Here is a 288,358-nt window from a genome sequence, read left to right on the forward strand (position 1 = left end):
TGCACAAGGAAAGTCCTTCAATGCCAACATGAGCAATCTAGTGGTATTGCTAGACACTACCTGTCTTAATGGCATCATGACTGATTCAATTATATGTAGATTGTTGTACAGCGGGATTCTCTTGCTATACATATTGTAGCAAGTGGTGGTCTCCTTTTCCTTTCATAAAGACAGGCAGGTAGATAACTGGTGTAAAGCAAGTTCAGGAAAGTTTATAGCCCTTGAAAAACTATGTCTAAGGTTCCTATCTGCTGAGACCCACGCTAGTGTTGGCCATGCATTGGAGTCGGAGCGGAGCTGGAGCTGGCATTGCTGGAGCCGGAGCAGAGCTGGACTCAGGCTCATCGGAGCGCTCCGGAACCTGGAGCTGGATCTGAAGCTAGGTCATGGAGCTACTCCACTCTCTCCCCCCCTCCATTAAACTCTCAGAGATATTAAGTCCATTTTTCTTGAATTATCAAAATATATAACTTCATTGGTATTGTTGTGTGTTGGGGGTTCTACAGTAAGATCAGTTTTCACTCCCAACTATTAGTACATAATACATTATTTTTTATTAATTGTAATTATATGACACCTTCCCTTTCTCACTCCGTTCAAGAAGTGATTCTATAATCTCAGGGCACATCTCTCATGAAAAGAAAAGAAGGAAAGTCAATTTTAATTCTTAAGTTTTAAGTATTTCCAAATTATTTTATTCCAACCAAATTCTTCATATGCCTAAATTAATCTAATTTGATAGCCATCTGTTATCTGAAATGTCCTGACTAGTTTGTCCAAAAGTTGGTTACCAGGGAGTTAAGGTCACATGCAGGAGTCATGCCCCCGGCACCTTGTTGTCCACTTTTGAGATACGAAAATACCGGACCCCTGGTGTGAGGGGGGGTTTGCGAAATGTCAACCTGGAGGGGGTGCTGGCAATTAGACGACAATGGGGGGAGTGTTGAGGACAAATTGTATACTGATAACAATAGATTACAGTACTTAAGATAACCAGACATCTTCCAAAAGTACTGGACAGGGAGTCAAAGTACATGCACTACATGGCCAAAAGTATGTGGATACCTGCTCATAAAACATTGCATTCCAAAATCATGGGCATTAATATGGAGTTGGTCCCCCCTTTGATGCAATAACAGACTCCAATCTTCTTGGAAGGCTTTCCACTAGATCCACTAGATTTTTTCTGGTCACTGATGCAATTTGGCACTTGGAAGTAATTGTTGCAACCAACGAAAGACTATTTTTATGCACTACAGACTTCAGCACTCAACAGTCTGGTTCTGTGAGCTTGTGTGGCCAATCACTTTGCGGCTGAGCTGCTGTTGCTCCTAGACGTTTCCCCTTAACAATAACAGTACTAACAGCTCACCAGGGCAGCTCTAGCAGGGCAGAAACTTGACAAACTGACTTGTTGGAAAGGTGGCATCCTATGATGGTGCCACGTTGAAAGTCATTGAGCTCTCAGTAAAGTTCATTCTACTGCCAATGCTAATGTCTAAGGAGATTGCAGTGTGGCTTGATTTTACAGTGGCTCTCAAATGTATTCACCCCTCTTGGACTTTTCAACATGTCATTGTGTTACAACATGAAATCAAAATGGATTTAATTAGGAGTTTTTGCCACTGATCAACACCGAACATTTCCATAATGTCAAAGTGAAAAATATTATCTGCATTTTTTTCTAAATGAATTACAAATACAAAACAGAAAATAATTGAATGCATAAGTCAATATTTGGTAGAGGTACCTTTGGCAGCAATTACAGCCATGAGTCTCTACCAGCTTTGCACATCTGGACACAGCAATGTTTGCCCATTCTTCTTAGCAAAATTACTCAAGCTCCATGAAGTTGAATGGGGACCTTTGGTGAACAGAAATTTTCAACTCTTTCCACATATTCTCATTTGAATCTCGATCCGGACGTTTGACTGGACCACTCCAGGACACTGACCTTCTTGTTTTTCAGCTTTTCAGCCACTCCATTGTGGTTTGGGGTCATTGTCCTGCTGGAAAATCTTCTCCCAAGTCCCAGGTCTCTTGCAGACTTCAGCAGGTTTTCTTACAGGATTTCTCTGTACTTTGCTGCATCCATTTTGTGTAATGCTGCCACCACCATGCTTCATGGTAGGGATGGTGTTCTCAGGATGATGTTAGGCTTGCACCAAATGTAGCGCTTAGCGTTGAGGCCAAAAAGCTTTATTTTGGTCTCATCAGACCATAGAATCTTCCTCTACTTGGGCTCAGAGTCTCCCACCTGCCAAATACACTAATTAGAAGGGGTGTCCACATACTGTTGGCCTTGTAGTGTACAAATACCGGACAGACAGCTAAAAAACTGGCCAGCTGGCAACCCTAAATGCCACAGACATCTTTACAATTTTCTACTTTTTCATGTTTGAATGGTTAAACAGATTTTTGTTATTGATATTTTGGTTTTGTTAAACAGTTATTTACATAAAAAAAGTAAAAAAGGAAACATTATAAATAATGATCCCATCCTAATTTGCACTGTTTTTGTGGCTCCGGAGCTGGAGCTGGTTAAAAGCAGGTGGACCCGGAGCCACAGTGTGGAGCTGGGGCTGCTGGAGCCAAATTGGAGCTGGAGCGGGGGGCCTCCATCAGCTCTGTAGCTAGCCTGAAGCTGGAGCTGAACCTCTGGAGCCACTCCGGATCCGTAGCCAGCAAACCTAGAGCACTGCCAACCCTACTATGGACCTCCTGAAGTAGCCTAGGCCACCCCCTGGCCACCCCATGTATAAAACTCTAGTTCTGCCACTGGTGCAGCAGTGATTCGCTCAAAGAAACCAAAATAAGGCACACATGCAAACAATCAAACTAATAATAATAATAATAATAATAATAATAATAATAATAATAATAATAATAATAATAATAAAATTAAACAATAAAGTGAAGGATAAATCAACACACAAAGTAAAGGCAATATAGTAACCAAACAAAATACACAAGCCATATTGCATAAAGTGAAGTAAAATATAAATATAATAACAAATGTTGATTAAGGAGCTAATTATCATCTGTGACACTATTTCAGCATTGTCCATTGTCTAAAGATCTTAACACAGGCTGGGATGAAAACCAGCAGACACAGGGGTGGTCCAGAGTGGGGATCCACATGCTGTAGGTCATCCAGGTTTTATATGAACCTGAGCACCAAAGGAGTCGAACGATCATCTTGAATGATTCATGCTTTCTTCTGCAGGCATACTTTGTAGTGCTCAATGCTCCATTGAAGGATGAGAAAATGCTGTTCAACTGTAGATGTGGTTTAATCTAACTCTGATGTGGAAACTCTGACCTAATTTAACTGCTTTCACTAATGGGACATATTCTGCCTGCTTACATCTCTAAGAGCATTCACAACCCCCAGACTATTGGCATTTGATTTCTCAAATTTCCCCCTAATAGCTGATCACTACCTTCAGACTATTTCCATAATCATTTGACATCAATTTCTAATGGATTACCAATAAAAGCCATTAATCTTCTGAAATTTGTTTTGTGTATGTAGTTGTATTATTATTTTAACTTGTGTAACCCAAGTCTATCTGTTTGGATAATACATATGTAGATTGTAAGTTGGATCATTGTCTTACCCTGTTTGAAGAAGGAAAGCAATATTAAACATGATCCCAGGACCCAGGGAAGAGAGCCCAAAGTACAACAAAGTGGGGTCATTTATAGATTAAGCATTCAAGCAGAGAACAGGGAAACCTTTTATATGGTCATAGAAAGTAAAAAGTTATTCATATGTATGTTTATGTTGTGTTCATTAATATTCAGGTCTTAGAGTTTATACTGGCTAATAGACAATCAACAACACACATTTTAGGTAATCAAGGTACACCTTTATTACACCCATTCAGTACACTTCCAGTTTCCAACAACAGTAACCTTGTAAGCAACTCCTGGAGACAACAGGAAACATGTTTTTAGTCTGATTCACATTTCTCTTCCACGGGCAGTGTCAAACTAGACAGAGAGAGTGAACTGTTTTGAGGACACAGTGACAGAATGCAGATTGTATTGTGTGAAGAACCAAAACAGCAGTGACTGAAGAACACTGAAGGCCACTTAGAAAGCAGGGTCTTCCACTGCGTACAGATTCTACAATGTTTTATATCTGCAACTGCATATGGAGTGAATATTGTGCATCTTGAATAATTTGCATACATTCTGGTTAATTCTCAGAAAAGCCAGTCTAAATCAAATCATTCCACATTTCAGTGCCGGATTTACCCACAATAAGGTAACAAACATAAAATACCCAGACCTTGATGCTGGATTCTATACAATAAGCTGAAACTGTTTAATGGGAAACTTGCTTCAATGCCTGTGTTTCATTTTTGCCCATATGAAAGATCAGCAGATGATGGTAACTAGACTCCACATCCAGTTCTGGTATCACAACAGTCTTGCTGTACGATTTTATATATGTCTAGCCTTTGTCAGCCCAAAAACCTCTGCTGACAAAATGCTCCTATTGGGAAATAAACTAAATAAAACACATACATAAACAATGGATTGTGAGTTAAGCCATTCTGTAAAATGCTTACCTTTATCTTGCTATAATTACAGCCAAGGAGTTATTTTCCTGTAATACCACTAGAGGGCGCATTTGTGCTGAATTATAACTGGAAGTAAAGATGTGTAACTGCTAAAGATACAGATCACAAATAACACTATACAACCATTTGTTTTGTAATCATGTTACTTAATCATGAATGATTATTTTTCAAACTGGGACTGGGTTTACTTAACACAGGTATTGAGGCTGAATGCTGAACTTTGTAAGGTAATACCAGATGAAGGATGGATCATGTGTGAATCTCCCTGCTTCCACTAGCTTTATGGAAGCCAACTTCCCTGTTAAAGTTTCACGCAGGCTACTTTTCACTGCAAGCCATCACGGACACAAACTGTGGCCACTTCAAGCCTTCGTCTGTTCTGTCATTGTCCATATAAACATGTCTGCCATAGTCCTGTTTGTATACCATGTATTTATAATGCAATGAATCTAGGTGCTTCATAGTGCAGCCTATGTTTTGTTATAATGACTGTTTAAGCACCCTATTGTTACATTACAATACTTTACGAGTTGTAGTCGAAGGTTTACACAGGCTCTGGAATCAGCTTTCTCTAGGTTGAATTGGTGTAAACGTACCAATAAATAACTACAGTTTAATTAACAATAATGAGCTAAACAAATCACAGAACAAGTTTGTATAAAAATAATGGTGTGTATGCGACATACAACTATAGTATAGTTCATGTACTTTCACTTACAGCCTAATCCTGGTATATATCAGATATAACAGGATGACTTCCTACTTGCTGAAAAACCTCTTGAAAATTATTTCCTTTGCCTTTGCACATGTTTCTAAATCATTTGAAGACATTTCAAGACAGGGTTCTGTGCATTTAAAGATACTGGCATGAGATAACAGGAAGTTACGTTCAAATTAATCGCAGCTGTGTCTGAATGTGAATGTTGGAAGGGATTTATTTGGTAATAAATTATAGGGATTTACAGGCGCCACGACTGACTGTGTTGGATTTTGCCATGCTACAGAAAGTGATTCCCCTGTGCTGACAAGGGCTTCGTATGTGGTATACAATGTACACAGAGATCAAAGGATAGTGGCTTTGTATATTATAGGCTAGGGCCCTGGTAAGTAAATAGTTTGGTGCAGAATTAAATAATACTTGTCCATTAACTTTTTGATTTATGTTTCCTTGTTTGTGTGATTTATTGATACTTATTTATGTATTAATTAGTTTTTTTTTTTTCTTTTTCATTTCATTTTGCCCTCTACTTGCTGCATTTTATTGTTGTCCTGATATATATTTACCATATATATTTACCATTCACACTTTCTCCTACTTCCATCCTAACAGCATATTATGAAACATAATTCAAGTTACAGAGTTACTTCTGTGTTAATCAATGCAAGAATGAATTAACACTATGCTGAAAATTTCATATTTTATTTTAGTTTTCCTAGTAGTGTCAGGATTCTGGTAAATGGAATTAGGTAAGAAGTCAGCCAAGAAAAGAAAATAAATAAAAATAAAAATATACCTGTTGGAATAAAAGCTTCAATGATATTGAATGTCTCAAAGTAGCAAACAGGGGACTGAAGGTGCCCCCTTGTGTAGGTTTGGATATTTATCTTCTTTCCTCTCTTTTATTATCTCAGTTTTAGTTTCACTATCATACCCTCTTCTGCAGACTCCTGAACCCCCCTCCAGAGGGTGGGGGTGGGCTTCCTTTTAGTTTCTGAACACTGCAGAACTAAATTATTTTTGTCTGGGGGCAGAAGAAAAATTACAAGAAAAAGAAATAAGAGATAATCCCTGAAGAATGACTTCAACTCATTCTAATGCTATTATCTGCCAGGCTTGCATATCTTTGGGATAACCACCGCCTGCAAAAGAAGGGTGGGGGGATGGGGGTTTAGGAGACCGCACATCACTTTATGGTGGGGGAAGCCTTTGTTGTCTGTGTAACTTTGATAGGCCATGCTAAGGTGGTTTGTGGTGGGAATGTGATTTTTAAAGGGAAAGCTACCCAGCAGCACACTAGACATCACATAATATGGTGGTGAAAACAATCTACTATGGTTTCACTATGCCTGAATACCCCTATTTCATTGATTGATATCAAACAACAAAATAATGCGAAGTGATTCTGTGGCAACAGGAGAGATGTCTCATCGTGGCAGAAGGGGACAAGGAACTGGCACCAACAAACCACGTGGGTTTAAAAGAGAAAGAGAGGGAAAAGTTTTAGTCTTTAGGCATACATCTGAACTAGTGGATCTAAACTTTGTAGAGTTGGGCTGCTCCACTTCTCACCTTCCATTTACCTCAATTGCTGAATTATGCTAGTACCTTCTTGTGTGTTACATTGATAACCAGCAGGATCGATACAGTAATGAAGGTATTGGCTACATTAAATTCAAACAATGCAGTGGATTTCAAAGGCCTGTATGCTCTACAGCCAAGTTACAGTATAAGATGAAAGGTCAGCTCAAGAGTATTTCTTGGGAGAATGAAAACAAAATCATAATTTTTATTAAATTCAGTTACAGTATTATTGTCTTAAAGCTTTCTGGAGCTGAAAATTTAATGATGAATGCATTAAAAATGACCTACCACGTGTATGTCAGTGAAGATAGACAAAGCACATGCAATACACTGCTTATGATATATCACACACAAGGAGTAGAGCATTTTAACCCCAACACATCTTACCTAATCATTAAAAGCATGTCATTTACACAAAATGTATATATATATATATATATATATATATATATATATATATATATATATATATATATATATATTAATAGTAAATGCTAGTAGTTGCCCAGCAAGACCTAAAAAAGATTATGCTGATTTGCACTTGCAGGTCTGTCATACAATCATTGCGTTTCTCAATCTTCAATACAGTCTTCAAACTTTCTGGATCTTAAACATCTCCACAGCAACATGCACTTTGGGATTAATTTCATTCATGGTTGGAATTGCCAGTAGACAAATGGGCATAGATGTTTTTTTTTTGTTTGTTTTTTTGACAAAGCAGCATCGAATGTAGGTGGCTCTGTTGGAAGGTGGCACTGACTCAATTAGAAAACAGTACAGAGTGAAAGGACTCACCATGGGAAGAATATAACCTTAAATCTGATAATCCCTGACTGACTGCCTACTGTAGCTGTCAAGTGCCCAATTCTGACAAGAGATGGAGGAAAACACCTTTGATTAATGTATCGTTTTGATTTTAATTGGATGTGCATGAAAATACACTGCTCAAAAAAATAAGGGAACACGTAAATCACACATCGGATCTCGATGAACTAAATATATCATAGATCAAAATCTTTACTGTACATTGTGTAATTCATTGAGAACAAAATTACGTAACAACGGTCAATGGAAACCAAAATCACCAACCGATTGAGGGCTTCATTCAAACTCACACCGAAAATCAAAGTAAACAATTGAAATCACAGGCTGTTCCAACTTACATGAATTTCATCACGGCAACTCATAATGTGACTCAGTAGTGTGTATGGCTCCCACGGATGGTGTCCTGGGGGATCTCCTCCCAGACCTGGATCAGGGCATCAGTGAGTTCCTGGACAGTCTATGGCGCCACTCATGTCTGGGGAACATGAGGGACAGTCAATGGCATCAATGCCTTCGTCATCCAGGAACTGCCTACACACTCTGACCACATGAGGCCGGGCATTGTCCTGCACCAGGAGGAACGCAGGGCCCACTGCACCAGTGTAAGGTCTGATGATGAGTCTGAGGATTTCATCCCAGTACTTAACAGCAGTCAGGGTACCGTTGGCTAGCACGTGGAGGTCTGTGCAACCCTCCAAGGATATGCCTCCCTCAGACCATCACTTACCCACCGCCAAACCGGTCATGCTGGATGATGTTTCAGGCAGCATAACATTCACCATGGCGTCTCCAGACTCTTTCACATCTGTCACATGTGCTCAGTGTGAACCTGCTCTCATCTGTGAAGAGAACGGGGTGCCAATGGCGGACCTGCCAATTCTGGTGTTCTCTGGCGAATGCCAATCGAGCTGCACGGTGCTGGGCTGTGAGCACAGGTCCCACTAGAGGATGTCGGGCCCTCATGCCACCCTCATGGAGTCTGGATGGATGTGCCATCCTGGAGGAGCTGGACTACCTGTGCAACCTGAATGGGCTGCAGGTACCACCTCATGCTACCAGTAGTGACAAGGACACTAACAAAATGCAAAACTAGAGAAGAATCAGTCTGGAAGGATAAGGAGAGAGCAATTGTCTGTGGTCACCACCTGCAAAACCCAAAATAGAGCACATTTGGGATGGAACGGGAGGGTTGCAGTATGAATGTGTTGCCAGATTTTTTTATTTAATCATTTATAAATATCTTTACAATATAGTGTCATCATTGCAGAAATCACATACTGTGTGAATGTATTGGTGTTCGCATGTGTTGCTTGTTGAGTTTTTTTTTTTTTTCCTTTTCTTTTATTGGACCTTGAGTTGTACTGATGACTTTAGGTATTTTGTAATGTCCATCTTTTGATCCAGTACAACAACAAAAAACAAACTAAAAAGCAGATGAACAGTCTGTTGCAATACGAGTTCATTCTTTTGCATTGCACACAAGGTAGATTTTAATTTAAAGAATGGATCAATATTCAGCAGCAACAGCAGCAGTAGTCATCCACTGCTGGATGAAGGACTCACCAAAGATTTTTTGACTTGTTTTTTGGTACAGCGTCTCTTTTTCAGGTCACACTAGCAAAACATGTAATTTAGTCTTGCCATTTCATATTTTCACTTGGATCTATTTATTTATTTTTCTTTCTCTTTTTGTTATTCCAAATCTTTCCATGCTTCTTTGTGTTCGCAGTTTATTTTTGTGTGTAGGGACCAGGCATGTGATTAAATCAAAACTTTGTCTTTACATGTTCATCTAATGAATACAAACAGGCTACTATAATTTACCACATAATAGATTTCCCCACTCATGATTGATTGATTCACTGTATGTATGTGAGATAGATGGATATTGATATATACTCATGGTTAAATGTTTACAGGTCATATTCTGAGATTGTGTTCTCATAATGAATTTGAGTAAAATAATGTACTTCAAAATAAAATAAACAAGTGCTGTGGCATTTAAAATGGGTTTATTTGTGAAGCAGGAAACCAAGCACTCAGGTGGTACATGTACATTCTGTATACGAATGTTTACAATAGTGTCAAATTTTTTTATCAAGTGCACATAAGAAAATAGGTATCAAATGAGAGGAGAACCTTTATGCTGTATTTCTTATTTGGTGTCTAGTATTTTATTAACCCAATAATCTGGCCCACAGGTATCCTGCAGGATCCCAGGGATTCTCCTACAAAAATATGACTGGGAAGCTTGTTCTAGACACCTACAATGCTTTGTGTAAAGACATGCCTAAAACCTCTTTAATGTGCATTTAATATCCTCGGGTCCTTGTGTTACTGTTGGTCCCCACAATTAGAATCTCCTATGTCTTTCAAAACCCATACCAGTGGGATCTTCAACATGTGCTCTTCACAGTAGTTGAATTGTCATATGTCAAGGCTATGTTTACCCAGCTTACCCATCTGATCCTCTTGAGTTTCTGATTATTTATTTATTTTTATCTTTCCATTTAGAAACCGAATCAGTAGAAGCTCACCAAGCAGGCCTGGACAAAGGTTGTAGACAAAGTTGGCGGTGAAGTGCTCATGTCAAAGAGACAGCATCTGCCCTGGAGTGCTTGAAACCATACCTGGAAGAGATGTGACTGAATTTCACAATTCAACATGAGACATTCTCTGCATACAGAATCGGTCAGTCAATGTGGTTTATCTTCACTGACAGAATTTCTTCCACTCAATGCTGGCTGGCTGAGGCACAATCTCGAAAATATCTTCCCGTCTTCCTCACAGAAGGATACTTGTAGGGGAAACAAAAGGCATAAGTATTTTTTACAGAAAGAAAGAAGTTTGGGGAAGCGTGGTTGATTACTATCCCTGTAGGTTTTTGAGTCCCCTGCCGGTCACTTGCATTTTGACTTGCAGCCTTGATTTTTCAGTTGGTATAGGCTTTTTGGGCACCACGTACATTTTTTTAGCGCTCTTTGTAGCAGAACATCTTGTTCCAGACCCTCACAACCTTCTGAAGGGCCTTATATAAACAAAGGAATAAAAATAATTTAGTTTGCTATCGTAGATAATTCTGAAAGACATATGTGACTGCAATGATGATCATAGAATTACTACCTTAAAACAAAAGAGAAGTTTGATTTAGAGAGAGAGAGGCACTAGGATCTACATGTGGGGGCCAACATGTTTACATTTTACTCCCAAGGGAGTGTAAGTGCCTAGCAGTTAGAGTGAGGCTTGCACTTGTCAGTTTTATGGAAAAGCCACATTCTTCTGCAAGAAAATGTGATTTTTTCAGTATTTGACAGGCCCCATCAAATTAAGCCTGGCAGTGGCTTATGATTTAGTATAGGAGGCATGTGCAGTGTCACAAGATATTGTCAAAATCACTCCAGACAAGCCTTGCATCTGCAGTGTTCCTTGCGACAATGGAATTGTCCTCAAGACAGTTAAAAACACAGTCGTGTCCTTCTCCCCACAATAACAAGATAAGGCCAAGTTCTTGGCAGCACCTAATGAAGGGTTTTTTAAGAAGATGGGTTCAGACAGTGGGCCTTTTTTAAAAAACATTTTTTACACCTTGTCTATATGAAATATATGGATTAATGGTAACACTGGAAGTACACCGATATTCATACTGTAAGTGTGTGTATGTATAGGTGTGTATTTTTAATATAGGCTCCCACACATGTGAGATTTATTAAGGTGATTTAATAACCTTTTTGTATTGTAGCTTGAGCTCTAAATCAAAGTTTTAAATTTGAAAATGTTATAGGCATATCAATAGGGTTTGCAGCCACAACTTAATTGACTTTTTGGAATTGTTCAATGTTCAAGAATGGGAACAAACCGATTTAGACTAGGACTACAGAACCAGGGCTGGAGACCACAGCAATACTCTAGGCTATCCTTTTGAATTTGCCATTTCTATCAGCTTTTCAGATTTGTTAAATAAGTAAGTGATGGATAGATACTAAAATACAAGAATTTCACATGGTCTGACACACAGCCTGCTCCAGGGACAGCCACTCGCTACTGGTAAAGGTGAATTAACCCTAATAACGACTTGAAGATTTCAATAAATTCCACTGCTTGGTTTGAGAAGCTCACAGAAGCCACCTGGATGTGTGGGTACTGGTGACAGTCTTTGTTTTTTCTTTCCAGCTTTTTGTTTGTTTGTTTATTTGCAGTGAAGCCCAGCTATACAATCCTTCTGATATTTATGATTTATAATCTGATTGGGCAAAATGTACTTGGCAACAGCACATAAAAAAATGCAGAACATCAAAAGTGTATTTATGAAGTCATTCTTCATTTATATCAATGGAGTTTCAAATGTAACAATTGCATTGTCCAAGTCATGTAAATCAAAATGTAAATTGGAGTATTTTTCATTGCATCTGTGCAACCTTGTCTGTACCATTGTTTTGTTCTTCCATGTGTTTTTCCATGTGTTACCATCTGTTATAAATCTGTGCTAGTCGACCCACAGTTTAACTAGCACTGCAGAAATAACAGATTAAATTGAAATCTGTCTCCTAAAGAAGAACAACTGTAGCTCTGCATTACATTTTGTTGTTGTGAATTTGCCATTGTGAAATAAATCACAGTTGCATAGAGACACTAACAAATAACTTTTTTTTTTTTGTTAACACTGCTTCACAACTTAAACCCTTTTCAGGTTTCATCCGGATGATGCACTGCTGTTTAATTAATCAACAGTGTAACACAGTTTACCTCACATGGAGTACTTAAAAAAGCCACAAGATGGCATAAAGACTGCTGAATAATGTTGCAAAATTTAATCTTGTTGAAGACTGTGGTAGAACATGTGTGAATGTTGCATGTTGCTTGGTTTAATAATTATATTATTGTAAATATAAAACCATTTTAGAACCAAGAAACATACAAGTATATTGTGTGGGTTTCTTAAAACAAGTGTAAATATATTGTGGTTGGGAAGGTTACCCACAAAGTAAAACCTTTTGTGAATATAATCTATTTGTATTTTGAAAGGAATGTTTCAGTATTTTGGACAATAGTCCCATCCCTTGTGTTTAATTGTCTGAATTGCTGTGCCAAACTTGGAGAAGAGGACAGAAAGGTGTATAGTCCTTAAGCAAAAGATGTCAAACATCAAATATCACAGGCTTGCATTTGCTGTGTTGTTTGGACTAAATTTTTGGAAATTGACATCCACCTTAAATACTACATTTTCACTGTTATGGTAAACTGCCCATCACATCAAGAGGAAGAGGAGTCTTATCCAAAGAAAATTTGCACAAAGGTTCATAATCCTGCACTAGCTGCCAAATTCCTTTCCCATGGAAACCCCAAATTAGTTGAGATGATTTAGTTTGCTAGTGTGATGTCTATGACGGTCAATTACAATTTTATGCAGGGAACTTTTGCTGTGAGATATCACCTGTTAATACAGTGGAACTGAGGTGCTCCTAAATGGTGCAGTCTCTGTCCTATAGCCTGATGAACATAAGAACATAAGAAAGTTTACAAACGAGAGGAGGCCATTCGACCCCTCATGCTCGTTTGGTGTACATTAATAACTAAGTGATCCAAGGAACCTATCCAGTCTATTTTTAAATGTTCCCAAATTTTCAGCATCTACCACATTGCTGGGGAGTTTGTTCCAGATTGTGACTACTCTCTATGAAGTCTCCAATCCAACCAATGCTATTGCCAGCTTTGGCCAGGATTCACATGGGGTTCACCAATGGATGAGTGCCAAACAGGATGGGGTGGGAGGAGGAGACAGCAGGGCAGATTTAGTCTCAAAGCTCACAAGGAGTGGTTGTTGCTGTCAGGCACTTGCAAGTTTAGGGTATTGGGCTGCTCCATCTGCATCAGGTCCAGTGCTGTGCTAGATAGGGGTTCTGGGCTTGTAGAACAAGAACTGGTGGTTGGCTTATTGGAGTATGCTTGCCTTGTTTCATTCCTTCTGACATAATTTGGAATTTCATGTGGTGAGCTGAGTTAAGCAAATGGAGGTTCAAAAGTAGGATAAGAGAGGAGAAAAATATGGGAAATTATAAATCCATAAATGTCTACATAGCTCAATCATAATGAATTAACAAATAAATAAATACATAAGGTAGAACTGGGGATTTGAAGTCTGGGTTTTGAGGGCTGTATGCCAACAAGTTTAGTACCTAATTTTAACTACGCAAGTACTTACATTATATGGGGGGAAAAGGGAGTAAATTATTTTAAAAATCCAAATTAATTCCATTAGGCCATTTTAGAACTCGACTGGGAGGGAAATCAGAAGCCCTGAAGGGTTGGAGTTGAAGACCCTTGAAGTAGAGAACCAGTTCAAAAGACATTGACATTTGTGGCCAACATATAAAAAGAAAGACACGTTCAGTTTATTTTATTATAGTACATACCAGCATTTGTTTTACAATTGGTATCTTGTTTCATTGTTTCACACCATCTGCTGTCCTTCTATGATCCCTTTTCTTGACTGAAGCAGGACTAATGACCATACTAAGTATTTAACAATATGCTGTGCCCAGTAAACTCAAATCTAGAATCCCAATGTCTCCTGTTTACATTGAACATAAATGGGGATGAAAACTACTAAGTTTAAATTAATATTTGCAGAATAGTGGCAATAATATCAGTGTCATTAACAGGGTAATTTGACACAAAATATTGTACAATTACCATCCAGTCATGCTGTGGTATAGTGACTAGTAAATTCAACTTTCACACTTTAACTGACATTATTTGACTTCAGTTTGCACAGTACCTGGAAAAGGAAATAAAATAATAAATAAATCTCGATCTCCTGTCTTTTTCTGAACAGAACAGTGATTTGAAGAGATGGAGGTTTGATTTCAGTCCTATAAGGAAATGTTAAAGCAATGGAAAAATAACAGCAGGGCCTAAGTTAAACAGAGCAGGGGGATTGTTTACATTCGCCAAAACAGAATCATAATCTAATAACACATCATAAACTCGTTATGAGAGAGGGCTGGGGAGGTGTTGTGTTGTGGGGAAGTGTTGGCTATAAATAATAAGAAAAATGAGATGAAGACAGGAGGAGGAGGAGAAGATATTTTAATTAATGTTAGGGACCCCAGCCTGCAGTCGAATGGGAGACTGAATGTCATTGATAGCTGTGACAATGTAAAAATCCCTACAGTATTCTCCATTGCATTTAGCTGTGCAATGACTAAATTATACCATTATTGGCTGAATCAGGGAAGAGCAACATGATCTAAACAAGAACACGATCACCTGTAAATCCTTGACAGATAAGAGCTCTCCAGAACCACTACAGTAAGTCAGTAAGTATATTTATAGATTATCCTGTTATATTCTATGTTTTGACCATGTATACAGTTATTTAAGGCTTCCTTCTGATTTCTTATTTTCTGCTACATTGCACAAAATACCTCCCTCTTCAAGTAAGCCTGTGTTTCCTGAACTTTTCTGCTAACTTAAAGGAGCAAATGATTTACTTCTTCAGACCTTTTCTTGTTCATTGTACATTATGTGCTCTGGATTTCACATTACACTTCACATTTGGGTGCTTATGGAAATATTGGTATCCTTCATTTGAGTCTATGTTATTCACTAGCTCACTTAGTTTGATTACGTACTGTATTCATTTATCATTAATATGTCTTTGAAGTTTATTGAACCCTCATTTATCAAGTGTGTTGAGGACATGATTTCTTTATTAAGCCTCAGGTGGTATACAGTATAAAGACAGAAGAGCTCGCTTAGATCTCAAAGCAGACTTAATTTGCCCCAAACTATCTTGCTGTCTCCTGGTTAAAATGTCCCCTGTTGAAATAAAGTGATGCAAGCTTGGAATCCATAAAAATAGCTACATGTCTTGTGTTCCCTCCTGCCTCATGAATGTAAAACTAATGACTTTTCAATGCTCTAAAGCCCTGAATTATTTAAATCCGGGGTAGTACAAACCATAGTGAAAAATTACGTTAACCAGTTACTCTTGGCAACGGATACCCCACGTGAAATCAAAACATCAGCCTTTCTGCAAACACTTCACTTGAGGAGGGTTTACTATTGTTGGAGTTTTCTGGCGACTGCCCTAGAAAGCCATGGAATGCTGCTTGTTGGAATGAATCATTGGCGGTTCCAGTTCCACAGCACAGCCTTGTTGCACTTGGATTACTGGGTATTTTGGAGGGATCTTTTTTTTTTGGGGGGGAGTGTGTTGTACTACTGGAATGCTGTCAGAAAGCATTGCTATCCAAGATAAGTTTGCAATGCCTTGAGTCCTTTGGGGTTTTCACCGCCTCTTTGGTAAGAGGTCTGTGGTAGTCAGTATTCTTCAAAGGCTGTCTGTTGCCTCCAGCAGTTGGCCATCCAGGCTTGACAATGCATTCAAAAGGCAGGGCGAAATGGCAAAAGCAATAAGGAAACCCTAATTCTCCTATTGCCTGCGTTCTGACCCAATATAAATGTGGGACACTTGAGCAGTTCATACCAGTGTCAATGTTTCAGTTGCAGGTACAGGAAACTGCTGTTTTTGTTCCAAATTAATCTAATCTATTTTCTAGCAACTGCTCTTTTTATTTATTTTATTTTATAGCTGTTTTTCTGTCAGAAGAAACACATTTGTTTTCCTTGTTTTCCAGGCTTGTTTTGCGTAGTAATGAAAGGAACAGGTAGGTAATCACATCTTGCAAATAATTTTAAACTTTTCCATTTGAAAATAGTGTCTGGGTCGATTGTAAGTTACCCTTTCCTCCAATTGATGTATGGGATGGGGTGCTGTCTTCAAATAGCCATCTGAGTGACTGGTCGACAGACTTGAGAACACTGGAGAGAATTCTTCACAATGAGACCACAGGCATTAAGCCAATCAGATAAGTTACTCTGATCATAAAAATGCTCTATAAGTTGCTCTGAAGTAGTGGACCTGTCACTATTTATCTTGAAATACTTCCTTTTTTTTCCCTCTTATTAGATATACAATTAAGTTGTATATGATTTATACAGATTGATTTAAAAACAATGGTTTCCAATCCAACTCCTTTAAGGTCACCTTTAAGTCACTAAAAAAGACTTGGATGTATTTAGCTGATAGTCTAAGCAGATATTTCGGTGAAGGCAGTGCATTATAGATTATTTGGAACATTAGTCCAAAAACCCCTCAGTACGCTAGGAACAGATTCCTATTAACTGAATGGGTTTCTTCATCGATTTAATAATGAATATAAATTCCAATCTTTAGAAATTGTGATTTAGGGCCCCAGTTAAAAAAAATAAAAAGCTCAAAGCACACCTATTTAATGGTAGACTTGTCTCAGGACAACCAATGCCTCCTGCCCTCTCCCCATGCATAAATGTAACAGTCAGTGAGAAACCTGAGCTTGTTTTGCACAGATTTATTTGATGAAAGACCTGTTCAACAATAATAAGTGAGAAATGAGAGTGCAGTTCAATACTGCGGCCACAGCACACTGGTTGAACACCATTGATTTAGGGTATCCTAAAAAACAAACTGAACTGGGCTTTTCCAAGGAGCAGGGCTGAAGATTACCACTTTTAAATTAACCTTTAATGCATAGCAAAGTATGTATAGTCGTGTCACAGACGATAAAATGGGTTTTAGTTTATGGTTATTGGTTAATTGGTTTATTGGCTTAATTGCTTAATTGTGTTATGCACTAATTAATTTGCTTTGTTCTCCCAGCTGGAAAAGTTTAAAGGGCAGGTGTTAGATATGATGGACCTGATTTCATTTAAGGAATGAAGGGGGTCATTCAAACAATAACAAGAACACTTCTGCTGAGGAATGTATTACTTAATCAGTGCCTCTTCCCTCCCCATGGGCTTCGGAGTTTTGGAGGTTGTAATCACAAAGCAATAGATATTAAAGACATTGCTTAAGTGTATGACCACATCTTGTTTCTCATCCTTTTTCACTTTTGGACTCTGCTGTGCAATTTTGAATGTGTACATTTGCAAATGCATCTCCGTCCAGTGGGTACACAGTAGCACGCCCCTTGCCTATGCATATTCCTGATGCAATGCCTGATAATCACAACATTATAATAAGTTTGTTTCCTGAATCTGCACTGTTGTAGCTTGCACTCATCAGCACTATGCGGTCTGAATCCTATTTAGCTAGTAAAAGAATTAAAAAAAAAACATCCATATAAATCTTTGATTAAAGTTAGTCTAGTTATTTGCACACCATGCAGTTCTGTTTGTGCTTTTATTCTCTAGTGAGAACACATTAAGGATACAATCCTGTAGGGCTTTTGTATCAGCACTGCAAATTACTTGCAAGTCAGTCCTGGGGATCAGTAGATCATTGCAACATCTCCACTTTGTAATACAGCAGTTGAGACGCATTTTGAGATGTATAAATAATTCACGATTGCACTGCAAAAGTAACAAGGGATACTGAAACAGGAGGCCTGGTGTGTAAACTATGCTCTGTGAGCTAAATTAGACTTTAAAAGTTCCCTAAGCGGAAAGGGCACACTTTGAATAATCGTTCAGGTTTGATGGGTCTTTTTTTGTCTTATTGTTTAATTGAAACACTAACTTTCATTAATTTTGCAAGAATGTGTGTGAGTCAAAAGTAGTAGTTTTGAATGTTAATCTTGATGGGGATTTCCAGCTGAAGGATGCATGATGCATTTGAAAATTATAAATAAATAATGATATCAATAATCCATGAAAAGATTAGCTGAACTGTTTTACCTTTGCACAATGCTAAATACATATTCTTGCTGTACATGCAGATTCTTAAGCGTAATTCTCACCAATGACAACATTCCTTAATTATTTATACCTTCATTGTCCGCTTACAATGGAAATTGCAGCAGCCTGCTGAAGCAGACATTGCAGTGACTTTCAGTACCTGGAAGTCTGAGCTAGGGTGTAGTCCAATGCCCATTTGAATAGAAATAAATAAACCGATCTCTCCGTTTCCAGAAACATCACAAGAAGTCATAAATATAAATTCAACCCATCATGCAAAGCAAATGAAATATACTAACCTTTACAAAAAGCGGTGATTTCCATATATGATGCTTTTCTGTAACACAGATTTTTGATGTCATTAATGTTGCCACTGTGTAAGTGACATTAAGTCATTTGAAGTGTGGTGTACTTCTCTGTGCTTCCATGTACCTTTTTTTAGGTGGAATTGCTGTCATGCACTTGCTCGATGGCTCCTCTCTGTTCCTGCTATTTCTGCTCTGTACTGGATTGCTATGGTTTCCCCCACTGTGTTTTCTTCAGACCGAATACTACTCCCCCTTGATCTCTGCCATCTGAATAATAACTATCGCCTCTCCTCTGATGTTCCTGTGCCTGCCCGCTCATCAGGCATCTTACGTAGGCATCACTACCTCCATCATGGCTCAAGTCGCAACTGGTTTGTCAATTATAACAATGGAAGCAATATTAACTCTCTTTTGTCTCATTCTTGCCCTGCACACATTCCATTGGCTCATACTATTAACAGTGACTATCTATGCCCCCTTCCATCTACTACTATCAATAAACCCACCTCTTTGTCTCACAATATTAACATTGCTCTCCTCAAACCTGGGCTCATTTTCCATACTGAAACCTACAAATCCACCTCTGTACCTCTGCCTTCTTCTCCAACATCATCAATAGCTCCAATATGAACTCCCAGACTTTGTTGTCTACTGTCAGCAAACTTCTTCAACCCAGTGACAACACCTTCTCCACCTCCTCCACTGAATTCTGCAACTCCTTCCTTCAATTTTTCAAGGACAAAATGATCAAAATAAACTCACTACCCACTAAGCAATCCCCCTCAGCCGCCCCTCCCTGTCAACTTTCCAACTGTCACCCCTGTGTCACTGTCACTCTGCTCTCCACATTCACTCCCATTGACTCTCCCTATATCTCAAAACTCATCATATCATCCAAGGCTACAACCTTTCGCGTGGATCCCCTCCCCACTGCTATCATCAAAGCCTGCCTCCCTGCTCTTTGCCCATATATGACACATATTGTCAATCTCTCCCTCATGCACAGAACTGTCCCCTCCAGCTGCAAAACAGCTGCAGTTAAAAAAGCCTGGACTGGATTATACTATCTCAATAACTTCTGTCCCATCTCCAACCTCCCTTTCCTTGAAAAAACTCTGGATCAGACTGTTGTCTCCCAATTTCAAACTCACCTGCTGAATAACAACATATTTGAGCCCCTTAAATCTGGTTTTAGCCCCCTCCACAGTACAGACACTGCCCTCCTCAGAGTTGTTAATGACCTCCTCAGTCATGCTGATGCTGGTGCCCTCAACATCCTAATTCTCCTCGACACTTTTGACAAAGTGAGCCATCAGATCCTTCCCAATATATATGGGGATCTGGGTGTTGAGGGCACTGCACTGCATTGGACTCACTACATTTCCCTCAATGGCCACACCTCAGATTCAGCTGCTGTTACACAGGGTGTGCCCCATGCAGAGTTGTATCCAAGTCACTAAAATTGGGACTCAAGTCGAGTGGAGTAATTTAGGAGTAAAGACTAGAGTCGAGTCAAGTCAGTGATGTGCCAAGCTCGAGTCGAGTTGAGTTGAGTTTGTCGAGTCAAGTCCAGTCACCTATCTGGCTCAAGTCAATTAGTTCTGACTGTTCAAGACAATCAGCAATATATATATATATATATATATATATATATATATATATATATATACACTCACCTAAAGGATTATTAGGAACACCTGTTCAATTTCTCATTAATGCAATTATCTAACCAACCAATTACATGGCAGTTGCTTCAATGCATTTAGGGGTGTGGTCCTGGTCAAGACAATCTCCTGAACTCCAAACTGAATGTCTGAATGGGAAAGAAAGGTGATTTAAGCAATTTTGAGCGTGGCATGGTTGTTGGTGCCAGACGGGCCGGTCTGAGTATTTCACAATCTGCTCAGTTACTGGGATTTTCACGCACAACCATTTCTAGGGTTTACAAAGAATGGTGTGAAAAGGGAAAAACATCCAGTATGCGGCAGTCCTGTGGGCGAAAATGCCTTGTTGATGCTAGAGGTCAGAGGAGAATGGGCCGACTGATTCAAGCTGATAGAAGAGCAACTTTGACTGAAATAACCACTCGTTACAACCGAGGTATGCAGCAAAGCATTTGTGAAGCCACAACACGTACAACCTTGAGGCGGATGGGCTACAACAGCAGAAGACCCCACCGGGTACCACTCATCTCCACTACAAATAGGAAAAAGAGGCTACAATTTGCACAAGCTCACCAAAATTGGACAGTTGAAGACTGGAAAAATGTTGCCTGGTCTGATGAGTCTCGATTTCTGTTGAGACATTCAGATGGTAGAGTCATAATTTGGCGTAAACAGAATGAGAACATGGTTCCATAATGCCTTGTTACCACTGTGCAGGCTGGTGGTGTAATGGTGTGGGGGATGTTTTCTTGGCACACTTTAGGCCCCTTAGTGCCAATTGGGCATCGTTTAAATGCCACGGCCTACCTGAGCATTGTTTCTGACCATGTCCATCCCTTTATGACCACCATGTACCCATCCTCTGATGGCTACTTCCAGCAGGATAATGCACCATGTCACAAAGGTCGAATCATTTCAAATTGGTTTCTTGAACATGACAATGAGTTCACTGTACTAAACTGGCCCCCACAGTCACCAGATCTCAACCCAATAGAGCATCTTTGGGATGTGGTGGAACGGGAGCTTCGTGCCCTGGATGTGCATCCCACAAATCTCCATCAACTGCAAGATGCTATCCTATCAATATGGGCCAACATTTCTAAAGAATGCTTTCAGCACCTTGTTGAATCAATGCCACGTAGAATTAAGGCAGTTCTGAAGGCGAAAGGGGGTCAAACACAGTATTAGTATGGTGTTCCTAATAATCCTTTAGGTGACTGTATATATATGCAAATATCTTAGGTTGGATGTACATAAATGAATAATACCAAACTTAAACAAATATTTTCTCACTTGTTCTCAAGTGACAGAACCCTATAATTGTTTCAAACACTACATGAAAGGAAATTTGGTGGAATTTAATTTCATATGGAGACAAAAAACTGAGTCCAAGAGAAACATAAAAAACAGGGTTGTAATGTAATTAAAATAGAATGCATGTTTTCATTTTTCTCTTAAACTTCTTCCCCATTATTTACTTTTTTTATGCACAAGACTGTCAGTATGTGTGTGCGTGTGTGTCTGTTCCTGTGCGTGTGTATCAGTATGTGTGTGTCTGTTAATATTATTATTAAAATCATCAGCCAGATCTTATCCAGGATGACTTTCAGGATACAAGAGCAATACAAAAGTGCAAAAATATGGTACAAAATTACATGGCGTCATCCTGGACCCCACCCTCTCCTTTGACCGCCACTTAAGACATATTGTCATTCATCGACCGTCGCAATATTTTGCTAAAATCAGGTCCTCCCTTTCCCATCCTGCCGCTGAAGCCCTCATTAATGCATTCATTTCCTCCCGTCTTGATTATTCATTACTCATTACACTCAGTATCAACTCAAGCTCCCTCCATAAACTCCAAAAGGCCGACCTCACTCACACTAAGTCCTGGCATCACATCACACCGGTCCTCCATGAACTCCACTAGCTCCCTGTCTCTCAACGCATTGACTACAAGATTCTCCATTTGAACTACAAATCCCTCCACCACCTTGCCCCCCCTTACCTCTCATACCTTCTACACCCCTATAAACCCATGCTCACTCCTTTCCACCACAGCAGACCATCTTGTCATCTCTAGGTCCAAGCTCCAGAGCTTCGGTGACAAGGCATTGGAACTCCCTCCCTCCAGCCATCCATGACTCTGAGTCCATGATCATCTCTCAGTCCCTCCTAAAAACCCACCTCTTCAACCAGGCTGACCCTTAACTCCAAAGTCCACCCCAAAGTCACACACTGCAATATGCTTTTCAGCTCACACCCCTCTCTTCTTTCAAGTGTCTTTTTTTTCGTTTTGTCTTGATTTCTGTTCTTTGTTAAAGTGTAAAACAAAAACAAAACAAAACTGTAAAGCATTTTTGGGTCTTTGAAAGCGCTATATAAATTCCAATAATTATATATTATTATTATTATTATTATTATTATTATTATTATTATTATTATTAAGGAAATTGCTGCAGTGCTTACAGAAATCCTGCCTCCTACTGATGCTATAGCAGTGAGCTTGGTTGAAGACACAGGTAAAATAACAATATAATAAATTTAATATAACACTTGACATGTAACCTTTTTTTCATGGCTATAGGTTACATCCTGTAAAGGCTACCCACAATGTAACCAAAGAGGTGAAGAGACACACTGTGGCAGAGGTGAAGATTCTAAGCAAAGCTGTTGCAATGCACTTTGCCGAAAAAAAACCCCCAAAAAAACCCTGTTTTACTTAAGTCCTGTCAGCCAACAATGACTCGGTAGCTTATTTGTTTAAGGTAAATCTGCACCTCTAGAAATTAAATGGGCAGGACAGTTATTTTTCAATGCCCCCACCCCCCCACACCACAGTTATTTAATCTGTTTGGTCCTCCACACAACATGAAAGGGACACAATGGCTTTCAAAACAAAAACATGTATATTACCTGTTTGTAATGCAGGGAAATCTCTGTGCATTCTCTGGTAGTCTGGTAGCTGCTGAGAGACAAAAAATCTACAGAATCTCAAAGTGAACAAGAACAAATTCCATGGAAGTGACCGTAATGAGAATACAATAGGCCAGATTTTTGCATTAGTGCCAGTTTGCTCTATTTATGTCTCTGCTGTTAATGTTATAAAGCTAGCAAGAAAGGCACATAACTCCACTGTGAGCTTAACTTTGTAAATGTTTACTTAATGTTAGCAACTAGGGCCTGACGTTTTCAGCTTTGTGAGTGATGGTAAATTAGCTAAATGGGAAGACTGGTGCACATCTACTTGTGAAACATGATTGTAAAACATTAGAATGCTTAAAATATTTGATGCACTGTGAACTCGAACACATTTGGGGCCACACAATTCCCATAGGATCTGTATGTTCTGTAACTATTACTGGCAAAATAGCACAGCATTGTTCAGGTCTCCAACAACTGTATATCCAAGTTATAAGGATATTTTATCCTCAGGAAAAGCAAACAAACAACAAAAATCTGATACCTCTTCCATGTTTTCAGCATTTGCAATGACTCAGACATTTTACAACAATAGCAAATATCATTGGGCAGAAGTTTATTGCATTACACAGTATCAGTGCTCCTTTTATGCAACCTAAATTTGGATATAACCATTATCAAATGGAGTTTAAAACTAAAGTTAGGGAGGAGGACAACCTACAAACTGGCATCCTAAATGCAACCAATCACATGCTCCCTCACATACACACACACACAATCATAAGTACCACTTTACAAGCTTCCTTTCCCCTGCGTAGTTTTGCTTCACATAGCACTGCAACTACACTCCTCTCTTGCAAATACATCACCAAAAAAATTATAGCATCCCTCCACCTCAGTTTCCGCCGTTACAGCAGCAATTTTGCTCCATCCACCATGTTTGGGGGTGAGTTCCAATTGTCCTCATGGCCAGTCTGTCGTTCCCTCAGCCAAGCAGGTTAAGGCCAAATAAATGTCAACTACTGCTATCTTCTATTTTCCTATAGGGGGTTGTCCAAACTCTTGAATATTGTATTTTTTTTTTATCACTTATCAATTTTAATAATGTGGGAATTGCACTTGTAATTCACATTAAGTGAGTTGTCCATGACTGAAAATACAAAATTGTTATGTAATCAACATTTAGTTACTTTGTTCTCATTCGAATACAGCCCCAACACAGCACAGGAACTGGAATTGTATGATAATCTTAGGATTTCTTAAAACACTGAGAAAGACAAAGACTTTGAAGCAGGACAAATACTATACTACAAGCTGCAATCTGTTCCCTTTTTGTGTTTTTGTGTTTGTTTAAATATATTATGGAACTGTTTCATAACTGGTAGTAAAAACTAAGCTTGGTTTGTTACATCTTTTTCCACTTCTACCATCTGCTGATGAAATGCAGATATACTGGATATATTACACACAGAATCAAACTACACTTATTATTACTAGCAATACTATTGTTGGAAGATGGTGTTTTAAAAACAACAAAACTTCAGGGTGCAGATCTGGACTTTGGTGTGCCAGCTGGAAAACCTTATGAACACCAAAATAATAATTGATATGCTATTCTTCCATAAATTCTTCCACCTCTCTCAGATGCTGAAGTTTCTGCTCTCCTCCTACGTCACAAATCTACAACTTGTGCCCTGGACCCTCTCCCTTCTCGCCTCTTCCAAGCGACCGCTCCTGATCTTTTCCCCTTCATCTCATCCCTCCTCAACTCCTCACTCTTATCTGGCTGTTTCCCCTCTGCATTTAAACAAGCTGCTGTCATCCCACTGCTCAAGAAACCAACCTTTGACGCCACCTCTCCCCAGAACTACCGCTCTGTCTCCCTACTCCCCTTCCTCTCAAAGACTCTCGAGCGGGTGGTCCACCGTCAGCTCTGTGACTTTCTGTCCCAACACTCACTCCTTGATCCTCTGCAATCCGGCTTCCGCACAGCTCACTCCACTGAGACGGCTCTCCTGTCAGTCACTGACTCCCTCAGCTGTGCTCGGGCGGCCTCCCTCTCCTCAATCCTCATCCTCTTTGACCTCTCCGCAGCATTTGACACCGTTGATCACTCCATCCTCCTCTCCTGCCTCACTGACCTTGGAATCTCTGGGACTGCTCTCACCTGGTTCTCCTTCTACCTCAGTGACCGGTCCTACCAAGTGACATGGCGAGGCTCCTCATCCACCCCACAACCTCTCCTCACAGGCGTTCCCCAAGGCTCCGTCCTGGGCCCGCTCCTGTTCTCTCTCTACACTCGCTCCCTGGGCCCCCTCATCGCATCCCATGGTTTCTCCTACCACTTCTACGCTGATGATGCTCAGATCTTCCTGTCTTTTTCCTCTTCCGACCTTCTCATCCCCTCTCGCATCTCTTCCTGCTATTTCCGCCTGGATGCACTCACACCACCTCAAGCTCAACATCTCCAAATCGGATCTCCTGTTTTTCCCACACTCTTCCTCACCTTCTGCTGACCTCCCCATCTCGATCACCTTGGAATCCACCACACTCTCTCCTTCTTCCGCTAAAAATCTAGGAGTCACCCTCGATCCTGCGCTCTCCTACACCCAGCACATCACCACACTGACACGTACCTGCAGATTCTTCCTGAGCTACATACGCCGGATCCGTCCCTTCCTCACCGACTACTCGACTCTGCTGCTCGTCCAGTCACTGGTCCTCTCCTGCCTGGACTACTGCAACTCCCTCCTGGCTGGCCTCACCAGCTCATCCAGAACTCTGCAGCTCATCTGGTATTCTCTCTGCCACGATTCGCACTCGCTACTCCACTGCTCCGCTCCCTCCACTGGCTCCCGATACCGGCACGTATTCAGTTCAAGACATTGACCCTCACCTACCGCAGTCTCGACCACACTACACCAAGCTACCTTCAGACACTCATCTCTCCATACATTCCCTCCAGACCACTGCGCTCCTCCAGTGCCAGAAGACTAACTCTGCCTCCTCTCCACTCCCCTTCCTCCAGAGCTCGCTCCTTATCCCTGGCCCCTAAATGGTGGAACGACCTGCCCACCGAAGTAAAAACAGCAGAGTCCTTGACCTCATTCCGGCACTTACTCAAGACGCATCTTTTCAGACAGTACTTGTAATATTAGTCCTTTTATCCACGCTAGATAGCACTTCACAGTTATATTATGCTTCTCGTGTTTTCGATTTGTTTTCCTCCTTGCTCCCTTTCCCGTAGCCCTTGACTGTGACCCTACATGTTGACAGCACTTAGCTTTTACTGTCCAGGATGTAGGACCTCACTTACTGTACTTGCCTGTGTAAATTATAAATTGTAACTTGTAAAATGTATTTTATTTTGAATTGCTATTGTTTTATGTAAATTGAATTTGTAATGATTGATGCCTTTTACTTAACTGTATTTTTGCACTTTGTTTTGCACTTATGTTGTAAGTCGCCCTGGATAAGGGCGTCTGCCAAGAAATAATAATAATAATAATAATAATAATAATAATAATAATAATAATAATAATAATAATAAAATGTATGTATTTTTTATTTTTTTATTTGGATGTTTTACGAATAGATATTATATGTATGGAGTTGCAGATATGAGTGTCCCTCTGTCTGAACTCTAATCAACCTTCTGGAATATTGACTACTGCCTGCTAGGATGAATCAGTGTTCGATAAACTTCAGGAAAGTGATCACTGATAAATAAGTATAGTTCCATAAATGCTATGTATGCAGTCTAAATTGCATTTCTTCAGATTAAGGGTGCCAATGCTGTGATATACTGTTAAAGGATACAGTCTCATGTTTAATCCAACACTTTTTGAATGTTTACCTGTCTTCTCCCATGTTTGTTAAAATGTTCTAGCTCTTTAAAATGTGTCTGTTAAGCACTAGATCTGGGCTTATTTTGAGTTGCACACAACTATCTTAACTGCAGTCTCTATTGTGGACAACTTATCATGTGTTGCATTGGTTAGACTTGGGAGTTCTCTGCCAAAGACTCCCACTTGACTTCCACAGCCGATTACTGCACCCTTTAAGAAAACTGCACCAAGTGTCTCTTTCAAATTTTCCAACTGACTTCCTTCTGTTCTACAGGTTTATATTATTATTTTATTATTTTTATTAAGCCTTTTGAAAGATTGTATCCAAGCTGACTTATATGTATCGGCTAAGTAATATACAATACACTATATATACACAACATTACTAGGGGTTACAACAACACTACAATAAAATTAAAAGAAAATTGCAACACAATCAAATCTAATATAATAGCTTACAAAATCTATGAAACATATGGAGGAGCATTGGGTAAGAACAAGGAAGATATCAAAAATCTAAGTGAAACACCTTTTTTTAATCTAACTCAAAACAATGTTAGTTTTGTAGAGTCTAATTGAAATAGTCTAAGCAAGTATGTTGTCCCGGGTACAAACTCTAGCAAATACATTTACGAGCAATGCAGTTATTCCTTTTAACTATTGTGAAATCATTATTCAAAAACTAAATCAGTGCGGGAAGATCTCACATATGCCAGCTAGTTCAGGGACATCATCAGATTCATTTTGAAAGATCTGCTAAAGTAACCAGTTTGTATATTTCAATATTAAGGGCACGTTTTTATACAAGAAGACATGGGACATATATTTAGCATGATAAATACTCTTCAGGACAGCAATTGGTTGTAAAAGCATTTGGCTTGGAGGCATTCCTAAATGTAACCGATAAAACGCACTCATGGACGTACAGTAACTTGTAAGTTCCCTCTGAGCCAGTTGTGCTTGCCTGCTTGCTTGAGTGTGTCTTGAATTTTTTATAGGTTTGAAATATCTGAGTATGACTGAGAGTAAGTATGGCTATTCCAGTAATTCCATAGGCTGGATCAGTCTTGTATTATATTTCTTAGCTCTTACCTCGCTCAAGGGTACAGCAACAGCATCCCCCATCCAAACCCACAACCCTCCACTCAGAAGTCCAGAGCCTTAACCACTACTCTATATTGCTGCCCCCTTTATTTATTTATTTATTTATTTATTTTTGATTATGATGTATAACAGATCATAATAAATAACATTAACACACACTAAGGATGACATTTACTTGATAATTCTGCCCTAGAATCTACACAGTAAGTAATCGGAAATTGATTCCTTGTTGATTTTCAAAAAGTTGATTACAGCAAATAATGGAAAAATAGTCTTAAGATAAAGTCAAATATAGTCTGGTAGATAAATATAGGGTCAAAATCAATTAATGATAAGTAAGAGGCTGTGGCACATTGCAGAGGGATCCATATGTACTAAACTAGAGAGATTAAGAAGAGATTTCTGACATTATCAGATTCTTTGTTTTTACCTTGAAGTCTTGCACTGAGTCTCTCAGGAGGGTTTGACCATTATATTGAGCCAATGTGAAAGGGAAGCATTTGCTGTGGTTTTGTCAATTTTGTAACCAGAACTTTGTTGTTTTTTGTACTGCAAGAGAGACCATTTTGCTTACTGGTTGATGGCAGACTTCTGCTGTATAGCCTGTATAGTGTGTAATTGAGTGCCTTCCTGTGTCTGAATTGTTGGATTGAGGAGACAGACATACACGTATGGAAATAACTGCTGATTACTCGGCTTTTGCTTTCCTCTCAACAGCCCCCAATAGAAAAATCGGACCAACTGGGCTGTCTTGGTTTGTACGCAATTAGGCTTAGGCTTAGGATTTGAATTAGTGTGCCTATGAAGCTTTTACTCCTCAACTCTCCATTGAAAACAGATATGGAATCACTAAAAAAACTGTCACATTTTCAGTCTGTACCACCCCTCCACTCCCTCACACAATTATCTGAAATTATCTTTGGACATGACCAAAAGCAATATAGGTATGTGTCCTGGTTCAATCCCAATGTATTATATTTAATTGTGATGTTCTCTCCATGAACTTCCAGAGGTCATCAATGCACCTTGGATTGCTGTTCTACTTCACTTGGATCATCCCTAATTCAGCCTTGTTTCCCCAGCTTCCCACACACCTGTTCCTGGCTACCTCCTCCCTCTCCATTGCTATTTAACCCCCCAATTCCCAGACGTCATTGCGAAGTCTTGATCACTTCATAGTATCGTTACCAAGCATTTTTCTACGTGTTCTCACCACTTTAGTGTTTTGACCTTAGCCTGTATTATTGTACTCTGATTGTTGTATCCCTTTTGTTGTTCTGTTCGACTGATCACCTGACCTCTTGCCTGCCACGTTTTGGCCACGTTTCTTGCCTGACTTTGTTGTTCCCATTGCCGGTCCACAAACCCTTGCTTTATCAACCTCACTATTACTCTATTACACCTGGGTCCAGTGCCCTGTCTCCGAACCACCATGACAATAAGATATAATACATATAATATAATACATACAGACGGGTGACAAATTAAAGGAAAAACCAACATAAAGTGTCTCAGTAAGGTGCTGGGCCACCACAAGCCACCAGAACAGCTTCAATGCACCTTGACATAGATTCTATGAGTCTCTGGAACTCTAGTGGAGGTATGGAACACCACCATATAGCGCTGTCTAACACATCAGTCCTGGTGACTGCAAAGGCCATAGCATATGATTCACATCATTTTCATACTCATCAAACCATTCAGTGACCCCTCGTGCCCTGTGGATGGGGGCATTGTCATCCTGGAAGAGACCACTCCCATCAGGATAGAAATGTTTCACCATAGGTTAAAGGTGATCACTCAAAATAATGATTTGCAGTGACATGTGGACCCAAACCAATGCCAGGAAAATGCCCTCTACAGCATAACTTCTACTGCAGATCTGTGCAGAAACTGACCATTTAACCAATTAATTCACAGTATCTGTGCAGAGTCTGCGCAATATGCTTGTGCTCGCTAAAGTTATGATCATAGAGCTGTGCTATAGGATGAAAAGCATTTCCCAACGGTTTTGCAAATCACTGCAGAAACCTTTTCTGTTTATGCAACAAGATGACTGTGTCTAGAGAAGCTGCGTTTTTGTTTAATTGTATTATTATCATAGACAATGACTCAAGTCAGATGGAGACTCTTGTGTTTTGACTCAAGTTGAATCACATTGGCACTGTAGAGTCTTTTCTTGCAGAGACTCGAGTCGAATCAAGTCATTTAATATCAATGACTCAAGTCGAGCAATCCAAAAATGAGTGTGACTCAACGGCATAACATTTCAACACTGTCGGAACATTCTGCGCATATACATAACACACACCTGTTCAGTCTGTACCTCAGACATAAAACCTCAGCCAACATCTCCTGGACATTTCTGCGTCTGCGTCTCTTCATACATGTGCGGGCAGACGTTCGCATTGGTGTCTGCGAACATACTTGCACGTAAGGTTGACGCGTCCATAGGGGGCAGTGTCGCATTGTTGCAATTATACAGAAAACGAAATCCGATTTCTATGATTCACCTACGATTGTATGGATTTAAATTGGCACATACTGTTAATGACATGTTACAGAAACTACACGCACACACACACAAATACAAATTGCATCCTGTATATGCAGATCTCTATGGTCTTGCTATAGTTGGCTAGAGACTTAACACTAAAACATACACACATCTCTGCGTATGTGAATTTCTCCTGCATATCCGTTCTTATATGTTACTAAATGTTTTAATACAATACATGTATGATGTTTCAGCTGTTAAACTCGTCAAAATTAATGAGCTAGAAATCTTCTTCTCCATCTGCTAGATCTACAGTTTATGTGATAGGCTATAGCGTACTGAATATAATAAATATACCCAACAATATGGGCTTGGTAATCAAATTCGTAATTGTGAAAGATTTATAATCTTGTTGATTGGTGAAACACGCTATTTTCTACACATCATATATTCATTATTATCATTATTTATTGTATTAGATTTGCACCTGATATAGCGCTCGTCTGATCGGCTCAGCAAGTTTCTAACTTTCCTTTGGAATTAAATCTTGATTATGGGCCAGATTAAATCAAAACTTTGACGCACCAACTAATAGAAAACTACACAACTCTACTCAGTTGCGGCTTAATTTTCAGTAAGATGACACTTTCTGCTAATCAGAAATGTAACCGCTATGATGTAGGGTACATGTTTGTAGTTTGCTATTAGCGAGTGGGTCAAAGTTTTGATTTAATCTGGCCCCATGTTGCAAACCCAAGTCTCTGGATCAAAGCCTTGATCAGTCACCTGCAGTTCGAGGGACAGAATACTCATTAATGTGGACAAATGCTTTCGTGGATGAGGAGATGCAATTTAAATACTTTTGTATGTCACCACATCGTTTCTCTGACTTGCTGCAACGCTTATAGACACACATCACACACAGGTCGCCCCAGCACTGAGCGATCGACCGCGGCCCTCAGAATCTCTTCAAGCTCAGCCAATCAGCGCTGCCTTGACGCGCAGGACGCAGAGACGCGCTGTTGAGATTTCGGTGGAGTCGCGTCAGCTCCTCTGCGGGCTGGGCTTACCCAGAAACCCCTGCTCTGCGTCACTACGCAGAGACGCATATGCCTACTTACGCATAAGTATAAATCGGCCTCTGCCCGCATCCGACATGGTACCCTGTACTGTTTTTATGTGCTTGTTTCAGCTCATAGTAGGATATTTTATTTTATTTTATTGTATTTTGCACTTGTTGTATTATTTACCTTATTTTGTCATGCTTTTCATACTTCTTGGGACATATGCCCGGGTAAGCATGCATGCTAATAAATAAATACTAGATAAATTAGATAGATACTTTATTTTGAGGATCATTACAGATTGGGATAACAAACAAAAAAGAGAAGAAATTGTTTTTCTGCCGTAGAATTAATATTTATTGCTATGTTTTTCATACTGTGGAAAATTTTCATTTCAGAAGTATAAAATAAAATAAACTTAATACATGAAAAGAAACAGAAGTTAGAATGGAATGCTGCTATTCAGAAACACACCCAGCATAGGTGACACAATATAATCCCTTTTCGGTGCCATTTCAATATTGCAATAATTTATAGCACCTACGACAGCTGCCATAAATGCACGTCACACCTACTGCATGCCATTCTTTCCCTTTACAATGGTGACTCACTCAATCTCAAATTAGGCAGCCTGGCTGTTCTTTTTCCAGTGAATAAATACCCCATTCCCCCTGCTCATAGCTCACCTACATAAGCATATTATTAGCAGCCCAACTGGAGTTGTGCGCAAATTGGTGAGTGGTGGCAAGTGACTTTGTGCACTTTGAGGAACTGAGTCAGGAGCGACAAACAGAGCTGCTGTGATGCTGCTGGTTTATCCACAGATGCTCTCTGTTGGCTCTGTTGCCTTCATCCTGCTTCGTTAATTTATCAGTGTCGTTATGGGTGAATACAATGCACATTCTATGAAAAGTGGTTCCACCTGTATCTTTATATATGTGTGTGTGTTTATGTACCCATTTTTTGGTTAGTAATTTATTTTTGTATGTAATCAGTCTCTTTTCTGAATATAAATTATTTGCTTTCCCTGCACAAACCACATAAAATAGGGAATATGTATTGCAAAAAAATAATAATTGCAAGAGCACATTATGATGTGACCTGTATTTCAAACTACAGCCATGGAACGATCTGTATACAGTTCTCAAGGAGCTCCCTGACATGTCTGTGCCCAAGACCAGCGATAGACACTGAAAAAGAGCAAGCCCTATTAATTAATGTTCACAGTGTGTGTGCAGCAATTCTGTTTGCTGGTTTGACTAGCATTTCACTCTTAAAATGGTTCACATCACTGCAGCGTATGTGTTAAATAGAACTCTTGCCTACAGCCCATATCACTCCTATCTTTAATACAAATCTGCAGTGTTTTTTTTTTCTCCATATTGATTTTAAGTTGCTTTAGCTGACATAGAAAGCAGTGGGGTCCACCTTCTGTGAATCGTTAACAAGATCGTGGGCGGCAGGTCTTTCAGCTGTCAACCTCCTCATTTCTGAAACTGCCTCCCAAATGCCATGACCCAGTCTGCTTCTGTAACTGTTTTTAAGTCCCAACTCAAAGGTTATCATTGTGAGTGCATGGATGCCAGTCTTTGTTTATAGACTGTAATTTATATAATGTAATGTGTATACATCCCACCACGCCATTCTCAAGATACAAAAGTTTGTTGAAATGGTGCCATCTGTGAAATCCCTAGCTGTTCAGTTATTTCGGAGGCGTCAATGTTGGATTGCCTCCTGAAGCTGGACTGCCACCTACTGTCACTTCTCAGTATACACCCAGGTTCCAGGCAATAGCTCTTGCAGCTCAGTTTCCCCAAGTCTATCCGATGACAGTCCCTCCACATGTCCAACAGAAGGACAATTTTCTGGGCTCCTGTGGCCACAGGGAGGATGCTATGAGGGCCATAATTCAAACTAGAGTGCCATAATTTTTATGGTGGCCCAAACATAGGGGCGCAAGAAAAACAAGTTTTATGACCACTCACCCATCTTCACCCCAGGAGTGGGGTGGGGGTGGGGTTGGGGGGCAAGAAATGGAATGATTATGATACTGTCCAGTTTGCCTAGTGTGCATCACTTACATTTACGCTAGCCCTGCATGTTGTGCTATGCTATGCTATGATATGCTAGAACTCATATAGTTATGGATATTACTCCAAGGGGGGCAGGGTTGTAACAGCCACACCATGGTTCCACCCCTTTTTTTTCTTCAACTTTTTTACACTCTTTACACCCATAAAGGGACGGTCCATTTTCTCTTCAGAGGTTTGTATTCTGACACTTTTATGTGATTAACTTTCTGCTTCTGTTAATTCACTCAGTCATCACAAGAGATGGTTACCCTCAGTGTGGCAGTTTAATTTTCCCTGTCTGTCACCATTTATTGTTGCAGTGCCCTAAAAGGAAAAGAGAAGAATAAAAGAACCAGGCAGGAGTCAGAGAGACTTTTGAAAGGATCTTGATGGTTTGGAGATATATGCATTTAATTTCAAATAATAATAATCTAAAAAATCAAGGATACATCTAAAGAATGTGGTACACAACAGCCAATGTTATGATGGACTGATGGCAAATAAAAAATATTTATACTCATTCTGCGGAGCGGAAAGCACACTTAAGAAACTATAGAATACCAAAGAAATTCCAAAGAAATTTGGTTATTTTGTATTGAAAGTAGTGCACTTCCTACTGTCATTCATTTATTTGTGTTCATTACAAAATTGTATGATTGCATTTACAATAGTTATGGGAGGTGTTCCTCTGTCATTTTGCTTAGTCATCCCCAGACAATGCATCTCCTGCCAGAAATCGCATTTCATGATCATATTTGAATGTTTGCAGTCTAATTATTATTATTTATTTCTTAGAAGACAACTTTACCCAGAACTACAACCAAAACCTGCCTAGGAATTTACAAGAAACATTTTCCAAAGCATTACAAAGTGCTACAAATGAGCCAACAATGGCAAGCATAATAGAGTTATATCCCATGTGCTAGGCCAGGGGGTGGGGTAGGCATGGGTAAAAAGAAAGAAGTGCTAAAAATATATAAGTAATCAGGGGCATAGTTTATCATGAAAGTGTATAAGAGCAAGGGTGCGGAGGTACAGTCTGAACAGGTGTGCCTTGAGCAGATGCCAGAAGGTGATCGGGAACAGTGTGCTAGACTTCAGGATTTAACGGGGGTCACCCAGGGCTGACAGTGATCTCTCCGGTCCGAGCGGGGTGGGGGTGCTGACGGTGATTTATCCGGTAAGACCGGCGGGGCTTACGGTGTTTTCGTATTATTTTTTCGCACGTCAGTATAATATAAATCACGCAAAAATGCCGTTATTGGAAATAATCAGAAATTGATCAAAAGACCAAGGGCTATTACGAAGAGACCCGGGGCTTAAGCCCCAGAAGCCCGGGTCTAACGACGCCAATGACTGCCTACCTTGTGTCTTGCCATGGTGTATGACTTTTAACAGTAAACTGTCTTCAGCAACCTCACCTTACTAGCTGTGTTTGGCTGTTCCTCACCCAGTTTTATTCCTCCTACACAGCTGTTTCTGTTTCAGTTAATGATTGTGTTTCAACCTACATATTGAATTGATCATCATTAGCACCTGTTTGGTATAATTGTTTAATTATACAACTGACTATATGCTTACAAAATCCCTGACTTTGTGCAAGTGTACCTAGAAGAATTGATGCTGTTTTGAAGGCAAAGGGTGTTCATAGCAAATATGGATTTGATGTAGATTTTTCTTCCATTTACTCACTGTGCATTGTGTTAATTGATTAATATAATCTATTAACATGTCTATTTTTAAAAGCATTCTTACTTTACAGCATTTTTTCACACCTGCCTAAAATGTTTGCACAGTATTGTATATACATATATATATATATATATATATATATATATATATATATATATATATATATATATATATATATTGACCTTCACAATTACAAAATTTGACTAATTTATGTATCTCCAACTGACATTGTTTTTCATGCAAATAATGAAAATAAAAATCTTGTTTGGTGCTCTGATTTTGTCCAATTTCGTTCTCATGTGAAAATATTTTTTTCTATATTTCTTAAAATAAAGTAAAATAAGCCAGTTATAGGTTTTGTGTCTTGCAAAAGTGATATGAAAAAGATTTGATGGTAAATAAACAGAGAAGTCAAACAACAACTTTTCATATACTTCCTGGCAAGTCAACATAATAGACACTTTCTGAAGAGCAGAGTGAAAAGAGAACCCCAACAAGGCTCCCAGTGTGCATGTCAATAAGAGTCAGATATTCGCTACACGGAATAAATTGCAGTGCAACAGGTGTAATCTGTTCTCTGCACTTTACATAACTGCAATGTGTAATCACAGATTCCACACCACTGCCTTTTTGAATGTAGTTAGGGTGTAGGGTGTAGGGTGGGATTGTGGGACACTGAACACCCACACCTGGGAAAATTTGCAGAGCCTCTGCCAGTGGCTCAGTGGTCCAAAGTGGGCACTCATTTCTATGGAAGATGGCATCCCTGCTCAGACAGCTTCTGCAAAAGGACAGAAGTGGTCAACGGTAGGGTATCACAGCTTGATGTGCCCTGACCAATCACAACACAGCTTCATAAAGCATACATAGGCAATCATCAATATATCTCAGGTGGGAAACGCTCAGCAGCAAACCCATTTTGCCTCCTTAATGCAGACTGTCCCTGCAATTGCCACATTTCAGGGTTTCAAATCTTTCCAACAGTTTGCAGGTGGGTTGCTACCTTGCATAAAGCAAAAGGGGAGTGCCACAAAGTAATCATAGATTAATAGTGATATGTATGAATCCAAATGAAATCTATTTAACAGGTCTCTGACTAGTTTTAGTATGTGTTGGTAAATTACAGAACATTAAAATGACTGTGGTCACATGTTTCATGGAATATAAATAGCACCGTATAGGAATAAAGTAATATCTGCAAATGTATAAAATACCATCAATAAATAAATAAATAAATAAATAAATAAATAAATAATAATAATGTGTACTTCCTGAACTGTATTCAGTACAGCTGCTATTGAAATTGAATCAAAATACACCAGCTCTGGTGCCTTGAAATACTAATTTATATACAGTAATAATGACAACTTGTTTTTGTTTAAACAACCCGAAGGTTTCTTTGTATATAGGTTTTATGTTAGGTATAATTAGTATTTTAGCTGTGTTGAGGTCACTTTAAAAAAAATCAGCTGGATGATGACTAAGCCCCAGAGATACTAATTTTTACAAGCTCTTATATATATATATGTAGCACACATTTCATCTCATTATCAGCATACAAATACACTGATCCATTGAACTGAGTGCATAGGTATTAATTAATGGCTCCATTCAATACCAAATTTTGCTTTTGTGTCAGTTTGTGCTACACGTTGTCTCATAATGACTTAAATGATGAAAACGATTTAAAAACTGAAACCAAAAAATGTAGGCTATCGATTTCCACCCCAAACTGACACTTATTTTTAAACACATTGCATATTTGTATACGCTACAATATTTCATTGATTAATTGCAAAATGTAGACATGTTTAAGTTCTTATTTTCAGCTTGCTCCTACATCACAGTTTAAAAAAAAGAAAGAAAGAAAAACGAAAACCTTCCATTTAAAACCCCCTGCTCCTCAACACGAAATAGTTCAGCTCAATCTCAGGCACAACAATCACATCCTATTCTCAATGGAAACCGCTCCTTCGCCCCGCCCCCACCCACCTCTTTATGTCAGGCAGTGAGCTGCCTTCGTCTTTAACCCCTTGCTTCCACGGGTTGTCTGTAAAACTGCCTGCTGTTTAGGAGAAGCACTGTTTTATTTTTTGTAATATGTATATGTAATGAATTAATGAATACATAAAAACAAAACAAAAATTCTACATATTTTCCAAAGTTGTATTTTTCAATTGTCGAGCCACCGTCCACCCTTGTTTTTATACTCAGATTATAAATGATTTGTTTCGATTTTCTTCCCATTATTTTATTTTCTGCAGTACTCAGCACTGGTTCTTGGTGCTCTGGCGAGTCATGGGGTAAAAACGAAGGAAATAACTAAGAAAACAACGCATGAATGTGTTCACTGTAAAGTGAAGGATCTGGTTTCAGGCACTTAGCTTTTAAACTGACTAAATGTATCTGGTGTGGTTGTGGGGACCACAATTTGAATACCGGGAGAAAGAAAAAAAAATATGTTTGTCTTATTTTAATCATTAGAACTCTATGCACAATGTGTATACTCACACACATAGAGAAATCCTACTTTAGGTGCTCTATGAAAAATAATCTGCATTTCAAGTAAATAAATGTCTAGTTGAACTGCAAATACTTTGGCACTTTATAGCTATTGGTGAATTGCAGGCTGCTTTCGACCAAGCTACCAGATATATCTGTGTTTGTGTGTGCTCCATTTTGTGCTTGGGAGTATGTTGTTTTTGTATTATCTCCAAATCAAGAATGGATATGTATTGTAGCCCTTTCACATTACTTAAATTATACAATTTCTTCCAATATTTGTGCATTGTGTGTTTTACTACACCTCTAATTTTGAATAAATTGCAGTTCTGAAATTAGACTTTATTTAATTATCTCCAACTGACCCTTTTTTTTCCTGCAATGAAATCTAGATCTCATTGGTGCTTTGACTTTTGTCAGGTTTATTATTAACTCATCTGAAAGAGGGGAGAAATAGTGTTCATCTTTTTATCTCTTCCTTGAGAAAAATGCAATTATTTGTATATTGCATAACTGATCTGAAGTTAAGAGTAGAAGAAAATGGGCAATTGATATCAAATTGAACCAGACAATTGTCTGACAATGTCTGCAATTCAATGTTTTTTTATTTGACAACAAATATATGTGGATATAAAAGGAAAGTGTGCCAGCTTATGTCCAGACAAGTATGTATCAAAACTGTCTACCCTTCCATCTGCTACAAGTGAATTACATTAATTTCCTAGTGAAAATGTGTCTTCACTTGAGGCTTCTGGCATCTCAATGGACTGTCTCCACAGTACCTTAATCCAAGCCACTCCTGATTTCTATATTTTGCCTTCATATTAATTGTAAATTGTTGGTTGTTTAGCTTGTTTAGCTTGGTTGTACTTGGTTTCCAGTACTGGTTTATCTTCACAGCTAAGATGTAAGTCCAAGCTCATTAGAGTACCCAAGAAAAGTAGTAAGCAGTAGACTGGGAAGGTGTGTTTTCAGTGTCAGTATTTGTATTGGCATCATGGAACCTTAATTGTTAGACAATATTGAATCACTGTTATTATGCAAAAGCAAGCCAAATGAACAACATAAATATGTAGGATTAATTTACATGTATATAGTTTGCAATGTTCCTCACCATTTTGTGATGAATGATATTGTCATTTTATTTACACAAATGGCATCTTATGAACAGGTGTCTGACTTGATATATAGTATTGATGGATCCAAACACCCTTAGTTATAAAACAAATACAAAATTCAGTAAGGTTGTTATAGTACTTTACGAGGGATGACCTCTTTGCTAAGGCTGTTAATTTTATTTTAATTTAGTTAAATTTGTATTTAACATCTTTAATGTGAATCAGTTTTCCATTCCTTGCTAAGGAGCAGGTAGCCACATTTTTCTACTGTTCTACTCTGCTTTGGATGATTTAGTATTTTTATTGTATGCCATTATTACTAATTTATTATTGACAACCTCCTCTTCCTGCTATTAAACACAATACATCAGAGGCACATACTCCCTGTCAAGTTTACTACCTTTGTACGTCAGTTAGTAATTGTCTTAATGTATTAATTTGTAATTAATGATTTTATTGGTTCTGGTACACAAAGTGACTACATGTGTTGCGTGCTGTCAGTCTCATAATGAGCCATTGCAACCTGACAATCTCATCTTACCATATCTCCTATCACCATACCTGTTCCTCTTCTACAATTCGATCAGTCAGGCCTTACGTTATGGTTCTGATGGTCCTGGGCTCGCTCTGTCACCTTTCTTGCCCCACAGTGGTAGAACGAGCTGCCCATGAGCATAAGAACTGCCAAGTTCAATATTTCCTTATAATGCATCTATTTAATCAAGGACTAAATAAAAAAGTTATTGTAATGTGTAGATTACCTTTTGTGGTGTAGAACCACACACATGTAACATAGCGCATTGTATGTTAGTGATTGTTAAACCATGTGAGCCACCTTGAATGAAGGCATCTGCTAAATAACTAATACTACTTCAGGTTAGAAAGAAGTGTATTCCTTTGTACAAGAAAGTAACTCAGAAAACAAGTGCAGGGTATTCGACAAAGCTTTAAATTATATATTGGAAATCCATTAGCACTTTAGGACCAAAAATATCATATCATATAATAACAATAGCAACAACAAAAACAAACAATCAAACAAACACTGATATTGATATGCATTGAAATACTGTTTTATTGTGTATAGTATTTTACATTACATAAAAAAAACAATTCAAATTTTTAATACTTATGATTAAAAACTTTTAAAATCAATTCTTAAAATCACTTACATTTTTTAAAATCTTTGTGATTTAACTTTAAATAAACATGTGCACAAAACAACAAAACAAACGTGATTAAAGCAAAACTGCTCACCAACATAAAAGTCAAATACATTGAAATAACTGAAAATGCATTGGACAAAATAAAGAAACAATTAAAAAGGTAAAAATAAAAAACAAACAAAAAAGGTCCAATGCATTTAAAATTAAATCCAAAACGGACAATGTATTTGACAAAAAAATATAACAAAACTAAGCCAAAAACCCCCTAAACAATTTGTGTTTTAAAACCAACTAAATCTTTAAAAACAGTTAAAAATTCATTCTTAAAAGTTATTTTAAAAACAATCATTCATAAAATGGTTAAAAGATCTTGGACTCGGGCTCCAGCAGGGGGAACTGACCATCCCCGGAGGTGGGTCCCATCATCCTGATGATATGCATTGAAATAGAATCAAATCCCAGAACAATTTTAGAGGCTTGTTTGGTTTCTATCCTTCCAACCGCAGGACTAAACATGTGGTCCACGTGTCTCCTGTAGTTCAGTACAAGCTTTTGCCAGATTCATTAATTCATGTAATTCGGCTTGAAGCTGTTTGTGAGATTTTGTGGTGGCATATAGTGCCACTTTTGCTTCAAATAGCTGTTTTCCCTAAAGCTTGGGCCAATACCATCGCTCATTACCTCCACTGTCTGACAGATAGCTGTTTAATATATAGCTATCACTGTGGCGGTTTTTGCATATTTTTGACATTCCCCTTTGTACATTTTTTAAACACTGTTCTTTGAAATTATGTCACATTAAAGTATGCCAATGTGTCATCCCTACCCAAAAAAGCATATACATGTGGGAGAGAGGATGGTGTGTGCATGTGTGTATGTCTGTTTGCATGTGTGTGCATGTGTATGTGAGTGACTGACAATGCAATTCTAGAGAAGAGAAAAATAATATAGGTATTGCCATTCATTTCAGAAAAAAGCTTAGTAGTACCTTAGTAGTACTACTATTTAAGTACATTACTTTAGGTGTGTGTAATCTGACCTGGTACTGAAGTGCAATATTGAAATATTTTTATAACTATCTGAAGATTAAAAATAGTCATTTTAAGTTCAACAAAATAAGGAATCCAAAGTAATTGGAGCTGCTCAAGCAAAACATTTGGAAATTATAGTGGGGGAAAATAACAAATTTTCAGTAGATACAAGTTTAAAAATTGAACCATTTTCAGACTTTCATGATGATTGCTCAGTACCCCAGTGTGGAATGCTGTGTGACAGACAAATACAGAGGATTGAAGCATTGTATCTGAAATATATGCAAAATACGTAGGACTTTTACAATCTTTCAGAGGATCAAGACCTTTGACCTCAAGGGACTATTTCAGAGGTGCACAAGGCTATTTTGTTTGTTTGTTTGTTTTATTGGTCTGAGCTGCTTTGACATTGTCTCACATAGAGGATTGTGTGTGTCTTGAGGTTTGGAATCTCATGTTTTCCTTGAACAAAAACACATACAGAGACAGACAGCATAAGCAAGACTCTTTGCCCTTTGTGATGATACCAACACATGGTTTGAAATGCACATATTCTAGTGGAATTCTTGATCACCAAACCTGATCTGGTGAGGACCAATCACTCCTGTGTTTGATTAATAAAACGTGACTTATTTTCAAACCCTTAAAAGACAGAAACTATTAAACACCCTCTCTCCCCCATACACACTCCCTCTACCACTCCCCCATCTCCCATTTATCCATTTATTTCTATTTTCTCCAAAAGTAACTTGGTACTGGAGAGGTTAAAGTAATTCATGCAGAGGAACTTATACGTCTTTGGAGTCTTTTATTTTATTTTTCCCTAACCACCACCCTCCACCCCTCCCTCCCTCCCTCCCTCCCTCTCTGCACACCCTGCTTAAGAAGCCTGGCTGAAGATGTCGTCCCACCCAACCCCCCACTTCTCCCCTTTCTTTCTTCCAAATCTCTGACTCTGACTTTTTGGGAAGGCAACAACAACGAGCCGTAGTCTGTGTGTGTGTGTGTGTGTGTATGTGTGTGTGCATGTTCCCCTGAGTAGTCTGCACTGGAGGAGCTATATGGGCTCGAGCTAGTTGCTTGCATGTCACAAGAGTTAGGGAATCTCGCATTCTGAAGGAGAGGGAGAGAGAGAGAAGGGGGGTTGGGGGGTGGTGCTGGTGGTAGTGGTGGTGGTGGGGGGGAGGGTTGTAGTGAGGGGGGGGGTGTTGGAGGGGAGGCTGTCTTGTTTGTGGCTTGTCAGCAATTGCTTGAGACAAGCTTCCCTTCCATGTGTGAAAGCTACTTGGCATGAATGCCTGGGCTATACCAAGTGCAGCCAAACTGGGAGGGGGGAGGCATAAGAAAAACAGATCAGACCAGACCAGACAATAGGCCCCTCAAGTGTTCCCCCCAAGTTGCTTTGATGTTGTCCTAGTGTCTTGATGCTAAGGGGGCCAGAGATTGCAGGGAAAGGGTCTTTGTGTGGATGTGTGCACTTTTTTTTTTTAACCCCTCAGCACGGCACAAAAAGAAAAAAAAGAAAAAGAAAACAGGAGCAAAGAAAACACAAATAATGAAAAACAAAACGAGCCTGTAGATTGTGTGTGTGTGTGTGTGTGTGTGTGTGTGTGTGTGTGTGTGTGAGTGAGTGTGTGTGTGTGTGTGTGCGTGTGTGTATGAGTGTGAGGAGCAGCCAAAGCAGCAGCTCAAAAGGTAAGACTGTATGTGATTCTTAATTGCTGTATTTATTGTTGGGGGGAACGCTGGATTTGGATTGCCTGTGTGCTGTGATTGTTTTTGGGTGCTTCCAGTGTTTTTTCTTCTTCTTTTTGGCTATTGCTTTTATTTGTTTTTATTTTTTTGAATTTCTCGAATTCACAATACCTCTGAGCAGAATTTAACCCTGGTTTTCTTTTTGGGTGTGTGTGTATATCTGAGTGTGGTGTGTGTGTGTGTGTGTGTGTGTGTGTGTGTGTGTGTGTGTATGTGTGTGTGTATGTGTGTGTGTGTGTGTGTGTGTGTGTGTGTGTGTGTGTGGGGTGGGGGGTGGGGGGGGGGGTTAGGGCTGTGGGGGGGTGGTTAGAGTCTGTCATTGGAGAAAGTATCGTTTGCTATCTCAAAATGGGATGGCCTCTTTTCACTTGGCCCCCATGTCTTTTTATTTATTTTCTTCTTCATAAGAAGGGGGACTGTTTAAATATCTCTTGTTCATGTGAGAGTACAGGGACAAAAGAATAATGGACATTAGAAAGCTTTTAATTTGCTATATGTTTTTTTTTTTTTTTTAGAAGGCTTCAGTTTGGAGGCTCTTTTTGTCTTGTGTTGTGTGTCTTTTGCATTTGGTTTGTTTTCATTTAAACTGCAGGCAAATGCAAGCTGCAGTGATTGCTATTCCTGAGCTTAGCAAAACCTTTTCCCTCTCTCTCTGCTGTTATGTCAAGGGCTGTCTGCTCCACTTAGTCCCCAAGTGAGGGAACTTGGCATCCACTATTTTATATATACATATGTGTGCATGTGTGTGTGTGTATGTATACATATATATATATATATATATAGTTAAGTAGACACAATACTAATATATTTCTGACAATCATTTTGAGTTTATTGTCTATACCATTAAAACAGGTTCTGTCGCTGCCTGGTGTGGATTTGAAAATGTTATATTTTGATTGTGTCTTTGTGGATAAAAAATCATATGCATATATACTCGTACAACTACGATGTAAAAAATTGATTTGTGCTTTCTATATGTTTCATATATATATATATATATATATATATTATATGTACAGTCACAGTATTCAACGAGGCAGTATGCTTTTTAAGGGCTTCTTCAAACTTTTCAGTGTTGTGTAAGTTATTAAGGTCATTTTGTAAAGCTCCTTGTTGTGAAGGATTTCGGACGAGGAATCTTCCTTGTTGTTTCGTCATGCTTTCCAGTCCATGGGTGCTGCTATGCTACTCTTACTGTAAAGCTCTGTGAACAAGTGCAGGTTTGAGGGGGCACACATGAGACCTGAGTATTTAGTGTAGAAGACAGATGGCTTCTTTTTATGTTGATTGCAGTGAGCTTATTAAAATGAGCCAGGATAGTTGCACATTTTGTGGGTCACACTAAGGCCACACTATGGATGAGATGCTGAAGTCCAAACTGGAATTTTTAAGTAAATGTATCTGTGTGTGTGTTTGTTTCTGCTGTTGATGTTCTATATGTGTATATCTGAAGACTATGTATATCTATATACTACTAATAGTCATATATATCTAATACAGTGTATATATTTAAGTACATATCTGTGTGTATATTTAAATATGTATGATCATAACACTTTTTTGGTAGGTTCATTTACATTTGAAAGAATTTGTCTCTTTATTTGGCATAATATAATCTCCAGCTTTTATAAAGAAACTTTTGCTCATTTCCACTCCAGCTGTCAGTGTGCTTGCGCTCTCCAGTAAAGGACACAGTTTTGCAGTAGTGAGAAGACTGGTGTGTCGACCCAGGTGAAAGGTAGTAAAGAGAATGCACATTGTGTCTAAGAAGTTACAGAATGATTAGTGATGGGAGCAGTAGTGTACAATGGCATCACAGTATGAATGCTTCCCACTCAAATGTTGTTCAACACATGACAGACATGCATATGTCCATAATTCCTACGTGAGAGAAACCTGCTGCGATTTGGTGACATAACTGCCAGCAAACGGGGAGAACCTTATGAGTGGTATCACTGTACCGAGAAAGAACAACTTTGTGAGAAATGCATCACATTTTGAGTTTTTCACTTGCACTTGCTGGGGCAGACTGGCACATCAGTGGGACTTCAGACTGGTTTTGGATGATAAATTCTTTACGCGCTTATTGATGTTTTAATTTTTATAATGTATTTTGGGGTTATTATGAATGCCAAATTTAACATGTAAGGTACCAAGTGAGGAAGGAAAACAAATTTTGTGGTGAGATGGTGAACTGCGATGGGGGCTTATCCTGGTATCTCAGTTGGTCATCTGTTTGTTTGTTGGTTTCATTTTTAAATAAAACAAAGAGAAGTAGAACTGGACCATTCTGCTTCCTGTGTGAGGGGTATGAAGTTACCTGTAAACCATGTAGGCAGACGGTATTACAGCACTACTACTTGCATGGCCAGTTGTGTTTATAAAACAACACAGGGCAATCTCACTGTGGGATTCCTCTTTCATGTATTAGTCACTAAAAGTTAATCAAACAGCTGTTATCCATGTGCATCTCTCCATTGAAACTTTTGGGAAGTGAAAAGAAAGTGACCATGTAAGATAAGTGTGGAAATGGTCAAACACTATATTTTGCAAATCATTCAACTATTTATTATAGTTTTAAAACTAAAACTTTTCACCTAAAAGAGAAAAAAAAATCGAAATCCTTGAGAGAAATGTAAGAATGAAACCTTTAAGATGCAATATTTAGTGTGTGTGGTCTTTTCTTATGGGAGATTTTCTCCAGATTTTCTGTGATTTGGGGTCTTGTCTGTCTGTTTGCACCCTTCAACATTTACGTTTCTCTCATTCAAAATGATCAGGGAAATATTTAATCCTAGTTTCAATTTCTATCTTCTTTCACAGAAAGCATTGTTATGGTTGTATGTCTTTACCTCCCCGTGCCTCCCCTGCCCTCTTTTGTACATTCTATATTTTGCATACCCTGGAAGCTATTGTCTAGCTAGCAGCTGTCTGGTCTGAAATGTATCCAATATCTCTGCTAGGAGTTCTCCCTTCTCAGTCTCCTTCAGGTTGCTGTCTATATTGTGTTGCTTTTTCATACAGTGGTTGGTGTTCTGGCTTTATGATTCATGCTGGTACTAGCCAACTATACTCATTCATGTCATCCTCCTACTCAAAGGAGTTCTATTTGCTAGCATATCAGGGGACTGGTAAAAAGGTTGTTTACCCCCTGCCAGAAACAATGTTTCCAGTCTGAAGATATCTTGACTATTCCTTTTGAATAGAAATTCATAAAGTTCTCCCCAAGTATCCTTTTGTTGCATTTCCCTTGCACAGCTGTAAATAATAAGTATATTGTAAGTGAAAACAACCGCCCATATGATTATTCCAATCAGTTTCTTGGACCAATATAATCTTTTTTTTTTACCATTGCTTTGGTTACATTTAAATGGTGTAAAATGTCTGCAGCAGCACTCCAATTTCTTTAGAACCAAATCATATCCCTCAATAATTCATTCACAATAAATTACCAAAAAGAAAAAAAAGTGTGCTGAAAAAGATTCCTTTTTGAGAAATTTTAGGTGTCCTATGCCTACTATGGCAACAGAACAGAATTGGTTGTCTAAATGGAGGGTCCTCCGGTAATTTCACGGAGTCTGTTTAAGTGAGAATGTTAAGACATCGGATAGCAAAACCTCTTTTGCTGATACTGTGTAATTGCACGTATGTACACCACAATTTCAAACTAAATATGAACTCTGCATTAAAAGTATAGGCCCTTGCCATATGAAAGGAAAAACCCTAAATGTGAAACTTGTAGATTTTCCCATTATATGTACATGCTTGTGGTAGACATATCAACCTGATACACAAGGCCAAGCTACCATACATGGATGTATTTTTGTCTGCTCCTTTTTGAGCTTGGTGTTGTGTTGCAGTTTGGCTTTGTACATTTATTTTTAAATAAAAAATCAAAACCCAGGCCTATAAAAGGAACACGTTCATTAATTCATAAATTTATAAATAAACACACAGGACAGCCTTGTCCTGCAAATCTATCTCTGTTCTCATTGTTCTTCTCCATGTCATACATTTGGAGTGCTATAAATAAAATAACATTTAAATAAACGTTAAAGTACAGAGGTCTTGTGATTTGCCATATCAGTTTTAGTGTTTTGTAATTCATGATTAAAGAGCTGTAAAAACCTTAAAACACCTGCAGAACCAAACAAAGATCCACATTAGAGCTTACAGTGGCCCCCAGACACTCAGCCCAGGTTCAAACCTCTTTTTGATGAATTTGCTGAAATACTGAAGGAAAATGCATTGGAGAAAATGTTCACACTTGTGAAACCTCCCTTATTTATCACTGCATGTGTATCCAACACTAAGCATGACACTCAAAACATTAAGATAAATCATCTTAAAGATATAAACTGAAGTGTTGTTATTATTATTATTATTATTATTATTATTATTATTATTATTATTATTATTATTATTAATTCATTTTGCAGATACCTCTATCCAAGGAGACATATATTGCTATCAATCTCTAACAAACTACGTTCTACATAAACAATAACACAAGGATATCCGCATCACTATATATAATAAATTCTACCCATTACAATGAATCACATTAAACTTAGTGTAAGGGAAGGGCTTAGAATAGCACAAAGATGTGATCTAAACAGGCACATTATAGGCAGCCATTGAAAGGTGGTCTTGGGCAGCTCAATCCACCACTGTGGGGTTAGAGAAAAGAATGAAGATAGAAGGAAGCCATAACTAATCGATCTGAAGAAGATTGGATGAGAGGAGATATAGGGAGAGACAAGAGATTTGAGGGAGGAAGGAGTAGCTTGAATTTGAATGTGTGCAGTAGTTGGAAGCCAGTGTACAGTATGCAACCGAAGAGTAACATGAGAGAATATAAGGTGAGCCACAGAATCCTGAGTAAGTTGAGAGGGTATAATATCTGATACTCTTTAAGTATGTATCCATCCAACCATTTTCAATAACTGCTTCATCCAGTACAGGGTCACAGTGTTATACAGTATGCAGTTTTAATAGTTGGACATTTGCTTAGTGACCTATTAGGATTCATTTGAGGAAAATAAAAACCTGATTTTCATCATTGTCCCAGATATTGGATTCACAAACGATTTAATTGGAGATGAAGGGAGGCTTTGACCAAAATTCAAAGCACTTGATAGCGAACTGGCATTTCTTTTTGTACACAGGCATGATGAAATGCTTTCATCTGGTCATTATGAGAAAGTAAGACTGTCCACATAATGAATTGTGATGTAAACACTGTTTGGCGTCTGTCTGATAAATGATTTTTGTTTCAGTTAGCTCTAGCTGTCTTCCATGTAGACTCTGTACAATTTCAATAACTTTCCAATAACTTTTTTCAATGATTCATTATGTTTCTCTGCTTAATGTCTGAACAACTGGGAACTCATTCTACATTCACACTTACTGCTATATGCGAAAATCTAAACCTTCCTTTCCTTGCAGGACTAGCCCTGAAATATCCAGGAATCTTGATGGGAAATGGAGTTGTGAGCGATATTGTTGAAAATAATGCATGACACAATTGTACAATAAAACCTATAACATAGAATAAAGAATGTTACATTGATTATCAATGATTAGCATGCTTTATATAGGGCAATTATAATAGTCCAAATATACTTAATTTTAGTCTTATTGCAGTCCATTAAACATGGTGAAATTTGAGTGACTGAAGCAATTCTCTTACCAGTAGTCCACTTATCAGAAATGCTCAGTTGTTTCAGTCCAGTTTCAGTCCAAGCATAGGTATGTCACTGTAGTAGTCGAGTCACTGTATTCATGTATTCATGTATTTTGCTTAATTCCACTGAAATAAAAAGGCAACTCTACTCTTTCATTGGGTCTGAGACAGAGTAAAGTAAAACATGACGACTAAATGAAAACTGTATATGCTATTGTGGAGATGTGTAAATTTACAACAAGCTGAACACAGATGTGAATTATACTGTATAATATATAAATTGATAATTATTTGTTTATATATTCCATACTTTTTAAAGCATGTTCCCCTTTTGTTTTGTGGCATTGACAATTTAGATGTCTGTAGGAATTATTAAAGATGAGAATTTGTTTTTATGTTGTCCGTAAAAGAGCAGTGCCCATCCTTGCTGAGTTAATGTCTTTCGTATTCCATTGTTGTAGTCTGTGACATTTTTTGGGAAAAGCAGCCCATAAAACAGTTTCAAGGCAGGGGGAAGCAGTGAAGTAGCAATGCCAAGTCTCCATGGTTTACAGATGGACATCTCGGGCTTAGTGCAACATTCATTAGCTTCCTCCAAACACTTCCTGTCAGCAGGCTCTGAGAAGTTTTTTTTATTTTTTGCTTGCACAATTAATTGGCAACAGTAGGGCACCTCATAGAACACTTAACAAGCAGGCAATCAGATATCAGGAAACCATTCATATTATGCACTGAACAGTTCCCTTCTAGTTGAACTGTTTATTTTAGCTTTAGTCTTTCTCAGGATGTACCTGCTAAGGTACAATAGTTAATTCAAGAAGGTTACTTAAGCAATGTATGCTTGGGGGTTTTGCCTTTAATATCTTACCAAAGCAATCTGAGATAATGGAAAGTTTCCTATGTGTTTAAATGTTTTACAATTTAAACAAATCAGAAGAGGTTGTTTTGTTGGTGCAGTTTAGGTTGTTTCTTTGTATTCTCATAAAAGCTTGTGCTTGCACCTGTGATAGCCAGGAGTATTTGTTAGAATTAGGCTGCTGGGAGAACGGTGAAATCAGTCCTGGATCCAATGGTGACCAAAGTAGAAGACAGGGTTATTATGGGGAAGCTGAACTGTAGTTGACAAAATCAGATCAATCTTATTAGGTCAACTTTAAGCTGATTTATAGCAGATGCCTCTAAATTCGTAAAATTGGGATATGCCAAGTGCAGTCTCGAAACCTCAGTAAACTGAACCAAAATGGAAAGAAATGGGTACTCTGATCTGAATAATTTAGAGGCTTTGGTGATGAGTTGTATTGCAAATTTCAAACTCTAAATGGGTAATATAAGGGAACTGAAAGGTGATCAAGGTTTGCTCGAGTCTCATGGGTTGCAAAGAAGAACCTGTAACTTGGTTATTGGAATGAGTATTCCAAGATGATAATAATGGCCATTATCCCCAGATACAGACAGGGCCCCCTGCCATCCAATAGTGTATAGGTTGAACTGTAGGTGGCATTGAGCTGTGAATGGGATTTTGTGTTCACTATGTTTTGACAATAATGTCGTTGACAATTGTGAGCTCAAATGGTCTTGTGTTGCTATTTGGACAACCTGAATCAGAGTAGTGGCCCATGGGTATTTTTCATCCAGTGGTTTCTTAATCCACATTGGATTAGTTAAACCAATTCCAACCAGAACAAGGTTAGAAATGGACAGTGGCAAGGTGCCATCTCCTCTGGGCTGTGTACATCAGTGACAGAGCAGAAGGACAGCACTCCTTTCTCTAACCCTTTTTAGTAGCTTTAGGCTGGTGGCTTCTTTCCTCCCTTCATATTGTGCCAGAGACAACACCAACTCATTTTATCTTGTTTCCCCAATGAAACAAGTTGCTTGGAAATCATCCTGCCATGCATTTTAGCTGCAAGATCCCTCTAGAGTAGCTATTTAAGGATAATGTAAATGTGGTGTTATAGTCACTAAATCAGTGATGAAACCTTAGGTAATAGGCTGTGGCTAAATTCAATGTGTGCTTGATTTGAAGAAGAACAATTACACTGATGGGAGAAAACAGCATGTGTCCTTTGGTGCTGTTGAATATTTTCTGTTTACATTAGTGTTTTCATTTCTCCAAAAAAGCAAACCAACAATGAGGTCTTTAAGACTGATGTATGAGTTTTCGTCAAATGCTATTCCTTGTAAAAAAACAAACAAAAAATGATGATGTGGAAATGGAATTGATGAAACTGGTCATTAATCATGCAAGATGAGTAGAAGAATCCTTTATTTGTATTATTACCAGTGCTGCACAAAACCAATTATTTGACTGTGGTGTTGTTGGGGGTGGGATGGGGAAGGGGGAGTAGTTTCTGCAAGAGGTGCAAGATGACACTGACTGAAGTAATTGACAGTGGAATACAACAACAAGTGGGAATAAAGAAAGCAGTCTGCCTCACCTGGCGAGAAGGGATGGTAACATGGTCCTGTGAAGAAGTCCTGTCTCTTTCGCCAGGCCCATCACTTTCCCTCAATGCCGATTAATCAATTTAACATCGTGCACGAGTTATTTAATTCTCTAATCGGTGCAATTTCATACCTCTACCAGAAACCTCCACCTTCCATTTGGGCAGTGTTCACTGTTAAACAGGTAACACTAAAGTAGAAGGAAATATCAGAATGCTCCCCAGCTTCCTTTTGCTTGGTTCCCATCCAGCAGTGAAATCCAAGGAATCCAAGACTTTGAAACACATGTTGAGCAGGATCATGTAGCCACACAGCAGCTGTAAGAACCTAAAGTACCGGTTTTGAAGACAAAGACTTTGCTTTAATGTTGTGTGCCTAGCAAAAAGGAACACACAACACCCCTTCCCCCATGTATTCTGGGATTATCCACATCATCATCTTAAATATTTCCCATCTATTCTTTCAGCCATCTCCAGAATTCAAGTCAATTATTTTAATTATTTCCCTGAGTTTTGTTTCTCTGCCCTATATGTGTGAATACATGGGGACTCTCTACACTTAACACTAAAAGCAGCTGAGATTGAATTATCATCGTAACTTGAAGAGGCACTTCTGTTTGGTTGGCAGATGTCATTGTTTGGCTGGAATTAACTGTAGAAAGTTATTACTTTTCTTTTTATTCTGCTCCTGGTACTTAAATGTCTGTCTATAGATGCCACATTGCAAATGATTGTGTTAGGGCATAAATAAGTTTTGTTTTGTTTTTATTTTGTTTCAACACACTTTAAATGGTTGTATGGTAAAAATCGATATATCATATTATTGTGGTCTATATCTTTGAGCAAAGTGTTAAAATCAGGTCTGAAAAAGTGAACTTCAAGTGCTGCTGCTACTTAGAAAAGGTTGCTATTTATTATTTATTTTTAATCTTCCTTTTATGAATCCCTTGCCTCTGAATGTCACCATTACCACTACCATCTCCTCCTGTATTTGCTATTATATTCGAATTAAATGAATGCAGGAAATGAGGCTCTGTAATCTTTCAAAGGCAATTTGATGGATTTAGTTTCAGCAAAGCCTGCCTGCCATAGCTTTCATTTGTGAAGTTTGGGAGTTTTAAATAGGTCTTCCAGTTATCCTTGAAAACAAAACAAAAAAACACAACAACAAACATGAAATATCCTTACTTCCTGTTCTCTTTCCTGACTTGTTTTCATATTCCCTGTCATTTTTGAGCAATGTTGTACTGTCGAGCACAACCCTGAATGATTTATAACTGAGCAACTGCGTCTGTCTCAATAGCTACACTACAATGTAGTGCCACCATGCAGGTCTCATGACGTCACTGGCTTTCATCTGCAGCCCTGACTTGATTAATATTTCTAATACAAAGCTCCTCTTCCTTCAATAATAATTATCATCACCATAATGTCAGGTTAATATTTAGTGATTTGGATAGGCTCTTTACTTTTCTCAGGCTGTCTGATGAATTATGTTTCTGCTTCCTGACTTCCATTTACTGATACATTTAAAAAGAGAGATTTTTTCAAGGTCTTTCTAGTTAAGCAATACATTTTGGTCATTGCTTGCGGTTTTCTTTCTTTCTTCATCTTTCTTCTTCTTCTTCTTCTTCTTCTTCTTCTTCTTCTTCTTCTTCTTCTTCTTCTTAGGCCAGTATTGTTATCCAAGGTGTCTCAACTGTACATGTTGCAAAGTGCTTGCATACATATATTTGTATATGCTGAGGGACATAACAAGAAACAAGTATAATAGGAAATTGAGGAAAAAAAAACATACAGAAGACATACAGCAATGAAACAAATGAGGTGCTACACTAGAGTGAGCATGTACAACTAAAACAAAACAAGGATGTTCAGGATCTCATGTTTCATTATGGGGAGTGTCAAGTAGAGCTATACTGAGGAGAACAGGTTAAGGGTTATGAAGCAGATTTAAAGGAGATTAGTTGATTTCTTGGCAGACACCCTTATCAAGGGTGTCTTACAATTATGTTTTACATTTACCCATTTATACAGCTGGGCATATACTGGAGCAATCTAGGTAAAGTCCCTTGCTCAAGGGTACAACAGCAGTGCCCCATCTAGGATTGATCCCAAAACCCTATGCTCCAGTATCCATAGTCCTAAACACTCCTCCACACTACTGAGATGATTGAGTCTAGAATTTAAAATTTGCTTTGATGTATTGTGTGGCTGCATAACATATTTTACAGTGTAGCAGTTTTCCTCCATGAAAACTCAGCATGGACAAAGGGAGTACCTGAACCCAAAACGTTTTGGTCACTATCTGAAGAAGTTGTTGAAATGTAGTAAGTGACAGGGTGTTGGAGAAGTACTTACATCGATGATGCGTACACTTGTGTTAAAGAGACAGACTGTCATTCTGTTGTTTTCTTAAACCTTTGTCCCAAACTTTGACATGTCAAACATATATGCAGTGGCTCTCAAAAGTATTCACCCTTCTTTTCCACAAATCATTGTGTTATAACATTAAATCAGAATGGATTTAATCACACATTTTTGCCACTGATCAACACAGAAAATGTCCATAATGTCAAAGTGAAAAATATAATCTGCATTTTTTTCTAAATTACAAATACACTCACCTAAAGGATTATTAGGAACACCTGTTCAATTTCTCATTAATGCAATTATCTAACCAACCAATCACATGGCAGTTGCTTCAATGCATTTAGGGGTGTGGTCCTGGTCAAGACAATCTCCTGAACTCCAAACTGAATGTCTGAATGGGAAAGAAAGGTGATTTAAGCAATTTTGAGCGTGGCATGGTTGTTGGTGCCAGACGGGCCGGTCTGAGTATTTCACAATCTGCTCAGTTACTGGGATTTTCACGCACAACCATTTCTAGGGTTTACAAAGAATGGTGTGAAAAGGGAAAAACATCCAGTATGCGGCAGTCCTGTGGGCGAAAATGCCTTGTTGATGCTAGAGGTCAGAGGAGAATGGGCCGACTGATTCAAGCTGATAGAAGAGCAACTTTGACTGAAATAACCACTCGTTACAACCGAGGTATGCAGCAAAGCATTTGTGAAGCCACAACACGTACAACCTTGAGGCGGATGGGCTACAACAGCAGAAGACCCCACCGGGTACCACTCATCTCCACTACAAATAGGAAAAAGAGGCTACAATTTGCACAAGCTCACCAAAATTGGACAGTTGAAGACTGGAAAAATGTTGCCTGGTCTGATGAGTCTCGATTTCTGTTGAGACATTCAGATGGTAGAGTCAGAATTTGGCGTAAACAGAATGAGAACATGGATCCATCATGCCTTGTTACCACTGTGCAGGCTGGTGGTGGTGGTGTAATGGTGTGGGGGATGTTTTCTTGGCACACTTTAGGCCCCTTAGTGCCAATTGGGCATCGTTTAAATGCCACGGCCTACCTGAGCATTGTTTCTGACCATGTCCATCCCTTTATGACCACCATGTACCCATCCTCTGATGGCTACTTCCAGCAGGATAATGCACCATGTCACAAAGGTCGAATCATTTCAAATTGGTTTCTTGAACATGACAATGAGTTCACTGTACTAAACTGGCCCCCACAGTCACCAGATCTCAACCCAATAGAGCATCTTTGGGATGTGGTGGAACGGGAGCTTCGTGCCCTGGATGTGCATCCCACAAATCTCCATCAACTGCAAGATGCTATCCTATCAATATGGGCCAACATTTCTAAAGAATGCTTTCAGCACCTTGTTGAATCAATGCCACGTAGAATTAAGGCAGTTCTGAAGGCGAAAGGGGGTCAAACACAGTATTAGTATGGTGTTCCTAATAATCTTTTAGGTGAGTGTATAAAACAGAAAATAATGTAATGCATAAGTAATCACCCCCTTCAGTCAATATTTGGTAGATGCACATTTGGCTGCAATTACAGCCATGAGTCTATGTGAATAAGTCTCTACCAGCTTTGCACATCTGGACACATCCATTTTTGCCCATTCTTCTTTGCAAAATTACTCAAGCTCCATCAGGTTGGATGGGGACCTTTGGTGAACAGAAATTTTCAACTCTTTCCACATATTCTCAATTGGATTGAGGTCCGGGCTTTGGCTGGGCCACTCCAGGACATTGACATTTTTGTTTTTAAGCCACTCCAGTGTAGCTTTGGCTGTATGTTTGGGGTCATTGTCCTGCTGGAAGATTAATCTTCTCCCAAGTCCTGGTCTCTTGCAGACTTCAGTAGGTTTTCTTCCAGGATTTCTTTGTACTTTGCTGCATCCATTTTGCCCTCTATCTTTACAATGTTTCCAGTCCCAGACGCAGAGAAGCATCCATATAGCATGATGCTGCCACTACCATGCTTCACTGTAGGGATGGTGTTCTCAGGATGATGTGCGTTGTTAGGCTTGCACCAAATATAGCACTTAGCATTGAGGCCAAAAAGCTCTATTTTGGTCTCAGCAGACCATAGAATCTTCCTCACAGACTCCCACATACCTTTGATATGAGTTTTTTTTAACAATGGCTTTCGTTTTGCCACTTTCCCATAAAGGCCACTTTTGTGAAGCACACAGGCTATTGTTGCAGTATGCACAGTGTCTCCCAGCTCATCCGTGGAGGACTGTAACTTCTTCTAGTTGCCAATGGCCTCCGACTAAGCCCTCAGTTTTTGAGGACGGCCTGACCTAGGGAGATTCACAGTTGTGCCATAATCTCTCAATTTCTTAATAATGGATTTTACTGTGCTCTGGGGGATATTCAATGCCTTGGTAATGTTCTTATATCCTACCTCTGATTGTTGCTTTTGAAGAACCTCATTCCAGATTTGATTTGACCGTTCCCTCGTACTAACCAACTGTTGGACCTCCCAGAGACAGGTGTATTTAACCTGATATCATGTGACACACCTTAATTGCACAGAGGTGGACTCTATTTGGTTTCACCACAGCTCAATCAGGTGTGTCATAGCAAAGGGGGTGATTACTTATGCATTCAGTTATTTTCTGTTTTGTATTTGTAATTAATTTTGAACAATCTGGAGACCATATTGTTCACTTTGACATTATGGACATTTTCTGTGTTGATCAGTGGCAAAAACGCCTGATTAAATCCATTCTGATTTCATGTTGTATCACATTGAAATGTAGAAAAGTCCAAGGGGGTGAATACTTTTGAGAGCCACCATATTAATAAGGATGGATAAGCATCTATGTGTTCACTCATTCGTTCAATTTGCCGATGCCTCCATCCAAAGCAACTAACATAGGGTCATGATTAATTAATCTTATTATATTTAATTACTATATATGCTGTGAACTTACTGGTAATTAATGAGAAATATTCCATCATTGCAGAACAATCATAAAACTCCAATCAGCATTATTAGCAGGCCTTGTTTCACTTGGGTTAGTTTGTTTGGAAAGACATGACATTCCCATCTGGAAGTGCTTTATTGTATAATCAGTAGACTGAGGGATGAAACCCCCTTCCACAGGTTTCTCATAACGAATGGGACACACCAAATTTGGAATTAACACATATTTACTCTGCTGTGCACAACACATTGCAGGAAACAAAATTGTCAACCTGTTGTTTTTTAATACCATATTAATTGAATGTTATTTGTCCTGCTGTCTGCACTCAAATATTTCTAGGTATTGGTTAATTCAACACAAATGGTTCTTTTTCTTCCCCTTCTTTTGTCCTTAAACTAAGTAGGTTTTTGGAAAACTACATAGTATTTTTATATTTTGACAAACACAAATGTTATATTTAAGGAAGTGTATACATCTTTTTATATGTTTTATTGTACATAATTAAACCTGGAAAAAATTGATCACATTGTTAATTTGTAATTCATGAAAAGAACAAAGTATCCTGTAGTAGCTGGTGGGCTTTTGAAGCATGGCTTAATGTGTTGCAGAGGTAAAAGTATGAGTAGTATGAAAGCAGTCAAATTCTTAAGACTGACCAAACTGTTTGAAACTGTTTGAGTATTGTGGACTTTTTGGGGGTTGGACAGATATTTAATCATATCTCAAGGGATGCCAGGGAATCAAGTTCAATGAGGTGGCTGGCTAACTTATTCTGGACACCCACCACCTTTGTGTAAAACAGTGCCTACTATTTTCCAAAATAAATGCACTTTCTCTTCATTTCCACTTGTGGCCTCAGATCCTTGTTTCCTTGTTGATCCTAAAGTAGTCCATGGGTTTGTCAATACCTTTCAGAATTATTGGCTCTCTTTAGGGAGCTCTCTAGGGCAGTAATTTTTATTTTTTGTCAGACTAAACAACATTATAAATAACAAGATTTTCCCAAGATTTAGGGCTCAGACCCCTAAAAGTGCCCATCCTGCACAGCCTAAGCAGAAGACAAACAAAAGACACAGAGGGCTTTGAATGCGCTATCAAGTTTGCTGGGATGATGTCACCATCACAAACTCCTACAACTGTAACAAATGGTATCATTTTTAACATAACTTCCCATGCCTTTAATGTTATGGAAAAGTAAGCTCTTAAAGTGCTTGTGATATCAGATGGAGGTCTGTAGGTTTCACTCACAGGAGGGGGGGAAACTAACAAGCAAGCAAACCAGTTTAGTATAAATGCATGTTAGTAAACAGAAGAGAAAAATATGGTTTGTGGTGTGACGTGTTCAGGGGGCATCTTCAGGGGTCTTGTGTCTGTTGGGTGACTCCAGTACATCAGGGAGGTATGGTTTACCAGATGTGGGTTAGGTACATTGAGCTTCAACACACTCGCCATTGCACAGTGTGAGTGGGCTATCAAGGTCAACCATTATTCGGATGAAACGACATCTCCTGTGGTCTCTCCTATGTTTTCCACATGGTTAGCTTTTGAGTGGGGGCTGAACCACAGAGACTAGAAAGCCACAGGCCCACTGTCACCTACGTGTATGGTGATTGTCTCCGCTCCCCTCAGCAGGCATGCACATTGCCATTGTACCTCTTCAGCTAAGATTCATTTTTAAATAGCTGAATGATTCTTAGGGGTGATTGTGGCTGAATGTTTCAGCATAGAGTTAGAAAATCCTGTAAACCTGTAAATCCTGTAAACATAATGTGTGTTGTTTGGTGTTGTTTTGTTTTGCTTTTTGCTGGGTGGAATATTTCCTCTGAGTCGCCTTTATGATGAGGGGAAAACATTTGTGTAATGTTGTTAAGCAATACGGAAGGAATTTAAGGTCTTCACAATTATGGAATACATATCTATAACTGACCTGGAGTACATTAGTTTTCAGGGCATACAGCAGCAGATGAAAAGATAGTGCCCTGTTTATGGCATTAATTTATCATCTTAAAGAAACAAACAAACAAACAAAAAACAAGCCCCCTTCATCCCCCCATTTCAGTCTATACTGTACAGGCATTGTAGTAAATGCCTCAAACTTAAATGCATTTATCATCATCCTCAATCAACACAGAGCCAGGCATATAGAACTGAAATTAATGCCTGGTGATGGTTGCATCTGAATGGCATCACAGAGGACTTCTATAATTAGTATTAATATCAGGGCTAGGGGACTTGCAAAAATCAATGCCGCGTTCACACACTTTCATTTAAATTATTTCATTACCCCTGAAAGTTCAAACAGATTTTTTTCAATCATCTATCCGTCAGTTGTGTGTAATATTTGCGTAAAAAAATACCACTACCAAAAAATGAAGACATACATAAGTGATTTAGGAATTTAGGAATTAGTTGAATTGGGAAGTCTGGAAAAATTATAGCTTTAGTTTCTACTGTTTTTCACTTAACAGCTTTTCTCTTCAATTGCATTTCTTTTAAATGGATTTCCTTTTCCATTTTCCCTTTTCTCCATAAGTAAGTAAGTACATATCTATCTGAAGCAACCGGTTAAAAGCAAAGATGTTTGACTTGTCCAGCTTCTGTTCAGAATAGGAGCTTGTGTCTTTTAGAACTGCCGCAAATATTAGGTAGGCTACAAATGATCTTCCTAGAGGAAGTTGTTTATTGCCCCCCACCACTGCCAGACTTAAAAATGTAAGTCCCCCCTACTATGCGACAGGAGTTTATTTTAAGATGTAGGCTGTCAAAGTATCAGACACCTCCTATCTCCAGCAGCTCAGGTGAATCAGAGTAGCTTGTCGCTCATATTAATTCCTTCCTGTCACGTTTTAAAGGTCTAATGAGCAGCATTTCATTAAAAAAATAAACCATTTTACCACTTATCACTCCGTTTCCTTGTTCATATTAGGATAAGGTGTCGTTTGGTTAGCTTTGTCCTGCTCCCGTGCTCAATATTTACTGATTGACACGTGTTAAAAAACAATGCGACCCTTAAAGCAGTCTCATGCAGTTTCTGTAAAAGTCTTAATCACTGAATGTTTTTGCACCAGATACAGCCATCAAAACCAACCAAAATCTTCAAAACGAGTAGGAACATTTTTATATATCAGAAGGAGTCTCCATTTGCAACAGATATGCAGGGCTGTATGGCTGCTAGTGCACTGTTTAAGATGCCTTTTGTAAGACAGCTGTGGCTGTGCAAGTCACTAGAGAAGTTTACCCCAACAGTTTGGCCTCAAAGCTTTCCTGAAATGATTTGAGCTGAGACCAACAGGGAAGTCATTGCAGCCTGAAGGGAGGAGTTCAGATGTTGTGAAAGTACCAGATAGCGGAGGGGCAATGCACTGGCCGGCAGGCGACATCCAAGGGAAAGCTATTCTTAGGTTTTTTGAGACAGGGGACAGCTAGACACACAGTGAAAGAAGTGAAAAGGCATTTCTGTGGATGTTCTTGGCCTAGATGCCTGTTATTACCAACCATAGAAGTTCTTGTTCAGTGTGATTTTTGATGCCATATATGTGTAAGGAGATTGTTGTGGAAAACTGTCAGAATAAATATACACGTGGGAGGGACACTAGAATTAACCTGGCCCCTTGTGTAGAAAAGCAACTCTCCTCTAAGGTATTTCAATTGCACTCTGTAATGGATATAGATTTCTGTTGATGCTTTCTGAAGAAACTTTTAACATAGCAAAATACACTGACAGGAACCTGACAGATGGTTTAAACAAAGGTTCATAAACAGCCATACTGAAATGTATTTTGAACAGTGTTAGGTAAACCTCTATATAGGGGCAAACCTTACTTTTTAGAGAGGAGTGTCCTCAAAAGAAATACAAAACATTTGGTTTCTGACCCTTGTGAATAGCGCATTGGCAAATGTAAACTCCAGTAACCATTGTTATGGTTCAGGTACACATTAAAGCATGTTAATATGTACTCCATAACTACACCTATTGTTTGTGCTCTTCAAAAAGCATACTGGAGAGAAACAGCAGGTTGTGTGTGACTCAGCTACAAATACAATAGCCAATGTGCTTAGACTGTCATACTGGCCCATTTGCACACCGTACGCCTCTTTCAGTCTGAAACAAGTTACTATTTTTCCCCTTGCAGTTTTTCCAACATCTGTATGAGTCCCCTGAGGTGTGAGAAGGGAAGGTAGGCTTTATAAAGCCAACATAATAACTTGGAGCTCTTCAACAAAATGGCATGCGAAAGGAGCATATTACCACCATAGGACCAACTCCTGCTGCCTATTTTGGCTTTCCTCCTGGATTGTCTCATTGTGCCTTAACTGTGTTAGCTCCTCATGATTATGATTTCATTCCTCCCTTAGTTGAACTACACTAACAAAAGATAATAAAAAAATCCTGGAATGATCCAATACTCTGTTACAGTTGTACTCGCCAAAGAAAGAATGAAATAAATATTGAGAGAGCATGAATAATTTGCCCATTTGACAGATCTGCTGTGGACTCAAAATGCATGTCCCCCAAGTTCTGAAACAAAATCTATTACATTTAAAAAATAAGGAGGAACAATGAAAATTCTGTCTTGGCCTTGTCTGTCTCTTCAAATAAACTGCCGTGCTGTCTCACCTCAAAATCCCTCCCAGTGCTGCCATGGCTCTACCCGAGTTCCATCACCCTCTAACCATCTCAGCGACAGTAGGCAGAAGGAGCACCTATGCATGTACCTGTTTACTGCATGGAAATTTATTTTAAAAACTGGGCAGCAGCAAGCTGCAAAACAGTCCGCTCAAGAGAGAGAACCATTAAGGATCTTTTTTGTCAAGCCATTTAATTCTCCACAATTCAATTTTCTTGTTGCTTCTAAAATAACTCAGTCACGCAATACCGCCCTTAAAGACATCCAAGACGGGCTGGAGTAAGGTGGGATTGAATTCAACAAAGCAATGAGATTAGATGTCATGTGGCTTGAGTGGGATGGCAGAAATGCCCCTTTCTAAAAATGCATAAACAAATTAAAAATAAATAAATACATCATCCTAATAAATAAATAAAAATGCATTTGATTTCTGACATCTAGTTTGAGGGCCGGCTCCAAAGTAATTCAATTTAGGCTTGTTGGTCTGAGTGCGCACTTTTAAAAAGCAACTTATTGGAATAATATAGGATTGTAGGTGCATGCGGACTGTAAATCTTAAAATCCTGCAGTCCTCTATGTACATTCTCACACGTAAACTGCCATATAAATTGAATGCAGTTATTACTTCTTCTGGAGGTATGCATAATCACCCTCTCACATTATTTCGCTATAACTCAGAGATGCAGACTATGTGTGAGAGATCACTTATCTGTTAAGTGGATAAACAGTCAAAGCCTGGGAGAAAATGGTTGTTGCCATGGAGTCGCTCCCTGCATCCTTTAGTTTAAGCCCACTATGTGAGCAAAACATTGATTGGGTGACACAGCTACAGATCACCTTTGAGAGAGAGGGGGGAAGAAAACTGGCCACATATTCTGCAAAGTGATTGAAGACCCTCTGGAGTTTAGATTTCGCGTTCCAGGAAGGTTTTCTGTGTGCTTTCAGTTGTTGCTGTAACTGTTGTTTTTGTATATAGCTCTGCCTTCCTCTCAAAATATGAAGTCAGAAGCTTGAAAATGGGAAATGTACATTTTCTCACACACATTCTGAATTCTATCAACCCAAACAAAATGTAAATTCAGTGAATAATAATTATTTCATTTCTCAATTGTTACTTAAGCATTATTATTATTATTATTATTTTCTTAGATGGCCATATCCAGGGGAAATTACAATTTACACAAAAAATGTTTTAAAGCATTACACAAATGCAGTAATACAATCAGTACAATAAGCATAAATCCTAGTACAATGAGGTAAACAAGTGTAGACATAATACAGTTAAGTCCTAGGTATGTGCTAAAGGGAGGGGAAGACAGAAGTCACAGTAGCACAAAAGAAGTGCTAACAATACATACGTGTGCAATAGCATAAGGAAGCATAGTTTAATAAAGTGCAAAATTACAAGAGTGCCGAGCAGCTCATGAGAATAGTCTAGTGTATTACAGGTACAGTCTGATCAGATGTGTCTGGAGCAATCACTAGAAGGTGTTCCTGACCTCAGCAGGAAGGTTGTTCCACCATTTTGGAGCAAGGATGGAAAAGTATTATTATTGTGATTTTATTATTATTATTATTATTATTATTATTATTATTATTTGAAGTTATAGTAATAACAGCCATTGTGGTAGAATTAATATAAATAATAATTGTAGTTATTTCTTGCATATGAAACACTGATATTTACACTGTTAAACTTGCAATTTGGAAACAATAACTTAGGACAGAACCACTGGCCCATCAGTTAGTTATGAACCCTGAATCAATGACACAAAATTAGCATGTGTGTGCTAAAAGGTGTTGGGGGGAGAAATATGTGAGAAAAAATGTGTTTCGCTCCAACCGATCCTCGTGATCATACATGCATCAAAGTGCCTAGTAGAATAAATTTATATGCAATCGAGGTGAGGGGGGCCACCTCTGTAGCTCCCAGAAACAAAGGCACATGCATTGAGCCTTCACAAAATAGCCCCCCATTGTAGTCTATGGAACAACTGCCACAGGTCCCCGCAAGTGCCATAAAAACGCTGCTTTATCCTATGCTTTCCCGGCACCCCAGAAGCTGGCATTCACTTGCTTCAGCCTTACATCTTGCAGCTTCCAGGTGCCGCACAAGGCATGCTTTACCCTGCCTGCTCCGCGTCTCCAGAAGCCGATAAGCCCTTGTTAAAACCTTACATCTCACAGCTTCCAGGCGCTCAAATGGCATGCTTTAGCCCATGGGCTCAGCGCTTCCAGAAGCCACTATTCACTTGCTTTAGCCTGAGTTCGATGATCAGGTACACCGCTCAATGTTGCAGCCTGTAGAAATCCATGTATGTTGTTAGTGCTGAAAACTATATTTAAAATTGTTTATTAGTATTTAATTTGAAAGTGCTGTATGTTAAAAAGCTTTCACAAAACCATTACAATAAATATCATGAGCTATCCAAGCAAAATTGTATTATCTGGGAGGACTAACTCAGGAGCAGAACATAGTCGGAAAGGTACAGAGAAAGCAATCATAATTGCAATCGTGAGCTCCCTCTTAATTGTGTGTACTTACTCTTTGTATGTTGGAAATACTCCCAGTGGTCTAAGCTTCGCTTATCATGGACAGGCCAATCACTGGGTGTAGCTTTTGTTAAACTTTTGTGAGATATTCTTGAGTATCTGTTTCTGAAAGGAAACTTAACTTTTAATTGCCTACTGAGTGATAATTTGAAAATAGAAAATGTGTCCCCTTAAAGCCAGTTCCATAGCAAATCATTGTGATTTCATATAACACAAAAATATATATGCTGATCTTAAGTGTGTGCATGGCACCATTATGGGTGTTCCCCATTCATAAGCACTGCTGTCTCACAGTACCACTGGGCAGTACACATTCAAAGCTTACAGAGCACATTTGGAAGATGGCAATGGGAAAGATGGCTGAAATGTACTAGAGCAGCATGAATTTTACACCACCATAAATTCTTCTAGTCTTCTGCTCATATTTTTAAATGAGAACCACATTATCCCTCAGCTGCTAACAAAGAACAGACAAAGAATGTATTCGAACTGTGTAATACTGCAAGCAGAAAATGGGAAACAGATTCAAATGCAGGTTAACAATAGAAACATTGATTTTTTTTCTTTCTTTTTTTAATGCCATATTTCTCAGTGGGAGCTTAAGAGTTTTCTGAATCTAAGATGGCAGTGTTACATTCACACAGAAGAAAAAGAAAAAAGACAAATGACACATTAAAATAAAATCTACGTTTTATCATGTAGCTCTGTGCTCACTAATACAAAACTGTTTTTCTCTGTTTTCTCATTTTCATTAGAAACATCAAACCTCCACTTTAGTTGTGTTTCAATGTCTGGATGGAAACATTGGGTTGTTTTATCATGAATATCAATATTATTATTATGTTTTATTTCTATGAAAATGTTAATCTATTTCCTTTTTTGTATTTGGAATATTTTAAGTCTTTCAGGTATTTTTTAAATTGGAAGTTATTTAATGGGACCTTAAGGTGATGTGCATTTACCTTGAAGGATCCAAGTGAGCTAGGGACTGAAAGATCTATAAATTAGAGGGACAGTCAGTCTTTGGATTGTGCACAGCTGTGCTCATCGCCTTCGTTACGGCATCTGCCAAGAAGAAGCCGCGTACAATAAAAGTTCATAAACTGGATATCGCTAAAGTAAGTGTTTTCTTTCTTTTTTTACAGTTTGTATTTACAACTATAAATGTATGTGATATACAGATTATTAATTAATGTAGCATTACACTGTATAAATTACACTGTTATGGACAACATTTTGTGACTCTCAAAGTGCTAACAGCAATATAAAATATACAAATTATTGCCCATTATGAAAGTATACTAATAGCCCCCAAAAAATGTGGGATATGAACTTTAAGTTCAGTAATGTGTTGAACCAATAAAAAAAAAGCATAGCTGTGGTTTGATGTGATAGACAGTTATGTATCGTATAGGTATGTGCAAAAGGCAGAGGTCTACTTTACAGAGAGGACTATTGCAGCTCTCACTGATTGCACAATAGACCTAAGGACATGCAGTGATCTATAGGAATCGCTGTTATATGCCATGACGACGAAACCCTGTCCAAATTTCATGTCCAGATAAACTTTCCTAACATTCACATGACCAACAAAATATGAAACTACATAGGAATGCATTCGTTAACAATACCAGTTGAAAGAACTTCAATTAATCTCCTTATCATTGAACAAAAATATAAATAAAGCCCACCCACCCAGCAATACCTAGCCAATATTCATGCTTTCCTTTGAGGTACTCTGGTGACAGGTTCAGGCCCAACCATGTGTGGACTTCCGGGGCCCAACCTGCATTCCAAGTGGAGTCCTATACAGATTGAGCTACTCTGGAGCCCCCCCATGCTGCCAGTGTTGCCCCAGATGTTGTCTTACTTATTACATTATAGCTTTTAAGCTTGCCATTGTTGTTACATCCAGCTCTTCATTTAGTAGCAAAGTCCAATGTATGGCCAGCAGGTCCAATATAAATTAACAGCATAAAAAATGTAACAGGCAAATCGATTGCAACAGCTGTTCCTTCCTGGTGGTTAAGTGAAGGTGGCCCTGCTTATTATGCGCCGTGAGTTCATGTAGCCAGTAGAAACACACAAACACTGGGAGCACATGCAGCATCACTTCCTAGGTTTCCTATTTGTCATTTGGCTCATTTATCCTTGACAGTGCGTCTTAATGACTTTCACTCTGGTAAAATATGGGCGGGAAATTAGCGAGGCCTATGAAAGATCTATTTATCACTGTGGAACTTACATTCTACTTCCTGTCAGAACCAACCCTTAGACACAGACTGACAGAGACATGCTATATTACCAGAAAGTATTGGGACAGCAGCCAAATACCTAAAGACAGCTGCTCACAAAGTAATCAACAGGGGTAAGGCCCACCCTTGGACTTAATGACTGCTGCAATCCCTATAAAAGATAATGTGTCATTCCTCCCACACAGTTTCTAGTGCAGTGAGAGGTGGTGGTCTCCGTGCTCTCTGTGGTCTCTTTCCAGAAACTGACAATGGGATTGATGTGTGGACTCATGAGCAATCCATGAAATATCTGGAATGCTATTTTCTTTGATCGACTGTGCTTCTTCCCCAGCTTGGTGATATGGAGTTATCATAGTGCCTGATGAGACCAACCCTGGTCCTGAAGAGCAAAAGAGCTTTCTGGGATTTTTTTATTTTCTTTATTTGTTAACTGCTTAATAGAGCCAGTTTTGGGATTGGTCAAAGTCAAAATGTCCATGTGTTCAAGATATCCAGGGACTGATGATTTAGGGAGACCTGTAAATCCTGCAGGATTGGGACTCTCCAGTAACAGGGCTGGCCACTGCTGGATACTCGGGCACCCTCCAAATAATTCCATTAACGCCAGAAGAACAGCCTTATTCAAAATATCTCAATACATAATGGCAGTCATGGTTCTACTAGATTAATAACCACCCTGTACCTGGCCCGCTATCCAATCCATCTTTGGCACAGGGAGGTTTGTTCTGTTACTTTTGGTAATGGATACAGGCGATGTCTGTGCAGACTGAGACAGAAATGCCAGCTAGTGTTGTTTCTGGAGTTCGTTTTCACTCACTGTGCTCCCCAAAGCTCAGCTGGATTCTTCACTCAGTGCTTCAAAATATCCTGAACATACAAGCATCAGGAGCCAATACAGTTTCCTTTATTCCTGAGAAGCATTTGTAGACTAGTTACGGATCATTTTCCACAGCTTAAGATTCGGTCAGAATTATGACCAACTGATCTGGGTGGAACATTATTTCCTTCTGTCATGCATGTCTACATACCTTTAAAGAAGGGACATGATAAAGACAGTTCGTAATGGAAGAAGAAATAATTCAGATTTTGTGTAGAAGCAGACACAGATGTGCTTAAGCATGCAGAGGTAGAGTGACAGATAGATGTTGATGTGGTCTCCATGTTGTCTCTTGATGCCTGGTGCTTTACCGAGGGCCTCACCGTATGTACGTTTATTCCTGTGCGATGCCAATAAGGCCGGCTTCTGCTGGAGAATGTTTTTGGTTTGTTTTCAAAGAGACTGGCCATATTTTTATGAGCACAACACATATTTCAGTGGGTTTGTTAACATGCATTTTCAAGGACTCCAGACTGAGATTTCAAAATTGCTAATCATGCTCTCTCTCTCTCTATCTTTCTCTCTCTCCATCTCTCAAGATTAAAGAAATACAATAACTGGGAATTTTATTTAAAACAAAACAGTCAGAGGATTGTACACTTCATAAAGTCACTCTTGGAATTGATCTACAGAGGCTGCTATCAGTCATCAAGCCTGATGTTAGGTATGATAGGTTAGAGAAGTTAGGGCTCTTGAGCTCCCATAAAAACATGCTAGAATTATACAGGGTTAAAAAACATCCCAGGTTAACAATGTCATTTGTAGTGACTTGTGGTATAAAAACCACGAGATGGTAGGCTGCGAGGAGACCCACTCTTAAAAATCCCTGCCTTGGCAAACCCCACAGTTTGCTTCGATTATGCAAATACACGGAGATGAGTCCAAAAGGCATCTGCACAGTTTATTGAGTCTTGATATTGCTTTCTTGAATTTTGATGAACTAGCAACAGGACTGGGGTGGGATTGCAGATGTAAGGTTGTAGAATGCACTTTCTCTGAGTGCTTCCTCTGTATTTGCACATTTATGATTTTTGGAAAGCAATAAAGAGCAAGTACCCCTCCCCCCACCCCCCTACACACACACACACACACACACAAGATGACAATCGTAATGCAGCATTGTGTATATGGCCAGTATAAATAGCCATCTGACTCCCAAACTGTGAATCTTTCATGTCTTTCATGGAAGATTCATCTTCCAGCAGGACAATGACCCCAAACATACAGCCAAAGTAGTTTTAGTAGTTTAAGTAGAGTTAAGTAGAGTAGTTTTACAAACTGATCAGCAGTAAAGCACCTCAGACATGTGTTTAATTCTTTGGAAAATTCTTAAATCAGATGACAGTTATTTCACACTTGGTGCATGACCAACGCAAACTAAGGAATATGCAATGTAATGAGGTCTCAGTCAGATGTTTCAGGTTAATCTAAAGGAAAGTTATCAGCTTGCTGTTCACAGAATCTTCTTGGGTATTCTCTGCTATAGTAGATCACTGTTACATCTGTGATTACACATTACAAAAAGTGTCAGTGCTTACCCCCCCATTGTGTCTATGTGGAGACCGACCATGCTACATGTGTGGAATACTGTGCATTATCTGCATTCTTGCAGTGTGGTTGTATTATTTCATTTATGGCCGCTTCTCTTCTTGTGGTGCAACAGGAGAATGTGATTTTGACCTGAATTACTCTGCAAATTTCACGTTTTGCATAGTTTTAGGCAAATGCACACAAGTCACTGTATTTCACTGAGCTCATGTAGAGTTGCTAGGGAGTGCTGGGCAGAACAGTGATTTAATTGCTCAAAATAAAGCAACCCAATGGCCTCATACAGACAGTAGAGTGTTTTTCTTTTGTTTTGTTTTATTCTGAGAGAGAAGAAACTCTGGAAAGAAAATTGTCTGAGAGAATAAGCGAAATGGGGAAAATGCAATAGATCTCTTTATTTGTTTTGTTCCAGCTAAGGCAATTGGAGCTGGCAGACACCCCAAAAGACAAACACACTGAGGAGGAGGAGAGAGAACTAAAAAGCAAAGCGTGCTGACTTTTATCATTGGTTCTTTTCATGTGTGTCTCCCTCTGTTCTGGTAAAAACACTGCTCGGCAAAAGATTCCATGGATCTAGGATATACTGATACAGATTATAGGCAACTTCTATACATGTGGTCGATCCATAGGAGCCAATATAGAAAATAAGATGAAGCCCTGATTGGCAAGTAGATTACTTCAAATGCACAATAATTCAATAAAACTGCTTTTGCCAGTCAAGTCCACTCAGGAAACAGGGCCATATTGTCCTGTTCTCTATGATGTATTGTTTGCTTTTTGGTTAACCTGTCATTCACAGGGACCAATTCATTTGTATTTATCTGTTGACTGATGCCTTTGCTTACCCCCAGGACTCAATACAACAACTGCATGATGTAATTACAGGAAAGTGTAAAAAAAAGTGCAGAAGTCACAAAGTTTAGGGCAGTAGGTCTCAGCCCTGCTTAATGGAGGACCCCTGTGTCTGTGGCTCTTCACTCCAGCTGAGCTCTTAATTGAAAGCTTACTTGAACTGATGACTGTCTTATTTAATTCGTGTCAGTCGTTTTCAGCTCTTAAACAGGTGGAGGTCAGTCAGTAAGTAGTCAGCAACTGCTGGAGTTCATGGATTAATGGGTTAATGGGGGTATGGTGGTGAAGCAGCAGCTCTTTCTCTTCTATAACCTTTCTTCTGGTTGACCTTCCAGAGAAATCCCCCCCCAATTTCTCAGGTCAGCAGGAATCACGCTGGCAATTTAAGCACCTCGTGAGCAAGATGCCGGCTTCAGGGCAAAACTTGCAGCATCCATATCCTCATACCTGTGCTTCAAAAGACCTGCTCTGCATGTGTGTGAAATGGTACTGCAGCAACTGCCTGGCTGTGTTCAGTCTAGCAGACAAAGTCACAGCTGAGGCTGGTGAGAGCTCCTCAGAGGACACAGCAGCACATGCATCTGCACATGCTCCTCTGCCCCTGAGAATAACCCTCACACTGCCTTTTATATATATATATATATATATATATATATATATATATATATATATATATATATGTGTGTAGGTCCCAATGCTTTAATTTCCTGTTTGTTAGCAAATTAATCCAAGATTCAGACACAGGGTCAACATGCATTTATATCCTTGAATTGTAAAACCCCCCAAAATATGAACACTAGACTTTAGTGTAATGGACTTCTGCCTGGCAGTTTTCTATGGATCTGCCAACACATCTGTGGATAAAGAGCCTGGTTTGTAGTTAAGTAAGGACCACATCACAGCTGGAAGGTTTCTCTCTCTCATCTCTCTCTCTCTTTCTCTCTCTCTCTCTCTCTCTCAACAGAGAGATGGTATAGTAATTAACAAGCTGGCTGTTATATAAGCAAAGCACAGCCATATCAACACCTACTGTAAGCATCAGAAATGTGCACCTTTATTTCACCAATTTGTTCATTAGATTTTAATTTGGGAGGATGTATCTGTCTGGCTAATTCCCTTGTTTTGAATGTGCTGTGAACTGAGCTAAGATGAATATGCAGGTCAGTTGCATAATTCCCATAGTGAAGCTCAGTACAATGCTAGGAAGCTAACTGAGACCTTCTTTACACAGCAGGCCACAAAGTATACCTGGTGATGATGAGTTTAGGGACTAAACACAGTTATGGAATTATTTGAGCCAATCAGCCACATTACTTAGTCTATGATAGACCACAGTGAAACCACTGACCACTTATTGCACTTGAAATCTCAAGACAGTGTCAAATCCTGGGTTTTCAAAGGCTTTGAAATTAATCCTTTTCAGGGTTCTCTGCTGTGCCGGGTCTGTCTTAAAATCCATGATAGTGACGTTTAATCCAATTATGGGCTCTTCCTCAATAGTTTGTCTAGGAGAATAAATTAGTCTCAAAACTCTTTAGGCATTGGATGACAGTTACCTTCCTGAATGTTGTCTTCGATTTTTGGTTAATTTGTTTTAAGACTCGGGATATTAATTAGAATAAACTCACGTCATACAATTTACAAATTAGCCACTTTGTAAGTAACGGCAGAATTGAGCAGAAATAGAAATTCAGGTTTTACTAATGTGTGTCAAGTTATTGGATATTAATCTTCATTTATTTTGACATGACCACCTGCATAAGAAAGCTTTTTTGTCATTTGTGCGGTAGCTTAGAGATGTACTATTAGAACTGCTCATTTTGGAGGTAGTAATACCTTGGTTTCAAACCACCATCTCAGACACACCTTCTAGCATGTAGCATGCAAACCACCCAAACATGCAACAAACCCATTATGGTATAAATGTCTTGTAAATCTAGGGGAAATAATGTAATTGTAATAGGCACTGTATGCATTGAGCCTCATTACACATGTACCTAAAGGTTATACACTCTTGGATTTACAAGTTCTCTTTTACATTTTAGAATTGAAAAAAATGATAGTGGTAAGTTTTCCATTGCTCATATGTTTCCAAAATAAAGGGGTGACAAATTAAAGGAAAAACCAACATAAAGTGTCTCAGTAAAGTGTTGGGACACCACGAGCCACCAGAACAGCTTCAATGCACCTTGGCATATATTCTACGAGTCTCTGGAACACCATTCTTCCAGAAGATATTCCCTCATTTGGTGTATTGATGATGATGGTGGAGAGCGCTGTCCAACACGTCAGTCCAAAATCTCCCACAGGTGTTCAATTGGGTTGAGATCTGGTGACTGTGAAGGCCATAGCATATGATTCACATCATTTTCATACTCATCAAACCATTCAGTGAGCCCTTGTACCCTGTGGATGGGGGCATTGTCATCCTGGAAGAGACCACTCCCATCAGGATGGAAATGTTTCACCATAGGAACCCAGAAACACTTTGTAATGGTTTGCAGTGACCCTTCCCTCTAAGGGGACAAGTGGACCCAAACCATACCAGGAAAATGCCCCCCACAGCATAACAGAGCCTCCGGACCCCCTCATTGTAGGGGTCAAGCAGTCAGGCCTGTACCGTTCTCTTGGTGTACGCCACACATGCACTCCCATTTTTTCCCTCATCTCTGTAGACCAGTGCCTATGGTTTTTACACCACCACATGTGCATTTGTCTTTGTAATTAGGGGTTTATGCTCTGCAACCTTACTATAATATCCCTCTCTGTGTAGTTCTTGACAGACTGTTCATGCTGACACAGTCTGATCATGTCCTGCATTGAGATTCTCAGTCACCTGAGAAAGAGTTGCTCTTGTTTTTCCTTACATATCTCAGTAATGCATGAGCATCACAGTCATCGAATTTGCGCTTTTGACCACAATTTCCAACACTGTTTACTGATGTCTTTCCCATAGATCTAAATGCAGATGTAACTTTAGTCACTGTTCATATTGAAACCCCAGCCAGTTGAGCATCTTTGTGACTGAAGCTCCTGCCATTTGTTCCCCAATAATGACACCTCTTTCAAAGTCACTTAGATCCTTTCCTCTTGCTATCTTGATAAAAAAAAATCGTGGTCAACTGGGCCTGCTCAGCATTTTTATACATGCCACAGAGCATGATAGGATGTTAATTGCTTAATTGTATCATGCAGTAAACCTGTTCGGAGGCATCTGCATTTGTTATGTTCCTCCACTCATTTATTCAGGTTTTTCCATTAATTTGTCACCCATCTGTATATCAGTTGGAAGGCATATTAAACAAACTGCAATTCATGTGTATAAAAAAAGATTGGTGATTCCCAAATGTTGTTAAAACTTAAATAATAATACAGAATTTAATAACTGGACCATGTCTCCACGCACACAGAGTGAGACAATTGGAGCGCACCATCAATGGATTTTCACAAGTACCATTAACCAACTACCTGCAATTTACATTGTTTCCAATTGGCAGCTACAACAACAATAAAATGAATACATTACACAAAACTCATTTGTATGCATACATTAGTATAGTGATCACATGCTACTGCTGGACAGTTATTTCAGTGTTGTTCAGTTTTCATTGCAGTCTTCAGACAAGTCCTGCTGGGAGGATGTATTAATTAATTAATTAACTTAAATGGCTGATTACCGTATCTAAGATGATTCACATTCAACATCATAATGATATTATAAACTTGCAGGGAATTGTAAAAAGCAAACAAAACAAAACAAAAAACACCAAGAACAAAAAAACAACAACAGGGCAATACTTAGTGGAGTGGTTTAACAACAATGTAGGTTAGAGTATAATGCACTAACTTATACAGTGAAGCAAAAAGGCTGCAGTGCCAGGGATAACAGTTCACAGGTTGGAAAGTAAGGCAATACATTGTCCAGAGGTATGCATCCAGATGATTTTTTATAAGAGGGTCCAATGAGTTGTCAGTCAGGTTGCTATCATGATGCCCTTAGCTATCTGGTTCCCCCTATAGATTGTCAAGGGAGGAGAATGAGCAGCAGAGGGAAGAGGACAAGAGTTTGCAGATAGAGCTATGTCATTCTGTTCTTTTCTAGTCCTTGAGGGCCACCATACATCACTTTGTATTGGATCCTGCATTAGACCTAGAAGGGGGGTGAAATGGGATCAGTTAATTGAATAATTAATAGGACAAATTATCTAAGATCTGAGGTTGAAAGGCAAACCACACATTTCTGAGGACCAGATTTGAGGAATTCTGGGATAGTGGGGTGACAATTACGGGCAAGAATGTTGAACTTGATGTATACAGACTAGAGGCAGGCAGTGTTCTACAATTCCAGACCTCTTGAGAGCCACAAGCCAATGGGTTTTAGCTCTCTTGAAACCAAGACTAAGAGACTTAGAGAAAGGGTTCTAGGTCCAGTTTAAGGAATACATAATTTCATTGGGTTAAGCCCAATATATGTGTATAGTAGAAGGTAAATAGAGGTAAATAGTAAATTTCAAGCATCTTTTCAGAAGGCCTTTCCACACACGTCTAAACTATTTCCAATCATTTTAAAATTGAACAACTGATCCATTGTCCTTTAGATTGCATCTCATTCACGTTGACTTAGAACAGCGCAGAGCACACCTTCTTCCAGTCGATTGCTCGACTTAGTATGGATGTATGCTTTCTCTTTTTGTAATTGCCTACGCACTGTTGCAGACATTATTACCTAGATATGGCACTTTGTACTGTCTCTGAAATCTGTTATTATGTCCTTCTTTCTGCCTGAATTGGATGTCAAAAGAATAACCTTGGACAGGAGTGTGCGATTGGAATCAATAAAATCAAGATATTTAATTAACTGCATCCAGTTTTTGAATGCAAAGTTAAAAGGGAGTTTATTATACTGTTGGAAAGGTTATGACTTGACATTTTCAGATACCAGAGTGACATATTTATTTAAAGCATTTACAAAAAATGTTACTCATGTCCAAATGCTCCCTTTTCTTCAGTGCAGCACATTTATGGGCATCAGAGTTTCCTTTATACTTCCTAAACCTGCTCACAAGCATTTCTTGTACTGAATCATTTTTAGTTTCCTTTTCATTTAATTTAATTTACTAGTGAAGTTCAGCACTGAACTGGTAACTCTTTTCTAGAATATAAATTATAATAGCAGACAATTGTATAATATTTAATTTGTATAAAGGAAGGTTCTTGCATATACAGTAAACAGCATTCATTATCATTAGCAGTCCCTCAGTAAGTTGCAGCAGGCTTCAATGGTATTTGTTCAACTGAAGTTTAACACAACCTGCTAAAAAACATAAGTCAACATACTGTGCTGTAAATTTTAATAATCAAAGGCCAAGGAAAATGTTCAAATTCAAGATCAAATATCACCTATTTGCCCAGTGCAGTTTTACACTCAGTAACACATTTTCAGGGTGATTGTCAAATGGGGCAAAATAAGACGCTGATTAGAAAGTAATGATAAATAAATAAATAAATAAATAAATAAATAAATAAATAAATAAATAAATAAATCTTTAGGGTCACTTAACAAGTTACCATAAAGGGATTTCTATCAAATCTATCATGCATCCTGTTTCTGCACTATTACAAATATGACCAATCTATTCAGTTTCATACATCGGGCTTTAAAATTGTGAAGTCTGATTTAGATGTGTCTAGTGTTTAATCATGCAGCGTACAAATAGGGACATTTCCTGAATAAATAAAACTGGTACATGTTTGGTTACATAACATGTAAAGGTAAGGCCCTCAGATTTTCTTCACTACAAAAAAGTGTATCACTATCTCAGACCCTTTTGTAGAGAAAAAAACAATTTCATTATTCAGGTCTCTACTGAATTAAAATCAATCCAGTTGCTGTACTTGGAATGTCTCAAGACTGAATGTGCATGTATTGATCACAAAAAAGCTGATAACATCTACCAGTGGTTTAAAGCCTTTAATGACCAGGGTTGTAGTAAACACTTGACTTTAAATGTTGTTGTTGTATGCCCTATACATTGCTTGCCCCTGTGGTCCAGTGCTCTATACCATGCTGGGGAACATTTACTATACATGCAATAACCGTCAGATAAATGTGTAAGCTAATTAGTGTTGGTAGGAAAAAGCGTAATCTTATAAATAGCATTTAGGCTGATGAATCAAAAGCGCTTCTATCCCACAATTTAAATTTAAACATAGTACGGTCACGCTATCGTTAGCCATGGCTCAAGACTGGTAAACCAGGGGGATTATTAAACTTTCGGTCTTAAAACCACGACATCCTGTGGTTCCTAAATGGTGTGTTTCAAAAGCCTGTATTTTGTCAAAAACCAAAGCCACCCTATTTTAATCAGAAAAAAGAGGAAAGGCAAGATTTGTAAGTGTGCCCTCCACTGCAAGTTTGTACCATTTTACTTTTTTTTACTTTTTTTTTACTTTGAGAACATCAAAAGAATACTGTATATAGCCAGCCATGGATTTTTTTCTAAAAATAAGCATAGTGTAGCATATATCCCATTATTGTACTGTACTGCTATGTGCTGTTGTGTCTGGGCAATTGTTCATATTTAGACCTCAGACAAGCCAGTGACATCAAGACTTATCTGTCTTTGCTCTTCTACACAGACAACCATCTTTTGTGTAAAACACCAACAACAAAAACAGTTCTTCATACTGGTCTGTAATGAGAAAGTCTGCTCAGAAAAGTAGTGGGAATTCAGCATGTTCTGTTTTTCTTCAAGAGCATAGAGGCTTGTGTGCATGGAATTATAATACCTCATAAATTGATCTAAAGTATACACTGAAGGCATTTGGTCTATCAATATTGTGAAATCTCCCCCAAAAAATCATTAACAGAATCTATCTAGTAAACAACCACTGAATAGTCACCTATTGCCAACACTGAGCTGAAATCTCTTTTCTTCTCAAATTCTGTTCAGATATTGCCTGCAGGGAAATATTGCTTCTCTGTTAACAGTTTTTATACCACACCATCTATTGAAAGATAGTGCTTATTGTCACCTGGTTAAAAGCAACAAAACAACATCTTATGTGATACAGTAAACACAGAAGGAATGCCTGATTCCCCAAAAATGTTGTACAGTTGATTATCTGCTGTCTGCAGCCATTATATCAAATTAAAGTAATATAAAAAATCAGTTCCAAAAGGGTAATTGTTTCTGCAGTATTTTTCCTTTCCAATATTATCCATTGAGTTTTACCCAAGTTTATATCATTGATAGGAGTCTGTGGTTTTGTGTCTTCCTTTTCACCCTGGATACTACAGCAAAAAAAATGGTGAAGTTATTTTTCAGAAAGGACGTACAACAGTCATGTTCTGGCTGCCTCTGAACTGCATTCCTCTGTTTAGATACTTTTCCGTTTAACTCACTTGCTGTGCTTTGCTATTCATTTCATTATGTTATAACTGCTTTTACTTACACAGTGTTTGACTGTGTTCTCTCCTTTTGCATTTTTAAGCATGACAACAGGAAGCCTAATCCATTAACTTAATGTTAAAAATACTGCATTGATAGTCTTATCTCAACTTTCTGTGTTCACGGCAATCAATTGTTTTCGTCTCTATACTCTTTTCGCCTTTCTGTGTGCTTACTTGGCAGAATCTTGGATATTCTAACAGCCATAAAGGATTTTACTGAGCAGCAGGCCTACGTCCAGAAATTGTCATCATTACCTCAAACTTCATCTCTCGTTTGCCAATATAGTATGAGTAAGTGTGACCTTTGTCTTAATTTTGCAGTCTAAAAATCATTTCCCATTAAAGCAATGCTATGAGCGACTCGACAGGCAGTACTGCGCCAGTTTTGGCAAGCACGGCTCAGGTACAATGCAGAACAAATTTTCCACCCACGCCTTTTTTTTCAATTTTAGTAAATGGATTATATTTCCTGATTCCTTCTGTGGTGTAAGGAGAGTCTGCTCATCAAAGCCACTCCAGAGACAGAAATATATTTAATAAGCAAGTGCCAAAACCATATTTATTAGGAAATGCGCACTACCTTATTGCTTTTCTTTCCCGAATTGAAAAAGAAGACTATTTTTGGACGATCCAATTAGAAAGAGAAGATGAAGCCTTCTTATTGGACTGTTTAATATCATGCTTGAGCTAACAGTTTAAGGCTCACTTGATATGGCTACCTGAGGGAGAAAACAGTGGCAGTGCACAAAACCCAAGTAAATGTTATATTTGTTTAGATGCTTCTCTTGTACCTTCAGAACACATTTACAGACAGAGCAGTCTTAAAACAAGCTATGTGGAGATGAAACAGCACAGAAACACATCTGTACATGGTAGTTTATCCTTGTGCTTCATGTAGGATCTGAGGTAGGAGGTCAAGCAGAATGTTGATATGTAGAACCACATGTATGGTTCTAATGTTTAATACCGCAGGGCTCCCTATGAAGGTTTTCTTATTTTATGAGGTGCAGCATGCAGCTTTGCTATGCATTATGATCTGTCCCTTTCTATGAAACTCTAATTTAACCCCCGCTCTGCTTTTCTTGCTGGGTGTAGCTGACAGGCCTCCAGCAACACCATCTAGTTGTAGTCCAGACAGTGTCATTATCTCGCTATCTTCCTGTCCAAAGGCGATTTCAGCCTGGGCCCTACTGGATCGGGAGGTCATAGGTTAGACATCCTGCCTTTCCGAATAAATCTAGAATCCACTTCCAGAATAACAGGAGCAGGCGAGCAGTCTGGAGGGTGGGAGAGAAGCTCATCAGCAAAGCTAGGGAGATGAACGACTGTGAGCAGGCAAAATCCTCAGGAGCAGCATTGCTCATTCCACAAACACGGTGCATTTACAAGGTCTTCAAGTCCACAGGCCAAGTCAGAGAGATGTAATTATTGTTGTGTAGTGATTTGCACCTTGTGACATGAAACATTCTGACAAAAGGAATTAGCCAGAGTGACATTTCTTATTTATGCAATAAATAGGCAAGGCAGATGCCCTCCGGGGAAGGTGGGAAGAAATTGTGAAGAAATCGTCCATAAGTAGCCATATTGCTGGACTATCTATAAGGGCTTGTTTTTGGCCACAGAGGAAGGTGAAAGCCTACCGTTCTTCTTGGGAGTGACTGTGTGGCTGAGTCCTGAATTTAACTGCTTAGAAATATCATACCTATTTGAATCCTGTGACATTCTGTGACAAACTGTACATTCAAATACAATTGAAAACCAAACAAATACAACAAGTAATACAACAAGTATTTCAACACAAGGTGCATGTGATGTGGTTTTCCATATTGAGCAGTGTCATATAGTGCAATGAAACTAATAATAACTAGTAATACTAGTCCATAGCCTTGGAAGACCCAGGTTGTGCCCATTTGCCAGATGCGCAATTTAGTGACCAACTCTATGATTTTGTGAACCAAACAATAGCCCTCCACTGCAGAATTATAAACACAAGACCATCATTTACTGTGAAAATGAGGTGTAAAAGTACAATACACTGTTGTATTCTTTGTCTGATAAATTATTAAACCTGCCTGCCAAGGGGTTATATTGTTTTTCCATTTTTCATTACAAAGGTAATGGCAGTTTCATTGTACTGACTGAAGTAGAGCAGTGCCACTCACAATTTAGTCATATCAGTTACACACTGATCACATCCATATTATGTGATCTATTGCCTTATTTTCTGGGATCTATATATTTGGTTTTGTTGATTGTTAAACAAATCTTAACAAGCCATGGATACATTTTTCTGCAGTTTCCCCAAGTGATATTGAGGAATATTTTCCACCCATGTTTATGGAAATAGGGTTAACAATAGTTTGAAGGGTGGAAATGGCAACCTTTTGTTTCAGGGTTCATTAGGTAAAGTATCAAGTTCTATTTGAGTTCCAGGGGCACTGGTGATAAGAATCCAAGAATCCAAGAAAAGGATAAAGGGATGTGCCGGTGCAGTCTGAACAGAAGAGGTACAAGAAGTGGTCATAGACAAGTTAATAAGTTGAATACATCATGTGAAGGGGTGTCTTTTTTGTATGAGAGATATCATGAACTCTTATACAATAAGAAACACCTTTCACACTATGTATGAACTTATTATAAATCACACGGGTAAGGATTAGACAAAAGTATCTTTACAGTGAATTTTAATTTTATTTTATTTGTATTACATATAACATTCAAACCCCCTTCTCCCCATATAAAAATGGTTTGGTCCAGGACCCACAGTAGCTGATCTGTGTTTTCATGCTAGTTATATGTAACTTTTTATTAAAAACAAATATATATCCTGTAACTAGCATTTCAGTGTCCTGCAACATAATTAGTAACTGAAGAATTTTAAATGACTAATAATTCCGTACACAGGGTGACATTTACATTTATACACAAGCTAACAGGTATAGGAATGTTTGGAAATGCTGCTCTTTGATTGGCAGCTACAGTTACTGTTTTCCTATTGACATAGGTTTGTCACAGATACTGCCCAGCACTCACTCCCTGTCTAACTGCAGCTCCACTTATCGCCACTAAATGTCGCCTTCGCCCCTTCTTCCCAGTCACTTCTCCCAGCTCCCTTTCAATCAATCAATCAATCAATCAACATTCCGGAATACCATGTGCAGTTGTTTAATCACCCTCTGCGCCCATTCGCCATACACCTTCCAAATCTGGTTCCTTGCTTCCCTCTGGTCCCCATATAAACCCCTCACTCACTATCTATAATCGTGAAGCTTTGTCAGTATTCAACCACATCGCCGAGTGTTGAGTCGCGTGCCTTGAGTATTGGCTGACTTCCCAACCACGACTTTGGACTTTCCTCCCTGTTCGCCGGACCCTTGCCTGTGACCACGACTTCGTCTTGCATTTGTTTGACCTGTCCTGCTGGTATCTGATCCACGCCTGACCACCTCTACTACGCACCGCAACTGGGTTCCCCTGTTCCCGTGTCCCGCGGCACGTTACAACGTTAACCATTTTCTACAATTAAACGTGTATTGGAATTAGGCATTGTTCTGTGCAGACAGAACAGACAAGCCAGCAATTAACAAAGCTGTAGAATGCAAGGTCGTAGCTAAAATTGATACACATTATACCAAACAAACAAAATAAACGCATGTTTTTCACTGGAAAACGTAGCAGGAATAATGACATTTGGATTCTGGTGATACGGGATCGTGGTGCTTCCCCTAGCAGTTTGTAAGATAACGCCCACAACCCCTCCCCCCCTACACACACACACACACACATGCAAATAAATATGTGCAGATGTACCAAATAAAGCAAGATAAAGCATTTTAAAAGCTTCAAATACTTGAGATGGCAGACCAATCAATACAGTTTCCTCCGCAAGGTAAAATCCTCCAGAGCTGGAATATTGGACTGTCAGCACAAAGGATCACAGCAAACTGAATACGTGTCACTTAAAAAAACAACCACAAAAAAAAACAGTAGTTGTGGATACATAATTTAATCGGGAGTCTTTTCAACTACCAACCCTCAACCCACTGATATTATATATCTCATTAGCTGGAAGTTGTTTGCGAAACCTTCAATGCAGATACGGTTTTCAACTGCAATTTTTCAAGAGCTTTTCAGGTAGTTTTTTTAAGCATAATGTTTAATCCTAAATTGGGTTTGTTAGACTTTGAATTGCTATCATGATCCACAGAGCGACAGCCTTAAAGTAATTCCATAGACGACAAAACGGTTCCAATGGGATTCTTTTTGTCCCGCCAAAATATACACTCACCTAAAGGATTATTAGGAACACCTGTTCAATTTCTCATTAATGCAATTTTCTAATCAATCAATCACATGGCAGTTGCTTCAATGCATTTAGGGGTGTGGTCCTGGTCAAGACAATATCCTGAACTCCAAACTGAATGTCTGAATGGGAAAGAAAGGTGATTTAAGCAATTTTGAGCGTGGCATAGTTGTTGGTGCCAGACGGGCCGGTCTGAGTATTTCACAATCTGCTCAGTTACTGGGATTTTCACGTACAACCATTTCTAGGGTTTACAAAGAATGGTGTGAAAAGGGAAAAACATCCAGTATGCGGCAGTCCTGTGGGCAAAAATGCCTTGTTGATGCTAGAGGTCAGAGGAGAATGGGCCGACTGATTCAAGCTGATAGAAGAGCAACTTTGACTGAAATAACCACTCGTTACAACCGAGGTATGCAGCAAAGCATTTGTGAAGCCACAACACGTACAACCTTGAGGCGGATGGGTTACAGCAGCAGAAGACCCCACTGGGTACCACTCATCTCCACTACAAATAGGAAAAAGAGGCTACAATTTGCACAAGCTCACCAAAATTGGACAGTTGAAGACTGGAAAAATGTTGCCTGGTCTGATGAGTCTCGATTTCTGTTGAGACATTCAGATGGTAGAGTCCGAATTTGGCGTAAACAGAATGAGAACATGGATCCATCATGCCTTGTTACCACTGTGCAGGCCGGTGGTGGTGGTGTAATGGTGTGGGGGATGTTTTCTTGGCACACTTTAGGCCCCTTAGTGCCAATTGGGCATCGTTTAAATGCCACGGCCTACCAGAGCATTGTTTCTGACCATGTCCATCCCTTTATGACCACCATGTACCCATCCTCTGACGGCTACTTCCAGCAGGATAATGCACCATGTCATAAAGGTCGAATCATTTCAAATTGGTTTCTTGAACATGACAATGAGTTCACTGTACTAAACTGGCCCACACAGTCACCAGATCTCAACCCAATAGAGCATCTTTGGGATGTGGTGGAACGGGAGCTTCGTGCCCTGGATGTGCATCCCACAAATCTCCATCAACTGCAAGATGCTATCCTATCAATATGGGCCAACATTTCTAAAGAATGCTTTCAGCACCTTGTTGAATCAATGCCACGTAGAATTAAGGCAGTTTTGAAGGCGAAAGGGGGTCAAACACAGTATTAGTATGGTGTTCCTAATAATCCTTTAGGTGAGTGTGTATATATATATATATATATATATATATATATATATATATATAACCTTCCAGTTATGAATCCAGAGCCCTAACCATTACTTCACAGTGCTATCCACATAATCAACGCGTCCATGGCATTTAATAATAATAATAATAATACCTTTATTTATTCAGTGCTTTTTTGATGGTGCTCAAAGCGCTTTACAGACATTATAAACAGAGTAAAACAAGAAAACAATGAAAAATGTAACTTCATATTATCACAATAAAATACCGAGCAATAATACAATGATTTAAAAAAATGTTTGCGCATATATTTATCGAGATATCTCAAAACATTCAATGTTTTCTGTACACCTACCAAACAGTGCCAGTATTAATTCTATGCAAAACGTAAATACATGAAACGCTATATTTTACTGCTATTTCACCATGAAGCTCCTACAGCCGATCTGCCTGCATAACGTTTCCAGTTTCCTGTATTACTTCCTCCCGGGTTTTTCTTTTAAATAATTCTAACCAGTCAAAAGCTCTCAATGCTTAGTGCCGCTTTTCATAAGTCAATTACCCAATCAGTGAATAGATGTTTACGAAACAACTCTGCTCATAGGTCAGAACTGCTCCGGGACAGAACGTGTATAATTCCTCTGATTGGTTACTTGGCATTAGGAGGCGGGACCTTAGTTTCGAAAGCTTAAGTGCTCTTTTTAAGAAAATGTAACTGGAGTTTATGCAGCAGGTGGTGGGCTGCAAGATCTGCATGGTGAAATATCAATAAAATATACTGTTTAATATATCTGGGACCGTGTGTGTGTATGGGGGGGAGGGGGGCGGGTAGTTAATGTTACTGAGATTATTACTGTTAGAAAGCGGGAAATACTGATTTCCGGGTTCATGGGTCCCATGGGTTCATGATTGGGGAGCCGATCCCGGGGGGAATATATAGGGGCCCCGGTTCCGCTCCCCCGCAGAAGCAGGACAGGACGAAAGTGATAGGGACAGGTGTTGCTGCATTTAGAAGCTGTTGTGAAAAATAAAGCCTGTTGCAGGAAACACGACTCGGTCCGATTATTTGCTGTTTTGGTGGCGAACACATAGCATACAACAGATATCATTACAATATATATATATATACACTCACCTAAAGGATTATTAGGAACACCATACTAATACTGTGTTTGACCCCCTTTCGCCTTCAGAACTGCCTTAATTCTACGTGGCATTGATTCAACAAGGTGCTGAAAGCATTCTTTAGAAATGTTGGCCCATATTGATAGGATAGCATCTTGCAGTTGATGGAGATTTGTGGGATGCACATCCAGGGCACGAAGCTCCCGTTCCACCACATCCCAAAGATGCTCTATTGGGTTGAGATCTGGTGACTGTGGGGGCCAGTTTAGTACAGTGAACTCATTGTCATGTTCAAGAAACCAATTTGAAATGATTCGACCTTTGTGACATGGTGCCTTATCCTGCTGGAAGTAGCCATCAGAGGATGGGTACATGGTGGTCATGAAGGGATGGACATGGTCAGAAACAATGCTCAGGTAGGCCGTGGCATTTAAACGATGCCCAATTGGCACTAAGGGGCCTAAAGTGTGCCAAGAAAACATCCCCCACACTATTACACCACCACCACCAGCCTGCACAGTGGTAACAAGGCATGATGGATCCATGTTCTCATTCTGTTTACGCCAAATTCTGACTCTACCATCTGAATGTCTCAAGAGAAATCGAGACTCATCAGACCAGGCAACATTTTTCCAGTCTTCAACTGTCCAATTTTGGTGAGCTTGTGCAAATTGTAGCCTCTTTTTCCTATTTGTAGTGGAGATGAGTGGTACCCGGTGGGGTCTTCTGCTGTTGTAGCCCATCCGCCTCAAGGTTGTACGTGTTGTGGCTTCACAAATGCTTTGCTGCATACCTCGGTTGTAACGAGTGGTTATTTCAGTCAAAGTTGCTCTTCTATCAGCTTGAATCAGTCGGCCCATTCTCCTCTGACCTCTAGCATCAACAAGGCATTTTTGCCCACAGGACTGCCGCATACTGGATGTTTTTCCCTTTTCACACCATTCTTTGTAAACCCTAGAAATGGTTGTGCGTGAAAATCCCAGTAACTGAACAGATTGTGAAATACTCAGACCGGCCCGTCTGGCACCAACAACCATGCCACTCTCAAAATTGCTTAAATCACCTTTCTTTCCCATTCAGACATTCAGTTTGGAGTTCAGGAGATTGTCTTGACCAGGACCACTCCCCTAAATGCATTGAAGCAACTGCCATGTGATTGGTTGATTAGATAATTGCATTAATGAGAAATTGAACAGGTGTTCCTAATAATCCTTTAGGTGAGTGTATATATATATATATATATATATATATATATATATATATATATATATATATATATATGCGCTAACATTAAAAAAATAATAATATTTGTGTGCCCTTACAGCATAGCATGATATACCCACATATTTCAGTTTACTATGATGGTCTGCTCATGCAGTGTTCATTATGAAACTATGAAATTATGACTTTAAAATAATTGGCTGTAAACATGAAGTGCATGTGATTAGCTTGTAAATAAGCATGATTCTTTACAAGAAAACGTAACTTGGCATAACGCCTATTATTGCAAGAAAAAATACCTTCAAAATTCAAAATTGTGATGAATCCGTACATTTTGTTTGCTTTTATTCATATGGCCAGTCCCAATTTGTACACATAAATTAATGTGTGAAGACATGATATATATATATATATATATATATATATATATATATACAGTGGGGGAAAAAAGTATTTGATCCCCTTCTAATTTTGTACGTTTGCCCACTGACAAAGAAATGATCAGTCTATAATTTTAATGGTAGGTGTGTTTTAACAGTGACAGACAGAATAACAAAAAAAAAATCAAGAAAAACGCATTTCAAAAAAGTTATCAATTGATTTGCATGTTAATAAGGGAAATAAGTATTTGACCCCTTCGACTTAGTACTTGGTGGCAAAACCCTTGCTGGCAATCAAAGATGTCAGACGTTTCTTGTAGTTGGCCACCAGGTTTGCACACATCTCAGGAGGGATTTTGTCCCACTCCTCTGCAGATCCTCTCCAAGTCATTAAGGTTTCGAGGCTGACGTTTGGCAACTCGAACCTTCAGCTCCCTCCACAGATTTTCTATGGGATTAAGGTCTGGAGACTGGCTAGGCCACTCCAGGACCTTAATGTGCTTCTTCTTGAGCCACTCCTTTTTGCCTTGGCTGTGTGTTTTGGGTCATTGTCATGCTGGAATACCCATCCACAACCCATTTTCAATGCCCTGGCTGAGGGAAGGAGGTTCTCACCCAAGATTTGACGGTACATGGCCCCGTCCATCGTCCCTTTGATGCGGTGCAGTTGTCCTGTCCCCTTAGCAGAAAAACACCCCCAAAGCATAATGTTTCCACCTCCATGTTTGACGGTGGGGATGGTGTTCTTGGGGTCATTCCTCCTCCTCCAAACACAGTGAGTTGAGATGATGCCAAAGAGCTCGATTTTGGTCTCATCTGACCACAACACTTTCACCCAGTTCTCCTCTGAATCATTCAGATGTTCATTGGCAAACTTCAGACAGGCCTGTACATGTGCTTTCTTGAGCAGGGGGACCTTGCAGGCACTGCAGGTTTTCAGTCCTTCACGGCGTAGTGTGTTACCAATTGTTTTCTTGGTGACTATGGTCCCAGCTGCCTTGAGATCATTAACAAGATCCTCCCGTGTAGTTCTGGGCTGATTCCTCACCGTTCTCATGATCATTGAAACTCCACGAGGTGAGATCTTGCATGGAGCCCCAGACCGAGGGAGACTGACAGTTATTTTGTGATTCTTCCATTTGCGAATAATCGCACCAACTGTTGTCACCTTCTCACCAAGCTGCTTGGCGATGGTCTTGTAGCCCATTCCAGCCTTGTGTAGGTCTACAATCTTGTCCCTGACATCCTTGGACAGCTCTTTGGTCTTAGCCATGGTGGAGAGTTTGGAATCTGATTGATTGATTGCTTCTGTGGACAGGTGTCTTTTATACAGGTAACGAGCTGAGATTAGGAGCACTCCCATATGAATAAGAACCTTTAAATCATTATGAATTCACATACTTGAATTACAAATTAATTTAATCTGAGTTCACAAGAATTACATCATGTATTCATGTGTTTTTCCTGTGTTGTACTATTGGAATTCATGAGGAATTAATGCCCATTATTGTAAAGTGTTACCGATGAAACTCACTCCCTCAGTAGTGAGCAGTGTTTAACAGCAGTTTTTAGGCCTGGCAAATAGCAGCAAGCACTGGAAGGCCAGCAGAAATGTACGGTAGAAAAATAAAGACAAAGACATAGAAAAGGCCAGATCGATGATGGAGTTGAAACGATGGCAAGAAGGGGAGACGTTGGCAGGGAGCTAAGTTCCTGGTGGAGCTGATTTTGTCGGCCCAGTGGTGGCCAAGTGAAGCAGCAGTGATTGTGTTATCACTTGAAAAGCACAGCAAATTTTGAAAGCCATGAGATTTCAAGAGGCATCAATATTGTGTAGCACATTCCATTAATGAACCATTCATATCGGTGCATCCCTAACTTCTTTCCCCAGGTCACTTCCTTTTGACAAACCTCACCTTTCCCAAGCAGTTTTAGTTAAGCTAGTTAGTTGTCTTACAAGTAATCCTAAAAAAACAATTTGTACTTCAATAAATCCATCAAATACCAAAGATTTATTCTTAAAAAAAACCTTGCTACTTCAATATTTAGTCTCTGTCATCAGTTTATCTTCACCATCTTGTACCATATTGCATTTCTCATTGCAACTTGGGTAATGTGGGTGTGTTTGGGGTGACGGCATGAGAGTGGGATAGGTGTAGGTGATAATGCTGTTAAAATCGGTCTGATAATAGATGTAAGAAAAGTATAGACATTTTGGTCCCTGAAATAATGTTGTTTTCAGTTTGCAGAAAGTGGTCTTTTCTTCCAGGTCTACACAGGCAGTGGATTCCTAAGCTTGGGTGGTTTATTTCTTATTACAGTGATTGGGGTGGCTCCATTAAATGCAGAATTTCAGAGGCACGTTAGAAGAAAACAAACATGCAAACAAACAAAATAATTTTGGAGAGCTTTTAGCACTCACTCGGCGGATGTGTATTAAAGCTATTAATGTCTGGTGTTGATAATGTTAATGAATTGGATAATTAATAGAATGAATACTCGTTTATTATTGATTCTCATTGCCCCTGTGATAGAAAAGAACATCTGTCAGTTAATCCTTGACTAATCTGTCTGACTGAAGCATTCTAATGAAAGTAGGTCTTACATAAGGATGTCACTCTGCAGCATTATTTGCCAGTTTTCCTTCTTTTAGCATTGTAATAATTGAATTTTGAATACCTGTTTCTGAGGGGTTTTGTTGAGTAAAGCTTATTAACAGAGTATCTGCAAAATTGAACTGCACGTAGCTTCTATATTTAAATGCTTCCTGCATAAAAAAACAAACAAACAAACAAACAAAAAAACAATATCCAACACAAGCAAAACGACGCCTTGGCAAATTCCAACACTCATGAGGTTTTAATTGAAAAAAAAAGTAGGGGGGGAAGGGGGGGAGGGTATGGTAATCTTGAACAGGAAAATCATCCCCTGAAATGCTACTTTTCTTTGTCCCTTCCATCTAACTGCAAGCACAGCTGCCTCACAGGAAGCTGAATCAGAAAAAGGACCTTATCCATCTTTGAGTCCTGTAGCTGTTCCTTGATGAAGTGCTACTCGCCCCACTTTAAGCCCTCTACCACGCTCTTTGTCTCTCTCCCTGTCTGAGCAATGGACTGGTGTGCTAAATACTGCTCACTTCTCTACACCCTTCTGCGTTAACATGGTTCAAGCCTTATGTAAGCCGCATTGATTTTCCTCACAGCTGCAACTTCCAGTCAATATTTCGGCAACTTTCAAGAACTGAGAACTGGACTTCAGAAAAATGTGCACACACATGTGCACACACACATGCACAGACACTGGATATATATATATATATATATATAGTTGTGTGTGTGTGTGTGTGTGTGTGTGTGTGTGTGTGTGAGTAACTGCAGACAGATTATTACTGCAAGTAATTTCAATTGCTTGTTTCTTAACTTAATAAAAATGTACAAATGAGCTGGTATTTGCACATTTGCTTGCTAGATGGAATCCCAATGAGTCATCTTCAGAAACGTAATTATGAATTTTATTCCTGTATCCCATGACACCTACTACCACAACAACAAGAATGACTAAAACCATTGGAATTTATGGAGCAGATAACTTCAGTGTCACACTTGCAGTAGCTCAGGGTGGGCAAATGCACACAAATGCCAGGCTCCCGAATGTTTCCTTGATACCTTTCAATTGATTACCAATCAATTTGATCTGGAATCAACAGGTCTCATTTTAACTTCAATGAAGACCTGAGTGGAATGTAAACCCAAAAGCCCATCATTCCACAAGGACTAGAGGTGCCTACCCCTGCTTAAGCCCATATAGATATCTGGCCCTGCAAACCAGAGCTAAACTACTGAAGAGCCTTTAATGTTGGAAGGAGAAGGTAGACATGATTAACAATGCATTAGAAACCGGTTATTGGATTTGAGGGAGCTTTGCACACCTGAGTTGGTTTCAGAAACCTGCTTTGATATGTTTCGTGTCCACAGTGTAAGCAGATTATAGCTGGATTTAACATAGACAAGACAGTGCCCCATATGCCAAGGCTGTTCCATGGGAAAACAGTGCCTGCTGTTTTGTACAGTAACCCCACTTCCAGAAGCAGCCTTCTTCCTCTTACAGCATTTCCATCTATGTCTTTGTCATGCTCAGCCTAGCTTAGTCTTTAAAGGGCATCAACTTCCAAGATTTTATAGCTGCATAAGAAAGACAGTAACAGTAAGGGTATTCCTTATGCCTAAGGTTTTTCCACAAACACACACAAATATACTTAATACCATGGCTGCATCCTTTGTTGCATCCATATTTGTAAAGCTTGGTCTCCTTGTAACCTTTGACGACAGGAGCACTTCAGGTTCCTTCTGTGTGTCCCTTCAGGCCAGGGCGAACCTTTCTAACATGTCACGCTTCCAGAGTATGTGGTTTGTGAAGCAGCCCCAGGCATATCTGCCCCAAAGCCAGTCTCGCAGGACGAGACACCATTTTGAGTGTTTTTAAGGGCTGGGAAATGGATTCTGAGTAGACGCAATTCTAAGTAAGTTTCTGTTTCACTTGTGGAATTAAAATGGATGCAGATCACTCAGACAGGCCAAAAATTAAAGAACATTGTTTTTGTCATATACCAGTTCCAGTGATTCATGCCTCTTCAGTAGAATACACATATTTGAGATGATGCAGAATATATTTAAAAAATCAGTATTACTATGAGTATTACAATTCACACAACATTCATTTAACACTTGCCAGTAATAATTATAATAAGAGCAGAATATTTATTAAGAAAATGCAAAATCAAACAGTATGTATCTCACCTTAGATCAATATTTAGATTCCAACTGAAGTGTACAATACGTCCAGACAGTCTTGTCATTGTATCGAAGAGGCCTAAAACCGTTGGCTTTTCCTTTGAGGCAAAAATGCCTTGTGGGCAAGAGTGTCTGGGGAGTAGAAATGGCGCAGCTTTCAGACAAATTTGATTTTGAAATGCCGCTGTGTACTTAAATACATTTTGCAAGCGATGTCCATAAATTGCATTCAACTAATCTATGCCTCATTATTATACTGCAGCCATTCAAAAATGGAAGGGTCAGCACCGTATAGAAATCCCTTTGAACTCCATGATGAAACTGATTGGAGGAACTGATTGTGCTGTGCTGCCAAACAGTGCTTATCAACAGAAATAATTTTAAAGAACCAAGGTCTAGTTAGCAAATGCTTTATGTAGGCTATGCAAGCAATGTAGAAATATTCAGTGTCTCTGAAAATGGAAGCTTGGCCATCCATACAATCCTCAGACCTCAGAATGCAATACATTGTCATAGATATGTATTGTGTTTGTTTTCTGTCAAAAGTATGACCCAGTGACTCAGAAAGCATCTCCAAGGTATGCGTGGAGTATGTAGATTTCCTATGGTCAAATTATCAACAGTATACTGTTATTTGTTCCTCAGAGTATTAGCCAGTTGCAGTTATGATTCAATGCACACAACCAGGAGTAGCCCACAAGAATATGAGTTTAATGGTGACAATGGAATATTGACACAGAGCGAGATCTTCCATGCATAGCAGAGACTGTGGTGTATTTTGCATACAAGGCAGCACCAGCTGGTCCAAGTTTGGTTTGAAAAAAATGGTAATGACTCCCATTTTCTGTAAGTCAGTCTGCTTGAATAATAAACTTGAAGCGATCTGTTCCTGAACTCTCATGAGGTCCACTATTCATGTAGCCCAACAGTATGCCATTACACTCAAGTGATCGAAAATATAGACAGACGATTTGCAGGATATGCATTTGGTGTTACATGGGGAGTTCTGTAGCTAACATTTACCCACCTTTAGTTGGTACTATCACCATCATTATGATATACCAGATGCAAGGAATAACATTTTGATGCATTAGACCCTTCTCTTTTGCTTTGCTGTATATTTAACAGCACAGTTAATTATTAACTCAGCTGTTTTGATCTCATTTTTCATTTCCCAGCATCTCCCACACCTGCCTCTGATTTTGATTTATGTATTGACTGAAATGCAGCCAGTTGTCCATTTCCTCCGTTTCTGTACCGACTCAAATGCTACCTATTGGGTTTGGATCCAGCCCAGTTACCCACCAGATTTCAAGAGGCTTAATTTGTGAAACATGAGGGTGCAAATCAGGTGAATGCAGCTTAGCTGTAACCTAGCCTTCTCCCGTCGCTCAATTTTCAGCTCTTTGAAATGCCGCATGCAAATGCTGACTGCATGGTTAGTATTCTGTGACTGGTGTCTGCGTGCTGTCTGCCAGCCTTGACATCCAGATTCTCTCTCTCTCTCTCTCTCTCTCTCTCTCTCTCTCTCTCTCTCTCTCTCTCTCTCTCTCTCTTGAAAATGAGCAAACCGCCCTTCTCAAGATGCTTATCCTGGTAAATCGGTTTGAAATAGAAAAAGAAAGAAAGAAAATGAGTGAAGCATTAGGCATGCTGTCGAGGCTCCTTTGTGGCTGCGTGCAGTTGAAGAAAGAAGAGAGAGATGGAGATAATTTAACCAAATTAGCTGTGAGTGTAATTAAACGCAATTATCGCAACATGTCAGTAATAAGAGTACAGGAAGTATTTGCCGCCTATATTTAGATGTTGTGCCCCAGTTGTCTCTGGTTACAAAAAAAAGGAAAAAGTAATTACTTAATGTTTGGGATTAGGGCCTAGCTCGCTAAGCCATTTCTTTGGTTTTGTGAGGCTGGAGAAAATTGCACAGAGCCCCAAGGATGATGCAGCTTTACTTAAACTGCTCGATTAAACGCTGCCTGCTGAGAAAATCAAATTAAAACTTTCTTTAATCAGTGAATATTAACAGAAGGAGGCGGAAGGCACTGAATTGCAACCTGTTTTGTGCTGAGGTGAGGATCGTTGCAGGCAGAGCTGGCTTTCTGCATTGTGATGCGCCACTTTTCAGCAACATTTTCAGCTTCCAATGCAAACAATGCATGTTTTATGCATGCTCGGGGACCATTAGGAAAAGTAAAAAACAACAACAACACCAACAAGGCACACAGATGCTTAAGTAAGGGGAGTACTGCATTGTTTTCCAGTTTAATCAAATTAAACTTAAATTGAAATTAGGACCTTGCATGTGCCCTGTAAACATGAGATTACAGTCCCTAATGCTGAAACCCCTGAGATCCTAATAGTGTCCTTCTGTGTTTGACAAAAGCAGCTTATACAGGGTCAGGTTTGGTCTGCACTCCCTCACACCTTAGGCTTTCAAGGGATTGGAGAGAGTGAATGATAACTGGTGAAAGAGAGTGATATACAATACAAACAGGAACTCTGGTGTGATATTGACGATCTTTGATGATTCTCAGCAAAAAGCCATGGTAAGAAAAAAAAAAAAAAAAAAAAAAAAAATATATATATATATATATATATATATATATATATATATATATATATATATATGTACTGTATATATATTATTTCTTTCTTTCTTTCTAAATATAAGGAACCCTTAGCACTGCCTCTCTTCCAATTCATAGAGAAATAAAATTCAGTGGGAGGGTGGGATGGGGAGATCTCATCTATTTGTTATCTTAAGGGAATGTGTGGAGCAGCAAGTATGGGGTACAGTGACAAAGCAATGTGTTTGTGAGGGAAAGTGAACGTGCAAATTGGCAACAGTAATGGAAAGCTCTCTCCTGCCGGACTGTGAAACGGCTCCTTGGTATTTGCGACTGCATGAATCTGAATTCATGCTAAACCAAGAAACCTGCTGAACACATAAACCTGTCTCCTGCTGTTCCTATGGTAACTCGGGAGCTCAGAGCTGCTGTGTGGCGCAGCTCCTGAATACGGATGTATTGTTTGCTGCAGGCGACTATGGAAAATGCTTGCCAGGGCTCGGTAGGAAAGTCATGTGGGAAAACAGTGACAGCCATTTGACCTATTTTCGTGTCCGCCTGACAAAAAATGACTTGGTGAGGATACTCCAAAAACATGGCAAACACTGCAAAGAGCACTGTTGGTGTCACTTTCTTACTGGGTTTTAGCATATGCTCTCCAGAGCTGTGAGAAACTAAATGTCAGAGACGGGGCTTTTGCGTTTTGTCTTATTATGTAATTTGTAGGAAAAGTCAATTGGGAATGTTGGCTGCTTAATGGTATACTTAAATATATGTTTTTTTACATCACACCCAAAATACCCCAGACATCATACCTGATATAATTTGTAATTAGGGCAGTGGATATAGACCCTGCATATGAAAACAAAGCCATTTTGTAATCACATATGATCATTTAGGAATATGATGATCTTTGTGTCTGAGAGGCATAAGCGATAAATTCTTCTGCTTATTTATGTCACCTGTTCCTTGGTGAAAAGAAAGACTATGGGAGGATTCAGCATTGAAGGTGGATGGCAAAGGAGAGGGTGTTTATGTAATTGAAAAGGATTGGCACAATCATGCCCAACATCACTACATGATACAGATTTCCCAGACTGCCCAGGCTTTCCAAGGCCACGTACCATTGTCATAACATACTTTTGTGCTCGGTTGTGTGTTGAATACATATTCACGGTCAAGGTCAAAGAGAGGCTGCTCATTTTCTTTGAGCAGGGCTTTGTGTAACTTCAAAGCCCACTCCTGGTGCCAAAATATGTTCTCTCTCAAGCATTTTATTGTTATGCTGCCTGACAGTGGCCTGACAATTTGTCTCAATGCAGATTGACTATTGACAACATGTGCAGCCTCTTGGTCAACCTGGGTTACAGGATCACCAACCATTGCCCTGACAGATGTGGCTTTCAGAACTATTAACAAAGCCTGCAAGAGTTGGGACACACTATTTATCGGGTGCTCAACCCCAAACTGTCTTGTTGGTGTTGTGCCTTTGAAGACTATATAAGGCCTTTGGAGTGGCTTTGGAGCCCACTTAAGGTTAGTGAGAAATCCAACGAGCCCACAGGTTAGGCATCTGATGCCAGCCTGTTCAAACATGGTTGGTTCCAAAATGTGTAATTACTCCCAAGGTCAAGGAAGGCAATAATAATAATAATAATAATAATAATAATAATAATAATAATAATAATAATAGTGTGTGTACACCTGAATTCCTGCTCCTAGCAGCTTTATCCCCTTAGTTTTTAATGTGGAAATGTGGAAAAAGGTGTTAGGTTACAATTGTGTTATAGGATTTTTTAATATATATATTTTAGCATAAAGGATACTTAAATAAATAGGATTCAGTGTGTTTTGTGCACTAGATGTGAATACAAGCGTATGTAGCTGATATCTCACTGCCTTTGGAGGAAAATGGAAAAGGGAACTCAGGGTCAGCTCTGAAAAGGCATGTTTGTCACCGTGACACTTATGAAGAACCACTCTGATAGCAATGAAGTGTGTCCTTCTGTTGTAGAGAGCACCTGGTGCTTCACATCAACACCAACATCATTTTATAGATTCAAAAAGTGTGGCAAAATGGACTTAAGAGAGCACGCACAGAATACCCAAAGGAAAATCAGTCTTCCAGAACATTCCTTTCTTTATCAACATGAGTGGACTAAAAAAAAACATGTTTTCCAGGCAGCAGTCAGGTTGTGCAAACTGTGGTGAGGTTTCGACCCTCACCAGTCTCCCATTCAGTGCTGCTGTTGACTGTGAATGGCCAAACAGCTTAGTTGGAGGTGGAAATTCTGGACTTTATTGTACTACTGGACTGCAGTGAAGAGTTGTGCTCTGTGCTGTGTTTGCCTGCCTTGTGAAAAGGAGAATGATGGGATGGCTGGGAAAAGAGCATTAGAGCAGTAACACACACCACACACATACAAGTAATACAAACATGTCATGCTGAGCTGCTTGAGAGGAAATCAGGAAGGGTCCAGCTCATAAAAAATGTAGGTGTAGTATTCTTAAGGAGATAGAAGCAAATGTAAAAACAATAACCAGAGAGCCTCAGTTAACATTTTTTTTCTCATCACCATCTTGTATCAAGGAGTAGCTAATCAATCATGATTGGTGAATGGTGAATGCATCATTGTGTATGGGAATAGGGGTTTCTAAATTACATGCTTGGGGAAGAATAAAGAGAGCATTTATGAAAATATTCCAGTATTAACTCCAGATTGAAATATTCTAACTTTTTTTCACCCCAAAGCTGTGGGTCTTTCCACAGATCTTTTAGTGTTCCCGGCTAGTTCTGAATTAAGATAAAACAAACATACTCACCCAAAAAACAAGTTACTCGCCAACTTTGCAAACAAGGAAGCTATTTTGCTTCATTTTAAGAAATTCCAATTTGTCTTATGAATCAGTAAATAGATAATTTGTCCTCTTATGTAGTGTCCATGCATGGCAAGCATCTTGTTAGAGGCTTATACTCAAAGATACATGGATTGCATCAAAATATTACAAGTGTACAAAAGTGGAAAATAAAGAATAACTATAAACTTATGGGTGGCTGCTTAGATATATATCAGCTATATCTAATTCTTTCCAGCATCCAACATCTTTCAGCTGTGGGATCCCAGTAACTGGAGCCACAGCAGAATGGTCCTCAGCTGGGGTGTTTTCAGAGTTGCCTGTATATATTTTCAGTAGTGGGCTAAAAGTGTGAGACACCCAGAGCTCTTCCATTTATTTCTCAGATTTCTAGGCTGCCCCTACTTCCTGTTACACAACTGCAGTCAAGGATATCTTGATGCTACTTTTAATTTGAACACGGCCCAGACCACAAACACATGTGCCAATTAATTCAAACCAGGTACTTGAGTGGCAGGGAACAAGCCCATGAATACGCCTGTGAAACACCCTGGCTTGAACCTAATCTGTCCTCCCCCTTCCTGGATACACTGCCACGGCCCATATACTGCAAATTCCCTGTAGTGTAGCAAGGCAATGGCCAAAGAGTTGCTGATTAACAGTGGTGTCTGGTTGTAAATAGTTGTATGGGTATTTAGTCTTTTGTTGAGCAGTGCTGTAGTGTTTTGGCTGGAGGGTTGAAAATAAAACTGTTTACACTAATTTTGTTTTGTAAATGTATTATGATCTACTGTAGTGAGATACACCATCCTAAGTAATGCACCTTGGGATGTACAGTCTGAACAGTGACAACAACAGTAATTCTTTCCAAATACTGTTTCCTTTAATGTACAAACTCTTGGTGTTATACAAGATCATACCATGTTGTGTTCTAATTTTTTTATTTAGATGCTGAAATTTCTTAGCAGTTTATAATGTATTCGGGAGGGAAAAAGATCCCCAAAGCATGTATTTTAAGGTATAATGATGCTATCATTTTTGACAAAACATAAAAGCCATAATTGTTCCCCTCGCCGTCCAATTGCTCCTTTCCTATTATTTAACAATACAGCTCCAGAAGTGATGTTCCAGAAGTTGAAGAGGAAATTAATTGTTTAAAAACATTTAGATAGACATGTCTTACCAGTACTGCACAGTAGAAAATTAGAGCCTCATTCATTATTAACATGGGAAATCTAAGTCACTGAAATTGTGCCAATAATATTTTTCAAGTGTGTATCAGTGTTATTGTAACATGACCCTCACACTGTCCAGTGAATTACTATGTGGGATCTGTATCCTAATTTTCATTCATTCATGTAGTTTAAATTCAAGTGCAGTCCAAATAAAGGAGCGCTTCAGTTCTGAACTTAGTACGGCTCATTACGGGTGCATAGAATATTTCATTTTTCTCATGCATTGTACGTTAAGAAGAGGAGAATATTTGTAAAACAAGACAAAATGTACCAGGCACCCACTCAAAGTACACTTAACAGCCTATGAGTGATAAATAGTCATTACTTTGCGCTGAATACATTTTCCTCTTGGTTAATTTAAAATCTCACCTCATATCTAAATTCCTGTCAATAATTGGGATTTTATTTTGTAATTAATTCCACTGAATCTTCACGGAAGGCCTTTTGAAAATGCAGAGCTGTGCAAAACATGGCCTGTGTTGGGTGAGGTGTCCTTTTACTGCGTGCTGGTCCCTACTTTTAAATCCTGGAAGGCATCGAGTCTAGCGTACAACTAGTGCAGCACGGAGAGGATTGATTTTATCTTCAGCCTCTGACGGATCAAATCTTTTGGAAAACAAACAGTCACACATCCCTGTTTAGTTTAAATGTTATTTACTGCTACCCAATAATCACCTTGGAGAGACGATCAGCACAAGACCAGTAAAAACATTGTTTTTACACACATTTCGCGAGACGTACCAAACACATTTCTGTTCTTTAAAAAGTTTCTCTCCTGTACAACATCACCTGCATTTCCTGCCAAGATTCTCTCATGTAAATATTTTCAAGACCTTTCGAGGGAAAACAGCACCCAGACTCATACTCGAGGGCAATTCATATGTTAGCCTCTGCATTCCACCTTCATTTGCATGTCATTGGGTGGACAGCTGGTCTTCTGAAGTCAAATCAATAAAGCCTGTGGCAATTGCAGGCATTTGTCATGTGACTTGAGCAAAACGTCTCGGATAGGATTAAAGCACAAATGGAACCTTCCCCATTGTCACCTTGCTGTACATGGCAGCTTGTGTGTAAAATGTAAGGGATATGGACGATAACATGGGTATACAGCCATTGAGAACCCCTGCAGGAACCCTCACAGTCTCCAGGACCCATTGCTCTTCCTTACGGTGGTTCTCCTCAAGTTAACCAGTGTAAAATATACAGCCCTGACGTAAATCATCCCCCAAGGAGCTATCCACCCAGCACTAATACAGAGATATTGCCATATGAAATTCATGCAGTGCTGTCACAACAAAAAACACAATCACTTCCCCAAGTGGCCTTTTCAACTGTTTAATGGTGTAAAAAAAGAATAGAAAAACACAGGAGAGTATTCACAGGGAAGCACCAAAAGCCCTGCCACTGTTCACTGGGGGTTGCCTTTTTTATTGAGAAGAGAGGTGGACTCAAAGTTTCTGGGCAGTTTTCAAAAATGGACAAGGCTTACCAAGGCAACAAGAGTGGACTGTTTCATGAAAGTTTTTTTTTTTTCAGCAGCAGAAGTATGCATACTTCAACTCAAACATACATCACCATCCTTGCTGACCCATGCAATGCATGAATGTAGTCTCAAATAATTGTTCATGGCACCTTTTTACTTGCTTGATATTAGTAGAGATATCAAATAAGTAACACATTAAGGATAAGGGAACATTTTATTTAAAGCCACCTGTTGGGAAATGTGTCTTTTTAATGAATGAATATACGTATCAGATCTTTTCCAGTTAATATTTTCCACCTGTATTTAGCTATACCGTAGATGAGTACTGCATACCACAACAGGATTTAGTGCTGACACTTTTGTACCAACTGCTACCCACTGGAGCAATTTGCTATTTTCCCAGTACCTAGTAATCTGGGAAATCATTGTGTATCGCAAGATTAAAGCCACACTAAGCCTGATGATGTGTGTATCTGATTTTAAAAATCTAGTGTAAATGGTGTCATGAAATGTTTTAATTATTCAAGAAAACAGATAATTAAAAAAGAAAACTCCCTGAGTTGAATTGGGCCACAGCATTATTACAATAAAAAATACCCACACAACATAATGTTCCACTAAGGAAAGAAAACCAAGGGAAACTGCTAGTAGGAAAGTCCTGAAATGTTTGTACCTCAATGCCAGGAGTATAAGGAACAATATGTTAGACCTAGAAGCCACAGTGCTGGAATGTGACTACTGTAGATGATGTTGTAGGAGTGACCGAAACATGGCTTACAGAAAATGATGGGGATGAATACAAGTTGAAAGGATACACACAGTTTAGGAGGGACAGAGGTGATGGGGTAGCATTATATGTCAAAAATGACATTGAGGGAAAATAACTCAAATTAGATCCCAGTAATGAAACAGAATCTTTGTGGGTTAAACTTTTGAACAAGAGATCTGGAGGATTAGTGGTAGGAGTGTGTTACAGACCTACAGAACTCAGTTATTCAAAAAGATGTTGCATTGTACAGTGTAATCAGGACTGCATGTAGCAAGGATGTGGCTGTTATAATGGAGGATTTCAATTTCCCAAATATAGACTGGGAAAGCCCAGTTGGGACTACAGAAGCAGAAGTGGAAATGGTTGAGATGGTAAATGACTGTTTTCTAACTCAATTTGTCAGGGAACCAAACAGGGATAGCAGATGCATTGACTTGATCTTTTCAAATGACCAAAATATAGCCAGAGGGACACTAGTTACAGAACCAATGGCAAACTGTGATCACAATATGGTTAGCTTTGAGGCATTCTTTCAAAAAACAAGGACCAAGTCTAAAACAATGGTCTATAATTTTAGAAAAGCAAACCTTGAAGGTATGAGGCGGCACTTAGAAGAGTTAGACTGAAGCACACTGGATACAGATTCAGTTGAAAATGGATTGGTTATATTTTAAGAATATACTACTTGAGCCTCAGGAGAAATTTGTACCAAAATAGCAAAGTACCAAATGTAGCAAATTGAGGACCAAAAAACATTGTCCAAAAATGGTTTAATAGAAGTATGTAAAATAATATCAAGAGAAAGAAAATGTTGTATAGCGCATACAAAAGGGATAGGGATGAAACTAAATACCAAGAATATGTTGAGCTGCAAAGAGATCTTAAGAAAGGGATCGGGAAATGGAAAGAAACATAGCTCTTGGATCTAAAACTAATGCAAAGAGCTTTTTTCAATCCTACAACAGAAAGAGGTCAATAAAGGAGGAAGTGAAACAGATAAAGGGCAAAAATTGAGGTATCTTGGAAAACGAACAAGTATATAGTATAGAGTATTTCACAGAGGTTTTCACAAAAAAAAGAATGGATAACATGCCACAGGTTAACAATCAGTTCAGTCAAACCCTAAGAGAGATCAGGATAAAAGTGGAAAAGTTACTAAAGGGACTAGCAGAATTAAAAACAAACAAATCACCTGGGCCTGATGGTATATTTTCCACAGTACTTAAAGAAATGAGGGAAATAATTTATATTATTTATAACTCAAGTATTCTAAATGACACTGAGAACAGGGGATGTGCCAACTGACTGGAAGATGACAAATGTCATAACAATCCACAAGAAAGGGGACAAAACTGAGCCAGGAAATTACAGACCAATCAGTCTCACCTGCATCACCTGTAAAATGTTGGAAAAAATCATTAGACAGAAAATAGAGGAGCATCTTAATGAAAACCATATTCTTGGAGATAGTCAACACGGGTTTAGATGAGGATTTAGATCATATCACACTAATCTACTAGAATTTTTTGAACATGCAACTGCAGCTGTAGATCATGTGAAAGCATATGATATGATATACTAAGATTTTCAAATAAGGTTTTTTTTGATAAGGTTCCACACCAAAGACTGATCCTCAAATTGGAAGCTGTAGGCATTCAGGGTAATGTAAGTAGATGGATTATGAACTGGATTATATATAGGAAACAGAGAGTGTCGATTAGAGGAGTTGCTTCTAACTGGAGTGAGGTTGTTAGTGGAGTCCCACAGGGATCAGTACTAGGGCCTTTGCTTTTTCTAATCTATATTAATGATCTGGACTCTGGGATAGTTAGCAAACTTGTCAAATTTGCAGATGATACTAAAATAGGTGGCTCAGCAGATACAATCTCGGCAGCACAGGATATTCAAAGGGACTTAGATAATCAGTTGTGGGCTGACACCTGGCAGATGAAATTCAATGTGGACAAGTGCAAGGTATTACATGCAGGTAACAAAAATGTCCACTATAATTACACTGTGGGAGGAATAGAACTAGAAGAAGTAATGCATGAGAAAGACCTAGGAGTCTATGTGGACTCCTCACTTTCTCCAGCCAAACAATGTGGGGAAGCAATAAAAAAGGCAAACAGAATTCTAGAGTATATTGTCAAAAGTGTAGAATTTAGAACAAGGGAAGTAATGTTAAGACTGTACAATGCGCTAGTTAGACCTCATCTGGAATACTATGTACAGTTCTGGGCTCCACACTTCGAGAATTATATCGCTGCTCTAGAGGCAGTTCAGAGGAGAGCAACCAGTCTTATTTCAGGTCTGAAGGGAAGGGAAGGGAGACTGAGGGAACTGAACCGTTTCACCCTGGAACAGAGGAAACTATGTGGGGACTTGATTCAAGTTTTCAAAATCATGAAAGGCATCGGCCACATCAAACCAGAGGCACACTCACCCGGGGACACAAATGGAAATTGGGCTTCAAGACATTCAAGATGGAAAACAGGAGACACTTCTTTACACAGAGAGTTGTGACAATCTTGAACAACTTCCCTAGCGATGTGGTTGAAGCTGAAAATTTGGGAAAATATAAAATCAGACTGGATAGGATTCTTGGATCACTCAGTTATTAATGGACACCAAACGAGCACGATGGGTCGAATGGCCTCCTCTCATTTGTACACTTTCTTATGTTCTTATGTTCTAACACAAACATCCTGTTGTTTCCTGAGTCTCTCCTCCTCGTAGGTTAATCACTATTTTACGGTTCTAGTACACACTGAACTAAGGTTTGAAGGCAGTCATAAATAAGGCCATAATGTGCAGAGCTTCTGTGCATTTAAAGCAGCTTGCTCCTCAGAAAATATTAAAGCTTGATTTTTCCAAAGTTTCCATCTAAGCCTGCTTGATACTAGATACTAGATATTATATAGGTCTAAAGCAGGATCTGAAATGTGTAATTGACTGCCGAAAGGAACAGAAGGACTTTGAGATGTTTTGCTGTGTGTGAGAGACTTGTTTTCTAGAGAGTAGAATTTGGAAAGAAAAATGCTTAGTTTGGAAGGTCCAAGGGAAATAGTTTATCAGCTATGAAGGCATTGGTTTTGCACTTTAGTATCACACGTGATCCAATATTTCATTTTCTTTGGATGGTGGTGGGGGTGGGGGGGACCCAAAAAGATGCTGTATTTAAAAGCATGTCCTTGTTTTCTGTAGTTCTTTTTCATGCCTTTGTTCGTCAAAAAATATATTGGACAGCTTGTTATAAATGGTTATAGACACAATATTTTTGGACTGTTATAAAACTCCCTCCCTCCTCCATTTTATATGTGTGTGTGTACATGTCAGCTTGATTATCTACATGTACATTACAGTATTGCAAATACTGGCACACATGCACCCAGGAGCGCAAAACTACTATATCATTCTGTAAGAATCTCCTGTTCCAAACCCACCAGTGACCAAACGTATCTGCTTTCTCTTTTACGCTTCCAGTAACTGAGCGTGGAAGACAAACAAAACAAAACCCCAAAAATCTATACTGCTAAAGAAAGCCAACCCACCGCGCCCAAATGCTGTATCACTAGCAGTGCTTGGCTGTGTCGAATTGCCCAAGGAGCTGTCAGATTTCCACAATAACCACACACGCATGCTGACAAGACATGCACACACACACACACATAGAGGCCAGCAGCTAGGTCCCCAAACAGTGGGTGATTGCTTGGAGATGGCCTGCTGCATGTAATAGTAGGTTGGTTAGCGGCTTGCTCTTTCATTTTCCAAACCCCTCCCATCAGGAGTTCAGATGTCTGAGACACCAAATTCCATGTTGTGTCGTAATTGCCAGAGGAACAAAAAGGGCTGAGGCTTTGGGGGGGAGTGCAGTTGGTAGCTTGTAATTAAGAAGACCCCGCACACAGAGACAGGCGCTCACAGGCAGCATCACTTGATCTAAACTGATTAATGCTTTTTTTTATTTCCCTCCCACCAAAGATACTGACCATTTTACAACCTAGTGTAACTACAGTGGTGATGTTAACCCTTCATATGCAGTAACAAGAGCACAGTGAGAAGATGAAAATGCTTTATGTCTATGTCAGTGATGGTGGTGGTGTTCTTGTTGTTGTTACTATTTTTAAGTTGTTGTTGTTGCTGTTCTTGATTTTGCTGCATGTCATAAATCAAAATAGATGCATTTAAACAATATAAGGTAAAATACATATTTTAATTAATAATGCTTGACAGAAAACCTATTAAGTTAGTTCATAAAAATAAATAATAGTAATAATAATAATAATAATAATAATTATTATTATTATTATTATTATTATTATTATTATTATTATTGTTATTATTAATTGTATGATATTTTTATGTATGAAATGAGGTGGTTTGTCATTTTCTTTATAGTTAATTAAATTAACATTAACATTAAATTAACTTCACATTGGCGTTTAATAATATCAGTGACTCCACTAATGAAGAAACTAAATGACATATTGAAATAGGACCACAACATGTTTTATATAGCAGCAATTTATAGTATGTGCTTCCTTAGACTCACCAATCTATTTCTGTTATTGATGGTATTTCAATAGCAGCCAATACATCCCCACATAGCTTCCACCCTTTGAACTGGAAACCCCACTAAGTATGAGCTGAATTGTTTTTTGGCATACGTTACAGTGATGAATGATGCTGATAAATCTAACATGAAGAAAAGGAAAGCATTTCTCCTACAGCTAAAACATACAGCTAACGTGTGGAGAGAGTCTAGGTCTCTTATACTGGAGGGAACTGCAAAATGTCTACAAGCTTAGGAAGTATAGGTAGTCTAACAGGTCTTGTCTTGCTACACTGTCCAAAATGAATCCTTGAGAAGATGCCATTGACCTAGAACCTGGTCTTGGAGAGTCACAGTCATTTAAAAAGTCACCCTTCAAACATACCTGACTGGAGATTAACTTTGGGATGAACAAAAGAGAATGTGTTTTTAGATAGAATCCCTACATAAACAAGCAACAGTGAAACCATAGCTTATGCAACAGGAAAATAAATGCAATACACGTGGAGTTAGAGTTGAAGGAAAAGGACAGCTTGTAAAGGAAGCGTAACTGATTTTATTCCATGGCAGAGAAAGTATCAGAAATCAAAAAAATACTGAAATCACATGTTGTTAAGTGTTGACGTAAATTCACTCTCAGTTTCATGAGTTCATCCTGACACGTTTTGAAAACTGCACTGACTTTCAAGATGGCCGCCTGCATTGAGCTGCAGTTCAGCATGGCAGGGGTGTGTCTTTGGTCTGCTATTCCTGGTAGCGGCTATAAGAAATATCTCTAGATGTATACAAAACTCTCTGGGATCCTGACAGTTACAGACTATCACACACGGATTTGCAGAAAAGTGTTGAGAGTCACTTCAGGTAGACCTCAATGACAGACCTCAAAAGCAAGCAAGGGAAAGTAAGGTCACGCATACACATTTTTCTCAAAGCTCTATTTATTTGTTCTTTACAAATTGGAATGTCCATTTCTTTCTTAAAAAAATAAATAAACCACTGTGGAAATTGCAAGTAATCACCTCAGATGAGGCACACATCTGTTATTTTTTAAAATGTGAGCCTGAAATGCCCACTGTCCAGTTATTGCCCAATCAGACCATTTGATGCACCTGGAATTGCTACTAGTCTGAACCTGTGGGCACCAAGGTATCTACAGGGAGTCAATTGTGTGTAATGATTTACCAGCCAATGTCTACCAACCTGGGTTCAGACAATAGTGCACCACCCCCTTGGAGCTTCTGGTTTCAACTGGTAAATAGCAGAGCTGAGATTGCAGTGTATTGTGAACTCCAAGAAGGCTTTATCTGGATGTGCTGCTCGGGAGCCTAGATGTATTTTTGTCGATTGAAAAGTAATTTGTTCAGTGTAGCTTTAAATACACAGGTAACCTTGCTTCACTTCTCCTGTCAGAATGGATAGGCCTTGAGATGGCATTTCTTAGTTGCTAGCTATATCTCTCTGGCAAGTGTTGTGAGGGTTGCACTCACAGCATGTGGCAAGGATTCGACAAGCGTCTCAGTTTCTGTGTGAAAGTGATGTGGAAATCCGCTCAGTGGCTTCACTGTGTATTTTGCTCCTTGCAGTCTCATCCAGGGCTGTGCATCTGGTGTCCGGGGCCATGTTTTTCTTTGTATTTGGTTGTTTCTCAGAGGCTGCCATGTTCACAGCTTGACGTACACTAGCGGTCCAGCTTCCTGTGATTTAATCCAGTGGTAACATGCAATAGTAATTGCAGATAACAAGGGCTTCAGACACCAGAGTGAAAACAAAGTTCACCAATTCACGGAGCTTGCTGTACAGCCTATGCCTTTTGTGTCTTCCTTTGACTCTCTGGGGAAAATTATTTACAGGAATACTCCACCTACCATGGGCTTTTGCTGTCAAGACTGTCTGTTTTGATTTTAAAATCCACATTGTCCAATAGCTGACATTTTTACAAGCCTGTTTCCCCATAATTGTTTAATGTTTTCTTCAGAAAACCTTAATATCCCTGTTTGAGTTTTCTACTTTCACTTAATAATTAATGATTAACAGTTTAATTTGATAGTTTGTACAAGTCTTCCTGTGTTACTCTCACAAAAAAATTGTAGTGTGTTTCTATTAGACCTTCTCAGCCTTTTTCAGCTCAAAGCAGTTTAAACTAGATTTTTTGTATTCACTACATTATGAACAACCAGTGGCGAATAACTGTGAGAACTCAAGCTTCACTTTTTGTATAACTGTTTCCCAAAACATTTTATTTTCTCTTTTGCTACTGGGTATCTATTAATTTGGGCTCCTGTGGATTAAGATAGCAGAGAAGCTAAAGACTGCCTTCAGCTCACTGTCTGTTTTTTTTCTATTTTTTTTGGAGGGGAAAGGGGAGACACAAGGAGAAAGTGAGAGAGAGGGAGAAGGGGAAAAAAATAAAAAAGAATCTCCCTGCCAGGACAAAGACTTGCGCCTGTATCTAGGCCAAAGGGCACCCAGCGCCATGGAGTACATTAAATATAGCCTTAAACGCACAGTTCTTTCTTTAGTTACAAATCAATAGCTCCATTTTGGCTGCTTGGAGGATAAAGTAACTGAGTGCAGCCAGCTCTGCCAGTGAAAGAATGCGGGGAGGCCGGTGAAAGAATGTAGAATGGGTCCCAAGGGGAGGGGGTGCAGCACTGAAAGTAAACACGCAGCCTCTGTGCTGGAATACAAGCCAAGCCTCCTGCCCAAAGACACAGAACCAAGTAAGGCTCCGGACGACAGTTGCCAGGGCAGCAAGGTGGTGACAGTGGCCTTTGGCCTTGGCTCAATGGCAGTCCTTAACATATGATGGGGTGCCTGTCGCTGTCCTTCTGTGGCCTGATTCATTCATGCAAGCAGACAGGGTTAAGACACTGGCAGCACTGCTCCTGTGTGCCCTCAGGCTCAGGAAGAGCCTATGTCATGTTTTGTGCGTCCTTGGAGATTTTCTCTCTCTCTCTCTCTCTCTCTCTCTCTCTCTCCTCCTCTCTCTCTCTCTCGCTCCCTCTCTATACATAGTCTCTGTGAAATGACTCCAGCTGAAAGACTGTACTCGGACGCACTTGGAAGACGTTCCTTACAAAAAACAGGGCTTGTGTCATCGCTGTTGCCGTTGAAATGGCAGACTCCATTCTCAGGTTTCATCCGCTACTCATTAGTGCCTGTTACTGTCCATTTATTTTTAGCACCAGATACGTGCTGAGCCCTGGTATGCCTGCACACAAGCAAGGCGACAGCACAGTATTTAAGGAAAGCATTTCAGCAACTGCTAAGCAAAACCCTGAAGCTGGAATGGGTTTCCTGAAAGCCTGAACTGGTAATCAACAGGAAAGATCTGACATTTTTTTACAGTACTTTAGTGTTGGGCGCTACCCTTTAAACTGCATATAATTGATCAGATCTGTGTTTCATTCACAGGGTGAACTCCTCACCAGGTCTGGAGCTGTATTTGGGTGAAATCCTTTGACATTAATTTACGGGGGACTTTGTTGTGATGCGTCAAACTCAATGCACCAGCCTCTACATAGGTGTTCCACATCAGAACCTCTTCTCAAACAAGATACACAGCAAAATCTGTAGTGTTGAAATCCCAGTGTTAATAATATAGTGTTAAAATCAGTGTTGTTTCAACACTAAAAAGATTCAGTTGACACTTTGAGAGTTAAACCATCCTGAGAGTCAGTGTTAATACTGGGTGTCAGATTAAAGAGTGTTGATTTTACACTGTACTGGTGTAAAACCAAAGAATTTACCATCCCCACAATGCATTGTGGTAGTTTCCTGAATAATTGTTGTTTTATGGTTTTATTTTTTTCTTAATAATTGTATAAATATTAATTATTGTACATTAATTATTGTTTGAGGGTAAAATGTATATTTACCCACCAATGTATTTATATTTGTGTTGTCAGATTTTTCTACCATAACCTCGAACTCATGTCTTTGAGTCAACCCCAAACCAGAATGTTTGGCTATTCATCAGTTTGTGGTGGTGCTTGTAAGCATTATCTGTATATGCCTGACCAGTTTGTGTGTTTGATTGGATCTGGGTATTTATTTACTGAAAAGTAAGTAAACAAAGGACTTCTAGATTTTAATACACAGTATCAATTATACACATGCACACATTTCTGATGATCCAGAGTGTATAGAAGCAAATCTTGTGGTAATGCTAGTTATCGTTTGATTGATAAAAGCAGAGTAAACAGGGGTTTAACAATTTAAAGGAATAACAGAGTTAACACTGGTGAGAGTAGTGCAGTGTTAAATAAAATGAAATAAACACTTATAAGAGTTGCTTATTTAACTCCCTGAGAGCAGAACTCTGAGGCAGTGTAAAAATGCCAACTCTGTTGAAAGTGTTAAGTACTTTTTACTTATTGGTGAGTGTGGATTATATAAACACTTTTTAGAGTTAATTTTAACACTGCTGGAGTTAATTCAACACTGGTGAGTTTACTGTGTACAAGAAGGAAAAGTAAAGCTCATTACACTAATTACATTTTAGCGTCAATTAACTTTTAAATGTGCTCAATCTCATTTTAAAGTGCAAGCTATCCTCACCTTCACCTCAATCAATTCCATGTTGTCACCATAAAATCCACACTTTATGTATGTATGTATGTACGTATGTATAATTTTGATAAAGGATCCTTAAAGTCACAATCAACTTTCATCCCAGCAGCCTCTCTTCAGTTTTCATTTCACCAAAGGCTTGGAGGGAGGGGAGTGAAATGACATACAGTATAGTCTGGGGGCCTGTCATTAATGTGGAATCTTCCTACTGCAACTACCCCCTCAAAAAACTAATAAACCATGCTCTGTACTTACATAGGCTAAGTGGGTTCAATACAAAACACAGAGCACAAAAGGGAGCTGTCATCAACTGTAGAATCCGATTTGTTGGCCTTATGTATGGTAGAGGGTCTTGTGCAACCAATTATATAGAATACATTTCTACCACAGGGATGTAATTGTTGATTATCTGGAGAATTTGACTATGTTTGGAGGGTGTTTATTTTCATATGATAGGGCTCTGTACTAGAACAGGTGTACAGCTTTGTCTGGATTTGAAGTTGTGTTATCTCTTAATTGCAGTGTATCTTGCAGACATGTGTGATGCACTTCTGGATGAATAGGTTATAGTTATGTTACTTAGTTTCTTCTTTCTTATTTGTCAAAACTGCAATAGACAAAACCAGTTTGGCTTCATTGCTGAATAGATAGAGTTAAACTGGTTCCTGATTTGTTGGTGGGGTTTGGATTTCTTTGTTTTGGAAACTATTAATTTGCCATTTGTGGTTAAAGATCAGTGTTTTGCATCACACCTGTTTTTTTGGGGGTCAAGAAAACATGTTGCCATAATACGTTGGTGGTGCCATGAAAAATCTGTTTATATGAAAGACCTCACTATATCGATAGGTTGCGAATGCAACCCCGGTCATCTGAAAAAGGAAGCACTGCCCAAGGGGGAGGGGTTTCTGCACACTTCCGTAGGAACCCGATCGAAACATCACTCTATCAAAGCTGCCACTGGCCCCTGCACACGTCACTCAGAACAGGTCCCTTCCACTTCCTGTTCTATAAAACATGACATCAGCGCAGGTTCGTCCTCTTTTGCCAGGAGGTAGGACTCCCGCGTGACTTTGCAACCCTTGTGCAGTGCTTCCTTTTTCAGATAACCAGGGTTGCATTCGCATCGTTATCTTTCAAGTCGGAAGCACTGCCCAAGGGGGAGGGGTTACTGTATAACAAAACCATCGCAAGGGAGGAGACAGCGAGCTGATAATGGAGCCTGCCCCGAGGTGTACCGCTAGGGGCCTTGGCAACACAACTCCAGACAGGAGCCACCAAGGCCCCTTGGGGCCAAACTGGGCTGTCCAGGAGTGAGGACCGCAGTCACACTCTACCAGGGACTGTCTGCAATCAGCATATACAAAGCGAGGCTACAGAGGTCAACTCTTACGCTCTCTGCTTATAATAACAGGGCCGACTGCTCTACTAGTGCATCTAGGAGCGAGGCCATATACTGTATCTACTTGCACAAAATATGGCGGGGCATCAAGCAACTTGTGCACCTTCCATGCATTAACGTGGCAGTGAACCCCTGATCCTGCAGGAGCGGGGCCACAGACCCAATGAATAACACACAGCTGGCTGAGTAGCCACAGCTGGACATAACAGTATACACAGCGTGGCAGCAGGAACATTCATGCTGCCTCCGCGCAGCACAGGAAAATTACGTTCACTGAACGGTACAGAGCATCCAGCTCCACTGTGCTGTCATAACAAGTAAACACATTGCGAGGTGCAGGAAGCAAATCATGCACCACCATGTAACACGGGAGCAGTTGTCACCTATTACAGTGCAGCCTATGCAGGACAACAGCAGGCTCTACCATGACCATCAAACCATGACATTGCGGTGTGCAGGAAACCGTTCATGCACTCTTCGCATAACATGGGAGCATTGACCACTTGCTCCAATAGCCCAGCTAGGAGAGAGGCCACACCAGCTCTACAATGTTGTACAAACGAACCACAATATATATTGCGTGGCAGCAGGAACATTCATGCCGCCTGCGCACAGCACAGGGGCGTCCAGCTCAACTGAATGGTACAGAGTGGAAGCGCTCTATTGTGCTGACAATTAGATTTCGTACAATGAACTATATACACCACGGGGTGCAGGAGCCTGCTCATGTGCCACACGTGGGACATCAGAGCAGTGGTTGCTTGCTACACTAGCACAGCTAGAAGCAAGGCCACACCAGCTTGACCATGTCATGACAAATGAACTATATACATCACAGGACGCAGGAGCCGGCTTATGCACCACACGTGGAACACAGGAGCAGTTGACAGCTGCCGAATAGCACAGCTAGTGCAGGGCAACTACAGCTCTTCCCGTGTGATTAAATGAACTATGTACACAGTGGGGTACTGGAGAAACTCAAGAAGAAACTACAGCAGTGGTCCCCTTGCTCCATGGTGTATATAGCCAGAGTGGGCCACAGACCTGCTGACCAAGGAACTATATACACAGCGAGCCAGCGAAACTCGAGCGCCATCAGCGGTGAACAGCAGTAGTGAGCTCCATGCTGCACAGCTCAGACAGAGCCACAGTCCTGCTGTTTAACACACATTATACACTCACCTAAAGGATTATTAGGAACACCATACTAATACTGTGTTTGACCCCCTTTCGCCTTCAGAACTGCCTTCAGAACTGCCTTAATTCTACGTGGCATTGATTCAACAAGGTGCTGAAAGCATTCTTTAGAAATGTTGGCCCATATTGATAGGATAGCATCTTGCAGTTGATGGAGATTTGTGGGATGCACATCCAGGGCACGAAGCTCCCGTTCCACCACATCCCAAAGATGCTCTATTGGGTTGAGATCTGGTGACTGTGTGGGCCAGTTTAGTACAGTGAACTCATTGTCATGTTCAAGAAACCAATTTGAAATGATTCGACCTTTGTGACATGGTGCATTATCCTGCTGGAAGTAGCCATCAGAGGATGGGTACATGGTGGTCATAAAGGGATGGACATGGTCAGAAACAATGCTCAGGTAGGCCGTGGCATTTAAACGATGCCCAATTGGCACTAAGGGGCCTAAAGTGTGCCAAGAAAACATCCCTCACACCATTACACCACCACCACCAGCCTGCACAGTGGTAACAAGGCATGATGGATCCATGTTCTCATTCTGTTTACGCCAAATTTTGACTCTACCACCTGAATGTCTCAACAGAAATCGAGACTCATCAGACCAGGCAACATTTTTCCAGTCTTCAACTGTCCAATTTTGGTGAGCTTGTGCAAATTGTAGCCTCTTTTTCCTATTTGTAGTGGAGATGAGTGGTACCCGGTGGGGTCTTCTGCTGTTGTAGCCCATCCGCCTCAAGGTTGTACGTGTTGTGGCTTCACAAATGCTTTGCTGCATACCTCGGTTGTAACGAGTGGTTATTTCAGTCAAAGTTGCTCTTCTATCAGCTTGAATCAGTCGGCCCATTCTCCTCTGACCTCTAGCATCAACAAGGCATTTTCGCCCACAGGACTGCTGCATACTGGATGTTTTTCCCTTTTCACACCATTCTTTGTAAACCCTAGAAATGGTTGTGCGTGAAAATCCCAGTAACTGAGCAGATTGTGAAATACTCAGACCGGCCCGTCTGGCACCAACAACCATGCCATGCTCAAAATTGCTTAAATCACCTTTCTTTCCCATTCAGATATTCAGTTTGGAGTTCAGGAGATTGTCTTGACCAGGACCACACCCCTAAATGCATTGAAGCAACTGCCATGTGATTGGTTGGTTAGATAATTGCATTAATGAGAAATTGAACAGGTGTTCCTAATAATCCTTTAGGTGAGTGTATATATATATACACGCGGGGTACAGGCCAGACACATGCACCACCGCAACACAATGCATAATGAACAAACTATATACAGGGCGGCCTCGTAAGGCAATGTGCCTGTAGGCCGCATGACAGGCCCTGGGAACACATGGACAGGCTGTCAGTAAATCCAGGAGCATATCGCGTGGGTGCTCGACTGGAAGGCATAGTCCGGTGGAAGGGAAGACACGGTTCACTAGCTCCCTCAGGATGCACTTAACAGGGGCAGACTGGGAGAGGAAAAAGGCAGGAGCCAGAGCCTGTAGGCTACTGGGGCTCGACTGCAGCCAATACTGGGTTCCCAATGGAAGGGACCGGTCTCGTCACATCCAACCTGTAGAACTGGGCAAATGTAAGCAGCAAGCCCCAAGCTGCATCCACATAAATGTCTGCCAAGGGGGCGGCTTGAAAAAGGGCCCAAGATGTGGCAACGCCTCGAGTCGAGTGGGTAGACTCATAGGCCATGGTAATGGTGTCCACAGTCCAATGCGAGAGGCGCTGCTTTGAAAGCGCCTGGCCCTGTGTCCCCGCACTATAAGACACAAACAGTTGGTCTGAGCGCCGAAAGTCCTTAGTACGTTCCAAAGGGCCCGCACAGGGCAGAGCAGGTGAAGCCGACTCTCTTGCTCTGAAGCGACAGGAGGAGGATGAAAAAAACTCAACAGACCTGTTGACATGGAATGGAGACTGTTCCCTCTCCTGGGGAGTACGCGTCAGCATGTCCTTCATGGAGGGGCCAAAAGTAAAGCGCAGCGATATGGGCGCGTTTATGAGGTGGGTCCTGTTCATGACAGGCACTCGTCTTGCCTGTGACAGCCAGAGCTGACGGCGTGCCGCCACAATAGCTGCCAAGGAGCGCCCAGTTTCCCTTGCGCCTTGACGCATCACATTGACCAGCAGGTCGGCTGCCACCGCTATCTCTCTGATAGGGGGCGGGGCCTGTAATACATTGACTGGGTCCGGGGCCTCAGCCAGCTAGGCCAGGTAGAGGTCCAGCTGGCTTTCGGTGTTATGCAGGCGTGCTGCTTGGGCTCCAGCCTCGTAGGCCCTCTGGAGCAGGGTCTCCGTCACGCGACATTGCCTGTCAGGACAGGCCAAGTCATGTGACTCTGCAGACAGCAGGGTTAAGGAGATCAGCGCAGCAAAGGTGGAGTTCACTCGGGGGAAGTGAAGGTGCCCCGCTTCCCAATATCTGTGCTGCGGCAAGCTGGGCTTCACCGCAAACCTTCATTCGCTTCTACAGACTGGACGTGACGGGCCTGTCTTCCTCCATAGGACATCCGGTGTTGGCTTCAGTCGAGCCTCAGTAGCCTTGTTGGACTCCTGTCCAGTGTCGGTGGTTGAGCCCTGCTCCCCCCCACCCCTAGTTTTCCATCTGTCTGTGAACCACTGGTCATGCACATCCTATTAAGCCGTGGCCTTGGATGTGCCCTTATACCTTCTTCACGGTAGGGTTCGGCCCCCGGCCTCTCCCCTACCTCGGCTGTTTTGCCAATGAAGTTGAGGCCTTGCCCTATCTGGCTGCGGCCTTGTGGCAGCCTCTTTATCTCTCTGCTGCTGGCCTTCTGCACGATGCATTGGGTATACACTCACCTCTCCCCCTCTGGGTGGATTCTCGACTCGAAGGATAATGATAGGTTGCGAATGCAACCCTTGTTATCTGAGAAAGAGAAACCACTGAGAGCTGGGTTGTTGTGCGGAACTCTAGATATACTGTTTTATTGGTAAAAGTATTTTTCATTTCAAAATAAAAAACATTCAATCAAATTTTAATACTTGTGATTAAATTTTTTTTAAATCAATTCTTAAAATCACAATGTTTTAAATCTTTGTGATTAATATAACAAATAAACTCAAATAAACATGTGCTTAAACAAAACAACAAAACAAACGTGATTAAAGCAAAAATGCTACCAACGAAAGAGTCAAATACATTGAAAATAACTGAAAATGCACTGGACAAAATAAAGAAACAATTAAACAGGTAAAAATAAAAAACAAACCAAAACGGTCCAATGCATTTAAAATTAAATCCAAAACGGTCAATGTATTTGACAAAAAAATATAACAAAACTAAACCAAAAAAACCCCAAACAATTAGTGTTTTAAAAACAACTAAATCTTTAAAAACAGTTAAAATTCATTTTTAAAAGTCATTTTAAAAGACAATCATTCATAAAAGGATTAAAAGATCTTGGACTCGGGCTCCAGCAGGGGGAGATGACCGTCCCCGGAGGTGGGTCCCATCATGGGATCCTGAGCTCCCCCAGATCTTGTATATGCCAGTTCTTGAAGGCTTCCTCCTTGCCCCTCTGATGGACCTCCAAATTGACATAATCCCTCACAAGCACCATGCCCCTCCGCGCGATGACAATTGGGTCCAGCTCCTGCTTATTGAATAGACAGATGTTCCGTCCCTCCCACAGGGCCTGCTTCACTGCGCAGACGACACGCCACCAGCACCTCAGGGTGGAAGATGTTAATCCCCTGGCTGGACCATATAGAATCTGCTGGGCGGTTGCCCGCGCAGGAACGGCAAACCTGTGGAGGAACGGAGAAAACAGGAGCCAGACCCTGTAGGCAGAGGGGCAATCTCTAAAAATGTGAGCCTCCGTCTCCTTCCCCAGGCAACCCTTATAGGGGCAGATGTCATAAGGGGCTAGGCCCCTTCTGTGCATGAACACTCGGGTGGGGAGACACCGACTCACAGCCATCCAGGAGACATCTTTCTGCGTATTTGTGAGGCAAACATGCGTAGCGTTAGCCCAGATAAACCGGCAGGTTTTGGGAGGGAAATCTTCTATCCGGCTGGTCTCCTGGGTAGATCTCATCTGGCTACAGATGGTCTTATAATCCCAGGAGGCCAGTACGACTTTATGGAGGCCTACTTCGAGCGCAAAGGCTCGGAGCGCCCTGTAGAACGGCGGGGGATCCCACGAGTGCGGCCTGGTGTTATCCATGGCGCAGAGGCCGAATGGTCTCAGGCTGCTGGTAAAGTAGAAGCGGTTCATAAAACTCACTTTCTTGCCAGCAGCCTGGATGTTCTTGACCACGTAGGCCAGCCCCTGCGCCTTTATCAGCCGCACAACGTCCGGGACCCCCCTGCCTCCATCCAGGGTACCCTTCACCATTTGCACTCTCTTCAGCCTCTCCATTTTGCTCCCCCAGACAAACCGAAATATAATCCTGGTCACTAGTTTTGCGACGACCTTGTCTGGGGGGAAGATCATTCCTACGTAGAGGAGTATCGGGAAGAGGATGGCCTTTACGACCAGCACCTTACCGGCCATCGTCAAGGTCCTTGTGCTCCAGCCGTGGATCTTTCTTTGGACTTTAGATAAAGCCTCCTCCCAGCTCCGGGTGCCCGTGTTGGTCCCGTCGATCGTGATCCCCAGAACCTTGATGGACGGCTTCACAGGGAACACGGTCGGCGGGCCCCGGCCGACAGGCCATGCTCTGGAGAGGTAGACCTCGCTCTTGGCCCTATTGACAGCGGCCCCCGTCGCCCTGCAGAAGCCGTCCAGCAGTTCCTCAACCCTGGCCACAGACGGCGCGTGCGTGCAGACCATGGCCACGTCGTCCATATAGGCCAGGGCTTTCAGTTGCTCTCCGCCGGAACCCGGACGTCCCGGCGGATCGCCTGCATGAACGGCTCCAGACAGAGGACGTACAGCAGGGCCGACAGGGGACAACCCTGTCGGACCCCCGACCTGACCGGAAATGATTCGGTCAGGTGGCGGTTCACAAGGACCCTGCTGCTTAGGCCGCTGTAGATGATCTTAACCCACTTCCTCAGGCCAAGAGCGAGACCCATCCTCTCCATAACGAGCTGCAGGTATTCGTGGCCCACTCTGTCGAAGGCTTTCTCCTGGTCCAGGCTGATTAGGACCAGGGGAAGCCCTCTCTCGTTCGAGTAGGCCACGACATCCCTGAGCAGCATGGCGTTGTCGGCCGCCGATCTCCCCCGGGCACCGCAGATCTGGTCGGGACCCACGACTTGAGGGAGTGGCCGCTGCAGACGGAGCGTCAGTGCTTTGGCCAGTATCTTGTAGTCGGTGCACAGGAGGCTGACCGGCCGCCAGTTCCTCAGATCCTTTGGATCTCCTTTCTTATGAAGAAGAGAGAGGATACTCCTCTTCATAGAAGGGGCCAGTCTACCCTCTCTGTACATCGACCCCAAGACCTGAGCCAGATCTTCCTTAAGCACCTCCCAAAAGATCTTATAGAATTCAGCAGGGATCCCATTGGGACCCGGTGTCCTTCCAGAGTTAAGACTCTTTATCACCTGGGAGAATTCAGTGGTGGTGATCTCTGGATCCTCCTCCGCCTCCTCATCCCCCTCGTTGCGGGACTCCAACAGGGACAGAAAGTGATGGATCAGATTTTGATCCACCACCTTCTGATGGTACAACTCCCTGTAGAAGTCCCGCACCACTGTCTCAACAGCCTCTCTGCCCTCCACCTCCTGCCCCGAGGAGTCGATCATGGAGGACATTGCAGGCCGCCTCTCCTTCGTTTTCTTGAAGAACTCTAGATATACTGTTTTATTTGGTATAGTATTTTACATTTTCATTAAAAAACACAATTCAATTTTTTAATACTTATGATTAAAATCTTTAAAAATCAATTCTTAAAATCACTTAAAATTTTTAAAATCTTTGTGATTTTTAACAAAAAACTAAACAATTAACTTCAAATTAACGTGCCCAAAACAACAAAATAAACGTGATAAATGCAAAACTGCACACCAACATAAAAGTCAAATACATTGAAAATAACTGAAAATGCATTGGACAAAATAAAGAAACAATTAAAAAGGTAAAAATAAAAAACAAACAAAAAAGGTCCAATGCATTTAAAATTAAATCCAAAACGGTCAATGTATTTGACAAAAGAATATAACAAAACTAAACCAAAAAACCCTAAACAATTAGTGGTTTAAAAGCAACTAAATCTTTAAAAACAATTAAGATTCCTTTTTAAAAACGTTTTAAAAACAATCATCCATAAATTATTTAAAAGATCTTGGACTCGGGCTCCAGCAGGGGGAACTGACCGTCCCCGGAGGTGGGTCCCATCATGGGATCCTGAGCTCCCCCAGATCTTGTATGTGCCAGTTCTTATAGGCTTCCTCCTTGCCCCTCTGATGGACCTCCAGATTGACATAGTCCCTTACGAACACCATGCCCCTCCGCGCGATGACAATCGGGTCCAGCTCCTGCTTGTTGAACAGACAGATGTTCCGTCCCTCCCACAGTGCCTGTGAACTCTAGATATGGCAAAAGAGGAAGAATGGGGGGTGTGTCCCACTATTTATAGCAGTCGGAAGAGGGGGTCTACTGGGGGGACACACACTCCCCTGGTCTGGTAGGCAGCTTTGATACACATACGTTCACAGAGTTCCCATGAGTAACTGCATAGCCCCTCCCCCCTGGGCGGTTTCTCTTTCTTGGATAACTGGGGTTGCATTCACAACCTATCATTAGTTCTCCAAGATGTTTGGACCAACCTACCTGCCGAGATCCTTCAAAAACTGTGTGCAAGTGTACCTAGAAGAATTGATGCTGTTTTGAAGGCAAAGGGTGGTCACGCCAAATATTGATTTGATGTAGATTTGTTTTCTGTTCACTCACTTTGCATTTAGTTAATTGATAAATATAATCTATTAACGTCAATTTTTGATAGCATTCTTACTTTACAGCATTTTTTCACAACTGCCTAAAACTTTATTATTATTATTTATTTATTAGTAGACACCCTTATCCAGGGCGACTTACAAAATATAAGCGCAATACAAAGTACAGTAAACATTATTGTATATATATAAAACGGTATATTTTAGTAATATTCCAGGGTTTCACAATTAAGATCTTATAGCAGATCACCCGGTTGCATAATGTTCTCAAACTACCAGTCACAAGCTCTCTGATGTCTGATTGGTTACTTGCCTTTAGGATGCAGGACATATATGATGCACCTGATTTGGTAATTTACTTCTTGAAGGTGGGACTAAGCACAGTGTCAGCTCAGAGAGCTGGAATTCTAAATATGTTACCCAATCAGTCCTGCCTAAATTAAAGTGGGGTTAAACAAGTTTTCATTGAGAGGTGATATTTTTTTCTTTTTTAAATAGAAATCAAAACAATAAATGTAATGTCATGTTGTATCTGTAACTGTAGTAATAGTACCGTGTAATAACTGGCCTGGTTATTTGATTTAAACATTACTTACATGCATACACCATGTATTTAATAATGTAATTACAGTGTAAGTACAGTGCAGTTAATGTACCTGTATTTTGAAATGTATCCAAAACAAGCATTTAACAAACAATAAAGCTGCCACTGAGTACAGGTTTGTTGTTTTCTATTAACGTGTGGGTCAAGGTTTTGATTTAATCCCAGCCTTAGTTTTACATTCTAAGGGATGGAATCAAGATACTCTTTTAAAAATGTGTCCCAAGACAGCAACTAGGTTACTAATTGGACAACATTACAGTAAATGTTTCAAAAGTGAAGAGTAACATGGACATTCCTTGTAATAAAATTCTCAATTTGCAGTGTGCATGTCATATCAATTCTGTTCCGTGTAACATAGTCCTCACAATAATAACTTAATAAAACCTGTGCAGCTTAACACATCATCTGTAATATGTTAAGCTGAGGTTCTGGGTGTTGAATATGGATGAAATATGATTTCAAACCATTATGGTATGTTTAATATATTACAGCTTATATTTCTATCGTAAGATCTGCAATGCAATTTATTATAAAGTGTTTAACTTTAAAGAAAGAAAAAAGTGAAAGAAGATACTATGAAATGATTGCTAGTGGTCTGATGTACTGTACTGCACTATACTATACAGCAATTGGCGGGACAATAAGTACTGCAATAGGATTATAATATTGATATAACTCATGTCTCATTCCCTTTAGCTTTTAATACAATATAAGCAATCTAGGCAATATAATACAATATGGAAAACTATATAGACTTTTATTGACTTTTATTCCTAAAAACTTGGGTGGCATAAATAACTCAACAACATGGCCTATTTTCATTTAGTTATTTTCATTTAGCTCCTGCTTTACATTAGTGGCCAGAAATGTGATTTTCCTAAGCCTTGTAGCTTTGGTGAGCATGGGGGAGTGCATTACTTAGTTTTTCAAGGCTCAAGGAAGGAAGCAACCACAGAATTAACCTTTCACCTCAGCCCCATAGCTGTGCAGTGGTAATTACTGAGCCTCATTTAACCCCCTCCTTTTGAAGGGAAGACAATGACCTCATTTCCTAGGACTAAACCACTTATTTGCTGACCTCCCACATGAAGAGTAAACAGGGTCAGCCGTTCACTGGATTTCCAGCATCAAATTTACTGTTGTCTCCTGGTCCCTGTTACATAAAACAACGCGAGTGGTTACACAGTAGGTGTTACTTTATTGCTAAGGTCTGGCAGAATAAATTGCTCTTCATGGGTCAGGGATGTTTGTTTATTATTCATTTGAAAAAATAAGCACTCAGACTCCCCGGAACAGGGTATATAGAATTAACCTCAGGTTAAAATATGTCCATCATCTGTCTGTTCTTTGGGTACCTTTTTGATTTAATATGTGGATGTTTTTGTTTTGTTACCAGCCTCCGTGTGCAGCTCTTTGTCTAATGCCATTTAAAAAAAAAATCCAAAGTCTTTTCAACTTTGGTCCCCTTAAGAATTGCACCTGTAGGAACTGTATATCCATTTGCAATGCTTGATTTGGTTTCCAAATGCTGCCACTCACAGCTCCGTTAAGAGGGAGCTGGACTGAACACACTGTAGAGAGACGTTCTGCTTCTAAACTAGCAGCAAACCTGTACAGTCTTTTTTTTTATTCGTTCTCATTGTGTGTTTTTACTATGTCTTGTTACATTTAAGGTTATTTCATTTGTGAATTTAGTCTGTAAGGGAGATCTTTTCTTCTGGGATCTCATACATCCTGGAACAGTGGAAATTTAATTTCCAGGGCAGAGAAAGTAATAGAACAGACTGAAGGCTACAGTAGCCTACTATGTATGATGAACAAGTATAAAAATATACATTGAGCAGGTAAGTGGATTAAAATATGTGGTCAGGTTGAGGAACTGGAAGGGGGTGAGAGTCAGCTGGTTGTGAGCAGTGATGACAGGGCTGTGTAGTGCCATGAAAAACTGATGAAATGTCAAGGACAAGTCTTGGAAGATAAATGTGCAGGAATAGTGGTCTATCAGTTCGAGGAAGCTCTATACATAACTCCCTTCCAAGCAACCGGCTTCATTAGGAGGCTTGTTAAGTCTGATATATGTGTGTAATGGAAGAATGCTTTTTAAAGCACAAACCACTTCCTACTGGCCAAGGAAGTTGGGAAATGCACCCCCGTGCCCCTGCAAAAAACATGGCCCTGTCACTCACAATGCATTTTACCATTTTGTCCTCCATGCCATCATTTAGCATTTAACTTTGAGAAAGAAATTAGCACCTGACTTGGCAGTTGAAATTCTTTTTGCCAGCTGGTTAGTTTGCCAATTAGAATGCTGGGTGGCAGAACTCAAGCGAGGACTAAAGGCTAAAACACATCATTGGAGATTTCAAGAGCCCCAATTGGCTGTATTTTGCTCGCAGTCAATGACCCTGAAGAGGGATGGAGAAAAAATATCGATCTGGTAATTAATGCTTTCAAAACCCCAGTGGCACAAAACTTTTTTTTTTTTTTTTTTTTTTTTAAAGACTGAAAAACTTGGCAATTGAAACACAGATTTTCCTTGGAGTGAACTGTGATGGCACCAGTTCAATCTCTGAGCCCTATGTTGTGATCCTCTTCTGATTTGATTTGGAATTAATCCAACTTTGAGTGGCACTGGGCTCAATTAAGATTAATTCTGGACTGGGGTTATGTTTTCAGGCTGGCATAAGCAAGCTTGGTGTTCAATGGTTGGTACATACTACAGCAAATGTTTTTCAAGTTGTTAATAGGAGGACCACCCATATCATTAGGAGGTTGTCTCGGAGTGTTCATAATTTTGTTGTTCTACAACACCGCACACACACATGCACAGACACAAGTCCTGTAGGATACCAATTTCAGAATAAGGTTGCAAGCTAAACAACCTCAGTAAAATCCACAATGGGTCAAACAGTTGTAAAATGGGACTTTAATTTCCACTCTTACAACTCAAAGTATTGAGCATCTGTGGATTACCTTTAGCTATCAACATTTCAAACACTGTTGCTGACCCAACCTTTACCTACACCTGTGTTTTCAGGTTTCATTCTATGAGCTCAAAATGTAGTAAATCAGTATGTAAGAATTATAATACAGACACATAGTTATATAGATGAAATTTGTTTATATAGTATAGAAAATGTAATTTTCAAAAATCGACTCCAGTCCGGTTGAGAGGCACTGCAGTAGGACCGAAGGAACCTGCCGATCTCCTGAGTCTCTCCGTCTGTCCGTTGGATTGTGGATGATATCCTGACGTGAGACTGATGTTAATTTGGAGTGACTTCATGAATGTAGACCAGACCCGTGAGGTGAACTGTGGACCCTGATCCAAGACGATATCCTCCGGTATCCCATACACATGAAAGACCTGGTTGAAGAGGAACTCTGCAGTTTCCAGAGCAGTGGGAAGTCCCTTCAATGGAATGAGTCGGCATGCCTTTGAAAAGCGATCCACAGCCACAAAGATGGTGGTGTAACCCTGGGACTTGGGAAGGTCGGTGACGAAGTCAATGGCAATATGGGACCAGGGTCGCTGTGGTGTTGGAAGAGGCTCCAGTAGACCTGTTGGTAGTTGCCGGGGTGTTTTCAATTGTGCACACGTCTGACATGCCACCACAAACTGAGCCACCTCCTGTGACAGCGCTGGCCACCAGAACTTCCTCTGGTTCAGGGAAATGGTCCGATGAACCCCAGGAAGTCCAGACATGGGAGAAGAATGGAGCAAGTGCATCAGCGGAGACCATACCAAGGTGGAGACATAGGTCAGATGTGAGGGACAGTCGGGAGGCACTGGGTCGGTGGGCAGTGCCTGCTGGATTTGGGTCATGATGTCCCATCTAATAGGTGCCACAACGCACATATGAACTCCCTCAGCGTCGATGACATATGCCAAGAAGCCAACCCGCTCATGGTGGAACTCGCATTTTTCAGCCTTCACGTACAGTCAGTTTTCAAGGAGGCTGCACAGAACCTGGTGAACATGAGAGGACAAGGTAGGGGAGAAGATAAGAATATCATCAATGTACAATCACAAAGAGGTTCAGGTACTTTCACAGGACATCATTGACAAATGCCTGGAAAACTGACGGGGCATTGGCCAAACCGAAAGGCATGACAAGATATTCATAATGTCCACTGCTGGTCAGGAAAGCAGTCTTCCATTCATCCCCTGTCCGTACTCAGATCTAATTGTAAGCACTGCGCAGGTCCAACTTCATAAAAAAAGCGAGCTCCACAGACCTGTTCCAGAGCAGCCGGCACCAGAGGAAGGGATATCTGTATTTGACAGGGATGTCATTCAGACCTTGATAGTCAATGCATGGACGCAATCCTCCATCTTTTTTCGACACAAAGAAGAAACTGTAGCGGCAGGTGAGGTAGATGGCTGAATGATCTCCAGTTCCAAGGCCTCCTGTATATAGCTGTCCATTGCCTGGGAGTCGGGGACAGAGAGAGGGTAGATGTGTCCTCTGGGAGGAGCCATTCCAGGTAACAGGTCAATAGCACAGTCTCCAGGCCGGTGTGGAGGCAGACAGGATGCTTAGGCTTTGGTGAACACCGCTGCCAGGTTGTGGTAGTCGGATGGAAAGATGGGAGGCATGGACAGAAGAGAGCTTTCAATGTGGGTGGCTCTAAGGCAGCAACAGCCATTGGGAGAAGCATTGTGAGCTCCAAGTGAGGATATCACCATCAGTCCAGGAAATGGTCGGGTTGTGGAAGGTTAACCAGGGGAGTCCCAAAATGACCTCAGCACCAGGGGAATCAATAACAAGGAGGGACAGTTCTTCCCGATGAAGCATGCCAATTTGCATAGACGGGTTTGGTGTGATGGGAAACATGACCAGAGCCTATGGGTTGATTGTTTATTGCCTTGATATGAAATGAGGGTGTGCACGGGATAAGGGGAATGTCCAAGTGTTCTAGTATTGCTCTGGAGATGAAGTTCCCAGCCGACTCCGAGTCAGTCAAAGCAGATGCAAACACACTGTTAGTTCCCCACGTGAGCGTGACATGAATGATACTCTGTGCCTGGGTAAACAGAGGACAATGTCCTGTAATCAAGGAGGAAGTAGGTGGTGAGCCTGGAAGTGCCCCTCTTGGTCACAGTAAAGGCAGAGGCGCTGTTGTATTCTCCTCGATCTCTCTCCGGTTGTCAGTTGCGTGCGTCCAAGTGGCATTGGTTCGCATGAATTGTGGCGTTTGAGGGGATTTGGCAGGCTGACATGGGAAGTCTGTCTTGGGACATCTTCGTGCCCTGAGAAGGTTGTCTAAGCGAATAGCCAGCTGGATGATCTCCTCTAAACCCAGGTCCTCATCCCAACATGCCAGCAACGATTGCACATCTACATGCAGTTCCATTTTCAGTTAATTTCAATGTATTTGACTCCTTTGTTGATAGCAGTTTTCTTTAATCACGTTTGTTTTATTGTTTTGTGTACTTGTTTATTTGAAGTTCATGAAGTTTGTTAACGTTAAATCACTAAGATTTTAAAAATGTTAAGTGACATTAAGAATTGATTTTTAATTTTTTTTAATCACAAGTATTAAAATTTGTTTTGATTGTTTTTTATTGTAAAGTAAAATACTTACACCAATAAAACAGTATTTTACATGCAGTTCCTTTCTGAATGCGACAAGCTGGGCAAGTTCGTTCCAACCACTGCTTGCAGCCAGAGTCCGGAACTGGAGCGCATAATCTGCTGCCAAGGAGGTGCCCATCGAAGGGTCAGAAGCTGCTCACCCACACCCCTTCCTTCAGCTGGATGGTTGAAGACATTTTTTAAATGAGCCAGGAAGATCCTCAAAGAGCGTGTGATGGTCCCTTGCCGTTTCCACACTGCCGACGCCCACTGCAAGGCTTTTCCGGTCAATCCCTCGCATCTGTCAGGAGTGCCATCACATTTCTCTGGAATAGCGAGGTGAACAGACCATGACATCACTACAGGCACTGCAGGGGATGCTGCAGCTGCTGCTGGAGGTGCAGGTACAGCGCTCAGTGGTGTTCCCTCCAACAGTTGTTTGAGGGCATCAGAAATCTGTTGCAACTTCACATCATGATCTTCTAACTGAGCGTCCTGAGCTGCCATGAAGGTTCTGACACTGGACATCTCTGCGGTGTCCATTGTTTGGCCAAGTCTTCTGTAACGAAGGACTGCCATGGTGAGGAACCCAGGTGCGGAGTGACTTGTGGTCAGGAACAGGCTGGGGTCAATGCCGGCAAACAGTAATTTCCAGGTAAATCCAGAAGTCGTGGTCGATAAGGCAAGCGGGGGTCAATGATCAGGCGAACATTGGTAGGGAGAATCCGGGAATCGGTGGTTGAGGTACACGTGGAGGTCGTAAACAGGCAATCAATAACAAAGGGAATACTTAGAAATGCAACAGGAATGAAAACAAGACTTAGCAGAGAATGTAAGTCACAGAGGACTTTATATGTGTAGCAGAGGGGAGCAGAGGGCAGTGAAGGAGAGTGCTGGTCCAATGGGAGTTTTAGGATGATAGAACAAGTGCACATGGTGCCAAGGAATGTTAAGTGGCTAATTGCTGGGGAATGTGAGGGTTTAGTATTCTGGTGATGATGACCTCTGGTGGTGAGCTTGTGAATTGCAGGATGTGTGGGATACAACAGTGACAACAAGTTCTATATTATTATTATTATTATTATTATTATTATTATTATTATTATTATTATTATTATTATTATTATTATTATTATCAGTAGAAGTAGTATTACCAAACCTCCATTAAGGGAAGGATTTATGAGTAGCTTGTCAAGTTCTAGGAATTTGGCTGTACACACAGAAAATGTATCCCCATGTACCCCCATTATATATATTATAAACAAGGTTAATGGAATTCTGAATTAAACACATTATGCAGAGCTTTCTAATTACTATCTGAATAACTGAAAATCAATTCTAGCTCAAGCAAAACTTAAATAAAGTGGCTTCTTCAGATCAAAGGTATTAACAATGAATCCATGTTGGGAGTATACTGTTGACATCCCTGCTCATGATACCCTCTTAGGAGATTCTTGATAGGTCCTCTGTGTGTGTTAAGGTGAATATTCTGTGACCACTTCAAGGATGAGAAAGACAGAAGATGACTTTCTGGAAGCGAACTTGATTGCAATAGGCTCCTTAAGACAAAACCACCTTCCCTGGTTATTAACAGGTCCTATCTCACAGTGCAATTAATTTGTGGATAGTTGAATAGACCACTTTTCTGTCCTGGGTATATGCTGGGTATTGTTTTGCTTGTGTTTGGTAGTGGGAGCCTGGTATACCTTTGTCTAGCCATCAGGATGTGATGTCACAGGAAACTGAAGTACTGGATGTCCCAGCTACATTTTGTGTGGCCTTTGCACTGGGTGGGATGCTAACTCATCCTTTTTTGGGGCTGCATCTATTTTTGCAAAAGTGTACTAGCTTAATTGGATAAATACAGTAGTCTGCTGGCTGGTCAGCGTGTCCAGGGAGGGCATGTTATTGTTACGAGGGCTGTTTCTTAATAACATGAATATGAAATGCCAGGTGTTGCTTTAAGTGTGTTAACTTTCTTTGTGCAACACCATTCACGTCTTATGACACAACTAAGAGGGGGGGGTCTGTTTTTCTTTTTGGAGGGTAGTTCAATGTTCTCATGGGAATTGTTGCCATTCTGCCCTTTAGATGTTACATATACGAAGAAGAAAACTCTGAATGGCCTTAACAGCAGGGACCATTTAAACCAGTAGCGCTTCATTACTTAAAAGTCCTTAAGAAATCAGTGGGAGGGGATATGTCCAATTTCAACCAGTGGCATTTTTACACTTAAAACAAATAGACAAAAAATAAATGCTTGTCTTTTGCAATCCGACTTGACATCTTTGACAATCTTTGTCTTTTGATAAGAAACCGCACCAATAGCACTTTGTTTTTTAAATAAATAATTTCATGAAAAAAAATAAAAGCATAAATGTCAGGAGTGAAGCCTGTTCTCGTGGAGTCCTGTTTGTAGGGTTCTTCAAGAATGTCCGAAAAGGTTAATCAGCCGATGTAGTTTGACTTTCAGGCTACTAAGTTTATTTTACTGTTTAATTAATAGACATTTATGATAGCCTGTGGCAGACTGGAAATCAGATCCTGAGTGCAAATGTCTCCACATCTTGGAGTTGTAGGAGTCCCTCCAGCTATCTGTTTCTCAGCAGGAGGGTAAGTTGTTATTTTAAATGCTTTAAATAGCTTTTATCAAGGTTACTTTTATCTTTAAATCATATTCTGCCCTAGTTCAGAAAGATACTAGCAGGAGACAGTGGCAATGAACACTGATCAGGATTTTTAATTTTCCCTCATACCTGGCTCAATTACTTTTTGTAGGAATTGCTCAAGCATGCACACTTTTCTCTTTCTTTCTTTCATTATTGATTTTAGTAAACTGGATGTGACATTCTTAAGATAATACCAGTTATGTTTGTACTCATTTCGAATTTGAATAAATGCCCTCTCCTGTGAGCTTGTATTATTATTATGATGATTATTATTATTATTATTATTATTATTATTATTATTATTATTATTATTATTATTATTATTATTTCATTATTATGTTCATTTGACTGGTGGTGCAGGTACAAAATGTCATCTCTGTGGATGCAATTCTGTTCCTGAAAGAGAACAGTTAAAGAGATACAAAAGTTTGTGTGGAGTAATGTGTGCAAAATCTCTAAAGATCTTTGTAAAGCCTTCCCAATTTTTATAAGCATATCACTTACCCTGGAGCATCTGTAAAACATCCACTAATGACATATTTTCAGTTTGGTCAATATCTTACTAGAAAGTGAGGCAAACCTGAAATGAACTTTTTGAATAGTTATTTTTTGAGCGGTATCAGCTTCATGAGCATAGATTGGGGAAAATTATATTTTAAGATAATTTCATGCATGGTTATTGTAGGTGAGAGCTTTGTGAGATATGTAAGCTAAAACAGGGGGTTTAAATCAAAACTTTGACCCACCCTCTAATACAAAACTACAAACCTGTACATCATAGTGGTTACATTTATGATTAGAAGAAAGTGTCATCTTACTAAAAATGAACCCGCAACTGAGTACAGTTATGTAGTTTTCTATTAGCAGGTGAGTCAAAGTTTTGATTTAATCTGGCCCAAAGAGTGGCAATATAATTTTGTCCTTTTGTTTCCATCTTCCTTGAGATTAATGCTATTACACATAGCACATGTTATTCTTAGATAAGGAGAGAGTAGCCATGTTCAGTAGTAGCTGTGTAGCACATCAGGTGTTTTTTACATCTGGCTGCAGTCCAGATTTTACATAAAATCTATATTACATGTAAGTAGTTTTTATTCTGTAGTTTGTTTTCTGTGAGCTCACTTTAGGTTCATCACAACATATTTGTGAACTGTATTTTTCAGCACATCAGAGGAAATCATTTGAAAGAGGTCACTTTCTCACTGTATAGGACATGACAAGTCACAGACCACTGTAAAAGTGACCATGGTGCAAAACCTTTCATTATAAAAGTCCAGGTACAGGAATAAATCCACTCTATGTGTGTGTGTGGGGAGGGGGATTTCTCCTCATGATGGGTTACCTACTTGAGATGCAGTTTTAATTACATTTATCTACAATTATGCTTTTGAGACCAGTGTGATTAAACCCTGTATGGAAAACATTTGAAAATGTTTTCATTGTGTTTCCATTTAAGATTCCAGTGTGTGCTTTCTTTTAGGGACATTGGCTACATGTTTATATTAAAAAGGAGTATTGGGTTGTAGAGGGAAAATATACAAAGATTGCTGTCCTTGTGATGGTGAAGATTGATCATTTATGATTTGTCTTGTGTTTGAATTGATGTGAAATACCTCAAATAGAGAAGAGACGGTATCCTTTTTCACATGAACAATGACAGTAGTCTCTTATGCTATGGAGATGCCATTTTCTTTGCCATCGTAAAATAGTATTTTTTTTGCTCTCTCTCTCTGTCTCTCTCTCGCTCTCACTCCCCCTCCCATCTGAGCATGTTTTCTCTTCCTATCATTTCCAAGCTGGCAAGCCTGTAGCCATTTCTACTGATTAGCACTGACTGCTCTTTGAAAAGAGATTTGCATGCCACACACTGTAAATTGGGCAAATTCAACCCCTTCCCCCCCACCCCCTCCAGACACACACACACACACACACACACACACACACACACACACACACACACACACACCCAGCTCCCTGCAGTACACACATAGACAACATACAAAACTACACCCAGGCACAGACATGTATATATTTATACACACACATACACCAAGACATGCTAATCTGGGCACATTTTCTTCACTGCATATTGATGAAGATATTTTTGAAATACAGGCATAATTTTTTTCCCCTTCTTGTTCTTCTTCTTAAGGATTTGGGGCTCAGCTGAGCTTCTGCTCAGGAAAGGGCTTATGCTGTCACCTCCGTGGATCCGCTGCTATGTCACAGTGGGATTTAACTGCAAAGCAAGCACAGGCAGAGGATGCATCTGGCATTCAGCTGCAATGAAGAGCTACCTTTCTTATATGCCCATTTCAAATCTGTGGAATCCATAGGAGTACAAAATTAAATATTATCAAATAAAATAAAATATGTTCTGATAAAACTTTATAATCTTTTTTTCCCCCCCCCCAATTTGTTTCTATTAAAATAAGCATTTTTTTGTTTGTTTTTTCACCCTTGCTGATTCCCGAGGCTTCCTTAAAAGTGCCATAACCTACGAGTTTTCTGCAGCAGTAGCAGCTGGGAGAGGTGAGAGAGAAACAGCTGCCCGTGAGGCAATGTCATCTTCCAGTCTGCACTGTTGACCCAGTAGAGATTTTTATCTGCAGATGGCCTAGCATGTCACCAAAGGTCGACAGTTGGTGTTTCGAGTTGGCAAAGCTGGCGGTTTATAAATAATTTTGCCTTTTTTTTTTTTCTGGATCATATGTCGTCGCCAAGCAGCCAATTAAAAAAATAAAAAATAAAATAAAAATGGGCAAGCTGGATACCGCTTTTAGCTTTGGCGGATAACATAGGCTGGCAGCTCCTTATCCTAAATAAGAAATTGGCCAGCACTGATTTTTAGCAGTGCAAAGACAATGCAAGTGAATTCTTGTCACTTCCATACCCGGAGGACTGTTTTCAGATTCAGCCCGTCTTCTAAATGAATTGGGTAAAAGCACTACACAGCGCAGCACAATTCAGCAGTTCTGTTTGGACGCCACCTAGGGCACTCTATAATGGAAGGTACAAAGAAGAGGTGAAGTGTGTGTACACAGATATTTCAGTCTTCAGCATGGGAACCCTGCATGTCTGTGGCTTTATTTGTGACCCTTGTTTATTGTTCCCGCTGCTGGATCGTTTAAAAAAAGCTACTAACTTACAAAAACTTTTAAAAATATTATTATTGTTGTTGATGTTGTTGTTGTAGTATATCAACATTGATCCATGCTGCTTATAAAACCAAAATTCTCTCTTTCGACATGTTGCAAATGTGTGTCTGTATTTCAGTACATGAGAAAAGTACTAAAGGACACAAATGGAAATTGAGAACAAGTAAATGTGCTACTATGAACAGATGGTTCCTTGGGCATTTGGTATTTCGGACACAATTTCACAGAGCATTGAGGATGTTGATTTTCTACAATCTTTATTAATATTATTTAGTATTATTATTAGTATTTATTATTTATTTGTTTGTTTGGCAGCTAAAAGGGAATAATGGTCTGAGTAGCATATTTTTTCTTTTAACTTTTCCTATGTTGTGATGTTAAGATAGATAAGATGCAGCTTCCTAAAAGGCTTAATAGCAATAGTTATTGCATCCAACAGATCTGAAGTGAATAATAAACCTCAAAAACATACACCTTTTTTCTTAAACCAAATCATAATTTTTATAGAATGCTGAAGTGGTCAGTTGGAATACTTTCCAACTATATCTGAAAAACAACAACAACAAATCAAGCACGTATGTGTAAACCTATACAAAATATGATTTGGTTTTAAACAAACAACAATTACCTATTTTGAAAGTAAAAGAAGTATAATCTATTAGCATTATTTTTGTCTGTGTGGACTGCTGTTATTGAGTGTTCAGAAGTGTGATTCTTAAATGTACTCTGTTTTTTCTGTAATCGTATCCTTCATTCACACAGGCCACAAACATGGGGCCTACTCTGTTTTTGTTGCTGGGGACCTAGCAAACAAAGACACCTGTTGCTTTTATAGATGACTCTTTTATTTCACCAGAAAGTCAGTTATGCTGTTAGATTGCTATCTGAAAAACAAAGTATTATTCCCACAATAAGAAGCTGCTAGCTACAACTTGGAAGACTTGTTTGGAGCTCCAGGCTGGAGAATGAACTGCAAACTTAAAGTTTCACAGACACGTTGCAACTACTGGGGTATTTGTTTTGTAAATACTGTCAGGTGTCAGCTATATGTACCCAGTTACAGACATAACAAAGCTCATTTGCATTCATACACTTCAATATGAAGGTGCAAGGTTCATCATCTTATTCACATTCAGTTACTTTTAATCAACAGCCCAAGATGAATGCTATTGCAGATGAATGCCATTGAGGTCACAAGGAAGGGAAAACCTTATACAATAGCAAAGGAAATAAGCTCTTTCAAAGGCAGAAAGTGTATGTGGAAGTACACCCTGAGAGATTAGACTTGTTAAAGATTAAATTTAGTACTGCATAACCGAATTGTCTCTAACTACAGTGCAGCTATAGTGCTACACTTAAGGGACCTACCTTGTCTTTGTGTGGTCACTAGATGGGTTTTCAGGATACTGAGTCTGTTGTGTGTTTTGAAGCAATCCCCTTGTTACATAATACAGGTTTCTTTTAAATGTGAAATTGGCAGTTGTGATTGTTGTTTTCATACCTTTGCAGTTTAGGGTCTCCGATGGGATATCAAAACATATGAGCTTCCACAAGAGAGATCTAAACAGTGTAAAAGTATCCACTGAAATGTGGCTTGTCACACCTTTAGCTTCTCTTTGCTCTGTGAACACACTATGCCACAAACAGCAGAGGTTCAGGATTTTAGGGAGGGCTGATACAACTTACTAATAAAGCTGGACACAAGGGTGGCTGTTCAAGGGCAAGCTTAGGATACCTTGGCTGACTTCAAACAAAAACAAACCTGTTTGTGTCCAGCTAATAATTGCATACCACCCCACAGAGAATCTGTGTTTCAGAATTCATCAAAAAAAAATCAGAAGCCTAGACATTGACAGTTAGAGCCTTTAATAAACTATCCCGTTCTATTGCCCTCCCTGCCAAGCGTGTTAAACAAATTACTGCAAGCTCAAGAAACAAGAAGTCCAGGGCAATTTTGTGAAGACGCACTGTACACAAAGCAGCACATCCCTATCACCTCTGGAAATTCTGGAACATTTTTCTGGAATAAATAAATAAATAAATAAATAAATAAAACACCCTTTGTCCAAAGAGGGACAAGAAGGATTTTCCAGATGTACTGTTTGAATACTGGATAAAATAAAATATCTAATAAGCCTATATGGCTTAATCGGGTCGGAAAATGTATGCAGATGTGCCAAGAAAACTTGAAATCAATATATTTGTGTGGAGACTAAATGGTTGATCTCAATATCTTTTTTATATTTATAAGCTGTAACACTAGGCCATTGTTTATTTCAAAGCAGGATATCAATATTCAGTAATATGTTGTGTAACTAAGTATGGCAATTTTCCAAGCACAAAACATCACTTCAAAGAGCTCGTCTATGAACGATAATGTATTAGTACTTTGTGAATGGGGAAAAATAAATCAATATACATTTCAGTTATTGGTTGTCTTCTACTACAACCAATCTCAAACTGTAGCTGTTGATTTGTTTATGTTGATTGTATTTGTTTATTTCTACCTCTATCTGTGCATGTCAGTTTTGAGCTCTTACAACTTATAACTCTTATAACTCTGTATAAGACAAGTACTTTAAAGACAACGGAATTACAACCAAGGATTCTGAAATGAATACATACATAAATGAAACATAAAAAATGAGTAAGATCTGCCTGATTAAATTAGTAAAGTTAGATTTGTAGTTAATGGCAGGCTAATGTTTCATTCACCTGCAGCTATTTGTTTTTAATGTGAATCCCCCCATTGTGCATGCTTTTGGGGAAGTGTGATCAGTGCTTATGTGGGTTTACAATTAACTTTGTTAAATGATCATGATTTGTTTATTTGTGGCAGGTTTTCAGACACTTAGAGCATCATCCCAAGGTCATCAAATTTTATGGGAGGTGGGGAAGATTTTAGTAAACTACACTTACAAATAAATGAACCAATATTTAAGAGGTTGGGGTGAGGTGGATCTCATTTCAAATGAGAAAAATCTGATACTATTTATTGTACATATTAAAATTACAGTTTTCCTCTCCCTGTGTAGCCACTCCCATTGTGCACCAATCCCTGGCAGGTGTCAGTTATTTGATTGAATACATTATTTTTTATTTATTTGTGCAGAAAACTGTAGATTTCAAATCACCTATTTAGTTGTATAGAGCTCTCCAAATCTCCCCTCTAACTTCTTTAATTTCAGTGATAAAATCTATTACAAAGGTATAATGAGAGAGCTTATTAGTTCAATAAGGGATTTAATCAAGTAATTAAGAGCTCATTTGGAACAAAAGCTGGAATAAGATTGTGTGTCCCAAGGAATGGGTTTGAGTAACGTAGACTTAGATGTAAGTGATTCTTAAGATATCTCGGGGCTTTTATTCATAGACAAGACGTGTACCAGCAAATGTATTCTTTATGAAGACATTAAGAACTGTACTTATCCACATCCACGTGGGTCTGATACATAGATTCTTGAAGAGAGCTGGTGTCTTTGAGATTACTGAAGGGAAAATGTACCCACTGCTTGAACAAATGGACTTTGTTGAGTGAGAGAAAAAGTGGGTGGAAATCTGTTGTCTTCCACCAGTGCTGGAGGTTTGTGATTCTTGCTTGGGTAGAGGCAGCTCTTACAGAGCAAATTTCTCTCCAACAAAATACAGCCTACCTGCTCCACTCAAGAACGGAAAGGAAGCAGCTGTGTGTGCTATCTGTGGGGACTGTTTGCGTGATTAATCCATTTGCTGTCAGGGGCAAGCCTCAGAGCCTGAGGAATCAAGCTGCAATCTTCCTATGCCTTCTGTGGAGCCTTCATAGTCTGAAGACTTACCATCCTTTGTGAATTTATGGTATCGGTCACATACATGTGTTTCACATTCAAGAACTGCCCCTTGATTCAGCTTTCATAAGCCTGCTCTACCAGACTACATTGCTAAGAGATGCCTTCACAGAAACCTTGCTTGAAAATTGTATGCTTTTGACATTTAGTCTAAGGGTCACTGGTCATTCCATTCTTGAATATAATGAGAAAAGTTAAATGGAAGCTTCTTGACTTACAAAAAATACAAAAAATGCAATATCTGGCTACCATAAGAGTGTACTGTTGCTGATCTGTATTCTGCTTTTTGTGTGTTGCCTTTTAATGCTCAAAATGGGGCTGGCTATACTTTGACTACAGCAAATATCGACGCTGACCTATTTTGTCACCACTGCAACCTTAGGGCATTCTGTCACGCTGCTTGACTAAGCTGTTGAAAGATTTTTTTTTTTTTTATCTTTCTTTTCAGTTAAACAAAAAGTTTGATAAACCTCCTCTGGACATTTGTTTCTTACTTCCTGTTAAGAAAAGGTGTTTTATGAAAGCCTTGACAAAAATATTGTTTGAAAATCTTGTGACCTAAGAGTCTTCGGTCCTGTGTGATTTGGGCTAGAAAGAAAAGAAACCCTTCCTAAACCCTTTGTGCCAGAGTTCAGGCTGCACAAAGGGAGAATGTTGACTGTGCTCAGACCGAATTTTCCATTGCATCAATGGTGGTGGCTCCATATTGCCAAAATGAGATCCAACCACTACGGCTCACTAGCTGCCTGATACACTTGTATTTTATAGCTGCTGTAGTCATGTGCATGAGGAGAAAGTGGGTGGAAATGCCTGCACTAATATTGTGATGGGACTAAAAAAAAGTCTCATTACATACCTATATATTTGATTGCAGGGTCGTTTTCATACCGCTGCGGGAGCTACTTAATATCCCAGTAAAATCTGTCATAATATCCCAGTCTGCTTTTGTCATGTTGCCTGCATACATTCATTAAAAACATTGCTTAACAGGCTGAGGAAGTGTCTTTTCCTCTCAAACCAATAGCACTTTCCAGGCAGCTAGGAGAGATGTGCATGAGAATTCCTAATGGACCTTGCATAATTTGATTGATTGATACACACATACATACACATACTCTCTCTTCATATACCTCTAACTGCATGTCCTCAGAGCTCAGAAATGGCAAACGGCAATACGGGAAGCATATGGTAATTACTTTATACTTATTGGACTCTGTAAAATTATCCCAGTTAACCCTATTGCAATCACCTGCTGGTGCACAGTTCTGTCTCCTGCAGGTTTCGATCTCTGGCAACTTTTGATCAATTACCCCACAACTCTATCAACTCTATCACACAGAGAGTAGTCATAATCTGAAACAAACTCCCCAGCAATGTGGTAGACGCTGAAAATTTGGGAACATTTAAAGTCAGACTGGATAGGATCCTTGGATCACTCAGTTATTAATGGACACCAAATGAGCATGATGGGTCGAATGGCCTCCTCTCATTTGTAAACTTTCTTATGTTCTTATGTTCTTATGTTCTTATGTGCTGCTTCTCAGTAAGGGTTGTACAAGTGCTACAGTGACTTTCCTGTTTTGCTGCTTGGCAATGGATTTGAAATGGGAAACAATCTTAGTGTCAAAATCAGTATTTTAGCGATCGATGCCCGCCATAGGTGCCATCAGGTATGTCACAGCCAAGTGATTTTCTTTAGTATACTTTCAATGTCTGTGTGCACTAAGTGAGAGTCTTTGCAAGACAAAAAGTGAACACAGTTTTCTACTGTATGTGCCATACATTGTGATTAGTGTACTGGCCTTCTTATCATGTTCTCTAGCACCTTAGACTCTATTCTCTGAAAACACCCCCAATGTATATCAGTTATGATGTGCAATCTCTTTGGACGAAGAGCAACAATTCTATGAGTTATTGGCCTGCTTCATCCCAGCGTATTTTACCTAATCAGTGTAATTTTCTCCACTGCTGTCCCACGTCTTGGGTTTTTCAGTGCTCCCCTTTCTCTCCCTAATTAAGCAAGTAGTGTATCCAATTTCTGTGTTTGCCTGTTTGTTTTCAGGCCTCTACCCTTCTACAATGGGAGCTTTATGTGCCACATAAATCAGAGGACAAGTTAAATGAAGACTGAAACTGCATGTGAAAAGATAATGCACTAATTGACAGTTCTGGGAATATCGCACCAAGGACATTGATGCACTTACTGAGTGGTAAAGAACATGCGATTCTTCAAATTCACAGCCAGGGAAGGCCTATATCCGGAAGTTGAGGCAACAGAGATGTGTATATACACACACACAGCATCTGCAAGTGATGATTCAGATGGTGCTCTGTGGTTTTGTTTTCTTTGTTTCATTTGCTTGTAATGTCTGAACTGCATGTGAAGGTGGCTAACCGAAAAAGTTCCTTGTTTAAGTTCTTTAAAAGGTCAATGCTATTGCCTGTATCCTAACCAGAACTAAAACAGCTTAAGCTTTAGCTCAACCTTAATGCTTGGCTGTCATATTTCAAACTGATTTTAAAAGCTAACTGTTTAGTTACAAAGCATTATATTCAAGGTCTCCTGGTGACTGGTGATTATTTTACTTCATATACAATTGTGCATCATTGGGAAGCTGCAATGCTGTTGATCAAAAAAAGAAGATTTTTTTCCCTCTGGAATCCTTTCTTTTTTTTAAAGTTTATTAAGGAGTCTTAGAATTAAAGCATTTTTAATTATTTGAAAAGCTTTTTATTTTATTTTATTCTGAAACATTTACTTTTTGTTAACAGGAACACTTAGGATAGACTAATGATACACTTTTATAAATGCAATTTACAAACTGCAATATATGAACATAATATTACAGCTGTCTCACACAAATTACAGTGCTTGGTATAGCACAGCAAAATATTTAATTTTACATTAAAAAATATAATTATTATATAAAATCTATATATGTTTTACTGAACATCCAGGAATTTTCTAATAAGTGGTGTAAAATGCAGATAACGGACAACTGCTTTTTTATTAATCTTTAACTCCAAATGCGAAATAGAGCATGTCAAACTAAGCTTGAAATGTCTATGGACCCTCAACTGCCAGTGTGCGTGTGGTGTCATTCAGACTATATATTGGTACACTCCATGTTCAATTGATCAAAGCCAGCCATATTTGATTAATACATATTCATTGGAAGCAACAGATGTCAGTTAAATAGCTTCATGTAAAATGGATGTTTAAAGTGTGCCACTATTTCTTAAAGCAAGTGTGTCCATTGAGGACTGTAGTATCTGACTTGGTTCCAGCTAAGCTCCCAGTAATTGAATTGATGGGATAGCTGGTTTATTAAATTGTTTCCATATAGGATGCAAATGATATGACAGATAGTGTAGTACATATACTACAAAAATAGCATACATTGTTGTTGTTTTTTTAATATGCAAATACTTTCTGCTCCAGAGGGTTATTAAACAACATGAGAAGCAGTCATTGTCCTTCATTCCAAACATTTTTGTTAGATTCATTTAAAACTATCCAGGCAGACTTGTGTCCAGATTCAGACAGCAGAGCCTAAGCCACAAATGACAAAGAACTGACAGTTTGCTGGTGATTAGGAAAAAACAAATCTGGGATCCTGCCTACCGTCAGTTTAACCCATGTTGGCTGTAGGGGCAGCATATAGATACAACACACAATGATTTTTGTTTTTCTACTTCAATTATTTTACCCCCCAATTACAAAACAAAAACAAAAAAACATATATACATGGCTTCTATTCAATCCCCTGTTAGCATGAAAACTGTGTAAATACTGTAGTTAATTGACTTATTGGGACATATTTTCCAGCTCTAAGGTGCAAAGAAAAATCATGCAAGGTTTAGCCAGGATCTGTGACACTGGGCACAAGGAAGATTTTCCTCTAATAGCTTTGCCCACACATCTAACTAGAGTAACTTTTGTTTGGTATTGCTAAGCATGTCTACTTAAATTGCCTCAAATTTAGAGAGAGCCAAAACAACCTATGTTTTCAATTAAACCATTAACCCCGAACAAAACTCAGTGGTGTTCACAAACTTTTTCACAGATAGTTTCAACAGCACCCCTTCAACAGAATTTGCATTTCCAAGTCAATATTTAACTAGTTACCATTGTCTAACCTCTGCTAGACCTAGCTGAACAAACATGCAGGGACATCACAGCTGTGATTCTTATGCAATATAGGGTAATTATACATTTCCTGAATCTTAATTTGTTTTTAATGTTGCTAGATCTCACAGTGATAAAATAAGGAAGATATGGTTTAGGCGACAATAACAAAAGTTCCTTGCAGAGCGCAAATAGACGACATGCAAATAGGCTGACATTAAATTAAAGATTAGTGTCTGTCTATGCATTCGTTTGTCTTCAGTTATAATGAGGAGAAATTAATAACTTGAATAATTTCATTCAGAATTAAGAAGTTTGCTCCATGTAACCACATTTTTCAGAGTAACGTTAGCATAGCTACCTACAATTGTCTGGATTAAAAAAAATCAGCTAGTGGCTACGTTACAAACTAGCTGCTGTTCAGCACTAAGGTGAACAATTTGATAGTTATACTTATAGTAACTAAAGTGTAAACAATCCTAAATCAGAGAAAAATTTAGTTTACACTTGCTAAGCTGGTGAAAACTCGAGATGCCTCCGCTGTGTCAGTAGCTGCTATAAACTGATTTACAAAATTGTGGTCCATGACAGGGACAAATTGATGTGATCCCCACGTGTGCATGTTCAGAACCTCACTGAAGAAAAATTAAATCGATTCTGGAACACTGATGAAAATTGGAAGAAGCTGACAAAGTTGTCTCGTGTCAGGGCATTCATTTAAACAAAAACGAATATTTTTATTCAATGAAATATCGGGACCCCCCCAAGTTCAAAGTTTTCTCTGTTATGGGGGATCCCTTAACTGTTAAGGGCGGTCCCGGACACCCCCCAGCCCCCCCTCTATTCGAACACTGCCCACAATCCTCTCTTACAAGTGTCTACTGCTAGAGGGCACAGTGTTGCCATATAATAAAGCACAGTGACAGCGGGGGTGGGTATTCAGCTGCATTCCAATATATGGGGATTGAAATCGAAGGAATGGAAATTGAACTTGAAAACTATTAAAAGTGTAGAAGCACAACATGACTACATACACTGGCTACCATGAGCTTCCACAAGACTCCCCTCAGCTCTTCAGGTTCAGCTGCTACAAACCCATGTGTGTGTTTTTTTGTTTGGGTCTCTTAGCGGTGAAGAAGAAACCTCATTCAGACAGCAGATGGAACAGCAACAGACTTTGCCATGTGTCCATTTAAGTTTCTTCAAACAGAAAGCTGAAGCATTTACATGTTTGATGTTTGCAAATGGAATTGTTGAAATCAAAGCCAAATTCTGGAACGTATATTTGTGCAGGTTAGAAACATATGAATTTTCCTGAATAAAAACTTCACAGTCAACATTTCTACCTCTTTAAATCTTTCTCAGGTTTTGTTAAAGCTTCTAATAACTAACATTTAAGCTTAGACTCTTTTTCCCCCTTTTGTTTCTGAAATGTGCCGATTTCTGCATGAGACCTATCATCTATAGTTCCCACTACGGTCCCTTAATGATGAATTATTGGTATGTAACAAAGTTATATGACTGAGAATAGGACTACAAATATCCATCCAAGCCTTTGGTGAGTTACATTGTAAATGGGTCTGATTTGTGACCTAGTGGTCTAAACCTAGTAGAACATACTAGTTTGCTCAGGAAAACTAAAAAATATTCCTTTAAAAAAGTGTGTGAGTTTCTGGTATTATACTTATTACAGAGTATAATATTTTTCTAATTTCAGTTAAAGAAGGTATATGCTTGGAATAACAAGAAGACATAGAATAAATGAAAATATGTGACATAATTGAAAGAGTGAAAGTGTTAAAATGGGAATGGGTTGGATACATTGCATCAAAGATGGACAGAGGAAGCTATTGATTGGATAACAAGAGATTAAAAAAGACCTAGAAGATGACCACATTAAAGATGGGAAGATGAAGTAATGAAATCTGCAGGCATGACATGGAAAAGAGAAGATTGAAGCAAGTGGAAACATCTGGGGGAGGCCTTCATCTAGCAGTGAATCAATGTAGGCTGATGGTGATGGTGATTATTTATAAACACTTTGTTATCAAAAGGACAGAAAGCCTACTACCTCCATGGTCAACCAAACATTTGCATAGTGCTATTCTGGTGTACAGGTAGCATTGATGGCATTGTATGGTGAGGGAGCAAACCTCTACCAACATGATAACATCTCATCTCAAAGCTGTGGTTAAGCACAGCATTGCAAACATATAAGTGCCTGCTCAAGTTCCAAACTCAATAGCACAACACATCTCAGGGAGGAGCTAGAATGGCAAACCAGGAATTGTATTGCACATTTTGTCTGGCATCCCCATGCTTTTGGTAACGAATTCTGGAAAGAATCAGTAGAAACTATGATCAAAATGCAAACGTATTCACTTCCTTAAATGCAAATGCAGCAGGGTGGACATGTTTTGGTAATGTTTAACAGCAAGCCTCTCTTATCCATATATTCCCCCATGTCAGCAATCACAGCTGCTCGCATGCTGTTCTGCCCCACAACTTTTGCATCCTGTCACGGCCTATTTTTATCATCTCCCAGAGCACATTCATACTGATGTAGCTCTTGAATGTTGTCTTTTTAAAAATGATGATTATTTCATCATGTAAAAGCATTTATTAATGAAATTACAATACCAAGAGATTAGTTACCGGCCATACACAGCCAGAACAAACCTACATGACTTCAGACGAAGAGAAGATCACTAAATTGATGGGCCCTTCTTCCAGGTGCTTTAAAAGTAACATCAGTAACTGGGATGGGAGCTTGGCTATGTACAGTCAGGACTGTGTTAAAATGAGATGGCTTCACTCTCTCTTGATGATGTTTGGTTGAACATGACAGGACTGTGTATGCATGCTCTGTAAACGCAACACTTTTCAGACCTTAGTGGAGAACTATGGAATGTTTCATATGTATTCTCCAGAGTAGTGTAGCTTAGCTATAAAGACACATTGTTTAACGACAAGAGCCTTCAGATTGTCTCAGTGCCTGGTAAGATGTGGAAAAAAAAATGTTTTTTTTTTGTTTTGTTTTTATCACAGGAACTGGGAGCAGAATTGACTGTGTGTAAAATGGTAAAACAAGTGCATCGAAACATCTAAGGGAATTGTTTGGAGAAGCTGAGTGTGTACTTAGATTGTTTTTTGGATTCTCAATCATAGTACTCACATGGGTATATGGTGGGAGTGCAGGCTGATACAAAAGGATTAGATAGCAAACAAGTTGTGTAATCCCTTGTGCTTTCCAAATGCATTTAGTATGCAGGTTAGGGAAACAACAAATAGAAATATAAGAAGCCCCATTTTGGCAGTTTGTTTTTGCTCGGATACAAATGGAAAGCTGTTCATGTGTTTTTTTTTCTTATTTTTTTTAATAAATAACAAAAATTAAACTATTGAAAATAATAGACTATCAATCTAGCAAAAGTTTACTTTTCAGTTTATGGATGCATTACTTGCAGGTGTGGGGCACATTTAACAGCCTGTAGAGGAATTATAGGAGTAGATGGCAAACCCTAATGAATCTTAACCTAGCTTTTCTCCTAGGTTAAACAGGAGGAGTGAATCTCCTTTAGAATCTGGGGTGTGTTCAAGAGATGTTTTTGCCGACTAGATTGCAAATGGGGGTCAGTGTTTGTAGAGGAACTGCAGAGCAAACCAAATTGCCATCAGACATTGAAAGAAATTCACATTACTAATCTCAAAAGAACATAAGAAAAATAAACATGATTAACATAGCATTTTCTACTTCACATTGATATTGATATTTAAAGTAATCTACTTCATATGTACATGTATTAATATAAAATCCTGCCTTATTTAAAGATTTAAAAATATAACAATAATAAAGTAACCATTTGTTTTCAATGTTATATTGCATTGTCCATCTACCATGTAATTCACAGGAAAACATGTGACATTTGAAGGTAATTGTGTTATTCACACCCCCAGACTTGGTGACCCTCCATAGTAGTAGTACATGACGCGAGGATAGATTCTGGTTGCCCATATCGTTCTTTGTCAGCCAAGGCTCTGTTTTGAAGACGCCTATGCACCAGCTAAGTATACCTTGAGAAGCTGTGTGGCTATGCAGACTTTCAGACCAGAGTTTGCATGACCTTGACCTTTCATAAATCTGAGTTCCCACAGACAGCCGACTAGAAAAGCAGTAGCGCAGGATCTGCACAGACTTCAGAAACCCTTAATTATTTTCAAATGGGTGTGGCAGTACAGTGAGGATGCCCTGCCCTTAAGTGACTATAGGCTGGAAAACTGTCTCCTGGGTGTGGTCTGCTTGACTGGTATGAGAACCAATACTTTGTTGTCACGGGCAAATCAATCAGCTAACCATAATCCTTCACTTATGTTGTAAGTCGCCCTGGATAAGGGCGTCTGCCAAGAAATAATAATAATAATAATAATAATAATAATAATAATCCAGTCATAAGCACAGACCAAGGCATGAGAGGATGGGAATTTTCCTCTCATGTTCAAATTTGTTTAATTGAGTCTGGGTTCCCTGTTGTAGTGATTGCATTCATTTATGTATCAGGCTTCTTTGGTCTGCCTTTGTTTCCTTATTATTTCAAAGGCCAGCCTAAAGTGTTTATTTTGTTAAAAATAAAAACTACCTCCTACCTGAATGTGTGCCTCCAAATTCTCCCTTTCCTACATTTATATATACATACCGCAGTGGGTTCCCCATCCACAGACATTTTACAGCAATGTTGTATGCTTTTATTTTTCTGTTTGTTTTGGCACCTGGAGGATGCAATAGAATGTGCTGAGCAATTAAGCTCATCCAGAAGGAATGGAATAATTATTGTGGTTAGATTCTTTGGGGTGCCTCACTTGCAGCTTAGTGATTATGACTATTTTTTTGGGTCTGTATTTCTCACGGCATCTTCTTTTGCTTTCATGTAACCTCCTTTCTACATCAGTTCAAATTTTGAAGAACGGCTGTCATTTGAAATTGCTTACTGTCTAGAGAGTTTTGCCATTGTTTGTTTGTTTAGTTGTTTGCCTGTGTATTTTGTTTAGTCCCCCCCCCCGGGAAGCCATAAAAGAGGCTATATAAGCTACAATTAGTGGGGATAGGATCGCTTTTCTCTCATTACATGAACATTTAATTCCCATTTGAGCGCTACTCAAACAAACACAAAATAACAGTTTCAGAAATGCTTTTTTTAGGGTTTATAAATAGATAATGATATTTTTATGCTGAAACACATTAAAAGCTTCATTTGCATTGCGTTATTCCCCCCTCCCTTAACAGGGCTTTTGCGTAGTCTCTAGAACAGTGATTTTGCCAGACTGTAGTATATGGATTGATATCCATACCGGGCTAGACTTGAAGACCAGTGGTTGCCTTTCGGACATGGGAGTAAGATATCCAGAGACTGGGAGACTCAGAGAGCAAGTTCATTAAGGCATAAATCAAATTCTGTTAAATACTGTGCTGTCTTACAAGTAATCCGAAAGCACTGTTATTGAATATTTTATTAAGATATCAAGAAAGGGGGGGGGGGGGTAGCATAATCAGTTATAGGGAGCCACGGTGTGCGTAGACAGAACAAATTTGCACAGCATAAATATGTATGCTGTTTGCCATGAGTTTCTAACACAAAGGAGAATATCAAGATGGTATTGACTGTGATTCAGAGCTGAGTGGTGATGATGCATCCTCAATAAAGCCTTTTGTGACAGCAGTCTCCCTCCATGCATCAAACTGTGTTTCCTATGAAGGGCTGGTGAGGACTATAGACAGACTGGTTACTCTTTATTGATTTATTTACCTTGCAGTGCTCTACTTAAATTAAAGGGTTGTGCTGGCAGTGGTGTGTGTGTGTATGTTTGTGTGTGGGGGGCGTGGGGGGCGTGGGGGCGTTGAACACATAAACTTGGGCAAAGCACTACAATTTGCAAATATTTCTCAAAAGGTTAAACTTACTGAAGAATGCAAAGGCACCTGGGCTGTTATTCATAAAAGGATTGCCTACCACTCAAATTCTGATTGCATGTTTCATCAAAAAACATAACAATTCTACCCAACACATTTACAGCAAAGTTTTAAAGGCCTGCAGGGAGTTACAAATGAACACCCTGAAATATTGTACAGTATATAGTTATTGTGGGGTTGTCTGATTGGACATTAAACATAATAATACAGCATGTTTCAGTTAATGAGTTTATGGGCATTAGAATGTTTTTTTTTTTTTTTTTTTTTACCAAAAGCTTTAATGGGAATTGTTTCAAGGTTATTTGCCTGAGATCTTTTCACCTCTGATACTGAGACGTGACATATTCTCTTTGTACCTCCTTGGGCTCTTAGCTGGCAGTGAGTTCTGGAAATTGTCAACTGTTTTTAATATTTACACTTTATTAAATGTTCCCTGCTAGGAACTGGTTCCATGTTCACTGGTTAATGTGACTTCCAGCTCTTGAAGAAATTGGAGATTATGCATTGTGATTTGCCTTGATCAAAACTGCATTACTGAACTTGGGGGGTTTCCTGAGCTCATTTAGCTGCACTAGACGTGGAGAACAATTGAGGTTCAACCGATAGCTGGGATTTGCACAGAAATCTAACGGGGGATTGACATGTATACATAAAGACTTGTCTTGTGCTGCAGTGCTGGAACACAATACAAGGACTGATTAGATGCAATGCAGCCCAGGTGCATTGTTTGTGAAGGATGTTTCAAGTGCTTAATGTGATGAAGCCTTCTGTAGTTGTTGTTGCGGTGGTGTGTCTATTGCTTGTGGACTTGCATTCCACTAAACTGCAGAGCCCCAGGTTCTGTCTGTTGGTGTTCAGGAGCCCTTTGCTTAGTTAGCTTGAGGAACAGCATTCGGAACAGAAACAGTGACACAGAAGCAAACAGAGGCTGCATGATCTGATAAGGAACAAGTCTGAATTATAAAGCAACAGGGAAATGCTGTACTCAGGAATCTCAAACACGGAATTCTTCAGTATGCATGTTATGTCATTTGTTTGGTAACAGGAGCAGTACTTTCAAACCCAACCCAAAAGAAAAATACTAGACTGAGTAGACACCTCATATTTTGTAAGGGGTTCCTGTGATTTTGTTTTTCAGTATCCAGTATGATGCCAGTGGATCCTAGAACAGGGCTGAGCAGCTTCTGTCTTTAAAGGATGGATACTGTCTGATTTGATGGGCTTCATTCAGTGATCAAATTATTAAAATGTAATAATCATAATAGTTTTTCTCAATTGATTTGACATATTTCTCCAAACTAAGGTTTATGCTCTCAAAACAGTTAACACAGCCATTGAAACAAATTCTCATTTTGCATAACAGCACAATTCCATTGCAAAATGAAGTGCTGCTTTTTTCCTGATAACATCTTTATAAAAACTGTGGTACATCTGAAAATTGTACATGTTTGTCTGTGTGACAAATATGTAAGTCTGAGAAGGTAGAAGTATTGATGAAGACAAGAAATTGCAAATGTTGCCCTATTTCTCCTCTCTCCTCTTCTTTCCCCACATACTCTACTCCTCTCATACTGACACCTTGTCTTCTAACTCTCTCCAGGCTCCTCCATTTTTTGTTCATGCTCTAGGGCTTTCATAGGTGACTTATTTCATAGCGAAGTGCTGATTGCTGTGTGAAGAATTTAGCAAGTTGCACTTCCTGTTTTGTGTGCTTTACTAACTCAGCTGACATCAATTTGATGGCAATTGCATACATGCCATGTGTATTTTACAAGATGGCAAATTGAATTGAAAGTTGAACTTTATGTAGAGTTTTGTTTGTTGTGTTTGGAAAAATGGTCTGTGCATTTTTGTAATTTGTGTCAAATCAAGCAACACGTTACTGTTATTTTTGCTTACTACATCAAGGGTTTAGGTGGCTGTGTTAATTGTTTTGAGAACATGGACCTTAATTTGGAGAAATGTGTCATATCATTTTTGAAAAACTGTAATAACTATTATTATTATTATTATTATTGTTATTATTATTATGAAACTGCGATCACCAGTACTAGTAGACTATTACTAACTAGTTATTAGACTCAGTAAAGATGTATTGAGATCTAGAACCCAGAAAACCTTACAAACGCATCACCCCCACCACCAATAACAATGGTAATAAAAAAAGTGCAATTGAGTTACCACGGAATAAAGCTTCAAATGGCATACAGGGATTTCTTCTTATTCTTATATTGAATGAAATAACAAAACAAACAAACAAACAAAATAAACTGTCAGGTGATTGTAGTGGCCAGCCCAACACTTTGATCCTATTTTTCCTAAAAAATACCTTTGTTGACTTTGTGCTTTTGATGTTTGTCATACCAGAACAACTGTTAAAAATGATTTTGTCTGTTTGTTGTTGTTTGTTTGTTTTTGTCTGAGCCTCTGACATCTATATAACATTTCAGCCAGGAGTTTGTCTTGGTACTTTGCTCCTAGTTTTGTGCATTTTAAGTATTGTTTTTTAATGTATGAATCTTTCTGTTGCCACTGACTTTTATTGTGTGATTTCATAACTTTTTATGAGCATTCTATCATGTGCAAGTGTGTATGTAGTTATATGTATTCTGTTGTGTAAATGTATACACATTTGTGTTTTTAAAATATGAAAACAGTGTTTCTTATCTTGCATTGTTTATGCAGTATAACGAATTTGTTATATAATGGTTTGTCTGCAAGAAACGTAAAGCAAAACAAAAAAACAGCATGTTAATATGTTGCTCTTAGTATTGCTTACAATTAGTACGCTTTCCTCTGAATTCACCACACAAAAGCAATAAGGAAACTCGATTGAATTCCTCCACTATTAGGACTGGAAGTCTATTCTGATGACGACCTGACCACCCCCCCTTTGAAATATTTAAAGATTCTTTTTTGTTTGTTTGATTTTGGCGAGTTAAGAGCTCCCAAACGTACACGTTATTTAAATCAAATTAAGAAGGCTGATATTTATTTTCCTATGGCAACCAAACTGATACAAAAGGCAAAATACTTACAGCCAAGTGGCTATACGTATTCTCCCTGCTAGCTCGACTTAGCCACACTCTCGTATTGATTCCAACCCTTTAATATATTCAATGGCACACAGACCTGACCTAGAATTGCTACTTAGAATTCGGACTGAACCATTCGCCAGGACAAAGCGGGTGGGGAGCAAAGGGGGGGTTGTATTCCAGCAAAACTGCCTAAATTACCATTAAAACCATGTTATTTCCACGGGATCGGAAATGGTGCTGAGACGGTGACTACAATTATGCTTCTGGGAACATAATCCAGTCGGTACCTTCTTACAAAAAAAACACCTCGGAGGGAAATATTTCAGCACACTACTGAAACATCGAAAACAGTATACGGATCCTTCTCCATGAAAGCGCTTTGCTACTTTTTCTCTCTGTCTGTCTCTCTCAGTAGTAGCTAAAATAGCTGCAGTATGTCTATACGGTGTCTTAGAGAAAATAATAGCGTGCCATGAAGGGAAAATGCACACTGGTTATTGCAACGAAGACTCCAGCAGAAAGGATGTTTTGCTTAAACTACTGAATTTAGGCGTACAGAAGAGGCTCGCGAAATGCTATTAATATTTCCTTGGGGTCTTTTTTTTTTTTGGAAGGATTATATCATTTAACTTATGTTTGTGACGTACGTAAATACAATTCTCAGAAGAAAAATGAGACATTCATCTTCAGTTCATTTCTGAAAGGGATTTTGTTGCTGGAATATCAGCTGAAACCAATAATACATCTATTACGCACATTAATAGCCCAATAGACATACATTATGTATAACGAATTGCAACAACTTGATTGCTTCAGTGCGCATTAGTTCAACGTAAAGATTATAAAACAATACAAACAAAAGGCGTGTCACTAACATACTTTCACTTGTGTGACACAAGGGGGGAAAAAACATTTTGGCCTTTCTTTTCGGGGAGGGGGTATCTTTTTGCTCCTTCTCCACTGGCAGACGGGCAGTATTACCGTCCCCTTCTCCCAAAGAAACTTTTGTCTTTAAAATGCTAGCACGGATCCTGTAGAACTCCCCTCCCCCCAAACTTTGGCGAAACAGGAACAACTTCTTTCAGGGGGGAGAAGAAAAAAGTTGCACAAGTTTGAAACTTGGAGAAACTTTTTTTTTCTTTTTTTTTTTTTTTTTTTTTTGGCGTTACCCAGTCAGACGCCGAGATTTGTTTTTGTTTTGTTATTGTTTTTGGAACTGCTGGGACAAAACAAAAAAAGTACTCGGATCCTTTATATTTTTGGGTCATTTTTATTTTATTATTCTTATTCTACAGAAGGTATATTGACCTAGAGGATTATAATTGGGAAACGCTTTCGCTTGTGGATTAATACTTCTGGAAAAGGAAAGGATGGGAATCGTTGGACAGCAGTTGTGATCTTTGCGTTAAAATTCTATGGAATGGATTTATCTCATTATTATGGAATGCGATCTTTCTATATTAAATACTGGGTAAGTTCTGATTTCCAATCGTACTGATAACACTGAACGTACAAATACATCCAGTTTTGTTCCGTTCTTTCGCCCCATGCTTGCTGGATTGTAAACACGCTTGGCCTTGCTTTTCAGAGAAATCGGCAGTACGATTGTTATCCTATACTTTGTTTTAGCTTGATTTTAAACAAACCTGTTCAAGTTTTAAGTGCCAGTTGGATTTAATATAGGTTTGTATATTTACATATATATGGTGTGTATATCTATAGTAATATTAGTTTGATATTAAATGTTATGGGAATGCTCCCCCACTCCTACTGGCAGTAGCCTATGTATTGGAAGAAGGAAGAAAAGGGCCATTTTAGCTTTTCGTAAATCAGCTTTATTGTTGTTGTTTTTTCGAGCAATGTTGGGTGTTTTTCCCCCCTTTCTTCGCATTCGTTACCACCTTATTTTAAGCTTTAAAGAGATCTTGAGCAATGTTTGTACACGTGGGTGAAATCAATGCAGCACACTGATAGCAATTGAAACCGACAAACTTCTTTTCTGTGTTCAGAGTTTCACCAACTTTTGTTCGGACCTTTTTGTTCTTTTCTGAGAGGTCCTCAAACTTGCTAAGGGCTGGTACTGTCAGCGTTGGATTTTGTTACAATTATGTTCTCGTACTTCACTTGAGTACAGTTTGTCACAAAGCCGAAAGCACGATATGTTACAGGCGATACCCCAGAAGGGTTTAGAGTAAGTATGTAACAATCCTGGATGGTATTTAAAAGCAGGCATATTAAGGTATAATTTTATGCTGAGCAGAAAGCGTTGTTCATTTTATATACACAAGGCTGTTTGATAGAGAATAGGCCTAACTAATAAAGTTTAGTACAAATCATGACTGGGATCCTTTACATTTTTTAGGAAACAACGTAAAGAGCTTAATGTATTCTTCTTGCATGTTAAATGTTGCATTTGTCAATGAAACGGTTAATTATGTAAGGGCTATCACTCCCAATCTCCAGCAGTGGAGGGGGGGGGGGGTAGTTAGTAACGTTGTAGATAACATCTACATAGTCCAAACTTACGTTACGCGTTTCCAAATTAACAAAAACGAGAGGAAAATGACGCAGCTCAGACGTTATATTTGTATAACAAAAATTAGATCTGGTCGTTCTTTTAACTATTTTGTTTCCATTTCAAATTAATGGCATACTGTCTTTAGAAATTGCCTGTTTCATAATATTCGTACTGTAATCCTTTTTTTTGTTTGTTTGTTTGTTTGTTATGCGATTCAAAGTTAAAATTGGAACACATAGTTTACTGTCCATTGTTGTCCTATGTTAAATCCGTTATATACAGATGTGATATATTTAGTTTTATGCAGGCTATTCTATACTATAAAGTTTAGAAAATTAAAAACGAAAATAAATAAATACCCTTCAAGTACCTAGTCCATATTTCAGAAACGAGCAACTCCTGTATTACCCTTTTGACGTACGCTAAGGTATCGGGTGATGTTGAAATATCACAGGCCTTCAGAAGGCAGCTGCAGAGCCCTGGCATCTAGGGATTGCTCTTACTGGTGTGGAGTATTACTTATTTTTTATTTAATCGGCCACAAACCCTGACCCATTTGAGATTCATGTGATGACTTGAAATAGTTTTCCATGTGGTTGAGATTTTTTACAAGCGGTTTATTTGGAATCTCTTTGTCAGGCCCTGCAAATGTAAAAAAAAAAAAAACCTAACTCATCACAAACTAGTTAAGTGTTTCATGTGGAGCACTCTAAATGCTGAAGGTTTAGCAGACAATTTGTGCAGCCTAGAATTCCATTGCAAAAGCTAATGCATATCCGATGTTTGAAGGACTGCACTGAATGCATGAAGAAGTATTTGAGGAAACCAAAGCTGGCTCTCAATTTCGAAGAGCTGCAATGAGACTTCCCAGACTGCTCGACAACTCAAATAAATCTCTTCAAATGCATAGAAAACAAAAACATCAACATCATCAATGATGATACAAAATCATTTCTTCAGTTGGTTTTGGCCTTGTCACTTGCAGCAGCAGCAGCAATATCATTGCGTTGCATGAAATCCAAAATAATGAATGGTGGCACTGCTTTGTAGTTCTGTGTGTGTAGATGCTCTTTTCCCATCAGCGCTGCATCTTGTTGGGATATATCCCAACTGCCATGGTTAATGGCCAATCCATAACCTTTCAAATCAGTGAGGGGTGGAGCTCAGATGGGACAGTCCAGTTTTGGCCTCAGGGACTGCCTTCAACCCTTGAGGTTCAGCCTTAGCTTCTTAGCTTATAGTCAGACCTGGACTCAGTACAATTATAATTACAATGCCTGTTTGTTTTGTCTGAATTACATTATATATACGTTATATTGATGTTTTGTTACAGTTTACACTCAAACATATACAAAGCATTATAAACTGGTAGCCTATATTTTAATGGTCAGTAAGCAGCAAACCCAGCTAGTATAGAGACGTGCTTTATTGAATTTGTAAATCTAAAAAATGACAATGGTATAATTGAACTGTAGTTGAACTTTACTTCAATTAATATTGATTGCAAAGTAAACTACTCAATTGTAGTCAACCCCAGATATATACCAAGTAGCACACAGGATCCTCCCTTTGGGTCACCAAAATCAGCAAACCATAAATATGCAATTTGTTTGTATTTTAGATGAGCTTGTGTTTGATGTCACTAAATCAGTTTATGTTTAGGTAATGCATTTTTGGAAAACACTTGTCATTTAAACTTAGTTGTGTATTATCCCCTACCTTCCCCACTCCCTATGTATTACATCAAGTTAAAAAAATGTTTGTGAGAACTAGAGGTAAATAAGGTAGAGCAATGAGCCTGTAAAATACATCAACATCTTTCCTTCCATTCATGGTGTCTTTCCTTTGCATTCGGGCAATATGCCATACATTAGGTGGTTTACATTTCATCTTGCCTTATGGGTTTTCCATATGTAGATGAAAATGTCACTTTGGCTGTAGAAAATGCTTGGAAATCTGTTTGAAAAATCATTTCAGGTAATGGCAGGATTAACTTTACTATAGAACTGAGATGGATCTGTTTTCCTTCCCCTCCCCCCAGCTTTTTTCCCAGTGACTCAAATCAAAGTTTAATCTTTTATGTAATATATACCTTTTCATTTTCTTGTGTTACTGTATTAGCCATTAGGCCTTCAGCTGCGTCCATTTTTCTAGGGAAATCATTTGGATTTGCACTACGGCAATATTTATGACTGGTTTGAATCCATGGATCTGTGTGTATCAGCAGGTTTTTGGTCTCATATATGTGTTGCAAACCTGAACACACCCTCTTGCACACTGATCCAAAGAACCTGCCATTTGATTTTCAGGAAGGTCCTTCTAGCACTTTTTTTTTTTTTAACCAGGGATATACTGTCTTACTAGTTGCAAGTTAAACCCTCAGACAATGTGAAATTATGTGTGGTGCTGTGGAATCTTCCCTAAATCTGAAAGGACCACTTGTGTTCAAATTGTTGTTGGTGTTACTGTACATGTTCTGTAAAAGTCTTTGTCTGTCTTAAGTCCCAGAAAAACACTGCCTTTATCTGCGTTTTTATTAGCAATTTGTCACTGTATATTAAGGATTTAAGGCCCTTTCTGGTTTAAGATAGCTTTCGGTTTCTACATTAAACACAGCTTTTCCTTGATAATGCAAGATTTTTCAAAGATTTGGTAAGATTGTTAATTCTGCAAATACTTTCTCATTCATTAAGCAATTGTTTATTGTTCAAAATGTTGCTTTTATTACTCAAGGAATACATAATCCAGAATCCTACTGTCATGGGTCATGACCAATTGCAGCATAGGTTAATAGCTCATGTGATAACTTTCAATCAATTCTGAATTCTGCAGATAGCCAATGTAAAGATGCCAGCACAGTGGTAGAGTTCTGTGTCTAGGTTTGGTCTGTACTCTTGGCCTGGCAGTGAGTTTGCCATCCTCCAAATGTATTTCCAAATGTTTTGGTGTAACAGAAATCTTTGCCGAATTTGTTGCCTAACACACCACAAGCATCTGTCCTTTAGCTTCCCAAGTCCTTCAGGCTATTAGAGTGCAGTTCATGATGACCTGCTCTTTGGAAGGTCAGAGCTAATCATTTTTTCTAATGGACTGCTATATTTGCAGTTTTATGTAACATACAAAAAAATAATCCCAACAGTGTAGTTTCTCTGTGTGAGGATATAACTTACATAAACAGCAGTTTTTATTCACTCTTCCATTTTGTTGCCTGCCCGGTTATTATTTTAATAATACTGCACTAGACACCATGAAAAAAAGTTGATAGTTATGCCATCCTTTTCATAAGCATTCTTGTACCACAATACAATATTCCCCAAAGTAACATGGGTGTAATTGTTAATATTTACCATGGGAGCTGTATGCTATTACCTACTGATTTAATACAGTATTGAAACAAATAGGCCTATATGAATGTATGTTTTCTGTATTTTATACCCCAATACTTATGTTTTGATCAAAGTGTAAGATGTCTTCGGTATCCCAGAAATTGGGGGTTGTATTCCACTTTGTGTACAACTGACTAAGTGCCAGTAAGGCTGAGTGTGGCGAAATGGGTTTTGGGAAATGCTACAGTCAATTTGCACCAGTTTCCCTGTCACTGCTAGGGTGCCTGGCATTAACAATGGTATCTGCCTGCCATCTGAATTCTCTGAGCTCTTCTGCTTAGACTGGGCTCACAGTGCAAAAATAAGTGGATGTCTTGACAGTCTGCATGTCAGAGGACAGGTGTATGTTCTCCTTGTCATTCCCAGGCTGTTGCAGCAGTGAGTATGGGTCAATAATAATTGGCTGTTTCAAACTGGATTGTGGAACAAGGGGAAAATTATTACTTAAAATAAATAAACAGTAATTAAAAAAATGGATTCAGTCATAGTTTATTGACCAATAAAGTGCATATAAAAGAACTTGACACTTTATGGAAATGGTTCCATAAACAGATCGGGGGTAACAATTATGTAATTCCTGGGTCTTAAGTCACCTTTTCTTGCATTGAAAGGATACTGTTACTGTTAACTGGTAAATATCCAGCAGCAGACATGATTTCAAAAGGTAATTGATGGGCAGGGTCTGAAGCCACCCATCAGTATGATGGGCAGCTAGAAACCTTGCCTGTCACTAACAAGAGTGAGTGAGTGTGCTTGTAGTACAGCTCTCAAATATACTTAGTCATTGCCAATTGAACGAGTGAGTGATATGGCTGGCTGTTTTTTTCAAAGTAACTTTGAGGAATCTGGAATTCTACAAAACCAAATGCTTATTGATCCTGCAAGGAAATGGAAAATTGTCAGACCCACCTACCTACCTTTGTACCTCAGTCTTAAGAATTTAGTATATTTGTTTTGATAGGTTTTTGTTTTTCTGCCACTAAATGCAGTAACAAGTGATGACCAAATTGGACATGTTGATGGCTGAGGTTGAAAAGAAGTTGGTGACTTTTTGAAAATGATTGGTAATAAGCTGGACTTTATATGCTCATATTTTTGTTTGTGGGGAATGGGTGGGCTTTCATAGGGAGGGGAGTGTTCGACAGTAGCGTTTGTTTCTGTTTAGGTATAATTGTATTAAATGTTTACATGTTTGTCTGCTTAGTATGGTGGGTTTACAGACGTCCAGTTTTCAGTCTACATAATTTTTTTAACGTTTTCTATGTGCATGCCTGTATTATATCAGACACAGCTGTAGAATATTTGAGTTTCAAATGTAATATCATAAAACAAATTATTACAATTAGCTTTTTCTGGGAGGGGGGTCGGTTTCATAGAATTGAACAGACATTTTGTGCTGTGACCAGTACTTCACTTATAGTTCATTTAAAACATAGTAGATTTATATATTTATTTTGTGAATAATTTAGAATGCATACTCTCTTGTGGGCTGTGTGACTTTGTCTTAGCAGTTTAGATCATGTGCTACCTAATGGTTTAAGCATATTGATGTCTCAAACAGTGACTGTAAATGGCTTGCATAAGGATATCAGGGGACCATACTTAAACCCTGGGGACTATCTTTCTGTTCGATTCGTATAACCATGTCCATGTGCTGTAGTCCCTATGTGTTCCTTCCTTTCATCAGCTTGCTGAATTGTGCACAGAGCGAGACTGCACTTCAGAACTGACCCACTTTCAAGCCCAGCAACACGTGCTGAGCTGCACTGATACCTTGAGACTACCATGTTGCTAGATTCCCACTTCTACAGGGCGTCCACATTGCTGGTGTGTGTGCACCTTTCACAGCAGGGCACACAGGAGAAGAACAATGAGGAAATACCAGAGTATCCTTTAAATTGGGAAGCCACTCTGGCAGACTTACAGAATTAGGCGCTACTTGGAGGAAAGGGTGCAATTTGAGAGGCAGGTTGTTGTGTAGCACTGATGTGTGCTCTTTGCCCTTCAGAAGCTATCCTTATTGTTTAGGGTAGTGGGCATGAGAGAGGAACGTCCAAGCATAAGAAATTATGGAAAATTGAGATGGAGTAAGGGTTAGGGTTCGAAAGGAAATCGAAAAATAGAGCCCTAACCCTAGCAATGACTCGGTTGTTGTGTACGGTTGTAGCTGACAATATAATCTCTAAGAGGTCACAAAGGATTATAGATTTATTGTTAACTGTTCACGTTGTGATTTTTAAAGGCACTGAGCTTGCAAACCTGTGGGGAAAAAAAAAAATCTAAAAAGGGGAATCGACAGTTTTGCAATTTGTTCTTCTCTCATATGTATTGCCTCTTTTAGGAGTACAGGGATTATCAAGGTGTTAACAAGCCCTGAAAATGGAGTCTGAATGACATTAACTATTTTTATTTGTATCTCTCTGGTCCTGCATTGCAGCATTTGTTTGTGTCGTGCCTGGGAGATTGAGCGGTGTGCTGTTTTGGATATTTTTTATTTTTTATATTCCTTTCGGCTCTGAAATTACAAGATGGCCGTCCTTTTAATAAAATCCCTATGTGGTACAACTGAAAATGTAATATTTCTGTGACTCTAAAACACTGTGTGCCAAGTGCATTCTGCTATTGACACCATTCCGTTCTGACATGGTTTTGTTTTGTTTCCCTTCTCATTTTTTCCTATAGGTTTTTGAATGGATTGTGTGACCCAGCATTGATAAATCTGGATTTGGATCAGTTGCAGCATTCGAGTCTGAATGCAGTTCAACATATAACGTTGCTTTGTCTTCGGGGGGAGTCGGAGGTTGTGGCTCAGGGGACCTATCAGCAGGCGCTCCCAATGAGGAACAGCCACTGCCATTGAGATCTGGGGGCCTTTCAAGGTAACTACTTTCTGACAACACATCCGACGTCTGCTTTATTTAGCCCTCTTGGAAAAAACGGTAACAGAAGTTGATAGTTGCTGTGCTAGGCTGGCCAACAGAGCCGTTTCAGAAGATGGCGGGTCCAAGTGCAGCAGCACACAAAAGGAGGGGTGGGGGGGAGAAGAGAGGGGAAAAAAAGAAAACTGTTCTAGACAGTTAAATCAATAGCTCTGTGCTGCCTTTGAAACACAGGCACATTTGTGGCTCAGACAACCAAAACACTACATCAGGGAGTATTGGGTAGGAGGGGTGAAAACTTAAGAAAAATTGGAGAAGTAATGTCTACAGAATGGAAGAATTGGGGCTGTTCCTAGCTTGTCTCTTTCCATTTCTTTTAAGTCACTGTAGGGGAAAAACACGTGCTGGTCTTCACTGGGGAAAAAAGTTACGTGGCTTTTTCTCAACTATCAAGTATCCATGACAGAAAATTACAGTTTGATTCATAATTGTGGAAGACAAAGCTGGAGATTGCTTTGAAGAATTTCATTTTTCTTTTTCTTTTTTTTTTTTTAATTCTTACACAATTTAGTTAATGTTCTTAAAAACCCCAAGGTGACCCTCAAATAATTTCTGCACCATTGGAGTACATCTCAAATGGCCTGCGGAGCAAGGGAGAAGAATGTTTGTAAACAAAACTTTAAATATCCCTACCTGTTTCTTTCTATGTATGTGTATTTCTTAATCTCTCGCCCCAGAGCTGTTAAACACGTTCTAAAGGCAAGGCTTGCCACTTCACAGAAGGATTTAAAAAAACGAGTCTGCCAATTGAATTCTGGAGCTAGGAGGGGATGCTGTCTTTCTCCACCCCTCAACAGACTTCTCTGTCAGATGGGCAGTGTGTGGCAGGCCTGTTAGCAGCCTGTGCATCCTGTGGATAGACAGAAGGCCTCAGTCTGCAGGGCTGGTAATCCCATACATTCACATGCAGTGGATTTATTACTGACAATAGAGAAGGGCAAGGCAGAATTACAGTGAGAAACAGCCTAGATGCTGAGTCTCCAGTGGACTAGCCACTTGGGGAGGGGAAGACTGAGTAGAGGACAATTTGCTCAGTGCTTAGGTGCATTTTCAAACTCTTCCACCAGAAATACGCACTGAAAACTGTCACCTGTCCAATCTGTAGCCTGCTGTTGAAAGCAACTGAGTGAAGAAGTGCATGTTTTCCTTGTAAGGCCTGCCCGCGACACAGGCTGAAATGGGGGCACGAATGCTGGCTCTTGTTGAGAGAGAGGCATCAGGTTCCGTCAGTGAGATTGCCTGTCTGTGGTTGTTCTGAAGCAGGCTGCCTTGCTTTGTTAGTTTCCAAGGCTAATGAACTTCCTAAAAGCAGGTGGAATCTTCAAGGGTGTGTTTTGTCTGCTGGGTTTCAACCAACACCAACAACAACAACAACAACAACAACCACAACAGTTTTTTTTAGCAGTTTGTTTTGCTTTGCCTGGGCTCCCAATGCAACACACCTGTTTCTAACCTGTCACAGGTTGTGTGTCTGCAGTTCGTGGCATAATCCACTAAGAGCAAGCATCCTTTTTTTTCCCCAGCCTTTGATGTAACCTAGCTGTTCACATGGGCCATGCAGCTTGTGCTCTATGGTATTTAGGGCTAATGTTGTGAATGTGAGGTTACACTAACCCTTTTTTCTTCATAACTTGTGCTTCACAACATATGTGGCCTGCCACGTTCTTTTGCAAAATGAGGTATATTGTTCAGTAACAAACTGTGCCAGCTGTTCTTTCTGGTATCTCCGTAAAAGCATTGTTAAAACTGACAAATGGGAGTAAAGCTGGATTGTAGCTGGATGTGAAGGTCTGGTCAGTTATACCACCTTTCTCACCTGGGTTCCAAGTGTTTTTCTTGGTTAGTGAAGATATTACTCTCTATCTAAAATAAGTAAACTGATCTTATAAACTCAGCAAAAAAAGAAACGTCCCTTTTTCAGGACAATGTATTTTAAAGATTAATTTAGTAAAAATCCAAATAAATACAGATCTTTATTATAAAGGGTTTAAAGAATGTTTTCCATGCTTGTTCAATGAACCATAAACAATTAATGAACATGCACCTGTGGAACGGTCATTAAGACACTAACAGCTTACAGACGGTAGGCAATTAAGGTCACAGTTGTAAAAACTTAGGGCACTAAAGAGACCTTTCTAGTGACTCTGAAAAACACCAAAAGAAAGATGCACAGGGCCCCTGCTCACCTGTGTGAACGTGCCTTAGGCTGGTTGCAAGGAGGCATAAGGACTGCAGATGTGGCCAGAGCAATAAAATGCAATGTCCGTACTGTGAGACAGCACTACAGGGAGACAGGAAGGACAGCTGATCGTCCTCGCAGTGGCAGACCACGTGTAATAACACCTGCACAGGATCGGTATATCCAAATATCACACCTGCGGGTAGGGCTGGGCCACTGGCGGAGTACTGGACACCCCTGACATCTGATTGGCCACCACGGGTGCTACCCCAAAATTTCATTTGCTACTGGCAGCTTGATGCTGATTGACATCTCATTTCAACTCTTGCTGAAAGAAGCATTTATTTTGACGTTTGGAGGCGCATTTTTCAAATCGAGGACGAGGAAGAGAGAGATTAACGTCGGTTGCGAGATACAGAATAATAATAATAATAACATACAGAAGAAGAAGAGACAATATTTCCAAAGCAAATCAAGCTCTTTTACGAAAGTTGAATCACTGTGTAATACCCCGTTTCCACTGGCCCACGTTTAGCTGCACCTCAGCGTGGCCGTGCCGTGCTGGGGGGTTTCCACTAGGGCTCAGCTGCACCCTCCGCCTGTGCCCGAACTAGTTTCAGGCGGCACAGTTTCATATTTTCGTATTCATTTTTATATGATCAATTGCATGAAGAATCGTATATTTTAATTATATTTGTAATCCCTCGTTATCACTATAACTATATGTTAATGATAATCCAAATATAGACGCTTTACCGACTGCAGAAATACAAACCCTACAACCTTACAAAACTTAGCGATTAATACAACTGATCTGTTCATTACGGTGTCAAAGGTGTTTTTTAAAGGAATCCCATTCACAATCAGATCTGATGCCCCGCGATGTTATTGATGTGACTCTTATTTTGCACATTGATAAAGCTGCAGGTATACAGAGAAAACATGCCAACACTGAATTTGTGGGAAAACTGTTCCAGTTATGGATCCTAATTTATATACACATGTATGAGTTTTGCTTAAGAAACTGGCTGTGACTGTCATACTGTATATTTCATATAGATATGTAGTGGCTACACGGACAGATTTAAACCCAGGGCAATGTATTTAATGATGCAACGCAGTTCATTCTCACAGATAAATAATAAGGGCGAATATGTAGGATACTTAAATTAAGCTATATTTTGTCAATGTTAATTGGATCATGATACAGGGAGAAGTAACATGGTTATTTACATTGCACTGGTAAACAAAATAAACTAGATGAAATGTTAAGTGATGTAATTTGTTTTATATATTGTTTCAATGTGTCCCAGTTTCTACTTTTGAATATCTTGTATAACTTATACTATAAGACTGTGTTAGATATCGTAAAAACGTTTCAGCCCAAAGTGTATTGCACTGTAATGTTAGCGGTATTTCAGCCTCCAGTTTAAAACACTAAATCCCAGAATGCCGAGCGTCACAGATGCGGTTTGACCTTTCGTGTCTCAGTCTCTTCCTAGGGCAACTGTACCTCACGGCAATTGAGTGGAAACACTGCCGGGCATAATTTAGGTGCACAGATACGGCACGGCCACGCTGAGGTGCAGCTGAACGTGGGTTACACACAAATTTTCTGTCATGGTCTATGGACCCCCTGAAGTAGCCTTGGCCACCCCATATATAAAACTCTACTTCCGCCACTGGGCTGGGCGGTATACAGTAGAAAACTATATACTGGTATTCATTTATGGACCGGTTTGGACTTTTACTATAGTTTTCTTTAATTAAATAATTTACTAATTACCGCATGCCCGTAGACAGGGGGGGTTCGGGTAGTTTGAACGACCCCCCCCCCCCCACTGCCAAAGGTCCAGAATTTAAGTCAGTGTTTTTCTATTCATTAATATCATGCTTTACAGGAGTATTACATGTGCAGCAACTGACATTATGCACTCATAGCAAAATCTGTGAGGTCAACGACATCTAGCTGGATAGTGAGTATGGGGCGAAAAGAGCAGGAGAGACGGAAGAGAAAGCAGGCAGCACCATCATTGTCGCATATGTTCAAAAAGACTGCCAAACAGGGTAAGGTTGTTATATTTACTACCTAACCTAACAGTTGAGATAGCTAGCACGTAGCTAGCGTTAGCTAACAGTCGTCAACCCCACAGGAGCAGAAGGTAGCTAATGTGACTGTCAGGATTACGCAAAAACTACAAGACCGATTTTCACAAAACTCAGTGGAGGGGTGTAGCATGGGTCAAGGAAGAACACAGTAAATTCTGACCATTATCCGTTCAGTGGAACTAGCTAGCTACAGTGACCGATTCAGAAGGTTTTTAACCTGAATATGTGTGATGTGTTCCTCTGTGTTGACGCTCCATTCACGTGTGTGTGTGTGTGTATGTGTTTGGACTGAAAAAGGTGGTACATGATCTTGGTAAGCAATTTGACAACATTGTAGTAGATATATTAGTTGCATCAAAAAGCGTGCTCGTTAAGATACCTGCAGACAAGCTAATCCAGCACAAATTAGTGCATAAAAAGTCACCAAAATGAAGTATTTGAACCTCATAATTCAATACAAATTGAGGGGAAAAACTGCAAAAAGGTCCACTTTTTGAGAAAAAGACCCCCCCCCATCCACTAAGCTGGCTACGGGCCTGTACCATGTCATTTACTCATATCTATCAGCTACCAATAAACTTGATCGCGTTCACGTATTACACAACTTGCTGCGCCGGCTGCTTGAGACTGTGCTGTCTGACATGAGACGCATCTGATCAAAGAACGCCGATGTAACGCAGATCTGCACGGCTGCACCAATGGGATCGTTTGGATCCTGCTGATCTGCACAGAACTGCTCAAGTCTGTGCTACAAGAATGCGACCACCTTCACAAACCCTGCAGAAATCGATGTAATTGTACGACTTAATTTGTTATTGTTTTTATATTGTTTTAGTATTAAAAAATGGAATTGCCAATAATTTAACAACTTAATTTTTGTGCATCATAGATTTACATTCTATTTTATGAAATAATTGATGTAGTAATAAAGCATTGACAATGCTAAAGTGTCGATCTAGAATTCTATATCTGGTTTTGACAGTGCTCTTCACAGCTTCATTGTATAATGAAAGTTGACATCTGCCTCCGCTAACAAGGGTGCAGTAGTAGTTTTCATTCAGCTTAACACGTCCCTCTTGATTTCTGCATAATCTTGTCTCACAACCACCGCTCGCCTCCCGCAGCAGCTTCTCAGATCTGTGCTGGGCTGTGTCATTCTGTGCCGATTTCTGTGGGTGGGGCTTAGTGGCGTCACGCAGAAACGCTCCAAGAATGCACATCTCTGAATCTCTGTGCAAAACTGTGATTCTCGAACATGACCGTTGTTTTGTTCTGCCTCAGCCAAATATTGAAAATAAATTCCATGTGTGTTGCGTGTTGACATAAACAATCAAACGTGATCAATGCACAATCAATGAAGACGAGGCTGACACAGAACAAGGTCAGGTGTCCTATTATTTTTGCTTTATGAACAGTATAAAATGGCCATTAAAAAATACCGTCATACAGTCAAAAATGTGAAAAATACTGTGATAATGTATTTTGGCCATATCGCCCAGCCCTACCTGCGGGACAGGTACAGGATGGCAACAACAACTGCCCGAATTACAGCAGGAACGCACAATCCTTCCATCAATGCTCAGATAGTCCGCAATAGGCTGAGAGAGGCTGGACTGAAGGCTTGTGGGCCTGTTGTAAGGCAGGTCCTTATCAGACATCAACGACAACAACGTCGCCTATGGGCACAAACGTTCTGTGCGTGATTTCCTGCAAGACAGGAATGTTCTGCCATGGCCAGCGAAGAGCCTGGATCTCAATCCCATTGAGCACGTCTGGGACCTGTTGGATTGGAGGGTGAGGGCTAAGGCCATTCCCCCCAGAAATGTCTGGGAACTTGCAAGTGCCTTGGTGGAAGAGTGGGGTAACATCTCACAGCAAGAACTGGCAAATCTGGTGCAGTCCATGAGGAGGAGATGCACTGCAGTATTTAATGCAGCTGGTGGCTACACCAGATACTGACTGTTACTTTTGATTTTGACCCCCCCCCTTTGTTCAGGGAGACATTATTCAATTTCTGTTAGTCACATGTCTGTGAAACTTGTTCAGTTTTTCTTAGTTGTAGAATCTTATGTTCATACAAATATTTACACGTTAAGTTTGCTGAAAATAAAAGCAGTTGAAAGTGAGAGGACATTTCTTTTTTCCTGAGTATATGTAGCCATGTTAAAAAGTATCTTCCATCAGTGCTGCTCTTAGTTGTAATTAATTTAGTTTTTCTTCAGAAATGCGTTTCCCAGAGAAGGTGCACCGTATTGCCAAAGATTAATTACTGATGATTCAGTGATTAAATTAGGTTTCATAATAATGATCCAAAACTGGCAATGACATAAACTGACCTTATCAGCAAATAGTCACAATCCATAACTCTTTAAATAAAAGCTCCTAGTTCTGTCTGAATCCAAACATGTACTACAGCAGGAGTTGTAAGTATTTTTTAAATAATGCATTTATTTATTTATTGGCAGACCCTCTTATCCAGGGCATCTTACAGTTTACACACACACTACAAACGTGCAGTAATACAAAATTCAATTTAAGCATTACAAAGAGCTGCAGTATAATCAATACAAATCACAGTGTAAGAATTTCCTCTTAGTACCGAAGGAGCTTTGATAAGTACAGGCAAACTCTTGTGCATAGCCCTCAGAATTATGCCCCAGAACACATTGTGGAATAATGCATACTATATTATACTATAACAAACAAGGAAACTGAGCTATGAGTAGTGAATGTTTTTTTTGGTACTGCTAAGACCATAAGCCTCTCTGTCTGTTAAATAAGACCAGATCTGGCTTTCAACTGATCATGATATACATACAGTTAATTAATTCCAGGCTCGTTAACAGTATTCTCATTTACACAAATCACATATGTATGTAGTGCATTTGCTAGTACTGCAGTTTTCTTGGTGCGTTACAAACTGCTTTCTAGCCATGTGCTTTCTTGCAGTGGAAATATTGAGCCATCGCTCATTAATTTGTCTAGTTAGTATAATTTAGTTGTAGTTTGCAAGCAGTAAGTGCTTGTGTGTGCCTTAAGGGCAATGGTAAAGCCAGTATTGAAGCTCATTTGGGACAGAGAAAATTGGATTTAAAACCTCAGTGACTGTGTCAAGCTAGATACCCAGATTCCACAATCACCAAAAGAAAGCTATAAACCCACAAAGTTTAGACTTTTCCTTAAAAGTACACCAACCATTTTTCTTCATCATGGTTGATGCTTCTTATAATTTCAGTGGGTTTGTCTCCTAAGTTGCTTTCTGTCCCCAAGTCTGTTTGTGTTAAGCTTCAACAGCATAATAGAGGGTGGTGGTGAGGGGGTGGGGGGTTTATCTTGAGCAGTGCTGTGAAAAAGTGAGCTGTTGAGAAGGGAGGGCTCTTCCTGTCAACTGTTCAGCTTCAAAGTGAGGGAACTCAGATTGTACTGGAGGGACATGGGCACTGCATCTGTTCTGGATCCTTGACTGTCAGCACAGGAAAACCCCTCCATTCATACTGGGGCCCTGATAACATTCCCACGTTGGCGTTGGCAGTGAGGAAAAGTAGAAATCCTGGCCCCATGGTTGATTTGGACTGAAGACCACAAATCACACACTCTTCTCAATGCCAACATTACAATCCTTTGTATAACCATTATACCTCATATTAGAGTCTGGTATACCCAAGATGCATGCTTTATTCATGCTGCAAATTAACTTGAACAAGGAGGTTGATCCTTATTTTCTGTAGGAGATTGTCAGGGAATAAAACCTATTCCGTATTATTATTATGTATTAGAAACAACATGTTTCACTAGGTGAGATACCTGTTGGAATTCACATGATTTTCTTTTGCTGCTGTGTGTTGTGTGCAGTCAATACAACATTAAGTAACAAGATTGTTTGGTAACCAGGCCTCAAACAGAACATGATAAACAATCTTTTCAGGGTTCAGATAGACTCGCCTTGTCTTGTTGCTCATCTTCTGCAGTCTTCTGTCTGGACCGAGAGACCAGATTTGATGCTTTTGAGTGTGTAGCTGTGGGTATATTTGATAAATTCTTGGTCTGCAATTTTGCAATTCTCCAGGTGTCTCTTGGTGTGTTCTATCAAATCCCAAATGAACGGTTACCATCTGAGAGTTCATGTAATTCATGTTCTATTTGCATTACCCAGATTGATAGATCGGGAACACGGGTAGAAGCAGTGAAGACTGGCCTATCAAAGAGCACAAAGTAGACCGCTGGATGAAACAGGAAGGGGTCTGTCTGTACCTGAAAGAGTAGTAATAAATGGCAATTGTTTTCTCGTACTATATATTTTTTGGGATTATTGAGGGTATGCATGCTTAAAGGTAGGGTATGCAATCTTTTCCAGAATTTTTGTTTGTTATACTGGTTGAAAGTCTCTTCACATCCTGATAGCAATCAATAATTTAAGTGGTCTAAATATAAAAAAAAATATATATATATATCTTCTGTGGAAAGGACAGGACTGAAAAAGGATCGACCAATCATTGCATTCGGTCCGAATGTAATGATAGGATGTCCTTCCTGTCTGTCAATCTATACTTGCATACCGCCGCGCAACTTGTTGGCGCAGACAATCACACGTCATCAGCGTGGCAACCTTGACGCTGTGCAGAGCGAGCGCGAGAATGGAAGGCGAGCCGCAGCTACTATTTTAAAAAACGTAATAACCGTAAATAAGATGTTTACATTTGTTATTATTGTAATGTCTAACCTATGAATGAGACGTGCGGTCATCTGAAACTGTTGTGATAGATTCCACTTACACGTCTCTCCTCCTGGCGCTGAGACTGTGCTCTGTGTGTGTGCGCGCATGTGTGATAGAGGGGGCGTGGCTTTGGAGACGCTCTGAAGCGAGGGCGGCTCTGTGCTTTCAAAACAAGCTGCGAACTGCTGCCTCTCAGGATTGCACACCCTAGCTTTAAGCCTGTGCATTGGGCATGGAAGTAGTAGGACATGCTCTCTAATTGAACAGTATTGTATCCTAAGGAGTCAGCTATTTCTTACTTAGGATGTCCTCGGATAGTATTACACCTTTTTCTTATCAGACCACTAAGTGTGAGTTTGTTCTCATATACAGTACAATACAATATAATCTAAAGTTTTGTGACAAAATTAAACCCAGTGTTTTTTCACATAGTATATATAAATATCTGAGTATGTATATTTATCTTTTCATGCACAAGACTTAATTCTGACCAATTTATTTTCCTACCTACTGGACAAAAATAAGGCAGGACTATTTTGTTCATAGTTGTACTTAATGTTTTGCTAACTGGGCATTTTTTTCCATCCAAAGGCCTCCACTTTGCCAAGATAATGTAACCTAATGCCAGTTTAATGCACAGACAACATAACACCATGCCAGTTTTCAGAGTGCCAGCGCAGTGCCAGGCCAATAAAAAACAATGCCAATGTAACAGCATGCCAGTTCATTGCTATGCCAGTGCAATACCATGCCAGTGCTTGAATGTGCCAGAATATTAACAGGGAGATTTAATGGTGTGTCATTCTAATGGAATTTTAAGTATATTGGCAATCTAGGGTAATCCAAGGACAGGATATAGCTCATATTTTCTGTGAATGTTATTATTAGGTATCAGGGAAAGGCCTTACTGAGCTCCAGTATGTCGTAAGCAAAGGCAGATTTTGTAGCAAAAGGTGATGAAGTGACTCCCTGGCTTAGGATAAAAAAAAATGCTGCTCTGAAATTGAAATGTCGTATTCGAAAGTCAATTACATACTTACTTTTGGATTGGATTTTTCAAATCAAAACGGCAGCAATACCATTTAGATAATATCTGTTGACTGTTCCATTTTCTGTTGACCTGCTGCGCAGTTGTTAAAAAAAACAAAACTTTTTTTTTGCAGTCGGCTGATCCTGACAGCTAAAACTGTACCTTTTGATCCTCACGGTCCTCCGTTCAAAAACGGAATGAAAAAAATAAAATGGGACGCACACTTCTGTATTTCTATCTTAATACCAATCTATTTTTGTATTTTGTTTTCTTGTTCACATGAACAATAACGTCTGCACTGACAAATAACTCCAAAAATATCTGTTTACTGTTACAGAAGTTCATCCAACCATTTCAACAATTGATAAAATTATTCATGTACATAGAAGAGAGAGTCAACCAGTTTGAGCCACACACCTCTTCCCCAGGATGTTTGTTGTTTTTATTTGTAATTTACTTAAAAAATAGCATTAGGAAACTAACTGAAATCTGACGCACTCACTTGTACATTTTCTGTACAATTCCATCGACTAGTTTGTTTTTAATGTCGAAGTTTGGAAAAAGTCATTTCACAGAGATAGGTGGATGCAAAATAAGTCAGATTAACCAATGTAATTTGGGTGCGATGGCAGTGAATGGTTGTCGGATCCCCTCATGGATTTTGTGCGTCTCGTCTTGAGTTTTTACCAGTTCGACTCTTTATCCAGGGGGACGTGGCCCACAGTTGGGGACCTCTGCTGTAAACCAAAACCATTCACTCTGAGCAATTGTGACTAATACACAATTAAACGGATGCTTTCACAAGGTTTAAATGTACCCATTTGACTTCCACTGCATGAAAGCAAAAACAAAACTACAACCCTCATTTTTTACACATACATACCCAATCAAAGGTGCACATGGGGTGTAATGCATTTCAATTAGACTGTTTTTGAATTTTGGATATCGACAGTAAATCATTTCAGTCTAATCGTACAGATTGATAATTCCAGTAAAACACAATTGATGGTATTTGGTGATGTTTGTTTCCCCCCCACCCCAAATCTCCATAATGTTTGAAACATTTGGTCAAGTGAATTGGAGCATTTATTATTCAGGATCTATGTTAGGTGATGAAAAAATCTGTTTCTGAGTATTCCATTTTGTATTATTCTTATAGTAATAATAAAAGGCATGACCACTCTTGGTTACATTCACTCATGCTACAGTTAGCCAATTCTTTAAACTGGTGTAGTTTCAATAAGTATGTAGCAAAGGTGTTGAAGGCAGTGTTGGTAGGGATCAATTTCAATTTCACCATCAATATAAATTAGGCATTTAAACTAACTTCTGCACAATGTAGTCGCAAATCTATTAGCCCAAGCTCTGTCTCGGTGGAACAAGTGAATGTCCGTTTTAGAGTCCGCTCCGCCTAATAGACTTGCATACTGCTAATGATTTGTCCTCTTATAACCCCCCTAGCCCCTGTATTAAGCCGCTGTAGCACTCTTCATTGGCTGTATTTTAAAGGATCACTCTCGGTGCGAGTCTCCCACACTGTAGCCCAGCAAGATGCATATATAGGTAGTATGGCTTTTAAGTACTTAAGAGGAGGGGGAAAAAAGTTTTCAGTAGGAAATGCCTACTGTTTTTCATGACTAGCAATTATTTAGTTTCAGTGATTTTGCAGTCCTCCCCAGTTGAATAAACATTTTTCAAATCAACAAATGTATAGGGTGATTCAGTGCATGTGTGCTTTTGTTATAACTGAATGTCATTTGTCATTTCTTATGACTGGCTATGAATTGAGTTTCTTGTGTTAATTTGCATAATTTACAAAACCACACTTTCTTTTATTGTGAGGCATATTGTACACTGCTTGTGTACCTTACCTGTAATCCAGTCACCTAAATGGATACTTATTCAATGTTATAAACCAACTAATGTAATGGGGTTACTGAGGGCTGCAACCTCCGAATGGAACATCCATGTATACCATAATTTTAATAACTTAAAATGATTAAAGTGATTAAAGTCCACGGCCTTGATAACCATGGTGCTTTGTGTTATTCATTTTTTTCCAGTGGCTCTTGGTCTTTTTTCCCCCTCTTTTACTTTTGGTAATCACATCTAACCTATCCTAGTAGAAAACAAACCCATGTTAAAACATTTAATTCCTGTTCAACTGGCGATGGCATGTGGGAGAGCAGACATGCATGAACATTCGCAGGCAGTTTTTAATGTCATCTCATTGTAATGGAATGTTAACTATGAAGTCAATTTTTGGTATTTCAAGGGAAAGTCTTCAAATTTTTTCAGTTGGTACTACTTACTGACAATCATATGCAGCACCCAAGTTTTCACAGTGTAACTTGGGAGTAGTTGTGATGCAGGTCAAAGACTGCCTGCATTTGCTTGCACAATGAAATAAGCTTAATAATGAAATAACTTTGAGTAGGTTTTGGTCCTTGTTTTTTCCCCCATCAAGTAGAGAGAGGGTTAAAATGGATCTGATTCTCAGGAATAACAAATTTGCAAATCATTTGCTTCTCATTAGGTATGAAAAAGCACCCAAGCTAGTCTGACGTTGTTACTTTGCTTAGTAATATGATCCTTGTGACCAGACTGTAATAGTTATTTCTAGAACTAATTGGCATTTGAGCAAACCTCATTGAAAATGAATATGGGGAATGCAGTTAAACTGTCATGATATCTTCAGATTGTGTATTAAACTATTTGCCTGGATAGTAAACATTCTGTGCCTACAAATTTAAATTGCTTTGCCCTTCGCATGAGCTTTTTTTTTTAACTACAGCAGAATCTACAATCAAATAGTTTTTCTGTTAAAGCATTCACATTGACTGATGCTAAAATTTTAATTTAGATCAGTTTTCTTTTATCTTCCTTATCAATTGGCAAGACTTCAAATCTTTGTAGCTTCTCAGACTAAAGACGCCCATCAACTATAAAATTAAAAATAAAAATGTATGTGGTGAAGTTATTTGGTTGTTTGCCTTTTTATCTTTATTATAAAGGAATAACTGATGGGTTTCCTATGTATTTAATAAGCACACTGGAACAATAATGGGTTTCGCATTGTTGGAGTTTTTCTGTGTAGAGAGAAATAAAAAGCTTGTTGGAGAAACTGAAAGCTGTGAGTTTCAGACACTTTCATCCGCTGGATTGTCAGCTACTTAAAACAAACAAGCAGGCTGATAGACAACATACGAACGGTCACAGTTAGTCCTGAGCAAAAATGCCAATCAGGGGAGACGTTTCTGGTTTTAAAATAAATAAAAATTGGACGTTAAACATAGCTATACTGGAATGCTCTTTATATAAGGACTTACTTTGTAAAGGCTTTTGCTGCCATTCACCATTCATAACGTCTAACTCTGTGTGGTGCTTTATGGCAGAGCTGTGGCAAGTCAAAAGGAAATTTAAGCTTCATATGGAAACAATAGAAACCCAGTGTACTGCAGTGACAGTCCACATTTTCCCACAATGCTTTGAGCAGCTGGGAGACGTTTGCACAGCATGAGGGATGGAATGTATCCTGAGGTTCATCGCCAGGCAGCAGCGCCTGTAGGCCTTGCTGACAACAGCAAGAGATTGTAGAGTGCTACTTTCAAACCATGAAAACATGAGAAATCTCGCTTAACGGTATTGGCTCGAGACATTAGTATTCTGTCTGAACAAGTTGTGTGCGTTTCTGAGCAGTATTAAACAGTCACCACTGCATTCAATCATCACAAAGTGTAGCACCAAATGAAGATGCTTCTGCTATCTTAATACACACATGTTTTGTGTTGCAAGTGTAGGGCTATACCTTAAATGTTCACACTGAAGCTCTGTGTTGAGATCAAAAAGATCTCAACTTCAAAATATTCTGGCTAACGTTTTAGTTCCACGTCTTGATATTTTACTGACTCTACACTCTTCTTTATAACTGTCAAGTATCACAAAGCAAGCAATTTGACAGTGTTTATGGAGTTTGAAGTTTGTCGGTAGTATCAGTCACTTCCTGCGGTTTTTCTGAAGTAAGGTAAGCATTTCGCCGCACAGAACGTGACTTGGTTGCAGCTTTTTTTTCACCGGTTACAGTACAGGTCTAGAATGGCTGCTTTGTTGATAGTGTTGCGTTTTTACAATGTCTTCTGTCATTTTGTATTTTTTGCCATAATTGTTTGTGATTAAAATGTGTTTTAGAGAATCTGTAAATTAAATTGAATATATTTTACACTTGTATTTGAATGCAGTGTATTTTATTTGGAAAAGTTCCAGATTGTCAACATCAGGTTTAATTGATCATTGATATTTTATGAATTTACAGTGATATTTTAAGGTTAATATAAACACAAATGTATACTTGAGAAAGTAACTTTTATTGCAATAAGGATTTGAATACTGATTCAGTCATGTTTGTTTGTAAACTAGTTTGTACCATGATTGTTATGGAAGTAAATAGAAAACAATACTGAACATCCAGGTGGAATGACATTTTAATATAATGTGAAGACTATTAAATTACTTATTTAAATTCCTTTTATTTTATTTTTTTAAATAAATATAAGTAACTGAGATACTTTTTTCCCTCAATGTAGGTATTTGATCCCCTGCTGATTTTGTAAGTTTGCCCACTGACAAAGAAATGATCAGTCTATAATTTTAATGTTAGGTGTATTTTAACAGTGAGAGACAGAATAACAACAAAAAAATCCAGAAAAACACATTTCAAAAAAGTTATAAATTGATTTGCATGTGTGTTTTGGGTCATTGTCATGCTGGAATACCCTTCCACGACCCATTTTCAATGCCCTGGCTGAGGGAAGGAGGTTCTCGCCCATTTGACGGTACATGGCCCTGTCCATCGTCCCTTTGATGCGGTGCAGTTGTCCTGTCCCCTTAGCAGAAAAACACCCCCAAAGCATAATGTTTCCACCTCCATGTTTGACGGTGGGGATGGTGTTCTTGGGGTCATTCCTCCTCCTCCAAACATGGCGAGTTGAGTTGATGTCAAAGAGCTCGATTTTTGGTCTCATCTGACCACAACACTTTCACCCAGTTCTCCTCTGAATCATTCTTGCGGGTGCTGCAGGATTTCAGTCCTTCACGGCGTAGTGTTACCAATTGTTTTCTTGGTGACTATGGTCACAGCTGCCTTGAGATCATTAACAAGATCCTCCCGTGTAGTTCTGGGCTGATTCCTCACCGTTCTCATGATCATTGAAACTCCACGAGGTGAGATCTTGCATGGAGCCCCAGAGCGAGGGAGACTGACAGTTATTTTGTGTTTCTTCCATTTGCGAATAATCGCACCAACTGTTGTTACCTTCTCACCAAGCTGCTTGGCGATGGTCTTGTAGCCCATTCCAGCCTTGTGTAGGTCTACAATCTTGTCCCTGACATCCTTGGACAGCTCTTTGGTCTTGGCCATGGTGGAGAGTTTGGAATCTGATTGATTGATTGCTTCTGTGGACAGGTGTCTTTTATACAGGTAACGAGCTGAGATTAGAAGCACTCCCTTTAAGAGAGTGCTCCTAATCTCAGCTCGTTACCTGTATAAAAGACACCTGGGAGCCAGAAATCTTGCTGATTTGATAGGGGATCAAATACTTATTTCCCTCATTAACATGCAAATCAATGTATAACTTTTTTTGAAATGCGTTTTTCTGGATTTTTTTGTTATTCTGTCTCTCACTGTTAAAATACACCTACCATTAAAATTATAGACTGATCATTTCTTTGTCAGTGGGCAAACGTTATAAATCAGCAGGGGATGAAATACATTTTTCCCTCACTGTACATGGGGTTTGATTGCACTATCAAAGGGTTACACGATGGTACTGTGGTTAGTGCTGCTGTTCAGTTTTGGCCTTGAGTGGCTGCATGTGTGGGGTTTGCATGGCCTCCTTGTGGCTATGTGGGTTTTCTCTGGGTGCTCCAGTTTCCTCCCGCATCCCAAAAATATGCTGCTTACGCTGACTGGCTACTCTAAATTGCGCTGTAGTTGTCCAAGTGTGATGTGTATGTGTGTGTTAGTTACTGATATCCCTACTAAGGCCTGGCGTCCCATCAGAGGTGTATCCTGCCTTGCATCCTATGTCCACTGGGTTAGGCCCGGACTCAAGGTGAATCTGTACTGGATGAAGTGGATGGATGGTATTGATTATGGATGCTTTCTTTAAATGTTACATAAAGTTAGTGTGATCTAAATGTGATGTGGAGATTTCAGCGACAGAATGGTCTTGTTTTCATGAACACCTTGAAGAGACTTGCTATTCTTTTGTGTTTGGATATGAGCTGAATTGCTGAACAGCTGTAGAACTGCTGAAGTAACTAGATTATTATTATTATTATTATTTTGTCATTTAGCTGACACTCTTATCCAGGGCGACTTACATTTGTACCAATTTATACAGCTGGAGCAATCTAAGTGAAGTACCTTGCTCAAGGGTACAACAACACTGTCCCACCCAGGATTTGAACCCACAACCTTCCAGTCATGAGTCCAGAGCCCTAACCACTATTATTATGTATTGAGAACTTTCTGTGCTTTGTCAGATCATGATTTAGATTACACATACAGTCTCTTTGTGACATCTCCTATCTTCTTGCAAGTGTTTTGCTGCACATTTGTAGATTTTTAGATATGTAAAAAAAATTGGAGATGGAACTCAAGTTTGTGCTCCATTTCTTGCAAGCACTAAACAGACCAGACACAAACATAATGTTCAGGAATTAATTTTAATATGCCAGTGCTTTGTATAATTTAAGCATTTGGACTGCAAGCTCTGTTCCCCATCTTCATTTTGAGATTTCTGTATATTCATGTATTATAGATTGTCTTTTTCTCTCTGTGTGGAATTAAGGATTTGGAATGGTCAATTTAAATACAATTTTTTTTTTTACAAACTTGCTATATTTTTCACTCAGAAAATAAAATTAAAAATGCTAAGTGTGGGAAGAAAATGCAGAATGCACTGCCTTGTGGAGAATTTAGAATCTAGCCTAGTTTGTATTTTAGTATTCTGAGCTGAACTGAGCATGGGTTTAGTTTCTCTTGGTTTGTGGGTGAACTTTAGCAGGATATGCCTAAATGTGATCTGTAATAATGACAATAATAAAAGTTATTAAACAAATGGAATAGGATTTGAAATAAATGCTTACAAGAAATTGTGTAACACAATTTGTAGCACTTTTGCCAGAAAAACTGATCTGTGAAAAGACTCCTAGCCATGATGATGTATTTTTGAATAAAAGAGTCTGAATAGGGCTGTGCGATATGTCGATATATATCGTGTGATGATAGAAAAACGTCTATCGTTTTATATTATGCTCTATCGTTGATATCATAGTGTCGCAAATTCCACTCTTTATGGCAGTATTTTTCATCATTCGGACGACGCTTTGCGTTCTCCCCGGTTCTTCCACACGTGCCTGATGCAGGCAAGAAATGTGCATCAAGAAACACAGACAGACATGGGCTGGGTCCCAAATCGCACACTTGTTCCCTTCCCTTGTGGGGTGGAAGTACTACGGTGGCCATCTTAAGGGCTGTCCCAAACCCTTAGGGAGCCAGTGAAGGGAGCCTAATCGAGCCGTTTGTGCCCTTCAATGCTCCCTTCGACGGAGTGTACAAAAGAGCACCATATGCGGAAGTGTTTTAGCGCTGAAGTCCCAGAACTCTTTGCGTTAAAGGCGGAGACACTCAACTGGGAGAATATAGCAGCGGCGGGTGTATATAAATGTAATGTTAGCTAGAAAGTTGTAGAAATTGTTAAATTATGTATCAAGGAAATAATGCATAGATAGATAAAATAAAATGATTATATAATCATGATTTAAATATACGATTAGAAAGTTAAACCAAAAAATGTTTTGGGAACTAATTACTGAAGTAGTATCATATAAAACTAGGAGGTGACTGATATTAACGAACAGTGTATTTCAAAATTATTATTATTATAATTAAATACAAATACAAGAAGACTGCGTAGGTACTTTTTCAGACAAAGGCAAAGGCGCTGAATGCTGACGCTGAAGTGTGTCCCATTGAGCGCTTTTAGTTTCATCCTCCACCCTCCTCACTCAAGTGCACACTGTGACGTAAGCACAACGTCACGCAAAGTGTACACTTGTCGAAGGGTGTCGGGAGCAAGTGTGCGATTTGGGACGCACGGAGGAGAGTGAACTCGCACAGAATAACCACAATAACCAAAAGACACTTTTGCCACACTTGGACGCACGTTGCGCCCCGCTCTCGTCGCCGGGCTAAACTCTATCTGCAAGCACCCCCCACCCCGCCCTAATTTAGATTACTATTATTTAATTTTAAACAAATTATATCAAAGCTGGTTTGCATTTTAATAGTCATTTTCTTTTTTATTATGACGGTGAAGTGGTACAACAGCTTATTATTATTATTATTATTATTATTATTATTATTATTATAACTATTTTGTATGAACACGTGCTGTACAGGTAAGTAGAATCGAGACGCGACAGTCAGAGAAGAAATGCCCCTGTCCAGCAGATGTAAGTGCCCCACTATAAACCCAGATGTGGTAAATCTACCTGAATCTATACCTTTTACAGCGCATGTGTTGCGTGATTACTATTGTTATTGTTGTTATGTGACAGTAAATCATACTGTGTATTTCTGTACATATTTATCCCATAACAACATAACACATGTAATAGTAATTACACAACACTTGCGCTGTAATGTGTTGCATTCTGCATATATTTACCATGACAGCCTGCATGTGGTATTTTTTAGTTTTGCATATTTAATGATTAAATAAAGACTTGTTATTTAAATGTCTTTGGTCTTATTTTGTAGCTTGATTGGATAAAAACAAGAAATATCGAGAGAGATTTTGTGTATCGCCCAAAATGTCGAGATATTATTTTTAAGTCATATTGCCTAACCCTGGTCCTGAAGCAGTTTATGTAATGTGTTACTAGGTGATGCCAGAACAATGTTGAAATCCAAACCACATCTCATTGTAACAAAAAAAACAACACATACATATATAATTAAGGTTCATCTTATTTTGTTGCAACAGTTTCCTGGCGTTGTTTTCTTAAAAAGAGCCTTATTGTTTCGGAATGTCTTGTTTGTTCTTGCCTACACTTTTCTTATATTATTGCTTAAACACTGTAATGGATCTAATACACGCAACAAGGAATACAACCAACTAAACTACCATCTCCTAATCAGATGCTTCTTAAAGCGTCGAAAGGTTTCATCATGGTGAATGATTAAAAACAAAATAAAGCATCTAGCATGTATGTCAAGCAGACCCAGGGGTGTCGCTAGACCCTATTTAGGGTGTCTTCAGCCCCCCTGAATTTTCTCTCCGCTACCCTAAAAATAATACAATAAAAGAATCCAAGAATTAAGAAGTAACTCCACAAAACACTGACAGCAAGCCCCCCTGCCGCTCTGACACTGGGAAAAAAAACAACATCAGCACTCCCCCCACCCCCCCGATCCTGGAAACCGTTTCGAAGCCCAACTAAAACTTGAAGTCTAGAAACGCCCCTGAGCAGACCCTATTAATAACAATCACCATAGAGGAATGCTCTAATTGTATGGGGTTTACAGAGCTATATTGATGCATTTCCTTTTTTTGTGTAGTTGATGATGATAATGAGAAACACAATGACATTTTGGAAGGATGTCTGTTTTAATACAACAAATCCCCTGTCTATCTATGATGTAGCTGTAAATCCCAGGTGAGACTTGCCTCCTCAATTGCCTGGGAGATTGCGTTGCTCTAAGCTGGATTAGGTTGGATCCTCTGGGGCCCTGGGTGCCACGACGCAACGCGACCCTAGAGCTTACTTCTGTGGCTCACAATCCGGGTGTTAATATAGAGTTCACTTTATTATGTACAGACCTTCCAACCGCACATTCAAGTCTGCCATTCACCACTGGCCCTCTCGGCTGTGGCTCTTGCTGAAACCAAAAGCAGATGTGGCAGTTAATGGTTTCGTTTTTCATTTTCTGACGACCCCCCCATCCCAGTCATTTGGTTCAGCATGAGAACCGTTTTTTGTATTTGCTTGTATTATGTGCATGTTGGTTGTATTTATTTGTGATGCTTGTCATCATTCCGTCTGCTTCCTCTTTGTTGGAGAAGGCTGCTTAAATCTATGTAAAAAACTTTCCAAATTAGTGATTTAATCCTGGTACTGGTACTAATGTCTATAATGTCAAAGTGAAAAATATAATCTGCAGATTGTCTAAATCAATTACAAATACAAAAGCTAAAATAATTGAATGCATTTTCTGTGTTGATCAGTGGCAAAAACTCCTGACTTAAATCCATTCTGATTTAATGTTGTAATGCCATGAAATGTGGAAAAGTCCAAGGGGGGTGAATACTTTTGAGAGCCACTGTATAAAAAAAGTAGTACTCTTCTGTATGGAAACTATTTGATCACAACATTTGGTTATATAGGGTGACTTGTGCATTATATGATCTCTTTAATGACAGTCAAGTTTACAGGACAATGCCACAGGACGATGCCAGTTTGACTTGGGTTTTGGTGAGACCCCTCTCCAACTCCATTACGTGTTGTCACCATTGTTGGTTTCTTTAACTGTCTCATAGGATCTGCAAAATATTCATTAAGAATGTATTAATTTGTTTTGTTTTTCTACATGCAGTAGTTTTCACTTTGTAAATATGTGGTTTAATTGCAGTTTTAGGTTGTTGGCTATTCATTGATATGGAGCAAATCCTAAATATTTTATTTAACCGATACCAAATAGTTGAGTAGCTGGATCATTCATCTCTCTTTTAGGCCTGTATGTTTTAATTGGCTTTTTAATTCCTATCCCAAAATTATTCCTTTTTGAAAATCTGTAGTGCAAGAGAACCGTTTCTATTTTCAGTCTCAAAGTAGTCCTCAATAGGCATTATGGGTGTGCTGTTTGTCTATGAACTCACCACATTTTCAGAATTGCCGACTACTTCCCCGAGGCCATTGCTTTCCTGACATTTTTATAGCGCAGTCTAAGGATGCTAGACTTGAACCAAAACGGACAATTGTATTAACGCAAAATGAAAACATTCCTTACAATAATAAGATACAACCAACACAATCCAAGAATATGTGGTATGTTGGGTTGTAATACACTTGTAATACAATCAAACAGTCAGGTTGCAATCTTCGTGATAGAGCCGCTTTGTGGATTTTCTGTCAGGCAGCTGAACACTCCCACAGTGGAAAAGTCTGTAATTGGTAATGATGCATAGCCTCTCACTCTTTTTGGAGCAGAACTGGGGTCAATTACAAATGTAGCAGCATAATTCTCTTAACAATTACGATGGAGGTGTGCCAAAGTACAACAGTTGTACTTGAACCATAGAAGAGCTCTATAAATACAATTGTTATTAAGAATGACATAATGTAATGTATAGCTGATCAAGAAATAGTTTAATTACTTTATATATTTACTGATATGACATATATATTTTAGGTATGACACATACACCGATCAGCCATAACTTTATGACCACTGACAGGTGAAGTGAATAACACTGATAATCTCGTTATCATGGCACCTGTCAGTGGGTGGGATATATTAGGCAGCAATTGAACATTTTGTCCTCAAAGTTGAAGTGTTAGAAGCAGGAAAAATGGGCAAGCGTAAGGATCTGAGCGACTTTGACAAGGGCCAAATTGTGATGGCTAGACGACTGGGTCAGAGCATCTCCAAAACTGCAGCTCTTGTGGGGTGTTCCTGGTCTGCAGTGGTCAGTATCTATCAAAAGTGGTCCAAGGAAGGAAAAGCGGTGAACCGGCGACAGGGTCATGCGCGGCCAAGGCTCATTGATGCACGTGGGGAGCGAAGGCTGGCCTGTGTGTTCCGATCCAACAGACCGGACAGCTACTGTAGCTCAAATTGCTGAAAAAGTTAATGCTGGTTCTGATAGAAAGGTGTCAGAACACACAGTGCAGTCTTGGTGCCAGATACCACAGCACACCTTCACAGGTCTAGTGGAGTCCATGCCTTGACGGGTCAGGGCTGTTTTGGTGTCAAAATGGTGACCTACACAATATTAGGCAGGTGGTCACAATGTTATGGCTGATCGGTGTATATATGTGTGTATAAAATGAACCTGAGTAAAACAAGTCATGTTGAATCTAAGAAAATGTTAAGTAGATCAACGGATACTACCTCGGACAACAAATTAGCACAGACGGAGATATTATGGAAGAAAGCAGAAGAGTAAAAATGGGATGAAGTGCATTTGGAAGAAATGGCACACTATTGAAATCTACCCATTTGCCTGCAGAGAAAAGTATTTGATCAATGCATACTACCAGTGCTTGCTTAGGGCTTTGAAACTTGGTCACTCGCACACAAAAATGGTACAGAAACAGCAGATAACACAAATATGCATGGAATGATGTATGCTTGGAATAACAAGAAGAGATACCTAGAAAACAACTACATAAAAGATAGGAAGATGAAATTATAAACTTTGCAGGCATGACATGGAAAGAGAAGCTATAGATCGAAGTCAGTGGAAACATCTTGGGGAGGCCTTCAACCAGCAGTTGATCAATATAGGCTGATGGAGATATAATAGCTTTATTTTAGAAGTAGTTTTCCATCTAAAGACCATATCTTTATCAAAGACAATAATACCAATAAATTACACTGGGTTTCACATGAGTTTCAACTGCTAATTGCTATATCATTATAGGCATGTTGACATTACTAAATCATTTGTGCTTCCATGCATGTCTTTTATTTTACATTGAGAAAAATGTTATGGTCCTATTTTCAGCCATCACACTGAAACAAGAGCTGCTCTAGCTTGCCCAGTAACTAAACAAATTCAGACCTACTAGCCTGATGGCAACAATAACAACTGATCCTTCCCTAGCTTGACCACATAGCCATTAAATATCTGTCAGCATGGCCTTCCTCTGCCCTAGCTGAGTGCCTGTGAAGGTTTTCAGGCCTGAACGATGTTTTGTCTCAGGCGCAAGGGTTGAGAGCTCACGTTCCCCAGAAAGCAGTAGACTGCTGTAATGTTAATGATGGCAAATGCAGTTTGTATGTATAACAATCTTGTGATTGTTGATTAGTCATCTAGAATAAACATTAATTAGTGTGGATATTTGTTCACTAGGTGCATGATTGTAGTTGTAAAAACAATTACTGTGATATAGGGGAAGTGACCCAGTTAAGCCCACGTACCATATAAGCCCACTTGCTCTTTTAATTTGAAATACAAAAAATACAGGAAATTTTAAAAGATTATCTGTTTCAGAGCAACTGCACAAAGTTGTTACTTTTTATTTGGAGCCAATCACATTTTTTGTTCTTGAGTTTATGTATGACTTTGTGCTGCTACTGTTCAGCATAAAAAAACTTTGCTTTATGAGGTGCCTTCCCAAGAAGCACTTTTTCTGGGATTTGGTGACCTAACTTGGTGAGTGTTGATAAGAATTATGGAATGAAGAGATGAATGAATCAAATGGAACCTGATGAATTTGCTTTGTATTTAAAAGCACTATTTTGTCTGAAAATATAGATTTCATGAGTTTCCGGATCTAGCGCGGGACACTATCAGAATGATGGTCACACGCATAGATGCAGTAGAACAACAAAAATTGAGGAACTGTTGATGACCATAGTAAATCAAAACATTTTAGAAGCTTCTGCAGATAAAACAATATTTAATGTTCTATCAATTATTATAATCTTAAAATGTAATTGTTTTTGTCATATAGGCTTAAAAGGAACAGCACCCTTGAAAAGCCTATCAGTACATGGCTTTAAAGCAGAATAATTATTGAATGTGTTCTACCAACAATAATAAACATGGTCTAAGTTGTAAAACCTTATTTTATTTATTATAAAGATATTACATGTTTGCATTAACTTGATGTAAAATTATTGAGGTTAATTTCCCATGGACCACTGTTGTTCTTAATAAGCCCACTAAGCCCAGAACCCATTGTACATCATATTAAAAGCCTTGAGAAAAGCCTTACATTAATTAATATTACTCCGAATACATCATTTTCATTCATGAACTTAACTACTTACCTTATTTTTATTGAGGACAAAATGGGTAGGCAGTGAAAAAATTATAGGGACTGCAATAACATGATGGAAGCTTGCTGTGAATTTCACATGGACAGAGATGTCTAGAGAATGGACGGACAGAGAAGAATAAATTTCAAGAGTATTTTGAGAAGCTGTTTTCGTCAAAGGTCTTTGACATGGGACTGCCAAGAGTTTAAATTTTTGAGTCATGCCTCAGATATTTCCCTGGCACTTGCGATCGAGGCCAGAGGAAATGGGGTTGTGTTTCTTCGGCTTCAATCTCACCTGTTTGGTGAAGTCAAAAGTAAGGATGCACCAATATGAACATTCTGGGCTGATAATGCTATCCAATATTTTCCTGTTATTTTACTTATAGAATGAGAGCAGGTCGAGTGGGAACTGCATTGCAGTTCGTGTGCGTCATTCATATTTTGTTAAAAGTACACGAGTAGAATAGAGCAAATCTGATGCTTAGTTTGAGGTAATAAAAGCTGCACCGTCAGACAGAAATATTGGTCAGAAATATCGGCCATTTTAAAGCAATTGGTCAAGAGCCAATATAATAATTTTTTGCCATATTGTTTCAATACCGATCGGTGCATCCCTAGTCAAAAGGTAGTGGAGGAAAGAACTGCACTGCCATTCCCGTGTTAGCAGGGACAAAATTTTAAAGGAGGAATTCCCTGAGAAACTTGATGTGCTTTCCGCTGCTCTCAAGCCAGAAAACATCATCAGTGGCTTTGAGAGCACTGGAATATTCCCTGTGAGCCAGAGCCATGTGTTTTTTCTGAAGCACCTGTGCAGACTTCCACAGCCCCAACCCCAACAACCAGCACACCAGCAGAGCAAACTGCCTCTCCAAGTGCAATAATTCTATGTGATGGAAATTTGTCTCAGATAATATAAAAATACAATTTTAATTGGTTAGATTGGTTATTTGAGGTCTAAATTCAATAATCTATAAAATATAAAGTATTTACTGTTAAAACACTTGTGGGCTTATTTGCCCACCCTGGACTTTTCACTTTTGCAATTAAATAAGTTAATTTAATTTAGTCAATTTAGGACAAAATCTACCAAAAGTGTTTAGATGAGAGATTCATCTTTGATTTAATACCCACTTTATTGAGAAGAAATTCACATTTTGTAAGAAAACATGTAAAATTTGGTGGACTTAATTGGGTCACATCCCCTAATTGTAATTGGGCAAAATATCAGTGTGATTGACAGAAAACTTTAAAAACTGTCCCTGGAGTCTTCAAATATCTTTAACAAGAGAACTCCCTTAATTTGGGGTTAGAGAATAATCTCGTAGACAGAATGTTGTTGAAGCTAATCATGTATCTTTTTTGGGGGAAATGTTGCAAAACTATATGTTCTTAAAAACATATGGCACAGTGTTTATTTGCATTAAATAGGTCTAGATCAGGTGATGCCAGTGTCTGGTGATGGAAAGCCTATTTCCAGAGGTTGCATGGGATGGGGGGCCACAGTAGAAAATTAACCACAGATGAAAACAAAATATGTCCCAAATCATACCTTTTTTTCCTATACATCTCAGTTAGGGAACATTTATGAACTTTAATTTTCCCCCAAATTATATATGCAACAGAACATTTTCTGAAAGTATAAAAATATAGTAAAGGATCAGAAAGGGGGTGGTTGAAGGTTGGCTTTGTGGGGCCGCACAAAACATCCTCAAGGGCTGCATTTGGCCCCCGGGTCGCACTTTGTGAACCCCTGGTCTAGATGGTTTCAAAAGTTGTTATGCTCACATGCTGTTTTTTTATACTGTATTTCACATAATTTTAAAATATGATACAAATGCTCATGATGCCTGTCTGACAGATTTATATGGCGTGATGAATATGGATGTCTGAGGATTTTTAATGCCCCAAAGTTGATGCACAGGTCCATAATACCTGAGAAGCAACTGATGTATATTCAAAGAAAAAGCTTTGTTTGAGAAATACCCAGGCGTTACACATTCTTTCAAGGAATGTTGTGTATCATGGTAAAATCCTAAAAGAGAAAAGCATTATTACTTAATATTGACCAAGACCTTTTCTTTCCCTGACCGTGTACTAATTTCTTAATTTACTTCTGTTGCTCTTCACACACAATGCACTGTGGGCATATGATTCTCAGAAACATGAGTATTACCTAAAATTGGTGTAAGTCATAGCTCTTTCCTTCCATAACTGAAAATGCAATAGACCACTGGGGAGTGATAGTATATTAAGATATGGTGGCTATTGTCACGGTTCACTTCGTTATGACTCTCTTTCCAGTTTGTTCTGGCAAGAGCAGCTTGCTGATAAACAGACACTGGAGCTACTGCAAATAACTCAACAGCTGAACCCTCAGCGTGTTGGGAGTTTAATTTCTCCCACTAAATGAAAAATATTTTTCAGCGATTCCAAGTTACACCCAGCTAATTTAGCTAATTATTTTAGGCCAAAAATCATTGAGTACACTTCTTTAAGGATGCGTTTATTTTTATCTAAGCAATTAAATTGATTGGGGAAACTGTGAAGTGCCAATAAAATGAAAATCCAGTTTTCACAGGTCTGTTCAGATTTGAGATGCACACTAATGAAATGAGATTGCTTGCCTTAACTTAACGGTCTAAACAGTCGTGATTGTCTTGAGTTTGAAAACATAGAGATGTCGTGATTATTCAATGCTTACCCAGGCTTTATATGGCTGAGCAAAATGGTGGAAAGGATAACGGTTTATCTATGGGCTTCTGATACCAAATGGTCAAATGAAACATGTTAAAACCACTAAACATCCTTACATATAGACCTTATCTATAATTTATACATCCTAAACTATACTGTCATGAGCAACCTTTTACAAGTCTTTTTCTTTGTTTTGTCCCCCTCCCCTGCAGGTTTTGGGATTTTATTCTGTTGTACTGTTGAAGTACAGAGGCAGAGATGGCAACAGCTATATCGTGACACAGAGAGACATGGTAAGTGTTAAGCATGGGCTGGAAAAGGGAAAGGCCTGAAATCAAGAGCAGAGTGCAGTGGGCAGTCAGATTGGGAGCTCTTAACAGGAAGCTTGATTGGGGTTGGGATTTTCACATGTAATTGGGGGGGAGGGGGAAATCAGAGAATCACGTGAGGTGCTGATGGAGGTTTTTTTTTTTTTTTTTGGCGCATTAGAAAGGGTTACCCATCTTTGCTTGAGAACGAGGTGGTGCTCACACAGACACTTTAGAAAATGCTGAAAGGAAGCAGTACTCTGCCAGTACCAAGAGGATTTTGTATTTTTGCTTAAGAATGTCTTTAATTGATTTAATTAACGGGTAAGTTGTTTTTTAAAAATGTTGAATGTAAATGTTATGTACTTTTTACATTTTTATTTACCTTCAACATTATATGAAAAACAAACTCTTATGCTTAAATATACTGTGTAATACATTGAAGTCTTGTTGAAATCGTAACACCCACCTATTTTCACATCCATATTGAATGGAGGTCAGTTGAGTGAATGTATTCTTAATGTTGTTTACCCTGGTAGATCAGATGTACTCAATTATAACTTAATTTGTTGGGCGCAGAACAAGCATTGGCTGGTGTTGCTGGCAATTGCTTATGTAAAGTACACTTCGTGAGAGTTTGTGCTGGATTTTTAGTCTTATACCTGTGCGTTTCATGAAATGATCTGTGTATAGTGATGCATGTCTTTTTGGTTTATTGAGGAGGTATTGAGGAGAACAAATAGTTTGATTTCCTTTTTAATCAAGTCTTCAGAAGAATATGTGAGAAATAAGACTCCATACATGTGTGTCCATACAAGCCTAATACATGTGTGTGCAGGATCTTTGTTTCAATTTTGATCTTGGATTATTGGTTCTTTATTCTGGAATTATCAAGAATTGTGCGCCCCCCCCCCCCCCCCCTTCTCCCCAGGTAAGAAGCAAATCCACTGCATGCTTGTTTTTATTCAGGGAGATGTCCTGTTTCCTACCAGAGATGTTTAAACTAAATCTACTCAGTTTTATAGCAATGTAATACATCATAGTTTTTCTTGTTGTTCTTGGGCTGTTGCTTCAGAGAGAACAGTTAAAAAAAAAACTAAAAACCAACCAAAAGCATTTAGACAATTTAGTCTCTGAGTTCAGCATGGTGGACTGTTATTATTTGTACCATTCATTGAGTCATCATTTGTTGAAGAGATTTATAACATGCACATGTGATTTATTGAATACGTTTTGAATTCCGATCTCCAGATAAGTTCTACATGTGTACGTCGATTTAATAATTTCTGCCATTCATTGAAACACAATGTTGCCAAGACCCATAGTCAATTATTTCAATTATTTGCCCCATCAAATTATGAATTTTGCCTTCGTGGAGAAGAGTGCTGGGAGAGTTATCTCTGAGCCTGTAAACCAAAAGAATTTTTTGAGAAGTAAATTCAATCAAAGCTGTATCCTTTAAAAATAATCATGGCTGTTTTTGGAAAAACAAGAACAAGATTTTTAAAATCTGAAATCCTTGTTATGGGATTAGGAAATTAAGACTTGGAACATAGCATCATTAAAAGCACAGGTTTTTACTTTAAAAGGCAGATGTCACCGTATTTGAGAGAGGAATTTAAAAGTAGTTTTCTGGGGTTAATTAGAAAGGCTTCAGCAAAATTAATCTTCTACCTGAGACGTGCTTATTATTGCGCTTGTCTCTCCTGTCAAGGCAGCAGTATGCAGGGGCATTGGATCAATGGGCCAAACCAAACCGACCTGAACATTTGCACATTGTATTACTAACTAGTGAAGTAGGCCTGGATTTTAAAGGGGAAAAAAACAAATTCCATATCTGAGGACAATTTGTTGACCTACAGAATGCCAACATTTAAATTTCAAGATCTTTTATATAGGGCTGGGCGATATATTTTTTGCGATATACTCAATGTATTATTTTTGGCGAAATTCAAAATGCTTATATCGCGAGTATTGAATTTTTGTCATTTTAATGCAGATGTATGTATAGCGTGTCAATCTTTGTGGCCAGTCACTTACAGACTTAGTCATTTTTTATTTGGCCTATCGCCTTCTTCATTAATAAAAGTAAGGCGGGAGAAGGAATGAAGAGGAGGAAGCAAATGTGTGTTAGTGGTGTGTTACTATCGAATAATTTGTGTTGATGTTAGTAAATGAGTAGTTTTGAGGTCCTTAATCAGGAGATGCAACTGCTTATAAAGTTGCATGTTTATTTAACAAACGGACGGGTGTATGGAATTACGATCTTGAATGTTACACTCGCTATATTAAGATTTTTTTAAAGCAATGGAAGTGAAATGTTTGAATTACATACTAAGAACATAAGCGAATGTGGATATATACACCGATCAGCCATAACATTATGACCACTGACAGGTGAAGTGAATAACACTGATAATCTCGTTATCATGGAACCTGTCAGTGGGTGGGATATATTAGGCAGCAAGTGAACATTTTGTCCTCGAAGTTGATGTGTTAGAAGCAGGAAAAATGGGCAAGTGTAAGGATCTGAGCGACTTTGACAAGGGCCAAGTTGTGATGGCTAGACGACTGGGTCAGAGCATCTCCAAAACTGCAGCTTTTGTGGGGTGTTCCCGGTCTGCATTGGTCAGTACCTGTCAAAAATTGTCCAAGGAAGGAAAAGCGGTGAACCGGCAACAATTTTGCACATTGTTTATACAGACATAATATGCATTTTTGTATTGTTATTTTTTTATTTATTTAATATAGACCTACTCGGGTATTTCATATAAGTCAGGTAAAACAAAAATAATATTTGCCATGATAACCTGCATGTGGTATTTGTTAGTTTTGCATATTTAATGATTAAAGAAAGACTTGTTATTTGAATGTCTTTGGTCTTATTTTATAGCTTGATTGGAGAAAAACAAGAAATATCAAGATATATATTGTGTATCGCCCAAACTTCTAAAAAAAATATCAACATTATTTTTAAGTCGTATCGCCCAGCCCAACTTTTATATGTTTGGCATTTCCTCTTCCTGAAAGATGCCTAGACTCTACATTCCTTATATATTCAGGAAGGAATTCAGTATGGCACTGAGTGGCTATACGTCCATCCATCCCAGCTCCCATTCAGAAGACCTGTTGACTGAATGACTTATTAATGTTGTTGATCCTGGTAGGAATAGGTAGAAATTATAACTTAATGAGTTGGGAGCAGAACAAGCATTTGACTGTGTTGCTGGCAATTACCCGATGCACTCAGAGAGTGAAGTTACTGCTGTATTTTCAGAGTCCAATACCTGCGGTTTCAGTACATTTGAGATAATGATGCTGTATGTGATTAATATCATTATTGTCAGACTTTCCCCACTTGGTTTTAGTTCAATCCATGCAATGGGGATCATTAGAAATGTCCAACAAAAGGCTCTGTGAGGATCTGGATTTCCCCCCAGTTGATAGTTACTGCACAGTTCTATCACAGTAGAAGTGATCCTGCCAGGCTTAACACTCCTGGGTACCCAGAGCTGTACATTGGCGGGTGCTGGTTAAAGTTCATGTCAAAGTGGGATTGATAAATCAGATTGCAAGTAGTTTTATTGTTCGTACTCTGCTAAAGCATGACCAGAAGACCTTATTGATCCCACTGACATGTAAACTCTCTGTAAAAGTTCTATATTAACACTCTGTTACCTTAAGCCTATCAACATGCTGGCCAACATTCACAGCTTCTAAATGGTGTGGCTCTTGTCATCTGAAAAAAAGCACATCCGGCAAATCACAAATCTGGCTCCTGTTATATGCCTTTATGTTACCTACATATCAGTATTTTGTTAAGTCTTTCAGAAATGTGTGTGTGTGTGTGTGTGTGTGTGTATATATATATATATATATATATACACACACACACACACACCAAATGTGTTAAATGAGGACTGTTGTGCAGAGTAAATTATTTTGTCTGTCATGATTTTTCCATTTGCCCTTAGAGACATTTGGTTTTGATTAATTGGGGTATTAAATGGTTGGTTCATGTACATGTTAAGTCATTCATATCTCTTAAGTTACATTTAACTTTTTGAGAGATTCCCAATTTCCTTGGATAAAGGTGTCTGCTAAATTATAATAGATCATTATAATAACTTAAGTAATTATCCCTTCTGTGACTTGTAAAAATCATAGCATTGATGAGATGTATTACATACATAAAGTAAATATAATGTATATGCACACACATACAGTGGGGGGAAAAAAGTATTTGATCCCCTGCTGATTTTGTACGTTTGCCCACTGACAAAGCAATGATCAGTCTATAATTTTAATGGTAGGTGTATTTTAACAGTGAGAGACAGAATAACAACAACAAAATCCAGAAAAACGCATTTCAAAAAAGTTATAAATTGATTTGCATGTTAATGAGTGAAATAAGTATTTGATCCCCTATCAATCAGCAAGATTTCTGGCACCCAGGTGTCTTTTATACAGGTAATGAGCTGAGATTAGGAGCACTCTCTTAAAGGGAGTGCTCCTAATCTAAGTTCGTTACCTGTATAAAAGACACCTGTCCACAGAAGCAATCAATCAATCAGATTCCAAACTCTCCACCATGGCCAAGACCAAAGAGCTGTCCAAGGATGTCAGGGACAAGATTGTAGACCTACACAAGGCTGGAATGGGCTACAAGACCATTGCCAAGCAGCTTGGTGAGAAGGTGACAACAGTTGGTGTGATTATTCGCAAATGGAAGAAACACAAAATAACCGTCAGTCTCCCTCGCTCTGGGGCTCCATGCAAGATATCACCTCGTGGAGTTTCAATGATCATGAGAACGGTGAGGAATCAGCCCAGAACTACACGGGAGGATCTTGTTAATGATCTCAAGGCAGCTGGGACCATAGTCACCAAGAAAACAATTGGTAACACACTACGCCGTGAAGGACTGAAATCCTGCAGCGCCCACAAGGTCCCCCTGCTCAAGAAAGCACATGTATAGGCCCGTCTGAAGTTTGCCAATGAACATCTGAATGATTCAGAGGAGAACTGGGTGAAAGTGTTGTGGTCAGATGAGACCAAAATCGAGCTCTTTGGCATCAACTCAACTCGCCATGTTTGGAGGAGGAGGAATGACCCCAAGAACACCATCCCCACCGTCAAACATGGAGGTGGAAACATTATGCTTTGGGGGTGTTTTTCTGCTAAGGGGACAGGACAACTGCACCGCATCAAAGGGACGATGGACGGGGCCATGTACCGTCAAATCTTGGGTGATAACCTCCTTCCCTCAGCCAGGGCATTGAAAATAGGTCGTGGATGGGTATTCCAGCTTGACAATGACCCAACACACACAGCCAAGGCAAAAAGGAGTGGCTCAAGAAGAAGCACATTAAGGTCCTGGAGTGGCCTAGCCAGTCTCCAGACCTTAATCCCATAGAAAATCTGTGGAGGGAGCTGAAGGTTCGAGTTGCCAAACGTCAGCCTCGAAACCTTAATGACTTGGAGAGGATCTGCAAAGAGGAGTGGGACAAAATCCCTCCTGAGATGTGTGTGCAAACCAGGTGGCCAACTACAAGAAACGTCTGACCTCTGTGATTGCCAACAAGGGTTTTGCCACCAAGTACTAAGTCGAAGGGGTCAAATACTTATTTCCCTCATTAACATGCAAATCAATTTATAACTTTTTTGAAATGCGTTTTTCTGGATTTTTTTGTTGTTATTCTGTCTCTCACTGTTAAAATACACCTACCATTAAAATTATAGACTGATCATTTCTTTGTCAGTGGGCAAACGTACAAAATCAGCAGGGGATCAAATACTTTTTTCCCTCACTGTACATACTAGCAGTGGACAAATTGGTAGTCCAGATGCCGGACACCACCAAATAATTTATTCAGACTACAGACACATAATGTTCCAAAGGTTTTGGGACTAATAGCGATTGTGACGTTTTGATTATTCTCGGCCAGTTTCTAGTGTAGACAGATTGTACATTGTGGTAAATGGGTCACCCGCACATGACTAGAGGTCTTCTCTCCACTAGTGGTTCAGCAAGCTGTGATTGGTTGTTCCATGTGTTTTGTTTGCAGGTGGTGTCAGATTTTGCAAAAATCTTGGCCAACTGAAAAACTGAAAATGTACTTCATTATATTTTTTTTATTTAAAGGTAAGGCACATGTATATGGAATTAACTGCTGTTTTAGATGTATAATGTCATTTAATTCTTTCAACTATGTTTTAAAATAAATGTGTGCTTGTCTCAAAAGAAAAAACAAGTTGAAACCGACATCTCTCTATTGATTTAGGATAGTCAGTGTGGAGCTTTTTTATTTGCATAGTAATTGTTTGTAAAAAGAGCATTATCTGGCTCAAGAAATGACACAAGCTTCTTGAATTCAGGATTCTGGACAACTGAAATTGGTTTTCAGATCCATTGTGATCAATTCTCAGCGTTCGATCCTGCCCGAGACATTGCATGCAAATGATGCCTTAGATTCATGTGATTCAGCATTGTTCCTGTGCTACCACTGTGACTAAGCTCCACACATCAATTTTTTGTCTCCCTTTTTGTCAAAATACACCCAGACAGCACTTCGCTTATTTCTTGCTCCCAAAGGTGACATGGCAAATAGTGAATAAAAGCATGCAAGATATTGGAAAATGAATATCCATGTGACAGAAGTATACAATGAAATAAATTATCTGATTGAGAGTGACATGCTCTCATGCCCTAATTGTATCAGCATTTTGTTTTTGTTTGTTTTCTTTTGAGCGACACATCCAATACAAAACCCACAGGAAACTGTGAAAGAAAGGGAGCAACAACAAATATAAATAATAAACCATAAAATCCAAACAAAATAAACATATTTTACCCCTTGGTTGCTTTGCTTATTTTAAGAAATTACATAAAAAGTATAATGTATTAAAATATTCTAAACTATTAACACCTCTAATCGAAATGTTCATTAATGAAAAATGTGGGCTACCAAAATTTGTGGTGGGCTACCATAGTTTACCTTTTGATAGTTCATTAGACTAGTACACTAGTATTAGACTGCATGCTACATACACTGTACCGGTCAACAGTTTTAGAACACCTACATTGTTCTAGTTTTTATTGAAATGTATGCAGTTTAATGTCTCAATGTACACTCACCTAAAGGATTATTAGGAACACCTGTTCAATTTCTCATTAATGCAATTATCTAACCAACCAATCACATGGCAGTTGCTTCAATGCATTTAGGGGTGTGGTCCTGGTCAAGACAATCTCCTGAACTCCAAACTGAATGTCTGAATGGGAAAGAAAGGTGATTTAAGCAATTTTGAGCGTGGCATGGTTGTTGGTGCCAGACGGGCCGGTCTGAGTATTTCACAATCTGCTCAGTTACTGGGATTTTCACGCACAACCATTTCTAGGGTTTACAAAGAATGGTGTGAAAAGGGAAAAACATCCAGTATGCGGCAGTCCTGTGGGGGCGAAAATGCCTTGTTGATGCTAGAGGTCAGAGGAGAATGGGCCAACTGATTCAAGCTGATAGAAAAGCTACTTTGACTGAAATAACCACTCGTTACAACCGAGGTATGCAGCAAAGCATTTGTGAAGCCACAACACGTACAACCTTGAGGCGGATGGGCTACAACAGCAGAAGACCCCACCGGGTACCACTCATCTCCACTACAAATAGGAAAAAGAGGCTACAAGTCTGATGAGTCTCGATTTCTGTTGAGAATTTGGCGTAAACAGAATGAGAACATGGATCCATCATGCCTTGTTACCACTGTGCAGGCTGGTGGTGGTGGTGTAATGGTGTGGGGGATGTTTTCTTGGCACACTTTAGGCCCCTTAGTGCCAATTGGGCATCGTTTAAATGCCACGGCCTACCTGAGCATTGTTTCTGACCATGTCCATCCCTTTATGACCACCATGTACCCATCCTCTGATGGCTACTTCCAGCAGGATAATGCATCATGTCACAAAGGTGGAATCATTTCAAATTGGTTTCTTGAACATGACAATGAGTTCACTGTACTAAACTGGCCCCCACAGTCACCAGATCTCAACCCAATAGAGCATCTTTGGGATGTGGTGGAACGGGAGCTTCGTGCCCTGGATGTGCATCCCACAAATCTCCATCAACTGCAAGATGCTATCCTATCAATATGGGCCAACATTTCTAAAGAATGCTTTCAGCACCTTGTTGAATCAATGCCACGTAGAATTAAGGCAGTTCTGAAGGCGAAAGGGGGTCAAACACAGTATTAGTATGGTGTTCCTAATAATCCTTTAGGTGAGTGTACTCTTAAATGAAAGCATAAAACAAATAAACAATTGGAGATGAAGAAATCATGGAATCGTTTTGTTGAACAAAATTTAACCCCTTAAGCTGACAAACCCCTCTGGTACCCTTAAGGGCACCAAATCCCTGTGCTTCTCTTTAATCCCATGTGTACTCTTCACTGTTGTTGTTTGCTAAGTGTTTGGTATGAGAAGCATTCTCTGATGTGAAAAACATTTACGCCCCCCCACCTTCAACATTCTGAAATGGGGGTGTGGAAGGGATACTTGGTCTGAGTAGCAATACAAAAAATAGACAATTATGACATTCTGGAACCAGACAGTCTACTGATCAAAACAAGACCATCCATGTTTTGGTAGAAGCAAACACACCTGTGGTGAGCTTAAAATGTCAATATGGAAAATGTTTACAGTGTACTAATACACAACGATTTTACATAATTGGATATGAACTTCCTTTCTTTGATAGATCATCAATTAATATATACTGTGTTCTGAACAAAACAAGCCTATTTGCAAAAAAAATCTGTTCTATGACCGTCTGAATGAGACCACCCCAACCCCCGGAGCTGACTGCAAGTTTACCCCCCCGGGTTCTGAATGTCGGCGCGCAACACAGAAAAACTGTAAATGGAATGCATTTCAGAATGAAACACGCTGGTAGCCAAAATAATAAGCTTTCAAGTGATGTGCGCATTGTAGGAATACAGTGTAATTTATATGCCCAGGAGCTGCGTGTAACACTGCCAAATAATGCTTAAGAGGGTGTAGTAACACAGGATATAACTCTGAAATGTACATTATTTTTAAGTTTTTGGTAAACTAAACTTTTAGTTTTTAACCTCAGGCAGTTTACCACGTACCTTTGTACCATTTTGTGTTATTCACTGGACTTGAACTGCTTAAATTTCAATAAAAACTGTTAAAAATGTGGGTATTTTAAAATGTTTGACCGGTAGTGTATACTATTACCTTTTTATAACTATTAGATTACACTTTCTCAAGTCAGATGACTATTCCGATTACAGATACTTTCAAAATAATTAGGTGTTTATTTTAAAGATTATTTCTTGATCATTATCAAAAAAAGACTCAAGAAAATAAATTGCCAGAATCTGTAGTGATCTACATTGTTTTTATTGACACGCACATGACTCGAAAACCTTGTGTAAGCAGGCATGAAGGGAGGGTGCCACAGACTTGTTTATTTGAAAAGAAAAGTAGAGGTGTCATAATCAGAAGTTTAAATCAAAATTTAGCAGGAATTGCAGTCACACAAAAAAGACTTATGGGGAAAAAAGCAACTCTTTGCAAATAACAAGAAGATGGACAGCCATGCACGAAGGTTTAACATTTGTCATTATAGTCCTTACACTAGAAAAATACAACTAATAATGGTGGATTTGCATCATTACTTTGCTTCAGGAGCATGATTTCCCTTTTTACTCTTGCATGATGGCATCTGAATTATCTTTTAAAATAAATCTGTTTCTGTTTATCACATTTACAAATCAGCGGAGTGTTCAAAATGTAGACATTTAGGACATAACTCATTTTATGTAGTCTATAGTTTCAGATTTTTTTTTTCTCTAAAAACAGTAGGTTATCTTTAGATTTGCTCTATTTCTAGCTTTATTTTATATCAGGTAAACACTCACTTACAGTAAATTATTTGTTCTGCCTGAAAGCAGTTAACTTTGTTATTAGCCTGCCTGGAGAAGATTGTATTCTCAAAAATATATGTGCATCAGTTGTGGAATCCATAGAGATAGCTAGGACCTTGTCTATTTTTTGCTCATAGGAATGTCTTAATTTATGGATTTTTGTTTTTCAGCAAATAAATACAAATCTATGTGGCAGTGATATGCTTCTGTACACCATCTGGAGGTAACTTTTTTATGTTTAAAAAGATATATTTACTATGTAAAGTTTCTTGATAATTGGATTATGCCATATCCAGTAATGGCCAATCAGAATATCGGATTGTAGTGGGCCACTATTGGTAGATTCAGACGCACAGCAGTTTATGTGAGGTGATACTTATGATAAAATAAATACATACAAATAACTTGCCAATTGCTTGCCAGGAATCTCTGCTGCAATATTTTGGAAATGCATTAACACCACAATAAAACAGCTGTAACAAAAAAAAAAAACAGTAATCGATGACTTTGCACAGTTCAACATCAACCACAACTGAGGGAGATAGTGGAGACAACATTGCAGCTGGAGTCCGAGAGTCCATGGCCAAAAAATCAGAGTTCAGAGGCAGGGGAAGAAAAGAAACAATGTTGCACTTCCCTTGATTGTACAGATGGCAACTGGAGAAATGTGTTCAATTAAATAATTTTATAATAAAGATGCTATATATTCAGTACTGTGCAAAAGTTTTAGGCAGGTGTGAAAAAATGCTGTAAAGTAAGAATGCTTTCAGAAATATACATGTTAATAGATTATTTTTGATTATATCAATTCACAAAATGCAAAGTTAGTGAACAGAAGAAAAATCTACATCAATCAATATTTGGTGTGACCACCCTTTGCCTTCAAAACAGCATAAATTCTTCTAGGTACACTTGCACACAGTTTTTGAAGGAACTCGGCAGGTAGGTTGGATCAAACATCTTGGAGAACTAACCACAGTTCTCCTGTGGATTTAGGCAGCCTCAGTTGCTTCTCTCTCTTCATGTAATCCCAGATAGACTCGATGTTGAGACCAGGGCTCTGTGGGGGCCATTCCATCACTTCCAGGACTCCTTATTCTTCTGCACGCTGAAGATAGTTCTTAATGACTTTCACTGTATGTTTGGGGTCAATCAGATGCCTCCCTGATGGTATTGCATGATGGATAACTATCTGCCTGTATTTCTCAGCATTGAGGAGACCATTAATTCTGACCAAATCCCCAACTCCATTTGCAGAAATGCAGCCCCAAACTTGCAAGGAACCTCCACCATGATTCACTATTGCCTGCAGACAGTCATTCGTGTACCACTCTCCAGCCCTTCGGCGAACAAACTGCCTTCTGCTATAGCCAAATATTTCAGATTTTGACTCATCAGTCCAGAGCACCTGCTGCCATTTTTCTGCACCCCAGTTCCTGTGTTTTTGTGCAGAGTCACTTGGCCTTGTTGCCACGTCGGAGGTATGGCTTTTTGGTCGCAAGTCTTCCATGAAGGACACTTCTGACCAGACTTCTCCGGACAGTAGATGGGTGTACCAGAGTCCCACTGTTTTCTGCCAATTTGGAGCTGATGGCACTGATGGACATCTTCCGATTGCGCAGGGAAGTAAGCATGATGTGTCTTTCATCTGCTGCAATAAGTTTCCTTGGCCGACCACTGCGTCTATCCTCTTTCAAAAGAGCTTGGACAGCACATCTGGAAACCCGTCTGCCTTGATTTCTGCCTGGGAGAGACCTTGCTAATGCAGTATACAGTGCATCTGGAAAGTATTCACAGCGCTTCACTTTTTCCATATTTTGTTATGTTACAGCCTTATTTGAAAATGGATTAAATTCATTATTTTCCTCAAAATTCTACAAACCATACCCAATAATGACAACATGAAAGACGTTTGTTTGAAATCTTTGCAAATTTATTAAAAATAAAAAACAAAAAAAGCACATGTATATAAGTGTTCACAGCCTTTGCCATGACACTCAAAATTGAGCTCAGGTGCATCCTGTTTCCACTGATCATCCTTGATGTTTCTACAACTTGATTGGAGTCCACCTGTGGTAAATTCAGTTGATTCGACACGATTTGGAAAGACACACACCTGTCTATATAAGGTCCCACAGTTAACCATGCATGTCAGAGCACAAACCAAGCCATGAAGTCCAAGGAATTGTCTGTAAACCTCCGAGACAGGATTGTATCGAGGCACATATCTGGGGAAGGGTACAGAAAAATTTCTGCAGCGTTGAAGGTCCCAATGAGCACAGCGGCCTCCATCATCCGTAAATAGAAGAAGTTTGGAACCACCAGGACTCTTCCTAGAGCTGGCTGCCCGGCCAAACTGAGCGATCGGGGGAGAAGGGCCTTAGTCAGGGAGGTGACCAAGAACCCGCCGGTCACTCTGACAGAGCTACAGCGTATCTCTGTGGAGAGAGGAGAGCTTTCTAGAAGAACAACCATCTCTGCAGCACTCCACCAATCCAATCAATCTACCTGTATGGTAGAGTGACCAGATGGCAGCCACTCCTCAGTAAAAGGCACATGACAGCCCACCTAGAGTTTGCCAAAAGGCACGTGAAGGACTCTCGGACTGTGAGAAACAGAATTCTCTGGTCTGATGAAACAACAAAGATTGAACTCAAGTCTGGAGGAAACCAGGCACCGCTCATCACCTGGCCAATACCATCCCTACAGTGAAGCATGGTGGTGGCAGCATCATGCTGTGGGGATGTTTTTCAGTGGCAGGAACTGGGAGACTAGTCAGGATCGAGGCAATGCAGCAATGTACAGAGACATCCTTGATGAAAACCTGCTCCAGAGCGCTCTGGGGCGAAGGTTCATTTTCCAACAGGACAACGACCCTAAGCACACAGCCAAGATAACAAAGGAGTGGCTACAGGACAACTCTGTGAATGTCCTTGAGTGGCCCAGCCAGAGCCCAGACTTGAACCCGATTTGAACATCTCTGGAGAGATCTGAAAATGGCTGTGCACCGACGCTCCCCATCCAACCTGATAGAGCTTGAGAGGTCCTGCAAAGAAGAATGGGAGAAACTGCCCAAAAATAGGTGTGCCAAGCTTGTAGCATCATGCTCAAAAAGACTTGAGGCTGTAATTGGTGCCAAAGGTGCTTCTACAAAGTATTGAGCAAAGGCTGTGAATACTTATGTACATGTGCTTTTTATTGTTTTTTATTTTTAATACATTTGCAAAGATTTCAAACAAACTTCTTCATGTTGTCATTATGGGGTATTGTTTGTAGAATTTTGAGGAAAATAATTAATTTAATCCATTTTCGAATAAGGCTGCAACATAACAAAATGTGGAAAAACTGAAGCGCTGTGAATACTTTCCAGATGCATTGTAACTACCTTGTGTCTTGTTGCTGTGCTCAGTCTTGTCATGGTGTATGACTTTTGACAGTAAACTGTCTTCAGCAACCTCACCTTGCTAATGAGTGTTTGGTTGTTCCTCACCCAGTTTTATTCCTCCTACACAGCTGTTTCTGTTTCAGTTAATGATTGTATTTCAGCCTACATATTGAATTGATGATCATTAGCTTTGTTTAATCATACACCTGACTTTATGCTTACAAAATCCCTGACTTTGTGCAAGTGTACCTAGAAGAATTGATGCTGTTTTGAAGGCAAACCAAACCAGGTCACACCAAATATGGATTTGGTTTAGATTTTTCTTCTGTTCACTCACTTTGCATTTAGTTTATTGAAAATTTCTGCAAATTTTAATGCACAGTTACTATTTATTTGCTGAACTTAACACATTGAAAAAAAATAAAACTGTAAATGTGGCATGTGCCACAGTTTGAGCAACCAAATCAGTCAGTAATTAGTAACACCCCCTTTTGGCAGAAATATCATTTTCCAAACGTTTCTTGTAGCCAGCTAACAGTCTATCTATTTTTTCCCCACTCTTCCTTGCAGAATGCTTCTAGTTCAGATTCTTAGGTTGTCTTGCATGCACTGCATGCTTGAGATCTACCCACAGGTTTTCAATAATATTCAAGTCTGGGGACTTTGAAGGCCATTCCAAAACCTTAATCTTTGGTTTCTTGAAGTAGTTCATGGTTAATTTTGAGGTATGTTTTAGATAATTGTTGTCTTGAACACCTCTGGCTTATTTAAGTGTTGTGTTGCATACTTTAGATGTTGACTTTTGTGATGAGATCGCAGGTAAGGTTTCCTTCTGATGACTCTTCCATGCAGATCATGTTTGCGCAAGCAACGCTGCACAGTGGAGTGGTGCACCACTACTCCTGTGCCAGCTAAACCTTTCCTACAGGTCTTTTGCAGTGATATGGGGGTTTGGCTATGCATTCCTGACCAGTCTATGAGCAGTTCTATCTGAGATTTTTCTTGGCCTTCCAGGTCTTGTCTTTTGATTTCAACAGTTCCCCTAACTTAAATTTCTTCATGATATTTCAGACCGTGGAATTTGCAAGCAGGAGGCATTTAGATATATTCTTATAGCCTTCCCCTGCTTTGTAACAGTCAATTATCTTTATTTTCTGATCCTCAGTCAGTTACTTAGAGGAGCCCATGGTTGTTGAGTGTAAGCACATCACACTGAGAGGTTCGAAGAGTCGGAATTGATCAGGCTAAGGAATTATCACCCGACCTAGATTAGGGCCTAACGACTCAATTTAGTTAATGTTGCCGAAACTTTTGCACATTTACAGTTGACATATTTCTGCAAATTTTAATGCATAGTTTAAGTTTGTTCGCTGCAGTTCGCTAATTCTTTTCAATTAGGAAATCAACAAAACATGTAATTTTGCCAGGAGAGCTCAAACCTTTGCACACAATTGTAGTATGAACATACATCAACAATCTTACTCCATAAAGAGACTTGACAAGATCAAGATTTGTAAAAGGAGTTTGTCTATTCTTTAAGTGTTCGAGGCTTTGGATTGCGAAGAAAAAGTAAACTCAGCTGAGCTTATTTGAACAGCTTATGATTTGCCAATGACATTGTTGCATTTTCAAAAACGCCAGAAGACCTGTAGCTTAATTTCACGAACTCTCGGTAGTATGCAAGAAAACGAAGCCATATAAAACAAAAAAGTAATGTTTAAGCGCTTTGTTAAATTTAAGAAAATTGAAGTAGATCAAGGGGTACTCGAAGAAGTCAAAAGTTATGTCCACCTTGGTAAACAAATCTGCACAGATGGAGATATCAAAAGAGTAAAAATATGATGGAGTGCATTTGGAAGAAATAGAATGCTGTTAAAAGGAAATCTACTAATATGCCTGAAGAGAAATGTATTTGATCAATGCATACTACCAGTGCTGACTTTTGTCTGTGAAACCTGATCACTTTAATGCAAAAATGATGCAGAAACTGTGGATGACACAAAGAAACATGGAAAGATTTTTGATTGTAATAACTAGAAAATGAACAAACAAGAACAAATGGGCTGGATACAATGCAAGAAAACAATTCAAACATGGACAAAGGAAGCTATTTAATGGATAGCAAGAGATGAAAAAGACCTAGAAGATGACCACATAAAAGATGGGAAAGTGTGACACTGAAAAGAGGAGCTGTAGATCAAAGCAAGTGGAAGCATCTTGGGGAGACCTTCATCTAGCAATGGATTGATATAGGCTGATGCTGATGATATATAGCCTATATGTTATATATAATATGCAGTATTTGAACTGTAGCAATGAAATTACAGAATAGGGATTGTGAAATGTGGCAAGATGTTTTAATACAAAGTTGGGTGGAATATGTATTGTGTTTAATATATGGGTGTTGTGGCAATGTATTTCCCTAATCAACTTTGTGACATGGGACTTTCTTTGATTTTGCTCACAAATGTGTGGTTTATTCTGGAGCGGTTTTCTGAGCAATATCAATCTCTCCCTTTTCTTTTCTTCTGGCTCCAGTCTTAGAGTGGAGTATTGGATATACTAATTAGCATGCGCCTGACGTGTATTTTGTTATCTTGAAGTCTGGTAAATCGGTTCTGTTATTGTCAGTCGTGTGCAGCTGCAAGCGGAATGCAGAATCCGGTCTGTCAATGAGTGATAAAGTGGCTTTAGCTCTGGTTTAGTCTGTTGGCAGATTCAGGCTGTGGGGCACTCTAACCCCTAATAATGTTCATAAACTGCCCACCAGGGGTTTCCATATTACACAGTCGCCAACATATTTTGAGAAAGGTCTAAGGCTGGTGTGTTTAGGCATATTTTACACATAATTATCATCCTCAGGACATTTATGCAGCATAGAGAAGTCGCTCTAAATCGACCTTTCTCCCTCTACACTGAAGAATTAGTAGCAGCTATCAGGAACAGTACCAGTGTTTGTTCTTCGTTGTGCTATGATGGTCCTGTATGGATATTTTTGTCTAGTGATTTAAGGGGAAATCAGGCATTTTATGCTTTATGTTGGCTGAAAAAACACCATATTTATTATTTTGGGTGTTTTAAGTTAACTTTTGTTTTTATAATTGGTCCCCATTTAAAAACATATACATATAGGCTATTCCTGATCACAACTATTGAAATTATAAGAACCTCAAACCTATTTGTAGCTCCTAATTAGGCCTCCCACTGAGGAATTAAAAGCCACAGCCTGCTTTTCAGAAGACAAAGCAATTAATACACAAGACGGCTTCTTCATTCAGGGTGGTTCAGTAGAGATGTGTTGAAAACATTCACATCAGCATTTTAGTAATCTGATCTGGTGACTTTCCCCTTTTATACTGTGTTGTTAATGGCTATAGATGTTCCCTACGTCCACTGTAGGCAAATAAAACACACCAGTTCTCAGTTTTGGGTTTAACAATAATAATTGGGTTAAACCGAACTAAATATGTAGCGTGTGTGTGAGATAATGGAACCAAGCGAGCTGTGCATTTGCTCACCATTTCTCGGCAGGTCTCCTGCAGATAGGCTGCAATGCGAGGCGGCCGTTCTAATCCTGTGATTTGTGCTGGATTGCGTGTGGTGTGTGAGCCTTTGTCCCTGCAGGCAGTCGGGGTTTCAGAGTTTCTCACTGATCAGTCGTGGCTTTGCTTCAAAATAGGATTTGCATAATACTCCTAGTAAATCAACGGGCCTTTTTTTTTTTTTTTTTTTTGCTACCGGCCACAAACTGGAAGTTTGAGCCAACCAGGGGAGAGTATGTGTTGATCTCTTTATAGTCACTGGTGCCGGTAGCATGGCACTATCCTTGACCTTATCTCCTAGTAACCTATTAATTGGTACAAAATAGCTTTAATTTATGGCTGTATGCATATCCAGTGTCTACAGACATTTTTCAGCCAGTAGTAGGTTCCTTTTTTATCCAGGACCAGTAGCTTGAATGTGAATGTTGCAAGGGAAAAAGTTTGTTTATAGTATTTAATCAAGCAACTTTTATTAAAAAAATAAACGCATACATGAATAATAATCCTCAAACAAGATTTTATGTAATCAAGAGATAGATAATTGAGAAGCAGAATTGTGTGCACTTTTGTGTTCAGAACATTTTGGATCAGAACATTGCTTAATTTCCTTGCGGACTTCTTTCAGATTCCCTTGTACATTTCTTCGTTCTTCGTAGTGTTCTTAATTTTTCTCACTGGGCTTATGACAAGCAGCTTTAAATTATTTTGTGGGTTTCACATATCAATCGCTTGACCTTCTAAGCCAAAAATGAAAGCACCTGCCTTGTGAATTCTATATATTTGTGCTTCTCTGCTTTAATTTATTTCATACTATCTGTTTGTGCTGATAAAGTACCCCTGTAAAGTAACATTCAATAGCTCTTATGCAGTACACAGTATATCTGCTTTTCTTTTAATGCTAGAATATCTTGTGTGTGTGTGTGTGTGGAGGGGGTGGGGGGTTACCATTTAAATCAGTGCAGTATTCTCTTTCAGTATTAAAAACTATTTAAAAAGTTTCACTGAAAGAATTATATAGATATTCCTTCCTTTTCTTCACCAACTGTACTAAATTAAATTCTCATCTATGCATTGTAAATTTGTGAAAACTTTCCAGACATTGTAAGAAATACGGACTCTTTTAGGATCTGTATCCCTCCAGCACTGTAAATTCAATAACTAAAAATAACCGTAAGCTCTTGTTTCAGGAAGCAAATAATTGTATAGTTAATCATATTTTTAAAAATGCATTATACATAATTATTTGCATCTAAACTGTAGATCTGTTTATAAATTTAACTCTGCTTTGCTGAGAGCCTCATTTCTATATTTTATTTTTTATTTTTTTTTTCTTCTCAGATCTTAAAATTGAACATGCTCAGGCAAACGCTTGCAACAAGATTTCGTCATTTTTCTAAAATCGTGCACTCACTCGATCACTCAAAGGAAACCTACAATATATCAGTTTTTTACTGATATTTGCATACTTCACATTTCAAATGTTCCTCAGATTGAAATTGCACTCTTTGCGACTTTAAGAAACTATTGTTTGTTTCAGGGCCTGGTGGATGTGTTTTCAAGTAAGTTTTATTTTTTTGGGGGCGTAAGGGTGACTTCCTCAGTGTTCATAAAATTGAACCTTACAGCCTGAGAACCAGTTACTTAATGTATTTTTAGAAATAAATGTTTTATTTTCCACGTCACAACCATGCTTATCCAAAACACAAAATGCACCTTACACCAACAGGGCAATCTGATCGTTCTGCGACTGACACCATCAAATTCAGAATGAATCGGAGAAGAGAAGCTTTCATCTATCAGACCAGTCCAGTTTTCAAATTATAGAAGGCTATTACCTCAAATAGATCACAATATTGCTCTCAAATAGATCGGCAAAGACACAAAATGCTTATTTAAGATTAGTAGTATTTTGCTGAATTGATGAGGCATATTACTTCTAGCTCTGAATCAATCCGTAACCCTTCCCATTGACATTTCCTTTTGTCAATCTAGTGAAATTGTTGTTTTTATTATTTATTTATTTGATAGCCAAGAGGAACAAATGTGTTTAATTATTAAGATTTTTTTTTTTTTTTGTCTCATGTCACCAATGCGTTCTGACAGACTTGAACAAGATATTCAAATTCAGGTCTTTCAATAAAAATGATTTTTTATAGGCTTCGTCTGGCTCTGTTGTGGGCTGCTGAATGCTAGTCATTTGGAAGCAGACAGTGCTGCTGTTGCCATAGTGATGGCACCCTTCCATTCTAGGCTGTGAGGTAAGGCACCTTAATTTTGCCTTTAAGATCTCGGGGATGCTGCTCGGTTTATGTTGTGGTGATGGTTATGGTTGGGGGGGTGGGGTACAGTTGATTCTTTCACTTAAGCATAAATAATGCTGTTTTGTGGAATACATATGTATAGGTATACATTCAGTTTCATAAAGATTGAACTACTCTTTTTTTTGGGTCCGTTTAATACTAAATTTAATTTATAGTGTGAAGTACAATACTTTGTTTTGGACAATACTTCACTAATTCAACTCCTTTGAAACCATTACATTTACATATGAGTCTAACCTCAATTTTTGTGGCAGGTCAAACAACTTCAGTCAGTGGCGAGGTTTGTATTGCTAAGCATTTTTTTTAACACTCTTTCTTAAACACTCAATTGAGGATCATATTTATCTTTGAAGACCATTATCTTGAACTGAGACTTTTCAGAAGCTATTAAAGATGTTCTGCTGTGAAACCATGTTCTCTGTTCCTCTGCTTGCTGGATATTGCCAGTCACTATGGTCAAGTTCTTTCTTACTGCTAGTTTGATTTAATAGATGAATTAACTTTTTACAAATTTCTGTTCACCTGTGTCTTTTTTTTTTTTTTGGTTCTTCAGATTGTGCTTTCTCCGTGACAATACTATCAGTGTTGAGTCAAATTAGAAGACGCTAATTGAATCGAATTGTGTAAATTTAATTTAATGTCGAAACTGATGCTACTTTCCCTCTATGTAATGCTGACAAAACCTTTTCTGGATAAGTAATTGCTTTTAGCAGAAGGTTGAAGGCATTTCATACTCTTGAATTGGGGGCTTTGAATGGGTTTCCTAATTAAGTCTTAATACTTGTGCTTTTGCCCCTGAAGGAAACTTTTATTTTTCTATGAGAAAGACAAGATCATCAGGATTAACGTCCAAAACAGACTTATTTAGTCTGCTGTGGAAAATGTTTGAAATCTTAACATTAATTTCAGTTTTACATCTCCTACATTGGTTTTAAAAGTATGCATGCAGTTGGCTGTCTGCCTTTTTTAACACAGAATTGCCATAGAATAACCCGTTTAGGTCAGCCACTAGTCTAGACTGTCCCGGAGAAGAGGAATAAAAAAAAAAGCAGATGCAGTGTAAATGGCAAAAGTTGTAGGAGCTGGCTTCTTCCTTTACCGCTGGCCAAGTTCAAGAACAGCTTGCTCTCAGTAGCGTTCTACTACCAGTAATACACAGTCTTGGGTTTAGTCATGTGGTCACTTTTAAATTGGATGTAGATGTGGGCCAGCTTCTGCTTACCCATCACATAGCTGTAACGTTATCTGTGATAACCACAGCTGCAAAATCACCTTGTCAGGGCAGAATCTTTAAAATCCATTTTCATAATCATGTCCAGCTCAACCCTTGAATTGAAATTCCTTATGATTCCCTTCTGAGCCTTGCTATTACTGGTTCACTTAAGTGTGTGCATCTGTGTAGGTGTACATGTACAGAAATGTATACGATAGTTGTTGTTTTTTAGTTTGTCAGGCATGATATGATTTCTCTGCTTTTTCCAGTCTGTATACTATATTACAGTAAAGCTACAAAATTAATCTGGTTACACTAATTTAAGTCAGGCTGTTTTCTTCACCATTGGAAGTGTTCCATTTGTTTTGTCAAATAGGGGAGTATGGGCAAACATTTGAAGAGAATTTCAAAACGAACGCTGCTTATGGTCATTCTAAACTAGACTTTCTATCCAGGCTTTCACTTTAAACACCTCTCTGGTGACAGTCAACAGCCTTAACCATCAATTAGTCAGATTTCACATGCACAGGTCTTGACCTGATCTCTACTGTAAAGCAACCCTGAAGCACAAAGGAATATATGCTGGCAATTGTACAGTGCAGGAATACAAGAGAGAAGAATGACAAGGGGATGGGAGAAAATAGTCTCTTTACAGCAACCTGACCCCCTGAGATTGCTGAGGCACAAGTTATCAGCAGTCATCAGCTTGCTGCCAGCCTCTTTGCAAAGTGTGAAGGGGTTAATTAAAATCAAAGGCAGAAAAAGCAATCTCACTTCTGATACCTTGAAATCCCCCTGCAGCTTTCATTCTAACCTCAGCACTGGAGCCCAGAGAGGAATGCTAATTTATTGACCTGGAATATCAACAGCAGGGCAATGCATTCCATTTAGAAGCAGCACCTAGAGCTGCATCCTCCTGCCTTTTCAGCACAAATGTTTCTAATTCACCCCCGATTGTCTTACACTGCATAAGGACATGCTGTACATGCCTATTCATCCCAACACCTACAGCTTTCCCTGTCGTCAAATACTTAGGATTTCTGTTTATGAAGGGGGGTTTGGTCAGTAACATTTTTCTACTGATAGATTTTACAGATTCAAATAGACTTTTAAAAGCTGTTAGGCATTCCCTTTTCAAATGGATTTCTATTTCTCTATTACTGAAAGCTACAGTACACATTTCCAGAATTTTTCATAAATAATCCTGTGGTAATGTGTTGGTAAAAGAACAACAACATTCACTACATACATCTTATAAATGAAGATCTTGTCCTCATTTAAAGCTTGCGTGACGATACATTTCCCATTGTTGAACAATTTTTGCTCACTGCTACAACCCTCACGTGTAGAGGAGAGCTGAGGTCAGAACACACTTGCTCTAAACTGCATACAGTCATGCAAAGCACAGGTTTATGCTTCTAGATAGCTAGTGGGTGCAGCACGAATGGATGACACTGTAAGCTCTGTCGCCCAGTCAGCCACAAGGCAGAGGAAACCCAGGAAGACTTCAAACCCACCCAGCCTTGACAGCAATCTGCAAACTGTGCAACACTACCTGTCAGTCAGCTAATGACATAGCCCAGATAGAAAGCAGTGATGTATAGACTTTATTGCCCCACCTTCTCTCTAGGAAGGTTGGGGCACTCTACATTTTTACAGGCTGATTCAATCGTTCCATGTCTAGTTCAATAAGATTGTTGTCTTAAAAGCACATAATGCATCCCCTCTATGACCTGCTTGGTTGATTTTTTTTTTTTTTTTTAATATAATATTTTACGTATTTTACATGCATTTAATATTCACACACATTACATGTATGAAAATATGGATTGCTCTAATCCACTCCAGACTCCTTTTCTAATATATTTTATGAAATAGATTAATATCAATAATATAATGCCAAAGATATTCTTTCTTCTGTAGAACAATAGTGTAATTGTATATTTTTTAAGTGCAGTTTAAATCCTCTGACACCTGACACACGAATATTGGAGATGCTACCCTTTTTGCATCAGGGGATGTGGTTTTGTGTATTTTAATGATCAACAGGGTTAATGCAATCCTCAATAGTGCTTCTCTACAAACCAGCATGTAGTGTGAATTGCACAAAGAAAGTGTCCACCAAGCAGTCTAACTTACATAAAAGTGTAAGAGTTTACTTTGGAGCTACAGGTACAATCTGAGGAGGAGAAATCAGTCGGGCTTCGTTTATCTCAAGGCCAAATTAGATTTCCAGGTGTATTATTCTTTTGCTTCAGTATCTTAGAAGTATTCAGTGATGAGGCTGATCAAATGAGAAGTGGAACTGCCATAAATGTGATATTGCAAGATGCTAAACACTGAATCCTTTTAGACATTATATCTGTGGTTTGAAGTGGAATTGTGCATAGTCTGGAGAAAAATAGTAACAAATAAACACTTAATAATTTTAGTGAATGTCGCAAAGACAAGTTCAGGACAGTCTGAAATTATTTTAAATATTGACTAAGCATGTAGTAGACATGGAGAACTGATCTTACCTTTGAAAAGTCTTTGTTTTCTTCTCAATAGGTATTCTTCCCATTATGTAACATTGAACAAATAAAGATAATGTAGAAGCATCTAAACAACCATGATTAGTAATTAGGTTTATGTGAGCTACATATGCTGCCTTTTACAGTGGATCTGCAGCCTTCATGCCGTTTACATTTGTCTGGATACAAATTTTGAAAAGTATAGCTCAGCCTGGCCATAATGAATAAATCGGAGTAAACTTCATACAAATAAAATCCTTCTCCAAAAAAAGCATTGAAGGCCAGAAGTGCTTAGGGTTTTTAAGCATTACCAGAGTTTTTGAAATATATGTAAATGCATTGTCTTCCGTTTCTGATATAACTTTGCATACAATCTGCTCCACTGGTGATGAAAATAACCAGATTTTTTTTCTCCTTCTCTATCTCCTTAACTATGCAGAACAAAATGTGATGCATATCTATATGTAGTCATTGTTTCTGATATATTTCAGATATCAAAAGCATTATAATGCAGAATTACAACTTGTAACACTGAAGGTTAAACTCAATTTAGAGTACTTGAGTTTTAGATAGTTCAATTAGGTTCAAGTAAAACAAGTTATCACAGATCTTCATCTGTGTTCTGTGCATTTAAGTTTTCATAATAAGTTTGAGAAAGAAGACCTGTAGTATGTTTTAATGGAGGTCAGGAGTGTCAGCAGTCTGTTTCGTACTTAAGGGTAGGAAAACAAACAAACTTTGCAGGTGTGACATGGTAAAATGAAGTTATAGATCGAAGCAAGCAGAAACATCTTGGGGAGGCCATCATCCAACATTTAGTCGCTATATATATATAATATACAGTGAGGGGAAAAAAGTATTTGATCCCCTGCTGATTTTGTATGTTTGCCCACTGATAAAGAAATGATCAGTCTATAATTTTAATGGTAGGTGTATTTTAACAGTGAGACACAGAATAACAACAAAAAAATCCAGAAAAAAAATGCCTTTCAAAAAAGTTATAAATTGATTTGCATGTTAATGAGGGAAATAAGTATTTGACCCCTTCGACTTAGTACTTGGTGGCAAAACCCTTGTTGGCAATCACAGAGGTCAGTCGTTTCTTGTAGTTGGCCACCAGGTTTGCACACATCTCAGGAGGGATTTTGTCCCACTCCTCTTTGCAGATCCTCTCCAAGTCATTAAGGTTTCGAGGCTGACGTTTGGCAACTCGAACCTTCAGCTCCCTCCACAGATTTTCTATGGGATTAAGGTCTGGAGACTGGCTAGGCCACTCCAGGACCTTAATGTGCTTCTTCTTGAGCCGCTCCTTTGTTGCCTTGGCTGTGTGTTTTGGGTCATTGTCATGCTGGAATACCCATCCACGACCCATTTTCAATGCCCTGGCTGAGGGAAGGAGGTTCTCACCCAAGATTTGACGGTACATGGCCCCGTCCATCGTCCCTTTGATGCGGTGCAGTTGTCCTGTCCCCTTAGCAGAAAAACACCCCCAAAGCATAATGTTTCCACCTCCATGTTTGACGGTGGGGATGGTGTTCTTGGGGTCATTTCTCCTCCTCCAAACACGGCGAGTTGAGTTGATGCCAAAGAGCTCGATTTTGGTCTCATCTGACCACAACACTTTCACCCAGTTCTCCTCTCAATCATTCAGATGTTCATTGGCAAACTTCAGACGGGCCTGTACATGTGCTTTCTTGAGCAGGGGGACCTTGCGGGCACTGCAGGATTTCAGTCCTTCACGGCGTAGTGTGTTACCAATTGTTTTCTTGGTGACTATGGTCCCAGCTGCCTTGAGATCATTAACAAGATCCTCCCGTGTAGTTCTGGGCTGATTCCTCACCGTTCTCATGATCATTGAAACTCCACGAGGTGAGATCTTGCATGGAGCCCCAGAGCGAGGGAGACTGACAGTTATTTTGTGTTTTATCCATTTGCGAATAATCGCACCGACTGTTGTCACCTTCTCACCAAGCTGATTGGCGATGGTCTTGTAGCCCATTCCAGCCTTGTGTAGGTCTACAATCTTGTCCCTGACATCCTTGGACAGCTCTTTGGTCTTGGCCATGGTGGAGAGTTTGGAATCTGATTGATTGATTGCTTCTGTGGACAGGTGTCTTTTATACAGGTAACGAGCTGAGATTAGGAGCACTCCCTTTAAGAGAGTTCCAGCTTTTTCTCAAGGAGAATAATATGGCATGAGTTTGGAGAGTCCAGCAGCAGTTGCATGTCTGTATATCTTGTAAATACAAACACCAGTCTGCAGATGAAAGACTGCTGTTTATGCTGAAGAATGTGTTTGTGGAATGGGTTATTGCCACATGATCAGCCTCCAGCATTATGAACAAAGATGGATTGGTCAGCTCGAGGATCGTTGAGTGACCTCCACTTTCAGTAAGGATTCTATGAAGAACCAAGCCAATCAGAGGTGGTACAATGATTGGTCTTGTCTGGGTGACTCCCATGAATTAAGATAGAGAGGTGGGGAATCAAAGCATTGTACATACCCAAGTTAGCCTATAACAATTGGCTGCTTTCATATGTGAGATGTTAATGTTATTTAATTTTTGTTTTTGCTCCCCCCCCCCCCCCCCCTTCTCCTTCCAGTGTGCCCGCGGGATGTGAGGGCTCCTGGGGAGAGACCAGGCACACATACAAAGAATGCTGGAAGTGCAAGAAGACAGAGCAGCACACTTCAACAAGAAAGAGCGAGTGAAGAAGGAGAGAGACGAGCTGAAGGACAGCCGCAGCGAGAGCCGAGGCAGTGCAGCCCACAGGACCCCCCGCGCCGTGCCCAAGGCCCACGCCAGCCCACACCAGCACTTGAGTCACCCCTCAGCCTCCTTGGGATCTCCGTCAATGCATTCCAGTAACCCCAAAGTGAGGAATTCCCCATCGGCAAACACACAGAGGTAAGCAACAATTTTGCACCTTCTCTTCTTTTCTTTTGAGCATTAAAAACAAAGAAAAAAACACAAAACAAAACACTACCACAGATTAAATTGATCTCTCTCACACAGGGTCAGTTACCAGCTACCAAGCCAAAATGCAAAACGCTGTGGTTCAGCTTGAAACCTTTATATTATTATTATCCGAGATGTTCTACTGCTCGGGTATGCAGCTCTGGACTGGGAGCCTCACAATCCAATAGTATACCTCTCTGCATTAGCAGCACCTTAAGAAGTGGTGTTGAATTGGTCTGGTTTAAGTCAATAACTACTTCAATTTGGTAGATAAGACCTCCAAAAGTCTGTAGACACTATGGCCCTCCAGTGCTGGAGTTGAGCTGCCCTGCTTTAATATACTCTGGATTACCCTCTGCCATCTGCTGAATGAAACTGGTACAGGACAATCCAAACCAAAAATAGGTCTTTTTGAGACTTCCCAATGCACATGTACTTGTAGATCCTTGTTCTTCAAATCCAGGCTTCATCCATGATCCAGATTTTATAGGACTCTTCACACTGTCACCTGGATTAGACCTAGTAGAGGGGTTATAATCTGTTTGGTTCAGTGAATAATTAGTCCAATTAACTATTGAAGAGCTTAGGGTGGAATGAAAGGCTGAAGTATTCTGGCCCATGGGAAGCACAATTTAAAAACAGTGGTGTGGGCTGTCAGTCACATGATCAATTATTAATCCAGGAAAAAGTAAACTAACACTACGTTAGTGTGTCCTATGACCTGAAGCTGTTTGAGTAGGGTTCTGCTTTGGTAAGCATGTCTTGCATTCTGGCTGCTGGCTCCGAGTCATGGGAGGACAAGCTCTCCTAACAACTTTCATTATAATTTGTGCCAAGATGTTCCACAGTTTGTAACACAGGAATGCTTATTTTCAGAAGCCAAAATTGGGTAAAGCGATTATAGACATTTTTTCAAGACACCTCAAATATGATCCTAAATCAGCTGACGCTTGTGTGTTCTTGTGGGCTTGCCCCACATACTGAAGGTCAGTTTGACATGATTTTAGACATCTGCCATCTCATCAAGGACACTGACCACTGCTGCTCTCTGTACCTCCGATCTCCTTCTTCCATAATAAAACCGCTGCTTAGATGGATGCAACAATATTATTAAAATCTATAATATGCATGGATAAGCTAGAGGGAGGATGCAGAGATTGCTGGTTTCCATGCAGGCACTTATGTATTCAAATCAAGGGGAATAGCTTGCAGTCTAATGCGCATATAACTGGAAGAACTGTGATAAAGATTTCTTTATTATTCTACTACTGAACGGATTCATGCAGTATAGCTATAATTACGCAGACAGCACACACAATTAGAAAACTCAGCCAAATGCTAAACATTGCTGGAGAAAGAGGAGGAGGAGGAGAACTTGTATCAGAAATTCCACTCGCCTGCAGGAGTCAAGAGTGCTGGAGGTCAGCCCCTGTGACGAAATCTGACTAATCCGACCGGAAGCGCTATTGTGTGTATTTATGCATTTATAAATAATTTTAAATAATAAACTGACCTTCAGAGGGGGAGGAATGCTTTGTTTAAAGATAGCTTGATATATCACTGATCATATTTAAATTTTCTTGGAGAGGACCTTTAATTATAGCACCAAGCAATTTATATTACATCACTGTCAGTGGATCTGGTTCTTTGTCATGTCATCCTTTCTTTAGTGTAGGTGACCTGGTCAGTGATTTTTGCACAGCAAGGCAACAGTTTTACAACGGTAAAATTATTTCAGCTCTATGTGGTTTTGTTCCCTTAAAACTTGTAAACACGAGAGTTGTTTAAAAAATATTTCACTTCTCTGTATGTTGTTTTCTGGGTGGGGTACGGAATGACATTGACTGAGGCATTTGGCCCTTAAAAGAACCTCTGCAGGAGTTTGTATTGATTATTCGCCACTGACGGACAGAAATGAGAGTAACTCATTCACCTGTTGAGAGAGGGACGATAGGAATTCTTTCCTCTGACTAGGTTTTGTCTCCTTTTCCTATATTCCAATTTTACCCCATTTTTAAATCAATAAAACCACCTCATTAATCGACATGCACCATATAATAAAATGCCCCCCAAAATTTTTAACTGCAGTTTGTCCAGTAGCGAAGTGTCACAGTAAGGCTGTATTCTCACAGACTCCAAATTTGTTTTGAAAAAGGGGGTAAGATGTGCTCTGTGTACTCTTAACAAATACACCGTTAATTTCCACTGGGACATTGCACTTACAGTACTTCATTCCTACTGAAGTTCTGTCACAGCTCATCTGTATATGTATTAATCTGTTTTGCTGTTTTATTTATTGTACATCTATTCTCATTTCTACCAATTGTAGCCATTTCTTCAAGAACTGGTGTCTTGAGTGACAAGAGGTTTATGAATAAAGAGGGAAGCAAAATCAGTTTTGCAACTCTTTTAGTAATGGCTTACTAACTTGCAGTTGTATGAGTAACTACTGTGTGCAGGGTCAGATATATATTTTTTTTGAGACCTCGTTGATCTCATTGGATATACTGTAATCCCGAAAAGACATCCAGGATATCTTGAGGAAGGTTATTGATCTTGCAATCAAAACATAAAAATGTATTGGTGTGGAATTAAACACACTGCATTCAATATAGTGAGTCATAGCCTTTGAGCTAGTGAGGGCAGTACTGGTTAGTATCCACAGCTTAATATGTTGGACTGCATAGAAACAAACATTGTTGGTTGCCTTTAGGGGCCCAGCATTGCTTTATTCTGCCACATTGGCCTGGGTTTTATTAGCTTATTTAATGTTGTATGTAAATAAGGGTGTGGTACAAATGACCTTTTCCCAATTGGAACACAAAAGAGGTGAACCACTTCAATCTTTCAGAACCTGAATGCATCAGTTTGCTCCTACTGTATGATCAATAACGTAATTGGACTAATTGTTTCGCTAAGCCAATGGAAACATATTGGGACCAGGGAGAAGACCCTTTTGATAGTACAAACATCCTCCTTTCTGCAGCACGTCATTAGAATAATACTCCACAGTTGATAAACTCTGTAAGGCAGGTTGAATGTGTTTTCCTTAAACAATTTAAGTGAATGTTTTTTGTAAGATCTGATACCACGGGACACCACCATGGGTTTCCATGTTGAGTTACTCCTTGAAGATGAGTCACTTTACTATGTCAGTAATCACATGTAACCACCTGTTACAGAGCCTCAATAAGGTTGTTTGACCATGCGTTTGTTTTATCTAACACACCAATCAATACTGTTTTTTGTGAATGCAGAACTGTTTGTTTCATTGTTATGGCCATTACCTCCCTACCCCAATGTGACCATTCCCATTATCCATTTTGGGATGTTTGTGCTGTGTCTATAGAAACCATGTGTTGAATTGCCAGAGACAGGTGGGACTAGTAAAAGCAGTAGACTGCTTTTGTGTGTGAAATGGTTTCATTATGGCAACCAGGCCTGTTTGTACAGGGCTTAGGCTGGAGTTACAAATTAACTCTTGCTTTGTCAACAACTGAAAGAAAATAAGCTGGCCACAATACAATTAAGCCAGTTTCCTTTTTTTTGGGGGGGGGGTGGTATACTCAATGGGACATGGAAAACATGGTGAACTCCCTTCAAAATGTTTTGTTGTGGTTTAACGTAAGGGTGTGGAACAAAACCACAATGTTGTTGTTGTTATGAGTTCCTGGCAGTTTCAATGGGTCTCTCCGAAAAGTGTTGCCAAAGGTGTGAGACTTGAGGCGGCATATTAAAACACATTTACAGATAATATGACACACAATAGTGCAGTTATAGCAATGGCAGGAGTAAATGGGTGTGGAAAAGGTTTATCAACCACATGGGAAAAATAGAATGAGACTTCAGTACATTTCTGAAATGCCTTGGGATTGGTTGCATAAAGGCCTCTATGCAGGAAGGGTTTCACTGCGATTGAACGGCTCACTCACATATTGAATTTTCAGTGTTAAGTTACAGGTAGATTATTCAGCCTGTGCAATCTTTAGTTAAAGGTACATTTCCACCATGAAGTATGGTAAGCCACTGATTGGATCTCCTGTACAGGACATCTTTGTAAATCAAATCAGTAATTTTCCTCCATTTTAGAGAATCACAGTTTTTCTTAATATAAAACAAGCTCAGTTCTTAACCATGTGATCTGTATTTTTAATACTGTTTTTATGCCACTTCAAAATACTCAAGAAATGTGATTTTAAAATTACAGCTCTCTGACGGGGATTTTGGGGATTTTTTAAATGTTATTACACTCTGAGTAGAGGTATGAGCACACATAGGTTGCTTAGGGGTTCAAAGACATAAATAATCTATACTTTAAAACTTAAATGGGTTCTCTCTAGTAATATTAAGTAAGTGAATTAGCAAATCTTGACGGTGGAATTTAGTTTGGGACATTTATGGACTTGCAATTGCTTGGGATGGTTCTCCTTTCTGGCTTGGTGTTTCTTGTCTCACACAGTACAGATTATGCTTTTCTAGGCACTGGGATGTTATAATTTCAGGGCTAATTGCTGACGAGAGCAAAAATGTATTCAACTCCGATAGACCACTGGGCTACCGACCAATCAGAATGTGCAAAACTGACATGCCCCACACCCCTCCCCCTTTTTTCTTTTCTGTTCTACATAGCAGGGATTGAAATAATTAGGTGTCCAACAGAATGTAGCTTGTGTTAGAAATGATTTACTTGTGTAGTCCCTTTAAGCCAATTATCTTTGTTAGTGAACTCCAGAACTACACAAGGAAAGTATATTTGTTCAGGGCAAGCCTTAGTACTCAAATTGAGACAGGCTTTCTACTAACATCAAATTGGGGTGGTGGGGTGGCTGAAGATAGTATGAATTACTGGGCCGTGCGATCTGGTGCTGAAATGCTATGTGTTTTGTGAAACTAAATCGGGCCTTGGTAACATCTGGTATGCAGTTTATCATCATCCCCCCCACCATGAACTATGCAGGCTAGCTGGGTAGATGAGGTCAGTCTGGGTTACTCACAGTCAAAGATCAGATGTGACTTCAAGGCCTGGAGCTGCTTGTGCTTCCACTTGAACCACAACTGTATGCTCAGTAGACATTAACGGGCGGCAAGCCTGGGGCCACTGCCGTCTCCTTTCTGGTAAGTACCTCTATGGAAAAACTGCTTCAGTGAGGAGTGACCAGCTAAATTGATATTTCCTTGAATGCTGAAGGATAAAAAATAAAATAAAAAAAATTAACTTTCAAAATGTTGACTTTTGTTTTGTATTGCTTAGAAATCCAAAACCACATAATGTATTTTTTTTTTTTTAAGTTTTTGTTTTCACGCTATTATTTATTTATATATTTTTTGTTTTTCCAGCAGTCCAAAATCCAAACAGGAGGCCATGGTGCGGTCACCCCCTGTGATGTCGCCTTCTAGTGCAGCCCAAATGGACTCCAAACTGCCAAATCAGGGAAAGCAAGGTGGCACTGGTGGCCAGTCTCAGCCTTCCCCATGTGACCCCAAGACACTAAGTGGCAGCCATGCCCCTAAGGGGCCACAAGGTACAGCAGGCAGCCTGGGACTTAAAAATGGACAGGGCCTCAATACAGGCAATGGGGCAAAGGTGAAAGTGAAGAGGGAGAGAAGCACTTCGATTGACTCATTTGAGCAACGGGACACCAGTACGCCCAACAACGAGTCTGAGCAGAAAGGTAAGCCCTCAAACTGAACTGCTCTTTTCCACTGATACAGGTGATCTCTGCAGCTACTAATGGGACCTATGAGACCTATGTTGTAACAGTGTTATTTTTTGTATACATTTTTTTGTGATTTCATTTGTGATGTATGTTTTTTCTTTCTTTCTGGCTTTCATAACTGAAGGGAATTCTCAGTGGTTTGCTAGTTGTCTCGTTCTGACTGACAACATAGTTTGTATGGTGTGTGTTTCATATCCCCGTTTGTTTTAGAGTTCAATCAAGGTGATGACAGTATCCAGAAAAAAGCTAAAGCAATACTATTCTTGAGATCTGAGATTTTCAGGGCCTGAGAAACAAAGTCTTTGTTCTTTGTTTATAGCTTATCTCAGTGTTGATGCACTCCCCTGTCTTGTGTATACTTGTGGAAGTATGTGTGCACCCATCCACACACATGCATATTCTAATTCTGATTTGGCATTCTTTAAAGAACATATTTGGAGAAACTTTCTTTAGCAATTTGGCCGCTGAGAGTATTATAAGCCTCATTTTGGAGAACAGTGTAGTCTTTGGTATTAAAAACTAATGAGCATGGAACTAAGACTATAGTAATAGCTGACTATAGTAGCTGCTCCTGAGGGCAATTATGTGTAAGTCTGTAAATTGGTCTTGTGCTTGTTAGTAAAATTAAATTAGGAGTAGTTAATCGAATGTTTAATAAATATGCATGTCCGTGTGAGAGTAATCTATATGCTATGTAGAGAACACATTTTCACTCTGTACCTTTTGTATCCAATTGATAGAATGAGGTTAAATTCAATCTAATGCAGCTGCGAGATCAGAAAGGATTACAGACCACTTGTATTCCCGTCAGGAAGACCTGGCAGCTCTCTGCAAAGTGTATGGATATGAACACTAAAATAATGATTGTGCCAGTCTGGAAATAATACAAACAGACATCATCAATGATAGCAAGATACAGCACCTTTTTCAAACAGTTGTCTCTAATGCATGTCAGCGATATTAAATGACAGAGTGGGTATGCTTTGTTGTTATTGCTCTTCTGCTTGTTCACAAAGACCTGGAGCACGAGTCAATTTAAGTGTTTTATCATTTCCATTCTTTCATTGAGGGCACCTGTATATTAAGGATGATGCAAAATGAGTAATGTTTAATAAATAGGACGTTTTCTTTTTGTTTTTGTTTTACACTCATATCTGAACTATTAAGTCAGCATATTTGACCTTTAGTCACAGATTAGGTGTTCTCAGTACTTTAAACCTCTCAAATACACAAACCCAAATTGAAATAGGCCTACTTGGATTCATTCTCTTAGAAGTAAATCTCCATTGTCCATGATCTTTTCAAGAACAGAATGCATGTGAAAGTATGAACCTTATTTGTGCACTGTATTTGAAGTTGAAGTTGTTTGGTGTGGCATAGCCAATATAGAAAAAGAAAATGAAACTGCTTCTTTGTGTTAAGTTTGAGTGAAGCTGTTTTGTCTTTATAGTGAAATCCGTGAAATTCTCACAAATGGGAAAGCCTTGGGTAGCTTCCTTTTGTTGTTTTATTTTGGTGGAACTCCTCTAGGGGGATATCCAAAACAGAGGTGTCAAATACATATGCACACGGCTCCAAATTGATACTGTGAGTGTCGAGTCAAGTAATGAAGTAAATCGGTTTTGTGCCGTTAACTGTCTGATCATGCGATTTTCTGGGACTTTGTCAAGTAAGGAATCATACATTGTGTCTTGCCCGCCCCTTCTTTGATGTGACATACAGGAAATGATGTGTACGCTAGGGCTATGCCCAAGAAACAGATTTGTTTCTAATATTTCACATCGCTATCCATTCATATTTTTGTACAACGCATTTCAATCATAGACACTTTATTCCAACCTCCACCCCCACAGTCTACAGGATGATATCTTCATGGTGTTGCACTAATTGTTGCACTAATTGTCATCTAGTCTGGGGGGCTGGTCCCGAGTACGAAGCTGGCAGTTTGGAAACCTACAACCCTCTTTTGGGTACGCCTCTGGATCTGTACACAAACAAATATGCCTCGGTTCCACTGGCTTAAGCGTCGTGCCGTGCCATGCCGTGCCGGACGTGTCCGTCCTCAGACGCGTCCCAGAGCTTTTTTTGCAAAACCAGGCCGCTGTGAAGTCCGTCCCTCTGATGCGAGGAGCAGCGACTGTGGGTTTGGTTTGTGTTTCGTTTTAAAAACAGAGACGGAGAACAACACCTGGATAAGGGCGTCTGCCAAGAAATAAAAAAGAATAATAATAACACTACGAGCGACACAGCCTGATGTGGAGAGGACTTTTGTGTCTGTTTTATTCTTTGTGCTTTACATGATTGTAAACAGCGTAATAAATACACGTTTAGGTTAAGAGATATTAGGAAGAGCTAAACGTGTAGAGACAACATTATATTCAGACTAGCACGTCCCCATAAGAATACGTTTCCATGCGCAACAATAAAATAAACAGCAAATATGTATTATTATTATCCTCATCATTTGTGCTAGTATATATGTATTTTAAACGGCACAGCGTGACTCCCTTAATATATTACTTACTACAGATTTGTAACTGCAAACGATACTATTTGCGTATTATTTATAATTTACTTATCAGACGTCCTTAACCTTGGCAAGTTAGTTGAAACAAAATACACACGTTTAACGATTAATTATCCAGCTACAATATAGCAGGTTTAATTTAACTAAAGTGTGCACGTCTCACTCATGGCGTTTATGGACGCATTTATTAAACCAGTCCTTATGTTTTAGAGGGAAACCCAGATGTGCTGTATTTATTTATTCATTCATTTATCTTGTAAATGGACACACGTTAACTGAATCATGTTCGCCTTCACACTGACTGTCTCTGCGGATTGTCCTGCACACCATTAATTAAACACAGCCCGAAACACCGTCCAGCTTTTCATACAATATTAATAACATCGGCTGCTACGATCCGATTATTATCCTTCGGCACTTGAGATTATATCTTCCGACACAATGCATCTGATCTCCTCCCTGTGTCTCAAGTCAAGCGCACACCTCCAATTCTGATAGTGAATCATGTCCTCAGTGGGGACGGACGCTTACGGACACGTCCAGCACCAGCAAGTTAACCGGCCACAAAACACGGACGCGTCCAGACGCTTAGCCAGTGGAAACACCCGTTTAAGCGTCCAGGGCCGCCAGTGGAAACGGGGCAATAGTGAACAACGTAGTTTTCATTTACACAGTGTGGTGAAACTTGAACCTCTATTTAGATCTTTACGCCAATGCTTGAGCAACTAAAGAAGCCACGGCCATAATTTCCTAACCAGGTTACCTGAGTGACCTGTTACGCAGAGAGGGACTGGGTGGTGTAACAGCAGGGCTACATTCCTGGGCAGTGACCTGTTGTGAATGTTTTGCTGTCCAAATTTAAAACAGAAACGTACTGAGTGACAGGGTTTTTACACTTTAAAGGCAACTTTTCCAGTCAATATAAAACCTGAAAGTAGAATGTTTTTACTGTTAAGAGTGAGACTCCTTTATTTATTTATCTTGTTTAATCAATGCATGATATCTATCTGCTTCATAAGGCAAATATAGTTTATTTGGAAGATCTATTGACTATGAATGCCTGTATAGGTCACCTTTAAGGAGGCATCTTGCATCCCTTTGTCCAAAACCCCTCTCCCTCTCCCACTCTAAAAGCAATTGAATGGCACCATTTTGGATGCTGGACACTCTGTGTTCATTCTTCTTGACTTAAACTTCAGCTCAAAGTAAACAGATGACACACAATCCCAATGTATGGAAGGAAATTGCGTGGTTAATGGTAATATAATTTGTGTATATATATATATATATATATATATATATATATATATATATATATATATATATATATATATATATATATATATATAATATACACTGATCAGCCATAACATTATGACCACCTGCCTAATATTGTGTAGGTCCCCCTTTTGCTGCCAAAACAGCCCTGACCCTTCGAGGCATGGACTCCACTAGACCTCTGAAGTTGTGCTGTGGTATGTGGCACCAAGAAGTTAGCCGCAGATCCTTTAAGTCCTGTAAATTGCGAGGTGGGGCCTCCATGGATCTTGTTTGTCCAGCACATCCCACAGATGCTCGATTGGATTGAGATCTGGGGAATTTGGAGGCCAAGTCAATACCTTGACCTCGTGATTCATCAGACCAGGCCACCTTCTTCCATTGCTCCATGGTGCAGTTCTGATGCTCACATGCCCATTTTAGGCAGTGGACAGGGGTCAGAATGGGCACCCTGACTGGTCTGTGGCTACGCAGCCCCATAGGGAACAAACTGTGATGCACTGTGTGTTCTGACACCTTTCTATCAGAACCAGCATTAACTTTTTCAGCAGTTTGAGCTACAGTAGCTCATCTGTTGGATCAGACCACACGGGCCAGCCTTCGCACCCCACGTGCATCAATAAGCCTTGGCCGCCCATGACCCTGTTGCCGGTTCACCGCTTTTCCTTCCTTGGACCACTTTTGATAGGTACTGACCACTGCAGACCAGGAACACACACGTGTGTGTGTGTGTATATATATGTGTATATATATGTGTATATATGTGTATATGTATGTATATATATGTATATACACTCACCTAAAGGATTATTAGGAACACCATACTAATACTGTGTTTGACGCCCTTTCGCCTTCAGAACTGCCTTAATTCTACGTGGCATTGATTCAACAAGGTGCTGAAAGCAATCTTTAGAAATGTTGGCCCATATTGATAGGATAGCATCTTGCAGTTGATGGAGATTTGTGGGATGCACATCCAGGGCACGAAGCTCCCGTTCCACCACATCCCAAAGATGCTCTATTGGGTTGAGATCTGGTGACTGTGGGGGCCAGTTTAGTACAGTGACCTCATTGTCATGTTCAAGAAACCAATTTGAAATGATTCGACCTTTGTGACATGGTGCATTATCCTGCTGGAAGTAGCCATCAGAGGATGGGTACATGGTGGTCATAAAGGGATGGACATGGTCAGAAACAATGCTCAGGTAGGCCGTGGCATTTAAACGATGCCCAATTGGCACTAAGGGGCCTAAAGTGTGCCAAGAAAACATCCCCCACACCATCACACCACCACCACCAGCCTGCACAGTGGTAACAAGGCATGATGGATCCATGTTCTCATTCTATTTACGCCAAATTCTGACTCTACCATCTGAATGTCTCAACAGAAATCGAGACTCATCAGACCAGGCAACATTTTTCCAGTCTTCAACTGTCCAATTTTGGTGAGCTTGTGCAAATTGTAGCCTCTTTTTCCTATTTGTAGTGGAGATGAGTGGTACCCGGTGGGGTCTTCTGCTGTTGTAGCCCATCCGCCTCAAGGTTGTACGTGTTGTGGCTTCACAAATGCTTTGCTGCATACCTCGGTTGTAACGAGTGGTTATTTCAGTCAAAGTTGCTCTTCTATCAGCTTGAATCAGTCGGCCCATTCTCCTCTGACCTCTAGCATCAACAAGGCATTTTCGCCCCCACAGGACTGCCGCATACTGGATGTTTTTCCCTTTTCACACCATTCTTTGTAAACCCTAGAAATGGTTGTGCGTGAAAATCCCAGTAACTGAGCAGATTGTGAAATACTCAGACCGGCCCGTCTGGCACCAACAACCATGCCACGCTCAAAATTGCTTAAATCACCTTTCTTTCCCATTCAGACATTCAGTTTGGAGTTCAGGAGATTGTCTTGACCAGGACCACACCCCTAAATGCATTGAAGCAACTGCCATGTGATTGGTTGGTTAGATAATTGCATTAATGAGAAATTGAACAGGTGTTCCTAATAATCCTTTAGGTGAGTGTATATATGTATGTATGTATATATGTATATATATATATATATATATATATATATATATATATATATATATATATATATATATATATATATTTAAGAAAATACAGCTCTTGAATTTTAATAAGCCTGAGGTTTGATTTTTGTGTCCTTTCACAGTGCCCCTGAGTGTTTTGACGTACATTTTTTAATCAGTGTTTTGTGTGTGTGTGTGTGTGTGTGTACTCTATTTATGTTGGGCATGTTTTATGGTCTCTTGGCGGTAAAGCATTGTAAGGTTGGTTCAGATTTCCATGTTCAGTCTTGCAGGCATGCACTTTTACTAAAATGGTACATTTAGAAATTCACACCTCAGTGTATCTTCAAAGTGGAAACAACGGGCAAATAAATCCCAGAGTTGAAATGCCGAGAATGGTCTTGGCTAGCAGTCTAGGTCCATCTCTTCAAATTGAACAGTCACTTATTAAATTAGTGACTTGTTTGTTGTTCTAATAAACTGCTTATGTGGAACAAATTCTGAGACTGCTTTAGTGCTTCAGCAATTAACAAATATGATCCATTCACCAGTGCAAATGGAGCCCAGTGAGATCTGTTTACATTTTTTTTTTTTTTTACTGCTTATTTGGGTTTAAAATTGGTAACGACCAGTATGAAAAATTTCAGAAATAAGTTTCTTCTCACAAACCTACATAAACTCTGTACTTTCACATCCATCGATGCCCAGTCCAGCACCCATACTGATAAAATTTGGCACCTGTTGATGTTGATCTCTTCATACTTCACAGTTGCTTATATTGTTGTACAGTGCAGAGTCTAATATCCTTCAAGTGTGCACTCTTAGACCATTTTCTTCAATGTAAGGCTTTCATCTTCTAGAATCTGAGGAGTGAAAATGTATCCTAATGTATGGCAATTAAATAGTTAATCATAACAATGACAAATCATAATTAAACAAATTACCCCACTAGAACGTGTAATGATTGTTTTATATATTAAAAAAAAAAATCATCTGCAGACAAGTAAGGAAGTCTGTAGTGCAGGTGTGTTCAAGCCTCTTTGGATATTCAAATATTTTGTTAGGTCCCCAGTTCTCAGTTTGGGCAGACTAGGAGCTTACAGCACTAGTATAGACAATCACAGTTAGTTAAACTTAAGCAGTTATCAAATGTACAGAAGTCAATATGTGAAGGCCTCAATCCATTTATCTTCTGCTCTGAGTATTTATAAACATTTGGGTTTAATGCAAATGAGCAATGAACAGGAAACTTACTTTTGTGGACCACTGCCTGGAATAGGATTGTTTTTTATTTTTATTTGTGTGTGTGTTAGTGTTTGGGAAAATGTTGGTTTCATTAATGTGCTTTATGACAGTACATTAGTAGAACGGCCAAGGTGTGTAATATAAAGATAGATGGGCCTGGGTGGTTATGTATTAAAGAAAAACAAAAATATTCAAGGTGTTGTAATATTTGTTTTAGTTTTTAAACTATATCCGCTTAATGATCTAACAATGGGAAGTATTACATTATTGATGTTTCCAGTTCATACACATGCTACCTTTTGATGTTAGATTAAAACGAGACCAGATTATTCTAAAAGTATAACTGACATGTTTGTATGTTTTTATGGTGTATGCCTAAGGCTTTGGTTAAGAGGGATATCTTGTGTCCATTGTGATTTTTAAAAACGAGTGTAGATTTAATTTTCTTGCATCCTTTTTTTTGTTTAATGAAGATGAAATGTTTAACTTTCATGACAATTAAGAATTGCATGCCTGCATACAAATAAATGCAGATAATACAGATCTCATTATGGAATTGTACTGGATGATAAAATTGCTTCATAATGGCAGTTTTCTTAATAGGACAGTTTACCACTTGGTCTTATATTTTAATTAAAAATGTGCTTGTTTACATAGGTATAATGAAAACAGACTGAAATTATGATAAGACATGGCAAATTCACAATAACAAAGACCATTTTTTTATGCATTTGACTTACAAAGTAAACATTGATTGTGGTACATATTGCATTGCAACTTGGGTATCCTTGCTAACTCACAAATTAAGGTTTGACCGATAATTAATTATTTATTCATGCTGCATTTAGTCCCTTTTTTGCTTGTTCAGTGTTTGCATAGTTTGTTGCTTCCCTTGTCCATTTTTCTTCTCCCTGAAAAATTCCCTGGAAAAAACTGGATAACTTTTTGGTGACTGGAGGGTTGAAAGCTGCTTGACACCCAGGAAGTCTTGTTACCCTTCTGGCACCACACCTTCAAGGGATCAGCATAATGATTTGAAGACTTTCTGAGGCTGAGAATACAAAGGACAGCCCCTAATTAGCTGCAGTTGTTGCATCGCTGTGACTAGCCAATTGTCTGCATCCCTCACAGATGTTTGTCTCTTGGGAGTGAGGGAAGGGGGGGTCGGAGCGGCACTAGAATGGATCTGAACTGAAACTTGTTTAATTTAATTGTTTGCAGTGGATCGTCTGGAAGTGGGAAATTAAAAACCACTTGACTTTGTGGCAAGGGTTCTTTAATTACCACGAGGAGTTTTAATTACGTGTGGTGCGTGGTTAACCACACAGCTCAGAAAGAAAAGGGAGAGCCTCAATATCCTTGACGAAACGCTGGAGGCTGGCAGCACATTCCCTCCAGGCGCTGCTGCTTTTTAAGGTCATATCCCTGTGGGTGCCATTGTTGTTTCTTAAGAGAGGCGGTATTGTCAATATTGGTGACAAGGAGAGGAATCAAACTTTTGGGGCTTGCCAAACCACTGCAGCAGAGGAACCCCACAACAAAAATAATCATTTTCCCCCTTGTACCAGTGTCTATCCGTGAAGGAAAAGGCTTTAATATCTCTATTCATTATCAAAATGTAACTTGCAATGCATTTTTGGGTTTCTAGGAAATTCATGTTTTTGGATAGACTTGGTTTACTCCTTGATATAGAAAAGCTACAACCGCCAAAAATTATTTTCAGCATAATTGGCCCCACGGTTAGCTAGAGTAATTAAAGTTCAAATGGCTACCCTATGGAAAATATTAAAATATGAATGCTAATGTCAGTTACCATCTGTTGATTTTATTTTTATTTTTTTATCCCATGATGCCTTAAATATTCTTCTAGGTTGCTGTTTTGAAGGGTATTCCAAAAAATAATCAAATGCACATGTCTTGAACTGCAGTTAATTACTGAAAGACATTAGTACATTAAGAAGGCATTATCAGTAACTGCCAGTTGAACGTGTTGATTTTATACTCACCGAAACACTGCGGACAGAGCCTACTGACTCATCTCGCTCGGAGCCTGCTTGATTGTACCATCATCTCACTGTAATTGGATGCAGCATTTATCCTCACCTTTCAATAAGGAACTGTGAAACATTACAAGGTTACATAATGTAGAGTTGCATAACCAAAATTCTAGAACACAATACAAAAATTCAAAGGATTAAATGTAGAAATCACATCAACTAGAGCAATACAGCAGATGAGATTCACAACTAGACTATGCTTGAACAGTGAGCATGTAAAACTAAAAACCAAAACAAAGGTTTATATATCCTTGTGTAATACACATAGAAACTGGTGTAGAAGTTGTAAGTACTTGAAGTACTTCCATAAGGTAGCCACCTGAGAATTCAAGTTCATCTCCTCGAGAAATTGGATTAATCTTGACTGTGATCACATCCCTACTAACTCATGAGCAAACCGCAACAGTATGTTCATCAATGGTTCCTCTGTATTTGAGATTTTTTTTAAATAAGCACAGTACATGGAAGATCACATAATTTAATTGTAAATGCTTCTCATTAAGTGCTATTGTTGTCAATTTTCTAATGAAAAAATAGCCTGTCCAAACAAAAATCAAAAATATATATATTCCAAAGTCTATCAAATCTCTGTGTTTAATAAGAAGGTGAAGTACATAACACATGCATCTACTTAAATCAAAATGTACTCATTCCAATCTGTGCCCAGCTTTTCTAAAGAGTATACACAGCACCTCTGTGCTTGAGGGCATTCTTGCAGCAGCCAGTCATTATTAACAGAAGACTAAATCCCTGTCTGAATTGAACTGCCCACTCATTGTTCCTCTACATACTAAGCTGCTAGTGTAGAGTTTGATGGTGAATACTATTCCATAAACACATACCACTTGTTTTGTTTTCTATTTAGAATATGAACTGATCTCCTAATAATCTGGATCTTCTGCATATTTGGCAGGTGAAATCTGTATCAAACTGGTTCTGGATTTCATGACCCCCCCCCCCCCCCCCCATGTTTAAAAAAAAAAAAAAAAAAAAAAAAACCTTTTAAAATACCTTTCTCCAGTTATGTTGTGTTTTGTTTTGTGAGCTCAGCCTATGTTTTTCATAGCCTATCCTTAGAATGCATTTGCAGCCCTAACAAACCACAGACAGCCTGTCTACCAGTACAACTGAATCCCAAGGGTGACCATTGTATTCAAGGTTCGCTGCACGCTGGTTTAATTTTCCATTCCGACTATGCACTATTTCACTGTGTAGGGCAACCTCGTCTATCACTTACAGTTGCTTATCTGCCTTTCTGGGTCTAATTCAGTTATTATTATTTATTTTTTTTCTTTCCTCCACCATTTTTCTGTTTTTGTTTTTCCCCTCGCACTCTTTCAGAAAGGCATCCGGAAATTGATTCGAGCTTAATTAATTTACAATTAAAACATTTTATTTATCTGACTGAAATCAAGCATTTTACCCCTCCCCGCTCCCTCCATGTTTGGCCCTTTACAATAGTGTTCATTAAATGCTGCCAGAAGGCTGTAAGGGGCAGATGGGGAAATTGCTGCAGAGTGGGTGGCTGGGTGGTTAGTCCTTTATAGGTGCTTTTGATCATCCTGGATCATGGTTGCTGGTCATCCAACTCTTACACAGTATGTAAGGTGTGTGTATGTCCTATGTCTGTACCTTAAATCCAGGACTGACGAATTGGGGACTGTTATTGTTTTATTGCTGGAACTCAGTTCTTCTGAGGAGTTTTTTTTTAATTCTTGGTAAAGACTGTTGAAGCCAAAATGTCAAACAGAATGAACCAGGTTTGAAAATCAAAACCATTTAAAAACTGACTTTTTATTGATTTTTGTTTATAATATTTCCTGTTCCCACACCCTGGGCTGCTCGTTAACCAGTTTTTTTTATTGGTAACCTGCTTTTCCATGTTCAATATCACTCAGAATTCTCCTAGCAAGGAATTGCAAGTCAAGCAACCACTATGTTCTAGTACATAATATAAATGCTGACTGTTCTAATAATATTTTTCCTTAGTCTTATGATAAAGCAGATCACTCTACTGTGCATTAGCTTTTTCCAAAGCTATTTTTATTGTATTCAAATATTGATTGATCCTGTGCCTTGTTGCCACTATAGATTCAGGCAGCCGGACAAAGCGGATGTGTGTAGCGGAAAGACGTCAGCCGTACAGTGGCAACGACTGGTGTTCGGGGGGCGAAAGTGAAGAAGACGATCCAGGCTTCTACAGTAAGTGCCTTTGTGGCAGAAATATATTAAGTAGGGTGACGAGCCTTACTTTTTTCAATGCATTCACGAATCTGTAGTTATATTTATGTATGGGGCAAATAAGTCTTGATATTTATGTTGATGAAAAAGGATACTGTGATTTGGCAATTAATTTATCTTTACATATCTTTACATCTTTACATTATAAATTGACGGTATTTGCACAACCAGCCTTTATTCACTTTATAAATGTATTCTTTAACACATGAATATACATATGTTTCCTGACTGCAGGGTTGTATAAATTCAGATTTATTTCTATTTTAATGTATAAACTTGATTTGATTTGCATGTTCATATGTTGGGACTGTGCTTTCTTGTTTGACAATAATCAAGTCTGAAAATCATCAGAAAATTACGATATTTTAGCAAAGAACAAAACACGTTTCATTTAAATACAATTTTCTCTGAGAAGTACAAACAGGATTTTTCACCAGACATTTCAGACAACCTAGAAGGGAAAATGCTAAGGTTGTTTTTTTTTTTTTTTTTTCTCAGACTGTAATTCCAGTGATGTGAAGCCTCAGGATTCGAACTCCCTCCCTTCTTCCAATGCTGGAATCAGCAGATCTTCCACACCTTCTCACAATTCTGTGGGGGTACAGAATGCGGTATCAGAACCTACAAGCAGCCAAAAGGCTCCATCAAAAGTTGTTTACGTCTTTTCCACTGAGATGGCCAACAAGTAAGGAAGCTAATAGCGGTTTGTATGAGGGGGAGGTTTTGTGTACATGATCAAAGAACTGTAGCCCACATAATTGTATGGAAAATAGGCCGACATCTCATATGGTCTTCAGTTTCTCAATGTTTTCATTCTGTAAGGGATGCCCATTCCAAATTTCTCACATGGTAGGGACTGTGCAGCTTGAAAACCAGCAAAGATTTATTTTAAAAACTAAACTAAGTCTGAGAACGTCATGAAATGAGGTACATTGATTTTGAATGTTTTGGATATTGTCATTTAATGAAAAGCGACTGGTAGGGCACATTTAGACAGCCCTGTTACATGTGATTTTTCAGATAAAGTTGCACCATTAAATAATGGATATTTTATCCTCTTGAAAATAAACATGATAGGTTTTGCAAAGACTTAAAATGAACAACATTCATTATTTACATGTTTTAGATTTTGAAGAATGCTAGCACACTTGGGTTTTGCTTTATAATTAGATTACGTCTTAAACATTTGAACTTTCAATTCAGTTGGTACAACATGCACGTTGACATTGCTTTCTTATTTTTCCCCAAGATTAATAATGTTTTAATGTTTTATACATTTCAATATTTTGAAATCTAATTAGTCAAGCCAAAAATAGATTACTTTAACCACGCAGCACTGAAGTCTACTTTTTTGGTGTTCCTGGATCAAATGTCCTTGAACGATGTGTGGTAAAGACTGAAGATATGCTAAGGGCTGTTGTGGTTGGGTCTCTGATTTTAGAGTCATTTTTAATAATAACTTGAAGATCTAAATGTTATGTCAGTTGGGGTGGGAGTGAATTGTAATAAAGTGCCCACACAGCATACATTCTGTGGTGAAGTCAGACTAGTTAAATGCATTTGTAAAAGTAATTGAAAACACAAAATTAATCTTAATGACTACTAATACCGACATAGGATCAGCACACTGAGAATTCCTCTTCAGTTTTGGAATTCCTGCTCTTAATATCACAACACATTGACTTGTTATTGTGTATAATTACCCTATGAACAATAGGTGCATTTACACTTCCATTTATGATCCGGTTGAAATGCATCGGTAGCATTTGATCAGGATCAGAAATGGCAGTGTAAACACTCAGCGATCAGATCAAGTGTACCTCTCAGGGAGATGGTACAGATCCAGATCAAATGCATCAGTAGCATTTGATCCTGGCAGTGTAAACGCTTGACCGGCTAAAGTTCCAGCATGCACTGCAGTGGTATGTGTTTTAGACCTGGTGGGGGGGGGCAGACGGACACACAACCTTCACAACAGTGGAGCAGATAGGAAAACACTTCCCTACTTCCCGTATTATAAATAAAATATTGTTAAAACTAACACTAAATGGCTTGTGTGTGTGTGTGTGTGTGTGTGTGTGTATATATATATATATATATATATATATATAAATATATATATATATATATATATATATATATATATATATATATATATATATATATATATATATATATATAATTAAGTTTGGTCTGACGTGCTAATGCGGCAGCGTTTTAAAGGCAGGTGGCAGATATGCATCAGTGGAGCAGATAAAAGACCTTCCCTAGTATTACAAATAAAATATTGTTAAAATTAACACTAAATGGCTTGTTACTTTATCTTGGCAAAGTAACTTATTTTATATTTCCCCAAAAAAATGTTTGTATATATTTAAAGTGCTTCGGTTGTGAAAAATATGCAAGTGCATTGGTTTTACTTGTTAGAATAATTCGCCACGAGATAAAACGACCATTTTTGATATAACCGTGTTCTAAAGGACTAATTTAATATATGCATATAATGAAGTTTGGACCTGCTTGCTAGTGCACATGCGAGGACCCCTGTGGCAGCTGAAAGTTGATCCTGATCAAATGGCAGTGTAAACACAACACCACTGATCGTGATCAAATGTTCCAACGCAGTGTAAACCCGCCTAATGCCACAACTGAGAAAGACACATTGTTCAAAACTACAAACAGACTAAATTTTGCACTGTAATAAGGAAGCTCTGTTAAATTTGAGTAGATGCAAACTCTCTAGCAAAGTCTATTTATAAACTTGAATATTAAATTGTTGATACTGCACTGGGCACAAAAGGCTCACTGTTACCCAAGTAAACACTAAAGTGTAATTGTATTTTATTTTTACTAATTTCCAGGTAGGAGTAATTTCCCAATTTTACGACGAAGTACAGTCTGTTTACCAAATGCACTCTGTTGAACACAGACTACTTGTTGTAAACCTGCAAAATTACTCGTACTCTGTATTATACATCTGCAACTTTGATACTCAAATCTTGGACTTTGGGTCAGCCAATTAGCTTGGAACGTTTGCTACTGAAATTCTTGGATCCCAAGTGCAGAGTGTAATAGACAGAGCGCTGCAAAATACAGCAGGGTTGGTGTTGCTGTTTTTGTGAGACTGTTTACATGGGAAAACAATCCTCAGAGACTAAAATCTAATTTACTGGGAGTCTGCTTCCAACATGTCTTAATATAGTTAGTAAACAAAGTGAAATGCAAGATGATAAATTTAAAGCCTGCAACATTTCCAGTCAAAGCGCACAGAAAGACATGGTAGAATTTCAACAAACGGTAGTCTGGAATAGGCAGATGAGATGCAATTATTTCTTATATAATACAGACAATAAATACTGCAGATGTTGTGGGTTCTGCATAAATGTGCCTGTTTAATTCCTTCAACTCCACATTGCCATTTGATTGTGCTGCTTTTTAGTTTGTGTACATTTTTGACAGCGTTACGTCACTAAAGCAGAATTTCAAAAGTCAGGCACCGGACCGCATTGGATGTTCTTGGGAGACATACTTATGAGATGCAAACACTCCTTGCTATCTTTGATTTTATTTTTATTTTAATTTGTTGGCAGAATTTTAACCCTTTGTAATTTGGCCTTCAAAAATACAACACAATACATGTTTGGTGCTTTACCAACAGTCTTTCCATTTGCTAAGGGAACAACCATTATCATCTTTGTATCCTTTGTGCTTCCTTGTTTGGATGTTGATAAGGCACACGATCAGGGAACGACACGGTTGTTCAAAAATGAAAAATATAGAAGTGGCAAGAAATCGTATAATGTCCCTCAGCTTCAATGGAGATCCATACTAGTATGGTACATTCATTTTCTCATTGAATGGTGCTGAAATTATACACTTGGGCATCACATGAGATGTGTATCTGCAATATCAGTAATACAATTCCTGCTTGCAGAGAGTGGCTGGGAATTTAAAAGGACTCCACTTTGTATTGTACATTTTTTTTACAGGTTGGGAAATAAGAGCTCATTAGGCCTACTGAATCCTCTTGTAGTGAAATGATTAGGCCAAGCAGAAACATCTGAATTTTGATCTTCGTGGATTTTTTGTTTTTTTTTGGGGGGGGGGGGTAGAATCAGGATATGACCCACTCCCTCCCCACTATTTTCTCATAGCTGAACGTATTGTGACTCTGTTCCTGGTTTTCATACTGGCAATATTTTGAATAAACCATTTACATATGGGTAATTTCAAAAATAATTCATGCTTGCTGACTTTTGTCTCATATTTGGACCCTATAATATATAGGTTTAATGCTTAGCTTGCATAAATATTGACACTGGCTTCATATTTAAAAAGTCTGACGTTGATTCTGCTCATTGTTCCACCTTAGTCTGACTAGCTTGTTCTCCCTTACATTGGGAACTTTTCTCCTATGTCCCCTTTTATTTGCTACCCTTGTATCTTGTGTAAGACTAGTCCCCAGCCAATCCAATGCCTTGGCCCATCTCCGCGGCGAGGCATTGTCTGATGAATAAGTGACCATGAAGTATGTCACTGGCTAGGTTACACAAACGTTGTTCAGATTGAAAAAGACTGGCGACTGTGCTTTACAGTCAAAGAATGGGGTCAAGGCAGATGGATGAATCAGTGCTGATAAACAATAAGAAACCCTGTGCAGTGAGTGCCAGTTCGCACATGTATGAAATAAGGACTCAGAGTCCTATTTTATCTACATTAATGATATTCTTAGAAAAACTAACAATAGTGCTCACAAGATTTGCGATCTTGTACCGGAGGGGATACATTTTTTATTTTTGTAATGCTTCTTTAAGAGCAGATTAATATCCAGTGACTTGATACCATTGTTCAGTTGCTGTGTTGTGCTGCTGTTTTTTTTTTTATATATATATATATGTGTGTGTGTGTTTGTGTGTGTATATATGTGTGTGTGTATGTATATATATATATATTAAATAAATAAATACATAAATAAATGTGGGCAGGTAACACTGTAAACAAGTAACATCCTTTTCCATTTCCTCTGTGCTGTGCATGGAACACAGAGAAAGCTTTGTTGTGTGCTCTGCTCCTAGGGCGGCTGATGCTGTTGTGACGGGCCATGCAGAATCCATTGTTGCCTACCATATGAAGAATATCTCCAACAGCAAGACCGAGAAGACCCACCTGCCTATGGTAAGCAAGCTGGCCCCTTCACACCAAGATGAAGAGGGACATGCTGTTTGCATTAACTGTTCCACTCACCAATAGATGGAAGTTGTAATGACATCAAGAAAACAAGGATGTATTAATCTAATTGTTTAGGACATTTATTCTGATCAATAAAATATTTTATTTTAGAAACATCCAAGCCGGCAGCCATACAGAATTTGTATTTATTTGTTGTTCGGTTGTGTATATGGGTTTTATAGTGTTATTTGTTGAGTCCTGGTTGGTCATGCATATTTATATTAACTTCATGTGCTAACAGTACATCACATATTAGTGACTATTTAACATTGTTTTTGTAGACTTAAATACACAAATCTTTGACAAAATACAGATCCCATTCTTTGAACAAAGTGCACACAGTGAATCTTAGGACAATATTAATTTATTTGATTTTCAATAACATTTATCAAGGACATACTCTAAAATTCCACTTCCTTTTTGTGATCAGTGAAATTTATGATGGTAAAATTGTGTTTTTTTGTGTTTTTTTTAAACCAACTTTCTCCCATTTTGTTTTAGAACAATCAGTTAGGTCCTGGTCGAAATGAGCAGAAGGCCCACCAGCAGCAAGCACCACCACTGCAGCAGCAACAGTCATCTCATCCGCCAGAGCAAAACCATCAACAGGCATCCAAAGCACAGCCCAGCCAACAGCAACCCCAACCTCAGCAGCAAGCGTCTAAACCTGGAAACTTGCCACAGGACAGTGCAGGGGGCATGGACAATAAAAGCCTGCCAAGCAGTAGTCCCAGAAACGCCACTCCCCAAGACAACACTAATCCCAGCAGTACGCCTGGTAGCCAGTCTGCCTGCACCCCTGGGCCCCAGTCAGGCTTCCCCTCCCTAGAAACCAAGGGGGATTCCAAAATGACACCACAGCAACAGCAGCAGCAGCATCACCAGCAGCTGGCTAATGAAATTATATCCAGCATGGGCGATAACCCTGAGGGCCTTTCCCAGGAGCAGTTGGAGCACAGGGAACGTTCCCTACAGACTTTGCGGGATATCCAGCGTATGCTTTTCCCAGACGAGAAAGATTTTGCTTTGAAGGATATTTCAGCCATGGGACAAGGCAACACTGGGGCTCCTCCCCAGAATGCAAACATGATGGAAGGCGTACCCAAAAAAACAGATCAAGGACCCCTCCAAGCTATGATTGCCCAGTCACAAAGCCTTGGCAAGCCGCCTGGTTCAAGGCCAGAAGGACCTCCGTTTGGGCAGCCAGGCCATAGGGACATGCCCTTCTCTCCTGATGAGTTGGGGCACCCGTCTGGGCCACCCATGAATTCACACCCAGGGCCAGAGCACTCGGATCACATGACACCAGAGCAAATGGCCTGGCTAAAGTTGCAGCAGGAATTCTATGAGGAGAAAAAGAGAAAGCAGGAACAGGTGCAGCATAGACCCATGACAGACATGATGCTTCATCAGCATGGTCCCAGAGCCATGATGAGGGGTCCCCCACCTCCGTATATGAACCCTGGGGAGGTCTGGGGACCTGGTGGGCCTGAACCCTTTGGTGACCAAATGAACATGCCACCAAGAGGCATGCCCCCTCACCCAATGCAGAGAATGCCAGGATTCCCTGGAATGATCAATCCTGACATGGATGGTGGCCCAAATCCCATGCCCAGACCTGGCATGAACTGGCCAGATGACATGCCCAAGATGGGGGATGGAAGAGGCTTCCCTCCGGTCCAAGCCGTATTTGGAGGTCCAGGAGGCCGAGTTGAGAGATTCCCTAACCCCCAGGCAGTGCAGGAAGGAATGTTCCAGCATCAGATGCAAGATAAACAGCAAATAGGTATGCCACCAGGAATGGTTATGGACAATGTGCGAGGACCACCCATGGACATGAACCGGATGATGGGGAACCAAAGACCCATGGATCCTGGCAGTAACAATGGAGGCGGCGTCATGTTCCCCAGAATGCCGGGAGATGGCCCGATGAGCCCTTCTAGGATGGAGTTTGTCAAAGGTCCAGGGAGGGATATGGAGTTTGGTATGGGGCCTGGAAGTATGAGCATGAAAGAGATGAACCTCAATGTCAACATGGGTTCAAACCCCCAAATAATGGCTTCCAAGATGCGAGAGCCACCCATGAACCTGAGTCCTGAGGAAATTATGAAAATGCGACAAGGCGGTGGAGGACCACCTGAGAATGTAGGCCCCCAGCAAAAGATGCTTCAAGGACACCAGTTTTCTGACCAGCCACAGGAATTCATGGGGCCCAACCGTCACTTCCCAGGAATGCCCCCAGGGCCAGGCAACATGAGGGGGCCTCGGGGAGAGCAGCCTTTCGGGCCTGAGCAAAGGACTAATGCTGGAGGCAATGCCAGGCTCAGTCATATGCCACCACTACCTCTAAATCAGCCCCCCAATTCTGGCAATCTCAGTTCAGGCCCACCTCCCAACCAGAGGAACCTGGGACGGAAGCCTTCAGACTTGAGCGTCTCAGCCGGGCCTGTCAACTCACCCAATGTCAACCCCTTAAAGTCACCCACACTGAGGCAGGTGCAGTCTCCCATGCTAGGCTCCCCCTCTACCAACCTGAAGTCACCGCAGACTCCCTCTCAGCTGGCCGGAATGCTCACTGGTCAGTCGGCTGCTGCTGCTGCCGCTGCGGCGGCGGCGGCTGCTGCCTCCATCAAATCCCCTCCCATCATGGGCTCTGCCGCCGCTTCTCCCGTCCACCTCAAGTCACCATCTCTCCCTGCACCTTCTCCAGGATGGACGTCCTCTCCTAAGCCTCCGATGCAAAGCCCCGGCATCCCCCAGAATAACAAGCCCTCACTAAGCATGACTTCTCCAAACATGATGGGTAGCATAGAACAAGGTAAAGTAGACACTCCTGGTTTGAGTCCCTTGCATACCAATGACATAAAATTTTGAAGTGAATGTACATGAATGAGAAAATAATGCAGCACCAATAGCTTGTTCTTCCATGTCAGCATCCAGGGTAAGGGTTGGTGTGAGAGTTGGAGCCGAGATGACAGTAGGAGAGGTTTCAAGGGCAAGGTTACCCCTATTATTACTAGTGTATTTTTATTTATTTTTATGTTGGGTAGAACATTACACACACAGTCAAACATTACAGCAATCCAAAGCAGTTCCTTTAATTGAAGGAGTGGTAAAACACCCGTGTCTGGTATGGAAAGCATGAAATAGACTAATCTGTATCAAAATGGTCTACACAGAACTGTAGTGTTTCCTGCATAATATTAAAGGGAAATAAATGCATAAAATGTGACTGTGTGGAACTGAAATTAAGGAGATAAGTAACAGTTAATTTCTATCAACCAACTACTTTACTTTCTGTTCATTTGATTGAAAATGTCAGATCAACTATTAACGGAGAACTCATTTTGAATCATGATCATGATAAGAGTTTTTAGTTTTTTTGTGAAGCTGGTAATGGGCAGCATGCTCTGTGAGTCGGAGGCATGATCTATAATCTCTCAACAGAGCAGTGACCTTAGGTGTTAAATTAACATGGTCATTAAGAAAAGGATATGAACCCAGACAATTTGAATTTCCGATCAAAGTTGAAGATTGGCACGTTCCACAGATGAATTCACTAATTGGATCGATCCCATAAGTTCATGGTTATAAAAAATACACACTTGTTTTTTTACCAGGAATCATGCAATATGCAAATATTGAAGGTTGAATGGACTACACCCCCTCCCATTCCAAATTAACTGTTGCAGCTACTAGAGTCAAAGCCACAGTGTGTGTAGGGAGTACTGAGAATGGGTATTTGACTGAAACATGTATACTTCAATGGGGTTGGAATGGGGAAGGGTCAAGTGAACACTTGTGTAAATGTACACTAAAACATAAAAGCAGGGCTGTAATAGGTTCTGTATGTATTTATTTATTTATAATTAAATACCAACTACAAACAGTGGTTGCATTCTGATGCAGTCTAGCACCTTGATTTCTAAAATGTTCCTATCTCCAGACTTAACGGGATACCTGATAGCATGCAACCATCAAATTAATTAATATGCTATTCTGGTAAACACTGTGAAAGGATAGGGGATCACCGACAGATAATGTGCCCCTTCGCCTTCCTTTAACTCCTTTCCTGCTCTAACTGACCAGACAGATCTCTCATCGGGGATCTTTGAATTAAAAGGGATTTTGCCCTTTTTGGAATCCATTGGCAATTTCTTCTTCAGTTATTAAAATCAAGCATTTTCTCCCCTCTGCTGTAGTAACTGAAATCCCATACTCACGTTAAGAATATCCCTTCAGGTATTCAGAAATGTTTCCTTGATTCCACCTTTTTTCCTTCCCATTACTGCGTTATCTCAGTATTGAGAAATGGCTCCACCTGGTGATGTTGGTTATTAACAAGACCCCTTTGTTGTATGTTGTGGTGAGCAAATCCTAGAGTGAAAACAATGCACAACAGATCTAAAACTAGATCTTTGCCTTTTGAACTAGATTGAACAAAAACTAAAAAATATGCACAATGTTAGATGTACATGCACAATTATCATTCAGTTTTACTTGTTGAATTTTTGGGGATTTTTTTTTTTTTTTTTTTTACTTGTTTGTAAACCTCTTTAATATATCTCTTATCTCAAGGTTTTACAAAGTCTGTGTTAGAAAGACATAGCAGTCAGGTGGATATTTGATAAACCAGTTGTCTCCATAGCTGCATCTCATTTGAGGAAGGTGATTTGAAATACTAACTGTTACAGAAGACATTAAATGAAACTTAAAAGCACAGCTGTTTGTTGTGAAAAGCAATAACAAAACAGTCTTTTGTGCATTGAAGTGCATTGAATTTTCAGTTTTATACAAATTCAGGAAGGTTAAGGGTACCCTGATTTTCTTAAGTTGTAGGCCCAGGTCAGAAGACCAGTTCTATAGAAAAGCAGAGCAAAGTAACTGTGGTTCAATCAGACTTGTCACTCTTTCAGGTGGAAGTGGACCCCCCTCAGCGCCACCTCCCAACAGCTCCTCTGGGCCGCCTGGTTCTATGAATCTTCCTGGAAGTCTTCCGTCCGGCAGCCCCTACGCCATGCCACCCGAGCCCACCTTGTCCCAGAACCCCCTGTCTATCATGATGTCCCGTATGTCCAAGTTTGCCATGCCCAGCTCCACCCCCCTCTACCATGATGCCATCAAGACAGTCGCCAGCTCGGATGACGATTCACCGCCTGCCCGCTCGCCCAACTTGCCATCCATGAACAACATGCCTGGTATGCACCACAGTCGGTGTGTGTGTGTGTGTGTGTGTGTGTGTGTGTGTGTGTGTGTGTTGGGGGGGCTTCGTCTTCATCTACATCTTCATCTTCGCCTTCGCCTTCGTCTTCGTGGGACCAATAAGCTGTATTCACTTGTGGTGTTTTATTTTCCTCTCCAATTGGAGTTGGTTTACCTAATATTCTGTCTTGACTGGCCCACTCCTGACACTATAATAGGTGTCATTTATTCACCAACTGGGAACTAGGAAAGATTGTAATAGTTCCCTATTAAGTAAATTGATGAATTGGGATGTTTTAAATGTATTGTGGTTTAAAAAAAGACAGCAAGTAATAATATGAGCACTCCTGGTGTGTATGCCTTAATTTTGATTGAAAAGCAGTGTGCTAGTTTTTACATTTCTAAAGTCCATTTGGTTATTTTGAAAATAAACATGGGTGTTTTCTTAGCTCTTTAGGTTATAGGTACTCTTTAGGGTTTAGGTTTTGCTGTTTCTTACCTTTTTGTAATGGAAAGTAGAAAAGGTTTGTAGACATTGGATCACTGTTTTTTATTATATCAATGAATGCTTAGCTACAGCTTTGTTGCCCTCTCATAATTAGTTCACCACATAATAGTTGTGTGCTATGTTGGTATAGGAAAGTGTTTTGCAGGTTGCCCAACTGATCCTTTTGCAGTCTAGCTCTGTAAGTTACTTTATATACCATACTGATTAATGTTGTTTGTTTTCTTACAGGAATGGGAGTAAATCACCACTCGAACCACCCTCGCATGATGGCTCCAAACTCTTCAGGGCACATGCCCTCTCTCAGCCCCATGGGGATGAACACAATGGGGTCCCAGCCACTCTCACATGGCCTCCCAAATCAGATGCCATCACCAAACCCAATGGGGCCCAACATCCCTCCACACTCCGGACCCATGGGCCCTGGCATGATGCCACATGGTATGATGATGCCTCCTGTTTCTCAAGATCCTGGGATGGGTAACCCCCAGATGATACCTCAAGGTCGAATGGGCTTTCCTCACAGGCAACAGGGTTTCCCTTCAGTGCAATCTCCCCCACAGCAAGTCCCCTTCCCTCACAACAGCCCAGGCCCAGGCGGGGTTCAGGGGGGTTTCCCTCACGGAATGGGCTTTCCAGGCGAAGGGGGGCCCCTTAGTCGGCTCGGCAACATGCCCCAAGGCCCTGGTGGTGAACCAGGGATCTGTAAACCGAATGCCCCAGGTGGTCAAGAGCCCTTCGGCAGCATGCCCTCCGTTTTCACTGACCCCGACCTGCAGGAGGTCATCCGACCTGGTGCTTCAGGAATCCCTGAGTTTGACTTATCACGGATCATCCCTTCTGAGAAGCCCAGCCAGACACTGCAGTACTTCCCACGAGGAGAAGCTCCAGGCAGCAAACCCCCCCACCCCTCAGGCCCCGTACCAGGCTTCCCTCAGATGCAGGGGATGATGGGGGAGCCAAACCCCAGAATGGGACTTCCCATGCCAGGCATGGGGGGACCTGGACCAGGCCACATGGGCCCTCAGGACATGCCCATGGGCAATCCAGGCCATAACCCAATGCGGCCGCCTGGCTTCATGCCTCAAGGCATGATGGGACCTCAGCATCGAATCATGTCCCCGGCACAGACTGGTATGCCTGGGCAGCCTGGTATGATGGGTGGCCCGGGAATGATGTCAGGCAAGGAGCGAGGGCCAGGTGTTCTTTATAACCACCCGGGACCGGTGGGGTCTCCTAATATGATGATGTCTCTACATGGTATGGGTGGCCCACAGCAAACTATGATGATGCCACCTCAGATGAGGCCGAGAGGCATGGCAGCAGATGTGGGAATGGGTTTCAATCCCGGGCCAGGAAACCCGGGGAATATAATGTTCTAAGCTGCTAAAATAAGAATGAAAAGGACTTGTACTCACAAGCACAGGTATTGTAGATTGGGACTACATGACAAATGGGCATCACTTAAACAAAAAGCTGTAAGTGAAACATGGGAAAATCCTCCTTAACAAAAAATAAATAAAACACTACTTGCATGTGTTGCAGTCATACTGTAACATGGAGTACAAATGCCAAGGGGGTATATTAAAAAAAAAAATAGGTTTTTTGTTTTTGTTTTGGAAACTCCAGAATGTATGAGATTAATCTACAGTGAAGTTTTACATCATTAGCGCAACAGTTCCTAGATTTTTAATTTTTTTTTTTTTTTTTTTTTCTTCAATCCATTTATTTTTTGGACTCGGGAAGCTCCAGGTGTAGAGGTCTGTAGCTGTATTTTTTTTTTTTTTTTTTTTTTTTTTTTTTAAGACAAAAAATGAAAAAAATAAGATAAAAATACAAAAATACAAAAAAAAGAAGACCAAGGATCGCCATTTCGTCACAGGTTGCACCATTTTCGCTGTATGTTTACGTCATGGATCTGTCCCTCCAGAAATAAAAATCCTCTTTGTATTTGTGTACTGTACTTGTATTGTAAAAGGGATTTTAGCAGTGACTTCTATAGTTTTTTTTTTTTTTTTTTGGGGGGGGGGGGGGGGGGGCTTTTTTCTCCTTTTTTTTTTTCGTTGCTTTTTGTTTTTTCCTTGGGGCGGGGGGAGGGGAGGGGAGGCGGGGTTGCAATTAGTGCATTACATGTTGCACTAGTCAGCACACAATACTGTTTACCTTGGCGTTGGTGGAAAACTTTTTTTTTTTCCTTTATGAACTCCTGTGTATAACAAAGCAAACTACAAAGCAAGACCTCATACAGATAATAGTATTAAAAAATAAGCACAAACATGGTTTAACTATAAGAAATAGTGTTTTTTTCCCTCTCTCTCTCTCCTTTTTTATTATCAAGAGAAAAAAAAAAACTATGGACAAAGTTAAGTAGAAACCATTGATTCTTCTGATATACAGTGTCTCATCTGGTTCTTGAAATACCATTTTTTGGGTTTTTGTTAAAACAAATTAAAAAAATCGAGGGGGAAGGGGGTTAGGGGATATCGGACAACATGCCTCATGTTTCCAGCAGTCAGGTCATCCCTTACTGCAGATTTTGACTTTTACTGTTTTACCTTGTGGCAACAGCCCAGGAGTATGACTTATTATTGTTGTTATTATTAGTTTTTTGTTTTGTTTTGTTTTGTTTTTAAACTTGCTGTGTATCATTACTCAAGGTTATCCCAAGTATGTTTTGCTGTGGGAGTAGATCTGGATTAAAGAGGGTATCCAGAATTTTGTTAAAAAATAATAAATAAAAAAAAAAGTTAAAAAAAAAAATAATAATAATAAAAAAAAAGCTTTCTTTATCTCCCTCCCCCTCTAGTGTAAAACTGTCATGTGTAACTCCATTGAATTTGGTACAGAACCACTTCCCAGGGCTGTGGTGTTGGAAGAAAAATAAAATATATTGTTTCGTATAAAGTGCCCAGTGCCCTGTGTCTTTCTTATGGGCAACCAGTATTCACCACCTATGAGCAAGGATAACCTCACGCTCTTATCAAGGGGTTTTGTTCCAAAAGTTATCACCTTGTAAATATCTTTCTGTAAGACATGTTTCAAATTTTTTGTCTATTACCCTTTAGTGAAAGGAGAAGAAAAGAAACATGAATGCTATTTTAACATCCAAATTTTTACAAAAAATGACAAAGATCATTAGAAATCATGTTTGGGTACATAGAAGTACTTCTATAGACTCATTGAATGGTTCTCGTATTCCTTGGAACTCCAGGCCTGGGCAAATACACAGCCTATCCCAAATCAGCTCAAGTGCTTGCACCTGAATTTCATTGTTCTGCAGCTTTAGTCATCTGAGTGCGGACACAATACTCCACGCGTCCACACTAGTGTCCATCAACTCTACCCACTAAACAAGTCAATCCTATTCAGTCCACACTGAACTGAGAGAAGTCCAAAAACTCATGGTGTTGCATTGTGGGCTCATGGTTACAGTTCATTTTTTAGTTCGTTTTTTTCTGATCCCATGAAGATCTGATGTCAAAAAAGCTCTGCCTCTCTGACTCTGAGGGAAAGAGATGAGTGCCTTGTAGTCCTCCTGGGAAGGAACGCACATGATCCAAAAAAGTGTGTGAGAGCTCGGGCAAACATACTTGAAGAAAGATCTGCCAACATTCAATTCTAGCTTGATTTACTGGGTAGCAGTTTAATTTCTAGAGCTCCGTGACGTGTTTAAATCGGTGGTTAAAACAAACAAGTAAAAACAAGCCGAGATGTATGCTGTCAGCAACAATGTTTATTTCTTGTATAGCCTTGAGGGATTGAAATACAAATCTGTGTACAAAACGTCAGTTTGTCAGATGGTGACACCTTCTGAAAATGAATAATTTGTGCATTCCACAATTGTAACCCCCTCTGAAATGGTGTCGGTGATTTCAGTTTTGTTATGGGGCACCTTGCAGCAAAATCCTCATGAAAGGAATCTACCTTTGCATACGTCTATATTCTAGTAGGTAAAACCCGACTTAAACCTGAAATATGCTCAAGAAAGCCTTATTGCATAAATGAGGGTGTGTACACCACATATATAGAGTTGAGTTTGTAAACTGAACTTCTAAAACTGAGAGGGAGAGAATATATTCCATTGAGTAGAACTGGGCACCATTATAATCATGGTGGGAAGGGTAGGAATCGTCAGGACAGTGGTCAACAGGTCCCCTTCACCCAAAATGTTGTCGTATCGTAATCTGTAATTTGTATATTAAGACAGGGAACCTGTCCCATTGTAAGGTTTGACACAATTTTTAATTTACAAAAACTGTTATTCAGGAATCCAAAATATGCTTAGGAGTGCCAGAGTCTAACTCGAGTTAGATCTTGAAGACCAGGATCAATGGGGTGTACCTAAACTTTGAATATGTATGAATGCTTGTATACCCTGTTTCCCCAGTGCTGTTAATTGGGGACCCACAGCCTTTTTCTTCCACCTGAGCACTTGATCACTGCATTATCGAAGTCTATAATTGAAGGATTTGCTTGGTGAAGTTTCCATCACTTTAAACCAGTAAGAGAACTTGGTATTTGGAAGTAGCATTTGCCTCCCCTCATTTAATTGAGCTATTTACTGACCAGGTGTTTGGGATATAACCAGTTAAGCCTATATAGAATTAACCATGCCTATTATTCGAGTGTTTGATACAATGTAACAACCACCAGTTTATTTGCATCACTATTTGGTAACTAATGTGTAACTAATAAGACAGCCTTATTAAAGCTTATGGAAGACTGAACAGAAATAGGGTTATTGCTGAAACAAACAAAGAAGCCACACAGGAGCTTATTAAGATGATTGTTTAATTAATGGCTCAGTGAATTTTAAGCAGTTAAACCGCTGCTTTCACAGACCTTGACTACACAAGTCTTGAACATCTCTACCTAAAATAACATTTGGTAGTCCAAGACTAGAGGTATTCTTGGTCTGTGAAACCAGACCAGAGTTTGGTAGGCCTGAAAAACAAAAGAGATTGTGAAGTACTGTTCTATACACTGAGAGCTGTGGTGACGGAACAGATCATGTTGTGTATCCCGATTCTGTCAAAAAAGAAAAGAACAAATTATTGAATGTTTTATACCTGGCTTATGCAACCACAGGCTTTACTTAATCCAAGCCCAGGCTTTTGCAGTCGCTATCTGTATGCATCACCATTGAGGGAGGTAGCAGCATCAGCGGGGGAAGAGATGGTTGGGGGAGCCTAATCACAAATGGATGGACAAAGGTGTGGAAAGGTGTAAGAAAAATGTTTTTTTATTATTATTGTATAGTAAAAATAAAGAAATATATAGAGAGATACATAAGTGGACATTTGTGTACAGATTAGTTTACACAAAATACAGGGGTGTAAAGTAATGAAATACATATACTTCTTTCCTGTACTTAAGTATGTTTTTCTAGTATTTATACTTTACTTAAGTATTTATTATTTGTGTCGACTTTTACTTTTACTCAACTACTTTTATGAACAAAGTTACTATTACTCACTTCCAGTAGGTCATTAATATGAATATTAAACTGGCTATATGCTTCATTCTGCAATTCCATAGCACCATTCATACGTCGGTCACACACATTTTACCATTTGGGAAAAAAAACATATTTTGATTGGCCTTCACACAGTAGAAAGGCCAGTTAGGTTTGCTTTCAAAGTAGTATGCCCACAACGGAAAAAAAAAAAGTTTCACCGCGCAGCTGCATGAAAAAAATATATCTAACATTAATAATGGGTATGCAAAATGAATAGTTCCCATTAGGTAATGGCTGTCTTTCTATTTGAAAGGGAAGAGCCTTCTTACCTGCCAATCATTGAAAACATGTACCAAAGCTCCCCTGCTGTCAGGAGAGACCCGCCCCCGGCGTCTGTGAAAAGTCTCCTCCTGACGCAGCTCCCTGCCATTTCTTCTTTCACCTGCTGTGAATGTGCTGACGGTTTCGCTTGCGATCCTGAAGCTTGAGAAGTGTGCTCCCCTACTCTACGGAGATGGGTTTCCTCATCGGATTATATCCTTTGATTATTGCTTCCTTCAGAACTCGGACTACGGCCTTTTGCGTTTTCAGCTTCTCTTGGAGGTAAGTGTGCATTAGGAGTCTTGCTTGGAGCCAGCTTCGGTCCCTCCTCTGAGATCTACTTCAGGATTTTACCTTCTGTACCATTTATTTCTTTTTTACAGATTCGAGTGGTGTAGGAGAGGATAGAGAAGGAGTCTACTCCACGGAGCAGTCTTCCCGTGGTTGTACCGCCCGCTCTACCCTGGGATCTCGACCTCTGTCGGCGGATTTGAAACCGCACGACACACTGGAAACAGCTCTCGACACGCCGAGCTCGTCGATCCCTCAACTTTTGTCGACATCGACCAACCCCACTGATCCCTCGTCCCTGCTACTCGACATCGATCAACCTCGTCGATTCCTCGACCCTTCTGTTGACCTCGACAAACCTTATCGATCCCTCGACCCTTCTCTCGAGAGTGATCGACCTCAGCGATCCCTCGACCCTTCTGTCAACATCGACCTACCTCATCAATTCCTCGACCATCAACCTCTTGACGAGCTCACGTCGACCCGCTATCGACCTCTGGACACCCGAGCCGACCTCTCGGACCTCAACGTCGACAACCTCGAGGGGGATAGTATCAGAGCGGAGGAGTTTGGTGAAGTGCTTCTACCACAAGAGCTGTCGATATACTTGGAGGGTCTGGACATGGACAATTTAGAGACCGACCTTCTCATGGGCATGAAGTCAAAAGGGGCTTTCCATCGCTGTTCTGGATGCCAGGGCAAGCTGCCCTCGGATGATGAACATTATATGTGCATGCCTGGAATGCGCTGACGGGGGAAGGCGGCTGTATACTTTGTGTGGCTTTTACGGAGGCAACGAGCCATAAGAGGGCTAGAGACTCCCCGTCTGCCAGCCGTCACAGCAGAAGCTCCGCTCCACTCACCACTCCTCTCTGGGCTCTGCTCTGCGAGGGACCGTAGCGAGTGCTTCTCCAGGGCAGAGATGCTTGTCCTCATCTTGCGCCTCTTCAGCGAGAATGCGGTCGGCCTCCCCATCCCCATCTCCACCTCCTCGCAGACGCTCCCCTGAGAGGAGAGCACGCTCTCCTAGACGCAGATCCCCGAGGGCGAGACGCTCCGCTCCGCGAACCCCTCCGCACCGCAGGAGACAAGACACTGAAGGGATTGCATCTCTAATAAAAACAGTTGGGGAACTAGCAGACAGGCTGGACTCTCAACAACAAATACTGAACACGGTTGTGGCCCGTCTTCCGACTGGAGAGGAAGCCCCCCGTCTTGCTCAGCCGCCACCCCGACTACCACCGCCACCGGAAGAGACACTATCTCATGTGGCTTCTCATTCAGATATCTCGGATGCGCTTTCCTTTGCGGAGGAGACCGAGAGAGCAAGCTCAGTGTCGGAACCGTTTCAGGGGCCTAGTGTGGAGTTCAAGGCTCTGATGAGGCGGGCGGCTACGGCGGTGGACGTCCCATGGTGCACCCAGGAACAGGTTCACAAAAACTGATTCATCAGGGAGAAGACCACGAAGCCTGTGGAAACTCTCTCCTTGCTTGACGATTATTTGGACATCGTACAGTCCACATGGAACCAGCCGGCATCGGCACCTGCGACTTCCAGACAGGCGGAGGCCATGTACGCAACGGCAGGGGCGGAACAAAAGGGACTGGGATTTTTCCCACCGATCAGGGACTCCGTGTCCAGGCTGGTCCAAGTGGGTGCTGTTTTGGGCAAGGAGCCGCTCTGCCCTAATAAACAGTGCAGGACGATGGACGCAATGCTGAAAAAGGCATATGCTGCGGAAACTTCAGTGGTCTGAGCCAATAATGCACAGGCTATCCTCATCCTGTACATGGGGCACCTGACGGGATGCCTGAGGGAGCACCAATCTATGACGGATGTGGAGGAATTGGTGCTCGTCAACGCCTACATGAATTACTGCGAGAGGGAGCGAAGGCTATGGGGAGATCTCTCACAGCTATGGTGGCAGCCAGACAATTGACAATTGGCAACCTGCACCCAGGACTCCTGGGTGCGAACGAGGATGACCCACGGATACACCCTCCAATTCCACTCTGCCCCCCTTCAAGGGGGTGCTGCCCACTACTGTCAAATGTCCCGAAAGGGCTCAAGCTCTCTCTCAGGAGATCACGGTGATGCGGGAGAAGCGAGTGGTACAACTAGTGGCCAACGAAGACTCTCGAGCTGGCTTCTACTTGGGGTACTTCCTGGTGCCAAAGAAGGACGCAGGCTTCTGCCTCATTCTTAATCAAAGGGGCCTCAACATGTTTCTGAAGAAAAGACCCTTCTGAATGTTGACTGTACAGCGTATCCTCCAGTCTGTCCGGCCGGGCGACTGGTTCATGTCAATAGACCTCAGGGACGCCTACTTCCACGTCCCCATCCTCCCGGTGCACAAGAAATACCTGCACTTCGCCTTCCAGGGCCAGGTGTACGAGTTCAATGTGCTGCCGTTTGGCCTATCTCTGGCTCCCTGCACCTTTTCAAAGTGCATGGATGTAGCCTTGGCCCCCCTCAGAACAAAGGGGGTAAGGATCCTGAATTACCTGTACAACTGGCTGGTGTGCGCAGACTCAAGGCTTCAGGCAGAGGAACATACAGCGGAGATCATACATCACGTGACTGCACTGGGTCTCACAGTTCACACAGAGAAAAGCTCCCTCGAGCCCGCACAGAGGGCGATTTTCTTGGAAATGAGGCTGGACTATCAAAATATGCTTGGCTACCTGATGGTGGCCGCCTTGAATATTCTCCCTCTGGGCCTGATGCACATGCGCCCGTCGCAACGCTGGGTAAACGCCCACAAGCTACACCCAACGAGACACAAATACTACCCACTTACGGTGACCACAGCATGCTGCAGGACACTGTCCTGGTGGAAAAAAGCAACAACCTGCGCCTTGGCTCCCCCCTCGGATGCCCGCACAGATGGGAAGTCATCACCACGGACGTCTCCGGAACAGGCTGGGGCACTGTCTGGAATGGGAGGGGAGTCCAAGGAGTGTGGAGCAGCCTCTGGTCAGCCGCACACATCAATGTACAGGAGCTACAAGCGGTGTGGCTGGCGCTGCACCACTTTCGCCATGGTCTGACAGACAAACACGTCCTGGTCCGGACAGACAACATGTCAGTGGTGGCCTACATCAACCATCAGGGGGGTTTACGCTCCCCCAGACTACATCGTGTGGTGTGCAGACTTCTCCTGTGGGTGCAAGACAATCTCTGCTCCATTCGGGTAATACACTTGCCGGGTGTATCCAATACAGCGGTGGACACCCTCTCCAGAGGAGGTCCGGACAGCTCAGAGTGGAGACTGAATCCTCGGGTGGTAGAACAGAGCTGGGAGAGGCTGGGACAAGCTCGGGTCGACCTATTTGCTACACAGGCACTTCTTCCACTGACTCTGGAGAGGATTCGCCAGGAAGGAGCTTGAGTTCTCCTGATCGCCCCCCGGTGGCCGAGACAATTGTGTTTCGCAACGCTGGCACAGATGATCAGCGCGGACCCGTGGCAGCTTCCACTTCAACGGGAGTTACTGACTCAAGCAGAGGGACTGTTGTGGCACCCCAACCCAGCACAGCTGCAGTTGTGGGTCTGGCCCCTGAAAGGCACCGTCTCTACGGCTGCCTGTGAATGTGTGGAAATGCTGCAATTGGCCAGGGCCCCCTCCACCAGGGCCCAATACACTTATAAGTGGTCAGTTTTTCAGAACTGGTGTATAAAGAGGAATGTGGATCCCGTGTAGTGCCCCATATCAAAATCCTGTGCTTCCTGCAACAGCTGCTTGAATAGGGGAAATCTGCATCTACACTGAAAGTTTATCTGGCTGCCATATCGGCATGTCACGATAAAATTGACAATGTCTCCCCAGGAATGCATGTTCTGTCAATCCAGTTTCTGAAAGGGGCAAAACGCTTGAGACCACCGATAAAGGACACAATTCCAACCTGGGACTTGGAATTTGTGCTGAAAGAACTGAGCGGTGCTCCCTTTGAGCCCATCTCCACAATGGAGCTCCGCTTCCTCTCACTTGAGGTAGCCTTTCTTGTAACAATAATGTCGGCAAGGAGAATTAGTGAAATTCACGCCTTGTCTGTGGATAAAGCCTGTATGATCTTCTCTGGAAGCAACGACAGAGTCACTCTCAGGACGAACCTGGCATTCCTGCCCAAGGTTGTCTTGGCATTCCATATCAACCAACCTATTGTCCTGGAGTCTTTCCATCCCCCTCCACACGAATCAGATGAGGACTGCAGACTACACACACTCTGCCCTGTCTGGGCTTTGGGGTGCTATATGCGCAGGACTGCGCAGAGCCGCAAATCCGACCAGCTGTTTGTCTGCTACGATTCCACCACTAGAGGGAGGGCGGTTTCAAAACGGCGACTGGCACACTGGGTGGTGGATGCGATCCGGCTCACCTATGAGACTGCTAATGTCCCCATGCCTGAACACATCAGTGCACTCAACAAGGGGACAAGCCACATCATGGGCTCTTTTTCATGGTGCCACACTGCAAGAACTGTGCAATGCTGTGACCTGGTCCGGTCAACAGACCTTTGCAAGGTTCTACCGCCTCAACATGGCGGATCGGCTGCGCCCAGGCTTGGGCACTCAGGTACTGCAAACTGCTAGCCCTCAGGCACCGTGAGGCTCTGCTATCCTTGTCATTATGGATTTAGGCTTAGTCAGGTGTTAGGACTCGCGACAGCTCTGGTATATTCTTCCCATTAGGTAATGACTGTCTTTCGATTTGAAAGGGAATGATCGGTTATTATCATAACCCCCGGTTCCCTGAAAAAGAAAGATAGCCATTACTCTTCAGGGGTTGCTCAGCCAGACGACCTTCCTGATAAAGAAATGGCAGGGAGCTGTGTCAGGAGGAGACTTTTCACAGACGCCGGGGGCGGGTCTCTCCTGACAGCAGGGCCTCTATTGGGCAGCTTTGGTACATGTTTTCAATGATTGGCAGGTAAGAAGGCTCTTCCCATTAGGTAATGGCTGTCTTTCTTTTTCAGGGAACCGGGGTTATGATAATAACCTATCGTTTAGCAATACTCACAACTGCGTGGAAAAACTGCGACGTGCCGGTGAGTTTGACGAGTTATGGAAGAAATAGAAGGACACAGACAGCCGCTCAAGCACACAGCAAAGAGAAATTGAGTATTGATCTGAAAGTGCATGTGTACCTCCTGCGTCTGAGCTGCAGTGCACTGATAAGTTGTGTAGTGCAGTGTACAGTTGCTTTCTGTGCTTGGAAATGTATTGTATTGGCATGGGGAAGTGTTATTTTGGTAATTAGCAGCTGTTTTGTGTTGGATTAGATCGATGGGTATTGTGTATGTAGCTGTGTTGCGTTGTCATAATGTTTTGTTCGAGACGGTTATGTATGGGCTCAAATTAGCACCATAAGTAACTAATTCAAAATAAAAAAAAATGTAAACAAAACAAAAGTTGAGAGAAAATTGATATTGAGATCAACAATCGAAAGCAAAATATATAGAATTATAAAAAAAAAAAATGATATCAAACGCAAAAAAAAAAAACTTGAACGCAAATAATTTTTGGATGCTGCGATCTTGGCTTTTGATGAGTTTACGAGTTTTGGCACTGTTTTGTTGTGAGGGCGGGATTTACAGGGAGGCATGGATCATGGGTCTTCATTGGTCCAGTAGGTTTGAGTGACGATTCTTCCTAACCCAATCAGTGATCAGGGTGGGCTGGTCTCGGGTGATCTTTTTTTTTTTTTTTTTTTTTTTTTACAATATTTTTTATTTAGAATTTGTTACTTTAGTTATGAATTGCCCATGTTGTAAAGTGGTGCAGTAACCTGTATTCTTGTGGCAGGTATAGCACTCAAGTCTTATGCATTGCCCCTAAAACTTTAAGCATTTGCCCCCCCACCTTTGTTTATGTGACAAATCTCATGCATTGCTGTTTTGAAAACTTGAGAGCTATGCAAAAACAGTGTGTGTAATTGTAATATCGCTTATTGTACATCCTGTGTTATCATCCACCGAAAAGAGTTGTGCCCCCTCAGTCATTTCTGATGCCCCCTTGTGAATTAATCCTGCCGCCGGGCCTGGAAAGAGATTAGGTGCACTCTCCCTAATTTGGTTCATGTCTCCGACCTTAACAGTTTCATAAAATTAGTAAGAATCGCATTCTTCTAAAGCACTTGTCCTGCGTCAGAAATGAATATAAAGTGTGTTGGTGGTTCACACTGGACGCGAACGAAAATTGTAGAACTGCCTGTATTTCAGTAGGAGCTTCTGCACTGCTTTAAGGAAAACCAGCATCGCTAAGATTTCAACTGTCTACTTTCTAGATTTTTTTGCCACGACTGGAAAGAATCTGACCAATCAGAAGTGACGTCAACCCACGTGGAAACACACACAGTATATGCATGCGCCCCATAACAAACAGCGTGGACGACGAGAAGCTACAGCAGTATCCATTACTGTATCATTGTAAATTAAAAGACAAACAAATCCATTAAAAAGACAATGCGTGGGTGAACATCACAGCAGCTTTACTTTAATGACAGCTGCCCATAAAAGATACAGTATTAATAAATAGTATGCATAATTAAATGTGATTTTCATTTTACATATTAACTTTATTATTCACTTTATGATATAAATAGTACAATTGTATATGAGAAAAGGTCCCAAAATCATGTCCATGGTGATGTTTACACTTTATATGAAAAAAAGTTTTTGTTGTTGGGTTTGTTGTTATTCCATACAATGAAACTTTTGTAAAATACAAATGAAAGTAATTTCCAGATATGTGCCTAAATAACATTTATTTTTGTTGGACGTGGTTTTCTTCAAGATAAAAATGAGGAACCATAAAAATAAAATACCTGGATAATTTATGGAAAATAAAATGTTGGATCATCAAATGAATCTCTTGCGTGCCCTCTCCATAAGGCTCACACAAACACATGCACATTCACTTTATTACTAAAATCACAATGTACTTGAGTACTCTTGAAAGTAGCTACTTTTTTACTTTTACTCAAGTGCTGTTTGAATGGGAGACTTTTTTACTTTTACTGGAGTAAGTTTTTGATAGAATATTTTTAGTTTTACTCAAGTCTGACTTCCGACTACTTTTTACACCTCTGACAAAATAATGCCTGTGTTTAATATAAATGTTAATTTCCACAGCAACCAGGGAACTAAGACCCACACACAAATTATATTGTTTTCTAATAACAACACTAACTTTAAAGCTAAAGACTTTGACAGCCATCTAAATATTTGAAATTAACTGGGGGGCCTATGCGTGTGTACAGAATGCAGTGGCACGAGGATACTCAAAGCTATCAGTAAGTATTTACCCTCAGTGCTTTCCCAATTTTGAGGATTCCCCAGTTTATGCACAGCTGAGTTTGTAACACATGTCCTTTGGCTTTTCTTTTTCTTGTATGTGGTATATCATCACTCATACAATTTTACTGAGCATTTGGGTTTTGAAAAAGGGCTAGTTGTAGCTTGGCTTGCTTGTATTTGGATGCATTTTGCTTTGGGGTGGCATTGTTTTCAGGTCTGTTAATTACATTAAAAATAAAAAAAAGTCCTTTCGTGTTGGAACACTCAGACTCTGCTCAGGAAGTCTTGTGTCCAGACTGTTGAGTAGGTGAAATACCCGTGTGTGTGTATCTGTGCTGGCGTTAGACCTAACCCTCACTACTTAATAGGAGCCAACCCCCCATTCTCCCTCATTCTTCTCTGCAGTTGGAAGGACAAGCACTTCTGTCACCGTCACAATTTCAAAACAATACCCAAACATTTACAATATGAGTGTATGATTTCAGATTTTTCACCTTCACTATAGAATCCAATGCCTATTTCTGTATATAAAAATATACATTGAAATACATATATAGGATACTTTCCAAACGGATACAAGCACCACTCTTAACACTCCCATGAGATGAGGAAGCACATAGTTTTTTTTGTTTTTTTTTGTAGAAAACTGTAGTTCCCTTTTCTCACTGTACTTAAAAGCTTTTTGTCCTTTTTGTGTCTGAGGATTTTGGGTTTTGCTGTATTTTAGCATTGCCTTTCAATTCCAACACCTAATGTTCTGGATCATCTACTTTCATATTAACAATTGAGTGGCCATACATCTGCGTGTCGCATTAATTTGGAAACCACCATATGTAGACCTTTGTAGTATGCCCCCCAGCTCTCGCATTGACCCTCATTGACAAATGCCATTCCAATGCTTCCCACTGACAAAGTCTAGATCATCATAGCACGAAACCCCATATTTTTTCTTTGTACTCACTCACTACACTTCTAATAGTGTTGAAAGAAGAATGTCGCCATGGACTACTATTTCAGCTGATGGAGTCGCATCCATACAACCTGAGACAGTCAACTGCAGTGGGCACCTAATCTCTTGATTTGACATAACTATAGGAGGTACTACATCTTACCTCTAAGCAACCCTTGCATGCAAACTGCACATTCTGCCTAGGCAAAACATCAGTGCCTGCTACCTTGTTACAAAGTATTTACAACCCAGCAAACCTAAACTGCAACCTCTCTGTAAAGCTGATACCTTTCCCCACATCATGTCCTTCCTAACATCACACCCACACACTCGCACTACGGTACTACTCCTCTGTACAAAACAAATGTTTCGCCATAAAATCCACAAAGGGATAGTGTCATTAGGTCAAGTAACACCAAAATCAGCACACAGGTGAGACTTCAAGGGCTCCATGGTAAGTGTGAGAGACTTTTAAATGTGTCACTCCAATACTGGATCTAAACATGTATTATCTATCCTGTCTGGTAACATGAGCAGCGGTTAGACAAAGACCGTTTCAGTCACTTCCAGTAGACATCAATGTGTTCCTGAAGCTTAGTCATGTTTTGGCATTGGACTGATCAGAGGCGTTCCCCTGCATTGAAGGCCAGTCCAAGTCCCTTGGCGACTTGATGCCGCACACAAACCCTCTAATTGCCAATAATGCATGCATGCTGCCGATTTTAACTTGGTTTCCTTTGAGAGACCAAATCGAAAGATAACAGACTTGACAGAACAGCTTGTAGTTGTAGAGACAAGCTGCAGTAGTGATATACGAGGTTACCCCCAACAACTCACACAAACTAATAGCTCAAATCTATCTGCTTGATATTCCATTTGCTGCTATAACAAAACATACCATGATTTGTAATAAGAGGACCTCTGTATCTGAAAGGAATGATGTTCAGTGGTCCAGCATGTTTTATAGTTTTTAGATGTTTATGACATGGCATTTCTTTGTGTTGGACATATATCAATTCTCTTTTTCTTAATGACATTATTGTTCACATTGCCTAAAGCTATTTCAGCTACAGTTAATGTTCTTGGGAAAGAGTGTGTCCTATATTATTATTACACAACAATCCAAAACGCCAAATGTTTCACCTAAGCAGTGTCCTGAAGGCTATATGATCTCACGTATCCATAGTTTCTATTTATTTATAATCCCAGTGTTTACAAAGTATTCCAGTGGATGGTCATGTTCATGTTCTTAGTGCTTAATACCCCAAAACATGTTTATATTCTAATTATATGTGATTTACATTATTCAGCATCTTGATGTTTTTCAAAAGGGCTACAGGTAAGTGATTGTTCATGTGTTGTAAGGTTAAACAATTCAATTTTGTATGAGACTAAGGCACAGGATTATTTTCTGTAGTAGACTTTTTCATAGTGGCCAGAGCTTTGTCTCTGTATTTTATGTAAAAAAAGACTATGCTTCTGTAGCTTTACCTTAGTCCCAAACATCAGGTTAAATGTATGCTATGTTGTGCTATAAAGGACTGTGCCCATGTAGCTGTAGTCAGGACCACAAGCACCAAACTTGAATGCCCAAAGTTTATAAAGGACTGTTTGTGTCACAGTACTCTGGAGTCAAACACCATAACATATGTTAATTTTAAATCACTGTTTGATCTGGATTATAAATTCAATACAACTCTAATTGACTGTATAGCCAATATACATACTCCCATTGGTTCTTCCGAAATAAATGGTAGGAAAGTAATAGATCATTGGGTATTTTTGCAGCTTTGCTTTAAAGGTAAAGAACAACCACAAAATAAGTTTGTATAATATTAATAATAATAGTATTAGTAGTAGTAGAAGATTCTCCTCCTCCCTCAAGCCTGGAGGTCTGAATAGATTCAAGGCAAGCTGTATCAAAAATAATATAAAAATACAATAGTAGCTTTATTTCACACTAGATGGCAGCATTAAGTATAATAGCACCGTTCCCAGTGAGATTGCAGTTTGAATTTATTAGACATTCCAATCATGGCTCTGGAGCGTCTGAATTTAGCACGTTTTACAGGTCACAAGAAAATGTATAATCATGGAAATGAATCCTGATCCATTCAGCTGATGTTTTGTAAAATTCCGTCTGGAAATGATTTGGATCAAACGGCCATAAACACTTTAGCACTCAGATTTCCCTTCATTGAATCTGCGATTTTCTTGATAATTAACGAGGTCCCAGTATTTAGAAATGGGTGATCTGGGGTGATCTAAGAGTAGCAACACTAATGTAATATTCAGTAGCACTACAGCAATTCAATGTTTTAAAACATTAATCTGGTTTGCAGCTTCAAGACATTTTCTCTTTAAAATTATGGTAATTCTCAAGGAGATATATATACACACACACACACCCACCCACACACTATAAATATCCAAATAAAACAGGAAAAAACATTGGATTGTTATAATATTTATTTTTAACAAAAGTAATAAGTAAAGCTGGTGCATTGAGAACTTGTCTGACACTTTTACACTTTAAGTTAAAAAAATGTAGATATTTAAAGAATCTGTAAATTATTCAGATTTTATTCATAATGCTTTCGAACAAGAAATCAGGTGTCCAAAACTTTATTCCCTTTTCCTTTGAGAATGAAGCAGTCATGACACAGCAGTCCCGTTCCTCAAAATAAAATTCCAGAAAACTTCAGAATGAGGTGTTTGAAACACAACTGGCATTTGACATCACCAATAGAAATATGAGGTTAGAAAAAATGTTTGTTTAAACTTCGGCAGCCAATATCAAACACGCAAATTATCTGCATAGAAAACAGTAAAACTTGATTCAACACATGACTACATGGCTCCTTTTCCGGTTAAAATACAATGCTACATTTTACAGTGCAGTGACTTAAAGGAGTTAAATTCCAAATGTTATTTGAGTAGTCCTGTTTTCACAGACACTACACATTCCTCAAATGGTCCATCAAATGATTAAAAAAAAGACATTACATAACTCTCCCATGATACATTCACCTCGATCTGTGAAAAATGTGTTCCATTCTAGCAATGTGCAACCTGTTCATTTGTTGAATACCTTGTACACAATAATTTTGTTATTTTGGCAGGTATCCCAATACATTAGGTTCACATCACATTGAGTATACATCACTGTCCCTTGCAGCCCCTATAGATCCACTGTTGTGTAAAAGTATAAATAAATGATTTAACAGCAGTCTTCATCCAACTCTTGTGCGCTTTGTGATTTCATTAAGTGTAAGTAATTGTGTTTGCACAGGCAATTCCTGTTGCAAGGCGATGTGCTTTAGTCATAATGAGGGGCTCTAATTGTGGCTTAATGATCTAATTGTTAAAGATAATTGCTCTCCTTACACAAGATACAAGAGATCTGAAGAGAAAACTTTGATCTGAATCGTCACCTTAGATGAAGGTGTCTGCCAACTTAATTTATCATATGTACATAGCAATTACTGTTTAAAAAGTAAAAAAAAAAAAAAAAGATTGGCATAATGGGAATTGTGAAAGAATTTCAGACTTTAAAATGAACCTTAAACAACAAGCTTGGAGGAAGTTCTTTTCCAGAATGGGTCAGATTCATAGCAGTTACAAAATACAGTGATGAAAACTGCACTGAAAAGTGGTCATTATTTTGATTTCTGTTCTGCTCCTTCACGTTTCCATTTTGTAGCCCAACATGGTCGTAACAGGAAACAGAAGTGCAACACCCAAGATCACTTTGTGACGTCATCAGACTGGTTGCACAGTGCTCCATAGTCTGCTGAATCCAATGTGTAGGTTGACAGCACTTTCTTAAATTCCTGCAGCGGACAATAGATGTCACTGCAGCCTTTCACTAACTGGTCCTGACCAAAGAAAAAGAAAAGCATGTTTCATACTCCAGTCAAATAGCATGTCCTTATTTATTTAAAATATATTCATCAACTGGCACTGATTAGTAGTCATTGCAGAATACTTCTATGACTGGTCAAACACCTTCTTTAGTTTAAATATGAAGGAATAATTCATATTGAGAAAAAAATATGGGAATAACTCATTCTAACTATACTGAACAAAAACAAATGCAATATGTAAAGCGTTGGTCCCATGAGCTGAAATGAAAGATCCAAGAAATGTTCAATACACACAAAACCCTTTTTCTCTCCAATTTTATGCACAAATATGTTTACATCCCTGTTAGTGAGCATTTCTCCTTTGAAAAAATAATCCATCCACCTGACAGGTGTGACATATCAAGAAGCTGATTAAGGGAGCGTTCAATTTGCATGCTGACTGCAGGAATGTCCACCAGAGCTGTTGCCAGAAAATTTAATTTCAATTTCTCTGCCTCCAATGTAGTTTTAAAGAATTTGGCAGTACATCCTCACAACCACAGACCATATGTAACCACGCCAGCCCAGGATCTCCACATCTGGCTTCTTCAACTGCAGGATCGTCTGAGACCAGCCACCCGGAAAGCTGATGAAACTGTGGGTTTGCACAACCGAAGAATGTCTACACAAACTGTCAGAAACCGTCTCAGGGAAGCTCATCTGCGACTCATCATCCTCACCAGGGTCTTGACCAGACTGCATCTCTGGTGGACATTCATGCAGTCAGCATGCTCCCTCAAATCTTGGGACTTGAAATCCATAGATTATGGCCTGACTGATTTCCTTATATGAACTGTAACTCCGTAAAATCTTTGAAATTATTGCATGTTACGTTAATATTTTTATTCAGTGTAGCTGATTAATAAATTAAATAATTTCTGTACAACTTAATTATAAGTGGCAATCCTGCTGCAGACCTGCCAACCTTTTTTTTTTTTTGAGTAGCACATCAGTGGTCATTGAAAGTCAAAAGTCATTAAAAAATTTGGCAACCAGAAAACAATACAGTATGCACCTTTGTGGTCCATGGGCAAAGCCCTGGTGGGGGTTCCAAGGCATTTTTGGTTATTTCATGAATGTATCTGGCACTAGAATTATATAAAATAAACAGTGAACCTAATCAATACCCAGCCCCAGAGCTACATTCTTGGTTGGTGCTTTTATGTTCAGTATTTGTAATCCTCCTTTTACACAAGTAATTACGGTATGTTCTATGTTCAGTAGTCTAATACTCCATGTATACATGTAATTATGGTATGTTCGGTTTCCTAGGATCTTGCATATTGTGTTGAGGGAGAGAAAAAGCGGTTAGTCATCGAAATCAAACTAAGGTAATCATCTCTCAGTTCTCTAATAACTTGTTTACAGTTAATATAAGTCTTTGCAGTTTACTCGAGCTGTCACAATGGTTTTGAGTAGAGACGCTTCTGCTTCAACATTCCTACAGTGCTGCTCATGTACCGGCTCTACTACATTTTTTTAATCTTGTTATTAACGTCAAGTGATCAGAATTCAGGCCTGTTTTTGCGTATTTTGGTGTGCCTTGATGTCAAAATGCATACAGGTTGGCAGGTCTGCTGATATAATGAAAATGTAAAAAAGCATCAGTTAGTGATGGCTAATAGTTAACATACATTTATTAATTTATGGCACCTGAAAAGTGCTGATGAAACCTCTGGGTGAAATATCAGGGGAGTTTTCTGTTAGTTTTGTACTTGCTGAATACTTATTTGTCAGGTAAATATTTGTCAAAATGTATTTTGTGTTGTCTGAAAGGTTAAAACCCTCACATCTAAGACTTTTTTTTTTTTTTTTAACTTTGTCATGCTCTAGTGTATGGTGCTTATTGTGGGTCTTTTTAGTTTCCTGGGATGGGTAACTTTTCTATAGTGTGCTTGGAAAGCTTAGAGCAGCTTTTGAAAGCCAATGGGACTTAGTGCAAGATGTACCTAAAATAATAGGAACATGGAGGCATATATGTTTTGTCTTGAATTATAGCAACTGGTAGTAGAACTGGTCCAGGGGTTAACAACTGGCTACAAGTTGGCCATCAAATGCTGTCCTCCAGGACCACACCACAATGTTATATTGTTTTCATGTTTTAAACAGACCTGTAAGACATTTTGCCCATTCAACCTAAGGAAGGGGTTATACTGGCTCAGTGAAGTGAGTGATTAGGTCAATAAACTAATCAAGAATGCAGGTAACATGAAAACCCCAAAGCGCTCCAACCACCAAGACCTGGATATGAACAAATCTCCTTTAGTGGGTGCCCAGCTGTGCAGCTTGAGTCATGGATTGCTCACATGGATTATCTCCTGAGGTCAAGAATGAAATTGTAAAACTGATTTAACTGACGAGAGGAAGAGAAAAGGAAAGGCATGTAGCAGGAGATGGCTAAAGGCAATGTTTGCTTTCATTCAATTTAGCAAGGGTAGGAAGTCAAAACAAAGTCTCCTCTTACCTGGCCAATATAAGACACTTTGACAAAGGCTTCTTTGGAAGAGCAATGCTCGTACAGCTCAAAGGTGAGATCAGCAGCGTAGGGTGGCCACTTCATGTCAAAGATGCCCAGAGCCATCAAACAAGGAACCAGAGTCGTGTCATGTACAGAATAGAGGTACAGCTTCCTGCCAGTACAACATAGAAAACCTATAAACCGATATGCCAATGAAGGGTTTGATCAATGAAAACAATCATTAATCATGGAGGAGAAACTAAAAGATACTGGTTACGGGTGGGGAGGTGGTGTATACAGATTAATAACTAATTCCTTCTATTTTGATGTCTCTATATTGACATTTTGTGTGAATCCAACTTGTGTTCATGTTTAGAGAAGTCAATTCAGAAACGCTATCTAAAGTCTAAAGTGTATATCACCTTATGTAAAGAAGTATATTCATGAACAAATTAGTTACTTTAGGTGCCACAGTGTGTCCTGTTTCTAAAGCCACCGTGCATTGTGGACAGCACACAACATAGGATTAGCATGAAAACATACCGGAGCTTTATACAGGGCTGAAGATTATAAAAAGCAATGTGAAAGCCAGGTATCAATCATTGCTGGAATGCACTTAACCTACCTGGAGCGTCCAGATTTCATCTTATCCTGATGTTTTTCTTCAATATTATTCATCAATGTATGAAGCAGAGGCCCAACACAAAGCTGAAGATTTTGCCTAAGGAAACAACGAAATGTCGACAATTATTCAGCTGGTTGAAGATCAGCTGAAGTACATTATGTCTTCGATAATATCAATAGTTTGAGGCCATTTTGTTTGGGTTTTTAATCACTTTGGTCAATTTGCTACTTGTTCAGGAAAAAGCCAATGCAAAAATAATGCAGGGTCATCTTCTGACATGAACACCCTGAATTACAACCCTGGGTATGTGATTGAAAATGGTTAGGGGTCTTATGTCCAGTTGCGTCAGTGTGAGGACAAATCAGCCCAGTTCATTTACATGGCTCCTGTGACTATAGAACATGTCCTTGTAATTACAACTGCTTGAAATTACATATCCTTGAACACTGGTTTGTTGATCACACACACGTGTACACAGTCCTAGTTCTTTCCACTATCTTTCTTTGCATGTTAGCCCCCTTCCCCCAGGGACAATTCCCATCTCACCTTTTGCTGGGCTCATAGATGTAATGCAGCATCTCAACGGCTCGCTGTTCGACAGTGCTTTTCCAGCTCAGCAACACTGCAGGGCTGGGTAAGCCGTGGGCCTGGAAATAAAGCACATACTGCTTGTAAGCTCCGGTTCTGCAGAGCTGAAAGAGTTACTGAGCACTCTCTCATTTAAAAACAAAAACACCAAACACCCTCTATTTCCTTACTAGTATTAAACTGTTGTAATAGTTTAGTATGGAACTAGCATTAAACTGTTTGTTGCATTTATCACATTCTGTTGCTCTACTTTTAAATCATAAAAAAGCATGATTGACTTCACTGGAGAAAAAAATAAATAGACATCAGTAACTTATTATTGGTCTTCAGGCTTTTTGGTTGGTACAATGAAGGGTCATCAACTGAATCAAATAAAAGCACTTGGTCCTCGAGTGCACGAGTAATTAGCTGCAAACACTGAAAATGTTACTTAGAAAGGGAGAAACTAGGCTACATTTCATACAAGCAACATAAAACACAAGTTTTATCTTCTGCGTTATAAGAAGTTTTAACAAAAGGTTCTGTAAAAATTCAGCAAAATGTTTCAAATTCTTTTTCTTTTTCCCCAGAACTCAGTTTTACAAAAAATATGAGGAAACCCTAGCTCTGGCTTTTGTTCATGAATGTGGTCTTGTGCTTCTCAGAGCATAGTGTAAACTGCACAGGTAGGCCTGCGAGAAGAACCCTTACCTCTCTTGCCACCAAGTCATCTCGAATGTGGATGAAATCAAGACCTTTCTGTGCCTGGACGCCCAGCTGGTTCAGCACGTTCTTAAGGTCGGCAGCTACATCGGGGAGGAGAGAAGATTCGGCCCATCTTTGGCTGCATAACCCCGCCACACCCCCAAAAAACAACAAATTAAAACAACAACAAAACAATCAGAAATTTGCACATAAGTTTGAAAAAACACTTCAGCTTTAATTAACTTAAGCACTGCCTCTCTCGTTTTATCCCTGGGCCTTTGAATAAAGGTAATGGTACAGCCAGCAATAGACCATCCATAACAGACAGCATATATTACCCATAATGCTATGCACTGTCTCTGGACTTCTATCTGTTTGGGTAGATTTGTGTCTGTCTTTCAATAACTCAATGAAAACCACAATGATTGATTCCAATACTGTAATTGACCCCATATTTAAAAAACAACCTGCTGACAGTTAATTAATTACACCTGTAATCCATTGATTTAAAGGGGAGTGATGATACTGTATTTCTGAAGTGCAGCCTTATGAAGCTTTATATATAAAATAATTAATTAGGCTACAGAAATCAGTAATAGCTTTGGAAGAAGATGCTTTGAAGGAATCCCTGTATTGATCCATACAGTGTCAGTAAGAAAGTATCAGCTCTTGGAGTTTGTTTGCATTTTGTACTCCCAATTAAATTAAATTGGAAGTGTCTGTTCTTGAAATGTAAACTGAGACTATAGGGATTTTTCCTTGCCCAATCTGCAGCTGCAGTCTACATAGCAAGTTACAATGTGATACTGGGACCAGTTCCAAATTAAATTCAGAAAGCAGAAGTTACCAGATTAAGAAATCATAGCAAACTCAATAAATAAATTAATAATCCCATTCTTATCCTGCCTCACAAATCCTATTCCCACTCCTGTACACATGATTCTGACCTGAACTGAACTTATTTTGTAATGTGGCCTTTAAATACTGATGGCACTAAAGCACAATCATGAAAAAATATCAAAACAACAAATTACAGAATTTCCAGAAGGTAAACAGGCAACAAAATGAGTTTGATCTGTTCCATAAAATAACAAGTGGATTTTTTTTCCCCCCTCACCCAGTCAATGCTGCTCAACCACAGGGCAACAGGAAACTTAACAAACATAAGCTACGCCCCATAACAAAGAAAGTAAATATTTTAAACAAGAGAATGCTATGAGGCCCTATTCCTGTTAAAGTAGAATCAATGTAGAATAAAGTGATTTTTAATTACATGGTCCCAGATCACCGAGGTAAAATCAGGAGTCCTTATGTTGATGACATAAGTGGACCATACATTTTATTCTAGTCTCAGATCAAAATCTAATTTTCATTCTGCTTTGCAACAGGATTCACTTTTTCCATTACCTGCTCAGAACTCTCAGCAGTTTGCACCCATGGTAGTTGGGATACAAAATCTCAGTTTCTGAATCAGCCGTGAAGATCTTCACGGTTCCTGGAGAGATTAAGGTAGCAAATTAGTTAAGGTTGTGGACACCTTGATACATCTGTTATGTGGTTTAATAAAAGTGGTGTTGCATATCAAGGTCTCAAGGCAGGTGGTGTAGAAGTGGAGAGTAGAAATAGGGGGATCACAATATGAAAACAATAAACTACAGGCTCTTCTGAGGCCATATTGAGATTTAGTGATCCAAGCTTCCATGGTATTTTTTTTTTTTTAAACTATAGAGATACAACAGGGATTTCTGAAATCCTCCACACATTGCATGGCACATTCTGAAGGAGACATAGCTAATAATTATCTTGAGTGCAAACCTATTTGATAGCTCCTTGTTCCTTTCCCTTGTTCATTTCACTGTGGAGTGTGTTTTGGCTTCAAAATAATTAGCTTAGAGATTGAACCGATTCTGCCAGAAGATAAATTCCAAATAACTGTCATACCTACCAAATAATATATAAATACTGATACACTAAGAAGCAGTAATCTCAAAGTGCTTCACAATAAAATAGCAACAAAACATTGTTAAAGTAAATGTGCACAACATCAGAACAAACACAAGATAAAGCCTTCACAAATAAGCCTTTTAAAAGAAATAAGTTTTAGATTTTAAGTAATTGAGGATGAGTTCCTTATATCTGTGGCAAAATGTGTTCCAGAACATCATAACAAAAGACCTAGACATCCACGGTATGCAGAAAGATAAATAAATACAAAACCACAAATATAGAATGCATAGAAGACCCGAGTCAGCTGAAAGTTATGTGAAGGAAGCAGCTAAAAGACCATCTGGGCATTGTGGGGCCAAACCATGCAGAGCCTTAAACTTCCCCCTGGGAATGACCTATAAAGAGAATATTAGCCTACATGTAGTTCACAGTCAGTAGGAGGCACAGTATATATACTTTCTTTCCCACTATCCCTTGGACCTGAATAATATTGAATTAGGTAATGCCAATTTTGTTTTGTTTTAAAACCCTCCCATTCTGGAACTGCCCATTGTTAATCAGATCAGCTGACCATTGTGAAACCCCTGTGCTAAAAAGGGTGAGATCCAGATACATGAGCCCCCTGACAGGCCATTCGCTTCATTCCACAGTGAGAGACTGCGGTGCAAACAGCTGAGCTACAGTATTGCAGGGAGGGAAACTACAATGTCTTTTGCAGCTTGGCAAGCTAGGGAAACAAGCAGACTTCAGGACCTTGGGGAATCCTTCAAAATAGAGTGCCTGTGCTCCCAGCAGTGCGTTTTTCTATAGAAACAACTTGGAAGGCCATGGAAACTAACTCTTAAATGAAGGAGACCACAGGGCAATCATTCAAAGGTGATTGGACGTAAAACCTTTTAACATTGGTCTTTCTTTCAATTACACAGGGGGGATTTGTTTGATAAACAGAAGGCAAAAGCAATCAGCCAGCATTGTAATTCAAAAAGAAACCGTGCAGTGAATCATCAACACTGACAGAACAGCACTTACCCTCTTGTTTCTGTTGGAATAAGCCAGCTAGCAGGCACTTAGCTGATTCGATGGTTCGTACAATGTTGGTTGACCGCACACTGCATGAAACAAACAAATACAAAAAATCCTCAGTATTTGCTACGCTGTGATAAACACCTCTGAAGTTGTTATGTAGCACATTTCTCTTTTGATCACTGCATTTTTTGGGGATAAGACATATTAAACAAGTACTGTATTCTTATGACAAGTGACCTGAAAATACATACTAGACCTCTGAAGGGCAAAAGATTGGTGAGAGGTATGGCATCTCCTCTACGTATGTTCTTCTCATTCGTTCTCCCAGATCATAGAGCTGTTGCATTCCCAATGTTGTCAGCTGACCAGGAAATGTCCCCCCCTGCAGAGACCAGAAGCAAGTAAAGCATTAGAATCAGACAAGACTTACCTACATAATGAGAAATGTACAGTTTATTAAACTCTGCAGCCGAGGTGCACAGCTCTGGTCCCGGAGAGTCACAATGTTTTCCTACTGTAAAGGCGGTTAAGTACCAATGGATCAAAGTAGGCTTTACAATAAACTGCAGAATTATGCTATGTAGCTATGTACAGGGGCAGAAACTCACGGCCAGTGTCTGTGTTCTGTAGCGGTCTTCCACTGGGGAGGGGGGCTTGGGTCCTCCTTTCAGGTCTGTGACAATGTAATCGAAGAGCGTATGAGCAGGAACTTCCAGAAGATTTGGGACCCATTCTGCCTGTGTATTAACAACAACAACAACAACAACAACAATAATAATAATAACTAGAAGTTGGATGCAACTTTTAAGGTTCCAAGCTGTATCAGTAGGTTTCAGCATTATTACATGTGTAATTTTCTATTTCAATCCAATGTAGTATACATTTGAGGTTTTCAATCTTTTGTCATTTGTAGTGTGTATTTCAATGTCACTGGACTATAATATTAATTTCGTGCTTCCATGCATCAATTATGTAAGGTACCATTATATTTTTCACTTAATTCAAGCATATATGTGACATTTTCATTATTGTGTCATTCAGAATAAAATTTCCAAATTTCTCCACATGATGGAGATAGAGGTCTACATAAGGAATGTCATGATGTGGCTGACATGTGATGCTGTCATTTTGATTGGTGTACAGCAGCTGTGTTTTGTGTCCTATCAACTTGGCTTCATCAACTTTCACAGATCTTTGTACTACTTTAATTACTGACAATTTAAGTACATTAGGCTGTACAGTTCTGAAGATATTTACTGTCATACAGTGAGGGAAAAAAGTATTTGCCCCTGCTGATTTTGTACGTTTGCCCAATGACAAAGAAATGATCAGTCTATAATTTTAATGGCAGGTGTATTTTAACAGTGAGAGACAGAATAACAACAAAAAAATCCAGAAAAACGCATTTCAAAAAAGTTATAAATTGATTTGCATGTTAATGAGGGAAATAAGTATTTGACCCCTTTGACTTAGTACTTGGTGGCAAAACCCTTGTTGGCAAGGTCAGACGTTTCTTGGAGTTGGCCACCAGGTTTGCACACATCTCAGGAGGGATTTTGTCCCACTCCTCTTTGCAGATCCTCTCCAAGTCATTAAGGTTTCAAGGCTGACGTATGGCAACTCGAACCTTCAGCTCCCTCCACAGATTTTCTATGGGATTAAGATCTGGAGACTGGCTAGGCCACTCCAGGACCTTAATGTGCTTCTTCTTGAGCCACTCCTTTTTGCCTTGGCTGTGTGTTTTGGGTCATTGTCATGCTGGAATACCCATCCACGACCCATTTTCAATGCCCTGGCTGAGGGAAGGAGGTTCTCACCCAAGATTTGACGGTACATGGCCCCGTCCATCGTCCCTTTGATGCGGTGCAGTTGTCCTGTCTTCTTAGCAGAAAAACACCCACAAAGCATGTTTCCACCTCCATGTTTGATGGTGGGGATGGTGTTCTTCGGGTCATAGGCAGCATTCCTCCTCCTCCAAAGACGGCGAGTTGAGTTGATGCCAAAGAGCTCGATTTTGGTCTCATCTGACCACAACACTTTCACCTAGTTCTCCTCTGAATCATTCAGATGTTCATTGGCAAACTTCAGATGGGCCTGTACATGTGCTTTCTTGAGCAGGGGGACCTTGCGGGCGCAGCAGGATTTCAGTCCTTCACGGCGTAGTGTGTTACCAATTGTTTTCTTGGTGACTATGGTCCCAGCTGCCTTGAGATCATTAACAAGATCCTCCCGTGTAGTTCTGGTCTGATTCCTCACCGTTCTCATGATCATTGAAACTCCACGAGGTGAGATCTTGCATGGTGCCCCAGACCGAGGGAGACTGACAGTTATTTTGTGTTTGTTCCATTTGCGAATAATCGCACCAACTGTTGTCACCTTCTCACCAAGCTGCTTGGCGATGGTCTTGTAGCCCATTCCAGCCTTGTGTAGGTCTGCAATCTTGTCCCTGACATCCTTGGACAGCTCTTTGGTCTTGGCCATGGTGGAGAGTTTGGAATCTGATCGATTGATTGCTTCTGTGGACAGGTGTCTTTTATACAGGTAACGAGCTGAGATTAGGAGCACTCTCTTAAAGGGAGTGCTCCTAATCTCAGCTCGTTACATGTATAAAAGACACCTGGGAGCCAGAAATCTTGCTGATTGATAGGGGATCAAATACTTATTTCCCTCATTAACATGCAAATCAATTTATAACTTTTTTGAAATGCGTTTTTCTGGATTTTTTTGTTGTTATTCTGTCTCTCACTGTTAAAATACACCTATCATTACAATTATAGACTGATCATTTCTTTGTCAGTGGGCAAACGTACAAAATCAGCAGGGGATCAAATACTTTTTTCCCTCACTGTAAGTGACATCTTGTAACGCAATTTGCCACCATGCCATATCACCACTGGTGAAGAAACCAACCAAAATCAAGCATAACAATGTAATTTATTATTGTACCAAGTTTGGTGACTTTGTGAATTTGGCTTATGCATTATTTCTGAGGTCAAATGTCATATGTTTGAAAATACACATATTTAACATTCACAGTCAATGGCTTGTGGCGGCCATGTTTTAAAGTGCACCCACTTGACTTTTACAAATATGACAGATGGAAGTACCTATGTAACATATGCAAAGTTTCAGGACACAGGTTCCATAGCAGTAGCTATTTTAATATTCGCACGCGGACACATGTTAAATCCAACATTGCGGCTTAACCATGTTCCTCACAAACTTCATTTTCTGGTTGTATGTTCAAGGTATAGGCATACAGATATGTGCAGAGTTTCATGTGTGTTCTGTATTGTATTCCAGGGCACAGGGAATGTGTAATGTGTTTGACGCGGTGCATATGTTTTTATTCATTGGCCTATGGCACCCATGTTTTTCACTGAGGCAACTCACCTTTAACAACCTTGGTAGAACTCTGTACTAGTGTCATGCATGCCAATTTGTGGCACAGTGGGTATAAGTGAAATGGACTACAAGGCACCATAGGTTGAATCAGAGAATGCCACATGGTGGACAAAGCGTGCACCCGAGGAACTTCTGATGAACAAGCATAATAGTGGGGCATAAGGTGTGCATGTGTATGAAGTGACATATGCATGTGTCAGTTGGTTTTGGAGAAGAAGAGTTTTGTAGCATTTCACAATTGTGCCACTAAATGGAATATGGTGGCAGCACCATGTGACCGGCACGTGTAGTTTTCACTGCATTTGTAGGTATAAGTGGTGTCCACAACACTTCTGACTTTCGTGAGTTTTAGCAGCATTTGAATTTTGGCGGAAAAAAAAAAAAAAAATCCTAACAAAAACAATAGGCTTCCAGCACTCTGCATGGAAGCCTAATAATAATAATAATAATAATAATAATAGGGTCACTTCACATCAACTCAAGCAGAAAAGGAGAATTGATTGGCCCCAACACTCCCAGATCGTGCTACCAAGTCCCATCTAGTCACGTCTTATAAACTACAAGCTGATAGAAAACAAAAAATGGTACCATGGGAATCCTCCTAGAATTCAAATTTCAATTCTTACAGCTACGCGAAAAATAAATGATCCTTCCATCCATCCATCCATTTTTGAAACCGCTTATCCCGGCAAAGGTCGCGGGGAAGCCGGAGCCAATCCCAGCGGGCATAGTGCGCAAGGCAGGAATACACACAGAATGGGAAGCCAGTCCATCGCAGGGCAAAACACACGCACGCACGCACGCACGCACGCACGGCAATTTAGAGAGACCAATGTACCTAACCAGCATGTCTAGGATGGTGGGAGGAAACCGGAGTGCCCAGAGAAATCCCAAGTGGACACGGGGAGAACATACAAACTCCACACAGACAGGCCCCCGAATAAAGGATCCTAAATATTGTAAAAAGTTACATGCAGAATGTGGTTATCAACTGCAAAAGAAAAACATTCAGTAATCATCAAGTTTAAAGTTATTGTGGCTGTGAACTGGAATAGGGAGCAAGATTTTCTTCACAAAGTTCTTCTATTCATACAACAATGTCTTCAGGGAAGGGATATGTGCTGCATTCTCAAGCTCAATCATGTAATTAAGCATTCTGGGCATGTACACCTGGCAAAGCCACAATACAGCAAGACAATTTCTTCGGGATCCGTTTTCTGTCAGTTTGTTAACTGGATGAGATTTTGGTAGTTAAAATGTGTCAATATAACAAAAAAATCTAAGTTCCACATGCAAGTTCATAACCCTTCAGCTCTAAAGTAGTGGCTAAGGAAGCACACCCTGTCAGCTATTATTCTAGATCTAACCCCTGACAATGCCAAATCCACATATACCAAAACATAATGCTTGGTTCTTGTAGATCTCATCAAGGTCTTTCCAACAATATCCATGGGTGATTTTTAGTAGTCCAGCCTCATTATGTTGGCCTAAACATGGTAAAAATGGTCTAAAGCCAAAATGAAAAAGATATAGAAAAGTGTATCCATAAATCATTAAATTTAATGGGCCTACTTCAAATGTAAGGAAAATAGTCATTAACTAAAGAGTAAATATGTTCCCCTAATCCCCCTTGAGCAAATAGCTACCTAATATATAATGAACATAAAAATATGAATATCACTATTAACTGTAGTTATTATTATTGTTGGTAGTAGATGTATTGGGACTATTATTTTCTGTTGGTTTGAGCTGGAAATGTCAATAAAATATAATGCAATATCCATTTTAAAAATTAACATTACTTGATTCATAATTTGTTGATACGCGTCTGTTTTTTGAGAGAGGGTGTTGCCAAAATACAGTTCTCCGTTGGTGTAGATCACAATGCAATCAAATGCCAAAGCGGCTCAGTTTGTTCGCAATCGATTCATTCTTCGAGTCATTCAATGAATCGAGTTGCCCCTTTTGCGTGAGTCTCCTGTTGCGCATGCTCTCACCCCAACATAAGAAAGCGGAGGAACTTGCGAACCAATCAAACGGTGGTGAAGGCGTGCCAAATGTCATCCGGGAGTGTAAAACAAATGCGCATCATATAATGCAAGCCTATTGTTGAAAGCCGACCCCCGACTCAAATTAATTGATTCATATCGGACTATGAGCCGATTCCTTTGGTTACTTTTTCAAAAAGAAGCGACTCATTGTCTAACTGCACATCCCTAGTGTTGTAGACAATAAAAAGAGGTGTAAAGGGTACTATTCCGTTTACACACAGAAGGCTAGTTCTCAGTAGTGTCGACGCGGGAACAGGCAAGGGGAAAAATGTGACCAGCTGGGTGACCACTTTTTAAACACATTTGTAGAATAAAGTTTGATGCATATGGTTTCCCCAGCTAGGGACTATTGTAAATAAATGTTCTGATAATTATCTCCCCCCCCCAATATTTAAACGCCAATACATATTAGCAACGGCTTATTTACAATGGCCAGCAGTTAAATAAAAAAAAAAAAACTCACCCATCCTTGCACTGCTCCCTTTTCCGTATATCACAATACGAAGTTTTAATTTAACTTCCCAGTAGCTCTCATCAATAACATTCACCGAGTGCCAAAAAGTACCATATTTTACAATTAGTGCAGCAGCACTAGTGATGTGTAGAGTTTGTGCGCTGTTATACGTCATACCACGTTTACCCCCAAAATACAGGGCAGGAAGTTAGGAACAGCACTTTCAAATGTGCCTTACTATAAATGCTCAGGAGAGTTTTGATTGTTTCATGCTTTTTTTTTTTTTTATAAACAGAGGAAGTTTTCTTACCTGCTCTATGTCAGGTAAGGCTTTCAGTGGAGTCCTGGCGCCATGTCGGAACAATACCTGCACCAGTTTAAGTTCATAATGAGAAGTGGTGCATGGTTTCGTCTTAGCGGAGCCCGTGTCCGCCTGCATCGCTCTGTTCTGGAACCAGTAGAGCGCGCCGCACACTACCGAGCTCACCGCACCAGCTCGCATCCACATACTCAGGAGCACTCCTATACAGCTGTATACGGAAGTGAAACTTTACGAGTACCTTGTTCACAAACCTGTCCAAACTGTTATATAGGCTAATAATAAATATTAATAATACTTAGTATGCATGCAAATGTTACTTTACAGTTTATAAGTAAATCGTGAAAACACTGATTTCCAATCACGAGAAAAAAACTAATATAGTAACTCAATATCCTATGTATCTGTCTTCATTCCAAAAACTAGAGTCGCCGATATTGTCCTGAAATTATTCAATCTCAAGTAATCTATTTCAAGTATCTATTTCATTGCAAAAGGGTAGCAATGAACTTAGCAAGGTGAATTTTAAAACACTAAGGAACGTGTATAACATTATAACGAATACTTTTCAGCTTAAGCACACCTTTTTCATTAAGATAACTAATCAGTCAAACGGAGGAAAACACTTTCATACTGAACTGGATTTAATTAAGTTGTCTCGCTTAGTTCTAAACCCAACCTTCCACTCCAGTTTTATTAAATAAAACGCAAACTGACAGTTTAATTCTGGGAATTGTAGTCTTCCGCCAATAATATTGGTTAGAAAGCCAAGTATTCGCGAAATAAAACTACATTTCCTACAATACTAGGAAGCGAAACCGCTTCCTTTGTGCGTCACAACCATAGAAATGAAACAATCAGCGTGAAACTTCACCGATCCTTAGTTCTCGCGCTACATCAGAAATATAGAAATATTATATTTCTGTTGTATTATCTATCATGACATTCATATGATCCTTCAATCATTTAATCAGTTCATATCAGATTAAGTAGCTTTACGATCCGTTAATAATATTTAATTAGTAGAAATCTTTATTCCTACTCATTGTTGGGACACTTAAGGGTTACATACTCACATACTGATCAAATTAATTACAACATTGTTTTTGTGTACAATATTATATATACACTGGTTTCGAATCTACATTAAACCTGTGCATTCAGAGAAATACAGATGTACAATATTTTGTATGTATTATTATGGATTTCCTTGCCAGGTGTGCAACTTACAAATTCACATAATACGTGGAAAGTAGGTTAAAATGTATGCATACACCACTAAACATGTATATTATTTTATAGTTGAACTGTCAATCTTTAAAATATTATATTTCTGTTGTACTTATCTAGCGTGAAATGAATAAGATCCTTCATGACATGACTCAAGCGCGATTCACACCCCCTGACTAGGTGGCGCTGGCACATGCAGTGAGGCCTGTCTCTGGCTGATACACACGTCTTTGTCACAAAACGGTCGTTTGTTGTTTTAAGCCGCAGCAGCACCAGGGCAGTGGCTGCGTTCACGACACGTATACTTTGCCGAGTCTGCGCATACTTTTCGCAGACTCTTCGACGAAACTGTCCAAGTTACCCGTCTGCATGAACTCAGCCGGAAAATACGTCACAATGCGACGCATCCACAGGCTGCAAAGTCTGCACAGTCGCGCAGCTTCTCAAAAGGTACTGCGCTGGTGCAGCCGCGGCTTTAAAACAACAAAGGAGCGCTGAGTGACAAAGGCCGCGTCCACGACACTTCTCTGCCGGCTAGATTGCAGACGGGAGTCTGCGTGTGACGTCACGGTCTGTGCAGACGGAGGGTGGACAGCTTTGGCTTTGGAGATGCAGACTCCAGCAGAACAAACATGGAGTCGGTGTTATGATAATTCAGTCCTAATCACAGAAGTGAATGCAATCAAAGTTCCCTTCGTGCTTCACCAGCTTAATACTTTACAGTGTAATCAGAAAACGGGCCATTTAATCAGTTCATATCAGATTAAGTAGCTTTACGATCCGTTAATAATCTTTAATTAATAGAAATCTTTATTTCTACTAATTGTTGGGACACTTAAGGGTTAAATACTCACATACTGATCAAATTAATTACAACAGATTTTGTTTGTGTGTGTACAATATTATATATACACTGGTTTCGAATCTACATTAAACCTGTGCATTCAGAGAAATACAGATGTACAATATTTTGTATGTATTATTATGGATTTCCTTGCCAGGTGTGCAACTTACAAATTCACATAATACGTGGAAATTAGGTTATAATGTATACGTACACCACTACACATGCATATTATTTTATTGTTGAACTGTCAATCTTTAAGATATATTATTTATGTTGTACTTAGCCATATCTAGCATGAAATTATTAAGATCCTTCATGACATGACTCGAGGGTGATTCACACCCCCTGACTAGGTGGCGCTGGCACATGGAGTGAGGTGTGTCTCTGGCTGATACACACGTCTTTGTCACTCAGCGCTACTTTGTTGTTTTGAAGCCGCGGCTGCACCAGCGCAGTACCTTTTGAGAAGCTGCGCGACTGTGCAGACTTTGCAGCCTGTGGAAGCGTCGCATTGTGACGTATTTTAAGTCTGAGTTCATGCAGATGGGTAACTTAGACAGTTTCGTCGCAGAGTCTGCGAAAAGTATGCGCAGACTCGGCAAAGTATGCTTGTCGCGAACGTAGCCAAAGACATGTGTATCAACCAGAGACACACCTCACTCCATGTGCCAGCGCCACCTAGTCATGGGGTGTGAATCACCCTCGAGTCATGTCATGAAGGATCTTAATAATTTCATGCTAGATATGGCTAAGTACAACAGAAATAATATATTTTAAAGATTGACAGTTCAACAATAAAATAATATGCATGTGTAGTGGTGTACGTATACATTATAACCTAATTTCCACGTATTATGTGAATTTGTAAGTTGCACACCTGGCAAGGAAATCCATAATAATACATACAAAATATTGTACATCTGTATTTCTCTGAATGCACAGGTTTAATGTAGATTCGAAACCAGTGTATATATAATATTGTACACACACAAACAAGATGTGTTGTCCGGGAAGATCTCCCCCCGGGAAGATTTTTTTTGTTTGTTTAAACTCAGCTTGTAAGCTAAGATTGAAGCAAATTACAAGGATAAACTGGGCTATTCATAACAATACAGCAAAAATGTACCACCATATATGCTACCATTTGCTAGTAACACAATTATTTTAAAATTGACATTAACACAATAGACAACAGTGATACCTTTTTGCCATGAACACAATAGACAACTTCTTCACTTGCCTCACCCCCCAAAAGTACTTCAATATGGACACATCCCTGAGCATTTGTTCAGTGTAAGAGTGAATGGTATTAGTGAACAAAATTTGGATAATTTCAAGGGGTATTTGGCAAGTTGATCAGGATCATGATGGTACAGATGCATAAACTATCAATGATTAGAGAGCAGTGCAGATCCTGATCAGAATGCATAAATGTGTGGGCTGATTTGGATTTACACTGAATGCTTAATAAACAATACTAATAATATTTTTTTAATATAGTCCAACTAAATTATTGCATTTTAAATTACAGCATTGTCCGCTTCAGGCACTTGCACAGATAGACCCCAGGTGGTGCTTGAGCCCTTTATCCCAATCAACCCCCAACAACCCCCAACAACCCCCCCCGAGCATACTTCATCAACTGCAAACAACTACCCCCCCACCCCTGGAACACACTTCATCAGCACCACCACCCCCCAGGACAGGGTGCTCTTTTTTGGCTTGAGCCCCTGCCCCAAAAAAATGTCTGTGCATTGTACTGGTCTGATTCAGTTCTCTCCCTGTGTTGAAGAATATGTGTGTAAGAGAGCAAAAAAGCCATGCTGTATATTATATCAATATGGTTAGCAGAAATAAACAAAATATTTTGTTTTAACCCACAATTTCATAAACCAAAAGTTATATATTTACATGACATTTGTAGCGGGATCCTCCTGGTCTATGTGGGGCATGTTTCAGAACCTCTGTAATCTCTGCCTCTCAGATTTAGAAATTTGAAAAAGCACAAAAAGTTTTCATATATTTGTTTTAATGTGATAAGAAATGTGATACAGGCTGAAACAGGTTCCTTTTGTGCTGGCGGAGGCAAGATGGCAGGTTGCTCAGATACCCTCTTTTTTATTATTGAAGGTTCCTCTTCATCTGTGAAGTGTATCAAATAACTTAGTTATTGATATCTTTGATAGTTAGTTTTAGTTTCTTCTAATTATAGCTCAGTTAGTTGACCCTTAAGAAAAATGTATTGAACTTGCCATCAGTAAAGTTCTCAGAGTCCCAATACCTCATAGGTTTGCCAGACTGCCTCTGAACAGAATTATTTTCTGGATCGGTCTCAACATTTGATGTCTCCCTTGCCCGATCTGCATATTTCAAAGCCTTTCCATATGATTCTATTTAAGAAAATTAGAACACTTAATGAGCACAATTCAGCATACAATGCATATAAAATGTGATGCATATTTTAATATCCATTCTAAAATGATTAAACACAGAGTTTTATTTTCATCTAAAGTTTTACTTAAGTCTAAAAATATGGTTTACCTGTGTCACAGCTAAGGGTGGCCAATTTAGCTGGAGCAGTGTATGACCAGGCAATCCTCTGTTTAATGAGGGAGGGAACTCGTGCCACCAACCATACCCCGTGCGCAGGTTCGGACCAGGACCCCAGAACACCACAATAGACCCAGGTAAGTAAGTTGTATTTATTCCAATAAACAGAAATGAAAGCAGGGCATTTACTCTGCAATCATAAAACAGTGTGAAAAATGACAATAAATAAACTAAAACTAAAATCGCCTTTAATTAAAAGGGGCGATAAAATAAGTTAAAACACTAACCTAATGAAAACTAAATACATGAAAAAAGAAAACCAAATGCTAGTATAAAAATATACAATAAAAATAGGTATAAACACACAGTTTCTCAAAGTAATACAAATCTCAATGTTTTGCACAGGCAGAAGACAGATATACAATCAGGGTAAGTATTAATCCTATTCCTATAATAATACTTTGCTTGTCAGAACAATTTGCTTGTAACCACAATTATATCAGTTAGAATAACTGGGTCTTGTCCTCCACCTTATTGCTGTTGTCGCAGGGGCTCTCGTCAGGTGAGTGAAAACGTTCTCAAATAAGTTGTACACGGGAAATACAATGTTATTCTTCCTGATTTCTCTCTTTGCAGGTTTCCAGCCGCCCTGCTGACTGCCCAGAGAAACACCCAGCACAAAAGCAACCAGGTTAGTCAGCCTGTATGTAAACATACACTCAGAGTCTCAGCATATCCTATGTCTTTCCCCAATAGGTTACAGTACAAGGAAAGGAGAGAGGGGGAGAACGGCAGGAAATCAACCAACAGCTTGGGGTCTATAGCTTCTGTGTGCTTCCACACTCCGTGACAGTGAAACTGAAAGTGCACTCACTGTAGCCTCTGGAGGAATCTGTCCCTCTCTGCTATGCACCACGTCCTTGCTTTCTGCCCTTCTGTGCCATGGTGAACTTATTCCTGCTGCCCCGTTCTGCCTGTAATCTAGGATCCGGCTCACCTCCTGTCCGGTTTCCAACGCGGGGAGATCTGTCTGTTCGTATTCGGTGAAAAATAAAAGAAATAACAATTAGTGATTAAAACAGCTCATTAACACTGTCCGTGACACTTGTGTAAACTAATCCCTTGATAGGATATAACAGTTTCCTTGTACACTCTGCAAAGCAGCATTTTTTGTCCATTTTCATCAGACTTCTCCAGTTTGTCCACAACTTCACAGCACATTATTATTATTATTTATTTCTTGGCAGATGCCCTTATCCAGGGCGACTTACAAAATATAAGCGCAATACAAAGTGCAAAAATACAGTTCAGTACAAGGCATCAAACGTTACAAATTCAGATTTACATAATACAAAGCAATTCAGAGCATAATACGTTGTACAAATTCCAGTTTACACAAGTGAATATAATAAATGAGGTCTTACATCCTGGAAAGTGAAAGCTAAGTGCGGTCAAGGTGTTAGGTTGCAGTCAAGGGCTACAGGAAAGGGAGCAAAGGGGAAATCAATAATACGAGTTCTAGTAACGCAAGAAGCATGATAAAACGTAAAGTGCTATCTTACAGGAGAGTAAAGGACTAATATTACAAGTATTGTCTGAAAAGATGTTTTGAGTAAGCGCCGGAAGGAGGTCAAGGAATCTGCTGTTTTGAATTCAGTGGGAAGGTCGTTCCACCACTTAGGGGCTAGGGATGAGAAGGAACGGGCTCTGGAGGAAGGAGAGTGGAGAGGAGGCAGAGTTAGTCTTCTGGCACCGGAAGATCGCAGTGGTCTGGAGGCGATGTATGGGGAGACGAGGAACCAAAGGTAGCTTGGTGCAGTGTGGTTGAGACAGCGGTAGGCGAGGGTCAATGTCTTGAACTGAATGCGTGCCGGTATTGGAAGCCAGTGAAGGGAGTGGAGCAGTGGAGTAGCATGTGTGAATCAGGGGAGAGAGAATACCAGATGAGCTGCAGTGTTTTGGATGAGCTGGAGCGGGTGGGTAGTAGTTGCAGGCAGGCCGGCCAGGAGGGAATTGCAGTAGTCCAGATGGGAGACGACCAGGGACTGGACGAGCAGCTGGGTCGAGTAGTTGGTGAGGTGGTGAGGTGGTGCGAGTGCATTCAGGGGGAGATAGCAGACAAACAGGAAGAGATGCGAGAGGGGATGAGAGGGTCAGAAGAGGAAAAAGACAAGAAGATCTGGGCATCATCTGCATAGAAGTGGTAGGAGAATCCATGGGATGCGATGAGGTGGCCCAGGGAGTGAGTGTAGAGAGAGAACAGGAGGGGGCCCAGGATGGAGTCTTGGGGTACACCTGTGAAGAGAGGTTGGGGGGTGGATGAGGAACCTCGCCATGTCACTTCATAGGTCCGGTCGCTGAGGTAGGAGGAGTACCAGGTGAGAGCAGTTTCAGAGATTTCAAGATCAGTGAGGCAGGAGAGGAGGATGGAGTGATCGACAGTGTCGAATGCTGTGGAGAGATCAAGGAGGATAAGGACTGAGGAAAGGGAATGAGGACTGAGGAATGGAATGTTCATATGGGTCAATATATAAGCATTGTTTGAGTCTGAGCTAAATTAGTGCAAACTAGAAGAGAGATGGCAACACTTAAAAGCAAAGAAATGTTCATACAACTCTTGTTTTAGTATACCCTTCAGAACCACTTTCTAGGGCTTCTGTTGAGGAGGGGCATTGACGACACATATGCCTCTCTTGGCCCGCCTTGCAGGCTCCAAGCAACCTGGGACCACCCGGAAATGGCCCCCACCCTGGCATGCGCAGGAGAGGTCTATTCCAGGACCTAAGGCATGGCTGAAGCAGGCTTGAGTAAACTGGGTAAACTCCACCATAGCTGTCCTGGTCTCCCTCCCTCCCCTGTCAGCGGAGCCTCACGACCTGGCCTGTCCCAACAGGCAGTGTCGCATTATGGAGACCCTGCTCCAGGGGGCTTATGAGGCTGGTGCCCAAGCAGCTCACCCCGTAACACAGAGAGCCTGCTGACATTGTACATTGCCCAGCTGGCCGAGCCTCCGGAAGCACCTGACGCATCACCGGCCCCACCCCCTATTGCGGAGATAGCGGCAGCGGCTGATTTGCTGGTGACTGTGATGCGTCACATGGCAAGGGCGACCAGGTGATCCTTGGCAGCCATTGTGGCGGCACACCACCAGGTCTGAGACAGACAGGACCCGCCTCATGGATCCCCCCATCTTGCCGGGCTTTACCTTTGGCCCCTCTGTGGAGGAGATGCTCACACACACCCGTTGCACCCCGGGCCCAGCAGCGCAGGCAGCCTGTTGCAGCTCGACGGTGGCTCCCCCAACCGCAGCTCCCTGGCCACAGTCCAGGCAACAGCCCCGCCCTCCTGCCGACCTCCGTCAACGTCTGAGCTCCGGCAGACAGGCGCCCCCCACAGATAACTGGTGCTGGGCTAGACGCCCTGGCCAACGGCATGCCTGGCACAGCGCGCGCCAGGATGATGGCTGACGGACCTACGCCTCCTCCCCCTCCTGTACCGCGACCATGAGGCTTTCCAGCAGCCTCTGGCCCACCCTTACAACCACCAGCAACTCTCCAATTGGCTCGTCCACACCCAGGACTCCTAAATTATATCAGTAGGCTGCTCCCTACAGTTTCAGGCACATCCACCCCCCTTCCGAGGTGTGGTGTGGACGCGAGTGTGGTGCCCTCCAGGGTAGCACAAGGGATTCTATTCCCCATACTAGTGCCCAAGAAAGATGTCAGTTTCTGCCCCATCTTGGATCTGAGGCACCTGAACTGCCACCTCAAGGTGTTGCACTTCAAGATGCTCAACCTGCGCACCATGTCCCAGGCCATCAAGTCTGGCGACTGGTTCACCATGGTGGATCCTACTTTCACATCCTCATAGCACAGGCGTACAGGAAGTTTCTTGGATTCGCCTTTCGAAGGTCAAGCGTTTGAGTTTGCTGTTCTCCCTTTCGGCCTGTTGCTAGCTCCTCGCACTTTCTCCAAGTGCATGGATTTCATATTAGCCCCCTTGCATTGCCAGGGGCTCTGCGTCCTCAATTATCTAGATGACTGGCTGTTCTGTTCTCACTCCAGGGAGCAGGTTCATAGCCACATGAACCTGATTCTCAGACGTCTCTCCGAATTGGGCTTTCGTGTCTATCGAGAGAAGAGCTGTCTGATGCCAACTCAGCAGGCATAGTTTCTCAGACTGTGCCTCAATTCCGTTGCCATGCTTGCCACCCCATCAGGGTGTCCCTTTGTCAGAGGCTGCTGGGTCTCCTAGCGGCTGCATCACCCACTCTCTCAGCCTCCTCCAATTGAGGCCACAGGTCTCTCTGGATACATCCTCTCTGCAACCGTGTACACTGAGTCACTCCAACGTGCTGGAAGGTGCTCCGTTGGTGGCGGAGCACTCACAATTTAACCCTCGGTGTGCCCCTGGGGCCAGTTTGCCACCGTGTGGTAATGATGACAGATGCCTCCAAGCAAGGTTGGAGAGCGGTCTGCAATGGACGTGGAGTCAGAGGCAGATGGATGGCGCCCATGGGGGTACAGGCTGTACTCATTTGTCATTTTCTGCCAGTCCTACGGGACAAACACGTGGTGGTCTGGACATCTCAACGGCAAGGTAGTCTACGGTCGCACAGACTGTACTGTCTAGTGCACCATCTGCTTCTATGGGCGCCGCCCCCTGGGTCTCATTTTCTGGCTGTGCTGTTTCTGAAGGGTTTCTGAACAGCCTCCTCGCACCGCTTCACTGCCCGCATGACGCCTTAATGTAGTGCTGGACGCACTTTCCCAAGCCCCATTTGAACCACTGAACTCGGCTGAGCTGAAGCTGGGGAAGAGGGAAAAATGAACTTTCCTAATATCAAACTGGACTCTGCATTAAACATAGCCCTCACTTGCAGATGGACTGGGGTCAAGCTTTGCATAAAGACAACAGTTGGGTACAGCTCTGAAATACCTGAGGTCTTGTCAGAAATTTAGATAAAATAAATGACATATCAGCTCTGCATAAATATTAAAATGTATATGAATATATATATATATATATATATATATATATATATATATATATATATATATATATATATATATACACTCACCTAAAGGATTATTAGGAACACCTGTTCAATTTCTCATTAATGCAATTATCTAATCAACCAATCACATGGCAGTTGCTTCAATGCATTTAGGGGTGTGGTCCTGGTCAAGACAATCTCCTGAACTCCAAACTGAATGTCTGAATGGGAAAGAAAGGTGATTTAAGCAATTTTGAGCGTGGCATGGTTGTTGGTGTCTGAGTATTTCACAATCTGCTCAGTTACTGGGATTTTCATGCACAACCATTTCTAGGGTTTACAAAGAATGGTGTGAAAAGGGAAAAACATCCAGTATGCGGCAGTCCTGTGGGGGCGAAAATGCCTTGTTGATGCTAGAGGTCAGAGGAGAATGGGCCGACTGATTCAAGCTGATAGAAGAGCAACTTTGACTGAAATAACCACTTGTTACAACCGAGGTATGCAGCAAAGCATTTGTGAAGCCACAACACGTACAACCTTGAGGCGGATGGGCTACAACAGCAGAAGACCCCACCGGGTACCACTCATCTCCACTACAAATAGAAAAAAGAGGCTACAATTTGCACAAGCTCACCAAAATTGGACAGTTGAAGACTGGAAAAATGTTGCCTGGTCTGATGAGTCTCGATTTCTGTTGAGACATTCAGATGGTAGAGTCAGAATTTGGCGTAAACAGAATGAGAACATGGATCCATCATGCCTTGTTACCACTGTGCAGGCTGGTGGTGGTGGTGTGATGGTGTGGGGGATGTTTTCTTGGCACACTTTAGGCCCCTTAGTGCCAATTGGGCATCGTTTAAATGCCACGGCCTACCTGAGCATTGTTTCTGACCATGTCCATCCCTTTATGACCACCATGTACCCATCCTCTGATGGCTACTTCCAGCAGGATAATGCACCATGTCACAAAGGTCGAATCATTTCAAATTGGTTTCTTGAACATGACAATGAGTTCACTGTACTAAACTGGCCCCCACAGTCACCAGATCTCAACCCAATAGAGCATCTTTGGGATGTGGTGGAACGGGAGCTTCGTGCCCTGGATGTGCATCCCACAAATCTCCATCAACTGCAAGATGCTATCCTATCAATATGGGCCAACATTTCAAAAGAATGCTTTCAGCACCTTGTTGAATCAATGCCACGTAGAATTAAGGCAGTTCTGAAGGCGAAAGGGGGTCAAACACAGTATTAGTATGGTGTTCCTAATAATCCTTTAGGTGAGTGTATGACCACAGTCTGATGTCAGATGCTGACTTCTGTATAATGCTATACAGAAGTCAGAATCCGACATCAGTATATGACCAAAATCTGGTTGTAGGTGAAAGTTTGAAGAACATCAGATTCTGACGTTGTAACAACGACAATATCCTAACGTCAATCCAACTTTCATATACAACCATTATATGACCAAATTCTGATGTCAGATTCTGATTCTGGGATGAGCATTCTATGTCAGATTACTCTAACACTCTCTCTCATAGGCAGTTAAAGCTGTCACTCCTGAAAAGCACTAACCTTTAGCTTTCAAATGATACCAAATATGGCCATTTCCGTATAAGCAGTGCTTGGGTATAGGCTGTGAAAGAAATGCAATTTTTTGTCTATGATGCACCAGAGGGGAGAGGGGGCCCACATTCCATGCCCTATTACACAAATGCTTTCTCTCATAGGTGCAAATGTAGCTGAATGGCAGCTTTAAAATGTCTCAAATATGGGTATTTTTGTGAAGGCTAGACTGTGTTTAGCTGTGTGTTTGTGTGAGAGTACACATAGAATAGACGGAGTGCAGTGACTGAGAGCAGAAAGATGCGAAACCAAAAGAATACCAAATGCTAAGATGACAAATTGAATCTGACACAAAACTGAAGCACCTGGCACACCAAATCATAGATGCTGAGTCTGTCGACAACACTATGAAAACCACTGAGGGCACAAGATACTGCTCTGTGCTTGAAGAAAACCCCATGGCAATATGCTAACTGTAAGTAAAGACTAAGTAAAGACTAAAGTGACAATATTCAAAAGCCAGATGTTTTTAATTTTTTTACTTATATATAGTTATTGTAGGTTTTTGGTCTAACTTAAATTATGTAATTTTTGTTTTTGGGGATCAAATTTGAATTCTTCCTTTTTACACATGTTCATAAAACCTTGAAGTTTAATTGTTCAGTGTCAGTCTATTTGGAGCCCTTTAAATGTGTAATAGTGACAATAATTTTAGTTTTTTCTTATAAGCACTTTTGTTTTTCTTTACTTTTCTGATTTCTCCAGTTTGTGCAGTTACAGAGTTATAAGTAAAAATATGACAGTAAATTCAGGTGAAAATATGACTGCCAGGCCATGTGACGTATGGCCTCCATATTGCATATGGCATAGTTCACCATAGGCATCTAACACTGTTTCATGACATACTGTACAGCTGTTTGGTTGTTATAGGCTTTTGAAAATTATGACAGAAAAATTATAATAATTCTAAGAATTACAACTTTGTTGCTTGGCCCCCTAATAATGGGTCAATTGTAACGAACTTGCAGAGTTACGGAGCTGCACACTAACCACGGTATCATCTCCAGTGCACTGTTTCAACTCATTGACATTGACCCAATAGGTTCTAGAAGAACACACCCATCTTTTAGGTGCACCTCATTAAAAAAAAAAACATTATTGGCAAATAGCCCAACTTTATTGTTTTATTTATTTATTTTCTTATGGTAATGTAATGCTTGTCTGAATAAAATGATGTCCATACACATTTAGCTCTGAAGAGGCTGGGGCTAAAAGGGTTAACTAGTTTCGAGCTTCATGAAAAATCCTCCTGTTTGAGGAAGTTAAAGATGTGGAGTGCTGTATGAATAACTATGACCTAACTCTGTCCTTGTCTATACTTAATGTTGTCTGTACTTGACGTTCTTTATATAAAACTAGGATGAAAGTATCCAGACTGTTTGTACCATACAAGGAGTTGTTTATCTCTGTGGTTCTCAAGAGAAACTGTCAAAAATATCCTCAGACTGCTCTTTGTGTTATGAGTTATGATAACGGACAAATTCCCTGTCTACCCAGCAACAAGATCTGTAATATGTCCTAAAGAGGCTCACATGTATAAAGAGATTGGATGAGAGTCCATCGCGTCATGTATTATATCATATCAATGTGTGTGTGTAAAGTGCCTTTAATAATCTGCTATCATAGAGACCGCCTCTGTGATGACATCCTTCCAACAGCTGTTTGTATCGCAATAAACTTCTATCTTCACATACTTCTGGTTCATCGGTCTGACTTATTGGGAATAATCCATACACAGATAAAAGTTGGATTCAACAAGCTCTTCCTTATATTTCTTAACAAAAAAACTGAGTATTTATTACATCTCTAATCGTGTAAAGAACAAAGAACTGGGACTGGAACTCCTACAACTGGTGATGAACTTCCGACAATGGTCAGGTTTTCCAAAAAGCTCAGGCTGCTTAAGCCAGTGGAAATGAACCATTAGACTCTGCAGATCCTCCACTTTCTTATGTTAGGATGGGAGCATGTGCAGTAGGAGACTCTCTCTCTCCGTCTGAAACAAGGCTGAAGTTGGCTTCTTATTTGTTGGTACCCTTTACAGCTCATTGAAATAATGCTTCATTCCTCCTGAAAAGTGATTAAATTAAAAGCTATTGCATCATGTATACTTGCATGCCTTAGGTATGTCATAGAATAAAGCAAAGAAGCTGTGAAAAGAGATTAATTATTGCTCATTCTACAAAGATATTCTAAAATGGCCTGAACACATTTGTTGGTACCCCTTAGAAAATATAATAAAAAACTGGATTATAGTGATATTCCAAACTAATTTGTTTCTTTAATTAGTATCACATACATCTCCAATCTTGTAATCAGTCTTTCAGCCTATTTAAATGGAGGAAAGTAGTCACTGTGCCGTTTGGTATCATTGTGTGCACCACACTAAACATGGACCAGAGAAAGCAAAGGAGAGAGCTGTCTGAGGAGATCAGAAAAAAAAAAAAAAGACAAGCATGGTAAAGGCTACAAGTCCATCTCCAGGCAGCTTGATGTTCCTGTGACAACAGTTACAAATATTACTAAGAAGTTCAGGGTCCATGGAACTGTAGCCAACCTCCCCAGACGCGGCCGCAAGAAGAAAATCGACCCCAGATTGAACAGAAGGATAGTGCGAATGGCAGAAAAAGAACCAAGGATAACTTCCAAAGAAATACAAGCTGAACTCCAAGGTGAAAGTACGTCAGTTTCTCATCGTACCATCCGTCGCTTTTTGAGCAAAAGTAGCCTCCATGGAAGAAGACCCAGGAGGACTCCACTTTTGAAAGAAAAACATAAAAAAGCCAGACTGGAATTTGCTAAAATGCATATTGACAAGTCACACGACGAGTCAAAACTGGAGCTTTTTGGAAAGTCACATCAGCTCTATGTTCGCAGATGAAAAAATTAAGCTTTCAAAGAAAAGAACACCATACCTACAGTGAACCGAGGAGGCTCGGTTATGTTTTGGGGCAGCTTTGCTGTGCCTGGCACAGGATGCCTTGAATCTGTGCAGGTCAAAATGAGTCCTGATCTGAATCCTATTGAACATCTATGGAAAGAGCTAAATCTTGCAGTCTGGAGAAGGCATCCATCAAACATCAGACAGCTGGAGCAGTTTGCTCAGGAAGAGTGGGCCAAACTACCTCTTAACAGGTGCAGAAGTCTCATTGAGAGCTACAGAAAACATTTGATTGCAGCAATTGCCTCTAAAGGTTGTGCAACAAAATATTAGAGTGACACGGCTGCATGCAAAATGGATCAAGTATTTGGAGACAGAGATTGTTCTTCAAAACCAAAGGCACAATTTATTACTTTTTGGGTTTGAAAGTAAACAAAGCACAGGGTCTTCTCGCCATCCAAAACAAACAAAATAATGAAACAAAATAAAAGCCTAGCTCTGTAACGAACACTACCTTCACCCAGGTTCCCCTAGCTACAGGTGGGACGGCTAACCCGCTTGCCCAACAAACCAAAAACTCGTAATTAGATTAATAAAACAAAAGACCGTTGTTTTTTTCTCAAACAGCAGCTACTCTTCCACTCTTCCACAGTCCAGAAAAGCTTTTGCATCGGTGCAAACGCATAACCTCTTTCCCAAACTCTCCCCACACACACACCCCCAGCACAAACAAAGAGACACCTTTATCTCCACACCTGATTAGCTAATTTGGGGATGCAGTTGTTGTCAATTAGCTAATCAGGCCCTGGAAAGAACTGGCTAGAACATAGGAGTTTCTTTTTCTGGAAACAGTGCCCTCTGTTGTCTTAAGCTCACGTACCTATTGTCCACCACCTCTCCACACACCTCATTACAATTAGGTTGAGGGTCCCATCATTTTTGTCCATGCCATTTTCATTTGTTTTATTATTTACATTATGTTTTTTGTTTTTTAAATGCTTGTCACGGCTTCTTCTTAAATTTCTCTTCGACCTATGACCTGTCAAAGGTAGACCTAATGTGCAAAAGGGACCTTGACAAGAAAAACACCCAGGGCTCAACTTAGATGCTACAATCATCTGAAGCACCTTGTTCAATTTGTAAGGGATAGAAAGTTTAAGAAATACCAGGAGCCCCAAACTCACTTTTGGCAAATTGCCAGTCAAGGGGTATGCATTTTTTCATCCAAACTTCTACTGGTCATTAAACTTCCCTGAAATGTGAACATTTGTTATTTTTACCATGTTTAAACCAACATAACTCATGAGGGTGCACTACTAAAAATCACCCATGGATGTTGTTGGAAAGATCTTGAAGAGATGTACAAAAACCAAGCATAATATTTTGGCATTTGTGGATTTGGGACAGGCCTATGTTTGTCTGTTTAATTTTACAGAATCTTGAACTTGAATTCCAATGCATTCCAGCATTGTTTATTGCCACTTTGTTCAGGTTAATATAACACATAGTCTTAACTGAACTGCTGTTCTTCAATTTGGCATTGTCTGGACAGGCACTGTATTCTGCTGACTGTGAATAGGATTCCACCAGGGTCTGAAGTCTACTTGTGTTTCCCTAACTTGCCATGCAGCAAAAAGCATTGTAGTCTACCTTCCTGCAATGCTGTAGCTCAGGGGTGCCCAAACTTAATTTTCATGAGAGCTACTTTTTGTAATGATCTCCTTCGGGGATCTCTGGTGCCGTGAGTTGGTGATGACGGTCCTCACTCCCGTGGGTGTTAAGGATACCTTGACTTTGGTGGTGGGGGGTGTTGTTCTGATAGTAGTTAAACCTATGTTATTATTATTTTATTATTTTTATTTCTTGGCAGACGCCCTTATCCAGGGCGACTTACAACATAAGTGCAAAACAAAGTGCAAAAATACAGTTCAATAAAGGCATCAATCATTACAAATTCAATTTACATAAAACATAGCAATTCAAAATATAATACAACTTCAAATTTACAATTTACACAGGCAAGTACAGTAAGTGAGGTCCTACATCCTGGACGGTAAAAGCTAAGTGCTGTCAAGATGTAGGGTCACAGTCAGGGGCTACGGGAAAGGGAGCAAGGAGGAAACAAATTAAAAATGCAAGAAGCATAATAACAATCTGTGAAGTGCTATCTGACGGGGGTTAAAAAGACTAATATTATAAGTACTGTCTGAAAAGATGTGTCTTGAGTAAGCGCCAGAATGAGGTAAAGGACTCTGCTGTTTTGACTTCAGTGGGCAGGTTGTTCCACCATTTAGGGGCCAGGGATGAGAAGAAGTGGGCTCTGGAGGAAGGGAAGTGGAGAGGAGGTAAAGTTAGTCTTCTGGCACTGGAAGAGCGCAGTGGCCTGGAGGGAATGTATGGAGAGACGAGTGTCTGAAGGTTACTTGGTGCAGTGTGGTTGAGACAGCGGTAGGTGAGGGTCAATGTCTTGAACTGAATGTGTGCCGGTATCGGGAGCCAGTGGAGGGAGCAGTGGAGTAGCGTGTGCGAATCGTGACCAAATACCAAAATACCAAAACAAGCCACAGAGTTCTGGATGAGCTGGAGCGGGCGGGTAGTAGTTGCAGGCAGGCCGGCCAGGAGGGAGTTGCAGTAGTCCAGGCGGGAGAGGACCAGTGACTGGACGAGCAGCTGAGTCGAGTAGTTGGTGAGGAAGGGACGGATGTATGTTCGGCGTATGTTGCTCAGGAAGAATCTGCAGGTGCGTGTCAGCGTGGTGATGTGCTGGGTGTAGGAGAGCGCAGGATCGAGGGTGACTCCTAGATTTTTAGTGGAAGAAGAAGGAGAGAGTGTGGTGAATTCCAAGGGGATCGAGATGGGGAGGTCAGCAGAAGGTGAGGAAGAGTGGGGGAAAAACAGGAGAAACGATTTGGAGAGGTTGAGCTTGAGGTGGTGTGAGTGCATCCAGGCAGAGATAGCAGACAAGCAGGAAGAGATGCAAGAGGGGATGAGAGGGTCAGAAGAGAGAAAAGACAGGAAGATCTGGGCATCATCAGCGTAGAAGTGGTAGAAGAAACCATGGGATGCGATGAGGGGGCCCAGGGAGCGAGTGTAGAGAAAGAACAGGAGCAGGTCCAGGATGGAGCCTTGGGGTACGCCTGTGAGGAGAGGTTGGGGGGTGGATGAAGTACCTTGCCATGCCACTTGGTAGGACCGGTCACTGAGGTAGGAGGAGAACCTGGTGAGAGCAGTCCCAGAGGTCAGCGAGGCAGGAGAGGAGGATGGAGTGATCGACAGTGTCAAATGCTGCGGAAAGATCAATGAGGATGAGGACTGAGGAGAGGGAGGCCGCCCGAGCACAGCAGGACTGCTAATAGCACAAGTAATGGTCGCTTAATTTCTGAATACAGACAAAGACAGTGCCAGACATGCAGTTACATTGAACAATAGCTCATAGTAATGCTAAATAAATGCTAAATAATCACAGCCTACAGTGTATGTTCCGGGGGGGTGGTGGTGTTGTGCTAACATTAGTTTAACCTCGGTCCGGGGGGGTGGGTTGTTGATGGTAGTTTAACCTTGTTCCGGGGGAGGTGAGGGTTGGGGTGCTGACGGCAGTTAACCTCAGTCCAGGGGGGAGGGTGGTGTCATGCAGATGGTAGTTTATTATCGGCCCGGGTGGGGGTGGGGTTGTGCTGGGGGGTGCTGACAGGAGTTTAAACTCGATCCGGCCCAAGGGAGAGTGGGGAAGATGGTATATATACTGTGCTTCCTACTGACTTCACTGGTGTAAACTACATGTAGGCTAATATTCTCTTTTTAGGTCATTCCCAGGGGGATCTTAAACGTCAATTAATAGAATTTCAGATTACATTTTTGGCTCCGCATGCTTTGGCTCCTCAACTCCCAGCTGGTCTTTTAGCTGCTTATCTTTGTCACATAACTTTCAATCAGCTGACCCTAGTCTTCTATGAATTTTTGTATTTGTGGTTTTGTATTTATCTATTTGTCTGCATACTGTGGGTGACAAGGTCTTTGTTGCTATGACCCACATTTCTGGAACACAATTTGCCACGGATACCTTCAAATCCAAGTTGAAAACTTATTTCTTTAAAAATACTTATTTGTGAAGGTTTTATTTGATCTGATTTGCGCACATTTACTTAAACGATGTTGATGCTTTGAGAAAAATGCTTTTTATTGTGGTATATAAAATGTGTATTTTTATTATTTAGTAGGCAAACAGTTATGTGGAATTTGTCTTCTGGCAGAATCGGTTCAATGTGTATGCTAATTATTTTGAAGCCAAAACGCATTCCATGGTGAAAAAAACAGGGGAAAAGTACTCACTTTGAAGGAGCATTCAAATAGGTTTACAGTCAGGATAGTTGTCTCCTGCAGAATATGCCATGCAATGTGTGGAGGTGTTTGTGGAATTCCTGCTGTATCTCTAGTTTATTTATTTTTCCTAATTACCATGGAAGCTAGGTCTGATAAGAACCTGTAGTTTATTGCTTTCATATTACACTCCACTTCTGCTTCACCTGCCTTGAGACCTTGATATCCAACACCACTTTTATTAAACCACATAATGTGCTACCTTGATCTCTCCAGGAACCGTGAAGATCTTCACAACTGAGTCAGAGATAGAGATTTTGAATCCCAACTACCATGGATGCAAACTGTGGAGAGTTCTGAGCAGGTAACAGAAAAAATGAATCCTGTTGCAAAGCAGGACGAAAATTAGATTTTGATCTTAAACTAGAATAAAATGGTTATGGTTCACTTTCCCTCACTCCTGATTTTACCTCTGTGCCTCATAGCCTACTCTTGTTTATAATATTGACATTGTTTGGGGAATTTTTTTAAAGTAAGTTACCTGTTAATGCCCTTTGGTGGGCCAGTGTGAGCTAACAGCACTTACAGCGGCCCACTCCCGCTACACAGTCCACTTGTTGTGTCGGCGTCCCAGTTGCTGTGCGCCTCTCGGTACCTGCACTGACAGTCGCCCCCGCTGCACATTTCTGGTAACACGTGTGTTAGGCGCTTGGTGTGTGTTAGGCTCCCCCTCTCACCCCCGCCGCTGTGCTGCTTGTGGCCATCGCACGCAGCATCGAAGGTAGCTGCACCTCACGTGCCTGCTGCTCCAGCTTTGGCTGCACGCATGACCCCATGCAGGCAAAATAGTGACAAGGGAGACCAACGGAGTTGCGCCCATTGGCCTCCTCCTCTTCCTCATTGTCACTATGCCCCTCCCCGCTGCGACATCTGCACCGGAGGTCCGGCTTCATGGACAGGCAGCAAGATACAGCCATCCTAGCCCTAAACAGCAGGATGGACCAAATCTGCACTCTCTTTGGCCACCCCTCATCCATTGAGCGATGAAACTCCCCCTGCTAATTCTGGGCAGTGATCCAGAGGGCCGTGGACTGCCTTCAGCTCCCTATGTCCTCCGATCCTGCCCTGCTACGCTCCAGGTTTGAGAGAGGATGCATGGGCTCTACTGCTTCTTCCGGACCTCCTCAGCGAGCTGAGAGCTACCTAGGACCACCCGGTGACAACCCCTGCTCAGGCTCGGACAGGAGAGGCCTACACTAGGACCCAGGGTGTGGCTAAAGCAGGCCTGGTGGACTTCCCTTGGGTTAATGCCACCATTGCCACGTTGGTTTCCCTCCCTCCGCTGAACCATGTGACCTGGCCTGTGGCTCCGCCGCACCCTCCCCCCTCCCACCCGCGTTAACGGGAGAAAACTCAGTTCGTCTAGATGCTAGATCTGCACACCACGACCAGGCCATCAAGGCTGGCAACTGGTTCACCACGGTGGATCTGAAAGATGCCTACTTTCACATCCCCATTGCGCAGGCACACGGGAAGTTCCTCTGCTATGCCTTTGAAGGCCGAGCATACGAGTTTGCTGTTCTCCCCTTTGGCTTGTCGCTAGCCCCCTGTACTTTCTCCAAAGTGCATGGATGTCATGCTAGCTCCCTTGCATTGCCAGGGGGTCTGCCACAATTGTTTAGATGACTGGCTGGTCTGTTCTCACTCCAGGGAACAGGTTCAGAACCACACGAACCTGAATCTTGGACGTCTCTCCGAATTGGGCCTTTGGTTTCAATCGAGAGAAGAGCCTCCTGATGCCAACTCAGCAGGCACACTTCCTCAGACTGCGCCTCGATTCCATCGCCATGCTGACGACTGAGAGTTGCCTGCATATGTGCATGGCTCTCCCTCTTCCAGTTGAAAGCCCACATCAGGGTGTCCCTTTGCCAGAGGTTGCTGGGCCTTCTGGCGGCTGCATTACAGACCCTCCCCATCGGCCTCCTCCAATTGAGGCCGCTGCAGTGGTGACTCAGTCACTGTGGCATACTGGAAGGTG

At 39.9% G+C, this 288,358-nt stretch overlaps 2 protein-coding genes across 6 annotated transcripts; one reads left to right on the forward strand and one right to left on the reverse strand.

Moving 5' to 3' along the window:
* The first annotated feature begins 42,658 nt into the window (after positions 1–42,658).
* On the forward strand, positions 42,659–237,888 carry bcl9 (BCL9 transcription coactivator). 5 transcript variants are annotated; one of them, XM_066707027.1, is made up of 13 exons: positions 146,459–147,725; positions 154,841–155,037; positions 182,091–182,171; positions 188,255–188,331; positions 201,215–201,316; positions 207,710–208,014; positions 213,403–213,737; positions 225,005–225,115; positions 225,653–225,839; positions 230,230–230,329; positions 230,885–233,201; positions 235,300–235,581; positions 236,322–237,888. In XM_066707027.1, the coding sequence occupies exons 6-13, from the start codon at positions 207,764–207,766 to the stop codon at positions 237,470–237,472; spliced, it is 4,734 nt and encodes a 1,577-aa protein (XP_066563124.1). In that variant the 5' UTR covers positions 146,459–147,725; positions 154,841–155,037; positions 182,091–182,171; positions 188,255–188,331; positions 201,215–201,316; positions 207,710–207,763; the 3' UTR covers positions 237,473–237,888. The 5 variants fall into 5 exon arrangements, with proteins under 5 accessions (XP_066563122.1, XP_066563124.1, XP_066563125.1 ...); XM_066707028.1 differs by lacking the exon at positions 188,255–188,331; XM_066707025.1 differs by lacking the exons at positions 146,459–147,725; positions 188,255–188,331; positions 201,215–201,316 and adding an exon at positions 42,659–43,121.
* A 14,971-nt stretch (positions 237,889–252,859) lies between these two features.
* acp6 (acid phosphatase 6, lysophosphatidic) lies at positions 252,860–268,590 on the reverse strand. Its single transcript, XM_066707030.1, has 10 exons — positions 267,862–268,590; positions 262,250–262,378; positions 261,893–262,023; positions 261,645–261,724; positions 260,076–260,163; positions 258,675–258,807; positions 257,943–258,043; positions 257,397–257,492; positions 256,778–256,943; positions 252,860–254,286 (listed from the first exon to the last, which is right to left on the reverse strand). Exons 1-10 carry the CDS (start codon positions 268,057–268,059, stop codon positions 254,155–254,157), a joined length of 1,254 nt encoding a protein of 417 aa, XP_066563127.1. The 5' UTR covers positions 268,060–268,590; the 3' UTR covers positions 252,860–254,154.
* Positions 268,591–288,358: the final 19,768 nt, after the last annotated feature.

The sequence above is a fragment of the Amia ocellicauda genome, chromosome 6 (genome assembly GCF_036373705.1).
Source record: "Amia ocellicauda isolate fAmiCal2 chromosome 6, fAmiCal2.hap1, whole genome shotgun sequence".
Taxonomy (NCBI): Eukaryota; Metazoa; Chordata; class Actinopteri; order Amiiformes; family Amiidae; genus Amia; species Amia ocellicauda.

Coding starts and splice junctions, on each gene's coding strand:
- bcl9 (XM_066707025.1), top strand. CDS start 207,764: ATGCTGGAAGTGCAAGAAGACAGAGCAGCACACTTCAACAAGAAAGAG. Junction 213,738..225,004: donor CAACGAGTCTGAGCAGAAAG/GTAAGCCCTCAA, acceptor TTGCCACTATAG/ATTCAGGCAGCCGGACAAAG. Junction 233,202..235,299: donor GATGGGTAGCATAGAACAAG/GTAAAGTAGACA, acceptor TCACTCTTTCAG/GTGGAAGTGGACCCCCCTCA.
- acp6 (XM_066707030.1), bottom strand. CDS start 268,059: ATGTGGATGCGAGCTGGTGCGGTGAGCTCGGTAGTGTGCGGCGCGCTC. Junction 262,379..267,861: donor CCTTACCTGACATAGAGCAG/GTAAGAAAACTT, acceptor GTTAATACACAG/GCAGAATGGGTCCCAAATCT. Junction 258,808..260,075: donor CTGCTGAGAGTTCTGAGCAG/GTAATGGAAAAA, acceptor GGGGTTATGCAG/CCAAAGATGGGCCGAATCTT.